General features: G+C 37.0%; 1 protein-coding gene across 2 annotated transcripts; it reads left to right on the top strand.

The window, feature by feature from the left end:
- Positions 1-112159: 112159 nt before the first annotated feature.
- LOC149072058 (neurotrimin-like) lies at positions 112160-259394 on the top strand. Of its 2 annotated transcripts, none has more exons than XM_089247759.1 (5): positions 112160-112981; positions 225872-226086; positions 240845-241055; positions 255211-255507; positions 257960-259394. In XM_089247759.1, exons 1-5 carry the CDS (start codon positions 112879-112881, stop codon positions 258106-258108), a joined length of 975 nt encoding a protein of 324 aa, XP_089103885.1. In that variant the 5' UTR covers positions 112160-112878; the 3' UTR covers positions 258109-259394. The 2 variants fall into 2 exon arrangements, with proteins under 2 accessions (XP_089103885.1, XP_089103884.1); XM_089247758.1 differs by having other exon boundaries at positions 112196-112981; positions 255211-255510.
- The last annotated feature ends 28964 nt before the right edge of the window (positions 259395-288358 follow it).

Raw genomic sequence — 288358 nt, 5'->3', positions numbered from 1 at the left:
ATGCATTTTTTTTTTTCTGAGTATCAAAAATGCATTTGAAAATTCAAAGAAATGGATGCTCGGGATCTGAAAGGGCATTGAAAAATCGTAGATTCACATACAGTAAACCCGCTCTAAACGGACAACCCCCAGATGCGGTGACCTCTCTTTTACGGACAAACAATAATTAGCCTGTATATAATAAAAGTATGTTTCTCAAAGTCCTAATTAATGGTCACCCCCCTTTTTACGGACGAAGCTTTTTGTCCTCTCGGTGTCCGTTAAAGAGAGGTTTTACTGTGTAACTATGCTGGTAGCATAGACAATACGATCTTATACTTATTTTTTTGTCTCACATTCGTGCGTCTGAATTATTTTTATCCCATTCGCGAGGAATTCACACAGATATCGTTATTCATTCCTCGCGGACAGAAAATGTACCATCATTCACGGGTCGCAGTGACAAACTGTTCAAACTGACGAAAGCAAAGAACTTTTTTCCTAAAACCACACAATATTTCAAATAGAAATATATGAAAAATAAAACGGAACCAGGTCAAAAATGGATATCGTATATACACATAGTACTGTTTCAAAAAGTCATCGTGAACCGAAAAAACGTTTTTGAGAAAATTTCACTTCCATTTTTTTTTTATATCGTGATTGGCGTGATACTTACTCCTCCAGTAGAGACTTATGCGTATGGCTAAACGGTTGAAAAGATGAATAGTTATAAATCATACGAAATCATCCAGGCTTTCGGCAAATGGATGAGGGTTTTATGAAGAGCGGAAAGAATAATCGACTGTGTTCTGTCCGTTACAGGCTAATTCCTAGCTCATCGATCAAAACGTTTCTTTCCTCTGGGAGCCAGTCCATGGCCGTTTTTCTCTTATAGACCAAACATAAAGAGAATCGGTTTTCAGTAACAGTTGGAAGAAGACGGATCTGATTCCAGCTTCAGAGGTATGTGAAAAAAAATTCATTCATTTTCCTGTAGTTTTCAGTTTAATATGCCTCAAGTGAAATTACTTTTAATATAAAGTGTGTGGAAAGTGCTTTCCGTTCCACGTATGGAATTTGTAAATTGCAATCAAGGTTTAATGCAATTTTCACCGACAAACATATCTGCAATAATCACAATAATGCTTGAATCGAATGCATTATATAACAAACGGTTAATATCCCCAGATGACGGATATCTCCCTTATTATACATTTCTCCTCCCTTATATTACTGCTGCTGTGAACCGCGGTCGTTTTTGGTTCTATACGGTAAGGTAAGTACCGTAAACTGATGTTTGTGTCACTTTCTTGAGGTTTTTCCTTGGTATTTTCTTTAATACTTCACCAAGGCTACTGAAATTGATTTTGCTATAGGTAGTTTTACATCTCAGCTTTTGACTTTTGGTTTTATAAAAAAAATTGTGGTGGGGGAAAGGAAGGGACAGGGAATTCTTTCCCCGTAACTCCACAGAAACATATCGTGGCACATTGGCGCACCGTTTTATTGAATTACGGGTTTTACGACAGATACAGGAAACTGGCTAAGTGAGGAGATATCGATGTTTCAGGAAAGGAAAATTCATCTCTGCCCTCACGGGGGAATGTTCGTGTCCCCGTGCAATACCCTCAGCAACACTATTCCTGTAAATCTGTGCAATTGGCCCCAACAGTTCATTAGCGCATCCCCTGAGGACCCTAGGAGAAATATCATCTGGTCCTGGTGCTTTACTTGCACATATATTTTTCAGAAGGTTTAGGACCCCTAAATTTTCCACTGATACATCGTTGAGGATTTTAATACTCCATGCAAAACCCGTGCATTGATAACGGACGCGAAAAATACATTGAAAGCAGTACACATGACTACTTTGCTCTCTACCTCCCCCTCACATTCACTACTGATGTACCTGAAAAATGATTTTGGGTTTGAACCAATGCTATCTGCAGACCTAGAGATTCGACACTTATTACACGCTCTATTTTATTTGTTTTTACGCTCATCTCATTGCCACATGTTCATTTGTTTTATTTGAAATCAAGAAATTACATAAATTGTTGAAAATGACCAACAGAGACCGATGAACAGTAATTACGCCAACACTTGGCTGTGTTGAGTTTATCGTCAACTTAGACGTGTCAAATCAATGCCGCTGTCCGTAATATCATGCCATGGCATTAGGTTGTGGTAACGAACAAGGACATAACAAGTGGAACATTTTTACTGATGAAAATTGTTTTGTTCAATGAAATAAAGATATCGAAGACCCATTGGCTAGCATAACAGCATTCCTACAACTACGAAAAATCAGCAAGGGCTCAATCGAGCAATGTGGGTTCACCTGGGAGCCGACTACACAAATACCCATTGGCTTCCCTCAGGAGCAGCCGGCAAAAATGGCAAGGCAGCCCCAGGGCCGTCATTTCACCTTTTTCCAGGGGGGGGGGGAGAGCAAAGCACATGTACTCAATGTATGTGTCACTCATTGTGTGTATATATATATATATGAAAAGGCGAAAGATGAGAAGTTGTTGAAAAATTGTAAAAAGGAAAAATATGGATGAATGATGAGATCGTTCTCAAGGGGGAACCCCCCACATTGCTCCAAACTGCAAAAATCTTTCTAATCATGGTAAGCCTAATAGGCATAAAATACTCATTGATCCATATTTTTCCTTTTTACAATTTTTCAACTTCTCATCTTTCGTCTTTTCATAATATTTCGGTTCATGTGTATGAAGCAGCCTTTTGTGGCGCGATATTCTAACTTTTGAAATTTTTCATTGAAATCTGTTTTTGAAATTTTTCATTGAAATCTGTTTTTGAAATTTTTCATTGAAATCTGTTTTTGAAATTTTTCATTGAAAGCTAATTTTGTTAATTTTCTTTTTGTTGCATACTATATATATATAAAAAAAAATATATATACCATTTTTAGTGTATTTTCAAAAGCCAGGGGGTGCAACGGCCCCCCCTGCCCCCCCCCTAAATGACGGGCCTGAAGACAGCAATGGCTCAACCGAGAACTGGTTCTCACTTTGGAGCCCACCACCCAAAGGCCCACTGGCTACACTTCAAGAACGTTACTCGAGGGAGGGAAAAAGCTGGGGCGCGGTAGCCCGGTCGATAAGATGCTCGCCTAAAGTACCAAAGGATGTTTAGAGGTGTCGCGAGTTCGATACCCGGTTCATCCTTGTCAAAAAAACTTTCCTGACACAGGGGTACAACAAAAAACGGCGACTTGACTGCAGCAAAAATTTGCTACCGCAGGGAGTCCCCCATCGAAGGGTTAGCGCGCCAACCTCTCGATGAGTATAAAAAACAAGCATGCCGTTCGGAATCGGCAATAAATTGTAGGTCCCGGTCTAATTAGCCCTCGTGTGCAGAAAATGACCGTGGTGCGACAAAAATGATCAAAGGAAAAAGCTGCACCGTATAGGCACCTCTCCGAAAACCACGCCAATTTGACAGCTGCTCGCGATGTGGCTGCATTTTAACGGCTGGGCCACGACTGGCCAAATGTAGCAAAACAGCTGTGTATACTATGTGTTATTTGTATACTTTGTATATAATCGTTGTGTTTCGGGTTTCAGTAGATTCAGGGAAACAGGGATTTGAGGGAGTACATACTCAATCGGTAACAGATTGCTTATTTTTATAGACAGGAGTTGTGCTCATTTTGAATGAATGAATGAAATATAGAAATGGATGATCTGGTGGACATTATTGTAGTCGTTTATGTTTTTTTTGCATTATAAATAGAGCAAAATGCCGTTTTACGCGTGTCAACGCTTCTTTTGTTGCCGTATGTTGATTATTTCTCGCCGTGAAATATGAAATTTCAATCGCTAATTGCCTTTTAGATCATTCACTATTAAACAACGCAAAAACCTTTTCAACACAGAATTGTTTCTATTTCTTCGAGATTTCTTCAAAGCCTTCGAAATGCCACTTTTCCGGCAAATGTCACATAAATCTGTAAAGACTAATGAAAAATTATTATGTAACGAAAAGATTTTATGTAACGTTGTCACACATCAGAGAATAATTATAGTCATAGTTATTTATGGAAAAGTTCTATCAAATTTTGTCAACTCGGAACTTTCCCTTGATGTCGAGAGATCGTCATAATTAGTTCCATAGAGTAATGGAATTTCCAAGATTAATATCTGGGGAAAAGATTAATTTCGTAAATGTTTTGATTAAGGGGGGAATCGAATTCATACTCATGGTTAATTACCGCTCTAAGTATTTCATTCAAAACAAAAAAAGAGAAACTTTCTCGATTCGTAGTTGAAATCATTCATCACCAGTCTGTTGATATATTGTTACGCGCATGTGTTATTGAAATTAGATTATTTGTAAACTCACGATGTTGATTTAATGGGCCATTCAAGTATTACGTCAGCATCGATGGGGGGGGGGGGTTTGGATAATGCTTACGTCATCAACCACCCTTTATGAAAATATGAAATATTCTCAATGGCATCTTACTCGGTGTGCCAAAAACGAGAATCACTCAAGTGATCCGTAATTATATGCCGTGGATCACTTAAATAATCTGAGAATGTGCCGCGGGTAACTTGAGTGATGTAGAACCGCACTGGGGTCACTTAAGTGCTCTACAACTACGTCACATGTCACTCAAGGAATCTCTAAATGTGTCACGGATCGCTTAAGTGCTGTGGAACTGTGGCCCAGATCATTTAAGTGATATGAAAATGTGCCACGGGCCGCTTAAATTCTCTGAAAATGTACCACGGGACACTTAAGCGATCTGTAAAAATGTGCCGCTTAGTTCATTTTTATAAAATTAGATTTGGGGGGGGGCGCATCAGATAACCCTCAGGGCCATATTTGGTCCGCGGGCAGACAAAACCAATGCCAGATTCGTATTCACCATCCCAAAATCGTCCTAAGATCACTGAAATATCTTCGCCAATGAGATTTATTGTATTTTTTTTCCATTTCATATGTTTATTATTATCACACAAAAATAACAGACGAAATTCATCAAAGGATTCTATAGGATCCATACTGGTAGGCTCATAAAGTCTATGGGGATACATATGATTTGTCAGTTATTTAATCAAAGTATACAGTATACGAGTATAAACATCAATAAAAATGAAAGAAAAACGAGGGGGGATAACGTAAACAGCACCTCTGGTTACTTAGTGATTTGTAAATATGACGATGGTCGCTTGAGTGATATGTAACTGTGCCGCTGGTCTTTCAGTGATATGGAAATGCACCGTAAGCCACTTGAGTGATGTGGGAAATGTGTCGCATGCCACTTGAGTGATCTGGAACTGTGACACGGGTCGCTTAAGTGTTTTTTTAAATGTGTCGCGGGTTACTTTAATGGTATGGGAATGTGCCGCGGTCCCATTAGGCAATGCACTCAGGTGATCTGTAAATATAACAAGGACCACTTAAATTCTCTGGAAGTGTACCCCAGACCATTTAAGTAATCCGTAAATGTGCCAGGGGTCATTTAAGTGATCTGAATATTGGCTGCCAAGTTAAGTTTTACAAAATTAAGATTGAGTTTGCGAGCCACATTAGATAAATCCGAGCGCCACATTTGGCCCTCGGGCATGGGTTGAGCATGCATGGTCTAGTTCATTAATTTGACATAACTTTAAGGCTTCTGCGATGACGAAAAAGTTGAAAAAAGCTCCATCAATTTATAAATAAAATGATTATCGTGGAATAAAAGAAATTAATCATTTTACAAATTCTTTTAAGTGTTTCGTGACTAAATTTGAATATTTTCTAATGAAAATGAATCGAATCCAGATGTTAATTGACTCCTTTTTCAAACAGACAGCACGGGACCATCATCAACTCTCCGAATACATTAATGAGCACGTTGAAGCTCATTAATTAGAAGTGAAGAATTGAATTTAAGCTACGAATAAATGAGGTGAAAAAAGAACTTAATGTTAAATTCAGTTATTCACACGTACAAAGATAAAATGTGAAGTTCGAAACAAAAGTTTCTTTTTATTCTCTAAGAAAAAAAAATAGTATCTTAGAGAAACCAGAGAGATGTGACTAAAGAAAAAGAAAAGACAGTGAGAAACTGTTCACCGAGACACTTCCAAGAATTTTAACAAATCGATATTCGGTGTTGATAAGTTCCCGGATTCCAATAAAAGCGGGGGAAAAAAACTGGAAAGGTAACGGGAGGAGAAAAATACAGAACGTAATGTTTGAGAGGACTGGAAAAAGTGAAAAAAAAAATCAGTGAATCAATACAGGAGAACAATCGCAATCAAACTTCCAGGAGAAGATCCAGAGCCAACTGCTTCTCCTTTTTTTTGAGTTCATTCACCAGAAACACTTCCTTCAAACATGCGAATCATCAAGATTTTCTGTCAGGAGAGAAAAAGGATATAATACTGTGTTTCTGGCGTATATATATATATATATATATATCATAAAATACACATAAGGAAAAGGAAGTATTGGAAAAGAGCAGTGTAAATGTCAAAAAATGATAGAAACTGAATCGTGTAAGATATAATCGAGAGATATGAGTTTCAATGATTATGTTAAACTTTTTACATTTACTTCGTAATATTTTAACTGTTTTGGTTTTGTTTTTGTTTTGTTTTGTTTACAGGAAATCGATGCAATCAAATTCAATACATTTCAAAATTCCGTGTATTCAAAATTGAATGTAAGGAATTTTGAATGTATTAAAATAAAAATTGAATACATTCGCATTCAAAATGCATTTGGTGAAACGATTCGTTCATTTTAATGACCATAATTCCCTCTGCCTTTATTAGAACTGTGGTAAGACTCAGGAAACACTCCTCTCACACCTTTTCCAATTTCTTTCAATGCCATCTCAGAAATTCTTAATTGCACCATCAGACTTTTTACAGGCCACGGTGTAGTTTGAAATGTAAAGCATAGGACCCTCTGGAATTCCACTTAATATAATCTTAACTGCATTCTAGACTATTGTTTATCTTCGTTATTCCCCCAGTGTACATATGAAACAGTTTTATGAGAGTTACTCGTGTGTGAGCATTACACAGAAACAAACTTTACGTCAGGTTGCACTACACGTACACGCACATTCCCGCATGTACCGATTCGTTGGGGAGGTTCCGCGAGGGAGGGGGGTGCATGTGTGGTGTAGCAGTAGTAGGTAGGGCCTCCAAGAAAGGGCTCGGGGATCCATGATGTTCTTAAGTCAGCCACCTCGTTGGGCAATTTGCCTGTTGTGGCGTTGTATTTGTATTTGTATGTGTATTTGTATTTGTATCAGTTTTCTCTTGAAATCTTTATTAACGATTAATAAAATAAAATAGTTTCACATTATAAATACCTTGGTTTCAATAAAACTCTGCCAAGTCCAACCGTTTTTAGAATCTTCATGTGAACCACACATTATAAAAAAATTGTCCAAGTTTCTTTCTTTCTTATGACCTTTTTTAATTGGTCTTTTTCTTATGATTTACGTGAATGAAGTTTCTATTCAATATGAAAAGTCAATTTTGGAATTTTTAAGAAAAATAAATGCGCTACACAGTGCATATATTATTAAATATAATTAAACTGATCGTATATAATCTCTTGTAGACACGGACATCTAATTTGATACACACTTAGTGCCTGTGTCAAATTCTGAGTCTAATCAGACTGGGCATCTGATTCCGTTAAGAGGAGAGAACTCTCTCGAAGTATTAATTTTTAGTCGCAAAACTTCCGTTATATCCCTGGTATAGAGTCCATGAATAAACATTCACGCTTCTCTCTCATGAATCCTCGCATTTCGTGAATTCCTCTGCGTGTCTTTGCAAACGGTGCGATATACACTAAAAATGATGGAGTACGTATGCATGCAACTTCAAAAGCGGGAATAGATGGTATAACTGGAGAGTGACAAAATACTTCTCACGCTTTATCTTCCGAAAAGGAATGCATTTCTCGTTTACACAGTGTACGTAAACTCTAAAAGCCTAAAATATGGAAATATGAGAGAAAATCCGAAAGGTATTTCTTTCAATTTCAATCATCACACAGGAGCTATATTCACTTTACGTTCATACGTGTTGTTTCCGATTGCATTCATTTTATCAAGGCAAAGGAGGAATAGCAAAGTCCTAATTACTTAGCAGAGGCTTCTCCAATCAGTAGTTGTGTTATCGAATAAAAAGCAATTAATTCCGTCCGTTGTATTGACACGGTAAATAAATTTTACGCACGAAAATGGAAGAAGGATATTCAGAATAGACTTGCTTTTGATCTGATTCCGCAATTATGCTTTAAGATCCGAAGAATTTCTTCTTGAATATATGACCCGTTGAGCAATAGAACGTTCATATTCGTTCCGATTTTGTTATTTTGTAAAGAGCTTTTGACTCTGGCGACATGACTTAATATCGGACATAAAATTAACGTTAAAATAATGCCTGAGCTAGATGGTTTTTAATTTTCTTATCACAAAAGTTACTATTATTGGAAGCAGCATATGCTGCACCGTGTTTTGTCGTAACCACTTTACGATCAAAGGATGCAATATTGCATTCAAACGCCAGTGGAATGAATTCAAACAAGAGTTCACTCTGTTTTCTTTCCTCTCTCCTGATCTCATGAGTCTTGTTGCAACCTTACAATGTATTTTTCTTTTCATTATTATTATTATTATTATTTTATATTTTATTTTTATTATCTATATATAATATAATATAGGGGCGCGGTAGCCCAGGTCAATATGATACTCGCCTGAAGTACCAAAGGATGTTTAGAGTTTAGGCGAGTTCGATACTCGGTTCGTCCTTGTCAGAAAATTTTCTTGATACAGGAGTACAACAAAAAACGGCGACGTGACCACAGAAAAAATTGCTACCGTAGGGAGTTCCCCCATAAAGGAGTTAGCGCACCAACCTCTCGATGAGTATAAAAAAAAGCCTGCCGTTCGGAATCGGCAATAAATTGCAGGTCCCGGTCTAAAATTAGCCCTCGTGTGCAGAAAAATGACCGTGGTGCGACAAAAATGATCAAATGATTAATATAATATATACTGAATATAAAAATATTTGTATATTTCTCTTTTCATTATTCTTATTATGCGAGAGATTTAATAATTTTCTTTCTATAAGGATCCAATTTTGGACCGGGACATCGTCATGGATGAACTGGATCACAATCTGAAAAAACTCTAGCAAAATAAAGCGTTAGGATACGATTATATTAGAAATGAATTTTTTATCCATTTACCAGAAAAGTTCTTTTGCAAATTCTTTTTAAGAAAATACTGTTGACCAATGTATTTCTCGACGCAAAATTGATTCGCAACCCCATTTTTTAAAAGAGTGACGTTGATCGCGTATATCAAACTATCGTGCAACTTCTCTGGTTGGCTGTACGTGTAAATTCTTCACATCCATTATAATCCAGCGACTTAACTCCTAGTTTAGTAAAAATAATATTATGTATTAGGGGCGATTCGAGTATTACGTAAGCAAATTTTTAGCCATTTGTGACCCCCCCCCCTTGTCAGCAAAAGTCAGCAAAACACTGCCCCCCCCCCCCCCCCCGTCAGCAAAATTTCGTCAGCAGTTTAGAATATTTCATATCTTCAAAAAGGGTGGTTGATAACTAAGCAACGTTCAAACCCCCCTCCCCCCTTGTCATCAAAAGTCAGCAAATCCGAACCCTCCACCCCCCCTCGATGCTGACGTAATACTTGAATGACTCAAATACAAATACAACGCCACAACAGGCAAATTGCCCAACGAGGTGGCTGACTTAAGAACATCATGGATCCCCGAGTCATTTTTTGGAGGCCCTACCTACTACTGCTACACTACACATGCACCCCGCCCACACAGCCCCCCCCCCCGCGGAACCCCCCAACGAATCGGTACATGCGGGAATGTGCGTGTACGTGTAGTGAAACCGGACGTGAAGTTTTTTGTTTCTCTGTAATGTGTAGTGCTGCCATCTGCCACCAGTTTTTCTAACTATGAGTGAAGTGTTATGATTGAAAGATTTATCGTTGTAGGACTGTTGCTCTCTGTGGCGAGACTTTTTAACGGGGAGATCGGCTCGCATTTGCGCCTTGAAGTTGGGAACCACAGAAAACCAACTTTAGCCGACCACCACTGTGGGGTTCGTACCCGGATCCTCGCATCGCGAGTCCGTCACTATAACCACTCGACCACCACAGCGGCTCCTTAGTGATTATTAAGCAGGATTTAGAGAAGGCTCTTCAGCGGTACAGATCATATTTTTACTTTAAATTCCTTAATTCGAATGCAATTATGGAAAAACAGCACAAACATTTTTTCGCATCCATTGACCTCAGCTTTCGATTCTGTAAATTATTACATTTGAGAGGAAAATTATCTTATTATGGAATTAGTCCCGGGTTCATCTCAACTATAAAAAACTATGACAAAGCAAAAACCATATGTGCGTTTCAATGAGGGCATTTCACCTAGTTTTAATATCAAATCTGGTGTAGTTCAGGGAGAAATTATGAGTCCTAACCCCCCCCATATTAATGACGTAGTTTCGTTGCTGGAAATTTTCTGGTATACACCCAGTGTCCAAAAAAATTACGAACACTCTGCTAATCACCACCAATATCATGTGGGACCTCCTCTGCCCTTGATGACAACAGATATTCTACAAGCCGCTGTGGTGGTCGAGTGGTTATAGTGCCGGACTCGTGATGCGAGGATCCGGGTTCGAACCCCACAGTGGTGGTCGGCTGAAGTTGGTTTTCTGTGGTTCCCAACTTCAAGGCGCAAATGCGAGCCGATCTCCCCGTTAAAAAGTCTCGCCACAGAGAGCAACAGTCCTACAACGGTAAATCATTCAACCATAACACTTCACTCATAGTTAGTAAAACTGGGGGCAGATGACAGCACTACACATAACAAGCATTACACAGAAACAAACTTTACGTCAGGTTGCACTACACGTACACGCACATTCCCGCATGTACTGATTCGTTGGGGGGTTCCGCGGGGGGGGGGGTGCATGTGTGGTTTAGCAGTAGTAGGTAGGGGCTCGGGGATCCATGATGTTCTTAAGTCAGCCACCTCGTTGGGCAATTTGCCTGTTGTGGCGTTGTATTTGTATTTGTATTTTTGTAAGTTGCTGAAATCGTTGAGAAGGAATATTAGCCAATGCTAACTAAATAGCAGCTCCTTCAGATTAGAAAGTGGTGTTTCGGAGCTTTTAGAAGACATTTCCACCTCGTCCACAAATGCTCAGTTGGGTTGAGATCGGCTGACTGAGGGGGCAAAAAGCAGTTGAAAGTCTGAATGATGTTCCTCAAACGAATCTGAGATAATTCCAGGCCCGTGGGAGGGTGTATTGTCCTGTTGGAAAGTAGCCATCATCATCAGGAAACACCGTGGCCATAAACGGGTGTAAGTGGTTAGCAACGATGTGGAGGTACTTAACGAATGTTTCCAATTGAACTAAAAAAGACCAAGAGTATACCTGGAAAATGTTCTTCAGACAGTGATTCTGCCGCCACCCACTTGAACAGATGTCATGCGGCATGCTGATACATGGCTTCGTGCTGCTCTCGCCATGCATGGATCTTGCCATCAACGTCATGGAGAAGAAATCTTGACTCGTCACATCAGACAACCTTCTTCCACTCATCAATTGTCCAATTTTGGCGTTTTCCGCCCCACAAAATCTGCTTTCTTGGGTCTTGCAGCGGAATCAAAGGGACTCTTGTTGGTCACCGGCTATTAAAACCGCAATTCGTTTTAAGATCCTTCTTGTAGGCCGTTCGGGTATGCTTTGCGATAATCTTGAATTGTATTGCGCTGCAGTTTGTTGCTCTTCTATTGCTGCACACAGAGCGTATCAATCGCTTCGATCGATTCGATCATTTTTGTCACACCATGGTGATTCCCTAACATACGAGGGCAAAATAGACCCCGGAGCATACAATTTATTGCCGATTCGGAACGGCACCTTTTTTATACTCACCGGAGAGGTTGGAGCGCTAACCCCTCGGTGTGGGACTCCCTGCGGTAGCGATCCTTTTCTGTGGTCACGTCGCCGTTTCTGTTGTACCCTTGTGTCAGGAAATTTTCTGACAAGGACGAACCGCGTATCGAACTCGAGACACCTCAAACCATCCTTTGGTACTTTAGGCGAGTATCTTATCGACCTGAGTTACCGCACCCGCATGCGTTGCACTCGTTCACAAGCGATTTCCGCCCAATATTCCGCTCAAAGTTTTTTTCTTAGCTGAAAATTTTTGAAGACTCGAGACTCGTCTACTGTTGTACGAGAAAAGCCAAGAAGGTTAGCGGCTTCGGAGATACTGGAACTGCCTGAACCAGCGCCTGAAATCATGTCGCGTTCAAAGTCACTCAAATCTCTTGTTTTCCTCATGAATAAGTAAATTGCAATGTTAACTGGTACGTCTGACCAGGAGAAAGCTTTTATTTATTACGTTAGGGCAACAACTTTCTAATTGGAAGTTAGAAAACGGGGGGACCGTAAAAAAATTTATATTTTTTTATTTTGTGACACACTGTAATTTCACTCTCAAAACTGGTAGAGATTAATTTTTGAATGCCCTTTGTGAGAATTTTTTAAATTGGAATTGTACCTTCCCGACGGACAGTTGATGAAATAAAGGCCGCATTACCACTTACCTGTGTATAAAAAAATCCCCCTGCATATAAAATATCATTTTTTGACTGACTGAATCGCCATCACCGAGCCGGAACTGCTGAAGCTATGAACATGAAATTTGGTCAGTAGAGTATTTAGTTGAGTAGTTTCATTTTATGATGTAAAGGCTCACTAAGAAAGGGTCTCTTCTAAAAATTCAACCACTAAGGGGGATCATAAGTGGGTTAAAAGGTCATAAAAAGAAATCACGCTGAGTCGAAACCACTGAAACTATAATATAAAATTGGATCAATATTTTCATTTTATCATGTAAAGACTCATTAAGAAGTTGTTTTTTGAAATTCGATCCCTACGGAGATCATTCGGAAGAGGGTTTTCAAAGGTTTTATAGATGAATCATCTATATACTATAATCATCAGTACTATAGATATGAAATTTGATCAATACTTTTAGTTCATCGTGTGAAGGATCAGTAAGAAAGAGTTTTTCTAAATTCGACCCCTAGGGGGGTCATGAGGGGTTGGGTTTAAAGGTTACATACAGGAATCACGCCGAACTTAAACCGCTGAAGCTATAAATATGAAATTTTGCCAGTAGTTTTATTTTGTACCCACTAGGAAGGGATTTTTCAATTAAATGACTGCAGCTTCAACGTCGGTAAAGCATATGTTTATAGACTCATATTATTCAGAAATACAGGTTGGTTTAAAATGAGACAAATTCAAAGAAATATCAGACATAACGGAACCCAGTTTCAAGTCATTTTTTCTCGTAAAACTATAATGAAAAAGCCATTGAAGCATTTTCAATACGTTGGATTCATACATAAAAAAATGAAAAATGCTTAAAAAAATATAAAACTCCGATTAAAACATGTGTAGAAAGTATAATATTAATATTATATAACGAGCAATATACAGGGTGTCCTGTAAGTGCTATAATGTGGCCTTTATCTCATCATCTGTTCGTCTTATAGTTCCAATTGAAAAAATTATCAAAACACGTTTAAAAATTACCACGTACTAGTTTCGAGAGTGAAAATACAGTGTGCAACAAAATAAAAAAATTTCAATTTTTAGTCCTCTTGTCCTGTAACTTCCAATTAGAAAGTTGTTGCCCTGTATCTCCTGAAGCTAACAAAAAAAATCCCCCCCATGTTTCTAAGTGTAATATTCACAGAAATATTGAACTCATAAAACAGCGCTGAATGCGGAAAAACCGTTTTACCCGCATTTAACACTTTTCTTTCCCAAATTAATGTGGTAAAAACGGTTTTCCGCATTTTTTGCGCTGTTCTTTTTCAAATTTTATCCACTTTTCGAGTTCGAATATCGGAAAGGGGAAAAAAAAGCTTTGTCATTGTTGCTTTCAAGATTCGCTCGTTCATTCACGTCAATACTCCGAACACAAATGCTTCCAATGCTTTCTGTATTTTGTTTCAATACTGTTATTAATATCAACACATTTCATGGCAAATGAAGGAAAATCATTATAATCACATATATATCGTTATAGTTTAACATCATAATTATTTGAATTGATGAGTGTTCGCGGGATAAATACCAAGCATCGCGTTTACAGACCAGACAGTCGTCGACCGATTTGTTTCATAATTGCACCATTTTGAAGACACGCCGCTTGATAAACGGTTTTCTTTCCAAAAAAGAATACACTCACGATGACCGAAGTGTGCATTTTTACTATTCGAGAAGTGCTGCCACATCTGCCTATCAAATGTTGCTGGAACTGCTTGCTCTTTGCGAAGAAATTTTCTTCCATGGGTAAGACAGTCTCACATTCGTGCTTGCAATTAGGAAAAGCCACATCGCAGTTGTATTATGAGAAATTGCGATTCTTGTTTGTCTTTGACGCCTCGAATTAAAAGGTCAAAAACTTTCTAATTGGAAGTTAGAAGAGAAGGAGACCCTATAAAAAATCAAATTTTTTTACTTCGTGGCACACTATATTTTCACTCTCAACTGGTACAGGGTAATTTTTGAACACCTTTTGGACATTTTTTTAAATTTGGATCATACCTCCATGACAGACGGTCGATGAGATAAATGCCGCATTAGCACTTACAGGACACACTGTATATGTTTGTATGCGTACATGCATACACATACTATATAAAACGATGTGTTGTGACGAGGAAGCATTAGTATGATTTTCCCTATGATTATGTCTTGGACGGACATAGGTCCCTCGAGAAATCATGCTGTTGAATTCAACTGCATGGAGTTTACGTGTTGTGCTGTTTCTTCGTGTAATTTCTTTGTATTGTATATAAACGTGTGAAAAAAAAGATTAATTGTCTTTTTCTCTCTCTCTCGAATGAAAAAAAAAATGTTCAAGTTAAATTATAAACCTTTATTTGAAATTTAAAAAAAAAATTGGAATTTTAATCGGATTGATCAACTCTATTAGCTCAACTAAAATTTCAACTGCGTTTAACAATTGATTGATTAATCGGCCCAGCCCTATTTTTTTTTCTTTCAATTTTATGGCTTCTATCTGTAGGCTGAGGAATGACGATATTTCAAACATCTCTTGTAATTGGAAGTTCCCTCTAAGACTAGCAGTTTCGGAATTAGCTGTTAGACAATGATAATGCTGGGTACTTTATATATTAAGTATGTGCGTGTGGTCTCTGCACAATCACAACCGATCCATCACCATAGGGAAGCTCACCAATGCTTTAAACACGAAAGGGTGAGTTAAGTCAGAATGTTATTGTCCAGGAGAGGGTGTGTCTAGAGATGTTTGTGTGCTAGTAGGTGCTTTCCCATCTATTTGTATAATTAGGTAATGCTTAGAATATTAGAATACAATTTTCAGCGTGTTTTAGTCTTTCCAAAGAAATGATTTGAAATACAAGAGAATTCTCACTCGAATAAGACTAGGAAAAGAAAGCATTTATGTGAACAGAGAATGTACATTTTGTAATAAAGATTCTCCTGTGATCTGTGTGATCGCATGATTTCTTTCACTGCGATGCTTAAAGGTAATTAGAATGAAATACCTTGACGAAGATTTCCAGCCACCTCGTCGGGCATTTTGTCTGATGTAGTCTTTGTATTCAACAACTTGACACACATCAATAAAGTTTTGAATTTCTTTTTAAACATTACGAAACTAAAATTTCTAAAATCTGTTGTGTGTGTGTGGGGTTTATATTTGACATTAAAAGAATTCTGAAAGGATATTTCTTTGAATTACGACGGGTCACAAACAATAATTGTTTTTTAATCACGTTCGCGTATTCCAGTATTTATATTGGTATTGACATTGTTTGATATCTTTTCGTTACCAATAATTGTTATATTTTGAACCAAGAAATCATGTTATGTGCATGATCATACTTATTTGTAATTTTCACATTTTATTTTGACGTGAAACTTTTTTAGGGACAGTGCGAGTTTTTAGATACACGTCAGAAAAAGTGAAAGGGAGAAACGGAAATGACGTAACGTTTCTTTTCCGTCAATGACAAAAGTGAAACGGAGAAACAGAAATAGCGTGAGATTTCCTTTTTTTATCTTAAAAACTGATCCCGTAGACGGGTTTATGTTGGATTGGTGGTGGGGGGAAGTACGGTATTGTGTCTTGCGGAAAGAACCGTTTGTCCGTCAGTTTATGCTGTTCTTTCCCTACTTTTCTCAGATTTTTGAATTCAAATATCTCAGTGAATATTGCAATTAGAGCCGGGATTTTAAGGACGGGGACGGTATATAAATTTATATAAATTTTTTTTCATTTCGGGCAAACTGTATTTTCAATCTGAAAACTGGTATAGGGCGAATGCTGAACACATCTTGAGCATTTTTTTACTTGAAACCATGCCTCTAGATTAACGGTTGATGAGATAAAAATCGCCAAATTTAGGACTTACAGGCCACCCTGTATAATATTTTAAACTGAATATAGTGAGCGCTTTTGTGAGAAAAGTAAGTCAACTTCAATTATTACTCTTCTTTAACTTCAGCTATTTTTGAGAAAAGCAAATACCGCAACTAAAAAATTCCAGCAATACGAGACAAGGAGAGATATCTTTGACAAAGATACCAGCTTTGATTATGTCCATGCTTCTATTAATTCAGTCGTCGAGGTTCGTGAACTTGCTCGGTATTTTATCTCGCTCCGGGTTTTCCGGCGTTTTTGCTATCTCTTTACTTTTCTCATTTATCTCTGCGTGGAAGTTGAATGGTGATTGTACTTTTTGTATTGATCTCACTGAAAACAATGAATTGAAGTTCCTTTACCTTTCGGTTTTCCTCTCTTTGTATTTTTCCACTGTTAACTTTTTACTAGTTTTATCGCTTTCTTTTTCTTCCTAATCTAGCCTCGCAGACTTTCGATGGAAGAAAAAAACATTCAACTTTCAGTTTCTCAATTTCCCCGTTGGTTTCTTTTAAGGGTTACTATCGATAAATTTTGACTCATTAATTAAAGTTTGCTAGATATTATCTAGGTTTACGGATTCAATACTTTTTATAATCAAACTGCTCAAAAAAGGAAAAAAAAATCATATCCTTAAGGAAATTTTGATGGTTTTAGGGAATATTGGGGACTACTAGATACCGGATCTGGCATTGGTTTTGTCAGATTGGCTCTATTTTTTGAAATATAGTGAAAATTAAATTTCGACAATGATGCATAAGCAGCGTACTAATCACATTGAAATTGTGCTTTATTAATACAGTAAATTATTAGCAAACATATTTCCGTGATTTTAGGATGATTTCGAGGTACCGAATTCCAATAAAACACTGGTTTCGTCAGATTAGCTATATTTTTTGAGATAAAGTGAAACTTAAATTTCCTATTGCAACACATAAGCAGTATAAAAATCACATTATTGAGTGTATGCATTATGCCAAAAATTATAGCCAATTCGGCAAAACCAGTGTTAGATTCGGAACCAGCGTCCCAAAATAAATAAAGTTACAATTGTAATTTACTTAACACAAAAACATCACAGTTAATACAGATACAAAACACATACTATACTTTCTAGATATTATAACACCCGAGGGATCGCACGATCTATCCAGGGTTCCATGATTTGCATATACGGGGTGATATTAAAAAAACTATCCCGACATATGGGCCCCTAACTATCATACCATTCACAGAAACTGAATGAAATTTTGGCATAAGGTATTTTAAGGTATGTGCTCAAGAATGATATGGAAAACAACAGTGTCACTCTAACAGTTACGGTTACAGTGAGAAAATTTCGAAAATATCAAATGGCAACACCAAGTTTTTTGTATTGCAATGCGATCTTCATACTGAAAAACACTAAATAGCGTTGGAATGGCACCTGTAGCACGAAAATCCCCGGAGCTAGGCAAGGAAAAAGTAAAAAGGACTTTGCCGTGCACCAGAGCATTAATGGTCGTTTCATTCGTCACACCATTTCTTCGGCTGAGATCCCAGCCTGATTAGTCCTCCACAAGGCCATATGGAAAATTTGTGAAACACAATAAAATGCTTTATTTTATGCTGCTTCTCTGTCCTTATTTGTTGTCCTCACTTTTAGCCTATCTACCGCCGGTGATTTTCATGCTACAGTTGCCGTTCGAACGCTATTTAGGGTTTTTCACAATGGAGATCACATTCCAATACAAAAAAGTTGGTGTTGCCATTTGATATTTTCGAAATTTTCTCACTGTAACCGTAGCTGTTAGAGTGACACTATTGTTTTCCATATCATTCTTGAGCACATACCTTAAAATACCTTATGCCAAAATTTCATTCAGTTTCTGTGAACGGTATGATAGTTAGGGGCCCATATGTCGGGATAGTTTTTTTATAATCACCCTGTACTTTTCAACAGACTAGTTTTATATTTGACATTCGATCAAGTTATAATCATGAAATATAATTAACACACTCACTAAAGAAAAAATATACACATATATGGTTCTTGTTAGTTACTCAACAGATCTGGTTAGTGTAATTGATTTATAATCGTTTAAATTGTTTGTTACATTTTTCTGTCTATATTTCACGATTTAAAATTGTGTTATATTCTTTAGGTGCGATATATAAAAATTGTTTTTAGTTACGGTTTTATAACTTCATATTGGATTCCTGTTTGTCCAATTAGTCTCTAACATTTATGAGTATTGAATCTATTATAATTACTGCAGTCCTGGGTCATGGAGAGTTTTTTGGATACATTATTAATTACTTTTTGCAAAACATTTTTAACCATTTTGATATTAAAGTGCCCATCCTAAACTGTAATAGCATACCATATTGTATAATTGCTAGAATCTAAGCAAAATATATTGTTCGAAGAACGATTGGTGAGGTGATGTTTTTCAATGAGCGGATTCTAAAATTGGTAAGTTTCTGTTTATTACTTTATATACAGGGTGTCCATAATTAAAAGACCCTATTTTAAAGTAGCGTACACGCGAAACCAGTTATCAGAAAATTGTGAAATTTTGTGGAGGACTTGATGAAGTGATGCGAATTTGTTTCAGGGGAAAAAAATTAGTTGCACATGGTGCCACCAGAGGGCATTTTATTAAGAAATGACGCATTTAGGCAAACGTTTGCAATTTTAACAATTGTTAAACACTTTTACAATTGTTACTGCAACAAAACATGTTCCGCATGATGGCCATCATTTTCAGTTACCATGTAAAATCGCAAGATGGCATGTTTCACGACTGACCGAAGTGTGTGCAGGGAAATGTTCAGCACGTGGCATGAAATGTTGCCTTTAAGGTCAGGTAAAGTTCTTGGATTGTCACGCGACTTACCAGACGTTTACGGAAACGCGATTCGGACTTTATACGACCAAGTTGCAAAGTGGCTGGAGATCTCTGGCTGATGTGCTATGTAAGACGATCTGGTAGTCGATACAACCATTTTTTAATCACCAACGTATGATGCATAGCTAATATATATAGTAGCTGTATTCGATTAGCTCCATGTGACGAGAGAAAAACAAATATATATATACAGGGTGGGCAAAAAGACTGTAAAAACTTTAAAAATTCATAAAAACCGGAAAAATAACCGAAATGAAAAACGGTTTGTAGGGTTAACATCGCTAGGTCACGAGAAAAATAGCTAGTGGTCCATAAAAATTGTTGGACCGTAGTTGAGAGCAAAGTACAATTTTCTAATATTTTATCTGTAAATATTTTTATACACATGCAACTGTAAAATGTTTATTAAAAATTAAAAATTAAAATGTTTATTAAATATATGTAAATACTAAATTACCTGTAGCACAGGACATCATTAGCGCAGAACAGCTTGTTGTAGTTACTTGTAGCGGAGAAAGTTTGCAGCTGGGACAAGATGACATGAAAAACATAACCTCCAACTAACAGCTGATTCGCGGGAAAATATCGGACAGAGGTCATTCTAACCACATCCCTACTGTTACACTATCTATGTTTTAGTATTTAAATACTCCACTAGATGTTGTTATCATTTCAATTATCAATGTTTTAGTGAGCAAGGGTGTTTGGACCATAGCTGTGAGTTAGGATCATAGTTGTGTGAAATTACGGTTCCGTAGATTCGTGCGTTAATTGGGGATCTCCCCAATATCAAGTGTCAAGGAATATTCGGCCACCGCACGAAAAAGAGGCGCACCTCCACCCGACGTCGTTTACATGACTGCATGATTGCTAATAATTTTTGTACAACATTTTTTGGCTTTAAATATTATTTATCCATTTGAATATTGACGATTATGAACTTTAATAGTATAATGTGGCACAACGTCAGGGAACCGGGTACTTATTATTTAGGGATATTATTAAAGTACTCTCAGAAACGTTTTGCCACCAGCTAGTGTGGGGGTGTTCCTCAACCCCCCCCCCCACTCCTTCGATGAGACTAAAGACACTAGCTTTGATAATTTTCTAATTTTCAAATTTCATATTTTGATAAAAATCCATTGCTTTAATAATTATTAATATTATTAATTATCATTGCTATAATTTTCATTCAAATTATATTTCATGCTATAATAAAATGTATAGACACATAGTTTTTCTGACAATTTTTTTTGATAATACAATTATTACCGCATCGTGACTGCGATATGATGGGTTGTCATAGCTAAGGTGGACATAATTATCACGAAAAAATACGCAAACTTGGCGATGATGCTTCAAGTCGTAGCGTCTCGTCCCTCGGTTCATACGATGAAGTCTGATTCGAAGGGGGGGGGGGGGGTTGCCACTCCGCTTAATGTTCGACGTGGGGTTTATGATAAAAATACCAATCTACTGCTTTCTGCTTCCAGGACTCAGCACTGCAAAACGGCAGTGCCGAGTTTAAAACTTTTCGATGACCCCGAATCATGTCCTTTCTTTTCGGACTTTTGCCAGGGAACTCCAGCCACTTCGCGAATTAGCTAAGGTGGACATAATTATCACGAAAAAATACGCAAACTTGGCGATGATGCTTCAAGTCGTAGCGTCTCGTCCCTCGGTTCATACGATGAAGTCTGATTCGAAGGGGGGGGGGTTGCCACTCCGCTTAATGTTCGACGTGGGGTTTATGATAAAAATACCAATCTACTGCTTTCTGCTTCCAGGACTCAGCACTGCAAAACGGCAGTGCCGAGTTTAAAACTTTTCGATGACCCCGAATCATGTCCTTTCTTTTCGGACTTTTGCCAGGGAACTCCAGCCACTTCGCGAATTAGCTAAGGTGGACATAATTATCACGAAAAAATACGCAAACTTGGCGATGATGCTTCAAGTCGTAGCGTCTCGTCCCTCGGTTCATACGATGAAGTCTGATTCGAAGGGGGGGGGGGGTTGCCACTCCGCTTAATGTTCGACGTGGGGTTTATGATAAAAATACCAATCTACTGCTTTCTGCTTCCAGGACTCAGCACTGCAAAACGGCAGTGCCGAGTTTAAAACTTTTCGATGACCCCGAATCATGTCCTTTCTTTTCGGACTTTTGCCAGGGATCTCCAGCCACTTCGCGAATTGGCTTTCCAATGCCCAAATTTTAAACATTGGATTCGTCGATTCACAACGAAATTTGTCAATTCACATACTATCCTATTCCGGGCTTTGGCAGTAAAATATACGCAATCTATTTTTTTTTCATCATCTTGACGATATCAGGTGTAATTGTTCATGGAATTATTAATACAGAAGGTGGATAAAAGAAAGGATAACGTTAGAAACATCAAAAGAAACATTTCGAAAGAATGTCCCTGAAAGTACATTCTTTTATTTTAAACCTATCTAGCGTTATTTCTTCTTCTTCCAATACATTGGAAAAACAGAATTTCGACTCGAAGACTTCTAATGTAAATTTCTTTCCATCGAGAATAGAGGAGACGCTCCGCGGATACGTGTTTTCAGAACGAAAAACACCTTTTCTTTTCTTGAGCAGAAGGAAAGAAACACGACATCCATACAGTACAAGACAACAACAACAACGAAGGTAACGTCAGTGCCATTAAGCGTAACTAATCCTAATATATTCAGCACTAGATCCCTTCAAAGCAGACAGCGCCGTGTATTTTCGAAATGCTAATTCGCTACGCTTTTCATTTCAAGACATTTCATGAAAATACCGAAGCCAGCCGGAATCGGATCAATATAGAAAAAGGAAAGCCTTTTCCAAAACGTGATGTTTTAGGATATTCAACGTTATAATGAGGGAATTGGTGTGATTATTTCCAATGCATATTCATTATATTTTTATGAAAAAAAAAATCTGTGATTCGTGATTATGAATGCAGGGATTTTACGCATCGTGGAGATATAGTCCCACGTGCGTGCAGTGAATTTCGATTAGTTGATTATGAAACAGAATCCAATTTAAATATTTTCCATGTTATATATATTAATAATAATAATGATAACGGTGGATATTTGTGACGCTGCATTACAATTCTAATGTGAAGTATAACTGTTATTGCTATTAAACTCAAGAAGTGAAAAAGTCAAGCATTTTTTGCACTCGTATCAACCGTGACTCGTTTAATCTGCGTGAAGCAATAGGAATAGCTAAAATCATTTAGCTACATAATCGCTCGAATTGGAAAAACGTAATAAATAGGATTATCGGTCAATTACATACGAAATTATATTGATTACGACACGTTTTTCAATTATCTCATGCTTAAGGACCTCTTTGGTTAGAGAAAACGAGTTAATAAAAAAACTGTGCACAGCCTTCGATTTATCGCAACAGATACAATTTACTAAAGTTTTTCTTCCGAAAAAGTGAGCGGCGTCAGAATTGCTAATTCTAATGGGACTTTCTTTTTACCGTCTCGTACCATGTTCTTCAACTTCTTTTATTTTTTCAGTAAATGCTGATAAGTAGCCGCTTCCATTCTTATAATCTCTCTGAATGTCCTTTTATTATCAATATAATACTCATCATCCGTGATAAAAGAAAGGACGCGAGGAGCAATTTCGTTTCTTCATAATAAATGATATTGCGTCATGCAAACAGTGGATAGTTTCGTCCAAAATTCTTTCCCTAAACCACCTGATTCCAACCCATCCATAAAAATTACCGTCAGCTTTTCGTTCAAAAGCTCAAAGCTTATTTTTCGAAAACGAGGAACCATTTTTTTTGCTACCGACTTTGCCCAGGATGCAGCTACAAACAAAGCTAAAAAGGGCGCGTTAGCCCAGGTCGATAAGATACTTGCCTAAAGTGATAGTGATAGGAACTGAGAAACACTCAGGCTCTGTCACACGCGGTGATATAAGCACATTGTCCCAGGGGGACTCGGGTTCCTCCGGGGAACTTGACCTTTTATTGAGCTTGAAGAAGATATATATACATTGCCAGGTGTCATTATGCACATCACCAATAAACAAGTATAAACTTTTTAATCAAAAAATGGTAATTGAGATAAATAAATCACAATTATAAATCACATGATTATCATAATCGAGAATATAATATGAGAGACTCTCTCCTGATATAAAGCATGCATCATGCTTAGTGCTGACACACACACGCGCACACACAGTTTCGAGATATTTGAAAAAACGAGTGTTCTTTCAAAAAATGTTCCTTATCTGACGAAAAATAGTTTTCAGAAAAGAGCATTTCAATAGAAAACATTAGCATATATAATGCCTGCCAGTGGTTTATGTTGACATATTTGAAAAATATTTCTAGTTCAGGCAGAATGAAAACTCGAATGCAGTTAGACGCAGAAAGTTTTATAGTATTTAAAAATTGAAAACATAAAAATGTGTGTTTTTTTTTTGTGGCAAATTTGCGTGCACAAACCCCACTTCCCTTAAGGCCACAACCCAATGCTGGGTTGGCATTGATTCAGAGAAAAGCTATTAATTAAATTAGATTAATTGATAAGATCTATTAGCGTTTCTGATCTAATGTATATCAAACCTGTGGGATGTAACACGAAGAAACCTTGCAGTTTTTAATAGAGCAGGTGTAAGACTTTGAATACTTGAAATGCGTAATTTGAAAGAAGCAAATTGAAGAACAGGTGGAAGAGGGGGGGGGGGTATTCTTTTCAGTCTTTTTGACAATTTCTTTCTCCGTTCATTCGACATCGTAAAAATGTCATTCATTTAGATTGTGCAGCACGTCTCGCAGTTGCTTTTCCTCTAGGAAACTTTTTTTTTCCCGGGAAGTTCTAGTTCACGTCAAGAATTCGTAATTAGAAACCTAATGACTTCCTTTTCCAGAATGATTAAGAACTGCACAAAATTGAAAAAATGAAAGAGAGAGAGAGAGAGAGAGAGAGAGAGAGAGAGAGAGAGAGAGAGAGAGAGGAGAGAGAGAGAAAGAGAAAGCAATTCTCTCTTTTCTCCAGCACTGACAAGGAAATTTCGATACATATCACTTACATTTGAGATTTTAATTAGGAGAACTCGTGAATGAATTATTCAGTGTTGCGTAGCCACGAAATAACAAGTGCACATTCCTCCGAGAAAGAACTCGGTTTTGTCTAAATGGGACGCAAATTTAGTATTATATCAATTTTTCAAAGACATTTTCGGAACCTAAAATGCTTTAATGATTCTTATTTTGGTTCATATTTAATTCCCGTTCACTTTACGTGTGTAACTATACTTAAATTAAAACATTTTATAATGAATTACAAGCTTTGGACGAAAAATAAAACAACATAGATATAGTGGAAGATTGTAACAACGCGTCGAGAAATCATTTATGGTATTTACTGTAAGCTTCGACTATTTTTTTGCACACTGGTCGTTATTTTCTGATCTGCGTGAAGTTTTCAAAATTTAAAATTTTGTCACAGGAAAGATTGTAAGTTGATGGGCACAAATACATTGATTTGCGCGGAGAATGCTTCTTAGGAAGTATTTTTACTGTAACAGCTGCCCCACTAAAATATTTCATGTAAACTTGAATAGCGCTACTACGACTTCGTCAGCCATTACGTTCAGCATTGCCATTTATTTTGTATAGGTGCAGCAGACGCATGCTCCGTAAAATTTTTAATAATAATAATGATTTTATAAAATTATTGTATCAAATTGTTATATTAAAAAAATGTTTTCCATGTTGTGCGGGATCACCTATTTCAAAATAATGTCTTTACATCACAAACACAAAGTTCACACCTGACAAATGTCCAACGGAAAGGGGGAAAATGTGCATAATTAATAATAATGTCATTTATACAGCTGCTAAGTGTTAGTCACATACAACACACTAAACTGGAACAAGGAGGTGACTATCTTCATAACAGGACATGGACATGACCTATTCCCTATATATTTACACGAACGGAAACGCCGCCGAACAGACAAATGTGCCTGCGATAAGGTGGGTACTACAGTTCACTATGCCACAGAGTGCAAATTTACAAAACATCTACACATGTATAAATATTCAGAAAACAACAGAAAACAATGGTTCACTCATTTAATCAAAAACACAGCAGCAAGGATTGCAAGCCTTGCCAAATATATTCACGCCAACGAAAAACAAAAAAAATCTGTCCACCAGATATTTACATATTAAAATAATGGATTTCTATAAGTTTTTCAAAAATAAGGGAAAAACAGAAATAGATAAAAACAACACAAATCACATTCACATGACTGCCACTACCAATACATAACTATAACATGTACAAGATATAGCATGTACTAACGGGATCCGAACAAGAATGTTTATGACATTCCCGTTACAATGATGTAAATGTGATAACCACAAGTGTCCTTCATGCCGCTATTCTAGCTAGGGTGCCAGGCGGGACGACACCCCAATGGTTTCAATACACATTACGTGTAGTTTTTATTTTTATATATATTAACTTTATTTTTTAAATATAAATATAACCAGCCAGAGCGAGTCAACCAAAACAACAAGACCGAAGTTGATCCTTTGCTAAGGCTCTCTCCAGACAATCCCCCATTTAAACCAAGCCCACATTCTCACCAAAATAGGTTTAGAGCGAGACGACTTGGCCTGACAGTTATATATATATATATGTATATAAATGTAGGTATATATGTGCATTTCTCTTTCCTCTACATTTTCATGCATTTCATGTCCACAACACGCGTGGGTACTCATATCGTCGTATTTATATTTCACAATATATTCATTTTTTTGTGTATATAATATGGCAAGTGTAACATAACAGATCAGATGGCATGGAGGCCTCCCTCAATTGCTTTTAAAGATGACAGATGGCAGCACTACACATAACAAGCATTACAGAGAAACGAAAAAACTTCACGTCAGGTTTCACTACACGTACACGCACATTCCCGCATGTACCGGTTCGTTGGGGGTTCCACGGGGGGGGGGGTATGGGCGGGGTGCATGTGTGGTGTAGCAGTACAAATACAAATACAACGCACAACAGGCAAAATGCCCAACGAGGTGGCTGATAAAAAGATGCCCATAAAAATATGGATGTCATATGTTTCAAAAATACAGCAACCCCATTAAAAATGCAATTAACACAAATTATAAAATAGTAGTAGGGGAGTAGTAGGTAGACCCTCCAAAAAATGGCTCGGGGATCCATGATGTTCTTAAGTCAGCCACCTCGTTGGGCAATTTGCCTGTTGTGGCGTTGTATTTGTATTTGTATTTGTATAAAACATACCTCCATCCTAATATGCGTACATTCATCTTTCTTAACGAAACCCCGAATCTTTTCTCCAACTCCCAACCCCATCTCGTCTGTAATCACCACAAAATTTGTTGATCGTGACAGTACTCAATTGTCAGGGGAAAATATAATGTAAAAATTTTGCGTTATCATTTTTCTTTTTTCTTCTTCTTTGACACAAAGTAAAGTGTTTCAGACTCTGCCACGAAGCTGGGCTGGAAGAGATCTCGGCAACGGGATAAGTCCAGTGGCAAAATTCTGGCGTTCATTCATTCAGCGGCTAAGTGTTTAAGAAATCCAAAATTTAGTGAAATTTTGGAAAAATGAAGAAGAAAGAAGTGCTCGCGCATATAAAGATATGGTTGTCATATTAAGAATCGATTACATTCATGACTTTCTTTGTTAAGAATATCACATTTCTTTTTTATAACGCAAATTTTTGGGTGAGATTGTAAACATTAGATATATGGCTGGATATACTTGAGGTCAAGTAGGAGAGGTGTTCTCCAATTGTACAGTAATTTTGTTCTAAAAATCACTGCAGAGAGAAATCTTCGACACGCCTACTTTTTTCCTTTTTCTTTAGGTATATTCGGTCGTGATGAAATTCGTCATGATGGATTCAGTTGTGTTGAAAATGGATCTAGGAATGTCGATAGAACACTCGAAGCATTTTAATTCCAATAAATCAGATTCAAAATTACAAAACATAATTTTCCGGAAATATTCTTGTGAACGCTTCATTGGGATTCAAGAAAAACGCATAAATATATCATCTCCTTTAATGTAGAAAAAGAAATACAAGGCTTTAACATTAGCTTAACAGGTTTTTCAGCTTTTACGCATCTCAATCCTTCCAGGGTGACTCCGATACTTAATATTTCGATAAAAAAATATTGATTAAATATAAAATTTTTGGAAGCATCAAATATTCTTAAACAATTTAAGAAACACTCGGCTTTATTTCTAAGTTTTAATTAACGTGCAAACACATTAAAGTACTTAAGGTTATTCAAATAAACAGCTTCGATTGTCAGATAGAAATTCTTATCAACTTATTTAATGAACAGTACTTATAATATTCTGAATGAGTTTGAAACACACGTAGGAATAACCCAATTTTACTGAGAAACTAACGCTAAGAATCCGAAACGCGTATTCGAGTACCTTCTCCGAGACGTTGAGAGTAAGATTAACACTGTAGTTTGATTGTGACCCGTCTATATAAATATATATGAAAAACACAAAACAAAAACGGAACACAACACAGAATTCATTACACAGTCGATAACACGTACTTTTTCTTCGGCGGTATAGAAGGTATTTTCCTTCGTTCGTTGTAAACCAGAACATGAAGTTCCCTTCAGGAAATTACAGCACGAACATTTCCTATCTATCGCTTTGATAGTCGCGTGCTTCTCCAATTATTTTTCGAAACGCGATCAATTCCTCTACAGGGACAAGATCCTTTTTTTCTTCTTACCTTATCCTTTTTTCTAACCCCTTAAAAGGAAAAATATGTTTACTTAAAGATTAAGTTACCGTAAAGTGTAGTGTATATTTATTTTATTTTTTACTTTTATTTTTTTTAAGGAAGTAATTTTAGGAGTTCTTTTCGCTGTTCAACTATTTCTTTAAATCCTCCATGTCTAGGCAAAGAAAGGAGTGATCAATCTTGAAAGTTATTTCCAAGAAAGTGGCCAAGTTGCAACTTTATTTAATCCAGTGTACTTTCCTCCTTCCCATCTTCACCTCCATCCTTTTTTGTTTTTCCACTCCTTTCTTTGGGATTTTTTTTATAGTATGGAAATCGCTGTAGTAATCGCTATTGGTTCATTAAAGTGTCGTCGCGGAACAGATAAAACCACTTTTGGTTCCCATAGAAAATGAAAAATATCGCCAATAAATTGACTATCATTTAGAAATATATCATTACTATTTTTTCCTTTGATTATATATTCATAACTTCCAAGTTATTTAATGGATTTAGTATTTGTTGGTTACTTACTCGGTGACAACAAAATTCAATTTATATTAGTTGAAAGCTTTCTGATGTTACTCGTATGAATATCGTTATCGTCGATGTTAAGAAGTTATACAGTACAATCTCTCGATAACGGACACCCATGGGACTAGAAATTTTGTCCGCTAACGGGAAGTGTCTGCTAATGGGGAGGTACGGTATTCAGTGGAACCTCGTATAAACGATTTTCACATTTATACATTTGGATTCGGCCACAGTTTTGGTTCCTTACATTTTAATGCTAAAATGTATAATTATATTACTGTAAAAGTGATTTCCTGGTGGATATGAATAATCACCAATCGTCTCGATAAAAAAAAGGTTTTATTATCAATTAATTCATTGATAACTTAAATTTCACTATATTCTTTTATTATTACCGGTGATTATGCATAAATCCCAAATAAAGGTGGAAAGTTTGATAAATATTGAGAAAACTTCTCTCGCATAACTTTTCTTCTGTTTACTAAACTACTAAACCAATTAATTATTTATACCCGTACATGGCACGCGCTCTACACATATTTCACAATAAAAATTGAAATAAGTGTGAAGAAGATGATGAGATCATTATCGTTCTTGTAATATTGACTTTCTTCTCACATATCAACAAACAAAATCAACATAACTGTTCGAATTCACCATCCTGGACTATAGCTATGTTCAAGTAATTAAGTAATTAATTTGCTGATTTATGATATTTACCAACATGAGCTTGAAATTAAACATAATCTCAGTTGAATATGAAAAATTCTGTTTATGAACAAAAATGAAAAAATTAGAGTTTGCCAGATTTCACTTTCCGCTATTGAGATATGTTCGCTAACGGGGAGTGGAATGTATTAAAGCTCTATTATACGAAAGTTATATTAAAGTGACCGTTAACGGGAGGTTCCACTTATATTAATTTATTAATATCATACTTCAGATGGGAATTTGGTTATGTCATCCAGTTTTCTGTGTTTTCTCAAATACTGTTTTAAATGAAAAATACGAGTCAACGTTTCGTCATTTATATTTTTCTCTTATCTACCCAGTGGGAAAATAAAACTTTCCACCATTAGATGGCATTTGGCCATTGTTAAATTCATTGGCGAGTAATATCATGTTTCCTGACTCCTCCACCAATAGTTAAGTCATCGATAGACTGCTCGAGTCTGCTCTAGGAATGGCGTATTGTTTGATGGATGGAAATAACTTCCGACATACTTTGCCTTTGATGGCAGGGTTTTAAATTCTGCGAAAGACTATAACCTATTGAGTGTGCACGGTTTTCTAATAGTTTATATCAGGATTGGAGTCTTGACTTAATCACTGAGCCGTTAGGGATCGGCTGTCAACTATAACGATAGTTCTCACAAGAAAAGTGTTCCAACAGATGCCGGATCAATCAGTAGTAAGGGTACAAAAAAAAAGTGAACCATCTCATCATTCACAAAGAAAAAAGAATGTCATCAATAAAGAAGATTGATGGAACAAAAACAGAATAATGCCGTGTAAAACAAACGATTTAAATAGAAGATGAAACCGATTATGATTTTATATCGGATCCATAATTGATTTCAATAGGCGATTTAGAATTTTATATTCGAATCAGGATTTAATATGTGATATAAGATTACACGCTTGATTCATAATTGTTTACGTAGATCATGATCTTGGAACTGGATATTATACTTGGAATAGGATTTCATATTTGTTTTATGATATTATATTTTGTAATGTGTTTTTTTATAAATGGATAAATTACCAGAGGAAACCATTCCGGGAGAAAAATGAGCATATATTGCTATATGGCGATGTGGCCTGAGCATCCCTCTTGGTTTGACGGTTTTCAACTATAGGTCTCGGTCTGATTAGCCCAACTGATGAAATTAGTTAAGGATATATAGAAAAAATTTGCTTAACTGCTCGATATTTACTGAACGCGTACTGCAATTTCTTTGAAGGCAATATTTCCATTAACACTTTGACCAATTTATTGAAGCGAATAAAATGCGTTTCTCGAGTCTTAATGTATTAGAATAGATTTTCGAAAAAATGTAATTTGATATCGTTACTGCTTTGGAGTTTATAAATGATTTTCATATTCTTGCAAAAAGATCTAGACAATCTATATCAACTAACCACAGATGCCGTGATCATGTAATCCATGGTTTCCCAACCTTTTTTGTCCCATCGCCCCCTTCTCCAGAATTTTTTTTTTCCAGCGCCCCCCCCCCCCCAACGAAATCTAACCCATAGAATCCTATGCTATACCCGTAGCTTCTACTGCCCACCTGGAACATTGCATCACCTCCAGGGGGCATTAACGCCCACGTTTGGAATCGCTGATGTAATCCATGATTATCAAATACATGTACAATATCTGAATCTACATAAGGCAAATTGCCCAACAACGTGACGGAAAAAATAATTAAAGGGGGGGGGGGGAAAGGTAAAAGAAATTTAGAAATACCGTCAACTGTGGTGACTGCCTAGTTTTGAAAAAAATGTTTTCTGGCGGTGTAAAACTTACTTGGTTGATCGTTTGTGGCACTGCAGTCAAAAGGGACGATCTGAGTTTTGGGGTCTTTCCTGGTAAGTACTAATAATAAGCCGGTGTTTCGACGATGTTCCATATCAAGAATAATTTGAAGATCTCAAACTTCAATCTTTGTGCAGCCGTTTTGATAACCATGTGAGTCCCATCAGTTATTATTGTTACTAGTAGATGAAATGAATATTGTAAAGCAATTAAAATTTTGAGTTTTCACCTTAACAGAAGGTTTGATTTCGGTGGCCAATGTCACCCGAGTTTCCGTAGGAAATTCGTTGTCCCTTTGCACTTTTAATTAGCATTTTGTCTCAGAGAAACAACTTAGAAGATAAAAATGGATGAAATCTTATAACGTAAATATGAATTGAAACCACTCAACAGCTTAAAAAAAAGTTTCTTTGAAACACAAGGATTACTCTTACAAAAACCAATATACACAGGAAATCACTTCAATTTGTTCATGAGTACAAATACAAATACAAAGACAACAACAGGCAGATTGCCCAACGAGATGGCTGAAAATTTATGTCCAAAAAAATTATAGGCGGTTAGTTACACATAAAGAAGAGGTTCGGAGGATGGTTTCGAGGACGGAGGTAACGCTTCAAACATTTTCGATATTGGACTCGATCGAATGCCATCTGGAAATCAAGATAAACTGCATCGACACTTTTGTCATTTCCCAAAGCCTTAGTCACGTGATCATAGTAGCAGAGGAGGTTGGTTACGCACGACTTTTCCTTCCTGAACTCATGCTGGTTTTCCGATAATACGCTATTCTCGTCCCCACTCCAACAATTGCCTTTTGATAATAATTTCCAAAATTTACGAGAGGGAACACGTCAAATTGCGCTAGACGATAATTCAACACAGCTGCTCTACTTCCCTTTTTAAATATCGGAATCACTTTATCAAGCTTCTAATCCCTTAGGACGGTACCCTTAGCAACACGATTTCAGTATATCTGTTCAACTTGCCCTAGCAGTTCATTAGCAAGTTCCATAAGGACCCTAGGATAAATACCATCTGGTCCTGATGCTCTGGTTGGACATACATTTTTTTAGAAATTTTAGGTCTTGGAACATTACCAACATTAAGTTGTTTTTTCTGTATATAAACTTATATTGCAGTGAAACCAACAGTTATGTAGATTTTTCATTATTTTTTCTTCTTTCTCTTTAAAATTGGAATTCGGAACTCTTTTTCTCTAGAAACCTTATATCCTTTTCATATCAAATGAGTTTTTAATGTATATAGTTTACGTAATTTCAACTTTAACCTGTTCAAATTTATCGTAATTAATCGTGAACCAATTTTAATGAAGAATCATAATTAAGTTATATTGAAGTTTTAAAAATAAAGTTTCCGTACATTGTTTTGAGTTATTTTTGTTGTTATCTCTTGACACCCGTTGTTGCTGGTCTGATTGCCTGAAATCCACTCACATCCTTGTTGTACACAAATAAAGGGGTGGGCGAAGTCACCCGTGATAATAGGGTGACTCTGCCTACCTTGTTTTTATGTTTTATAAAAAGTAGGGTCGAAAAATTGAAATATGAAACTATATGAATCATGTGTAAAAACCATGAATTGAACATGCAAGTTTTATTTTCGACTCTTAACATACGGGTTGAATGAGAATTTTTAATTTCAATTTTAAAACTGGGCAAAAATCACCTCAGTTGACGATATAAGAAAATAAAAATTTATGTATAATAAAGACATAATGTTGAAGAGGGAAAAGTTCATGGAAAATATTGTCTTCATAGCCTAAATACAAGCCCAAAGTTAGGAATAATTTAGAAAAATTAATTACACTAACTGAATGTATGATACACTGCTCATAAAAATATGGTTGCCATTCATTAAGGTATGGCTTCTGATTACTCCCGTCAATATCTTATCATATTTATTCTTAAAAGTGTCTATCGTGATGCAATTGTAAGTTAGTAGAAGAAAATTGCACTTTTTTACACTTGGGTATGGTTCCAATGTTGAGCCACGTGGAAAGTACTTCGTTGTCATCAGCGAAAAACATGTTTACTTCTATAGATTCTAGTTTATATTCGTGTGATTTGTACATAGACATAAAATAGTTGTTGAAAACTTTTAATAACCTAAAACTTACCTCTTCCTGACCATTTTTCTTAGGATTCAATGATTGAGAGTGAAATTGAAAAAAATAAAAAAATTGTATAACAATAATTTTTTTTTTAAAATTTAATTTGCTCTCATAGATTTTTGGAAAGAGGAAAATTCTGAAACTCTTTGAAGTTTCCATCAGTTTTGATTGGGTAACCTTATTTTTAGATACTGCTCTTGAAAATCTCTGAAGCCTTATAAAATTCGATGCATTGCTCAATACATTTTTTTAAGGGCCCTACTATATAGACGATCATTCACAGAATTCAATAAATACTCCAAACGTTTATTATATGATATAGCATCTTTGGGGGGGCGTCTTGAAATTTATTTAGGTTTTAGTTGATATCTCTGTGGTTGTCAAGTTTAATTTGTTGAGAATACGTTTACTCTATAGGGTCTGCAAATTTTTTCTGGAATGAGATTACTGGATTCGCCAAGTTCGTCATTGTTCTTAATGTTAGTGCTTGGTCGGTATAAAGATAGCTTCTCATATGTTCTGGTCTAAGTTGATGTAACATGCTCTCGGTACATATGTAGCAATCGCCGAGAATGTCTGTTGCATAGAATAAAAAGCTATAACAGAAAACAGCTTCGTTATGAATCCTGTAAATTATTTGAAAGCTAAATTCGATCGTAGGATAATTCCAGGGTTTCTAGCCCTTTCTATTCTAAGGATCTCTTGAAAAGAACAATGAGGCGAGTACCACACCTATTTTCAGAATCATGCCCACTATATATTATAAAAATAATGAAATAAAAATTAAAATAATGCTACAGAGAAGTTAAACGATATTGTAAGAACCGAGAAAAACAGTGTTGTAAAGAGGTTATCGTTATATCGATAACCCCTGTACTGTTATACCGATAATACACACCGAGATGTAGCATTATGATGCTTCAACATCTCTCCTGAATTGGAGTTTTTATTACCACCATAAAAAGCATTTGTAAGAATTTATTCCCTGCAAAAAAATTATAATTCTGCAGTTGATGAATAAAATTTAGTTAGTTGTCGTTTCCTGTCAAGTAGTTTCCCAAATTACACACTTATAGGCCTACGTACTGCACAAAAATTAGCTTCATAAACACTTTCGTAGAAAATATAGTGCAAAATACTTTCTCACCAGTTTTTCATGGAAAAAAGAGGAATACGAAAGTACATTGAAGGTGAGTTTGAGTTAAATATAAAGAATATTGATTTCGAAAAATATCAAATACAAATACGAAGACTACAACATACAAAATGCCCAACGAGGTGGCTGAAAAAAGATGCTCTTAAAAACTGGAAATATTGTTATGTAAGGATTCATCGCAATGAAGGATATCGTTGTATCGAGAGGAGCATCACACTGAATTTAATTCCAAACAATATTTCAAAACAGTATCGTTGTGGAGGGATTTACCGTTATATCGAGTATTGTTGTAACGTGGTTTAACTGTAATTGTTTTCCCCATCAAAGCTTACGGTACAATGAAACTTTTCCAAGAAACTATTAAGTGTCCACAGACCCTTCGTTTGCTGCATCAGATTGAACATGGTAAACCGGAAAACATTCTGCTTCTGCATTTCCAATGTGATATTTACCTAAATTTCTTACTTGATATTTGTGAAATTACAAATGATTTTTTATGAAGAGAGACTTAAGTTCAGGAATATGTTTACATTGGAAGAACGCAGGCGTTGGGGGCATATGATTGAAGTGTTTAAAATTTTCAGCACGATGGGCCACGAGTTATCAATATATCGTCAATCAAGTGCTTCGACAAAGGGAGAACATTAGCGATTGTTAAGTGACATTCTAAATTGTGGTGTCGCAGTCAGTTTTTCTCCAAGGGACAAATGGAATAGGTTACTCCCGGGGTCGTGAATTCTAACACGCACACACACTAGTTGCCGTATTTTAAAAATATGCCATTTCGACTGTTGTAACTTGGTATTTGTATTTGTTTGAGAAAAAGCTTTCCATTAAAAAATAAGTAAAAGTAGAAAATGCATTTTCATAAAGTTTGTTTTTCCGGGAGTGCAAATTCACAGAGTTACAAACCAACTTTCACATGCAAAACGCTATTTCATTATTTATCTCCTCCTAAAAACACTGGTTACCATAAAATAAGTTAAATATTTCTCTACGGACGAATATTTGCCATAGGACGAATTTTTTTCTTTTTTTGGATCTCACAAAAAATGTCAACATTGGGTATAATAACACAACATGCGAAATTTCACTGAAGTCTGAAAAAATATATGTATGAAAAGAGTGAACACACCGAAAAAAAAAATACTGGATGTTGTATGAACCCATGTTATTTCCCAAAGAAATGGTAGCCAAAGCAGTAGGATACGCAAGATTATTTCCTTTTGCGTGCTACGGAGGAATCTTCAGGCATGATTTATCATGTCTGCCCGACCCGGGAGGTTGTGAAAAATGACAAAAAATGGATAGCCTCGGTTGCAAAAAGAAAAAACGGGGGAAAGAGAGAGAGAGAGAAGCTCATTTTCCAGCTCTTTTCAAGCTGTTTCCAGTAACGATACATTTTACGTATCGGTTATAGCTTTTTCCCGTATATTTTATTGCCTCCAGCGGAATTTATTACGAATTATTTACCCAAAAAAAAGTAAGATTCGTATAAGGAAGGCTGTCGAATTGTACGGGTTGTGTATTCCTTGGGATATTTTTAGAAATTCAGCTGTAAATTCCAAGTTTAAGAAGCTTTCATTTGTATATCAGAGCAGTTCCGATAAAAGAAAAATATATAGGACTTAAATCGTACATAATGTTTTTCACCTAAAACGCTTTTATTTTGCTATAGAAGACATTTGAATACCTGTGAACTTGAAACTAAAGATATCGAGAAAAATATGTGCATAACAATTTGATTTCGAATGCTACCGATTTCTTAGAACAATCAAAACTATTGTTGTTGTAGGAGAGATTTTTTCGTGGGAAAACAATGAATAAAGATTTTTGTCCCCCTCCCCGGATGTGTGTTGCTTTGATATTAATAGGAAATCTTGAAGGATTCGAGTGGAATTAGTATTAAAATACCCAAATGTGATTGTCGAATGTAAATGGAGTCTTGAGTAATATTTATTCTTTTAAACATTGAATCTGCTACCAATGGGAATTAAAACCTCTATATGAATATATTAGTGGTGACTATATTGAGAATATCTGTCCGCTTATAAAGAGCTTGAAAATGCATTCGATATACAGATTATATATTTTCAAGCGTTGGTCCGTGTGTAAATCTGTGCGTTGACTTATTCATTTATTCAATATTGCTTGGCCGAGGCTTATGAAAAATCTAAGTAGTTAGCAAACGAACAATTGTTGAAAAGTTTATATTTTGAGTATACATTGTTGTTTTTATCATATGCATATTTCGCATATGGTTGGTATTTAATTTGGGGTTTCCCACACACAATATACTATAAATACCAATCCTACAACTGGCATCTGCATTCTCTATAAAGTGGTGAAAAAAAATTTAAACTCATAACAAACACATCAGGAGGAAAAACAGTAACACTAGAGTGAGGTTTCCAACGTAAAAGATTTCTCAGAACTCTCAATGATGCTGATTCATGGGACCCAACCAAAAATTTTGAATATTTCTCCAATATGCAGAGGGTGTCACGTAAAATTCACTTATTTTTGTGGTTCAAGAAAATTCACTCCAAGTAAATTTATATTTTTATATACATAATTTTTTTTATAATAACACAATATTTGTATAGAAATATTTTTTTCTCTCCTAATTCACAATTTTGACTGAGAAATGTTCCGTAAAACACGGGTCATATGGTCACTCCTATGATTTCCGAAAAAAAATATATATTTAAGTTGTATTACGATTTTCTCATGCACTTGAAGCGTTTTCAAAATTTAAAAAAAGTTTAACATATTTCACCATTATAAACAATGCAACGCCTTTCTTGAATTCTTTCTATGGTTAATTTTTTTTGGAATTTTTGACCCATGAAGTCACAATAAGAAACTACTGGAATTACTGTTTCTTTATTTTTTGGTCATACAAATGATCTGAATTTGTTTAAGCGCCAATTTTTCATCAAAATTCAAAATGAATAAACATCAATATATTTTTTAAATTTATTAGCTCGTTGAGTTCTCGGGATTATCAAACGTTTCAGACATTTGATCCCACGGAACCCCCCCCCCCCCTCCAAAAAGGTCTTACTGAATCCCAGGATTCCACGGAACACCAGTTGAAAATCGATGTACTAAAGTTCATTCCTGATAACTTTGGTCCTCATGTAAATAAACCGCTGTACCAATTTCTGATATCGCTCCGCATCCTTCATCTCTATCGCTCGTGATTTTTCCCGTTCCTCTATTACGTGTTAAGAAGCACGTGAGGTTTCCTTAAACGTGAGATTCTGAATTCGTTCTAAAAGAATTTTCCTGAGAAAATTTTTTTTAATTTTTTTCCAAAGTTGGTTCAAATAAAAACAGTTAATAACACAGTTAGTATCAAACAAAAAAAAAAAATCGATTGACATTCTTTCGGTATCATGGCACCCTCTTCAAGCGTTTGGATGACAGGATTCCAGCCCGAGAGCATGGGATGGTAATTTTCATTTTTTGTATTTTCACGCCGCTACAAATTTACTACAGAAGGGCCCCTGAAAGGTTTTTCTGAAGGCTCACCAAAAATACAACAGCCTAGAAAGCCTTGCTGCAAGATGTGTGTGTGTGTGTGGGGGGGGGGGCAAGGTCGTTATAAAAGCGTGTGACACCTTATTTTACGGCAGATACTGAGTCCTTAACTCATTTTTTTTTCTAATTACTTATTTTTTTCTTACAAATTATAAAATTTCGTTTCTGAGCTAGTTCACGCCATATGATTTTAGTGGGACGAATATGCTACCAATTATAACATAAAACAAAAATTATGAATAGCTCACCATTGTGTTGCCTTTTTTTTATTTTTCTTGCTGGTCTGTATATTTAAATATTTCGTAATTTTCCACGGGCTGTTGCAGTTCCAGTTCGGTGAGGGGATCGCTCAGTACTTCGTTTCTTTGCTTCAAACTGTTGTTGATATCCTGTTTCTGCTGAGAGAATTTGGGTTTTTATCTGAGCGTACGTTGCGAGCCATGACCCTAACATTTAGCATCAGGGGCCTCTGAACTGCGATCTTTCTCAATCGCCACTCCAATATTGGATCTAAAGCGTCCGTCACAATAAGGCTAACTGAATCAAAAATGAGAAGTGTGCTTTCGAACCAGGTATTCAAAACTTTACCTTTGTATCCTCGAGATAATCCTCAACGATATTCAAGTAGAAGACGTGGAGGTCCTAAATCTTCTAAGAAATGTATGTGCAAACAAAGCACCGGGTCCTCAGGGAATGTGCTAATGAATTTTTGGGGCCAGTCACACAGATATACAGGAGTAGTGTTGCTGAGGGTATCGTCCCAAGAGATTGGAAACTTGCTAACGTTGTTCCGATATTTAAGAAGGGTAGTAGAGAAGCGGTGTCAAATTATCGTCCAGTGAGTTTGACGAGCTCCCTCTCGAAAATTTCGGAAATTATCTTCAAAAGGCAGTTTGTGAAGTGGGTAGGCGAGAATAATGTATTGTCGGATAATCAGCATGGGTTCAGGAAGGGGAAGTCATGCGTAACTAACTTCCTTTGCTTCCATGATCACGTGACTAAGGCTTTGGGTAAGAGCAAAAATGTAGACGTTGTTTACCTTGATTTCCAGAAGGCATTCGATCGGGTCCAGCATGGCCAACTCTTGAAGCGTTTACACGAGATTGGAATTGGGGGCAACTTGCTGAATTGGATAGAACCGTGGTTAAGAGATAGGTCGCAACGAGTTATGGTGAACGGGGAATCCTCTGGTTGGACAGACGTCACTAGTGGAGTTCCTCAAGGAAGTGTCCTTGACCCCATACTTTTTTCACTTTTTATCGATAAACTCGATCAGCGTATCGATGGGATTACTAGCAAATTCGCAGATGATGTGAATCTAATGGGGATAATCGGGAAAGCGATAGGGAGTTGCTTCACACCAATTTAAACACGTGTCACTATCCCGGATGGAACTAGGGTCACCGATTTGGGAATTCTCATTGATGAGTGGCTTAGGTTTCCTGGTCATTGTTCAGCGGTGGTCAAAAAAACGAATAGAATGCTTGGTCTCATTTTCAAAAATGTCTCTTCGCGTTCTCCTAAAGTCATTCTTCCGCTTTTTCGAGGTTTAGTCCGTCCAGGACTGGAGTATGCTGTAAGGTTTTGGAGACCATACCTACAGAGGGACATAGACTTGGTTGAAGGGGTGCAGAAGAGCTACGCGTGTCCTTGTTGGCACACGGGGCTTGAGTTATGAAGAGAGACTTCATTTTTTGAATATGTTTACATTGGATGAACGCAGGTGTCGAGGAGATATGATCGAAGTGTTCAAAATTTTCAATGGGATGGATAGGATGGGCCATGAACTTTTAGTACACCGCCAATCGACTGCTTTTACAAGGGGACACCAGTATCGATTGGTGAGGGACAATGCAAGGTTATGGTGTCGCAGGGAATTTTTCTCTAATAGGTTTGTTAATAAATGTAATAGCTTACCTCCGGAGGTAGTAAATTCTAACACAATTGACACGTTTAAAAAGAAATACGATAAACATATTGGGGTTAATCGAGAAGCTATCCATTCTTAGAATAAGACAACCATAATTATTCTTTATGGGCATTGTATAATATTTTATCATGTGTATATATTGTTTATAATTTGTGTTAATTGCATTTTTAATTGGATTGCTGTTTTTTTTTTTTAAATATATGACATCCATATTTTTATGGGCATCTTTTTATCAGCCACCTCGTTGGGCATTTTGCCTGTTGTGGCGTTGTATTTGTATTTGTATTTGTATTTGATAATACAAAGACTACTCCTGGACTCGTTGTCTCCGACGAAACCAATATCATTGACTTCCAACAAGCTGTTAAGGCAGAACTGCGAGTTTTTTGGAAATGCGGACTAGAAAAAAAATCTTGTTTACAGCAACGAATCCCTGTTGTTAAGATACGATACGGTCGGTAAGATACTCGCCTGGAGTGCCAAAGGTGTCACGAGTTCAATAGCCGGTTCGTCCTTGTCAAAAACTGACACAGGGGTACAACGGAAACGGCGACATGACCACAGAAAAAGATTGCTACCGCAAGGAGTCCCACTTTGAGGAGTTGGTGCATCAACCTCTTGATGAGTACAAAAAGGATGCCGTTCAGAATCAGCAATATAATTGTAGGTTCTGGTCAAATTAGCCTTCGTGTGCAGCAAATGGCCGTGGTTCAACAAAAATTATCAAATAATCAATGATATAAAAGAAGGAAAAAAGAAATAGCCCTAACTCACACCAATCTATACATAAAAAAATGCTTTATCCGTTATGGTTTTCCTCGTGTATTTGCTCACTTAAAACATGTTTAGCACAAATTACAGATATATCACATTACAGATATATTATCGAAACCAGGTAAACAAAATAACTATCTTGAAATAACACCAATAAATAATAAAAGAATAGAGCGTAAAAACCCACACCTACATGGGAGACAATGCGTGTCGAATGCACTGTTCCACTGTATAGAGGTAGTAATACGTCTAATGAAAAGGCTTGCCGTAGTCCAGAAGCCGGCATTCCAGAAGTTTTCTACGGGAAATTTCTCTAAAGAATGTGAACGAGATGCATGTACGGTTAAAGCAGCAGTAGTAGTAATTCTCTGGGTAAAAATCTAAACCAATCAAAGTAATGAAGAAAATTTAATTTTATATTCGTAAATTACATCAAACGATGTAGAAAAAGTAATAATTACAGTCACAGCTATGAAACAAGACCAAAATGTTTACTATAAAATCTTTTTGGTAATTATCTGCTTCGACATTTTCAGAATTTTTTTTATTGCCTAAAATGCTTCCAGTATTTTATCACTTTGAAGCTGTTACCCCAAACAATAAAAATCCATAATAAAATATAATAAATCATCAGTAAAAATTTACAGAATCTTGGGCGTTCACAAAAATTTATTCTTTAATTTGCCCTTATTGATACCGTCAGGAAATACTCTCAGACCGACACCGATTCGTACTGCAGCGGTTGAGGAACACTGCCCTAAATGATACTGAAAGGTGTAGCACTTTCGTAATGATTACCATGCCGAAATTCCCTAAATAAGCAACTTAAGTTTTTCATGGTGAAGGTGATATTCTTATTTAGAAGAGAATGAAAAATAACTCGACAGAAGTGAATAATTATGGGTCAGATATACAATTTCGTCGTTGTCTACGAAATGGGCTCGATTAAAGCTGGGATTTGAATTTGAGAACATTTTCATTTGCATTGGATTGTCTGAATGAGATTTCAACTTAAAACTGAACACGTTACAGGATTTATCACCTATCGGTAATTTCAGCCATTACCGCGTTAAGGGATGGGACCGTGGATGTATTTTACCAGGAGCAATTTAATAAAACTTTCACAGACAACGTCAAATAATTGACACCATGAACCTTCTCGTATCTGGCGAAATATAATTAGCATTCATTTAACAGCACAAGTGGTACAAGAGAAAATTAATCAGCTTGAATTCCATTGTAATCCAAAAGATTCTGAAATATTTTGTGTCATTTATTACTTAACGATAAGGATGTACAATTAAAATTTTCTTTGTGAGTGTAAAAAGTAAACAAAAATTGAAAAACATACAAATAAATAAAATGAAAAAAGTGATAAAATGAAAAAAAAATTAAATGCGAACCAAAAACAGATGAAAAAATGAATGAAATGTAAACAAAATGAAATGTAAACAAAATGAAATGTAAACAAAATGAAATGTAAACAAAATGAAATGTAAACAAAATGAAATGTAAACAAAATGAAATGTAAACAGAATGAAATGAAACAATAAATAAGATGTAAAAAAATATAAATGAAACAATGAATGAAATTTAAACAACAACAAATGAAACAATGAATCAAATGCAAACGAAAACAAATGAAACAATGGATGAAATGTAAACGAAAAAAAAAAAAACGAAACATTGGATGAAGTGTAAACGAAAATAAATGCAACAATGCATGAAATGTATAAAAAACAAATGAAACTAAGAATGTTAACAAAAATGCAATGTAAGAATATGAAGAAAAATAAATGTAGCAATGAACGGAAATTTTGAAAAAAATAGATGACCGTGAAATACTGAATACAGTTTAAACAAAAACGAATGAAACAATGAATTAAATGTAAACAAAATTGAATGAAACTATTAATGAAATGTAAACAAAAACAAAAAATGAAACTATTAATGAAATGTAAACAAAAACAAAAACAAAAATGTAAACAAAAACAAAAATGAAACTATTAATGAAATGTAAACAAAAACAAAAATGAAACTATTAATGAAATGTAAACAACAGTAGAAAATACTTTCAATTAATTTGAAAATATTACTAAATAAACTGAATTGTAATATTTTAACTCTGTTAATCAAATAGAAATGAATTATAAACTATCAAAAATAATTTCTATGTTTCAAAATTTAAATGAGGATAAGAAAATTAATAGAAATTTATTTTTTTAGAAATTTGCACAAAGTAGTGTCAGTTTTAAGGTGTTTATAACAATGAAATTCATATTAATTTTTTTAAAAATGTAAAGAATTAAGGTTTTATGCATGAAGTCCATATTTTCATCTATATTTTTATGGGAATCTTTTTTCGGTTACCCTGCTGGGCATTTTGTGTGACTTTTGTAGTTGAACTTAGATATTGAACGTTTAAAACATCGCAAAAAAAGTATTGAAAATAAAGTAGTAGTGCCATAAAATTTTTTGTGTTTTTTGAATTGAGAGGATTGGAAATAGCCAGGAAAAGAATAGAAATTCAATGCCGAGTAGTATTTATGGTTTATGTCACATACATTGAGCACTGCGAAAGAGCAGGTTCAACGCCCCAAAAGTATATCTATTCGTAGAATATGGCTCAGAGATACCTAGTGAATGCAAAAGCTAATCAACTCGAATGAATAAGAAAAAAAAAGACCTCTTGAAGGCATAGCGAAACGCAATCTCTGTAATAGGCGCATACACTTCAAGTGGTATAATACTCTTTTGCCATCGAGAGCAAACTTTTCAACAAACAACAAAGGCTTCGAGACGATTTGTGGAGCAAAAAACTTCAACTCTCTCAATTCTTTATTCTTCCCTCCCTTCCCCCCACTTTTCTGGTAAAAAGGATACGGTAAAGAGAAGAAGAAAAAAGACAATTCCGCTTCAGGCATTTCATCTCGAAGCAATTTCTGGAAACAAGGTCTTCCAGAAAAATAGAAAAATCCAAAGTAAAGAAGTGTTTGTTTAGCTATTATGCTTGCTTCATGGACCCCGCAACCACTTGTACTATTCTTCTTTTTGCCATCTTCTTTCTTTTCGTGATTCTCACATCCTATTTTCTTCTTTCTTAACATCTTATAACCTCTGATTTTCATTTCTTTATTTTTTCCTCTCCCTTTTTATTTATACATATAATTTTTTTTATATTATTTCCCTCCATATCCGGAAGTTACAGTCCTGTTTCTACTCTAGTTTTCAAACCTAGCGAAAACTTCTTGAAATGGAACCTCGCAGAGAAATAGAATTGCATTACGGTAAACAAGTTCGTGCAACTCGAGCCTATTTCCTAATCCAATTTTCCATTCTAGTTTTTCGCACTTTCTCCGGTTATTTTTTTTGTTTGCTGTATTTTTCTTTTCGAACCCCATGTTCGTTTGAAAGAAAGAAGGACCTAGACCTTCCTATTGTTTTGTTTTCCTTTCTACCTTCTTCTGAGATTTCTCTTCCAGGACAGGTTATTCCAGTCCACCGCCCGAAGAAGTGTTTCTAGCTGTCACGCAGAATCTGAGAAATGCTCGTAATAATTTTGAAACAGCCTATTTTTATCTCGAGAATGAGATCTATGCGGGTCGAAATTTGCAAGATTGTATTATTCTGTGTTTCGGAGCTTAAATTCTTGAAGCGCGAGAGGTTGCTATCTGAGGTTTCATTCTGCTGTACTGTACGTAACTCTGGTGTACTTTCTCGTGCTGTTCAATACCATCGTGGTCTCATAAGTCTCAATAAATACGTATTATTTGAGAATAATTCACAAATACATTTTTTTTTTCAGTGGTACTTCCTCAGGAATAAATGGGCCGTCGCAGTCACAACGGGGTTTCTGGATTTGCGAAAAAAAACCCACAATTTCAAGAATTCAAAATTGTCTTTGTTTTCAAAGTACTCATTTTCTACATTTGTATACCTATCTTATTGTTTTACTATGCCTGGAAATATGCCTTTAATACATGCTGATTCAATAGCCAAGTATTTGTAAGTACAGGTGGGTCATAAAACAACTTTGCGCCGATGTACGAGGCCCCCTAGTGGCTGCAGAAATCAAAGAATGCGAATGAAATTCGAGATATAGGTGTTTCAAAGCATGTGCTCGAGAATTAAGAGGAAAATGGAAACCTTAATTCTCTTGGTTATGGTCCCACATCTACAAAGTCTCAAAAAATTTAAATGACAATACTGACTTTTATGCGTTGCCAATTGATCGGCACAGTCCAAAACCATGAATGGCGTTATAATGTTCAATGATACCTGTAGCATCATTAACAGCGGCGAAGGTCACAGACAAAGAAAGAAATCTCATTAAAGTGTCGGTGTTCTAACTCCTCGGTGGGGAACTTCCTGCGGCAGTAATTTGTTCTTCATCGGCTGTTTTCTCATGTTTATTTGTCTGCGTCTAGGGATGGCGTTCATCATGCTACAGGTACCGTTTTTCATAGTATTTTACTATGCCGCTCACTTATCCACATAACTGCCACTACTAATACATAACCATTACATGTACAAGATATAGCATGCGCTAACGGGACCCGGACAAGAATTTTTATGACATTCCCGTAACAATGATGTAAATGTGATAACCACAAGTGTCCTTCATTCCACCATTCTAACGGGGGTGATAGGCGGGAGGACACACATGGTTCAAAATTTTGTATGTTTTTTTTCTCATTTTCTTATGTTATTACACACAAAATAAAGAGTTCCAGACTCTGCCCCAAAGCTGGGCTGGAAGAGATGTCGGCAATGGGATAAGTACAGTGGCAAAGTTCTGGCGTTCATTCATTCATTCATTCATGTGCCGCTCACATTCTGAAACATAAAAGTGAATATTGCCATTTGAATTTTTTCGAAATTAGTTGCTGTAACCGTAATTACGAGAGATAGGTTTCTGTTTCTCATCTCGATACTGAGCGCATACTCTGAAACAGTTTTAGCTCGAATTTCATCCATATTCGTTGATTTTTTGGTCGCTAGGGGCTCGAATAGTAGAAAATATATTATATGACCATCCTGTACATATGAAACATGCTATGACAACCTGATTCCCTTCGCCATCTGTGCTGAAATACTGACATCAGAAACGCAAGCGGCAGAATGAGACAGTAATGCATGTCTGCGAGAAAATTGGGCCCGAAATAAAGATATCCTGTTTCTTCATAAAAACGTAAACGTACAACCTGATATGTCATCACACTGCCAGCACATTTCATCGACTCGGCTTGGAAAGCGAATTGTTGCCTCATCTACCTTTAGTCTGGATCTTGTGGATCCTTAAAATAGACCGCTTATTTGAATCAGGCTGTCCTACGAACTTCATATATGCTGACAAAACTTTCTATGCCGAAGCTTTGAAACACTAGTTTATCGTTGATACAAGTATAGAAATGTAGCAGGAAAATACGTCGAAAATTAAATTCAGTTTACACTTTTCCAAATGAGGAGTTGGCGGAGAAAAACACTTTCAGTACAAAAAAATCGTCATTACTGTTTTTTGCGGTTTTGTATAGCTCAGTACCATATCTTTCAACCACGTAAAACACTAGAGGTAAAAATGCGCTCAGTCCGCTGAAATAAAGAAATAAAGATATGGAATAAGGGGAAACAATGATCTTAGTAACATCGCGAAGATGGAAAAACGCTCATGCGCAGTAAAACCGAATTTTTCTCAAGCGCAGAAAGTGATATTTGAGTGTTAAATAATATTTATGGTTGTCTTGTCAAAGAATGGATAGCTTCTCGATCTACCCCAACAAGTTTATCGTATTTCTTTTCAAACATTTATGTTAGAACTAGCTGTTACGCGGCTTCACTCGAGTGAATTTGGTAATTCGAAAATTTTTCCTTAAGACCCCTTTAGGGAGTGAATTTTGAGAAATCTCTTCTTAGAGAGTCTTTGTTCATCATAAAATGAAGATACTGACCGAATTTCAAATTTATAGCTTCAGCGCTTTTCACTCGGCATGATTTCTCTACATGGCATTTCAACCCCCTTAAGAGCCGAATTATAGAGTGAGTCTTTATGCCATGAAATAAAACTACTGACCAAATGTCATAAATCACTGGTTTCGGTTAGGCATGATTTCTCTATGTAACCATTGAAACCTCTTATGACCCCCCTCAGGGGGGTCAAACTTCGTAAAACCGCTTTTGAGTTTGTATTTACATCATGAAATAAAACAGACCAAATTTCATAATTAAAGTTTCAGTGGTTTTGGCTCGACGTCATTTCTCTGTATAACCTTTGAACATCATTATGACCCCCCCCTCACTTAGGGTGGAATTTTGAAAAAAATAACCTTCTTAGCGAGTGTTTACGTCATAAAATAAAACTATCGATCAAATTTCATAAATATGTATTGGCTCCATTGGTTTCGGCCCGGCATAATTTCTCTGTATAACCCCCATTAGGGGTGGAATTTCGAAAAACCCCTTTCTTAGTGGGTGTTCATAAAATAAAACTACTGACCAAATTTTATATTCATAACTCCAGTGGTTTCGGCTCGGCGATGATGAATCAGTCAGTCAGGACATATCATTTTTTCCTACCCCCGGGATCAAGCTATTCCATTGATTAACAACCCTATTTCAGAAAAATTCCCTGCGGCAACACAACCTAGAATTGTCCCTTATCAATCGCTACTGGTGTCCCCTTCTCATAGCAAACGATTGACGGTGGTCATCCGTCAAATCATGGTCCATCTTGTTCATACCCTTGAAAATTTGGAACACTTCGATCATATTCCCTCCCCATCACCTGGGCTCCTTCAATATAAACATATTCCAGATAATCAAGTACTTCTTCATAGTTCAAGCCTTGTGTGCCAACAATACCACGCGTAGCTCTTCTCTCTGCACCCTTTCAACCAAGTCTATATCCCTCTGTAGGTATGGTCTCCAGAACTTTGCAGCAAACTCCAGTCCAGGAGGAACTAGGAACTAGGCCTCGGAAAAGCTCGGAATTTTTCTATTAGAGAAAAATTCCCTGCGACACCATAACCTCGCATTGTCCCTTACCAATTGATACTGGTGCCCCCTTGTAAAAGCAGTCGATTGGCGGTATACTAAAAGTTAATGGTCCATCCTATCCATTCGGCTGTAAATTTTGAACACTTCGATAATATCTCCCCGACACGTGCGTTCATCAAATGTAAGCATATTCCAAAAATGAGGTCTCACTTCATAAATCAAGCCCCATGTGCTAATAAGGACATACGTAGCTCTTCTCTGCACCCCCTCAACCAAGTCCATATCCCTCTGTAGGTATGGTCTCCAAAACATTACGGCATACTCCAGTCCTGGACGGACTAAACCTCGAAAAAGCGGAAGAATGACTTTAGGAGAACGCGAAGAGACATTTTTGAAAGTGAGACCATAAGCATTCTATTTGCTTCTTGACCACCGCTAAACAATGACCAGGAAACCTAAGCCACTCGTCAATGAGAATTCCCGTATTGGTGACCCTAGTTACATTCGGGATAGTGACACCATTCAACTCGTAAGTGAAACGTTGGTTGTTCGAAATAAAATGAGTGACTATGTATTTATCAGCGTTAAACTTCATGCTTATTCATTTGCCGATGCTGCAATCCCGTTTAAGTTCACCTGGAGCAACTCCAAATATCCTTTATTCTCATTAACCCCATTACCCTCATTAACTTCACGTGATTTGTGAATTAGCTAACAATCCCATCGATACCCTGATTGCGTTTATCGATAAATAGTTTAAAAAATGTGGGGACCAAGGACACTTCCCTGAGGGACTCCACGTTTGACACATGTCAAATTAGAAAATTCCCAGTTCACCATACCGTCTTGACCTATCTCTTGACCACAATTCTATTTACTTCAGTGAGTTTCCTCCAATCCCAGTTTTGTGTAAGCTTTTCAATAGTTTACATGCTGGACCCGATCGAATGCCTTCTGGAAATCAAGATAAACAACATCTACATTTTTTGTCTTACCCAAAGCCATAATTACGTGATCATAGATGCAAAGGACGTTGGTTACATACGACTTACTCTTTCCAAGACCATGATGATTATCCAACAACAGATTATTTTCGTCCATCCATTTACACAATTGTCTTCTGAAAACAATTTCCAAAACTTTTGAGAGGGTGTTCGTCAAAATCACTGGACGATAATTGGACACAACTTCTCTAGTACACTTTTTAAATATCGGATTCACATCAGAAAGCTTCCAATCTCATGGGACGATACCCTCGGTAACACTAGTCCTGTAAATCTGTGCGACTGGCCCAACAATTCATTAGCAAATTTCCCAAGGATTCTACGATAGATATCATCTGGTCCTGGTGCTTTGCTTGCACATACGTGTTTTAGAAGATTTAGGGCTTCTACATCTTCCACTGGAATATCGTTGAGAATTTTATTACCCATGCAACACCCGTATATTGATTATAGTTTTCGCTATTAAAAACTGACGCGAAGAAGTAAGTGAAAGCACTACACATGCCTACATCGCTATCTACCCTAGACACCGCTATCGAGAGAGAGGAGGGGCAACTGTCCTCTTACATTCATTATTAGTACGCCATTATTGACGTACCTGAAAAATGATTTTGTGTTAGATCCAGTATTACCTACCAACCTAGATTCAACTTCCTTTTTGCTATCACCTTATCAATTTCTTCAACACCCTTCTTTTCCTTCAGTAAACAATGAGAGCTTATCTCGTCCTCTTTTATACTCTCTGAATGCTCTTTTCTTTTCAAGATAAAGGTTACGCCCCCTATCCATGAAACAAAAACGGGCGCGATGTAGAGACACGCTTTTTACGAACAAAGGGTGTGACGTCGTGCAAAATAGGGGACAGCATCGTACTAAATTCTTACTATTGAATTATCACCCCCGACTGATTCCAACCACTCTTTGAATATTCACGCTAACCTTTATCTCAAAGTTAGTTCTCCGAAAACAAGGAATTCTTTCGCTATCAACCTTATCCGAAGCAAAGTTACAGAGAAAACTAACGGTACGATGATTACTAGAAGAAAACTCGTCCCCCACCGAGACGTGTTCAACAATATTCTCAGAACTAGTGAGAACTAAATCCAAAATGTTTAGTGTCAGTTCCATAAGTTCCCTTTTACTAATCCTTTAATTCGCGTGCTTCTTGCTTTTTATAAATTTCAGGTTAGGTCACGTATAAAAGTATCACCGAGTATAAATTTATGTTGGGTCTTAAACAAACGTCCTATGTCGAGATTCTGGAGGAATGGATGGAATTCATCAGAAACGGTCGAGCAAAACAATCTCCTTCCATAATGATAGACTGTAAACAAGAAATTTTTAACACTTGGGCAGATTTTTACGCCAAATGTACCAAAAGCCCATGAACCTGAAAAAATGCCCACCGCCGTCAAGGCCAATCAGATGCCTTCATGCAGATAGTTCTACACCACGTTTAGTGCACCACCTTTCCAGTTTCTTTGGTAGTTACACCAGATATGAAATTACTGTTAAAAACAAGCAAAAAGGGAGAAAGGGCGACCACCAACAGGAGAAGGACATGCTTATCAAAGAATTGGAAGTTTTGTACACAAAGGCCCCAATCTCAATCTCTCGTGCGAAGTACAATGACATGCAGCAATCTTTAACAAGGTTTCTCATCAATCCTGAATCTAAGATTTTTTACAACTTGACGTGGGATGGACGTAAGACGCATGAGCAGCATGATGACGTACACTCGGAGTATATAAACGACAATGAGAGAAAGGGAGAGAGAGATGACTATATAAAGATAATAAACATTTTTTTCACTGAATACTTTTCTGCATTAACTACCAATAATTTCCTATCTAATTTTAACTTAATTCATCTTACCATAATCAAATATCACAATTATTCAAATTTTATACAATATGTGTGTTTTCGGTTTCAGAATCTTTCTCAAACTACATGTTCGTGGGAGAGGGGTTAGATAGATCATCCGAATTTGTTGCGAAAAGCCTGCACTAGAAGTGTTTTAAAAGAAGTTTTGAGCAAGGCAAGAGTTTTGTGAATGGTTTTGTAAGTGTAAACATTATGGCATGCCATTTAGTGATTAACCACTATCTTGACATCCTCTAACAATCAAAACATGCGAAAACATAAAAAAAATAACCGACTTGATAATATGTCTTTCTTGGTGGATTGAAAGCTTTGATTGAAGTTTTCTGGTTCGCTTTTCAACGAATTTGTATCACTTTTTATAAAATTTTCCCTGCGGCCTTACCCAAAAGAAACTACAATATGATGCCAATAGTTTTTCTAACCCTTCAGAGTCACTTTTTTGGTAATGAGACATAAATATATGTTTGGGATTGAGATTTAAGAAAAGAAATCCATTTAGTTTATTATATAAAATTAGTTTTAAAAATATAATTAAATAATTAATAAATCAATTAATTATTTTTAAAACCATTTAGATAACTTAATTTTTTCTTCTTTCTGAAGTTGTTAATAGATAGTAGCTCTAATGAGAGGTGGTAAAACTGCTTACCATGACCATTTTGAAACTGATGAATTTGGTGGGAAGAAAACTTCCCACGGCCTTAGATAAGGGTAAATATGTGAAACGATAAGGTTCACGCTGAGTATACAACCATCTGCTTGATACTGTTGCATTCTAAATGTAGTGAGGAGGAAATATATGTGTATTCTCTTTCTCCAAGAAATGTAAAGAAAGTAACGTCGCCTCCCTTCCCCAGAAAAAGAAATTATTTCAAAGTATCAATTTCCGTACATTAAATGTTCACAATCGCATCTCTCCTCGCTGCGGCGTGAATAAGAGCCATAAAATATCATCATAAATTAAGTTCAGAAACATCTTCAAAGAGGATAAATCCCTATTTTCTTAATAAACTGAATATGAATTCATCTCAGTGAAGAAAATTATGGCACACTAAAACGCATAACTGCACGAGAAAAGAAGTAGTTATAGAAAAATAGCAGAAGTGACGCAGAGGGTTCACGTTGCATACAAACTATTTTCCAGAATATTCTGGGCGAAAAAAAAAAAAAAAACCTTTCAAAAGTCAGTTGAGACGATGCCTTTTCATTACAAAAACTTGTGGAAATTAAAAACAAAAAATTAAAGATTATAATAATTATACTCATCCCCAGATTCGCTAAAGAAGTACGTTACAAAGTAAGAAAAGGAGGGAAAATTAAGAATAAAGCCACTGGCGTGAAAACATAATCTGGCATTAAGAAAGTTCGTAAGCGCTTGCGCGTAAGAACAAAAGTTATGCAAATGACTTTAGCCCCTCGGAGTATGGAATCCTGCACTAAAAATGATTGCGTACGTGAGCAAGGTAGGGTAAGGTTAAGGGAGATAACGAGGGGAAGAAAAGTTGAAAGAATATGGAGAAGGTATTATTAAAATTGTCTCCTAGGATAGGTAGAGAGGTTCTTTACATGAACGCATATGGAAATAGGAAGACTCATTTAATATGCAGAAACAAAAGCCCTCAAAACATAAAATGCAGATTGCGTTCCTTATTTATTTACTTTTTAATTTGAGAAAATAAGCGTCAGAAAAGTTTTATAATTGGACAAATTTATATACGGAACGAGAACATTATGCTTTATAACATTTTTTCTGTCAATCGCACGCAATTAATTTAATTCTATGAGACCGGAAAATGATTGAAATGATCTTATAAGAAAATTGGTGCAATGAAAATTTGTTTCTATCTCCGAATTTGTATTAGATACTTTATAACTAATAAATATGTATAAAACATGGGTTTATTTGCATCAGTTTCGTTTGATTGCTGTAGGTGGAAAAAATTGTCATCTTACGTTTATAAAAAATTGAATATTAAAATGTGTAAAACATGATAATGTTCGCGATTGTTAGAGGTCTACGAGAGCCTCATTTATACAATTAAAAATTCTAAAGCGGGAATCAGTTGACTTTTATCAGCGTGTATGTTATAAGGGAGGTGTTAAAATTAGTTTACGTAGCATCAACATATATGCATTATTGAGATTGTCGTGGGCAAAAAGTTTTTAATTGATATTTTTATTAGAAAATGCAAGATATACAATATGCAGACATTTTTGGAAATGTTAATGATTTTTTTTGAGTTTATGCTAACGGTTTTTTCCTTTGAAGAGTTGACAGTGTTGTACAATTAAAAAATTCAGAAAAAATGACCCCACTGATGTTTATGAATTTTATATACTAATCTCTCTCTCGCTCTCTCTCTCTCTCACACACACACGCGCACACGCACACACACACACTAATACACTTGAATTAGCAGAGCTTTTCAACAGTGGATTTACAAATATTCTTTTATCATTGCCACCAATAAAAAGATCATAAAGTAATAAAAACAAGTAAAAATTCAATAATTCGAAAAGCTTAAACGATACAGTTTTACACAGAAAGACAAGATTTTATTAAATATCCAAAAATTTATTGCCAAAATAGTTACATTTATCACTGACAGGTAGCGCTAAAGTTTGTCAATCATAATGTCGGTACCATCTGGTGATGAGGAAATGTAACTATTCCAGCCATGTAATTTCTCGTTTACTGAAAAAATGTAGGTCTTTTTGTGAGAAAACGTCAAGATATATATATATATCTACCGCGTACAATGAATGTTGTGCATAAAAGACTGTTTTTGACTATATTTTTCTAGGGTTCTTTTTGCAGTATCCGGATTATTTTCTTGGTTAATCCCATTGTTTTATTTTGGTTTGTTACACCTACAGTGTATGTTTTAAGCAGGTTATGTTAAAACAGAGGTAAAAATGCATAGACGTGAATGGGACAAATTTTAAGGATTTCACGTATATTACATCCACAGGTTATGTTACAACTGTACTCGACTGTATATGCAACTTTTTGGAATTTCGGAAAAAGATGCTATAAAAGCATTTGAACAACAAGGTTAAATTAGGAGAAAGTAAAGATTACTGCAATGTTGCTTTCAACTAAGTGATTTAACACTTTCCAGTAATGCGGCTGGTTTCTTTTTTATGCGAAACTTTTGATTTGAACTATGTTTTACTTATTCGAGAGTTGTGTTTTTTTTTTCGGTGATCGAATGTGAAATTCTTCATTTGGAATTCGTTATTGCGAATAGAAGGGAAATTTCTGATTTTTTTTTTTTTTTGCAAAATTTACGCATCTCGACTAATAGTATATTCGATTTGTATTGGAGCCCTCAAAAATTCCGCTGATGAATTTCCGAGGGGAGAGAAGGGAGTGATCAAGGCGTTCTTTTTTCTCCTCTCCAAGGTTTGATGATCATCGATCAATCCTTTCATTCACTACACGATCTTTTGCATTGCACTATCGTCAAAAACGCGGCGTAGTTCAACAGAGATAAGGCAGCCTCTCTCTCCTACAAAAGCATTACTCACACGGAAAAACCCAAATCTAAATCAGGAGTCAAATGCGTGAAATGCACTTGGACCCTTTTTTTATTATTCGCAATCTGAGAAGATTGTATCGGAAAGCGTCTTTTTTTTTTTTTTACCCTTTTCCACATTTCACGTATCCTCTCTTACTTATGGAATTCTTCGAGGAGATGCTCTTGCAAATGGGTTTTTTTTTGGCTTCTTTTTCGCTTGCTTTTTCTGAGTTTAGTAGTCTTTACTTTATCTCTTCTCTTTTTTTCACTTTTTGCTTTGCTACTGTGACAAAAAAAACAACAAAAAAACTTGAATACAAATTTTTATTTCGTGAAGTCAAGTTCAAAGCAAACTTCGAAAAATGAAGCCAATCACTTAAAGTGCTAGCCATTTGTATATGGCGGGCGCCGTTACGACTTGAAAAAAATAAAGCCAAGAGAAGAATTCGGAAGAAAAAAGTAAATCCTCGATCGGCGTTCACTTCTCCGGTTTCAAACATGCGAAAAATATTCAGTTTACAAACACGAAACAAAGGGCTGTCAATTGTAGGGAACCACATTGGTTTTGTTTAAAAAAAAACGAATAAAGAAAACCAGATAAAAAATTCATAGCGCATTAACTTTAGGCTAAAAAGATGAAAAATTTGAAATTTTGTCATTATTTATCGTCTGAAGTGTAATTTTAGAATCGTGTGTTTACTGTTCTATATATTCATATCAACAGATGGGTAGGCCTTCAAACTATAACGTGTTAACTGCAGACATTTACAATACTTCACACGATGATAAGTTACAGTTTACAGCTTCTCAAAGTTCGCAGTTTTGTTTTTATTCTTGCAAAAATGACCGTTACAACCATTAAGATCATTGGCGGATATAGGCACTGCAAACAGAGGTGGGGGGGGGGGGTGCATGGCACAAATTTGTAGAGTGTATACAGTGAACGGACGGACGGTGTCGGTAGTGCACGTCCATCCTCTCGTCTATGTCACTAATACACTTTTTAAGTTAACGTGAGAAACAGGCGATCTCCCTCGTCCCCCTTTTGTAACTTATAATTTGGAGTAATGGTTCCCAAAGTGAAAGACTCTCAAAAATGAAAGCGTCCGAATAATAAATTTGTTTTTCGTAATGTAAGTAAAAATGTGTCAAAACTAAAAAATGCTTCAATTCAACTAAACAGCTTTTACCATTTTGCATGTGCCATATAAAATGATTTAATCAAATTCTACACGTACAATAAATAGATCAAGTTGATATTTTTATAAAGGAAATTCAAAAAGAATCGACCGATTTTGAATTATTTTTAAAAACTAGGAACCCAGAACGATATGTAGTAGGCTAGGTGAATTTATCGGGGAAATGTCTATATTTTATATTATAAACAATAATAACGCTCTAGTGTGTCGTTTATGAAGCTCTTTTGATGAAGAAGTAAAGTCATTGAAAATATTGGGAGGGCTTAAAAATATCGGGAAGAGGGAGAGAGGTGGTTAAAAAATTATTCCGGGATTTTCCTCCCCTGTACTCGCTATAATAGAAAACACTCTCTGCTGCAGTGGAAAAATATTTTTTTATAATAAAAGCAATGATTTGTGGCTGTGCCACAACTATGAAAATGTTATGAATATGTGAATAATATAACAAATATACAAAAATTATTCTTTTTACAAAAGAAACAAAATATTATTGCACTGGGTCCTGCGTTTGGTGTCGGTGACCCTGAGTCTGGCTACCCACTCTGCGCCATTACACGACGAACAAGATCGGCATTCCGTTTCAACTTGTGGCTCTGTTCATGACATTTTCCTCAGGGTTCAAAGCTAAAAATCACGTGGGTAGTTTAAAACCTCATAATAAAACAGTTCTGCTAACGGAATAGCGGAAAACAATTTGATTTCATCCGTCACTGATTACGGAAATTAAAGTACATTTATTAACGGAAAAAAAATAAATGGAGAATGTCCCGGGAAATGGGACACGTGGTTACACCGTACGTTGGGGGTTCACGGATAATATTTTTGTCAAAAGGGAATCAAAAGTTTGAGAACTACTTATTTATAGAATGGAAACGAGCATTGTTCGTAAGTTTGTTGGGATGATGTTTGATGAGGATGGACGTTCCTGGGATACATGATATAAATGAAGGCGATGCTATGCCAGATTGTCATACTAAGTAGCAAACATAAGTTAAATACATCAGGGATGGAACAAACAACATCGAACGGTGGCAACAGGTTTTGCTTCTGAAGTTACTTAAACTCGTTTAATATTGAATTATTCGAGAAAATCGAATGGAAAACAATGACACTTTTAAGAGACGATACTTACATAACAAGAAAATTCAGGTCTGCCGTATTGACTTGGAAATTATATAATGAAAAAGTGGCAAGCAGCACCATTGCGTTCCGGAATGAAAATAATTCTTTAGGAATTCGTTGCAACCATTAAGCGTATTGGTTTCATTCGAGCGAATGCAACCAATAGGCTTATTGGCTGGTTTTTCTCACGTTTTGTAAAAGATATTTTATAGTGTGATCTCGGCGTAAAGTAAGAGATCCCCCTATCACTCCGAGGGTCACATAAGGAACCGTTTTTCTCCCTTTTTTGGCGCTATCGGCTTGAATTACATGTTGAAATGTGCTAGATAAAAAAAATCATTTACGGGATCCTAGGTTCACATTCATAAAATTATTTGTCTTGTCATGTAGGGGAAAGCGGGGTAATGCCGAACATTTAAGGGAAATCTCTAATTACTCAATTAGTTGCTATAGTTCGTGAAAAAATTTACTATAGGTGTACCCTGTTTCATTACCTACTAAAAAACAACAAAACATTTGACTTTATAGTTAAAGTTTTCATAGAAATTTTTTTTGTAAGAGTCAATCTTACACTGCTCGGAATTGCCCCGTGGGTCGGGGCAATACCGAACAGGTTCAACTAAGTAAGGAATGTAGCTTCCATTACGTAGTTTTTATGAAATTAATTAATTTAATTACTTAAATGACATAATCAATTCTAGAATCAATCTTTCCTGTGAAAATATACAACTAAGTTGAACATAAAGCTAGTAATTATTTTTAATCGATATGAATACCTTTCATGTTCCAAAAATTTAAGTAACATTTGCATCTATGTCCTTAAAAATAGCATAAATAACATCAACAGCAGAGTTGAGACTGTCTTAGAACCTAACGCTGCCGGCAAAAATCATAAATAAAAATTCCCGCAGTTTCTGCACCACTGAACAAAATGTTCGGAATTGCCCCAAACGACACCTCGTGGCAATTTCTCAGTCTAACTTCAAAATGTACACATCAAACAAACTTTCTTCCTACTTAATAAATAGCTAAAGAAACGTAGAATCTAATGATACAAAGCTAACTACTCTAAACGCGAACGTATTTTACTTATCACTTGTCCAAATTGGCACCAATTTACTAACGAAAGTTCCGAAATTTTTTTTTTTGCACACCACTCGCAATAACACAGCTAGAAGGGCATTCTTCTAGTCAATGTGGACGCCGTCCGGCTGCAACACTAATCAGACCTCTCTAGATTCAAACAGTGACCAAGAACAATGGTGTTCGGTTTATAACCCCTCTCCCCTACTATTACCTCTCTCATTTTAGCAGGAAAGTTCTGTATACCCTGAAGTTATATCAGGATGGTCGAATCAAACACTATGCCCGACAGAAGTGAAGACAGAAAAGAAGATGTGTATAATCTACTGTATAATATAAGATCACAAACTCGAAAGTGCAAAGTTTTAGGCCCGTTTTTTTGCAACGGATGTCGGACGCGTTTCTGTGGGATGGAAATTGGTTCCTATTTTTGGTCAAGTTTTCTTTGAATATATCGGAAACTCTGTTCGACATATCGGGACCAATATCTGTGTATGTACCGAAACCAAGTATGTGTACAGTCGATGCTCGTTATAACGAACTATGACTATCATATATATTTTCCTTTCGATATGACGACCCTTCCGATATTGCATTCGTTTTCGACGGGACGAAGGGTGGGGGGGGGATCGTTATATCCAGCGTCGACTATATAAAGTATGTGTTCCCAACATAACAGGGTCCGGGTACCTAGGGCGGGGCATTTGATGGATACTCAATGACCCTCTCGCATTCTAGATACAACACTGTGTGTGTCAACCCCTCCCTCCAATGTGCAACCACGTGAATGAAACATTATTTGCCGTAATATGACAACCATATATACTTTCTTTCTTTCGTTCAAACGGAGCACAACTCCGGTCTATCGCCTTGGGCTTTTGGTTACCCTGGATTTCATTTGTTGGTAAAATGAACATGAATGTACATTTTTTATCGCAGGGTTGAGGGGGAGTTGAAGTCCGACAGGACTCCTTTCTCATGGGGAAGGTTACAGGTGTTAATTCGGGAAGGGGGGTTCCTTCATGAATCTAATTGGTTTTCCAAATTGGTTAACATAAAGAGGAAGAGGAGAGGGGATTTGGCCGCCAATGGTGGCAGGCGCCCTAGTAGGCAGTTAATAAATTTAAAAATACAATGATATACGTTTCGGTGCTTATTATTTGCCTATAACACATTGTCTTTTCTGTCTCCCTAACCAGGATGGTTTAAATAAGTGGATTCTAAGCAGGGTCGGGTTGGCCCCTGTTTGTTTCGTTCATATCTAAATCAACTTCAAAGAGAGAACCTACATTTTGAAAACAATCGAAAGGTCGATATGAATATTATTTCCTATTAGAATGTGGTAGCTAATCTCTCGCCGGCTGTTAGACATTCCTCATTTATTGACACAGTAATTGTATTTCTCCTGATTCCTGCTCTGAATTTCCATTACATTCCAATTAATGCGTATAGTTATACATGTGTATACGCATTATAAATCCAAGCTAATTGAGACGCTGGAATATTGGAACTCTAACATTTCTCATCCGTATATTGCAAATGATGGGTACAGGTGTAACAAGGGCACTTGTTCCTAGCGCAGTACCACGTGACATTTTCTGCAATGAATGCATCTCTCTCTGACCACCACAAGGATGCTTAAATTTTGAAGGCTCCAATGAATAGCCCGAACGAAGCTTTCCATCCGTGAAGGCATCAATCGTGGAATAGGTTTCTGCAACAGTTTCGGTTACTGGGGTGTAATCCACCAATTTGAATGTAAGGGATTGTGATATGCGCTTGAAACAATTAGTAATGCGAGGCTTTGCGATCGTATGAATTCATAATAACGAGAGGGAGCTCATTATCATCGATGGACGAGGCATCAATTACCGTACACGAGCCACGGTTGTCATGCGGTCAATTCAAGCGGCAAATTCATCTTTTCTATAGGGCAATGTAAATGACCTATCTCCCCATGCTATTTTTTCTGATACAAATATTATTTTTTTCTTCTCATTTCAGGTTCTGGTTTTTTTTGCTCAATCATTCATTACATACTTATACGGTCGATGTCGCTTATTAAAATCACAGACAATGTTATCATTCGGGTATTGTTATCACTAGAGCCCAGATTATTTGCAAGTGCATAATAGCATATGCAATTGCATATTTTAGAACTTTTCATAGTGTGCGTATAAGTGCATAAAATCAAAATTTTAGATTAAGTGAATATCTTTGGCATTTTTTTCCAATTAATCGCATTGTAGTAATGTTTTTGAGATAATTTTTAACATTTTATTCTTCGAATTTCTTCACTTTTTTAAAAACATATTTCACTATTGAGTACTATTCATTTTAAGACATATTTTTAGGCCATTTTTGTATGCATATTTCTGCACTTTGCACTTCTGTATTCTTTTTTTTTTTTCTTCAGACAGCAGATTCTCGGTACTCCGGCTCTTATCAGATCAAGGCGCACCGGATAACTGGAAGTCAATTGAAGAAGCGCATTTAAATAATATGAACTTCTGTGCATAGGCATTCTTTGGTCTTCTATGCTCGAAGAAAACCCGCCTAAAGCGTCGGGTTAATTGCTGAATGGGCCGGATTAGCACACAGTCTGAGGAATTTTTAGTTTTATTGCATATCTTTCACTTTTAGGAAAACTTCAACATTTATAAATGCATTTTTTCATTTCACTAATATTTTTCAGTATACTTATACATGCCCTTAAGGACACGTTGAAGAATTTTTCAGGCATACATATATATATATACGGGGTGATTATAAAAAACTATCCCGACATATGGGCCCCTAACTATCATACCATTCACAGAAACTGAATGAAATTTTGGCATAAGGTATTTTGAGGTATGCGCTCAAGAATGATATGGAGAACAACAGTGTCACTCTAACAGTTACGGTTACAGTGAGAAAATTTCGAAAATATCAAATGGCAACACCAAGTTTTTTTGTATTGGAATGCGATCTCCATACTGAAAAACACTAAATAGCGTTGGAATGGCACCTGTAGCACGAAAATCCCCGGAGCTAGGCAAGGAAAAAGTAAAAAGGACTTTGCCGTGCACCAGAGCATTCGTTTCATTCGTCACACCGTTTCTTCGTCTGAGATCCCAGCCTGATTAGTCCTCCACTAGGTCATGTGGAAAATTTGTGAAACACAATAAAATGCTTTATTTTATGCTGCTTCTCTGTCCTTATTGGTTGTCCTCACTTTTAGCCTATCTACCGCCGGTGATTTTCATGCTACAGTTGCCGTTCGAACGCTATTTAGGGTTTTTCACAATGGAGATCACATTCCAATACAAAAAACTTGGTGTTGCCATTTGATATTTTCGAAATTTTCTCACTGTAACCGTTGCTGTTAGAGTGACACTATTGTTTTCCATATCATTCTTGAGCACGTACCTTAAAATACCTTATGCCAAAATTTCATTCAGTTTCTGTGAATGGTATGATAGTTAGGGGCCCATATGTCGGGATAGTTTTTTTATAATCACCCTGTATATATAGTTGAAATATTAATTTTTTATATGAAAACAGGAAACACAAAAAACAAAAGCTTATGTGAAGTGGGAAGCAAAAAAAATATGAACAATGAAAGTTTCAAAAGAAATCAATCGAAGAATTCAAAAATGAAAAAAGTCATAGCCAATGTCTAGGGCTCTCATCGGGGGGGGGGGGGGGGGAGGGGGGAACTCTTAAGAATGTTTTTCACTGCACTGCATATTACAGCTGCCTATGACGCTGGTATTGGTGAGTTTCGACAAATATTAAATTTTCATAATGTGTTCATTTTGCACAATTTTCTATATATATCTTTCATTTCATCCACATTACAAATACAAACAGAAAGGCCACAACAGGTAACATGCCCAACGAGGTCGATGAGAAGAAGATGCCCATAACAAATATGGATACAAATACAAATACAACGCCACAACAGGCAAATTGCCCAACGAGGTGGCTGACTTAAGAACATCATGGATCCCCGAGCCATTTTTTGGAGGCCCTACCTACTACTACTACACCACACATGCACCCCCCCCCCCCGCGAAACCCCCCAACGAACCGGTACATGCGGAATGTGCGTGTATGTGTAGTGCAACCTAACGTAAAGTTTTTGTTTCTGTGTAATGCTTGTTATGTGTAGTGCTGTCATCTGCAACCAGTTTTTTTTTTTTTTTTTTTTTCTAACTATGAGTGAAGTGTTATGGTTGAATGATTTACCGTTGTAGGACTGTTGCTCTCTGTGGCGAGACTTTTTAACGGGGAGATCGGCTCGCATTTGCGCCTTGAAGTTGGGAACCACAGAAAACCAACTTCAGCCGACCACCACTGTGGGGTTCGAACCCGGATCCTCGCATCACGAGTCCGGCACTATAACCACTCGACCACCACAGCGGCGGTTGTTGTATTTCAAAAATACAACAACCCAATTAAAAATGCAATTACAAAAACTATAAACAATGGATATATACATGATGAAATATTATACTATGCCCATAAAATATGTATATGGTTGTCTTATTCTAAGTATGGATAGCTTCTCGATTCACCCCAACATGCTTATCGTATGTCTTTTTAAACGTGTCAATTGTGTTACAATTTACTACCTCCGGGAGTAAGCTATTCCATTCATTTACAACCCTATTGGAGGAAAATTCACTGCGACACCACAATCTAGAATTGTCTCTTACCAATCGTTACAGGTGTCCCCTTGTCAAACCAGTCGGTATTTTTAATTGTATATTTTCACAATTCGTATGAATTTGTTTGCATTTTTCGACACTTTTTTCGAAATGCATATATTTTAAATATTTGTGTATACTTTTCATTTTTGGGGTCATACATAAACATACGATTCTTATTAAACGGATTTATTTTTATTTTTTGGCACATATTTTTGATTTCATGGTATGTCCCGGCATTTTTTAAGTGCATATTTCAGCGTTTTTTTTAATGCAAATTTTGCCACATTTTTAGTGCACATGACCCGGGCTCTAGTTATTACTTTCCAAATTACGTAACGGACCAATATCATAACATGGGAAAAAATGGTTTATAAACATCGGGACTTCGGATAATGTTATTGATTTTTTTTCCCGGTTGGAATTTTCTTTTCTGCACATTTTGAAAAGCTAAGGTTTAATCAAAAATCCCCCCTCCGCAAGTTACCGTTATCGGGCTGCAAGACTATGTAAGTGACTAGAAGCTGTTCTGTTCTCCCTCCTTGTGGACCAGGGGTCCTTAACCTTTTCAGCCGCGATCCAAAATCAACAAGATCAGCTTCGTAACCCATGGGAAATTTGTTAGTTTTTCGAAATTATTGAAACCAGTTACGCATTAAGCGCATTTATAACAGGACTGTGAATGGATGTGCGCGACTCATCCAGAAAGTGCCAGCGAATAAAGTTTGTGTCGTAACCCTTACCTCAAAAGTCTTGGCTGTAAGTGAGTTTGTTTGACCGTTATTAGAATCCCCTGCGAATCAAGTTTGGGTCGTCACGTATAACTCAAAATCCGTTGGCTGTAAGTGGGTTCGTTTGAAACCTCTTGTAAGCCACATTTATCAGACACCAACTTTATTCGGGAACTATGCATAATCACCAGTATAAGTACTAAATATCGTAAAATTTAATTAATTATCGTAAAATTTAATTAATTATCGTAAAATTTAATTAATTATCGTAAAATTTAATTAATTATCGTAAAATTTAATTAATTATCGTAAAATTTAATTAATTATCGTAAAATTTAATTAATTATCGTAAAATTTAATTACCAAGTGTCGTTGGTAAATTTAACAAACACTTGAAATTTATCGCTTTTATCTCTGTGCCTTAATACCATAGTGCAATTGGTGAATATAAAAAAAAGAACAAATGAGTCTAGTATATGTGATGAATACAGTCGGAACCCGATATAATGATAACAAATTTTACGATCGTACCTCGATATAATGACAACGAACTTGACGATTCGTACCCTAATATAATGGTACAATAAATGTATGAATTAACATGTATTGTATATCATACAGTACGATTTATCATGTTTACCAACGACGAAACCCTTGGGTATTACGCATAATCATCGGTAAAAGTGGTAATTCTTTTAGTACTTGTTAATTTACCAAACTATTGGGTACTATGATGCATAATCACCGATAAAAGTGATAAATTTAGTCAAAATTATCAAACTTACCAAAATGCTTGTTAAGTATGCATAATAACCGCAGTTATCACATTTAACGTAACATTTATATGTATAAGCGGCGTGAACTCTATTTTGATTCCTTACCGATTGAACCCAAACACCAAACATGGCCCCCCCCCGCTCTGTCCCGTGTAGGATATAAGCAGGCTACCTTGCGGCTGGGCCATGCTGGAAAATTACCGATTGAATGAGCCGAATTCATTTCCATGGAGAAAGTACTTCCTAGAGTGCAGAACTCTAATACACAGTAAAACCTCCTAACACGACCACTAACGGGACCGTGAAAATGTAGGGAATGACCGTTTTCATTTCTGAACAGAAAAATAAACTAAAATTTGCTATCTATATAACATGTAAAATATGATAGTCCATTCTGTAATTAATTACGATTTATTTATATATGATTGTATCCAAGAAATTATAATATATGATTATAGATAAAATATAATATATGATTATAGATAAAATATAATATATGATTATAGATAAAATATAATATATGATTATAGATAAAATATAATATATGATTATAGATAAAATATAATATATGATTATATTAATAATATTTCAGTAATTGAGGAATCGATATACAACGTCCTTTTGGCACCTTGAAATTTAGGATTGCAGTGCTAAGGTGGAACCCAAGAGAAACGACTAAGATTGTGTACTAGTAAACCCCCCCCCCCCCCCCCAAGTAGTTCTTTGTTCCCACCCACGATCAACTAACTAGAGAACTAGACCATACACGTTCAACTGCTCAACTCATGATGCGCTGGCCGAACGTGGCCCTCGGGGGTCATCTGATGTGGCCCGTGATCTCAAACCTGATTTTGTAAGAAGTAAGCGACACATTCTCAGATCACTTCAATGACCAGCAGCACATTTTCAGATCATTTAAGCTTTACGTGACTTGGGGAGTTGTTCCAGATCAGTTTAGTGACCCGCGACATATTCCCACTTCAGCTGAGTTGTTCACAACACATTTTCAGATAAATTTAGGTGATGCGTGGCCCGCGGCACAACTATTGATCACTTCAGTGGCCCTTTTTTCCCCTCTCCACTGCCTCCAATATATCCATCTAGGATTCGTACCCAGAAGAAAACATACATAGCCTTTTTTTCCCCATAGGGTTCAGGGGGATGGAAAAAAACCCATGAAAATCATTTTTCTTATCGTGATATACATTTTTTTCCCGACTCTATGTTCAAAGTGGCCGTTGTTTGGAAATCGTTTTTCACAGGTTACCTGTAATGTTAAGTCTACGGGACGCGTTCGGTTCCAACAAAATGTGGCCGTTATTCGGAGATTACCGTTGTTCGGAGGTGGCCGTTTTAGAGGTTTTACTGTATTCGAATTTTTTCAACCCTTTTTTGTTCCGAATAAGGCGCAGGAGTTAACAAGAGTCTTTACTACTTTAATTCCGTCCTTTAGCTGGAGGACACTTGATGGTGGCATATCGTCGAAATGCCATCTATGTGTGGTTACCTCAGGTTGGGGGGAGATCTTATCTATCAATCTCTGGGGGATCGGCATACAAACCAGACGCTGTATGGTAAAACGTTTTTAAATGAATCTTTTTCCCACCACTAATTAAAATGAAATGCATGATAATCACATCCTTCGCGAGCGTTTATAACCAGTGCCTTAGAGCTTCTTGAAACGCTAGGCTAACCCATTCACTATCTTTGATCAAAAGTGTGTCGTCAGTATTACCGCTAGAGTCAATCGTTGTTCCGTATCCACGTGATGTACAACCAACTTATTCTTCAAATTCCGACTGATGCGAGTAAACCGTTTCACTGGCATTTTTAATGCCGTTTTCCCCCAACTATTCTCCGTTTTTTGAATCTGAGTATCTCGGCAAATTCTGCACTTAATATTGTCGGATTAGATTTCTTGTTGTTGTTGCATCAGGAAAGACCGGGTAGCAACTTCCTAATTGGGTTTTCAGGCACAGGGTGTCCGTGTATTAAACGTTAATATTTTACTTTAATGACTATGCAACCCCTTGCAACATGAATGAAGTATCCTCACGTTATTTGTATACTTCATGGTATACCTCTAGGATCAACGGTTCGCCAGTAAAATGCCGTGAGTGCTGTTACCTAAGCACCCTGTATCTACTGTGAAAAGACTCCAACACTGTCTTCTGCTCTCCCACACAATGTTTGGACATCTTTTCGATAACTTTAAAAGTTGAACGAATTCTCTTAACGAATTTACCCTTACAGCGGGCGACTATCTTGAGATATCTCGTCCAACTCGATCCGCTTTATTTTAACAATACCGAGAAGTGTCTTTCTCTCACAAGTCATGAAGTGTCATAATTTTTCTCACAAATTCTTGAAATGAGCAGAAGATGAAATAAAATGCAGGACGCCACAGATTTATTGCACAGAATAGCCATTTATACGTATTTACAAGCAGAGATCTCGACGGAACGCGACCTACGAATAATATGCGATCGACAAATATGGTCTCGTCTTCCCGATACAGTTTAAAAAAACTGGACATGGTGCCCGTTTTACTGACACCACTTATACGAGCAAAATAAACCTTCTAGAATAATATCGACGATTCGCATGACATCTTTACACTTTTTATTTAGCATCATGACATTGCCAACTTATAGCAGTCGCAAACGTGCCAACTTGGCGCTAGAAAATTCCGTTAATGGTTATTCCCAGGCGAAAGATTTATTTATTTATTTATTTATTTATTATATACAAACCTGTGCAAGGCCAGAAGGCTCTAACTCCACAGGTGCACTAAGATGAGACATAATACATTAATGAATAATGATTATTCATATGGAGCTTTCGTAACATACAATTAAGTGTACAGCAAAATTTTTTCTCTTCCTTTTATTGTTATTATTATTATTTAGGGGTTTCGGGGGTGCATTTATCAGCTCGCAATCGAAAAAATATAGAAACTTTCCATACTTAGAATAAGACAACCATAAATACATTTTATGGGCATTGTATAATATTTTATCATGTATATATATATTGTTTGTAATTTTTGTGATTGTGCATTTTTAATTGCGTTGCTGTATTTTTGAAATATATGGCACCAATATTTGTTGTGGGCATCTTTTTCTCAGCCACCTCGTTGGGCATTTTGCCTGTTGTGGCCCTGTATTTGTATTATAAACGAGGGGGAGGTTCATGGACCCTAGCACCGTGACTATAGGTATATATGTACCATAGACGTCTTAGTTAACTGAGAGGTTTTAAACACACGAATGACAAACTCACATTGATTCCCTTACACACAAGAGATTGTTAAATAACACGTTATCCATTCAAGCTGCCGTATCTATCAGTTCATTAAGATTCATCAGTGACTCTAAATCCGCATGTATAACCCCCCCAACCCCATTCATATACATCATCAGAGGTTGACCGAGCTTAACTGAAGCATCATGTATTGTCAGTCATGTAAATCAATGTACGTATTATTGTCTCTTGATCAGACGCAATGGATTCACTGTCGTGATTTGGAGGCGTTCGACCCTCCGAGTGTAAATGAATTCCGAATCGTTGGTCTAAGCAGGGTATGGCAACGTTATCTTGAATAATTGATGTCGCGGGTCCGAATACGACGGAAAGTGACTTTCTCTGTCTCGCTCAATTCTGAAAAGCTTAATGAAGGATAAGACAACCCAATAAATCTGGAAGTTTCTCATACTTTGTTCGAATGGTATTGTAAGCGTAAAAGAGTCTGTTAGAAGAATTCAACAAAATCACACTATATGTATTCATTATACTAAACGCAATCTACTTCGTCTGCCGCGGTTAGCAGCATGTGTTAAAATTTGAGAAATTAATGACTATGGATATATGATGCTAGAAATCCCCACAAATTCTATTCCCTTCCAACGTATTTGTATACAGTTTTCAAATATTCGAGCACAAGCGCGATCATTCTTTTTTAGCAAACATTTTTCTCTGCTATTTTGAATTAGTCGTAGGAGTTGACATTCGTGGGCTGAAATACTGAAGCATACACGCCAGGCGAACATTTATCAAACGAATATAATGGAGCAAGCCTTTTTGCGTTGGCAAGTGCATGGTCGCTCATTTTAGTTCGAACAACCCATATTTCAATTACGAGTCGAATGGTGTTATTTTTCTGGATGCAACTAGGATCACCGCTCTGGGTATTATTATTGATTAGCGCCTTAGGTTTTCTGAACATTGTCCAGCGGTAGTAAAAAAATTGAATAGAATGTTCGGTTTCATTCTCGAAAAAAAGTCTCTCTCCGTGTTCTTCTAAAGCTATCCTTCCACTTTTCCGGGGCTTGATTCGTCATCTATTGGAATATGTCATTCAGGTTATGGTGATAATACTTACAGAGGGACATTGACGTGATCGAGGGGGTGGAGGAAAAAAGCCACGTGTGCTCTTGATGGCACACGGGGTTTAAACTATGAAGAGACACTTGATTTTTTGAGAATTTTTACATTGGAAGAGCGCAGATCTTGGGGGAGGGAGGAGTAAAATGAACAATGCGAGTTATTAATACATCTTCAGTCAACTGCTTCAACAAGGGACACCAGTATCGATTGGTAAGGAACAATTTCAGATTGTGGTGTCGTAGGAAATTTTTCTCTAATAGGTATTTTAATAATTGGAATTGCTTACCTCAAGGGGTAGTAAATTCTAACACAATTGACACGTCTGAAAAGAAATACGATAAACATGTGGGATAAATCGATCCATACTTAGATGAGACAACTATAATTTTTTATAGGCAATATATTTATATTTTATCATAACTATTGGTATTTTATTGCTCTTATTGGGTTGCTGTAATTTTGATATAATTTAGATATTTATGCGACATCCACATTTTTTATGGGCATATTTTTTTTCAGTCACCTCGTTGGGCATTCTGTTAGTTGTTGACTTTGTATTTGTATAATGACTACTAAATTATTCAATAACAAGGATTGTCGATGTAGGTTGGGTTTATTCTGTGGATGCGTGTGTAATTAATTCTCGTGTCCCTTTACTTTAAACCGTCGAATGTAACATAGAGGTGATAGAATTTAGTAAAATAGATATCAATGAAAAATACAGAATATCAATCTATTTTCTTTCCAATATATATAACTTATTTCATTGAAAATAATTTACATAAGTGTTTCTGATAATCGAAGATAATATACTGCAGTGATTGGGGGGGGTCCAGTTGAAGAGGAATCCAGATTTCCAAACATTTTATTGCACAACTGCCGCAGTATTTCGGTTAGCAGTATCTTCAATTAGATAAGTTAAAGCTAAGGCGCTTGTAAAGGAGATAGAGCTTGTCCTTGTCATTCATCTTTGAGCAAAAAATAGGTTTGCCGCTCCGAGTGATGTTTCAGAAATCGATGAGGCAAAAAAAGGGGGGGGGCAGGATGGATAACAACAGCGAGTGACTTTGGCAGTAATACCGACGTCACAATTTTGTTCGAGAGTGGTGGAGGGGCCAGCTGTTATTTCAAGGAGTTCTATATCTGTGACGACTAGTCTCTATCGGCCAGTCGAGAAAATCTAATAGATTCTGTTTCCATATCTCTAGTGTATCTAGTGTCTATATATGTATATATATATAGACCAAATTTCTCTCAAAGAGCTTTGCAATTTTATTAAATCCTGGTGTTTACAGCAATCACAAGGTAAGACCAAAAAAAATCATTTATGAAGCAACGTTTCCATTCTCGGTACTCTCTAATTTACGTATTCAAACGTTTCGTTGATGAGCATGTAAATACACGAGGAATACTACAGCTAATTAAATGTTATCAATATTCTTGCTGCATTCATTAATATCCTCACAAAAATTTTATTGCGGTTAAAATCGAAACTCATCGCTAAAGTTCAATGATGGCGTATCATATCATTCTTTCTTCTTTAAAAAAAAATATATATATATAATTTAGGAATACTTATTGTTCGGTATTGAATAATGCAGTATGATACCTAACATCTCGAATATTTAGTTAATTATACTGACTGCACTATATGATGGGATTTCAAACTATCACGCTTCTTGACGGTGATGTATTATTCATGTGAAAAGGGGAAGGAAAGAGCTATGTAACGCAAGTTGAACTTGGGAGATGATTGGATTTCATAATTTCGAATGCAAGCTTGTTTTCCCTTATATATAATTAGAAATCTCTCTTTCTCTAGCTTTCGACGAGAAATTTGCAATTTTCACTTACGCTTATGTTTTGTTTGACTTGAAGAATACATAAATCCGCATTTCTTATAACTCACGACTGAGAAATCGTTAATTCTCAAAAATCGATACGCGGTCTGATTTTTCTTGTAGATTTTGATTTTGCTGAGCATTTCTAACTGCCCAGTGTGTATCTCAACCTTTCTGAAAACAAGGACCAGTAAAATGTCTGAAACAACTTGATAAATCCCGTATTACGGGACATTCCTGAAATTTCGGTCGCTCTGATTATATTTAGACATTTGTCCCGTTCCTTCAACAATGCTTATTTGAATTTGAAATTTCACTGAAGTCGCGAATACACACGGCGTTTTCATAATAGAGTATATGTGGTATTTAAAAAAAAAATTTGCCTAGTGTATTTACAGTATATTAAGATATAGACACGTAGATTCAGTAGCAATTCCATAACATGAGGAAAAATGAGAATTTATTGAAAGTGGGGAGAGCAGAGATGAGAGCTGCTGCCACCCTTTGCAAAAGACAAACCTCTACTCGTGCGAGTATATGGGTTTCTTCTATACACTCCCACGGAGACAGCGTGACCCCCAGACAACATGACCTATATTTACATTACCGTTCTCAAGCACATTCCAAGAATCCGAAAACATCGGGGTACACCAGCACCTAGTGCATGAGGGAACGTTTCTTTCTACGTAGAAATACAAGATATATAAATTATATTATGAACATTATGACGAAAAATATATTCACATCTTTCATATTTGTAAGGTTCAAATACCATATTTTTGTGAATGAAATATGGTCATTTGATCATTTGAATATTTTTTTCGTGAAATACATTTTTGCTTACTGCGATCTGTGGCAGCTCCTTACCCCCAGTGATTTCATAATTAATTAGAAAATTGCAATTTAATGCAATAAAGTGAATTTTTTGGCAAAATTTAGTGATATACCGTATTTACGATCGTGTTTTCCCCCCGCATCTTCCTCGATGATGTATGGTGAACCTACGTATGATAGTGTTGTGTTATTGTACTTTTTATTTGAACCCATACACAGTAGTGTGTCATTTTGACCATCTAGGGCGCAAAAATATATTCTCGGGTTTAAATTGATCGAGATTGGTGTTTGTGTTCTATCTCTTGTATATCATTCATAAACACAGATATATGTTCAGTAATACTTAGTTTATCCCATAAATTACAGTGAAATTACAATAAACGTTATAAAATGCTGTATTTTTTTAATGAAATGCATATATACATGTGGATTGGTAATTAAAATTCAAGCATTGCTCTATTACATGACGATAAACATGTAATACAAATTAGATTGAGTGTTCATTCCACCATATCTCGTGCCGAAAATTATAAATAATTAAAAAAGATACACGCAGACAAATAAACTAATAGTTGGAAAATGCTAATAAAAAGCCTGCTAATGAGAAAAAGCCTGTTCTGTATCACTGTTCGATGAATCTGGATTTGATTGGGATTCATCTGGATGATGAGATTTTTGACCCCAGGGTGGATAACATAACAATTTTGATTCCTTTATCCTTCAATACGCGGGTTCACGCTTAAAGTATTTTTCTTGTTGGCGTAAGAGTTTAGACCCGTGATATACATACTACTAAATAGCACGAAAGCATACCACTTTCGAGCATATGCAACCAATGAGATTATTGGTAACATTCACCCAAATGTCAGCAATAATCTCATTGGTTGCATATGCTCGAAAAAAAAAGTGAAATGTTTTCGTGCTACTTAGTGTATAGTATATGTATCACGCGCCTTATATATTCATGCGCTGAGAGCATAATATCCATCATCAAAGCAAGCTCTGGATATGCTGATAATGAAGATGACTTTTGAAGAGTTGATCTGCGAACATTCTTTATCATAGTTCCGCTTTTTGGAGAGGCATTAAAAGTTCTTCCACTATGGTCGCAAAACATGTTAGCTATGTTCAAACATGTTAGCTATAACTTGCATATGGTCAGAGTGCTCAACTACGGCTAATAATGCACTGAAACCTGCAAATAAATTAGGAAAAGAAAATAGTTTATGTGGTAAAAACCACTTATTTTGCAAAATAACGCCCTTGGGTTAGTTATTAACAATTTTGAAAAAGTTTTGAGTTAAAAAAACACCAGAAAAAAAAGGGTTTAAATTATTACCAATGAACAAAAACAGCGGAAAAGAAAATGTGTGGTATATACCGATCAAGCAAAGTTGACGGAATGAAGTGGTTGACGAGTGCTAAGCGAGCTCACTATGACAAACTCCGCAAGGGTTGGCAACGCCCGTAGGGCCGTGGAGGTCCAGAGGTATATTTACAGATCACACGAGTAACCCGCGACACAGTTACAGAGCACTTAACGGCTCGTGGTCGAGTTCCACATCACTCAAGTTACCCACCGCACATTTTCACATCTCTGAAGTTACCCCAGCGGCACAGTTCCAGCAGCTGGCGACATAATTACAAATGACTGTAGTGAACCTCGGCGCACTTACAAGTGGTATTAGCTACACGCAACATGTTTACAAATCAAATTAATGACCCGCAACATATATACAAACCACTTAAAAGACTTACGACCCAGTTTTAGACCATTTACGCAACCTTCGGTACAGTTCCACATCGCTTATGTTACCCTCGGCACATTTTCAAATCATTCAGGTGGTTTACGGTATATTTACAGATCACATAAATGACCTGCGGTGCTTTTTCAGATCACTTAATTGGCCCGCAACACGTTTTCGAACGAATAAAGTGGCCCGCACTATCCTAAAGTTTTAGCACCTTTGCATCAGCCAAATCGGCTATGAATCGCCGTTGTAGGAGATGATATCCCCTACAAAAGAGGGAAACCGCAACAGGACGCAAATTAGGAGCAAAATAGACTTTGGGAGCATCAGAAGATGCTAACGCCAGTGGGTAGGTGAAAGATAGAGAGGAAAAGGTCATTTGTCTCCCTTGATACCTATTAATCAACCTCTATTCCTCTCCTATCCGAGGTGGTTTGGCCAGCAAGAGGAATAAATCACGAGCCAGTACCGAAGGGTCGTCGTATTCTAGAAATCCGAGATGACCAAAGCGGAAAATGGAAACCACGCGAATGAGGGAGAGAAAGAGCAGTCTTGTGATAAACTTTGGAAAAGAAAACCCACAGAATGACCAAAATATGACCATTACCCCCTTTCCCAAAACGAGAGAAATAAGAAAAGACGGGGAAATGCATCGCTGATAAATAGTCCTGGCCTTGTAGGAGAGGAAAAGACTGTTCTGTGTAACAATTGATGAATGTGATGGTGAGCATTAGTGTTTGTGTTCGTATTGTGATGGTAAATTCCCTCGTGCATCCATAATATGTTATGTGTACAGGATGCATGTAACAGTGAGAGGAAACAAATCGTGGAATGGATACTTGGAAAATGATTAAATATTAAGTAATTTCTCATCATGTTTCTGGCAGACTATCTTTAATTCATGTATCTTTCCTTCAACTATATGGTCGGCGTTCAGGCAGAAGTCACCAAGTCCGGGATTACACTCTAAAAGTTTAATAGAAGCTCTTTCATAAAACTTGAAAGGTTTAACCAATAAACGTATCTGTTACATTCGAGCGAATGCAACCAGCAGGCTTATTGGTTGTTTCCAAGTTTCGTAAAAGACCTTTTATAAACTTTTATAGTGTAAACCCGGCCTTAGTCCCAAGCTGTGGTGGTCGAGTGGTCATAGTGACGGACTCGCATCGCGAGGATCCGGGTTCGAACCCCACCGGCACCACAGCGGTCGTTCGCTGAAGTTGGTTTTCTGTGGTTTCCAACTTCGAGGCACGAATGCGAGCTGATCTCCCCATTAAAAAGTCTCGCCACAGAGAGCGACAGGCCTACAACGTAACAAATATTCAATCATTACACTTCACTCACAATTTGAAGGCAGCACTGAAGTATCAAGCACAACACTATCTACACACTCAGACTGTTAGGCCCACTCACTTTGTTCCAGACTCTGCCACGAAGCTGGGCTGGAAGAGATCTCGGCAACGGGATAAGTCCGGTGGCAGACCCCCTGGCGTTCATTCATTTGGCCTTAGTCCCAAATTGTAGTTTTGACATATAGGCAAGTTACTCTTTTTGAGTCATTATAAAAAATAGTAAAAATCATTTTTTTTTATTTCTTACGTCTACTTACCGATGCCTGGTAGATAAACGGTTTGTCATGAAATAATTAATTGGAAGTTCCAATTGACTGCAATAGCTCGTAATAAGCCATTTTGTGAAGGCCGCTGTGGTGGTCGAGTGGTTATAGTGACGGACTCGTGATGCGAGGATCCGGGTTCGAACCCCACAGTGGTGGTCGGCTGAAGTTGGTTTTCTGTGGTTCCCAACTTCAAGGCGCAAATGCGAGCTGATCTCCCCGTTAAAAAGTCTCGCCACAGAGAGCTACAGTCCTACAACGATAAATCATTCAATCATAACACTTCACTCATAGTTAGAAAACTGGTGGCAGATGGCAGCACTACACATGACAAGCATTACATAGAAACAAACTTTACGTCAGGTTGCACTACACGCACATTCCCGCATGTACCGGTTCGTTGGGGGGTTCCGCGGGGGGGGGGGGGTGCATGTGTGGTGTAGCAGTAGTAGGTAGGGCCTCCAAAAAATGGCTCGGGGATCCATGATGTTCTTAAGTCAGCCACCTCGTTGGGCAATTTGCCTGTTGTGGCTTTGTATTTGTATTTGGTGACTTGTGCTTGCCAAAGAATAAACTGATTCTATGAATCATTTTGAAGCAGTAATAACACTACTAACACTGATTCTATTGCCGAAAACATTTCAATGATTTTAGGATGACTTTGGGACGATGAATCCGAATCTGGCATTGGTTTTGTCAGGTTCACTCTTGTTTTCGAGATAAAGTGAAAATTAAACTTCAATATTAATACACAAGCAACGTGAAAATCAAATTGAAACTGTGCGAAATGAAAGTCAATGATAAACTTAAGATCAATACGTATAGATAGATAGATAGAAGAGCTCACAACCCCGGACTGATGCAAAGCACATTACTTCCGTTACCTCAAAGGAGGCAGAGTTGTGTCGGAAAAGTTGGCAAAGATTTATAGTGGTGGCTCCCCTTGCCCCGTGCTCGCAAGTTTCGAATCACTCGCGTCGTTCTCCCCATGAAGACAGCCATCAACTCGATGCAACGTACAAGCCATTTGACAAAAATGGGTGACTGAATCCAATGACTAGGGAGAAAAATTGCAAGTGCGCCCAGTGGCACGTAAGTGCCGGAGACCACAGCAAGGGATTTCGAAAGAAGTGTGGGAAAAGCCTTGTGGGAAAGAAAGAAAAAAAAGAAGCTGGCATATTGAAGTGGGAGAGATTTGAGAATGGTCTATAAATACACAATATATATATATATATATATATATACAGCGCCTCGACTGTGACGGGAAACGAAGAAACAAAGCCTCCGTCCATAGTGCTGGGCAGTTTTGTTTCACTTTCCTTTTACAGAATATGCAATATACACACACAGAAAACACACAGAGCCTGCACTGCGACGGGAATAATCAAAGAGAGCCTGGCAGTGCTGGACATTCATATTTGAATTACACGCATACATTATTTACTTTACAAAAGTTTCCCTTTTTTATAATATTGGGAATGCACATAAACATTACTATGAAGGTAGTATTGGGTGCAAATATCACCATGAGCTCAAACAAATATGTATATTCAAATTTACAAAATTACTATCATACTATAAAAGTGCAGCAGTTATAATCACACTCAGTCTCCGTTCACAGTGCTGGGTGGCAGCGATCACATTTGAATTACCACACACAAATATATATATATTTACATAATATACGCTATTTACATAATATAAATTTCCCTTTTTATATAATTGTTGATACACATAAACATTACTATGTACGACACATACATTGGAAACAAATGCACTATGAGCTCATACAAATATTCAAGGTCACAAAACCACCATCATACTATGAAAGTGCATATACAAAAACACTCTTAAATTGTACAGGGTGTATTACTAAAATATTATGGTTTATTAGCCTAATCAATACGTATAGACCAGTGACGTCTAATAACAAAATTAATGTTAGTATGTCGTGAATAAAATATTAAAGTGAATATAAAATGAACGCTAAAACTCCGATCACTAAAATTTCAATGCGATTCATTTGAACCAAACACAGTAAAACGTGCATAACGATATCATAAAGATATTTTCTTTAGTCCCAGCGAGTATCGTTATAGACAGGTTTTACTGTGCATTGATAAAGCTGCCATATTTCGGTTTCGATTCTCACCAACACATTTGTGGGAAAAAAGGGACAACTTTTCAATATTTCCTGAGTATTTCGCATTTCAATATTTCCTATACAACCAGAAAAATTTACAGACATGTTCCAATTTCTAAACTAACATGATTTCCATTTACTTCATTCCATATCGTAATTTCACACAACTGTGGTCCTAGGCCATAACTATGGCCCCAAATACCCGTATTCACTGAAACATCGATACGCGAAATGCTAACAACATCTAGTGAACTATTTAATTACTAAAGCACAGAGCATAGATTTGATTTCCGATGATTTCCCGCGAATCAGCTGTTAGTTGCGGATTATGTTTTTCTTGTCCAGCTTCAAACTTTCTCAGCTACATGTTACTACAACAAGCTGTTCAGCGCTATTAATGTTCAAATTTATTCATCTTCATTTTCAACATACAGAGATTGACCATTAGTTTTGTGAAACATTTATCATTTAGAGGCTGCGATGCCTGTACGGATGATTGAAAATTTACATTATAATTAATGAATAAAATATATGAAACATACGACATGAACAGAAACATTTAAAAAAAGACTCATATACAACATAAACGAGACAAAATTATCAATGTAAAAAAAAAGTGAAGATAAAAAATCAACAGCGAAAAAACATACACACAACCACAACACACAAAAAAACAAAGTTCTTAATGCATGACGAGAAATGTAAAATAAACAAAACATTTATAAATGAAAAATATATGGGAAAAAATGAAACTCGCACATACATAGACAACACAAACAAGAACAATTTGTTTTTAATTGATAATATACATAATTAAAGTGGCAAAGCTGAAGTGAATAAATTGTATTGCTCCTCCTAAAGGCCAAAATAAGAGTCTACATCATCGATTGAAATTAATAATTTGAAAATTAATCATTAATTTTTATTAATAATGTTATAATAAATAATTTGAATAATTAATAAATTAATAATTTTAAATTTTGATTTTTTAAATTAATAATTGATTTTTTAAATGCTGCGTGTGTGGGTATATTTTGTATTTCTAGTGGTAGTAAATTATATAATTTCGGAGCTAAATAATAAAAATGTTTACGAAAAATTTCTTTCCTAAAAGTAGGAATACGTTAAATCGTATGAGGACTTCGCTGGGATACATTATTTTTTAAGCTGCATAAGCCTTTATTACGGTATAAGAAAAGAATAACACGAAAAGAGCATTTTATGACGTAAAGGAAGTAGATTAAGATTTCTAAAAATTGTAGAAGAATGAGACTGACCCCGACTCAAAATCTTGAAAACCTTTTTTTTGGATTGAAAATAAAGGCTATAAATTAGTTTTATAATCACCACCCCATATACTTGAACCATAATTTATAAGTGAATAAAACCAAGCATAGTACAGGTCTTTCAAGAAACTAGCGGAAATTTTCTTACTTAGATAATAAAAATTATATAAAACAAAACTACGTTTTTTAAGTAATTCATGAACATGAGATTTCCATTTGAAATTGCTGTGTACATTTAATCCAAGCATTTGATACTATTTAGTTCTTCAATTGAATCGCAATGATAATGAGATTTAAAATCACAAGAGAGGTTGTGAAATTTAAGATTAAGATGTAAAGCTGATTGCATAAGATCGAAATTAACGTATTTTGCGTTCTGTAAATTTAATTTTAAATCATTAGCATAGAACCATTTTTGAATTAATATCAAATCGTTATTATTATGATTATCAAGGCTGTCAAGATCACACATGAATGCATTCATACAGAATCATCGGCATAAGTGATCATGGAACCGTCAAATTCTAAATTACGAAGATCATTAATGAAAATCCGAAAAAGCAAATGACTCAATATATATCCTTGCGGTACTCCTCTATTTATATGGATATAATTACTCAAATTATCCTGTATTTTGACTTCTTGTTCTCTATTAGATAAATATGAACATATTTATCTAATAGAGTCGCCAGATCTAACTCAGATCAAACCTCACACTGCTGACACTGCTACCAGATGACGACTTATCCGATACGTCTGTCACGCATGAGAGTAATTATTCAATTGAATTTATTTTAAGACCTTAAGTGTGTGTGTAGCCGTAATTTTTTTTTTAACTTATTTCCATAATATCTCGCGGCACCCCTTAACCGATATCGCGGCACACTGGTTGGGAAACACTGGCTTAGACAGTTCAGATAATCATGGACGTCAGTACTTGTTTGTAAAAATGCCTATATTTAAATCCCCAATAATTATAATATTCCCGAAATCAAGGTTGTATAAAACAGATTGGAGCTCATTATTAAAGTCAGCTATTGCGAATTGGTGAGAACGATAGACAGATAGCAGTGCAATATTAAATTCACTACTGAATAATAGGATACATTCAGCCGTTGTGAAATGGATATCAATCTGATAAAAACCCAGATTTTTCCGTACAAAGACTGCGATTCCCCACGACCTGCTATTTTCTCTACAACAGAAAAACGAGTTGAAATCAATCAACTTATTATACAAGTTCAGTTCATTACTATAAATCCAGATTTTAGAAATAATTAATAAAGATATTTTGTTTAAACAGCCTGAGAATTCTGCCAAAAAAATTATCATAGTTAGCTCGCAAACTCTGAATATTTGTATGAAATATATTTAAATTATACTTGGTTGGGAGAGACGTAAAAAAGGCACTTAAATATATCATCCAGACTTGTAATAATTTTACAATCATAATCAGGTTCAGTAATTATATCAGTTAAGAAATCGAAGATGAATCCCTTTCAGAGTTTATTAGTAAGACTCTGGATGCTTCATTCTTTCGTAAAAAGATTTTGCCGTCACGTACCCAACCATACTGATAGTCATGCTCAGCTTTGAATTTTCGTACAAAGAAAAACAACTTCAGCCCAGGAGTTAAATGCTCATTGAAATATACCGGGATATAGCAGAGAATATCGGGAATGGATTTGTGATTGCACTTACTTTTTTATCTTTCAATTTCTTCAGCACCTGATCACGCATCAGCTTGGACGAGAACTGAACGATAATCGGTTTAGGTTTGTCTTTGTTCATACTAAGCACACGGTGGGCGGCCATTATGCTGTTGATCACATCGCATTCAGCCAAATCTCCAATCTTAGATAAGATCTGAGACAAATTCTCATTTTCTGATTCCGGGACATTAGTAATCTCCATGTTAGTTCGTCTTGAATACTGCTTCTACTCCGTAATATCATAATGCAATTTCCTCATTTCGGATTTTATCTCAATAATTTCGGTAGTGAACGAACGATATTTACATATGCTTAATAAACATTTTTATTGTTGCGTGCATATAAAAAATAATTGTAGGAAAAATAATAAAAAATTGTATTTTTTGCTCTTAACTATGGTCCAAAAATTTTTATGGACCATAAGCTGTTACCCGCAGCATCGCTCGCGTGCATTTGGTAATATGAAAATTACTCGTCGATGATTCCCCCATGTAACATTTGAATCCCTCATGACCCCCTTGGGGGATGAATTTTTAGAAATCCCGTCTTATTGTGTGTGTGTGTGTGTGAGTATTTAAATTTTAAAATACAATATAGACTAAATTTCATATTTATGGCTTCAGGATTTCGGCTCAGTGATGATTCCTCCATATATATAACCTTTGAACCCCCCCCCCGCCCCTTCCCTCCCTAAGGGGGCTGAACTTTGGAAAATTCCTTCACAGTGATCTCTGCATTACAATACAAAATCTCTCATTACAATCTCTGCATTACAATACAAAATCTCTCATTACAATCTCTGCATTACAATACAAAATCTCTCATTACAATCTCTGCATTACAATACAAAATCTCTCATTACAATCTCTGCATTACAATACAAAATCTCTCATTACAATCTCTGCATTACAATACAAAATCTCTCATTACAATCTCTGCATTACAATACAAAATCTCTCATTACTATCTCTGCATTACAATACAAAATCTCTCATTACAATCTCTGCATTACAATACAAAAATACTTGACCAAATTAACACGACCCCCCCCCCCCCACTCATTGTAACCCCCTTAGCGGTCGAATTCTGAAAACCCTCTAATAGTCATGAAACAAAACTTCTAATTAAATTTCACGATGAGCTTCAGTGGTTTTGGATCAGCTTGATTTCTCTATGGACCCCCCACCCCATTTTTGCCACCCTCAGACGTCAAATTTAGAAAAAACCCTTCTTCATCTTATTGTAGCAAAGAAGATAAAGATGGATATATGATATTGTTGAAGTAGATTCTCTCAATTATGGTTCGTAAGTGATTTATAACACGAAATATATGATGGACTAGTTGTGACTTCATAACACAACTATGGTCTAAAATTTAATTTTTAAAAATCGATATTTGAGCTACATAAGGAATAAAAACATGTTTAATATTAATGCTTGATCTTTCTACAGGCAATATGAGCGAAAATATTCTTTTTTGAATAGGTTGAATACAGAAGTTATGATGATTAATTTAGAGAATGGTGTTATTTTGGACCATAGTTGTGTGAAATTACGGTATATAACAACTACTAACGTGATGATGCATAAACCCAAAGTCTAATTCGTGCCCAAGTAAGATCTACAACCAATGTCTTCTATTGGAACATACGTAGCATACCTTCTCGGTAGACTTTTGTTTGAATGGCAACGAAATCTGCTAAAAACCACCAAGTCCACTTAGTAAGTAGACTTAGACACTTTCATTGGCAGAGGCAGAAATCACCAACAGGACTTGGTGAAATAGGGACACCTCTGTTGCTGAGAAACGGAAATTAAATTTCGTTAATTAAGCTTTACCAGACTTTCGAGCATTAATTGGAGATGACACTGCTGTAATCATCTCAAAATTGCTATTTTTGGACTTGGTGACTTTTGTGTGTATGCCGTTAACATATTCCTGATATTTTCGAAGATTTTCTTCAGAATAGATCCGTCAGAGGGGGACGGGGGTTGGTGTATTTGACTCTCACAATGAAAGCGTTCACATTATGTGCATCGATCGCCATTGACTATGACTTTATAATACTCATCTTGAAAATGACATTCCATCATTTTATGTCCGCGCTACATTTGTTTCTCAGAAACACACGCTGTGCCCGACAACTGTCAGTTATATATCCGTTTCTTTCGCGGATTTCATAAATCTCTCAATGCTCTTCTGCATCTGTAAATCCGTTTTATAGCAGAATAGATACGTCATGCTGTTTCTCAGAAATGTGTCACAAGTGAAATAAGAAGAGAATTCCGTAAGTGAATATGACGGGAAAACTTTTCACTTGTCAATTCTTATTTCAGGCTACGGTGACGCCAGAAAGGAAAAATGTGATAGAATTGGGAAAAAAAAAGGAATCTTACACCTTTCTTTCTTGCTGTTTTCTTTGTATGTACAGTGCATTGGTGAAAAAAATAACATTATACAGAAGCAACAATGAATTCACACAAACTTACTTTAAAAACAATAAATGTCAGAAAAGCTTCGAGCATGAAACGTTCTCGAGAAATCACGTTTATGGAGTTATATGTAGTGAGAGTCCGTTGAGAAAGAAACAATTCTAACTCGCATTTCGGCGTTTTAATGGTAATTACACTTTGTTACTATAAAATATACGTTTTCCATACACCGAAGTTATAACTAAACGGGAAATACCACCTTGTGGCTATAAATTCAATTCGACGGAGGCTGAAAATTCATGAACAAAATTTCATCGCAACGCAAACCACAGGGAGGGATGGATATTCGTGGACGGAAAATTCACCGTCACACAAATAACTGAAAGGAGAAAATGCACCGACAGCAGTTCTTTAATATTTATAGTACATTAAGAAATGAAAATTTGTCGAAAGCAGTTCATTGTTATGTATATCGCAGAAATGAAAATTCGTCGACACATAATTCACCGACAGCAGTTCATTGCTATGTATATCGCAGAAATGAAAATTCGTCGACACAAAATTAACCGACAGCAGTTCATTGCTATGTATATCACGGAAATGAAAACTCCCGAATAGAAAATTCAACGAAAACAGTTCACCGCCACGCAAATCACATTCACCGAAGAGTAAATTGGACGAAGAAAACATTCGTCGATGATAAAGACACCGATAAATACGTTCCCTTCATTTGCCGCACTTTTTTGAATTAGACTATTAGACGAATGGAAATGAACACGAGTAACAATATTCTCTCCAGTTGCTCATCAGTTACGTATATCACCATTCTAATATCACAGTGACTAATTTCTCCTCCAATTATCCTGTCTGTGAATTGAGCGTCGATATGTGTGAATTACCTGATGAATTTAATAAATTTCCCAGTCTCCACGAATTTTCCCTTTTCTATTCGAATTGGGCCGGTGAATTGTGCGTAGGAGCACAACTCCATTCAATATTCCGTAAACACCCATCGTTCATTTACATTCCAAATCCACATTCGATTCATTAAGTTCATTGAGAATTCGACTACATAAAAAACGTCATTTTTGAAAAAAATACAGATTTTTATATTTTTTCATATTCTGTGTGAAAACCCCGTTTTTTTGTTACTTTTTTACTTTTATTACCAGATGCGCCCCGCTCCCCATCCGATACAGACATCAGAGCGTTCCCGAAGGTCGGACACGACTGCAACATCCAGCCAACTTTTTACCTTTCGCCAATGGACGAAGAATTGAATCGTAATCACCGTCAACGGACGGATATAAACTGAAGAGCCAAAAAAACTGGTACACGCATGTGTATGCAAATAAAGAGATATGGAACCGATCAGAGTACGGCGCTGCGGTCGGCAACGCCTATATAACACAACAAGTGTCTGGCATAATTGTTAGATCGGTTACTGCTGCTACAATGGCAGGTTATCGAGATTTAAGTGAATTTGAACGTGGTGTTATAGTCGGCGCACGAGAGATGGGACATAGCAACTCCGAGGTAGCGATGAAATTTGGATTTTCACGTACGACCATTTCACGAGTGTACCGTGAATATCGGGAATCCGGTAAAAAAATTAAATCTACGACATCGCTGCTGCCGGAAAAAGATCATGTAAGAACGGGACCAACGACGACTGACGAGAATCATTAAACGTGACAGACGTGCAACCCTTCCGCAAATTGCTGCAGATTTCAATGCTCGGTCATCAACAAGTGTCATCAATAATGGCTTTTGGAGCCGAAGGCCCACTCGTGTACCCTTGATGACTGCACGACACAAAGCTTTACGCCTCGCCTGGGCCCGACAACACCGACATTGGACTGTTGAGGACTGGAAACACGTTGCCTGGTCTGACGAGTCTCGGGTCCAATTGCTTCGAGCTGATGGACATGTACGGGTATGGATTCAACCTCATGAATCCATGGACCCTACATGTCAACAGGGGACTGTTCAAGCTGGTGGAGGCTCCGTGATGATATGGGGCATGTGCAGTTGTCGTGATATGGGACCCCTGATACGTCTAGATACGACTCTGACAGGTGACAGGTACGTAATCATTCTGTCTGATCACCTGCACCCATTCATGTCCATTGTGCATTCCGACGGACTTGGACAATTTCAGCAGGACAATGCGACACCCCATACGTCCAGAATTGCTACAAATGGCGCGAGGAACACTCTTCTGACTTTAGCCACTTCCGTTGGCCACCTAAATCCCCAGACATGAACATTATTGAACATATCTGGGATGCCTTGCAACGTGCTGTTCAGAAGAGATCTCCACCCCCTCTTACTCCTATGGATTTGCCCTGCAGAATTCATGGTGTCAATTACCTCCAGCATTACTTCAGACATTAGTCGAGTCCATGCCACGTCGTGTTGCGGCACTTCTGCGTGCTCCCGGGTCCTACACGATATTAGGCAGGTAACCAGTTTTTTTGGCTCTTCAGTGTATATATTTATATTGGGGGAAAACATTAGCACTGAGCCAATATCATTTTTCAGATACATTGAATAATGGATGTGAGGGGATGACTCCTCCTCCTATCGATAGGAGGGTCTAGAGTAGAGAGAAATGTAGGCATGTCTAGTGCTTTCAATGTTTCGCGATATTAGGCAGGTGTACAAGTTTTTTTGGCTCTTCAGTTTATATCAAATGTTAATCTTCAATGAAAAATCAAGAAGATTTTTGTTATGGCTACTGCAAAATAGCCTTTTCTTTACATGACACTTAGAACCAAAGTTACGCCTACTTTAAAGTTGCGTTTTTACATTTAGTAGTAGGTGAATGAAAAACTTTGAACGCGTTTTATGAAGAATGCTATTTTTGACACTTTACTTGAGTTTAAAACATGATTTCTAAAACTCCAGTGATTGTATCATCACAAATTTTTAATATGATACCTTGGAAATATCGTTAAGGATATACGGGGGGTCTTTGTAATTAATGTTGCACTTTAAAATGGCCATAAAAGGAAAACTACTGGACAAAATGTTATCAAACTTGGTTATAGTTTACAGAAGGTCATGGGATTCAATGTTTTTTCGAAATTCGGAAACGATTAAAAACATTTCAAACCGATGTATTTATGTCTTGTTTCGTTTAACAATATTGCATACAGCGCCATTCCCCGCTGGTGGTGAGTTTTTGAACATTTTTTTTTTTGCGAGAAATTGAATCCCATGCCCTCTTGTAAACTATTACCACAAGTTTGATAACAGTTTTTGTCTAGTAGTTTTCCTTTTATTACTATTTCAAAGTGGAACTTTAATTATTATACAGAATATCATCATCGTCACCATCAACTATTTCCAATCTACTGCTGGATGAGAAGGTCTCTAAATTTTTTTATTTTGCTCTGTCTGATGCTTTAGCCATCACGTAGGATATATATTTTGGACATATTGCTAAGGTTATGAGCTAAAATCTAAGGTCTATATCACATATTTTTCCAATTACAGTGTTTTATAGACGAAATATAGAATGAAATTTCAAAAAATTCACACATCAACAGATTTGACTGTAACTTCTGAGCATACCATACAATATTTTGAATTTTGGTTCATAACCTGCATCACGACTAGCTAAATATACTGTGAAAATAATGAAATATTTCATTCATATAATTTACTGCAATCGTGTTTCGAATATTGCATGAATGAATTTTGCTTAAAATTTGACGTAAAATTAACTTTTTGATATGAAATGACATAGGTCTAGTTCAAAATTTATTATTTTCACCATACATTTTAAGGATTTTTTTTTTAATCAGGAAATGTTATTAAAATTCACGCCAGTACCATTTCATATAAAAGTGCTCTCGAACGTAGTCGGATACCTTGAAGAGCAATTAGTGCATGCAATGCACTAGTAACGGGAAGATAAAAAAAAAAAAAAAGTTAAAACACTTAATAAAGTTCTCAAAGTTTCGTAGTATTTTTCGAAATCCGTATCAAAACGATACAAAATTGTCCCCAGGCCTACCACATTACGGTAATTGAAGTCTAGCCTGGTGTACATCATTTCGAACCCCACCGCAGGGTGAAAATCTCATTTGATCCCCTCTATTGCCCACTGAGCTGCTACTCTATCAACGGTACCCCCTCACGTCTCAAGTGTCACCGTGTACTGCCCCTAGGGAAAATCTATGTATGAGAAAGGGAACTTGGATACAATAAATCGATATGCACCTAATAGGGTGTTTCGAATATAATCCTAGCCACCGTTTTGGTATATCAAACCATCTCGGATTTCGATTTTTCGTTACGGGAGATGAGATCGTATTGCGAATTTTCCTCTCGCTTCCGTACTTTACAACCTCGAATGTGTTGTTGAAAATGTGAGAGAGATTGAAATCGGTTAGAATGAAATATTCTCCCGCTCCCATAAAGTACAATTGGTTTTTCACGGAAAAACGTGAAAAAATCATGTTCATCAATTTTAGTCGAAAAGCTTTAATGAAATCGATACGAGTTGCCATCGAAAGACGAAAATGAATTTCGAACGTTAAAGTAGTGCCGGAGATCAGTGAAATAATTCGATACCGCGCCCGGCATTTCAAGACTGGACGGAACATGTCAATCCTCACCGATCAATGTTGTGAGAAAATAGCGTTGGCATCATAAATTGGAATTAGCTGGAGTGCTTTGTCAAGAAATGAGCTCAGACGTGAACCATTAACGTTCCCACAGGCTGAAGCCTGATATGATTATGTACTTACTGCTCACTCTTCAGTAAAAATTTATCGATGCAAAACTTATTGAAAATTCTGTGTGACTGACGTTCCTCATGTTAACGATACTGTTCAGATACATGGGAAAGTGGGAGGATATTGAGACAAGGTAATAAAAATAATTTCAGACTATTTTTTCAAATATATTTCTTTCACATCTTAATAATGATGCCATTAACCACAAAAGTAAACCGTTTCTGATTGTTAGGGAAAAAGAAAAAGACGAAAATTATTGGAATTTTACCCTAAATATCCCCCTTTTCACCCTAAAAAAAAAAGGAAATTTATTTTTTTTGTTTGAATGATTTTATAAAATTAAATTTCTTTACATTGGTGAAGATACTAATAATTTTTACATTTCGAACATTGCAATTCCCATAAATGTCAGTTAAATTTTCTTGTGATAAGCATGTGCTGTTTAGATTATAAAAACATAAACATTCAGTCCTTGGGATCTAATGGGACAAGCATAGAGATTAGTGCATAAGAAAGTGTTTCCTCTTAAGTAAGAAGAATTTGAATACAGTCAAACCTCGTTAATGAGTCCCTCTTAGGATAACAAAAATATGACTTAGTAAGCGGAGTGACTTGTTAAAAGGAGTAATCCATTAGCTGTGCCAATTTCTGCCTGAGGACAATTGGGATTTCCAAAAAGTAACTCGGTAAGCGGAGTGACGTATTAACCGGGTGATGCACTAACGAGGTTTGACTGTATTCGGCAGTTGCATCAAAGCCCATTTAATCCTATTAAAAAAAAGTCTCTCCGCGGAGAGCAGGCAGTCCTACAACACGATTCTAACATAACATGAAGATTCAAGCGCTTACCATCTTTACTTCAAAATATGGAACGCAGATTGCAGCACTAGCAAGTACACGAAACAAGCGAATGTCGGACACCATACATATGTTAAGGCAATGCATATATATACACCCACACAACACGTTCCGACATGTATCGATTCGTGTGAAATTCCTCAGAGTAATGTGTACGAGGTGCATGTTCGATTTATATACTAGTAGTAGTAGCAGCATCGAAGCTACACCGTGGCTTAACAAAATAGAGTTTACGTATAAAATTGATCATCACTGCAAAAGAAACTATTTCTTTTGAATATTTCCGTCTTTTAACATAAATGTTTATGTTCGTGAATAAAACACAAAAAAGAAAGAAATTTCAAATTGTTTGTTTTGAAAAAATCAATAACTAAAATTTGTCCCATTAGCCCCTACACGTAGTATTTGGATATATCTGTTCCATCTCTAATTAAACTTTTTATTTCGATCTTATTAGCCAATGCGAGTGAATAAAGTTACTGCGGTAAGAGATGCGAATAAATTTATATTCTTCATCATTATCTGCACCATGAAAATAGGCAATCCGTGTCTCAAAATATGTATTGCTTTCTGTATAACTGATCATATGATAAACTTGCGAATGGTACAAAAACGAAGGTTTGAAAAATCCATACCTATTTGTACGTATGTGAAGTTGGTAGCATTTTCTGTTATTTCTAGCTTTTGTAAAATTCACCAATGAATTTGATTTCAAATAAGACATTCTCAATATCAAATGAACATGTGTTCGTCGTCGCTGTCTTTGTATTGTGACTTTTGCCCCGTTTCCACATAATTAAATTATTGCATGTTCTAAAATGCACCGACTAGTAGAGTAATCTTCGGGACATTAGAGCTTGTTGACCGTAATAGTCAATGTTGTTGTTTTGGGGATTCCTTATACCCGAAACTATTTTTAGTAAGATATCTTTTCCTGATATTGTTCCCGTGGGAGAAGCAAGAAATCTGGAAATAAATTGGAAGCGAAATCCTTCAGCAGGGACACTAAAGTTGTCACTCAGCAGAGTGAAGCCTATTCTCACATAATCCTTTAATGGCCTACACCGATGCTTCCCAGCGCTGGAAAAAAAAAACAATTCCAGAAGATTTTTCCTTCCGTTTCCGAAAAATAAGAGTAGAACACTAAAGAAACGTACACACACACACACAAGAAAGCCACTATAGATTGCAAACATATAGGCACTGTTTTGAAAAGTACAGCGATTACTTTAGCTTTCTGTATTTGTACGATAGTGTATGTTCTATAAATCAATATGGTTCAATGATCGAGGAATATGAGGGGACTTCCCAATGTTCCATACGGCTATTCCGAAATACGCAAACGACAAATCAATGTCGCTATGTGTACGGAAACTCGCGTATTTACCAAAGCCACCGTCACGATCGTTCCGGGTCGAGCGGATTATTCTCGCAATCAAGCTACGCTAAGGTGCACTACTTGTGCCACTTGTGTGCTGTCACAGCATCTTGAATAGGATGAATTGCCAGTTAGTAGATATCACCGTCCACTCGTAACAAGATGAACCAACAGATCACATATCACCAAAGTGATGAATAGATAAGCACGATTGAATGGCATTTCCGAACCTTTTGGGCTTCATTGGATTGAATTTTGTTCAACCGTGTGAGTTTCAGTATAACGCGACTGTTCTGATTTTCTAGCGTCACTTTAGATTCAAATAATGTGTTATTAAATTATTGTAATTATTTCCTTTCCCTGGAACGTCAACCTGTAAAGTGCAGGGTTGGGGGGGGGGGGTGACAGATTTAGAAACCAAAGCCAACCAAAAATTTAATTTTTTTAAATGCCTCGGTCTCTGAATGTTTCGACTAATTAACATTTTCATTTCAGTTGATACGGAGGCATGCGCCAACATGAAACAGCCACTAAATTTTCATGACAATCAAATTGAATCCAATGAACATTTTCTGAACTCTGTTCAACTGTGGTTGGAAAAACGTAGAGTGCTCGGTTTCATTCTGAAATGATCCTTCCTTTTTTTGAGGGCTTAGTTCGTTCTGGATCGGAGTATGTCGTTCAGGTTTTTGAGACCATACTCACAGAGGGACATTGACCTGCTCGATGGGGTGCAGATGAAAGCCACGGATGATCTTGATGGCACACGTGGCTTAAGCTATGAAGAGGGATATGATTGCAATGATTAAATTTTTCAATGGGATGGATAAAATGGACCATGAATTATTAATACATCGTCAATCAACTGCTTCGACCAGGGGACATCTTTTAGTCACTAAGGCAAGACTTTCTGCTAGCCTAACTCCAGACTCGGACACATCCACGACTTCAATCCTATCAGATTACTCGCCGCTTATTACTCGAAGCAAATCCCTGCTACGGAATGGACTAACAATGTGATCAGAATTCAATAATCTCTACATTATAACATATGCTTTGGTGGCGTATTGCATCTCTGATGACTAGCCATATGTGATTGGGTTATCTGACGTACGTACACATTTTTGTTTGTATTTCTACTTCTGAAATGTTTGGAAATTGCAGAATGTGAATGGGATGCACATATGTGTACTATTTTATTCTGCATGTATGTATAATTACTATCTCTGAAATGTTTATGGGCATCTTTTTATCAGCCACCTCGTTGGGCATTTTGCCTGTTGTGGCGTTGTATTTGTATTTGTATTTGTATTTGTATAAATTGTGGAATGTGTATCAGATACACATATGTACTATTTTATTTTACTTGCTATTTTACTGAGCTTGTATGTATAAGTGTTTCTGAAATATTTGGAAATTATGGAATGTGTATAGGACGAGCATATGTATTTTTCATTTTGGATATTACTTATATTGAAAGTATGTTTCCCGGTGATGGCTTTTAGGTTAGAAGTCCCGTAGGATATGGACCGAGCCATCACATGGTTAGTTAGTTAGTTAGTATATTTCAGTAAGGGACAATTCCAGGTAGTGGTGTCGTGGGGAGTTTTTCTCTAGTAGTCGTCATTAATAAATGGAATAGGTTACTTCCGGGTGTCGCGAATTCTAACACATTTTATACGTTTAAAAAGAAATAAGGTAAACTTATTGGGTTAAATCGAAAAGCTATCCATATTTAGATGAGACAATCATGATCTTTTTAATCTTTTTTTGGGCAGTGTCTATTATGTTATTAATTTATTCTTATTTTTTTTGATAATATGGTTTTATATTGGGTATTTTGGTGATATTTGACATCAATATATTTTATGGCCATTATTTATTTCCATCACCTTGTTGGGTATTTTGCCTGCTGAGGCCATTGCATTTTTATATATATATAAAAATGCAATATATATAATATAAAATATAATATAAAATATATTATATATATAGGCTCATTTACAAACAAATAATAGCAATTACTCGTAATGCCTTTTTCTCCGAAATGCTGGCAAATTGAAATGACATACATGCAGTCTTCGACTCATTCGACCTTACTCGTCGAATTACCCTTTCGACGAATCAGAATGACCATAATAGCGCACAAAAGAGAAGCCAATACTTTGGAATCGCCTAATGTCATACGTACTAGGGTTGTCCTTGAGTCTTTCAGTTTATGCGTACTGAAAAAAGAAAAAGGAAGGGCGTAAGTTTGTCCCACGCCGTTCCCAGAGATCCTAGTCACATGGAAAGAAATAAGTAGGGACACTACTCAGTATCTCATCCATAATTCAACCAGAACAGATTTTTCTGTTTTTTCAAACATGCAACGTTTGCCTTAAGGCGCGCTTTACGCCAGGAAGAGAGAAAAATAAAATAGAACAGAAAAAAAAATACTTCACTGGCTTTCACATCAAATACAGATGATTCGTCGCTTGTTCGAAAAAAAAAAAGAAAATCGCATTCATTCAAGTCTCCCTCGTCGTCGTCGTTGTACCGTCCAAAGCAAAAAGCAGCTTCTGTATGAATATATTCAAATATTCTAAATCTGGTGGTGTTTTTCCAGATTGCGCACGATTTTTACGCGTTTTTTTATATCTTATCCGGGATTCGGAAAATAGAATCCCAAACAAAAAAAAAAAATTTTTTTTCCTGGAGAGCGAGTTAGTACGTTTTCTTTGCAAAGCCTAACTTAGTATAAAATATGTACCTCTGATGCGTGGGCTTATTAAAATTCTTCAAGATTTATATTTCCATATGAGAATGCGGAAGGAAAGCACACGAAACAGGAACGTTATATGAATCCCTTGGAATATATTCTTTTGATGGGATATGTGTTTTACGTCTTTGTTATGTATCGGAGTGCTTTCGAGAGGACAAATCTTGTGCAGTTTCATTGCGAAAAAAAGATCAAGTGAAAAAGTGCTAAGAGAAAAAGAGCGGATACATTTTATGCATCTCTGTGTGTAAAAAGTAACAGGGAAACTCGCTTCCTTTTTTGGCTGTAGCGATAGTTGTTTCACACTGCTCTCCATGATGCAATATCACTGACAATCGAAAGATTGGGTTATAATATTTATCAGGAATAGTTTGAATAATGATGCACGTTGTGAAAGAACAAACTAGTTTTCTCATAATATTTTCCGTGGAGTCGTGCTGAATGTTTAGACATTGTATCTTACTTTTGCAAGTGAAAAATAAAAAAAAATGATAGTGGATGTGGCCAAAAAATTTATGCATAACTTATTATTACAAACATTTCTCTGAAACTATTTCCTGTGTTTATAGAAAAAGGAAAATTTATACGGAAGAGATTCTCTTGAATTTCGGAACGAATGTGTTCGAAGTGATCTCCATGATCAACTATGGCCTTTAATGTGCCCGTATTACGATAGCTGAATAAAGCAATTTGACATTTTCTCTTAGTTTGCTATGTGAATCTCGGTTTCTACAATAAATAAATGAGTAGACAATTATTTGAAGTCAGGAAATCATCGTGAAAATTCATCTGCACCTCTTCCACCGGTGCATCGTCCTGATGTTTCACCTTTTCTGAAGGATCACTCTTTTCACGTTTCCTTTTTTTAAGTCAACAATTTCTAACTATCTTTATTTAATTCTCTGTTTTTGAAAATCTGTTTTATAGTTACATTATTTTTTTATTCTTCAAATTCCGTTGTATATACAATAAAACCCCGATTATTCGATGTAATGTGCACCGAACCTGCCTGGAATGATACGTACGTTACAAAATTTTTGGGGGCAAATTAGAAAAATAAAGTCACAAATGCTGGAAATTAGGAAGTTACGTTTACGCGAAAGTTGCTTTTAATAACTTATTAAATTTACGTTAATTATTAATAATTATTTTCATAATAATTATAAAAGTTTACAGTTTTGTAGCCTGATAATGATAACTTACAGGGGAAAAAAGTTTGGTTTAACCTTAGCTTTGAAATTCGCAAAAAAAAAGGAAAAGAAAACTTTAGACGGGGAAAAAAATTGATAACACAAACCGAAGTCCCGACAACTGCAAACGAATTTATTTCCCGTGTTATGATATTTATCTCTTCCGTACTTGACGAAAGTGATGATAACCCTCAATAACCTGAATGATAACATTATCTGGGATTTTTTAGCAAGCGGCATCGACTGTATTTCCATCTTGGCCCTGGTGTTTCAGTGGTTGTAGGGTGGAGCACTATCTTGTTGCAGATAATAATTATAATCGACGTGGTGATCAAAGTGATAATTATTATCCCTAGATTCTTATCGCGCGTTTAGGTTATCAAATGATAACACGTATCAAGGTATTCAATGATATTTTATAATATGATCACGAGAAATGTAGTCAATCCATTGACTGAGCGGGCAGATGTAGAAAACCAGATTAGCAAGCCAAATTTTCTACATACGATTATTTTCATGCAAATTTCTTCAGATGAACTGGAATTAATGCATTTATTTTCAATACATCAGACTTAAAATATTCCACTAACACTTTTTTTTTTGGTAGTAACATTGGTAATTAATTAGATTAAAGATCCCATTAACGTTCGATGAATACCAATATAAAAATGAAAATCATTTTATACGAATAGAATCCAACTCCAAAGTGATTTTCGAATGTATATAACGTTAATTTTGAAATCGGTTATCAAGAGCGAATTTCATCCTAATAAGAAATTAATGCTACATTTGCCGTATGAATATATGAATAAATAACCGCCCTTCTCTATATATAAATTAATTAATTTGTTCGTGAACGCTCGTGTCAAGCCTACATACAGAAAGACACGTATATGATCACATACGAGAAAGAAATAATGTCTCTGAGCTTACTTTTAATACGCATTATCAACATTATACGGATACTTCACGTAATGGAAACTAAATTAATCCCAGTCTTCTATTATCTCTTTTTGTTTTCCCGCATAATATCAACTTTTGACCATATAATTTCTCTCCCCCCCCCCTCCAATCTTCTACTTCGGCGGAAAAGTAAGTAAGTAGATGAGATTAATTCCAGAAAATGATAATTAATTATTTATATAGTTGGTGACGTTTTCCAAGTCATATCTCATTTAAATTTATCTTATTGCATTTCCCATCGAGTGCAGCGTTTCACCCACCATCTTTGATCCGATACTAATAGATTATTAATTTCTTTGCTCTAGCAGCTGCTCTTTTCTAGAAATCTTTTACCCGATCACATATCATCTGTTGGACTGTCATCGCTTGCTTTATGCATTCTTACAATTTTACTCTGATTCAAATATTAAAAAAAAAGTATTGACAGGGATGAGCTGAAACTAAATGAATCGGCCTGTAGCAAGATCATATAGGCAATGCGATTGAGAACGAAGGCTCGAAGGTCTTCAAACACTTAAGGGATGTCACCACCCCATAAGTCGATTTGTTTAAAAATGACAATAAAAAATATTTTACATTTTTACACATGCCCCTTCGTGGAATTGATCCACCAACCACCTCTCGCAGTCCGTTCGAAATGCTCTACCATTAAGCAACGGGGGACTGACATTTTCTTCCTTTAGAGTGTATATGTGTGCTAAATGAGACTGACGGGTAACCTCCCGACTCAGCTAATAGCTCTTAATAACACACAAAACAAACCAAAACACATAATACACTGTCAGAGAGAAAAAAGGACACGATATTCTTTTTGCTTTTTAATTACCTATAATTACCTACAACCAGAAGGAAGAAGTTTCTCCCTTTCACACCGTGTACAAAATTTCCCAATTTATGAGCAAGGTTGCCATATTTTGGTGACTACTGAAGTAGGATGATGCACGTATCCACCGAATAAGTGGGTTGCTCACCTGCAGTTCCCTTGCAAAAAAACGGTTTGTCTTGCCAACAATTTTTTTTTGTCTTCCCACTCATTCTAGCGGTAGTGTTCTAGAACACCCTGTATACGACATACTGTTAACCCCCCCCCCCTTTTTTTTTCAGGTGATGGCCAGACAAAAAAAAAGGGGACGACCATTATTCTCATGTTTTTGAAATATATGTTTTTATTACACTAGGGAAATTATTATTTGGCCTTAAAAGAGCGGTGACCATTAACCCCTTTACGATCAATGTAATATTGCGGATAAAACGCCAGTGAAATAAATTCAAACAAGTTCTTAGTAACCGCATCGAATGAAATTACTTTTTTTTGTTAACCTCTTTTCTTTCTATACTCCTGTTAATGATTTTTCACCCACATATAATGTATCTTTCTGCTATATAAATGTGAAAGAAAACATGTTTAGTCAGGGTAAAAATGGAGCCTAAAAAGTAATATTCGCTCTCTTGTGTGTACCCTATTATACTTTTTCCTTTTGTATGTATATTTTTCATTTCCCCTTTCTTTTTCTAACGTGTGGTTAGGTCAGGACGAGGATACCAGATTTATTGGCAATTCGTCAAATAGAGATAATCCATATTTGATGCTAAAAGCTTGTACGTGAAGTGGTTAAGAGAGACTGTATTTAGTAGTATTGCTTGAGTAGCCTTGTTTGCTATAAGGCGGCGCCAAACTGAGGAACTGGAAACGTTCTATTGTAGTTGTTGCCAAACATACTAGATGGTATGAATCTTTGCCAGAATAAAATACTTGCCAGTTATCTCTGGAGGAATGACAAATAACAGCGATATTAAACATCGGTCTAAATATAACCGCACTAAGCAACTTGCTTTGGTGCCGTCTCGATGTAGCCTAGAGAGAAAAATTGCTTTTCCTTTCCATCAATAACTTTTAGAGAGCTGAATATTTCGATTGCGTTCCTCCTTCTTCGTAGACGATTCATACGTTTGAATAACTTATAAACAAAGATACGTACATTTATATATTTCAGTGCCTTTTCTCAATATTTCTTTAGTCATTTCTGAGAGAGAGTGTTGGCTGCATCGATCCACTTCAGTGTATCTCTTTGCTGACAACACGGATCAGACAAACAAAATGCATCCGATTTACGTGAAGATGCGAGAAGTCACATTTACTTAGTGTTCGTTGTCTGACTCGCTGAAATAAGAAAGGAATCCAAATAAATGTGTTATACAGTTTTCTGCTGATTTTAGGAAAAATAAACGCATACGTGTCCATTGCCGTACTCGAACGAAACTATCTCCTAGAGAGACAGAGAGAGAGAGAGAGAGAGAGAGAAGAATATAGGAGATGAGATAATATTCGAAATTCTTTTGAAAGGCGATCAGGAAATTTTTTCTAAGAGTCAATCAAATTATAGCAATAATCCGAGTTATGAGTTTTTTTAAGTGATAAATGCATATTTCTGCAATTCAATGGCTGCGAGTCGTGGCTGATTCGTGTAACCCAGCTTCATTGGGAGGTGGAACTGGCGGATGATTTGAGGTCATGGCCGCTCCTCGTGTAGGACGTCCACGCCAAGCTAGGAGTAAAGATAAATTCTTCTGGGGCGCTTGATGGGTAAAGGTAAGAAGTTATTACAGGGCTTTACAGTAACCATCCAGAGCGAAGGGGGAGTTACAGACCAAGTGTTCCTCATTGCCACCTCGTTGGGCATTTTGCCTGTTGTGGCGTTGTATTTGTATTTGTATAATCACAGGTTAGATTAGTAGCGATTACACAGGTTTGCGATGAAAAAACTTTGACAAAAGTCTTTTCTTTTGTCGTGGATACCAGTTAAGACCATATTGATAGCAATGTTTATTTTTAAGTCAAGGAAATCAGCTTGATTATTGCTGTGATTGGTTCTTTAAGACTTAATGTGCTAGGATAGACTTGCTGGCTGATTTCGTGGGAGTTGTTGCAGTTGAAGATTATTAAATCATAAACGTATATAAAACCTGTAATATTAAGAGAAATTAAATTTTTGTTTTCAAAGTAATGAAAGAACATATTTGCAAAAGCACTACGTCAAACACGTCCCCATAGGAATCCCTGTGTGGTTTGTTTATGTAAAGAAATACCGTTAAATAAATACACTGCTGGCCACCCAAATTGCAACACCAAGAAAGACAAGAGATACCGCAACAATATTTATTTTGTAGATAACATGTTGACCAAGCATCAAATGATTAAATTTATAGACTTCTGTGAAGTGTGGTTCCTGCCAAAATCAGTAGCCAGAGTAGCCGCCATTGTTGGAGATCACCGCTGCCACACGCCTCTGCATTGATTCAAAGAGACTTTGGATGTGTTCTTGGGGTACAGCAGACCAAGCAGCTTCCACGCGTTGCCAAAGTTGATCTGGTGTGGCAGCTGGGGATGTACTCTGGGTCAATCGTTGAGCAACCATGGACCACATGTTTTCTATCGGCGAAAGATCCGGAGAGCGAGCTGGCCAGGGAAGCAATTCAATCTGGCGATTGACGAAGAACCTTTGTTCAATGCGTGCCACGTGTGGTCGCGCATTATCCTGTTGAAATATGGCTGTGGGCAAGCCCTGAAGGTAAGGAAGGACAACTGGCTCCAACACCTCGGAGATGTAGCGCTGGCTTTTTAAAGTACCGGCAATGCGTACTAGAGGAGTGCGAGAGTGATAACCAATACCCCACGCCTCTGCATTGATTAAAAGAGACTTTGGATGTGTTCTTGGGGTACAGCAGACCAAGCAGCTTCCACGCGTTGCCAAAGTTGATCTGGTGTGGCAGCTGGGGATGTACTCTGGGTCAATCGTTGAGCAACCATGGACCACATGTTTTCTATCGGCGAAAGATCCGGAGAGCGAGCTGGCCAGGGAAGCAATTCAATCTGGCGATTGACGAAGAACCTTTGGACAATGCGTGCCACGTGTGGTCGCGCATTAACCTGTTGAAATATGGCTGTGGGCAAGCCCTGAAGGTAAGGAAGGACAACTGGCTCCAACACCTCGGAGATGTAGCGCTGGCTTTTTAAAGTACCGGCAATGCGTATTAGAGGAGTGCGAGAGTGATATCCAATACCGCCCCATACCATAATACCCGGTGCAGGACCAGTGTGGCGGTGCATAACGCAGCTGTTCAGCATCCTCTCTCCACGGTGTCTCCAGACTCGAATTCAACCATCGTGGTGTTGCAGACAGAAGCGTGACTCGTCAGTAAAGACAATTTCATTCCATTGTGCCGTCCACATCCTTCTTTCATCGCACCATTGGCGGCGGAGACGTCTGTGGTTCTGCATCAAGGGTAGACGAAGCAATGGACGTCTTGCGAACAGACCACTCTGCTGTAAACGGCGTCGAATGGTACGCGCAGACACTGGATGATGCGGTACAGACTGAATGTGCTGTGCTATGGTTCGTGATGTGGCTGAGCGATCCGTCACTGCCATACGCACAATACGCCTGTCATCACGTGAAGTGGTGCACTGAGGTGGATGCGATCGAACACGTCGGTCCGTCGTACCCTCCTGCATCCAACGATCACATATCCGCATTACAGTTGTTTGGTTTCGTCCAACACGACTACCGATTTCCCTGAAAGATAATCCACAATCTCGGTAGGCCACTATCCTTCCTCTGTCGAACTCGGATACTTGATCAAAAGATGATCGCTGTTTCCTACGAGGCATAATTGATCGTTTTTTTGAAAAAACCACAAGAAAAACACAATTGCCGTACTTCAAATCGTCGAAATCTCCAAGCCTTAAATAGCGCTTTGAAGTGGCGCCACAGGCGCGCGTGATGTGCGTCCGCGCTGAAATTCTAATCATTTGCATATCTCACCTCCGCTAATGCATGTTGTAAATTTCATATTATTTGCATGCTTCCTTCAGGGTGTTGCATTTACGGTGGCCAGCAGTGTATTTCTCAAAAATACAAAATTTTGCAATATTCAACCATTCGTGTTTTTCCATTTTTATGTGGTCATAGTTGTTGTAGAGAAATTCGCAGATGTTAAGAATCTCATTATGTGGAATGCTAGTGAAAAGATTTTCAAAATCAACTGGATCTCAATGTCTTAATGGATTTAATTTTATCTGTTTTGAGAAGTTCCAGAACTTTGACATTATTATTGATGATAATGCCGGATTTGCTGTTGTCAATTTCTTTAAGAATATTATAAAGCAATTTGAAGAATTTAAAACAAATTTTATGATTGTAGCTATTTGTGTTGCATGTCACGAATCTGAATTTAATTGGATTTTTGGATTGGAAATTTGATAGTAGCAAATAGATATGGAAATTTAAGATTATCATTTGCAATTTTCAATTTTTTGAAATTTGCCAAGTTTCCTTTATTGATTTCTTTGATATGTCTGCCAATTGAAGTATATAGGTATTGTTAAGAGAATACTCGTTGATAAGTAACTCTTTAAAAAATATTTTATATATGACAGCAAAGAGTTGTTTGCAGCGTTATCCACAGCCGAAATTATAAATTTTTCTTTCAGTTGCTTGATTTTTTGTAGAAGTTTCTTATCCTCGACGAAATTGTTATTATGTGTGAAATTTTGTGATTATTGAAAAATGTATTTGTATCTTTCAATATGTGAAATTTCTATTCCATGAAGGCCATGCATATTTTCGAGATACTTTTGAGATGAATTGATTAATTTCATAAGAAATAGTATTGAAAATTCGAATTTTGGAAATTTTCTTACTTAATCTGAATTTTGTGCCAAAACTCATGATGTTACTTAGTTATTCAGATTCAATAATAGACAAATCTCCTGTAATAATATGTTTATGTATTTGTCAATGTATGGTCCATTATTTCTTCGTTACAGAAATAATTTTATTTTTCTATCTCATTGCGATTTTTACTGAAGAAGTTGTAATTGCAAACAGTACTTTTGATAGGTTTGTGAATTTATATACTCTTTTTGGTGCACATGTTTTGTTCAGAGGAAAAATATCTTTATATTTATGAAGAATGGAAGGCAATTTAAGTTTGTCAAAAATTCTATCGAGGAAAATCCATGGAGATATTTGATTTTGAAAATCTTTTCACTGACATTCCACATAATGAGAATCTTAACATCTGCGAATTTCTCTACAACAACTATGACCACATAACAATGGAAAAACACGAATGGTTGAATATTGAAAAATTTTGTATTTTTGAGAAATATTTTTATTCAATGTTATTTGTTTATATAAACAAACCACAGGGATTCCTATGGGGAACATGTTTTTCTTGTCTGAGAGCCCTAGACATTGGCTATGACTTTTTTCAATTTTGAATTCCTATTTGAATTTTTCATTTTTGAATTCTTCGATTAATTTCTTTTTGAAATTTTCAATGTTCATATATTTTGCTTTCTCCTTCCACATAATTAATTTTTTTAACATTTAAATTAAATATATTATGTAGCGTAAAAAATCTGGAGATATGAAGATACAAAATGAAGAAATAGCAGATAGCTTTTTAAATGACAAACGCGCTAGTGCTGCTCACTTGTTCATTCAAAGAATATATACACAAAAGAAAATTATTTGAAAAAAAAAACACTAGAAGGAATTTATTCAAGAGTGAAATAGAATCTATGCATTGAGTTGTCATCCGGGGTATACCATTCGAAAAAGTAGGCGATTTTTTCTCATGCTTTATTTTACTTACAACCTGAAGCTCTGCATATAAATCTACCCTTTAGAAACGTCTACACTTTTCGAACCATGCATGGGATTCCCCCTGATGACGACCCACTGCATAGGTTCTATTTTACTCTTGAATAAATAAATTCTTGGTTTTTTTTTAATTTTATGTATATAGCTATAATTAGTTATATTTATACATTGCTTATATTTTTTACTTTATTATATGTATGTCATATTTTTTTTCCATGAATAAGGTATAGAAGTATTGAACAGACTATAAAAAGGTCGACAAGTGATCATACATCAATCAAAATGAGTCAAAGTAGTCAGGAATATAGATATATATATATACACACACACACACACACACACACATATATATATATATATATATATATGTGATCAGTTTCTCTCTGAAACTCAGAAAGGTACGAATTGAGGAAATCAGCTGTAGCAAAAATTGTGACTGCGCTTGACTAAACGATTGCGCGCAACTACGCAACGCAATATTCAATTATATGTAAATATAATTGTTCAAAGTTGATTTCGCAATGCAACACAAGTTATAACTAAAACTATTTGTTAAAAATTAAAGCGTAAATAACAGAGCAAAGCAACTGCGTCACTGCAAGTAGTCAACTGAATGGTTTTGAAACGTTTCCTGGCACTTTCGAAAAACAGCGGCTTTGTGCCTGCAAATTAGAGGGGTGGGGGGACGAATTTATGGCAGGTGACGGATTTCAGACACTTTTTCTTTTGTGTACAGAACTATACTGAGTTTTGAGAGGCCACAGTATTAGCTGGGTAAAATGTTGGATGAAAAATTTGCCGTGAGTTTTAGAAATGTTATTCCAATGCGGCGTGTGTCATTTCTCCCGACTGTCTTTTTTTTGTCTTTAATTAGTGCTAAAATGACCTACCAAATAATTAACATGATAATTAATTATTATTTATTATGATTATTTTATCATTTTATATATATGTTTATATTATCATTTTCTTCTTATTCTACTCTTCATAATCTGGTGAATAAAGGGTTAAAGTACATTGTGCAGCAATAACTGTATTTTTAAATCGTGAGTTTTACCAGAAAATATAGTGTTTTTCAATTGTTTTTCCTATAAGCTTTGGTCCCAATTAACTACTACTACTAAACACACATGCACCTCATCCATATTCCTGTGCGGAACTTCTAACGAATGGGTAAATGTTGGATTTGCTTGTCTGTGTTGCGAACCTAACGTCAAGCTTTCGTATAATGCTTGTTATGTTTCGTGCTGAATCAATTTTTCTAACTATGAGTGAAGTGCAATAATTGAATAGTTGTATCGTTGTAGGCCTGTTGGTCTCTGTGGCAAGACTTTTTAACGGACAGATCGGCACGCATTCACGCTTCGAAATTGGGAACCACACACATAAAACCTACTTCAGCCGACCACCACTGTGGGGAAGGTGGAGTTCGAACCCGGGCACGACCTCCTATATAACCGGCCTCTGCACACGTGATCAAGTATGCTGTGACGTCAGCAAGAGTAATGCTATCGCTCCTCCGTGACCCTACCCAGCGAAGCACGATTGAACGTGTTTGTTTGTTCTTCATCTCTGCTTCCCCTACGTGTTTTTATAATTTTATTTTTATTTTTAAATTTGTATTTTTATATATTTCTGATGTCTACCAGCAATAGTAAGGTAAAAATGCTTCTGTATTACTTGGAATTTTTTTCGCGAATTTTTCTGGCTATAAAAGCTTTAGTGCACTAGTGTTATGACAATGTTGAAGGCTATTTCATGTCGAAATTTAATCATGAAGGGTGAAATCGCTGAATTTTTTGATATATATCAATATGATATATATAATTTTTTTTTCGTAATAGCAAACTTCGATACAAATGAAAGTTTATTTAACTTTTTTTTCTGTGCTGTTTTGTTAATCTAACTCCAATAAATATAAAAACTGACCATTCTTCAAAATTGAACAGATGTGGTGCAGTATTTGTGTTTAGATTGCATGTTTCATGTATTACTTAATTTTTTGTCCATTTTTGAACAGTTTTTGTTATTTTATCTTTACATAATTTTAAAGAGTTAACATTGGTTCAATTTCTTACTGGTAATGAACTCGATGAAAATGCATTAGAAAGGAAGAATGGCTCACCTTGGGAATTTTTTTTAAAGAACTCAATCTTTATGAAAATTTGTCATATACACTTTGAAGATTGTGAATGTTATGAAACAGTTTTAATTTTTTATCTCTTCGATATTTTGAAAAATATTTTTTATAAAACTTTTATTGTCTCAAGATGCACCTATACAAGTAGGAAATCTTGTGGTAGTAAAAAAAAATTTCCAAACCATAAAATTAAAATTATATTAATTTATTTCCAAAATAAACTGATTTAACGTCATAAATTTTTATAAAAGCTCTTTTCTTTCATATTACAGGTATTTAAACCGCATTTCAATGCAGGTTCTCAACAAGCTACTATGAACCTTGAGGAAGCGTCCTTGATTTCATATCTGCTCAGCACCAAACACGGTCGTGACTTAACGACATCCATCCTCCGTCGAGGAATTCAACGAGCTTCCTGATTGGCAAATCTACGGATACAGTAAGATCTCGAGAAACTGTCTCGATGATGTACCACTGGTGAATCACTTCGACCATCGGTGACGCATTTCAAAGATCAAGTGTTATGCTCTGACAATTTGCCTTTAGAAGCAGACTTGAGATAATTGGATTTCCCTTGTAACTCTGTACGTATAATAATTACAGCAATTATTACAGGGCAGGAGTATGTTCGCGATTGCTAGGTTGCCAGGGAATTGCTGTTTCATATCTATCAAGACGGGTCACATATTTTTGTACTGTGGCCAATTCGGATGGTTCTTCCATGTGTTTTTGTACACTGGGACTTTGAGCTTGTGTACACGAGCTCCAAGTCCCAGTGTCTCCATACACACAAGTCCCACAAGTCCCTTCTTTTAAATATATGACATAAATAAGGAAAGGTCATATTTATGTCATATATTTAAAAAGAAAATTTCAATGCATTGTTTTGTTATTTTTGTTGTCATTGCAGTTCTCTTGACACCCTGTGTTGGCGCATTGTCCTAAATCTACTCACAGCCTTGTTATATACACAAATCAGGTATTGGAAAAAGTCATCCCATTATATATACCGGGTGACTTTTCCCACCCTGTTTTTATTTTTTCATAAAAAGTAGGGTTGACCCATTGAAATAAAAACTACATAAATCTTATCTACGATTCCTGTACCAAACATAAAAGTTTCAACTTTTTCAACTTATTTTCTACTTTTAATCAACGTGCTGCATGAAACTTTGTCATTTCACTTTAAAAACTGGGCGAAGTCACCCCAGAAGACGGTACTGATATGTTGTAGTTTGATTTGACCATGGTAATTAAAACCGAAGAGTGCGGGTCTTTACCGTATGTGTCTTCCATAGTTATCCTTTCAATACTTTTTCCTATGACTACCTCTAATATATATTTTTCACAGTAATTTAAGTATCTCGGTTAATCAGGACGCAAATATATCTTTTTCTCACGAAACAACACATATCCCACGAAACCAAGTAAATCAAGTTACTGACCAAGTATATACGAATCGTGTTCAGTGAGTAGTGAGAATGAACTAATTGTGGCATGTTTTGGCTTGTTTACCCACGATCACTGGCACAGCGAGTATGTGTATGCACGGGAATCGATAGATAAGGGTTAAGTATTTAAGGGTTGGAGAACAGATGACGTCTTATAAGTAAACTCCTCAGATGCCTTCGCAGCCGATGTCTATCGATCAACCGATATCAAATTAGTACTTCCTATTGGGACACTTGCGTGTTGCTGTGTGTTCCTTTGTTCCTTTTATTCATTTTGCTTTTATCTCTTCGGGATCACCGTTCATGAAAGTATTAGGTTTATTCATGGGCCAGAGCGTCATAATCAAGAAAACCGTTGGCTGCTTGTCCAGCAATGTTCCGTGAATACGTATGTACACATGAATACATATCAAGTATTATATCTGCGGCGGCAGATGAGGATATTCTTCTCAGGGAAAAAGATATCGACTCTTTTTTTTTTTCCACTGGGTAATATTCTTTACACTTGAAAGAACTACGTTCTGATATAACTTATATTTTTTTTCTCTATATAATCGTTATCCTTCTATTCAAGTGACAAATGATATGGGTTGCATTCAAGAAAAACTTCCAGCCGTGTTCGGGAAATTCACTGCCAACAAGTCATCGACGAAAAATCCACCGACAACAATTCACCAAACTGAATTTCAATTAAACCTATCCTTATACTTATCACATTTACCGTAACGTATATATGCTTAAAAATTATAGCTTTATACATCAAAGCGATAAAGAGTTGCTCCAGACGAACTTAAACAGTATAACAGCATAGGCAATGGAGCATAACATTTAGCGTTGGCAAATGTATGGTCACTCATTTTGGTTCGAACAACCCACGTTTCTTGTGAGCCACGTTTCTTCTTTCACTATATCGGATGCAACTAGGGTCACTGATTTGGGAATTCTCCTTGACGAACTGCTTAGGTTTTCTGAACATTGTTCAGCGGTGGTGAAAAAATCGCATAGAGAATGTTCGGTTTCATTTTCCAAAAGGTCTCTTCGCCTTCTTCTAAAGCAGTGGTTCCCGACCGGGGGTGCGCGAGATGGAAAAAAAATTACAATATGTTGACTGATTTTTCAGGAAAATTAAAATTATGATAAAAATTGAATTTTTCAATTCCTAAATAAAATATGAATCATACCAATATTTTGACGCCTCATCTTCTGATTTCTGTTCACAGAAATGTGTCATGCAAATGGTTGCGTTGCTAAATTTATTTATTTATTTACAAGAACCCCAGAAGGCATGAAATGTACTTATACTGGTATAATAATAATAATGAAGTATCTTTTCCGATTCGCGATCGTAGTTGATTTCCATTCCGGTTGAGAAAAAATAACTTACTATTTCAGCTAATTATTTACCTAATTATTTAAAACTATTTCGACAGTAAGAACCCAGCACACACATGTTGTGTTTACATTTGATACTATTGTGAACACACGACTCAAACAAATTCAGCCAAGTGTCAAAAAAACGTTAATTTATAGTTGTTGTTGCTGGAATCAGTATAAGTGAAAACTATTCAATGAATTTTTTTTTCCAAATCACCAAAAAAATTTTTAAAAATATCAAGTTTTTAATTTTTGTTTTTGAATTAATTTTCAAAAAAAAATGAAGCCAAAATCAAATATTAGCTGTAACCGAAAAGATATTAAGCAATAAGTGGAAGAATTCATACAAAATTAATTATGGAATAATTGTCCTTGTTAGCGCAGGGGGCTTGAGTTATGAAGAAAGACTTCATTTTTTGAATATGTTTACATTGGAAGAACGCAAGTGGAAAGTGGAAACATGATCAAGGTGTTCAAAATTTTCAACGGGATGGACCATGAGCTATTAATACACGTTATAACGTTTTGAATATTTGTGATGTGGCATTTTTTTAACGGTTACGTGGCAAACACCCAACGAAAGTATATTTCTCCGCCAGCAGCGAGTTGCCATTTCTTGAAAATTAACTGAAATATTTAATCCCGATAGAAGCCAAGTTCGGCCTTTTTCTTTCACGATTGGCGCTTTTTCTCACAACGTAGTGTGATATATTATAACCTTGTGTAGTGTGATTATAACCTTGTTATTACGTATAGCTTACGTGCAATTACGTATTGGCTTCGCCCACTATATTGGAAAATTTATCACCAGATTTTAAAGAGTTAGCCAAATGAAATTTATTTGAAATTTTTTTAACCAAATCAAATTTGTTTTACCAAAACAATTTTTTTTTACCAAATCAATTTTTTTTACCTAATTCTACATGTATAGTAACGAATATTTTTAATTTCCTTGTAAGTGCAATTGATCTTCATCGCGCTGAAATGTTAATAAATTTATATTACTTTTTTTACGAGAAAGATTTTGATGCCACTTTCGAAATTCATTATAGCTTGCTTGATTCACGCAGAACTTGACCATTTTTAATATTTTTACTCTGGGGCATGCTTATAAGGGGGCGGTTGCCATGGGTCCCTGTTAACAGAGTTGGCTAGCCACGCTGTCCAAGCCCGAGGCACTACTAATTTTTCCGCCCCTTCGAGATGCTCTTGTGTATTTCGTTTGTTAATTTTTTTCCGAAAATTCATGCCCTCTCCTCAATTTTAAAAAATGAAAGCCATCTCTTTCTCTTCGTTATTTTTTCTTCTAAATGTGGTTTTGAGTGGGAAACTAAACCACATTTATAGAAGAAGGAGATGCCATAAAGTGTTTGAACTAATCAACTTCATCGTAACCATTTGTAACTGTTGTTTCAAATTTCATTCAACATGCTTATTGTATTGATCAAGTTAATTGTGTTGCGGAATTATAATCAAAAGCTGTGATACCACGTGTAAAATCTTACAAAATTTCTGAATTGGAACTGGGAAAAAAATATAATTTCAAAATTTTTAATGGTAGTTTGTTTAGTTACGGGGTGTCACGACCCCTGAAGTCAATTTTTCAAACATAACTTCACATAAAACACATTCAATTCAATTGTGAAAATCAAATGCAAAAAATTTCGTGCCAATTGGTTGATTTGATTTTTCAAAAAATAAAATTAAAAACTAATAAATTCTAGTGTAAACGTGAAGGAAAAAAAAGCGATTTTCTCAAATTGGAATTTTTAAGCTCATCCACAAGATTTAAAAAACTTACTGTACCAAAAATTTTAAAATTTAATGGAAATATTTGTATGAAATGTGTTAATAAAATGAACCTCGAACCTCGAAACCTGATCGTTCTTTAGAATTTTATGAATTTTAAAGTTTTAAAAAAGTATAAATTTCAAAAATCTAAATTTACCACTTTCTTTTTAAAAATACTTCTCCTTTGTTAATTTATAAATCTGAGGTTTATTTTACTAACACATGGCTAGTAAACGTTTCTGACAAATTTCATAACTTTCGGGGAGGTAGTAGTTTTCTTTCGATCTTACGGATGAATTCAAAAACTCTGCAATCTTAGAAAATCGTAGTAATTAACAACCGCATGAAAATTTGAAAAGTGCAAACGCACAAGATAGGGGGAAAAAACAGGTTTTCTTTCTCGATTTTTTAGGGTTATATCATTGTTCAGTTTAAAAAACACCAAGTTTCGCGTTTGGTGAACGTTCATTGAATTTGGCAGGACTTTGACGTCATCAATTTTTAAAGCGTTATAACTCATTAATTACGGGTCAAATCAAAAAACTGAAAACAGTTTTTCACAAGGAATCGCGTGTATAATTATTGGGTGGTCGATAGTTACCACCCTGTATATACAGTAGCCTTCAGGTTTTATAATTACATTTTTAATTGGGTTGCTGTATTTTAGAAATGTATGACATCCATATTTGTTATGGGCATCTTTTTATCACCCATGTCGTCGGGCATTTTGTCCACTGTAGCCTTACCGTTTGTATTTGCATTTGTATTTGTAAATTATTAGCAACATTAGTGAGTTCTTAAATGTTCGACTCGGGTATCGACCAAGACCTCGCGAGAATGTTGTCGTTTAAAAAAAAAAAAAAAAAAATGTCGCATCAATCAAAATCAGTCGCATTGTTACTCTGGAAAAGCACCGCGATGCTCGCGAGTTGTCATCAGCACGATATTTCGGACTAGACGCTTCTACAGAAATTATGTATATATATAAATGAATTTCTGATCGTTGTATTAATGAGATAGAACAGTAAGAAGGGGAGAGATGGGAAGACGAGATTAAAACGGGACACTTTCCATCAGCTGAGGATGACACGACGTTATTTTGACGAGGGGATGAATCGGGAAAGCACAAAACCGTACTTCATTTTTCCAGCCTAAGGGTCCTGTGGAGCACAAAAGACTGAGAACAATGTGTGTTAAATAAAGAACAGCAATCTCCGATAGCACTATATAACATGGCTTTTTTCTTTGGTTAACAGACCATATTTCTCTCTCTCTCTCTCTCTCTCTCCCAGTAACTTATGACAAAAAAAAGAGAGATTGAATATGGCAATTTTATACTTTAAACTTTTGCGATCGGCACAGCAATTTTTTTTTTTGTTTTCAGGGGATTTCGAATACTTGACTAACAAGGCTATGCGAGTTGTAAAGAAATGTGAAAATATTATGAGATAAATGACAGTTTTTTGCCTTGAAATGATAGTTGATGATCACTAATACCCAAGAGTGACCATATTTCTTTGAAACTGGCAAGACATACGATCAGTCGTCACCAATTAATCATCAAAAAGGTCTGATTTCCTTCCACTGAAAACCGAAGAAAGATGCGCCAGAGAAAAAATAGCTGATTTGAAACCTAAACCTTCAGATATATACAGGGTTCATTGGTAACAGAACACACCACAAATAACTGGTGAACTGTAGGTCCTAGAGGCAATTAGAAAATGCATCCACATAACGCGTGGACCTGAGAAAAATCATTCATATTCAAAGGATTGTATAGTTACTAAAACATAAAAACTAACATTTTATGCGGACACCCTGTCCTCAAAACCCAATTAGAAAGTTCCTCCGATTTTTAAATTAAAAACACCTCAGCGAATATTGCACTTAAAAGCGTAGGATTTTTTTCTGTTGGCCTCAGGAGAGACAGAATAACAACTTTCTAATTGAGTTTTTGAGGGCAGGGTGTCCGCATAAAAAGTTTTCTTTATGTCTTAATAACTCTTTGCAATATCAATGACTTATTCGAGTTATACACGTGAGTAGGATAATTTCTGTAATTAGAAGTATGCCTCTAGGACAGGGGTTCTTTACCTTTTTAGTTCCAAGAACCCCTTGTGTCAGTATGGGGATGACCAAGGACCCCCCTCTCTGAAAAACACTTTTAAACACATATAAAATATAATAAACTAAAAACTATGAAACAATCATGTAAAGAGCATGTGTTTCTTTTTCGACACCTTTGAAATGCACAGTAAAACGTGTTTGTTCTCGGCGTTACCCTATAAAAGTTTGATAAAATATCTTTTACAAAACCTTTATAGCATAATGCTGACTTAAAGCAGTATCGCAGTATCGCAAGGGACCCGGTATATTTTAAAAGTTAGACATATTTCAGCATTACCAAAATTGGTTTATCAATGAAAAGCAGTGGTGACAGCTCTTGGATTAAAATTCGTGAGGAACAACAAACATGTTTATGTTGGAGCGATAAATATACTTAAATCCACGTTATATGTGTATTTTAAGCACTTATCGCTATATACCGTTTTTTGTGGCTTTTTTTTACATGAGCAAATTTTTTTTAATTGTATTTTTTTTTTACAGAAACAAATTATTTTAAGAATTCGATGATTCCAAGACGTGCTTCTGATAAAGTTAACAAATTTTATGGCTATTATATTGGCAAAATTTCTTTCAGAGTTGATGGAAGAGTCTTTGTTGCCAATGCATATCTGTGAAAAAGCAATGAGAGACAAAACATTCAAGAGCTTCTTTTTTCACTAAGCGATACCAGAAAAAAACTTTTTAAGTACGACACCAGATGTATTACCAAACATTGAAGGAGCTCCATCAATGCAAATCGAATGAAGTTTGTCTTTCTAATCAAAATTTTGTCTGTGAAATATTTTTCTCATCATTTCGAAAACATCGATCGGCAGCCTTCGTAGTTCCCGAAAGATGCTCACAAAATAAGAATTTTTCTTTGATGGCTCCAACATGCACATAGCGGATAAAAACAAGAAGCTGATAACATTCAGAGATGTCTGAACTTTCATCCCACTGCATACGTCTCGATTCCTCAATGAAATTATGAATACACTTATTATCGTTCAGTGAATGAAAAAATATATTTAGTTGAATTTTCTCTTAATCAAGTGCATGGACCTCCTGAAATGCTCTGAACCCCCGGTTAAGAAAACATGCACTCGGATCAATGATTCACCAGTATAATGCGGCAAGAGGAATTAATCACCATGTTCATCAACATAAGAATAAAAATAGGAAACTTAAATAATTTTTTAAATTTGAAACTTTAAACTGTGAAACTGTGAAGCTAATGGGGGTAATCGGGAATGAAAGCGATAGGGAGTTGCTCCAGACCAACTTAAACAAGATTGCAGCATGGGCAAATGAATGGAGCATGACGTTTAGCGTAGATAAGTGCATGGTCGCTCATTTTGGTTCGAACAACCCACGGTTCTCTTACGAGTTGAATGGTGTCACTATCCCGGATGCAACTAGAGTCACCGATTTGGGAATTCTCATTGACGAGCGACTTAAGTTTTCTGAACATTGTTCAGCGGTTGTCAAAAAAGCGAATAGAATGCTTGGTCTCATTTTCAAAAAGGTCTCTTCGCGTTCTCCTAAAGTCATTCTTCCGCTTTTTCGAGGCTTAGTTCGTCCTGGACTGGAGTATGCTGTAAGGTTTTGGAGACCATACCTACAGAGGGACATAGACTTGGTTGAAGGGGTGCAGAGAAGAGCTACGCGTGTCCTTATTGGCACACAGGGCTTGAGTTATGAAGAAAGACTTCATTTTTTGAATATGTTTACATTGGATGAACGCAGGTGTCGAGGAGATATGATCGAAGTGTTCAAAATTTTCAATGGGATGGATAGGATGGACCATGAACTTTTAGTACACCGCCAATCGACTGCTTTTACAAGGGGACACCAGTATCGATTGGTGAGGGACAATGCAAGGTTATGGTGTCGCAGGGAATTTTTCTCCAATAGGGTTGTTAATAAATGGAATAGCTTACCCCGGAGGTAGTAAATTGTAACACAATTGACACGTTTAAAAAGAAATACGATAAACATGTTGGGGTAAATCGAGAAGCTATCCATTCTTAGAATAAGACAACCATAAGTATTCTTTATGGACATTGTATAATATTTTATCATGTGTATATATTGTTTGTAATTTGTGTTAATTGCATTTTTAATTGGGTTGCTGTATTTTTGAAACATATGACAACCATATTTTTATGGGCATCTTTTTATCAGCCACCTCGTTGGGCATTTTGCCTGTTGTGGTGTTGTATTTGTATTTGTATTTGTATTAATTCTAATTTAAATTTTCAAGTAAACGTCCAGATACGCGACTCATATTTACATTTTTACAAACAGTGCGAAACGTTATTTTTCTGTAATTTCAAATATCCCAGTCACCCAATCACCCAAAATAGTAACGACCGATTCAGAAATATCGATCCTCTTACCACAAAAGCAAAGTTTAAGGAAAATAATCATCATTTTCATGATTATTCAGGCCTGACACACACACACAAACGCATAAATATAACCTTTTACCCAAAGAAGATTTTTTTTATTTTCTAAATAGTGTAATTTAACTCATGCTCCAAACGCAACGCTTATTCGGTAAACACACCATTCGTAACTATAATTATTCGCATGATAACATGCTACTTGTAAATACTACATGAAGGTATATCAATAATCATAGATATCATGTAATTAAATATCGCACATTCATATGTATTATTTCTAATCAATGTTATACATTTTCCCTCTATATCATCTTTTTTCTTTTCTCGTAAATTATAGATTAGAATTCCCGAACAATCTGGATTTTTTCTTTTTTTGCGCTTCTAAAATAACTGGGAGAAGAGGAGCATAAAAAGAGAAGATCCCGTTTTTTTCACCCGGATAGGTGGCGTATAAGTTGATCGGGGGGTTGCTCCAGGGCGCTGCGATCGGTCGTCGCATATTCCGGTAGACGAGGATAACATCAACGTCATCACAGTATCGCAGCGCGGCTAAGCGACGTATTTTTCCAGGACAAACCGAAGAACAACCGTTCGTTTTTCCTGGACTATCATTAATTCGAAAGAAAAGGAGGGGAAAAACACAAAGTGTGTAAGGTGCAAGAGCTAAATCAAAAAAGTAGTGAGAGTGTGAGTGCGGTGTTTCAGGAGAGAGACACACACACGAAAACAGGAGAGAATTATTCACAAATTCCTGGAGAGAGTGTCACTATTTACGCGAGAAAAGTTCATTGTGACCTTTTTTTTGAATCCTTGACTTGGTTATTTCACATTTCTTTTGCTTAATTTTTTTTTTATAGAAACAATGGGATCATCATTATCTTCAGTGTTGCTGTTCTGTTGTTTCATTGTGTGCACTGTGCGTCTTTTGTGAAGAGTTTGCGGATTCGAACTAAAGTTTTATTTTGTACACGGGATAATTTCGTGCTGATTTGTTTCCTAAAAAAAAGTCGGAATTTTTTTTCTTTCTTTCCTACCTCTTTCACTGTCACATTTCATTTTTTTCCTGTATAGGGAAGCTTTATTTTATTTTTCATTTTTAGTTTCGTTGTTCTGCCGGAAAAATAAGGATCGATTTGTTTTGATTTACCTTCTAGTGTTTATATCCCCTGTGTTCCGTGGATTTTTTACTTTAAGCGGATTATATCTCTCTATCGAATGATGTGGTGCTACGGTTTGCTGAGAATAACTTTGTGCTTAGGGACGCTATCGAAATTTATCTGTCTCGGTATGCATACCGACTGGAGTACTGTATTATCAGGTAAGTTGCATTTACATACTATTACTGAATTGCGGAATCTTCTTTTTAGCCGCATACGTTATTTCAAATGTATACAATAAAACAGCGTTTCTCAACCCAAACATCAGTAAAGTGTCCGAAACAAATTTACGGACCACTCGTGTCCCGTATTAGTCCTTCCTGTAATTTTGGATGTTCCAATATTTTTCATATATTTGTCCCGTTTTTTAAAGTTTTATTTTAGTTTTTTAGTATTTATTTCAGTTCTGAATATACAGGGTTTTCATAATCTATAAATTGTATTACGATAGTTATGTCCCAAAAATATAAATATTCATCTCAGTTATTTGTCAGATTCATATTTTTTCCTGCAATTTTAATAACAAAATAATGGTTATTGTGCCTACTTGCGATGTTCTTCATCACAATCGGCAATGTCTTGTATTTTACCCCCCATTAAAGATTGTAGTTTACCGTATTTTTCCCAATGAAATATGGTCATCTGATCATTCGAAGTTTTTGGTGAAACAATTGTTTTTCTTTACTACGAATTGTAGCATTCCTTCACTCCCAACCCTCCTGCAGCTTTAGCAGTAGTAATTACTAAGTTGCATTTAAGGCAATAAATTGCATTTTTTAGCAAAATTTAGCGATATCCCGTATTTATTTCCTCGATGATGTGTGGTGAACCTATGTATGAAAGTGTAATTTTTATTTGAACCCCCACACCGTTATTACTAATATCAATTAGGCCGGTTGAATAATTTTTTATACAGTTAGAATTAGATAAGTCTTCATGCACCTCTCGGCGAGTGAGTTGCCGGCGAATGTTGCCGTTCGGAATCGGCAATAAATTGCAGGCACCGGTCTAATTAGCCCTAGTGTGTAGAAAATGACCGTGGCGTGACAAAATGATCAAACGATCAAAGTCTGTATGCGGACTACCTCTGGTCCGCCGACCATAGGTTGAGAAGCACTGCTATAAAATATAATTCAATCGATATGCAACGATTGAAATTATAAGATTGAGGTCCACACACACATAAATTGTATGATAAATAACCTTTTATAATTTTGATGCGCAGTGAAAACTCTCTAAACTGTCGCATTCCATTAGGATTAATTATTTTTTCTAGCTCAAATATTTCAAGTACAACTTCGATTCTATTAAGGGACCACCTGTCAAAAGCTCATTTTTTTAGGAAAGGGAGAAGAGATGTTCTTCTTAAAGAGGTTCCACTACTGTATTCATTATTAAAATACAGAATTAATTATTTATGATTTCAAATGAATAGAAATTATCGCTTTTGTATTTTCAATGATATTTGTTCCAGAAGTTTCAGAATGTAAGTACAATAAAACCTCTCTTTCTGTGGACATCGGCGAGAAAAAAAAATATCGTCCATAAAATAGAGTTGACGTTAATCAAAGGGTTTGAAATGCATACTTTTACTATACGAGGGGAAATTATTATTTGGCCGTAAAATGGGAGTGACCGTTAAGACGGTATTTTTCTATTTTATAAAAGATATGAGGGAAAATTTAATGTGTTATTTAATGGTAGTATTCAGGTTGATATCCGTCTTCAGAAGTAGACGCGAACACAGGATCGATCTTTGGAGGGGGCAAAAAATGCTTCGGGGGGGGGATTTTCTTTGAAAAAGTTTGAGTTGCCACCCTCCAAAAAACATTTAAATTAACAGAAATCGGTTATTATAGTTTATAACGGTTTCTTTCGATATTTTAATTTTTTCACCGAAATATGACATTGTTTTTCTTCTAATTTTTGGTTCACTTGGGGGGGGGGGGAGAGGCACGGACCCCCTGAACACACCGCTACGTACACCTCTGCTTATAAGCATCGGTTTATCTAGTTCTAGAATATGTGACGTCGATTGATCCTTGGTATTTGATGGAGAATGTTTACGAAGGAGGTGGAGCTGATCCGTTTGATGAGCGTGATAATTCTTTTGCACCCCATTCCTCAAAGGCACATTTCTCAGTACAATGGAAATTTTCGGACGTGAAAATTGTTTTCTTTTTTTTTTTCCAGAAAGTATTAGATAACAAACAGATCATTGTCCCTCTCCCAAGCATTCGTTTTTGGAATTTGCAAAAAAATTTCGCATTTTTGATGCTCAAAAAACGCATTAAAATCCATTAAATGTCAGTAAATCTTTATTATCAAATTTTCAGGTCTTTTTTTCAGGAAAAAAGTAATTTACTTCATTCAATTTTTTTCAGCCAATATGATGCAGGGTATATTCACTCATTTTCACATAAAAATTTTTTCTAGAGTTTATTGACTAAAATGACCTACCAGATAATTTACATATCTATTTATTTTATTATTTATTTTATTATTTTATTATTTATTTTATTATTTTATTATTTATTTTATTATTTTATTATTTATTTTATTATTTTATTATTTATTTTATTATTTTATTATTTTATTATTTTATTATTTTATTATTTTATTATTTATTTTATTATTTTATTATTTATTTTATTATTTTATTATTTATTTTATTATTTATTTTATTATTTTATTATTTTATTATTTTATTTATTATCTCATTACATTTATACTTTTATTTTAATTTATTATAATTTTCTTCTTATTCTATCTTTCATAATCTCGAATATAAAGGGATAAAACTATATTTTTTCGATAAACTAGCATGATTAATTTTTTCCAATGACTTAGCAAAATCAGTATTAGATAACATCCAATCGGCTATTGCTATTAATTGCTTCAATTATGCTAAAGTTGAAATTTATTAAATTGGTCGCAGTAGATCTTTAGGACATGGAACCATGTTGATTGATTGATATGAGTTTATTAATTTCAGGATATATTCTCCCATGTGTAACAGGTTCAAAAAATTTTGAAAAACAAGAAATAATAGTCACCGGTCTATAGTTCGTTGGATAGAATTCATATTTTACGAATCGTATACAACGTTATCTCTTTATTTACGGAATCTTTATTTTATACACGCAAACCTGCATCCGCAAGTTGAGGTATAAGCACATAATGCTGCAGAAAACAACTTCTGGAACCAGCATTGACGATCAAAGCGGCAAATAGGGTGAAAAGTCCGAAATTCGTCATCTGCCATAAATTTGCCCCCCCCCTCTCCTTATTTCTAATTTGCATGTACAGAGCTGCTATCTTGCGAAAGTGCCAGGAAACTCTTGAGAACCACTCAATTGACTAATTGCAGTGACATGGTTGCTTTGGTCTTTTCATTTACGCTTTAACCTCTTCAAACCTGAGACAAAACTAACCATTAAACATTTTTTTTCGTTTGATTTGTGTTTATTATATGTGAAAATACCCTTTAAAATGAAAAAAATTGAAAAAAATTAATTAATTGACTTGGGTCGATGTCTTTACAATTATCATTTGTGAATCATATTAAATCCATTTAAAAACCGTTAAAAATGAAGTTACACATATGTGTACCTCCGCAACGAAGAGGCTAATATTTCAAAAATAGTTTTTGTTGCAACTTCTTACTGTGCGTAATCAACTTTGAACAGCCATATTTACACCTTATAATGAAAGTTTTTAATCAGTTTACGATTGATCATTACTTGAATATTACGTTGCACAGTCGTGTAGCTGTAGTCGTTTAGTCACGAGCAGTCACAATTTTTTATTATATATATATATATATAACTGAATAACAATAAAAATATTCACAACATCATTTTAATCATAAACCCCATATTGTATTATAGCTGAAAAGACGAAATTTGTTCTTAAATTTTCAATATTTTATATGGAATGTTAATCCAGCATTTTTACGAACATAAATTTATTGATATTCCTCATTTGGCTCTTTGAGTAGGAAATTTTTTCTTTGAAAAGTGCCAAAAATCACGATTTCTGACTATAAATATCTCGATGCATTTTTATCCAAATTTTGCGGGATAAATTTCTTTGAGTTTCATAGAAAAAGGTGCAAAATTTACTTTTTATAGATTGGAGGCGGTACATAAATTTCAATTTCTAATGATTTGGGAGGGGAGGGGGGTCGTTCAACTATCACAGATCTCTTTATTGATCATTTTTCAAATTCTTATTTAATTTAAAATGAACCATACAATTTATATTCCTTTCGGCCAATTGTATAGGTATAGGTATTGCCTATATAGAGTCCACTATTTTTGGTTATCCTCCTTTTTGTTCAAATGTTCAAAAAAACCGATTAAACTTAAAGCGTTTTTTTTTTCTATCTGCAAAAGCGTATGGAAATGATTTAATTATTACGAGATACATTGCATAGCACATGCGTCCTTGAAATACAGGTGAGGAGAACAAACAACGTGGGGCAATGGATTCTCCTCTGATGGCTACAGGACTGTCCTTCGGTGACGAGATTCGTCTGCATTTCTCATGACCGTGTAATTACGAAACACAAACTCTCCAATGAGCTTCCTAATTACTAATCACTGATTCACAACTAATTAAAGCTCGCCAAGGACGCCGGAAGCTGAAAAGGGCAAACGGGGTGGACAGAAATTCCAAAAGAAGAGCTGTTCTCTGGATTATGTCAATGTATTGTCTTGTTTTTCTCTGATGAAATGTTCAAGCCAGGGAAAAAAGGCAGGGGATTAAATTGCCTCTGATTTCATTGATCCCGGTGCCCCTAATGTTTTAGAAAATGTTCGCTGGATGTAGTATTTCCATGTCCCTGGGGGTTATTTATGTTATCGATCTACAGCAGGAGGCCACAGCCTTTTTCAGTCCGCGGGCCAGTTATGCGGTATTTCTGCCGCTCGCAGACCAAAAACGTGTATAAAAAGAGTGACCATATGACCCGTATTTTACTTGATATTCCCGTAATTCTGGCTGCCCAACTATATAAAATATCCCTTTTTTCTCTTCATTTTCAACAAGGATAAGTTGAAATTTAGAAATTAAGAAATAGAATTATATTTATGGCTTATAAATTACATTATATTAATTATGGCTGGATCGTAATTAAATATAGTGATAAGAATAAAATAAGAATTAAATATAGTGATTGTGGTCGGCTGAAGTTGGTTTTCTGTGGTTCCCAACTTCAAGGCGCAAATGCGAGCCGATCTCCCCGTTAAAAAGTCTCGCCACAGAGAGCAACAGTCCTACAACGGTAAATCATTCAACCATAACACTTCACTCATAGTTAGTAAAACTGGGGGCAGATGACAGCACTACACATAACAAGCATTACACAGAAACAAACTATACGTCAGGTTGCACTACACGTACACGCACATTCCCGCATTTACCGATTCGTTCCGCGGGGGGGTGGGGTGCATGTGTGGTGTAGCAGTAGTAGGTAGGGGCTCGGGGATCCATGATGTTCTTAAGTCAGCCGCCTCGTTGGGCAATTTGCCTGTTGTGGCGTTGTATTTGTATTTGTATAATAATGCTGAGGCACATCGGATGGTGAACAATTCGTTTCGCATATCTGTTAAGCATATGCGTTTTTTTTGTCGAATTACGTTTTGACTTGCAGTTTCCATCATTTTCCACGATTAGTGATTTTTCAGAAATTTTAGCGATAGGTGGCAACTTTACTTGCATTTTCACAATTTTCTGGCTGTGTTATTAGTAATATAATTTGCTTTTTGATCATTTTTTTTGACCGAAACTGCCACCTCTAATTGCCTTCCACAATTTCTTCAGTTGTAAATTGCATTTTTAATTGACAAATTTTCTGACCGCAAATAACCAGTTTACTTTATTTTTTCAGTTGTAATTGTCAACTTTATTTGCCTTCACAACTGTAACCCGTATTTTTGTATAAGAGATATGGTCAGCCTAGGTATTTATCTTGGTGTGCACATTCTTTTCTGCTGGAGAAACTTCCTAGCCCCGCAAATTTTGCGGGCCGCAGGTTGTGCACCTCTGATCACTAGGGTGATTCCATAATTCCCTTGCCGCATTTTACTGACGAACCGTTGATCCCAGTGTAGAACTCAGATATACGCCATACACGTTGCAAGGGGATGAGTTCTAGACGCTATTTGTATAGTATGCCTCTAGTATCAGTAAAAGGCGGCAAAGAGAGTTGGATTGCCCTGCATACGCCAACAGTATCTTAACTAGCTAGAGAGCTTACCCTCCACGTACAAGAGATACATTTTTTGGCTATTTTTCGATTTGACTGTTACGCCGCTGTTTATAATATTGTTACGAAATTAATGTATATGGTCATTATTCATCATGCATTATATCATTTTTCAACTGTAAATAAAGATTAATGTAATTCTCTGTATATCTCGCCTAATTCACGACAAACTTGGCAGGTTTAGTGACAGCGATGCCATATCGCCAAGGGAAGTGTAAAGATATCGCCAGAATTGTAGAGATTCTTCTGGCAAATTTATTTAATTCATATAGTGATGCTTCCGCGGAACTAGCAATTTGCAGAATTTCATTCTGAAGACGAGAGCTTATTTGTAGGCCATTCTCTATTTGTCGGTCCCATTCCGTCGAAATAGCTGCTTGTGGATACGTGTATATAGCTGTTCTGTAAAATACATTTGTGCTGTCCCAGACAGATGGCGCATTTTTATTCGACTATTTCGGATAAATTTGTTTCGACGTAAGAAAAACGTAAAAATTTCACCAGTGAGCAATTTTCATCGGCTACAGTATGAAATTTTTCCCCCATCATAACTTTTGGCAGTTCAACTATTACAAAATATTTCTACCCTCTTTGCTGATACTTTTCATGTTTTACTTGAATTTTTAAAATGAACTTTAGAATAGAATTTTAATTGCTTTTGGACAACATTTGGGGAACCATTCGCAGTATATTCTGCAAAGATTACACGTAATGTGTTAAAGTGCATTAAGAATTATGTATTTTTCCCTTTGCTGTTTTCCTTAGGCGTTAGTTCTTCTTTATTGTGTTTATTATGCATAACATAAGATTTCAAAAAAATTACATCATTTCCATGTTCCCATAAAACTATCAGAGTGTAACAACGTTTTGCCGACGCAAAACTTGAAATAATATTTATGTTTAAAGAAAACTTGACAAAAGGAGGAACCCATCGTAATGCCTTGTGGGACCCCGTGTAGAGATGACCCCCTAAGGGATGAAACCATCTATGGATATTAAAAAGTAATATTAGGTGGTTTATAATGAGTCATTTTATCACATTTAGGGTTACTTTAGGGAGTAAATGTCATTCATATCTTTTTATGCGTATTTTTCATGGTTTCTTTTTCTTTTTTTATGGCATTTATCTAGTTGAACGATTTAACTCTTGTGGCGTTGTATTCGTATTTCAAAATGGAAGCGTTCGGCAGAACAACGATCTATGTCGTTGTTTTCAATCTTTAAAGGAGACACATTAAAAGTCATCGCTGATTTAAGGGAACATCTATTATGTATGAATTGCAGGTGTGTAAAAGTACATAGCAATTACAACCGTTGGTTTCTGCAGGAATTTACTTTGAGGACGGGTAAGGGAAGCTATATGGAACGTTATTCAGTAAAATAACTGATTTAAAAAAAAATGCAAGATAAGCCGTTATCAGGCCGAAAGCTTCAATTATTCAATTCCAAGCTAATCCTAATTTTCTCTGAGTGGGATCCATAATTGTATTAACGTAAATAAATAATCCTAAAAGTAGACATGTCAAAATCGGCACGTCGGTCTTCAGTCTTTATATATAGGTAACATTTTCTTAACAATAAATCGTAAACACATAAAGGTACATTATTGTTTTTAAGATTATTAAATTTCTTAGATTATATATTTTTGTCTGGGAAGACTGTTTACATTAACTTGAATGTCTTCAGGGTTCCAGGCTGAAAATCTGAGGAGGGGAGGGGGGGTTGTATAATTTTAACATTAGGTAAACTGTCCGTGAAGACACACGCATAAAGAATACGTAGACCTTATTTCTTGCGGTATAAATGTTTTTTTTTGCTCATCTCTGCGTAAAGATAAGTGAGCAGCTTCTCTATCTTCTCTTAAGCGATGAATCTTCCAGATACGTTGGAAAACGTCCAAACCACCGAAAAAGAGTTTCGTTCCATATAATGAATATCCGCGGAAAAACGGTTTACCGGAGGTTAGAGTAAATCTCTTTGACCCATTTTCTTTTTTCTTCTTCCTGTCGTTGTATGTAAAGCCTAAGGTCATATTGAAAATAAAAATGATACCTCTCTGTTATGTTGAGCCCAGACGACAGAAAAATGAACTCCTATGTGATAGAGCGTCTGTAGTGGCAGGCATGTTGAACTCGGCTATAACGACCTCGGTTGTAACAGCACCTTGGTTAAAACGTCAGTATAATTAGTGGTTGTGATTTCAATGAAAACGCAATGACCTTGGATATAACGACACTGATGATAATCTGATAAGCATTTGTCACGTTTTTATACACACGCAACAATTCGTAATTTTGCTCTTTTTTGACGTGAATACGTCTTAGATCATCTGACGATACTAGGTTCATTCGCAGAAGGTTGCACAACGAAATAATTTAAACGCTCACATCTGAGCGGGTGTTCGGAATAAATCAGTGTTTGTGGTGTCTGCGGTTAGGTCTCGTTAAGGCAAATTCAATGATGCCACTCTGGTTTTAGTATCTCTACCGGTCCGGACACCGGACCGCTTTCGTCCCGAAATTGTTTTACGCTACATCTCGAAATGTTCGCAACGCAAATAAAAAACAATGGCGTCGTCTGATAGATATTCTGAAGAAAAATCCAATCAATGATACCACTCTGGCTTTAATACCTCTTCTCGGCTTGCCACCAGATCCGCGGCTCGTATTGGTAACGAAATTGTTTTACGCTATATCTCAGGAGGTCCGTAATGCAAAAAAAATAAAAAAAAGACGGTGGTATATAATTACCTTGATATTCCAAAGAAAAATCCGATGGTACCCTACGGATTTTAATATGTCTTCCGGTGTGGACACCGGACATGTGGGCCACATTCGTAACGGAATTGTTTTGCGCTATACCACGAGAAGTTCACACCGTAAATGGACAACATTGGTATCGCCTATTAGCTATTCCAAGGATAAATTCGATTATACCAATTTTATTATGTCAGTACCCACCATGCAAACGTAGGTAAAGAACGTATTCACGTCAAATCGTGCAGCCGTGTGTATGACACAGCCCCTACCCCAATTCTTTTTGTTTCAAAAAGCCCCTTTTCAACGAAGCTTGAAAAGGGAATTTTCAGTTCATAACGGGTACTAAAATCGGGGATGATAATAATTTGAATAATTTATAGATAGTATAATTATAACTATAAATATCAATATTAATCTCACATATTTACCGCGTTTTCAGTGCCGCCTTAACGTATGGTCTCACCCGGGCACGACCCGGTGGCCTCGTGAAAATGAGACTTAGTTGAATTTTTGACAGTGAGTATGTAAATTGTGGGTAGCAGGTATTTATAGCCAAGTGAAAGAGTTCCCATAAGAAGTCTCTTTGCCCGGGTGACTGTGGTGCCGTGAAACGGCCCGACATTTTTTTTCTTCATGAAATACATTTTAAATCACTGCAGACACTGTAGGACCGTATTTCTTGCCAAGAAGTTAGTTCATAAGAAATAATTTAGTGGTTTTGTTGACAATTGGCCGCCAAATTTTGCATATATACCAAACAGGACCCGGATTGAACGATAGGTTTCTTTAAAAGTATGTCAGATCTGGGAAATGCCCTAAATTAGCAAAACTATCGGGCAACAATTATTTCTGGGCCTCAGTAACAACTTTTGGAATGTTTACTTTGCTTACCGTGGTTCCTCAACTATGTGTTTCAGACATGTATATGCCTTCATAATGATTTGTCACTTCTTTAATGCTCCCAGTAATTGAAGATAACCCGAGCAGTGCCGGGTATTTTAGCTAGTATAAATATATAAATGCTACGGTAAATGTGATAAATTGGTTATTATATGCATACTTACCTATCGTGTTGATAAGTTTGTTAAATACTAAAAAATATTACTTTTACCGGCAATTATGCATAATAACCAAGTGTCATTATTAAATTTGATAAATACTTTATCTGTGATTATGCATAATAACCAATTGTAATATGTATAATCACAGATAAAGTCGGTAAATTTGTGATTAAGCATAATGCCCTAGTGTAATTTGTGAATTTAATAAATATACGGACCTTACAAAATTAAGGACATAAAGTTCCTTGAAAAGCCATAGAGGTTATTACGAGAGGCTTCAGTTTGTGGGTTTGCGCTCATTGGAATGACATAGAATCGCCGCAGATCTGAAGATGGGCTACAAACTAGTCCACCAGATGTTTTATCTACCATCGGGCGAACCTTTCTTCGAGATCATAGACAGGTGCGTTAACCTACGTAGGCATCGCTTCCAAATAAGAAAATTAATGGCCAGAAGAGATTGCTTTTTCCACGAATACAGATGCCGTGCGGCGAGAATATGGAACAGTCTGCCATCGGAACTTGTATGTGCCTCCTACGCAAGATTCGCTTCCGCTATTGAGGATTTCGACCTGACTCCGTATAGCGAAGTGCTTTCTCTTCTCTGACTATTATTTCCAATTTATTGATTCATTATTCATTATTATTACTTTTCCAGTGTAAGTATATTTCATGACTTCTGGGTTATTGTAAATAAAAATGTAAAAAACTCCACATGGGCCTAATATGTTTGATGAATATAGTCTGACCCCAATATAACGATAACAGATTTTGCGATCGTACCCCTATGTGATGCAATACACGTATGGGTTATAATGTATAGTATATCATATAGTACGATTTATCATGCTTACCAACGACGCGACGCTTGGGTATTATGCATAATCACCGTTATAAGTGATTAATTTATGTAAATATATAAATTTACCGATGAGACGCTTTCGTACTATACATAATAGCCGCTGAAAGTGATAAATTTCAGGAAATTTATACATATGCTTGTAAGCATAATAACCAGTTATTATGTATAATAGCCGTATTTATCACATTTACCGTAGCATATATGATTGATTTCGGTGCATGTGTCTGTCTATGTATGTTTTCTACACAAATCTCCAATTTTAGACCTATCGTTGCCAAATTTTGCAAACAAACCAAACTTGACATAGACGATAGGCTACTTTAAAGGTTCGTCAGAGCAGGGCAAAATACGGTCCGACAACAATGGTTCTTGGGCCACAACAATGACTTTTGTAATGTTTACTCTGGTTACCGTGGTTCCCTATCAACGCGTTTCTGCCATGTATAAGCCTTTATAATGGTTTGTCACTTCTTTAATGGTGCCAGTATATGGGAAAAATCCGAAAAGCACTAGGTATTATAGCAAGTTATTATTATGATCACGATTACTCTCTTATCTAACTCTTCAGTCTGGTACCCAATCCTCTTACGTATGAGATGAAGCAAATATTATGATATGCCGCGATGATGACCGTGTTATGATGAATATATGGGGGATAAGAGAGAGATTGACGTTGTTGTGATAGATCGATTGATGAACCCACAGACCATAAATTGGATGCGAACGGTCGTGTGATTCCTTAGAGGCATTTGCTTCAGAGCCGAGACACCGCCCACAGGGATATTATGGCTAGTTCCGTTGTGGTGACTAAAATCGATGTTGAGATTGATACGCTATGAACTTCGCTATACGTGAGACGCTATAAATTATGCATTCGTTACACATCAGCGCAGACCTATGCGTCTGGTTTGAGCTGCAATTCGGTAATTGAAAATGGCTCGGAAACGATTATCATTCGGACATTTTGTTAGATGTACTGAAATCGATACTGAAACGGAATAAAAGAAAAATCGTCTGAAAGACTGTATATTGTCTGGCGTTATTGTTTGATGACGTCACACGATCCAATAACTGCAATTTTTTACACTTCTCGGTCCTATAATAATAATAATAATAATAATCTAATAATAATCATCAATACTGCTACCTAAAAAGTTCAATAAATATACGAAGGGTTCGCAAAATTGTTCAGCAAATACTGTTTTTCATCTCCCACTACTTCCCCCCCCCCAGAGAGAGCAAATAACATTAAAAAAAATGGCGCCTAATTCATTATCACTAATACATGCAAGTTGATTGCACAGTGGTCACCAAGATTATGTTATAGAAAACGCAACAGCCGTAGTGGATAGGCGTTCGACTTCGCGTTGCTTTATTTAATCAAAATAATGGCATACAAAAAATACAAATATGCAAACAAATGTATACAAATATAGAAATATATGCAAATATAGAAATATATGCAAATATAAACAAGAAGTTGTCATATTATGGCACATTTTGCTTTAACTCGTTACATTATGTCAGTGTACAAAATCTCTAACCCACATCTCTACGCTAGTACTGAATGAATGAACGCCAGGGTCTCTGCCACCGGACTTATCCCGTTGCCGAGATCTCTTCCAGCCCAGCTTCGTGGCAGAGTCCGGAACAAAGTGAGTGCACCTAACAGTCTGAGTGTGTAGCTAGTGTTGTGTATGATATTTCAGTGCTGCCATCTATACTTCAAATTGTGAGTGAAGTGTAATGATTGAATATTTGTAACGTTGTAGGCCTGTTGCTCTCTGTGGCGAGACTTTTTAACGGGGAGATCGGCTCGCATTCGCGCCTTGAAGTTGGGAACCACAGAAAACCAACTTCAGCCGACCACCACTGTGGGGTTCGAACGAGGATCCTCGCATCGCGAGTCCGTCACTATAACCACTCGACGACCACAGCGGCTCTACGCTAGTACTGTGATTCTACAACTGCACCAAACACCACCTCTGGCCATATCGCTATATTGCAATTTAGTACTGTGATTCTAATGCCCAGTCTAAAGAATTCGTTAATACAAGGAAATTTGGTGCATCAGGTTGTATAAGGTTCGGCAATATATATTATTAGAAAGCTGGTTTCTAAGTTTGCGCACATAAGCACTGTTATCTAGCATCTTTTGAAACCAAGCGGACGATATTTCGAATCATGTTTACAAAGTATGCACATTTTGTTTCATGAGTTGGAAATGAGTATGAAACCCCAGACACCATTTTCAGCTGTATCATCCTGAAGGATCAGCTCCCGACCCCACATTCTGGAAAGCCAAGTCTGTGCGGTCACTGCTGTCGAAACCAGTCCACAGAATTCTAATACAGTCAATATAGAGTACTTATCGGTATACAAAAGTATCGGGATGTCGTCATAGATACGTACGCATTCTTTTTTTTCAACTGAAATTGTTGCTCAATGTGCAATATTTCAATTCACGTAGGCGAATAACGCATGTTTCAGATTTTCGAGAATGAAATAGTACGAGGAACAGACTGTCTTAAGAGAACGGAAACGCTGAAAATGACCAGTACTTTGCTATAACCAAACACATCAATACAGTCGGACCCGCCTATAAGGAACACGGGTATTACTACTTTCCATATATAACGAAGTTTTTCCTTGTCCCACGAATTCCGTATTGTATCTCTATGTTATTTCGATTGCTTATAACGAGCACCGATTTCAGCAAAGTACGCTTATAACGAATTTTCGGCTGGTTTTCAAATACGAATTGTCACAAACTTCTTTGTTATCTTATCTAAAAATCTTCTTATCTGTAAATTTACATTTCACAATCAGCCCTTTTCCTTAGAAAAAAATCTATTTCAGTGTTTTTGAGTTATTGTAAAAATGATGACATCCCCTTCGCTTCACTTTTGTTTTACTTTTTCTGTTAAATCCTTAGAGGCGGCATAGAGAGAGCCTCCTATACCAAGTTAAATTCTACAAAAAATTTTAGGAAGGCTATTAAGGTTATTGTTGTTTCGAAGAATCGAACCCTCAAAACAAATTTTATGCACATTTGCCCATTTTTCGCTAGATTCGAACGCATGTTGTGGTCGAGTTATCGCGTGTTAGAGTTAATTTTGAGGATGTCCGAATGCAAAACACTAACCACTATTTCTTCATTAACTATAACACTATTGCTTCGAAAATCGAAGCTATATAGCTGGTTGATAGCGAAAAATTGCAAAAAAAAAAAAAAAACGTGAGGTGTCGAAAAAAAATTCGAGGTTTAACACAGTTCGTTATCAACAATTTGGAACAAAGAGGAATTGAAGGGAACGTTGTTGGATGGTTCAAGAAGAGATTCAGAAAAAGAGCTCATATTGATGTGGAAGCATTTGTTTTTCAATGGTTCGAAAAAAAGGCAGGTGAAAATGTGACCCTTCCTTTGTCAAAATGAAAGACATTGAATCTTACATAATTATTAGGGAAAGATTATATCAGTGCAAAACCTTACATAATCATTTAAATTGAAAAAAAAAAGCGATTGACAAATATTTTTGTTCAATTACGTAAGGTTTAAATTCAATGTTAATCTTTTTTTTCCTAAATATACATTAGTTTGATCTTTATTTATTTTAAGAATGTTTATCATATTGAAAAATGTTTACCGTGTATGTAAATTACGCTTCATTTCGCTTAGACGCATCATTTTCGAAACCGGTACGGGTATAACGAAGTTCGCGTATAACGAATATTTCCGCTGTTTTTTTCAGACTTCGTTATACGCTGGTCTGACTGTATAACCTTCAAACGGACTGCCTGTTACATAATCAGAAACCAACAACCTCAGCGCTAAAATCGTTATTAAGCTCGCTAATTATTACACTCTAGGTTTCTTCCCATATTATGGAATGTCCCTTCAGTTTATACATCTAAATACGTATCATCAGCGTAATAACTGGTTCGCTTCGCTAATGATATTGGTTTGCTTAAACAAGCCGTTTACATGGTTCATTGGAGTAAGTTCGACGCATATATACAAGCATACGTAGAGAGGGATGGAGTAGCACTCCTGGGAGCACGGCCGTTGCCTCATTGATGGATTCTAACGAAGCGATTCTTGAAACTCAGCCTCTAGTATCTATCTATAGATATACGCTTCGCGTTACGGCCTTATACTAGATTTACGTGTACCGTATATATACAGCGCAATAACATGAGATAGAAGGGATATCACAGTGGCTTTTTCTAAGCCTCGAAAATCTCCTTTCGCATGAATATGCGTTATTCTTACCATTTCATCAAACTGATGCTGGGAAAAAAAACAATAAATAGTACAAATTTCCAAGAAATTGAGCCCATGGTTTTGGTCAATTTCTTGGTCTGGAATGTATCCACTGCTTTTCGTATGCTCTAAGCCAGTATTACACTTTCTAAAAAGACCAGTAAAATGTTTGAAACAATTCGACGGGCCACTCCTGTCCCGCATTAAGGACATACAGGACATACCTGTAATTTCCGTTTTTTTGCATTTGTCCCGTTTTTTCTACGGTACTTATTTCAGTTTACAATAATTACTATAGCCGTAACACACACTCACAGCCGGTGGCGTCGAATGTGTTTCAAACCAGTGTGTCCTCGTCAATCAATTCTGGTGTGCTCGCACCGTGTCACAAATTACCGTTGGTGCTCGAGCACCCACGGCTCCGACTCCACTGCGCACAGCGGTTTCATAATAAAAATTATATTATGATAATTATGGCAAAAGTTATATATATCCATGCCATATGTTTGTCAAGTTTAACGTTTTTTCCGTACTTTTTCAGCACTTTTAATTACGATCGGTGATTGTGCATATTTTTCGTTGACAATTGCCGATGTCCCGTATTTCACGGATTATTATTTCACACTAGAACGAACTTAGCAGTCATTTTGACGGTTTTTGATTTTGAAAACGCTATAACCTCGACAGTATTCAACGTACACACTCCATTTTTGGTGACTTTTCATTATTTTTTGTACTTGTTTCTGTGTACAAAAATTTGAAATTATTGAAGGTTTTGTTCGGGAGATATCGACGTGCTTATACCTATAACGGCCGAGAGCAGTCAGTTTGATTGTAAATGGTATATGTTTTCCCCTTGTGGTGAGCGTTAATGTAAACTTTTGTTTTTAGGTTTATTCCCTATCATTCCCTGATGGCACACACAACACAACATATATTCAGGAGCAACATATCAATAAGAAAAAATAAATGAAATAATGCTATTTGTTTTTCACATCGATTTACTGGGTAATCTAAAATATCTATTGGCCGGGACAGTGTACTTATCAAAGTTGAGGAATGTTTTGTTTTTTATTCCGTTCGTTCACCTGGCAAGCTAAGTATTTGTTTTGGTTTGACATTTCATACCTCTTCATGCCACCATCTACCTTACTTTGAAAGCTTCCTAGAAACCATAGTCTCATTCACATACACATTACAGTGTGTAGACGCGTGTGGCTCTTTGAAGAAGGATGTGTTAGAACAAAATAGTCTAATTTTATCAGTGCTCAATGTTATTTCGGACAATAAATCCGAGTCTGAGATACCAACTCTGACATCGAAAATCATGATTTTCTACAATATTTACCCGAAAGAGAAAGTAGTGATTCCGGAAGATACTGGTCTGAATCAGATAATACTGACGAAAAAAAAAGACAAAAATGTATCTTTTTTTTTTAATTGCACATTCTTCATAAGCTAATTTGTAATATGAAATTTTAATAGTGCCCAAGTTTTTCCTCGATAGTGCAAATTTACAGTGACGTAACGGTATATGTTAGCTATAGCGTACGCAAACAACTAAATAAAGTGAATAAAAAAGACCGTGATATACAACATGTAAAAAGGCGTATATCATTAACATGTAGCAATGTACGATGTGATGTAAATGCAATGTTTAGCTGTCTTTTTTCCTGGTAAATCTTGTCTACAGTTGCCCTCCAATTTTACATATTTAAAGTTGGAAACTCATTTTCTGGACACCCTGTCTGCTTGAGAAAACGCAAATTTCTTCAGAATTAACAAACTGGCCATATGGGATAATGCTTGTTATTTTTCATTGTAAAAATGTGGTGTTATTAAATATATATCGCTAAAAAGAAGTAGCAGTCAAAATGACTTCTAGCGGCCCTTTTAGTGTTAAGACCCCAGTTTACCGAATTTCATTCTTCTGAACGAATTGTGGTCATGAGATCATTTGAATATTTGAATATTTTTCGTGGAATACATTTATGCAGCAATTTTAGCAGTAATTAGCAAATTGCATTCAGAGCAATAAATTGCGGTTTTCGAAAAAATTTACCGAGAGATATCCCAGTATTTAAGATTGTAATTTCCTACATATTCCTCGATGATGTATGGTGAACGCAAGTATGGAGATATAACTTTATTTGAGCTCATATGGATGTTACTAAAATCAGTTACAACAGATTAATAATTTTATCAAATCTGCGTACGGACCATAGCTTTGAGAAAAATAATATTTAATCTTGACAGGTTATACAGGGTCATTATTCCGTACGTTACAACTGTTAGAACGGTTGCACGCTGGAATAACTTCACAAGGCTGGCGTCCGTGCCTTGTATTTACTTTGACGCAGATTTGTATACGGTTTCTTTTTCTTCCCCAGGTTACATTTGCATGCATGGTGTTCTTTCTCTCCCGATAAATTTCAACAGGAATGCCCTTCTAACGTTTGCGGAGCGGCCGTTTCGAAACGCGCTTGCGCGTTTGCGTTTCATATTACACCATGCATTCTTTGATGATAATTGTTTGTATTGGTGAGTACTATCACCTCTTAAAGTAGTGTTTCCCAACCGGTGTGTCACGGTACCCTAGGTTGCCGCGAGATATTATGGAGATAAACAAAAAAACATATGACAGTCCATTTAAGATCTTAAAACTCTTGTTCTTAAGTGGAATTAATTGCTCTGATGGAGTCGGTGTAGTCACTACGGTGAAAGAGACTCCAAGTCTCTGAAACTCCTATGACTATGGTCCGCTATTCGCCACTTAACAAAGCCGTTTTTTGTGAGGAATGTACGCAATATAGGATAGACTATATCATTTCCATTTGAACAAATAACGAAACACGACGCATCAGGCAGCACGGATTAATTATGTACTTTTTCTTTTAAATCACATATTGTTGACGTACTTTGTGTGCTTCCGTGCACCGAGAGAGAAAAACACTCAACATCGCCGGCAGCATGAACATTTTAGGGAGCGAATTTTCTCAGAGGATATTTTCTAAAACACCCCTTGACAAGACAAAACTATATCAAAATAACTGGGCACAGGTCCTGGAGGGAATTGTTAGACGTTTTAATTTAATGTTTGCGGAGAAATAAGAGGGAGAAGAAAAAAAATCGAAATAGAAAAGGGGGAAACTTAATGGAACGATCAAAGATTTGGAGATTCTCCCCTCACCAAGGACCCCTGAAAAACAAACATTTCCTTATATGACTTGATGGCCATCTCCTTCACTCTCTTATGACTCTTTGTAACTCTATCACTGCCTCTTAATCTAGGGCCTCAAGACAACAGTACCATGTGCAAATACTGTCTCAGGCATTTAATTTCTATAGAATAGCTTTTCTTTTCAACTATTATTATTATTATTATATGAGTTAATACAATTAAAAATATAAGCATATGCTTAATTATGCAAGTTATCCCGTGGTACAAATTAACCCAACATCCCATGAAGCCAATCTATTCAATATAATATTATTTTCTTTTCTCTATAATTAAAACTAATTTGATAAGTTAATGTAATGCTATGATGAATTTGACAATTGAACGTAACAGCTTCTAGCCACGTGGTATGTTATAGGCTGAGATGCGTTTTTATTCGCGTAATGTTACCATGTTTAAATAAAATTCTTGCTAAACCATCTCACTGCTTACAAATTGACACACAACGTAAAAGATGATAGCATCTTCAACGTCGAAAGAGTTCGCCAACCTGAACGCGAGGTGAAAGTTCATTCTTAGCTTCGTCAACAGGAAAGTATTTGGTGTTAATTTTTCAACCTGAAAAATATCGCATCGTGCGTCTGAAAGTTGTCCGTTCAATCGGAAAGTTTTTCGTTCAATCAACCACAAAAGTGTTTCTTTAATCAACCACAAAAGTGTTTCTTTAATCAACCACAAAAGTGTTTCTTTAATCAACCACAAAAGTGTTTCTTTAATCAACCACAAAAGTGTTTCTTTAATCAACCACAAAAGTGTTTCTTTAATCAACCACAAAAGTGTTTCTTTAATCAACCACAAAAGTGTTTCTTTAATCAACCACAAAAGTGTTTCTTTAATAAACCGCAAAAGTGTTTCGTTCAATCAACCACAAAAGTATTCCGTTTAATCAACCACAAAAGTATTCCGTTTAATCAATCGCAAAAAAGTTCCATTTAATCAATCGCAAAAGTGTTCCGTTCAATCAATCGCGAAAGTGTTCCGTTCAATCAATCGCGAAAGTGTTCCGTTCAATCAATCGCAAAAGTGTTTCATTCAATCAACCATAAAAGTGTTTCGTTCAATCAACCATAAAAGTGTTTCGTTCAATCAACCAGAAAAGTATTCCGTTTAATCAATAGCAAAAAAAGTTCCATTTAACCAATCGCAAAAGTGTTCCGTTCAATCAACCAGAAAAGTATTCCGTTTAATCAATCGCAAAAAAAGTTCCATTTAACCAATTGCAAAAGTGTTCCGTTCAATCAATCAAAAGTGTTCCGTTCAATCAATCAAAAGTGTTCCGTTCAATCAATCAGAAGTGTTCCGTTCAATCAACCATAAAAGTGTTTCGTTCAATCAATCAGAAAAGTGTTTCGTTCAATCAATCAGAAAAGTATTCCGTTTAATCAATAGCAAAGAAGTTCCATTTAATCAATCGCAAAAGTGTTCCGTTCAATCAATCAAAAGTGTTCCGTTCAATCAATCAGAAGTGTTCCGTTCAATCAACCATAAAAGTGTTTCGTTCAATCAATCAGAAAAGTGTTTCGTTCAATCAACCAGAAAAGTATTCCGTTTAATCAATCGCAAAAAAAGTTCCATTTAACCAATCGCAAAAGTGTTCCGTTCAATCAATCAAAAGTGTTCCGTTCAATCAATCAGAAGTGTTCCGTTCAATCAACTATAAAAGTGTTTCGTTCAATCAATCAGAAAAGTGTTTCGTTCAATCAATCAGAAAAGTATTCCGTTTAATCAATAGCAAAAAAGTTCCATTTAATCAATCGCAAAAGTGTTCCGTTCAATCAATCAAAAGTGTTCCATTTAATCAATCGCAAAAGTGTTCCGTTCAATCAATCAAAAGTGTTCCGTTCAATCAACCAGAAAAGTATTCCGTTTAATCAATCGCAAAAGTGTTCCGTTCAATCAATCGCAAAAGTGTTCCGTTCAATCAATCAAAAGTGTTCCGTTCAATCAATCGCAAAAAATTTCAGTTCAATTAAATATTTATAAACATTTGGCTGGCTGTGTTTTGGGAAAAAAAAGAAATTAGTTAAGGAAAACAATTTCAAGAAAAACAGGGGAAGAAGAACATTCGTTCCATCAAGAAAGCGGGCAAGTCCAGGATTACAAACAGGAGAAGAGAGCCGGCCTTCCTCTTATAAAGGCTCTAATTAGTGCAGCAGAAGCAGCCATTTCTCCAGTCACAGCGTGGAAGGTGTGTAGGTGTGTTCCGTAATTATTGGAAGTTGCATGGAAAAAAAAAAGGGAAGAAAAAGGAAAGTCTGAGGAGTCTGTCCTGGAGGCTGTTGGCCTAATTATCTTTTGTTTGCAAGAGGAAAAAACAAATTAAAAAATCGATCTTTTTTTTTAATCTTTAGGCTCCATCTTGCAGTTTAAGTGCGTAATTCACATGTTGTTCACCAGGTGGATAAAATGAGACACTTTTCTCACGAGGACTTCGATTTCTTCTCTTCAAACACTGGAACAGATTAAAGATTTTTTTTTTCCCTCAAAAACTGCTGCAATTATTTTTCCCTTCCTTTTATTCTGTTTTTTTCTTCTCAGGTACCTCCAGATGTCTTTTTTCTTCGTCAGGTGATGCGTCCGTTAACCGAAGTTTCATGTCCTGATTGTGCTGAGATGTTTCAAGCAGATCCCGACGGTATTATTTTCGAAGAACGACAGTTTGTAACTGCGATTCTAAGAATTCCCTCCGTAGAGGCTTCTCAAATTTTCAAATTCTCGCTAGCTTTTCCCTTAGATCCTAAAGTCTTTCACTTGTCCTATTATACAAACACAATGGCAAATTGCGTTATAAAGGAATTCCAGGTTTTTGCATTGTTCCTATGAAAACTTATGTGGGGGACTAGAAAAGTGTTTGTGGAAACGAGATTTTCGCTATAGCGCTATTCGTTAAAACGGGATTGGACTCTATAACCAAAATACAGCGTCCCAATTTAAAAGTATATTCACGAAAGAAAAATATTTGTAATTAATACTATAAAATGCACTGCCCATAAAAAAAAGATTATGTGTGTGATTGTCATTCTCTAAGTGTGGATTGCTTCTCGGTTTATCCCACTGTGTTTATCGTACTTCTTCTTAAACGTACCAATTGGATTAGAATTTACTCCCCGGGAAAAACTATTCTATTTATTCAGAGCCAAAAATTTGCATATTTTGTGTGAATCCAACTGTTTGCATATTCAAAGCGAGTATAAGTTCCATAGCCTTCGATTTGCACATTTTGAGAGAATTCGACTACTTGAATTTTTGCGTGAGTGTGCTTATTTGTATATTTTGCGCGAGTGTATGTATTTGCATAGCATGCGGAGTCAAGTTATTTGTATTTTCTGTGGGGACTAGTTATTTGCATACTTTGTGAGGTCTAGTTATTAGAGCACAGTCTGAGCAAGTGAACTTATTTGCTTGTAAGTCTAATTATTTGCATATTCTTCCCGCTTCCAATTTTTTGTGTATTTTGCGTTAGTCTAATTATAGGCATACTTTACCCGCGTATAGTTATTTGCATATTCTGTGCGAATATAGCTATTCGCATATTCTGCACTGGTATGTTATTTGGATATTTAATGTGTGATTATGTCACTCTCCGCTACCAATACGAACATTTTTAACAGCTGACTAATGCGAAGAGAGATATATATTTAGGAAAGAGAGAAAATTCAAGTTCCCATGCGGGGAATCGAACCCACATCCTATCAATTGCCGGGTGAGTGTTCTAGATCACTAGAATACACAGGGCAACGAATATCTCGATCTTTCCTTGGAGCTCGTATGCACTGAACGGACCGTACGAGGACGTTCGGGCCTAATTCAGGCCATAGCTCACAATTGCTGACACTGCCACCGGATGGCAACTTATCCGAGGATGATGGCTCTCTCTGCTCTCCATATGAAGGTTTTTAACAGCTGGCTGATGCGAAGATGTATTTAGGACAGAGAGAATGGGCCAGAGTGAGCTTTGGCTTGAATTAGGTCCGACCGTCCATATACGGTTCCATTCAGTGCATACGAGCTCCAAAGGAAAGATCGACATATTTATTGCCTGTGTAGTCTAGTGGTATAGGGCACTCACCCGGCAAGTGAGAGGACATGGGTTCGATTCCTCGCATGGGCACTTGAATTTTCTCTTTCCCGAATTAATTTTCTCATCAGCTAGGTGTTAAAAAACTTCGTATTTGGATATTCTGCGCGAGTTTAATAATTTGCGTAATTTGCTCTAATCGAATGGTTTGCATATTCTAAGTGACTCTAATTATTTACATATTCTGCGGCAATATAATTAATTGCATATTGCGCTAGTTCAATTATTTGCATATTCTACGTAACTCTAATCATCTGCTTATTCTCCGCGAGTGAAGATATTTTTATATTTTCTGCGAGTCTATTTGCATATTCTGCGCGAGTTTATTTGCATATTCTGCGCGAGTCTAATTTTTTGCGTATTCTTTGAGTGTGTAATCATGTGCATATTCTGTGAGTGTGCAATTATGTGCATATTCTGCTCGAGTACATCTATGTGCGTATTCTGCTCGAGTACATCTATGTGCGTATTCTGCTCGAGTACATCTATGTGCGTATTCTGCTCGAGTACATCTATGTGCGTATTCTGCTCGAGTACATCTATGTGCGTATTCTGCTCGAGTACATCTATGTGCGTATTCTGCTCGAGTACATCTATGTGCGTATTCTGCTCGAGTACATCTATGTGCGTATTCTGCGCGAGTCTAATTATTTGCAAATTCTGCGTTTGTGTAATAATTTAGCACAGCGGTTCTCAACCGATGCTCCGCGGATCACTTGGGGCTCCTTGTGCACTCTCCAGTGGCTCCGCGAATTATAAATTTAATTTAAAATTTGAAAAAATTATTATAAATATTTTTAAATAGTAAAAATAGATAGTATAGTTACTTTTTGATGAATAATTAAAAAATTGGTCTACGGGGCTCCCCGCCATAGAATTTATTTTACTAAAAAGGGCTCCGCGAGTCAAAAAAAGGTGGAGAACCGCTGATTTTACATATTCCAACGTTCTTACTTTCGAATTTTCGCGTCCATCCGAACAACTCTCCTTCGTGTTGAAATTTCAAATCACCATGCAATATCACGTTATATAGGAATCGAAAGCAGTTAAGAAGGCGCTTCGGCAATTCAAAGTCACTCTAAGAATCCAAACGGAAAGAAGAGTATTTCTGAAAATTTCAGTTTGCGAAAGAGTCGATGAAAGTTTCTCCTCCGTCTCCATCTCTATCTAGAGAGAGAGAGAGGGCTTAGAATGCAAAAAGGTAAAACGATTTTAAATAAAGTTAGCGGTGAAGAAGCTTAACACGAAAACTAACAACTGTTCGTTCGCCGAACAGAGAACGAGGAGTTCGTGGTAGGAAAAGAGTTTTGCTCGTGAAACTCCGACTAATTACAGGCAATTCTGGGCCGACTCACGTATCCGGAGCAAAGATGGAGAGAGAGAGAGAGAGTGTGTGTGCGGCCACTTTGCTTCTTGGGATTATCTTCTTGTTCAGTGAGGAATTTTCCTCTCTGATCTTGTAGAGGGACCGTCAACAAATATTTGTCTTCCAAACGAGGTTAGTACTTTTTGGGAAATCGGGAAACACTCGTGAAAAGTACATAAAGAAACTGGAGCGTCTCTCGTCTTGTTATTAGGATCGCTGTTTTTCGGAATGAGCATTCCTCCGTTTCCATTATTCGACGTGGCTTTTTGGACGTTTGTTTACTATTGAAAATTGTTCTTGGTTTTTCATCCGCACACCACATCTTGGGTTTATGGAGTAGATGTTGGAGTAGTAGTTTGGTTTACAAAACCGAAAGAAAACATTCGCAAACAAATTGCTAATTCATCAATACGCGGTTCTCAATTTATTGTGAATTTTCGATTTGGATGAGTTTTATTAGAGAAGATTTTAATCTGTCAATGTGGAAATAATAACAAAACATTAGTCAACTCAATACTCAACCGCTTACTCTTAAGCCTTATATAGACACTTATCTCCCGATTAACTTCTTTTTTCAAGATCCTGTATCCGACACTTTAATTAAATCTTCACTTCTTTCCAATAGGCTTAACAATTCCTAAAAAATGTAAACCCATGTTTGCATCTACCGACTATTTTAAACCTCTAGTTTATTTCCTGAAACTATAGACGATCGGAACAACCTCACATCCAATATAGCTGTTTGTACTGCTACTACTCAATCAAAACCGAAAAAAAACAACCATGGCTTCTGCTACATCCACTACTACTACTACTGCTTAACCGTACATGTACTTCGTACACATTCTTCTCGGGATTTCTAACGAATTTGTGCATGCCGGGATGTGTGTGTACGTCTTGTGAACTTACCGTGAAGTTTGTTTCTGTTTTACTGCTTGTTATGTGTAGTGCTGCCATCTGCCGTAAATTTTCTAGCTACGAGTGAAGTGTAATGACTGAATAAATTGTACCGTTGTAGGCCTGTTGCTCTCAGTGGTAAGATTTATTTTAACGGGGAGATCGGCTCGCATTTGCGTCTCGAAGCTGGGAACCACCGTTACCTTTGTCATATTTCACCACTGCATTCTCTTGTACAGGACACGGCCAGACGCTATTAAATAAATACAAATACAACGCCCTACATAGCAAAAATGTCTAACCAGATGGTTGAAAAAAAAAGATGCCCATAAAAATATGGATGTCAGATACAGTAAATTCAAGCATGATGTCACACTCCTCACGAAGGTTTTCAACAGCTAGCTGATGCAAAGATGAATTCAGGAAAGAAGGAAAACTCAACTGCCCTTGCGGGGAATCGAACCCACGTCCTCTCGCTTGCCGGGTGAGTGACCTACGCAACTAGACTACAAAGGCAACGAATCTGAATCTCTCAGGCAGTTGAATTTTCTTTCTTTCCTTCGCATCAGCCAGCTCTTGAAAACTTTCGTATGGATAGCGGAGAGTGACATCATGCTTGGATAAGTGTCCATCTAGTGGCAGCGTTAGCGATTATGAGGTTCGGTCTCAGTTAGGTTTAATCATCTATGTACGGTGCCGTTCAGCTCACACGAACATTAAGGAAAGACTTGGATTCGTTGCCTTTGTAGCTTACTGGTCTAGGGCAGTGGTTGACAAACTCATTAGTCAACATAGCCAAATATCAACAGTACAACGATTCAAATCTGTTTTGAGAGCCAAATTTTTTTAACTTAAATTATATAGGTAGATATTGTGTTGTATACTGTACTGTATATTGTTATTAACTTAATTAAGGTAGTCCTCTGCTGGCTTTTGTGCTAAAAACGTCCTCGATCTGATTGATATACGTCAACACCACCTATAGAACAAGGCCTCTGCACGAAGCTCGTGACGTCACTGAAGGCGGCCATTTCACCTATTGCCATTGGATATAGCAGGCCGATGCATGCGGTACTTTACCTTTTTTTGCAGTATATCCAATGGTAATAGGAGAAATGACCTTCTCTATTGACGTCACAAGCTTTGTGCAGAGGCCTTGTTCTATAGGTGGTGTTGGGTACGTTCGCTGAGGTCGACCCCTTCCAACTCTCCCATCCACACTCGTCTTGTATACTTGTATCGTCTATCTCCTTTCGTTCATCCTCTTTCTATATATATATATATATCCAAACCATCTCAACGTACCTTTTTCAATTCTCGACACTACATATTCTTTCACTCCACAACGCTCCCTAAACTTTACTTAAAGTTTATTAAGTTATTATTTTACTTTTTGTCTTATGGATATCTGGCTCCCTTCTCTGGGAAATGTGCGGAAGATGGGTTCACTGTAAGTTCGTCCGACGAGATATTAGCCGGAGGACGTCGTCGATGAAGGCCCCAGGAGCATCGTCTTCGGATGGTCGCCCCTGGTGGATTGCTTCAGCAGCGATGATCGGTGTTGGATGCAGATGGGAGAGGTGGCCACGGGAAAGTCGTCATCAGAGATATGGCTCCCGGTGGATGGCTCCTAGCAGTGTTGACCGATGTTGGATGAAGAAAGGAGACCTCGGGAGAGCCGCCATGAGAGGAGGTGGCCCAGGAGCATCGTCTTCTATGATCTGACAGGGTAGACGTTTACGTTCCTTAGTATGCAGAACATTTCATGCCCCCCCCCCCCTCCCTGTTCTGAGAGGAGACTCGTCTTTGGCGTCTATCTACCCCGAGTATCTTAGGAAAAAATCCTCGTTTTCGAAAACTCTTTCCCGAACTTCCCAGTTTCTACCCAAAATCCACTTTTGATTGGTCCGGAAGTGTTACGTGACAGCAACGTCAGGCTTTCACTGAATAAGATGACTCACTTGGGAGGGGAGGAAGCGAAAACAAAATGGCCAAAATGCTTGTCTAAAAATGATTTTGCAAAAATCAGGAATTTTTGTGCGCCCGCACGTGGTATTTTCTGGAAGAGCTACACTCAAGTGGCCAAAGAGCCGCATGTGGCTTGCGAGCCGCGGTTTGCCAACCACTGGTCTAGGGCATTCACCCGGCAAGTGAGGTTCGATTCCCCGCAAGGACAGTTGAATTTTCCTTTACCTAAATTCATCTTCGCATCAGCCAGCTGTCGAAAACCTTCGTAAATGCAGAGTATCTAAGCTATATAAACAATACAGCAACCCAATAACTAATATTAATAAAAATAAATTTAATTTTCTTCTATATTCTTCTTTCTCATTTATTTATTTATTAGACGAGACAACACAAAAACATACACGATAGAAAGACAAAAAGAAAGAACTACAAAACAAACACTACGTATTTGACACAAAGGGGATGTCTCTCACTGAAATAGGGCAACTTTCTTGGCAACTTTCAAAGTGCACAAAAAGAATAATACTCAAACAATACACTATAAACAATAATACTCAATACCCAATTTAATTATTTTGTTTTTTTGAAGAATATTTTTTAAATGTTTCAAATTGAAAAAGAAAGAGAAAAAATAAATCCAAAAAAAGCCAAAACAATTGGATCACAAAGGAAATAGTAAACAGAATAAATCATTGACTCATTGTACAAAAATACAAAAAATGTAAAAAACATCCAAATATTATTTCATACAAATTAGAATACAAAAAATATGATAAAGATCTGTAAATGTATAATAAAAAAAAATAAAACGGGAGCATATTAAGGACACATTTAGGCTATGTGGAAATAACAAGAAACAGCAATGGAAATGTATAAATCAAAATATTCTAAACAAAAATATAAAGCACAACACACTTCCAATTTCTGACAGCAATAAACATCTAGCAAAAAATTCAATGAGGACTTTATAACAAGAAACATAGAAGAAATCGAAATAAGTCCAGACTGTAATTGTGAGGAGGAACGAACTATAACTAATTCTAACAACTCTATGTATTTTTTCGAAATTAATGATAGTGAGGTTGATGACATTATAACAAAATTAAAGATTAACAAAGCAAGTGGATACGATCAAATCACCCCTAGGATATGGAAAATAATCGTCCAATATCACATAGGCATAATAAAAACCTAATTAACTCATCTATATTAAATGGATACTTTTATAGGGAGTTAAAATATGCTATTGTACATCCCATTTATGAAGCAGGAGAGACAGATAACTTATTGAATTACAGACCTATATCAATTCTTCCCATTTTTTCAAAAGTAATAGAAAGTGTATGAAAAACAGCTCATAAGTTTCTTAAATTATCAGAACTATCTATCACCTGACCAATATGGGTTTCAAAAAGGTAAAAATACAGAAACGGCCATTTTAGAACTAAGTAATTATTTGAACACCGGGTTTAACTATAATAAATATTCAATAACGGTTTTTCTGGATTTAAAAAGAGCTTTTGACTATGTGCATCTAATGATATTAACAGAGAAATTTTCACTAGCTGGTATACGAGGTAACACATTAAACTGGTTTAAAACATATTGCTTTAATAGAAAACAAGCTGTTAAAATAGAGAGGAAATCAGTACATTTCTAGAAGTAAAAAAAGGAGTACCCCAGGGATCGGTTCTCGTGCCGATCTTGTTTCTTGTTTATATGAATGACATATTCAAACTGAATATAAATGGTAAATTAATTTCTTTCGCTGATGACACAATACTGTATGTTGAAGTTACCGAAATTACAAATTTACTAAAAAAAGTCGAAGAGGACCTATTCAAAATCAACAATTGGCTTAAGAAAAATAAACTTAAACTAAATATACAAAAGACAAAATACATATGCTTAAAAACAAGAAAGATAAATAATTTAACTAACATAAAAATTAAAATCCACGATCACTGTCCATGCCAATATATTTTACAATGCAACTGTCGCGAGATTGAAAGAGTTCAGGAATACAACTATCTAGGAATAATAATACAAGGTAACCTAAAATGGAACTCGCAATGTGAGAAAATAATAAAAAAACTAAGAATATATGCCGCCATTTTATACAGATTAAAAAACACAATCGACAATAACTTTCTAAAAGATTTATTTTATGCTTGGAAATTTATTCAATAGTAACATATGGAATTACTGCCTTGGGAGGTGCTTATCAAACAGATATACAAAAGCTTGATAATATATATAATAAAATAAGGTCCATAATAACAAATACCACAGCAAGCAACAATGCAACAGAATGTCACAAACTAACTGTAAGACAAAACTACATTTATAGAATAATAAAATTTTCTTTCTTAAACAATAAATGGCTAGAATAACATCTCGGCTGAATAACATATATCAAGTGCCGAAAACAAATAAAACGTTATTCCAAAAGAGTTATAGATATACAGCCTGAAAATAATGAACCTATACTATGCAATTAATCAGACAAATGATATAAGATCCAATCACCATACATTTATATTCTCTTTATAAACACTTGTCTGGAATCCATACTACAACAATGACAGATCACAAAACAACACGAAATAAGTCATTCTAAAAAAAAAAGGGGGGGGGGGAGAGAAAATTTAAAAATATAACCATTTCTGCTATCAACTGAAAAATACTTGTGATTATATGACCATACGTGTATGCCAACTGAATAATTTATTATGTTTGTATTTACGTATATATATATATGTATGTTTTTCTTTGTTTAGCTAAAAAACGGGGGGGGGGGGGGGAGGAAAAAAAACTAAAAATATAAATAAGACTTTATAAACTATTTAACCAAGTAATACATTTACAAGGCTGTTGCATATTCCAATTAACTCTTGAATCTAATTTATATTGACCCACTGGAAGGACTTGTAGTCCCTTGGGGTCACAGAGTGTCTGTCGTAGTAATGCCATTTTTTTCCTTCTGTTTTGCGGTTGTTTTGATTGCATGTTTACTGTGTAGTGTTCAGTCCAATAAAAAAAAAATTACAGTGTTCACAATCTGCGTTTTCTCCGTCCAATATACATTTTGTGTTCTTTACTCCATATCTTATGATTTCTAAGCTATAAACATGATTGCAACTTTGCAAGAATTTTTATCGTTATCGACAATTATGCTTACAAATAAGAGAGTGTTGTACATAGTGGCTATGACTAAACTTCTTCTAAGCTGTCTGATGCTACAAATATTCATCAGAAAGCAAGAACACACTTGTTTTTTTTGAAGAAAATGGGGGAAATACTTCTGAAATTCACCACTAGAGGCCGCAATAATTTTTGTACTCAGAACTTGACATTAAACAACAGTTTTGATTCATGTGATCCGAGCAGAGCAGGATTAACATGCTAGCCGTCTTTTTAGTTCTGCCATCGGACATTTTTGACACAGTCAAGTGCAGTCTATTTTTTGAAATGTCGTTCGGTCAATATGCATCAAAATGACCATAGATGCTACACTATTACCTATTCTTTATTTTAGATTCTTGAAGGTTTGGCATCGTTAAGACCAGGGTTCGATATTGGTATACACGGTCGCATATTGGTGGTCGGCTGAAATTCAATTTGAAGGCGTAAATGCAAGGTGGCTTCTTTTCCTAATTAAAAAATAACCACAGCGGGAGGTTGATTCAAGATAATTTCAAACATATGCTAATTTTGGCATTTCTGTTAGCCAGAAAGATATTTGGAGATTTCCATTTCTAGATAGCAACAGTTTGATATAATTTACCTATCGCGTAAAATTGAATGAAATAATGTTGAAATCATGAAATAATATTGCTATATCGTCAAATACCTGGCATTTGCACGGTCCATGCATCTATGCCATCTCGCGCACTGCAATCATCTTCTGCTATCAGGACTTATTGGGCTTAAACCTAAAGTTTTGATGGGGCCAAGGGAAAACAAGAGAATCTGTAGGGTTTCCAAAATTCCATGTCACAAGTAAACAGTTGACGTGAAATCAACTGATTGCGGTGGATGTGGTTTGCAGCATGTCAGGCGTTGACAGACGAGATATATCAACCTTTGGGGAAAATCGTGTATGCTCTTTGAAATACTTGCTTTTCCGTTTTAGTTACTTACAATTGAAAATCTTACTTTTGTTTGTACAGTATAATTTATTATGGAAGTGAGGAAGGGTGGTAAAAACTGCCCCAAGGCCACGTGTCGTGGGTTTCAGCAGTTTGAAAGAAGAAGGTTATACATGATAGTCAGTTTTCAGCAGTAAATGGTGCCCACCATGGTCAAAAAAATTTATACATGCACCCGTGGTTACATAAATGTTTGAGGGCTACTGGCGTAGAAACAGTAATAATGCTAGAAAACGAGGCTTTGCCGCGATCTAAGTGAACGAATACACAGGCTTAAGTTGAGTACCGCTTAGAAGTGGTTCGATCTCCACAGGGTGAGAGCATCAAAATTTGGTGATGGTAAAACAAATCGGAACTATATATATCATGTATTGTAACTTTTTGTACAAAATGATTTTGCTGCTGGTTATATATTTTACGGGATAATGTCATCTAAGATTGAAGTTTCAATTTTTTTATCATTTCATGTGCGAAAAAAAAAGTTGCCGACCATGACTAGTGTTTTTCCGAGAAACAGGACACCGATAGGTGTATTTATTATTGATTATAGAAATGTGTAGTGGATGTTTGGTTGATATTGTGTTTCAAAACATCTTTTCGTTCAGACAGTATATGTAATGTAGGCAAAAACTCATGTTATTCGAACAGAGCTGAAACAATTTCGCGCGATACTACACTAATTTCAAAGTACAAGCAACACATACACCTTCCCGCGTAAAAATAAACCGGGCAAAGAGTTTTATCTGAATGTGTGTGTGTGTAAATCAATCCATTTGTTCTCCCCTCAACCATTCAACGAAAGCTTTGACACACGCGGCAGACACTCGTATGAGCGCTTATCATCTCAATACGTACTTTGAAACCAGCGTTACCTCTTCCGACAATGTAAAGCTCAACTCAGTTGATGTTTGGAAAATAGCATGTATTAAATTGAGAACATTTTCATTGGAGGCGCGCATTTCTATGCATAATGGTTGGGTTGTTTGAGATAAAGCATTCACAGGACGCTGTGCAAAGCGAGTGAAATGCACAGACAAACACCACACAACGTATAAAGCAATGGTCGCAGTTTTCCGAATGGATTTAATCATCTTCTCGAGTTATCGCGATGGGATTTCCTTGGGTCACTGATAAAGTTTACTGGCGGTGTGTCCTACTCGCTATCTACTCAGCCTTTAGTTATATGTAGATTATGTTGTAGGTGATTGAACAAATTCTGTTGCGTTCAGTTTCCGGTATACAGGGCGGATACTATCGGCCACCCAATAACTGCACACTTTATTCCTTGTAAAAAACTATTACGAAAAACTGTCAAAAACAGTTTTTGATTTGACAAATAATTATGGAGTTAGAACGCATTAAAATTTGATTACGTCACTTTCGAATCCTGCCAATGTCATCGATCGTGCACTAAACGTATAACTTGACGTTTTTAAGGTGATGGCAATCCTGCAACGCAGAGTGTAATCAAGAAAGTTAAAGCTGTGCAAACCAGATTTTTTCTCTCTTTTCTTTTTCCTCAAAAAATGTGCTTGACAGTGAAAGAAAAAAAAATTTAATTTTCACAAAACGCTAATTGTTGGAAAACAATTTTTCCAATATATAATAGATCTCGTTTGTCTAACACTTTATAAATCTAGTGATAAGTCATATATAGAGAAGCAAAAAGGTAATATGCAATAAGAAGGTTACCCTCACTCTACACGAAAACACCAACAGTGAAAGAAAATATCTCAACTCGGCTTTTCTAACGGGATTGAATATTTAAGTTCATTTACAATTAGAGTCAACCCGCTGCACTGGAAATTTTTTCGTTGGATGTTTGGTGCGTAACTGACCGCTACAAAACTCGCACGTCACAACATTTCAAAATGCTTTTATATTCGCCTCAGATTCTAGAACGAAAACACTTTTCTATATTAATTTTTCGCAAGTAATCACGTGTGTAATTATTGGATGGTCGATAGTATACATCCTGGATAGAAGGTGATAGGGGTGAGCAAAATTTTTTCATGGTCATGTGCAAGGGAAGTGCTTTCCGAAGTTAACATCATGCATGGGTTTCTCCTCCCGCCGCTGAATCTGTGGGAGAACAAAAATATCTCCTTCAAGAATGATTGAGCACTTGTTAGTGATTTTTGTTATTTTGCTTTGGGGCTAATTTTTTTAGTGTTGGTAATAAGAAAGCTAGTAAGCTGTCCTATGTTCTGCACGGCGCCATACCCATATCCGTAGACAGCGTGTTTGTACATCGAAGACTCCTATGATTCACGATCATCATGCGTGATTTTTATCTTCAGAAGAAAATAGCATTCAGAGATCATAGAAGTTGACGAGGTGACCTGCCACCAACTACTGATAAAAGAAGGGCGTTGAAGAAAGGATCGTAAAACGGAAATTGAATCTAGGTTGGCAGGTAACATTGACACTGACAAAAAAAATCACTTTTCAGGTATGTCAATAGTGGATGCAACGGGACAATCGGCACTCTATCATTTGAAAAGTCTAGGATAAAGACTAATTAGAGCATGCGTAATGATTTTATTGGCGTTAGTTTTTAATAGAGCAAACGGTATTCAATGTACGGGTGGCATAAAACGATATTCAGTGGGGAAACAAAATCCTTGACTATGCTCAAGTAGAAGATGTGGAGGTTCTATATCTTCTAAACAAATGTATGTGCAAGCAAAGCACCAGGACCATATATTTATTCCAGGGTCCTTACAGAATGTGTTAATGAACTTTTGAGGCCAGTCGCGCAGAGTTGCAAGAGTAGCGTTGATGAGGGCATCGTCCCAAGAGACTGGAAGCTTACGGATGTGGTCCCAATTTAAAAGGGGTATTAGAGACGCCATGTCCAATCATCGTCCAGTGAGCTTGACGTGCTCCCTCTCGAATATTTTCGAAATTATATTCAAAAGGCACTTTGGTGAAGTGGACAGACGAGAATAATTTACTATCAGAAAATCAGCATGTAGTCAAGAAGTGGAAGTCATGTGTAAACCAACCTCCTTTGCTTCTATGATCACGTGCATAAGGCTTCGGGAATTGGCAAAAAAGTCAATGCTGTTTAAATTTATTTCCAGAAGGCATTCGATTAGGTCCAACTTCGTAAATTCTTGAAGTGTTTACGGGAGATTGGGATTGGGGGCAACTTTTTGAATCGGATAGAATCGCTGTTGGTAGATGGGCCACATGCAGGTTATGGTGAATAAGTAATGAAGTAAGTTTTCTGATTGGACATGTGTTAAAAGTGGAGTACCACAAGGAAGTGTCCTTGATCCCATACCTTTTTCACTTTTTATTTATTTATTTATGAATAAATAATCGATAACTTTATCGATAAGCTCGATCTGGGTATTGATGGGATTGTGAGAAAATTCTAAGATGACGTGAAACTTCCCGGGGTAGTCCGGAATGAGCGCGATAGGGAAAGGCTCCAAACACGAACTTTGGGGGCATGGATTGCTGCATGGGGTAGCGATTCGAGCATGATCTTCAGTGTTGATAAGTGCATGGCCGCGCATTCTGGTTCGAACAACCCACGTTTCACTTACGAATTGAATGGTGTTATTATTCCGAGTGTAACTAGGATCATCTAACTGGGTATTCTCATTGACGGGTCGCCACCGCTGACAAACGACTGTTCAGCGGTGGTTCAAAGAGTGAATAGAATGCTCGGTTTCATTGTTAAAAAGGTTTCCGCTTTCTCCTGAAGTTATCCTCCTACTTGTCTGGGAGATTCGTCCTGGATTGTAGTATGCCATTGGGTTTTGGAGACCATACTTACAGAGGGACATAGACGTTGTTGAAGGGGTGCAGAGAAGAGCTACGAGAGAGTGTCCATGTTGGCACACGGGACTTAGTAATGAAGAAAGACTTCATTCTTTGAATATGTTCACATTAGAGAACGCAGGTGTTGGGGGGATATGGTTGAAGTGTCTAAACATTTCAATAGAAGAGATAAAATGGACCATGGACCATTTATTTATGCACCATCAATGAACTACTTAGGCCAGGGGACACCAGCATCGTTTAGTAAGGGAAAATTTTAGGTTTTGGTGTCGCACGGAATTTTTCTCTAATAGGGTTGTTAATAAATGGAATAGCTTACTCCCGGGGGTAGTAAATTTTAACACAAATGGCGCATTTAAAAAAAGATAAACGTGTTGGGGTGAATCGAGAAGCTATCCATAATTACAATAAAACAACCATAATTGTTCTTTATGGGCATTTTATTATATTTTATCATGTACAGTGTGGGCAAAAAGTTCGTAGAAACTTTAAAAATTCACAAAAACCGGAAAAATAACCGAAATAAGAAACGGTTTGCATTTGAATAGGAAAAAAAAAACTAAAAAAAAGAGCCGATAGATGGCACTGACGTACACAAGTCAAAGAAAAGATACGGAAATAACACACAGAATGCCTCCAAATCGTTTATTACAGTATGTGTTCCACGTGACCATCACGGCATAGTACGGCAGAGTACATCAGGTCCACTACACGGTTTACAACGGTGTACTGCTTGTTGATTAGGAGTGCAAGATCTTATAACGGTCTCATTTGAATATTTACACCGTCAAACCGAAAGATACCCAGGCCACATCGGCATATGGCAATATCCGAATATTTACACCGAAGTCGCTCGTACCAGTGCCATCTATCGGCTGTGTTTTTAGTTATTGTTTTTCTGTTTAAACAAAATCCCCGTGACTTTACCGATGCTAACCGTGCAAACCGTTTTTTTTTCAGTTATCTTTCCGGTTTTCATTCATTTTAAGGTTTCTGCGGGCTTTTTGCACACCCTGTATACATAATTTTTAGTTTTTACAATTGCACTTTTAATTGACTCGCTGTATTTTAGAAATATTACATCCGTACTTGTTATGGGCACTTTTGTTTCTGCCACTTTGTCAAGCGGTTTGCCTGTTGCGGTTTTGTATTTTTATTTGGGAAAAAAACCGTCAGGATTATATATACAACCTTTTGTCTTGCTGTTTAATAGAAAATTCAGCTGTATACATATCACTTAAGTTAATGAAAAATTAGGAATACTCAAACGAACATTGTGTCAGTGCAGAAAATTCTAGCTCAATGGAATTAATGATAAAAATAGTGCCGCATCTGCGGAATGTGATATTTATTAAAAATGTTTTATAGTAATTAAAAACTCTTCAATATTTTGCCTTCGTAGATATTGATGGTGTGAGAACCCCTTTTTCGTACCTTTATGGTTAACAACTCAGATTCATATTGGATATGAATAGTTAGCACTGTAATAAAGCAAAGCATGTTTTATTTTTCAAACTAGAGACAACTCTTCAAGTCATTGTTAACCAAAGTGTGGGACGAGGTTTAGGTGGACATGAAAGAACTTCCAAAATGAAAAAAGAAATGTATCTCCGTCTTCTTAAACGTAACACTATCTTTCTCATAAATAGTCTTTCAAAACGTAAACGCGGTCTTTCACAACGAATGGCCAGGGTTCCACCAAAATGATAAAACTTGGAATGTGTGTATCAAGTATATATTTAGATAAAAATGTACTCTCCACAATGTATACAAGATATACAGAAAAACTGGCTAATTTTGTAGAGATACTGATTTTTGGAAAAAGTTCATCTCTGCCCTTTCGGTACTTGAACAAGGGTCCCTTGAACGACGGTCGAGGGCTCTGTCAACTAAGATTTAACATTTTTCTCTAAATATATATCACCATCTGGTGGCCTGATGTCATTTACGAGCCATAGCTGAGTGCTGTCACCGATCACGCACGGTACCATTCATCATATATATGCTGCACTCCATTGGTTAAACATTTATGTCACTGCAGCTTAATTGGTAGAGCGCTCGACCGGTATTCGAGGGACCCGGGTTCGATTCCCGGTATGGGAGGTGATGACATTTTTCCAAAAATCATTATCTCTACAAAATTATCCAGTTTTTCTGTATCAATTATACGTTGTCACCTCATCATTTCATTTGACTTCAAGTGGGTGCTGTTAAGTGTTAGAAAGGTTGGAGAAAATCACTTGAAAATATATATATAATATTATAATATATTTATATATATATTATATATATTCACGTTAAGTGATGGAGAGACCGTATAGAGCCAATTTCCCCCGACGTCTGCTTCTGTCCAAACGAATGAAATTAGTCAAACGAAGCTTGGGCTGTGGTCGAACTTGGACTCATAAGCACGGGAGACCTACGTGATTTTTTGACTTCTCAGTATCAGCTGTGTGTGTGTGTGACGTCCATCAATCATTATCGAATTTTTCGATAATAGTTAATAATTTTTAGTCCTTCCTAATACGAGTCCTTAAACACATTTTAGACAGTATGCAGTGAGAATAGATTCTCTTAGCTCCAGTACATTCCCGTTTCTTTTCGGATACCGTAGAGCAAGGGTACACAATCTCCGGCCAGCGAGCCAAATGCGGTCCACTAAGAAGTTCAATATGCACAACAACTGGTATCAATACATACAACACTATTTTAGCTAGTTGGTTCAGCTATTTCATGTTTTATTCCGTGATGTAATAACATGGTCAACAGTTAACAAATAATTAACATTTATTTAATTAACTTTTGAGAGCGAGAATCAAGCGACCGACTGATACAACAACAACAAGAAGACTCTACAATATTATACAGTACATCCGAGAACATTGGTCAGAAACGTGAGCGCGTTTTAGCTAGTAGAGCCGAAGTGGGCGCGCGCGACACGACTGCCATCTCGAGGAATATTCGTCGCCACACTATATTCAATACATAAAATACTTGAACTACCAGACAGATACCCACGTTAATATTCCTTACGGAACCTCTAACGAAAAGGGTATCTGTTGGAAAAGTAGCAACACCTTCCCCAGCCCATCAAATGTGTAGGTTGACCACCATATTTCCTTCGTAAATGTATGGAATCCATATGGGATACTACTTCACCAAACACCAACTCTGGCCATATCGCTATAGTGCAATTTACTGCCATTAGTGAGATGGGTTGGAAGTGAAGGCGCTGTCTATCGGTGCTCGCCTCGAGTTCGTTAGGGAAAATATCTTATCTATATCCTCCCTTGGGTTCGAACCCGGGACCCAGACAACAACCTTCACGATGGTAGACGAGTATCTTACCACCATGCCACTCGGGCACCATATGGGATACTGCCAATTACAGCCAAAAAAAAATTGGATATCACCAATTAGTCAAAAAAGTTGTCTAATTCACGGGTTCTCAAACTGTCACTCGCCCTGTCGCGATGTCGACCTTTGTTAGTTTTTCGAAGCGATTCTTTGTTGAAAAGCTTTGGGCTGTCGGGGATAAGCGGTGATTAGAGAATGGGTGCCACGGGTGAAAAAAGTTTGAGAAGTCCCAATCTAAGGCAAGTAAAGTTTCCAATTACAGCCAAAAAATTGTCTAAGGTAAGTGAGGTTGCCAATTACAGCTGAACAAATTGTCCAAGCCAATTAAAGTTTCCAATCGAACCGAAAAATATTGTCAAAGGAATTGGTTTGTACGTCATGAGAATAATCTCATTTCTTGATTTCAAAAATCCAGCTAAGCCTTGCTAAAAATGTAAGAAAAAACGTGACATTTTATGAAGAATTTGGGACGACCACAAAAAACTACGGGAATGTCTTGTAAAATACGGGTCACATGATCACCCTATTCAAGCAAGTTTCTGGTCCGCGAGCGGCAGAAATACCGTATATCTGTCCCGTGGACTAAAACGTTTGTGCAACCCTGCTGTAGAGCCACGATGTTTGAGAATTTGACACATCGCATAAATCATCATGTTTGTCCTTATTTTATTTGGTATGTAAAAACTGTTTTTTTACATCCCTTCGTATTGGAGAGAGGTTATAAAGGCGTGAAGGGGATTCCTATCCCCATTTCCCCCAAACCGCATTTTGTCTCCTGTACTTTAGAAATGCCTTTTCCATTTTTCCGTCGACAATGTGCTAATTGCCTTGCAGTATAGTATTCCGGTGCAGAAATGTAATAGCTCTTAAACCGCTCGTTCTCGTGGGATTTGTCTCGGAGTCGGTTTTCCCGCGATCTGTCACTCCTTGCCCGAATTGTACTTGCAGGATTTAGTGAAAATGTGGCCGTATGTGCTTGTGATTGACTAGTTCAGGGGGGGGGGGGAAGGTATTCGAGATGGAATTACTGTGGCTTGTATCCCGACCTAAATTATAAGAATAGTGAAAAAATTCATCACTTCTCTTGTCTGATTTCGTTTTAAACTATTACACAGGCATGTTATGAAAAAAGAAAAAAAGTGTCTGATACGTATTTTTTGTTATACTTTACTAGCTGTTACCCATGGCTTCACTGGCGTGAATTTGTGAACCTGAAAATTTCTCAGCGATGATTTCTCCATATAACATTTGAACCACTCATAAACCCCTTTAAAAAAATTTTGAATTTTGAAGGAAAAATTTCTCTTAGTGAGTCTCTACATTTCAAAATAAAAATACCGATCAAATTTCATATTTATACCTACGGCTGTTTCAGCTCGGCGATGATCAGTCAGTCAATGAATCTGTCAGTTCGGCGACATGCTATTTTATTTGTATAGATAATATGATGGAGAGAAAAATCCATAACAGATCACGGATTCATTCTCATGCAACTGCAGGTGATTGAGGTCACATGAAATATTCCATCATATCCCCCGCCCCCACCGATTTTATTTTTTAAATTTTTGATTAAAAAAATAAAAACTCTGTGGTTAATAAAATACATAAATTAGTCGGAAATTATTATTTTTTACAAACGGATGTAAATAGGTGTTTTTAGCATATTTTTAATTGCAAAAATACATCAACACAACAATTAAATTAATCCTCAAAAAATGACACTGACAAGGAATCATATCTTTCTAGATTATGGAAAAAGTAGTACTGTATAGCCGCAGTTTTGTATTGAAATTACACTAAATAATGTATTTTCTAAAACACCAAAAATAAAAAGCAAGAAAAGAAATCGGTATGCTGGGTATTTTTGTTACAATGTACTTGACACGTGTATTCAAATACACATTGGAGATCAAGCTTTTCATTTTTCAGAAACAGGGAATGATATAAAGAACAAAGGATGGATGCGAATGACCAAGGACTGTCCTCAGATGCAACAGTAGGCAGCTCATGCTGGCACTGATATGCAGATACAATTGCAGATGGATCTGTCCTATAAAACCTTTGCTTGAATATCTCCATAGAGAGCAGGCAGATTCACAACACGATACTGACATAACACGAAAATTGACGCATTTACCATCTTTATATCAAAATATGGAAGAAAGGTACCAACACCGCTAGGAACAAAAACGATTCTGAAAACGTTAGAGCCACACATACAGTCAGAACACACATTCCAGCGCGTAGCAATTCAGTAGAAATTCCGCAGAGGCATGTATGGTTACGTAGTTAGTAGAAGTAGCTCGAATCTGATTCACAGATTACGAATAACTTGAAGGTTTTTTTTGGATATTCGCTTACGAATGTGTTTTTGTGGAACGGAACGAGAGAAATCGCTTAATGCGAAAAAAGCATTAGTCTTAAAAACATCAGCAAACTGTTCTAAGATCCATATTTTTATGGACATACTTTTTTCATCCACCTCGGTATGTATTTTGTCTGGCATGCGGTTTGCATTTGTATAAGCCTTTTCTACATAAATTTTGAAATTTTAGCTATGGATATCTTTTACCTTGCACCAACAAATGAACTAGTTTCAACATATGAGACGTATAGAATATACTGTGCAATGGAAATGTAGGAAAGTAAATTTGACGAAAAATTGACATGCCCTGTTCGATTAAAGTGTTTCAATACACTCCCTGTGCGTGTGTATTAATGTCATGCATTCCATGTATATAGATAACGTCATATATTTTCCAAATCAAAAGTAAGAAACTAACAATGAAAAATTATTTTCATGATGTGACAAGAAAGGAGAACTATCCATTAGAAATAAAGTGTATTGATGAATCATCGTTCCATGTTCAACATTACCAGTTGCAACGGGACAGATGCTTTTATTTTTCTTAGTTTCGTGAGCACAATAATGATGTCCCGATACGCAGCTGAATTTTTACATCTGTATACATCGATGTAACAAAAAATTTCCTACAGGTGTACTACGCCCTTTTTCATCTTAATGTACATCGACCGAAATTATTATTATTTTTTTATTAAGTATGTACAGCAATTTAGTGGTTTTCTACTAAGTTTATTTCTACTAAGCGTTGTTTGATGGTTTGGTCGATAATATGCAGTCTATATTACTGGAGCATCCGCGCTATTAAGTTGATTCACCCGATGTTTTGCTCTCGAATTTAGATCACGAGGCCGCTAGACGGTAAAAAAATAACCGGGAGAGATACATAATACAAGAAGGAACAGCTTAGTGGATAATGATGACAGTCACTCACCCACTAGACCGTACGGTCGTTGAATAAGCGACATCAAGACTCGGGGCAAGAGATTAGCGAAGAAGAAGAAGACGATTAAGACCCACCCTGGGCCAGGGATTTTTCAGGCGATGGGCGTGGTAGAATGCGTGACTGACATATCGCCATCGTCCATCAAAACCCCAACTCGCAGATTTCCCTATCGATTAGTCCAATGGGTGGAAGCAGTCAGTAGGAGACGGTGACATTTAACTTGACGGACGATCGATTGATCCGAATACTTCGCGATCGATCGGTCGATCGATCCGATGTGAAACAAAAGAACGAAAAGGAACAAGAAATCGACTGTAATGATTCTAGTGTTGGGCTATCCGGTACAATTCCGTTTCTCTCTCTCGTAACTATTCCGAAACATAGGCAAAAATATATCCCTTGTACCAAGGGACTTCAACGCATGGCCAGTGAGCCACGTGTGGCTTTCGAAGCTTTTTCCAGTGGCCCTCCGACGAACAGGATTACATAGATACAGAATTTATAGAAATGCTTTAAAGAAAATCTGAATGAAAAAATATATTTCAGAATTTGTGAATGAAAAATACAGTAATTTCAAAATTACTTTTAGAAAATATTTGAAAATTTCTGAGAAATAATTTAAGAATTTATGAGAGATAATTTGAGAATTCACGGGAAATAATTTCAGAATTTATGGGAAATAATTTCAGCATTAAAATAAGTACAAATACGAAGGACACAAATAACGAACTGCCCAACGAGGCTTCACTCGTAGTATGATACGGTACTTTTTGCATTAACAAAAATGGATATTTCGAAAATATAACATTTAACATTTTATATTATCCTCATGGCCCTATAGGCATTTCTAAAAAAATATTTTCCTTACGATCAAGACGGCAAAAAAATTTTCTAGTGCATATGCATATGGACGCCACTATTTTTAGTGTTCATTAAGGAAGTCGGTGGAAAATATACAAAATTGGAGTTATTAGAGGTTAGTTTTACTTCCTCTATAAATACCAATACAAAGCAACCAACAAGAAGCAAAATGCCCAACGAGGTAGCTGGAAAAAAGGATGCCCATATTAAACACGGATGTCATATAAGACTTCATTCTCGTCTTGGTCGCGGTAGGGATCGGACGACGTGCTTTTATCGCGCTTCGCTCGCCGACCATTGTTGCCGATGGATTATCTTTCGCGTCGGTGCGCCATTTTGTGTTTTTCTTCGTTCTCGTGAGTTTTATTTAGCATGCTTTTTATTTTTTAGGTCATACTTTGAGGTGTTTTTTTTTCTCTAGATTGTGTGTGTTTAATTTACTCTTCAGTTTGATTTTGTCGCCGGATTTTTAGGACCGTACATCGTTGGATTTGCGAGAGAAGCGTTTTTTTTTAATTGCTCTCAACTTTTCTAATTTTCGTTCTGTATTTTTGATTGACCTTAACCGTTTAAAGGCCAAACTATGAACAAAGTCACTTATTGCTTTTAAATTTGGAATTTGAGGTTCTTTTGCATGCCTATACATAGATCAAGTTTGAAATTTGAAGAAAAAAATTTGTTTCTTTGTTTTTCACAATGTTCCATAAATTGGCACTTGAGGAGAGGTGAAAGCGTAAACTGGTATCGCCTATATTCTCGCGATTATTTATTTCTGGAGTACAGTTATCACACGAAATTTTATATTTTCTACTACAAATTCAACACATACCAATTTTTTAAACATAAAAATGAGTGCAGAGAAATCACATTTTTTTCATAGTGTCCGTGATAAAAGAAGAAAAACATATATATTTCATGGACCTGTTTGTCACATTGGTAGCATTTATACATAGTGTTTTTTTTTTGTTTTTTTTTTGGCAAACCGCACACGTCCTTGCGTCGCAGACACAATATAATGGTCATTAGATGACCTTTTTTCAGTTGACAACGTGGACCTCGATGAATAATTAACCCCTCCTTAGATCGTAGAAGGCTCATTGTCCCTTTTCTTCGGAATTCCAAATGCGAAATAAGATCCGAATCTCGAAACTCTGAATGAATTATCCAACGTGCTATAATGGTCATATCGCAAATCTTTTCCAATGGAATCCAGAGCTGATCTGATTCTAGAAAGAATTTTTTTTTTATCCCATATAATAATTCTTTTTTTCCTAATTGCTCAAAACTGTCTTGCTTTTTCTTGAAACTTGAGTGTTGCACTTACGTTCTGCTCTTTTTTTTCTGGCCTACATCTTTTGAAGAACACGTTTCAGGAGTTTTCTAACAACCCATCCTCGTTGTTGCAAAATTACCTAACATTTCACATACATCAGTTGGAGCTGTTGATACTAGATCATCTTCATCCATGATGTTCCCATTTTCATTAGCACGTAATTGGAGTATAGTCCTCCGACCACGAGATGAATTTTCGCTGCGTCATGTCACGTCACGTCGGATGATTTTATTCAATTTTTTTTTGGTAAAACGATTGCAAATCGAGAAAAGTTCATCAGTGACTGAGCTTTCACGATTGGCATGTCCTTAGGATAAAATAGAATCGTTTGACGTGACATGACGTGCCGTAGCCAAATCTCATCTCGTGGTAGGAGGACTATATATCTACATCCTCTAACTAGGAATCTGAAAGGGTTTCTGACTATCTTACAGCTTCTTCTAATGTGAGATGTCTTTTTGATATGGTTACACTCAGCTAAACACAACAAGACCATCTAAGATTGTCGAACTCGGTTTGATTAGTTTGCAGTCCGCAAAAGCACACATTTCTAAGAATATAAAAATAAAAACGCACTCGCCCAATATAAACAATTCACACCAGGAAGAACATTCCTCTGTCTCATATTACCCAGAATTAACCCCTATACACATGTCAAACGATGAAAATAACCTGGGGTTCGAACGGGAAAATCGAAGAAGCGCACTGCACATTAGATAACCCTAGAATCCCGTTCTCTTGAAAGGCCAATGTTCCATAAATGGCACATGCATTTTTGAACGCGCTTAGCTCTTTAACGTTTAACAGTACAAAGAAACTAATTGATTTACTTTGATTGATATATTAAGTAGTAGAAACACACAAAATAATTTTCAATTTATTTCAAAATTGAAATTTTGGCAAATTTTAATCGAAATGGGGAAGAAATACCCAAAAAATGTCAAATTTCAAAATTCTGCCAAAATTTTTTATATCAACCTGAAGTTTCCTAATTTATTTTAAAAAAATACTTTGAACTCTCCTCTATACACGATAAAAAAACTCGAAACGTTTGAATCAATTTTTATCTGATATTTTTGTTCCATGTTCCATGGCCTTTAAACGGTTAACTTTTTTTCTCGCTCTATATATATATATATATATATATATATATATATATATATATATATATATTTCTTCTTTGTGATATAGTGTTGAGCATTATATTTTACTTAAATTTTTTACATTTTAATGTAATTTACGTTATTTTAATTTTCTGCTAACGTTTCTCATTCAATTTTTTAAGTGTTAGTATCTAGTTTTCTGCAATAGTGTTGGTATGCCCCGGCTAGGGTTGTGCAGAGCTTGCGACGGGAGGTTTCCCCGATCTAGGGGGATAGTAGCTGATAACTGCAAGTGTAAGGGGTGTTTGGATAGGACAAGGTTGGAACTCTAGGCCGAAGCGTTACGGGAGAGAGTTAACATTTTAGAGGGGTTATAATAGAGCTACCTCTCGTCGAGCCACCTATCGATCAAGAAGCAATCTCCATGAACAACGACAATTTAAAGGGTGAATGGGTGGTCGTGGATGAGTTGGAGGAGGATAGTGATAGGTGTTAATCAACGGCAGTTCCGTGGTTAGGGAAGTGGTGAACCGAGTGTGTAGGGATTTTCGGGGTTTCCAGCACTTTTGTCTTGCTGGGGGAGGGGGAATTACCAACATTAGAGACGTTTTACATTGCCGAACGCTGCCTTTGCGGGTAATTCTGTGGATGGGAGCGAATCAGGTAGGAGTGTATATTAGTGAGTTTCTGTCAGATTACCGGGACTTACTATTCTCCGCTCGGGAGGGGGGCTCATATGTGGCAGCGATTCCAGTTCTGCGAAAGAGTACAAGGAGTACTAAAGGTACAGGAGTAGGATCCACCAATTCAATTTAGGCCTAAAGGAAATTTGCTCCTCACTGGGGATCACGTTCTTGGAGCTTCCCGCATTTACCGACAAGTGGCTTCGTTGGGAATGGGATTAATCTGAGTAGGAGTAGGGTGTGGGAGGTTTAAGCTAGGCTCAGGACAAGTTTTTTACTCTCAGACTACGTAGACGGGAATGCGGGTTAGTAATTAATAATACCAGTATGGCCGGAGTAGCCACCTCTGACTTGGATGGCTTCTCGATTGACACAAAATTAAAATGAGCGCTAATTAATGCTCGCTTAATAAAGCTTGGGTAATAAGAAACATTTTTTAGAAACTACGATAGCTGTGGAGGGTCTTGACCTTGTATCTGTTAGAGAATCTTGCAGAATCAAACGGTGGGGATGAATCTTTCTAATACATCTCAGGATACGATACTTTTTTGATAAATAGATCGAATAGGAAAGGGGGTGGAGTGTTGATGTACGTGAAATCATGTTTGAAGGCTAGAGAGTGTAACGTGCAAAGAAGTGATATTGAAACTATACGGGCTGAGCTTGAAAACAAAAGGCGTCATAAACGTATTGTTGGAGTTTGTTACAATCCACCGAACGGGAATCCAAACTACATCGCCAAACTTCATAATGAAATTTCCTACATATGTAAGCGTAAGAGGGTTGTAATACTAGGGAATTTCAATTACCTGGTATCGATTGGGAGAACCTTTCAGCTAGAGATCAATATGAAATACTTTCTTAAGTTGGTGCTCGATAATTGTTCGTATCAGTCTGTATCAGAAGCGACTAGGAGTACTGCTATTTTGGATTTAGTTCTTACTAGTTCTGAGGATCTTGTTGAACATGTTTCGGGGGGGGGGGGAAGAGTTTTCTTCCAGAGGTCATCGTATAGTCAGATTTAAGTGTAACTTTTCTTCGGGTAAGGTTGATAACAAAAGACTGGTTCCTTGTTTTCGGAGAACTAACTTTGATGTTTTGAGAGAGAGAGAGAGGTTAGCGGAAGTTTTCAAAGATCGGTTGGAATCAGTAGGGGTGGTAAGTCAATGGGAAGAATTTAGTACGAAGCTATCCCTGTTTTGCACGACGTCCTACCGTTTATTAGAAAAAAACCATGTTTGTACATCGCGCTCCCTATGGTTCACGGATGGCGTGCGTAACCTTTATCTCGAAAAAAGAATAGAATTCGGAGAGTATAAAACAGGACGTGGTGACCTATCATTGTTTACTGATAAAAGATGATCGCATAAGAAAGCGATAAGGGATAGTAAAAAGGAAGTTGAATCTAGGTTGCCAGATAACATTGGCTCTGACCAAAAATCATTTTTAGATACGTCAATAATGGATATAAGGCGACAATTGGCCCCCTGTCGATAGGAGAGTCTAGGTTAGGTGACGAGGCATATATAGTGATTTTTTTCGCGTCGGTTTTTAATGGAGATAATGATATTCTATATACGGGTGTTGCATGGGGTAATAAAATCGTCAACGATATTAAAGTGGAAGATATGGAGGAACTCTTGAAGCGTTTACACGAGATTGGGATTGGGGGCAACTTGCTGAATTGGATAGAATCGTGGTTGAAGAATAGATCACAACGGGTTATGGTGGCCGGTCATTCTCTGATTCGACAGGCATCACTGGTGGAGTTCCTCAAGGAAGTATCCTGGGCCCCCATACTTTTTCACTTTTTATTGATAAACCTGTTCAGGCTATCGATGGGATTGTTAGCAAATTCGTAGAAGACGTGAAGGTAATGGGGGTAATCGGGAATCACAGCGATAGGGAGTTGCTACAGACCACCTTCAACAGGATTGCAGCATGTGAAAATGAATGGAGCATGACATTTAGCTTTGACACGATCATGGTCGCTCATTTTAGCTGGACTAATCCACGTTTCTTTTACGAATTGAATGGTGACTGATTTGTTTATTCTTATTGACGAACGGCTCAGGTTTTCTGAACAGCGGTGGTTAAAAAACGCGAATAGAATGCTTAGTTGTATTTTAAAAAAAAAGTATCTTCGGGTTCTCTTTAAGTCATTTTTCGGCTTTTCCGAGGCTTAGTTCGTCTTGGACTGGAGTATGCTGTAAGATTTTGGAGACTATACATACAGAGGGACATAGACTTGGTTGAAGGGGTGCAGAGAAGAGCTACGGGTGTCTTTATTGGAACACGGATCTTGAGTTACGAAGACTTTTTTTTTGAATACGTTCACATTGGATGAACGCAGGTGTCGCAGAGACGTGATCGAAGTATTCGAAATTTTTAATGGGATGGATACGATGGTCCATGAGTTATTGTTACACCGTCAATCTGCAGCTTTTACACGGGGAGACACCAAGGGGATTCTAGGTTATGGTGTCGCAGGGTTTTTTTCTCTAATAGGGGTGTTATTAAATGGAATAGCTTACCCCTGTAAGTAGTAAATTCTAACACAATTGACACGTTTAAAAAGAAATACGATAACATGTTGGGGTAAAGCGAGAAGCCATCCATACTTAGAATAAGACAACCATAAGTATTATTTATGGGCATTGTATAATATTTTATGCTCTGTATACTGTTTCTAGGTTTTGTAATTTTCTTTTTATTAGGATTGCTGCAATTTTAAAGTATATGACATCCATATTTTTTATGGGCACCTTCTTCTGAACCACCTCGTTGGGCATTTTGTCTGTTGTGGTGTTGTATTTGTATATGACTAAGATACAGAAACCCAATTAATAGTGCAAGTAGAAAAACTAAAAACTATATAAACTGCGCATGATACAATACACTGTCCATCAAAAATATTTATCTTTATCTTCTCTAAGTATGCATAGCTTCTCGATTTACCCCAGTACGTTTATCGTATCTCTTTTTAAACGTGTCAATTGTGTTGGAATTTACCACCTCCAAGGTTAAGTTATTCTATTTATTAACAACCCCATTCGAGAAAAATTCCCTCCGACACCACAATCTGTCTAGGACGAATTAAGTCCCGGGAAATTGAACCACCGCTATATTCGAAACTTGAACCACCGCTAAACAATATTCAGAAAACCTAAGCCACTCATCAATAAGAATACCCAGATCGGTGATCCTAGTTGCATCTGAGATATCAATATCATTCAACTGTGATAAGGGAAACGTGGGTTGAATGAATTTAGTTCTCAAAACTTCTGAGGATCTTATTGAATATGTTTCGTTGGGGGGGGGGGGGGGGGGGACGAGATTTATTCTAGTGATCACCGTGTCGTTGGTTTTCTCTGTAATTTCTTTTCGGGTAAAGCTGATACCAGATGAATGATCCCTTGTTTTCTAAAAACAAACTTTTATTTTTGAAAAAAGGATAGCGGGAATTCCCAAAGACCAGTTAGTGTGGTACGTCAATTGGAAGAATTTATGGTGAAACTATCCTCTGTTTTCCATGGCATCATACCCTTTGTTTGTGAAAAGCTTGTTTGTATATCGCACCCTTTCTGGTTCACTTGCACGGTGAACCAGAAGGAAAGGGAAAAAAGAAAAGGTCTGTCTTGTAAAATAAAAGGAGTTAAAAGAGATTATAAAAGTGGAACACGTGACCTGTCAACATTTACTAAAAAAGAAGGGCATTCAAAGTGTGATTAGGGATAGTAAAAAGGAAGCTTTTCGCAATCTGTGAATTTGCTAACATTCTCATCGATACCCTGATCGAGTATATCGATAAAAAGTGAAAAATGTATGGGACCAAGGACACTTTCTTGAGTAACTCCACTTTTGACACCTGTCTTATCAGCCAATTCCCCGTTCACCATAATCCGTTGTGAGCTGTCTTTAAATTAGGGATCTATTCAATTCAGCAAGTTTCCCTCGGTCCTAATCCCATGTAAACGCTTCAAGAGTTTATCATGTTGGACCCGATCGAATGCCTTTTGGAAATGACTTGCAAACGGTTTCCGGGTTATTAGGCCATGGTCTAGGAGATTTTCTTCCTGACGTTTCACCCACATCTGTGGCAGGCATCATCTGAGGTTATTTGGACGTAAGTCTCCGCGGCAAGAGAGAAAGGCTTCGTACATCTGCTGTCATCAACTTGTTCTCTATATGCATTTCTGAGACTTGATCGGCCGCAGAAGAACCGCATTGGTTGGCTTGTGTGGCTGTATTGTGCGCCGATTGGCTGTCGAGGTCATTTTCTCTCTGGCATTCATCGGGGGCACATCTCGACTGTCTGCGCCGCTGAAGTACCGGGACCCAAGTGGGATGCCCCTTCATCGTCTCCTCCTTTCGATTCATGTTGTGGTGCTTGAATATTTCAATGGCTTCTCTGTTTGTTTGTTCCATATACAATCTACAATTTTAGACCGATCGTCGCAAAATTTCATTTCGCACCTATACTAAACCGGACCAATCCATAGGCTAATTTAAATGTTCGTCAAAGAACAAAGGAACACCAGAGGAGCTGCCGCTTGGGTAAAACGGAAAGTTCAGCCGTTGCAGAACATATGTGGGAAACCGGCCACAAAATTAAATTTGAAAAGACCGAGGTAATATCGTCGGAGGTGCACTACCATGCTCGTCTTCATAGAGAAGCCATTGAAATATTCAAGCACCACAACATGAATCGAAAGGAGGAGACGATGAAGGGGCATCCCACTTGTGTCCCGGTACTTCAGCGGCGCAGAGAGTCGAGATGTGCCCCCGATGAATGCCAGAGAGAAAATGACCTCGACAGCCAATCGTCGCCAGACACCACTTGCAGCCAATCGGCGCACAACACAGCCACCAGATGTACGAAGCCTTTCTCTCTTGCCGCGGAGACTTACGTCCAAATAACCTCAGATGATGCCTGCCACAGATGTGGGCGAAACGTCAGAAAGAAAATCTCCTAGACCATCGCCTAATAACCCGGAAACCGTTTGCAAATCCTTTAACGCCGGCCATGAAAGCCTCAGACAATATGCCTTTTGGAAATATAGATGAACATAGGCATTGTTGCTCTCACCCAACGTCTTAGACATGTGATCATAGAAGCAAAGGAAAATGGTTGCACATGATTTTCCGTTCCTGAACCAATTCTGATTTTCGGACAATACATTATTCTTGTCTCTCTAGTACTTCACCAATTTCCTTTTGATAATAATTACCAAAATTTTCGAGAGGGAGCTCGTCAAACTAACTAGCCGGAGCTTCCGCCTACCGAAAACGTCTCGAACGTTACTAATCTTCCTTCAGGGAAGACTATAGCGCTCGAACCGTGAACGTCAATTAGGGGCCGTTCAAGTATTACGTCATCATCGATGGGGGGAGGGGGTTTCCGATTTGCTGACTTTTGCTGACAAGGGGATGTGTCAAAAATGGCTAAAAATTTGCTTACGTAATACTTGAACGGCCCCTTATTTGTGTGATAGCTGTAGTGTCATTGTACCCTAGTTATAATTTACATAATAAAATACAGTCGAATCCCGTTAATGAACTACAAGTGACCGGAGCAGTCACTTCGTTATAACGAAATTTCGTTATAAAGGAATTCGAGGTTGTTCCGATATAAACTTAGCTGGGAGATTAAAAATGTGTTCGATAAAACAAGATTTTTTTCTATAACGGTATTCGTTAAAACGGGATGCGACTGTAGTGTTCAGGAAAGTATTCACCCGGGAAAAATATCTGAAATAATTCCATCGTTATCTCAATTTTAATTTCGGAACGAATTTCCAGAACAACCTTCACGTTTCTTCAAACAAAGAACCTGATAAAAATGATCATCACCGGTGAGCATCGTCGTCTTTGTTGAACAGTTTTCACTGCCCAATTTTCTACTAGCCTTTCTTTTACGGCCGGTCGCCGATGATGATGGGATCGGAGGGTACAGTATAATAATAATGAGACATGGGCGTCTATGGCATCAACCCATAAAAGTTCAAACGGTGAAGGACGAACGACGGAAAAGAACCACCCAACTTAAGTACCACGTCATTCATCTCTCATTAATATTTCCTATCATCATCATCGTCGTCATCGTCGCATTAATTAATGTTCGCTCTAATTGCATGGCAAAAATCTGATCGACTGTTGTTGGACGGCATATAACAGATCGCTTATCTGCCTGCTCTCTAAAAAAGGGGGGGGGGTTCCTTGTGCTCTCCTTATTCCCCCCCCCCCCCACAACCATTATATATATATGTGTTATTATTATTCAACTCCTAAGAGCGTTGTTATTGATTAGATTCTACTGCATCTAAAACGTTGTCATGAAAACAGGCCTTTTTCCAAAGTGATGACGACCGGTGTATACATGCACACACACACACACACGTTCGAGGAGAAAGTGGCCTGGGGCCAGAAACACGAAGCAAATAATAAAATAATCGCATTATTTAGATATAATTACTTAATGTATTTATTGTTTTGAACTCAGAGAGACGGCAATTGCTCTAAAGGTAGAGAATGTTATTGGTTCGCTTTGATACACTGCCTGGCCAAAAACCAGTAACTTATTTTATTACACTTACGTGCAAGCGTCAGGAGGAAGTGTTAGTACCTGGGGTTGCTTATATTGTTTTGGACTACGGTCAGCAATAAAAGCCTGCCGAGTATTTTAGCATGGTAATGACCGTATTTTACCCGTCAGTGATTATTTTCTTCTTTGGAAATGAAGGCATGTTTCAGAATGACGATGCCATAACACCAACGCTTTTTAACCTTTCTGAATCTAAGGACCAGTAAAACATCTGAAATAATTTGGCGGACCATTTGCGTCCCGTATTATGGCACACATTTCAGTATTTTCAATTATTCCGAATTGTTTTATACATTTTCCCAGTTTTTTCAACGATGCTTTTTTAACTTTCTAATGTTCACTACAATCTGAACAAACAGCGTTGTAATCATTATTGTGATAATTATGGCTATAAATACAAATAGTTATCTTACGTATTTGTCAGTTTCAAAGTTTTTTCCGTATTTTTTCAGTGATTTCATCTATAAATAAGGACTTGCCGACTTATGGCTCGCTCAAACATGATCTACGAAAACGTGAACAAAGATTTACTTAACGTCCCGTATTTTCCCGCATTCAAGATACCAGTTCCCTCTTTTTCCTCAATGAAATATGGTCATCGATTGACTTGAATGATTGTTTCGTCAAATACATTTTTGTTTGCTATGATTTGTAGCAGACCTTTACCCAGCTGGTCTAAAAAGGTTGAAGGGCAATGGATTATATCAGTGTTTCTCAACCTAAGGTCCGCGGCGATAGTGTAGGTGGTCCGCAAGCAGATTTGGTAAAATTATTTCTAATAAAACAATTCCAACTGAATGAAAAATATATTCAACTTTTCAATTGATTTTAATAATATACATGCGGGTTTAAATAAAAATTATGCCTTCATACTTGAGTTAAACATACATCATCGTGGAAAACGTTGGGAATTGCAATCCTACGGGCTGCATAAATGTGTGGTATCATTAAATTTAGTGAAAAAAAAAATGCAATCTCTCTCTTTATTGCCTCAAATGAAAATTTGCTAATTGCTGAAGGTTGGGAGAAATGAAGGACAGCTACAAATCGCTGTAAAAGAACGTGTTTCACAGGAGAGAACCATTCCAATGATAAGAAGACGATATTTCATTGAGAAAAATGCGTTTAAACTGATACCTTCACTACACTAAATACGGGACATCGTCAATTGTCACAAAAAAGTAGACACAATCAGTTGTTATTAAATTTCTGAAAAATTGCGAAAAAGACGTTGAATCGAATGAAAAACGAAAAATATGTGAGATAAATATTTATTGTCATAATTATCGTAATATAATTTATATATTATGAAAACGGCTGTGTATTCATGAAATTCGTAAATATTACAAACTTAATATTTATTGTATAAAAATATTGGAGCGATCAAAAGGGACACAAGTTGTCTGTCAAATTATTTAAGGCATTTTACTGATCCTTGGTTTCAGAAAGGTTGAGAAACGCTGGATATTATTATGTTCCCCCGAGGGAAATCCTTCAAATCGGGACGTCTGGTCACTTCATCTCAAAACCATAATTGCGTGAGGAAGAACTCCAATAACTAAGATCCTTGACATATAAGAAAAGTTATTTCTTTGTTCCGTTTCTCTTTCATGTATTTTCTTTGTATCATCTACCCTTTTAACACCCGAAGTCGGATTCAAAGAGAATCTTGTTAACCAAGAAATAAGAAAAGCGTTTGATGAGACAATGATAAGCAACAAGGAAAAAAGGATTTTTGTCTTTCGTGTCGAAACCACAAAATGATGCTCATCTTTTTCTTCTCATGATTGTTTCCTTCATCTATCTCTCGGAGATTTCTTTAGATGATCGATACGGATGATGAGAAACTTCGCTCCAACACTACTACCGCTGCTATTGCGATGACGATTACCGAACTAACTTTACGAGTGCCCCACGAACGAAGATGGTGCGTGAGAAGGATTTTATTTTTGTGGATTACAGATAAAACATGACTTTTGTATGAAGAAGAGGTGAACTTGTATGTCTTGCTGACTAAGATGCGGTATGAATTTCTTCGCCATCGTTATCTGCCTGTATTATATGGAAAGAGGCTTCAACATTTTTCGATGACTTCGGAACACCGTTTATATATCTAGGACCAAATAAGTGCATCCACGATTGACGCTTCTTTCCACAAACTCATTTTTTCCCAAAAATTGCGAAATTAATAATGTATAGAAATAATAATAATCTATTTCTCTCTAGGAAAAGTGCGAATATTGCACATTTCTTTTCTCTGGCACTCAGTTGTTTCCCATTTTTGAGTTTCTGAAGGGGCCTTTCCATTGTTGTGGGAGCTTTAATCTTATATATAAATGTGAAAGAGTTATGTATGTTTGTTTGTTCCATATACAATCTACAATTTTAGGCCGATCGTCGCAAAATTTCATTTCGCACCTATACTAAACCGGACCGAGATTAAACCATAAGCTAATTTAAATGTTCGTCAAAGCTGGGGAAATGTCCGAAATGGGTGAAAAATCGTCGGGCAACAATGGTTCCAGGCCCCCCAATTTTCGGGATGTTTACTTCGGTCACCGTGATTCTCAAACAATGCGTTTCAAACATGCATTACGCCTTCACAATGGTTTGTCGCATCTTTAATGCTGCCGGTATTATGTATAACAGTTTATTCCTTTATAATGGTTTGTCACTTTTTCAATCCTTCCAGTAATTGGAGAAAACCCGGCCGCTTATCATGGCTTGTTAAAAGTATTTTTAATTTCTTACAATAAATCGATAGAATCCACCCCATCCTTTTAATTTTACTTTTTTGTTTTTGCCTGTCTACTGCTCGTCTCATTTCTATGTTCAGCGAAGGCTATTTGAAGTTTACAAATATTACTGATGTCATTTTATTTTCCTTGGCTTAGTTGCCGTAACAACAATTGTCTCACTATAACACTGTAAATCCGAAAAACCACGTGATCAACTTCGGCATATAGGCATATCCAAAAATATAGAGGCAAATATTTTCTTTTTCAATTTTCAATTTCAATTTTATTCATAAACACGGAAAATACAGAACAATATAAGTGGGAAAAAATTGCTAAGGGTTCGCCGACATTGTTTAAACTGTAGTCGCAATTTTTGGATAAGAGATCAACATAGATTGGTTAAAAACCTGAATTTAACCAATCTTTGTCGATCTCTCATCAAAAAATTGTGACTATAGTTTAAACCATGTCGGTGAATACCGCCCTAAGAAGCCCAGACATGACTCTTACTAGCTATCACATTGTTTTTTTTTACATTAGTTGTAGAGATTTCGATTCACAATTAGGTAAAATAATAATAAATGAGAGAAAAGTGGAAAAAAAGAAAAGAAAACCAAGCGAAACAAAAAAAAACACTCGAAAATGACAAAATACACAAATAGTTAGTGGTGGCCATTGCGGTGCAGCAACAATACTAATTGGAAATTAATTGTTTGACCCCCCTTTTCATTTTATTCCACCATTTTGTTATCGTTTTAAGAGAAATAAAAAATAAGTTGAAAGGGTTATGTTATGAAGCTAATCAGAAAAAATTTAGCCGAGGTGGTAACCTGTGGAAAATGGAAAGTAACGTGATTTATAGAAAAAGAGTTGGTGAATGCAAATTTTTTAAAAGAAATGTTCAATGTTAGCGATAGTTGAAAGATGTTTTTTTCTTCAAGATTTTCTGAAAAGTAGATATAGATGATGTGCTATTAATAATTTCATTTGATAAATTATTGTAAACTTTAATTTTATGTGAAAACTATTTTCTATTTGTTGATAACGATTGTTGTATGCTTAATTATACAGGTGAACTTGGATAACTCAAATTTTCGAATAATTTTAAGAATTCCCCCGAAACTTAATGTTGGAATTACTTGTTTGATTCGATCTTTTTCACTAATGTTCTGGATAACACGAGGTTTGATTGAAATACGTCATTTGCAGTATATCTCTTTTTTTCTGAATTACTCGCTAACTTATCAGTCATCTTCCTCTTTATTCTGTGATTTACGGATCTTGTCCAGAGTATGACATGTAATCAATACGATTGATGTGATTAATATCGGTGTTGATTACATTAATCATACGATTAAAATGACATGCAATCAACACCGAAAAGAATGTAGTCAACAAAATGTGAATTTTCTTCTTTGTTTTGACTCTAAGAAGTGATAATTCCGTTACCTCTTTCGTACATCGGCTTGTGCCTCCTAGTTGATGTTTTACCGGATCGTGGATGACTTCATTAGCACTTGCCAATGGCAGACGCACACGCTATTGCTCAGTAGATACTAAAGTTTGTGTGTGTGGGGTATTATTTATAAAAGCTAGAGTTCGCTGAAATCGCAGTTTATTTTCTGGTAAAATGTGTGTTGCAGAGTCGTGTCTCTCTAGCATTATGGTTCATTCATTTTGGAATATCAATTGTAGCTTAGAGACATTTGCTACCATATTACGTATATTACGTCTGTATTTGTGGTAACGGGCATATCGTAGTTCAATTGTTTAGTAACTTTTTGGTTTTAATTTGAATCTGTGTTAATTGCTGAAGGGATAAATAATTCATTCAAATTTAAATATGTGTTCCTCTCTGCTATTTTGAATATGCGTATTATTCATTTTATTTATGTTACGATTAATAACATTGTCATGAACGATTGTTATAGCCACCATACACAATAAGACAAAGGGCATGAGTACGCGTTTAGTTATCCCTGCTAGGGTATGAATAAGAATCGTGAGAAAATGCTCACTATATCAAAAATATGCCTTGCACATGGTTCTAACTGAAATATGTGCCCAATTTTACCTCGAGGCTGAAGGATTACAGCTCCGTCTTCCGTTTCAACAGGCTTGATTTCTTATCCAAACCGAGGAATAGGTATTTTTTTTCTTCCCCCAAATGTTGGTCCCATTCTTATTAGAACTGGTTGTGGACAATTCATAGTAGGGCAGTCAGAAACAAAAGTTCCTGCTGTTTCTCACCTTTGAGGCTTGAGGGCGATCCGGGCTCCTACGTATATAAAATGCTTCTCCACAGAGAACAGGCAGACCTATAAGATGATACGTATAATCTTGACATCACAAAATTTTAAATATCTAACACTTTTAAAATACACGAAACATGCATAACTCTGACCTCTGAAAGCATAAATACGTTAAAGCCACACACGCACACGCACAAACTACATTTTGCCTATTGCCCTCTGTGGCAAGATTTTTTTATCGAGGAGATCGGCTAGCATTCGCTCCTCGAAGTTTGGAACCACAAAAACCAACTTCAGCTAATCACCGCTGTGATGGCGATAGGGTTTGAACCAGATCTTTGCAATGCGAGTCCGTCACTTTTACCATTTGACCACTATAGCGGCACCCCAAAAATTCACTCACAACACTATATATGCACTCAGACTGTTAGGTACATATACTCAGACTTCCGGCACAACTCAATCGGTAGTAAATTGCCCATGACGATAGAAAAGAAAGAAAGCAATAATAGTAGTCAGAAAGTAATTACAGAGTCGTAAAAAGCTCGAACTCAAACAACCTAATGCTAAACTCCCAGAAATTCAATTTGATTAGAGTCATTCCATCGGGGTGTCGTGGAACACTACCTGAGAACAAAACTGGACACTGGAACCACCCATATGTCTGTGCGTCAGTGACTATGTACAGCGGTTCTGATCTTGAAGATCAGGTAGAAGATGCCTTTTTATTCTCATTAACTACTTTATAACTTCGAATACACGGTGGTTAGCATAATTTTGGGAAATTCATGACATTCAATCAGGGAATGCTTACGACCGTTCTTCTCAAAGTGTGCTTTGCGGCTCCTAGAGGCGTCACCAACCTTTGTCAAGCATGTTGCGGTGAGCTGTCGACAGTTATGTAAGCATAATCAATAGTTTGAAGTGGCTGAAGAAGGTTAATTTTTAAGTCTATTCTGGGGAGCCGCGAATAAATGATATCATGGCAAGGGAACCGTGAGTGGCCGAAGTTTAAGAGCCACTGGTTTACGAGGTACATGGCGGCTCATAGTTTTCTCTCTAGATCCCCCCCCCCCCCCGTTTTGCTTCTGTCCAAACCCGAAAAGCTTTAAACTTAGTCAGGAACCGAGGTACGTGAACGTAAACCAAACACAAGTAAAAGCCAAATTCATTCACATCTCTCTTGACCATACGTGTAGGCGAGTAGAGAGAACACACCTGAAGAAGAGGAATCTACGCCATTCAATTTGAAAACACAAAGAATTTAATCGTCCCCCTTGCATATTTTATAATTGGCAAGTGGAAGAGGGAACCCGGAAAGTAAAAGGAGATGGAAAAGAATAATAAAGGTTGAATATTACAACCATTTTGTGTGAACAGCATATTGTTACTTGGGAATGCACGATGCCATTAAATGACGCATGAACTAATCCTCCGATCCGTCTTGGTTACCGTAGGCACACAAGAACTTCAACTAATCCATTTAAAAAAAGAAAGAGGGGGATTTCTCCTTCAAATGGCATATAATCCAGCAACTATTCTTCTTCTTCCATCCATACATATTTATAAGTTCGAAGCGACAGGATTAAGTTAATGAACCGACGCTCTTTTACCAATAAGCTCCCAGCTGTCGTGCTGATAGATGCATAAAGCGGGGAAAACGGACGTTAAAACCAGTTGCGTAATCTTTAAAATCGGACTCGAAATGAGCGGACCGAGTCTCTGATGTGAAATATCATCGTAAAACTAGATCGGCAAAAGCTGAATTCGATGAAGTGAGAGCCGGGATGACCACTTTCTGTCACCGACATCTGTTAGCAGGTGATTGAATGATCTCGGGAGAAGGTATTGCCACTGCTCTCTCTCTCTCTTTTTATATTGATTTCAGATTTCCCGCTCTCTATTAGTCTCTTACAAACTCATTGGCAAGAAGGCGGTTTTCACATCAATCTAGAAATATATATAAAAGCGTCAAATATATAATATCTCTTCTAAAAAGTCTTCTTCATATTGTATATAGGATATTAATCAATCGCTTTTTATTGTCGCTGGGATCCCTATTTTGAATATTTTTTGAGGCTATACAAACGTATACTTGTTATTTAGTGTGATGGACTCTCAATTCTTAAGGTTACTGAAATTGTTTCTCAAATCTTTCACTTCGAACATTAACCACCTTATCTTCGGATATAAGTCAACAAACTGACCATAAACCCTGCTTCTTCCCCACAGAGGATCTACATTATTTGCTTTAATTATAATTTAGTTTGCATTTTCTTGCATGGAATATATATTCTTCATTCAAATTTCTTCGATTTTTATGTTACTGGACTTTCTTGGTATTATTTGGCAGATCGTCGGGAGTCGAGTGCTTTGTTTACTATTGTTCAAGCACTCTCAGTAACTTTTTGCCACCGGCGTACACCTTCCCGCCCCCCGATGATGAGCCCAGGAACTGGCTTTGATGATATATTTTCAACTTTTCAACATCAAAATATTCATATTCTGCTAAAAATTGTTACGAAGGTTTCAACAACTGGCTGATGAGAAGATGAAGTTAAGAGTGAGAGAAATTTCAAAGGCCTTGCAGGGAATCGGACCCACATTCTTTCACTTGCGAGGTGAGTGCCCCAGACCACTAGGCTACAAAGACAACACATATCTCAATCTTTCCTTAGAGCTCGTGCATACGAGCTCTAAGGAACTACCACTCATCTATATATAGCATTATATATGTATGTAGCATTAAAAGGAAATCAAATTATGTATGTGAGTTAAGCATTAGGGAAAAATAAAACAATGTCAACAGTCATCTTATCTTTATGTACATTACGGTATTGTAGTTCGAACAGAGTACAATGAAATGATACGCCATCTATCGAGTATTGGAAAATGAACCGATTCCTTTTGTATAGAGCAGCCACGACGAAAACGAAATCGTTTTTTTTCCCCTCTCATCCATCATTTATATCGTTATTCCACTAAATTTTGTCTATTAAACGTAGTTAAAGGTGAACAAATATCTTATGCAAGAGTATGTAAAGAAAGGAATACTTTTTATATAAAATTAATCTGTCACATCACGGTCCGATTTATTGCTTCTGAAGGGGCAAGAAACTTTTGTTTAAAATGTATATTTATTAAATAAGCATTCGGATAATGAGATTTTGCCCTTGAGCACAGGGATTTTTACCAATTAATGTCTAACTCACTAATGTCTTTTACTAAGAAAATCATCAGTATTCCCGGATCAGTGTCAACTCAATCAAAGTATCGACGGGATTGTCAGGAAATTCGCAGATGACGTAAAGCTAATGGGGATAGTTCGGAATCCAAAACGAAAGGGAGAAGCTCTACACAAACTTTAACGTGATTGCCGGATGGAGCATGGCCTTTGGTGTTTACAAGTGTTCGCTCGATGATTTTCGTTCGAACAACCCGTTTCACTTAGGAGTTGAATGATATTACCATCCCGGATGCAACTAGGATCACCGATTTAAGAATTCTCATTGACGAGCTGCTTAGGTTATCTAAACATTATTCAGCGTCGGTCAAAAAATCGAACAGAATGCTCAGTTTTATTCTTGAAAAGGTCTCTTTGAGTTGTCCTAGTCATTCTTCCGCTTTTTTGCCTGTCATGGACTCCGACCATGTCGCTATACGCAATTTATTACCGTAAACGAGTTGGGTTGGACATAAAGACGCCATCTATCGGTGGTCGCCTCAAGCTCGTTACGGAAAAAAATATCTTATCTATATTCTTCAACCAGTTCAAGCATGAGACTTGGTGGCACCTTCACGGTGGCAAGACGATATCACACACACATACCTACAGAGGGATATAGACTTGGTTGAGGAGGTCAGGGAAGAGCTACGCGTGATCTTGTTGGCACACAAATGTTGAACCTTGAAAAATGACTTGAATTCTTGAGTATGTTTACATCTCAAGAATTCATTTATATTTACGCAGGTGTTTTGGGGGGGGGGATATGATCGTAGTGCTTGAAATTTTCAACGGTATGGATAGGATGGACCACACGAGTTATTAACAAACCGTCAATTGAACAATTATTGTCTATTAACAAACCGATTGCTCCGGCAGGAAACACCGGTATCGTTTAGTAAGGCTAATTCCATGTTGTGGCGTCACAGGAAGTTTTCTTCAATTGGGTTGTTAGTAAAATGGAATAGCTTACCTCCGGTGGTCATGAATTCTAACACAATTGACACATCTAGAAGGAAGTATGATAAACATAGTGGGAAGCTATCCATACTTGAATTATACAAATGCAAAACAAACGCCGCAACAGGCAAAATGCCCAACGAGGCGGCTGATATGGCAATATAAAAGCATATATATCACGAAAATAATAATAATAGCTTAATTATATATAATACACTGCCCATAAAAAAGATTATGGTTCTCTTATCTAAGGGTGTATAGCTTCTTGATTTATCCCACTATGTTAACCATACTTCTTTTTAAGCATGACAAGAATTCACGACCCATCGAGGTAAGCTGTTCCATTTATTAACAACTTTATTAGAGAAAAACTCCCTGTGATGCCACAACCTGGAATTGACCCTTACTAAACGATACTGGTGCCCCTTGTTGAAGCAGTTGATTGACGATTCATTAATAACTCATGTGGTCCATCTTATCCATCCCGTTGAAAATTTTAAACACTTCGGTCATATCCCCCAACACCTGCATTCCTCCAATGTAAACATAAGCCTTGTGTTGTGTATCAACAAGAGCATGTGCAACTCTTCTTCGCATCCCCTCAACCAAGTCTTTGTCTCCGTAGGTATGGTCTCTAAAACCTTTCAGCATACTCCAGTCCAGGACGAAATAAGCCTCAGAAAAGTAAGGGAATAACTTTAGGAGAATGCAAGACCTTTATAAGAATGAAATCTAGCATTCTCTTCACTTTAATACTGGTAATACACTTCAAAATAATACTGGTAAATAATTTAATGCATAACCAATAAAAAGTGTGATTCCCCAAACTGTTCATACCTGCACAACCCACTGCCTGATTTGGAGACATTTTAGAAGCATTCAAAAGTGCACTGGCATACTGGTTGCGAATAACCAGTGTCCTGATTACTACTTTGATATACTGATTTCACAACACTCAAAGATATCACAATGCTCAAGAATCACTGCTTCACAGCAATAATTTTAATTGTTGTCTCTGCAGAATTATTTCTATATTAAGGTTTGACTGTATAATCAATTATATGAGAGAAAATTTTAACCAAATTGTTTCTAATACTATAGGTCTTCTTCCGGGAATTAGCAAGCATACAATATTAGACAGCCACAATATTTTTTTGTGGGCAATGCATTATACAGGGTGTCCTGTAAGTGGCACGGCCTTTATGTCATCAACCGCGCGCGCGTCCGTCGTAGAGATATAGTTTCAATTTAAAGAGAATGCTCAATAGGCTTTCAAAAACTGCCCTGTACCAGTTTTGAGAGTGAAAATACGGTGTATCACAAAATAAAAAAATCAGAATTTTTAAACGGTCCCTCCCGTGCGTTAGAGCACAATTAGTATTCCAATTAGATAGTTGTTGCCCTGTCTCTCCTGATGCCAAAAAAAAAAAAAAAAAAAAAAAAAAATCCACGTTTCTAAGTGCAGTCACAGAGGCATTCGAATTCGAAAAACGGAGGAAATTTGATTAAAAAAAAACAACGTTAAATGCAGGTTTTCAGGTTTTTCCGCATTTATCGCTGTTCTTCCCCAAATTTCCTCCGTTTTTCGAATACGAATATCTCAGTGAATATTGCACTTACAAACATGGGATTTTTTTTGTTGGCGTCGGGAGAGCCAGGGCAACAACTTTCTAGTTGGCAGTTATATTACAGGGGTAGTGTCTTAAAATTTAGATTTCTTATTTTGTGACACCGTATTTCCGCAGTCAATCCAGGGTTACCTATCAAAAAAGTATAATTTAAGGCCAAAAAGAAAATCATCGGTCGTTTCACCGACACCTAATAATCGATATAATTTACGCCCAAGAAGACAAGTGTCAACTGTCTCATCCTTTTCCGGCGGGTGTGAATTATGTAAATGGAAATGCCGGCCATATGGAAGTCAATTTATATCTTATTACAGCTTGATTGCTGAGATTGGTATATTCTAGATTGGTTAAACTCACTTCCAGATTCTATCACATACAAGGCAAAAATTATTCTTTGATTATTTATATAAGGACTGTTACGATTACGGACTGATTATCTGTGAATGATGCTATGATCACAGATTCTTTATTGTATATATGTATTTCGTTGTTTGTTATTTTCACATAAATTAATAAATTTCCGGATACACCCATCCCCCGGGAAAGATTCGATATCTCTCTGAGATGGGAAGCGGGGTGTGTCCGGTTCTTCAATGTTCAATGTCAATCCAGGGTAATCTTTGAACATATGTTGAGCATTTTTCAAATTGAAATTATACCTCTACGATGGACGGTTAATGAGAAAAAGGTCGTGCAAGCACTTACAGGACACCCCGTATATTATTAATTATTAGTATTTTTTTTTCGGGATACATGCTTTTACATTGGATTGCTGCATTTTGGTTATATTTTACATCCATATTTTTATGGGCATCTTTTTTCAGCCACCTCGTTGGGCAATTTCCTACCCTTAGCGTTGTATTTGTATTTATATTTGGGATGGCTTCAATTTTCGGGAATTTCCCGCTGACGCAGAAGCTATATCAGGCTTGAAACAGCTATCTGGTTTCCATTTTTTTGTGTTTTGAGCCAATATCGTTGGATTTCATCTTTTTACAATATATGAATGCTTAACCTCTTCCAAGAAGTTTATAAAATACAATATTTTGTGCTTTTCCGTAATTGGACAGCAATCTTGTTCTGGTTACATTTCAGTGAATCAGCTGAAAAATTGTGAGAGTTTGAAATTGAAATTCCGAACGCGTTTTCATCAGTCCACAAACTATCGATACATTATACGTAGTAAGCGCGCGCATTATCGTACATTATTGATCCCGGGATCATTATCGCCGAGACATTTAAAAACTCTTTACACAATTCCTCCATCACCTCTAGAGACTGAAGCTCTTACGTTACATAAAATACACTCTAAAGGGGTTTTAAAACCCGTCTCTTCTCTTGGAAACCTCAAAAGGGTAAAAAGGAAGTGGATGGATATAAGAGGGTCGGTCGAAATTTTAAACATGAATTATGCCGTTCCAAAAGTGGCCTTTGTTCTTATATTATTTACCCGGAAATTTGCATATTTAAATATAGCACGCTCACTTCTGAGGATAGTGAACTGGAAGGATTTATGCAGGGGGTAGTCGTGGGTAAATTATTCAGGGTCGAAAACTTTAATGACTCTAAATACCGAAAAGAGCATCGCAACAGCCGCTGTGGCATTTCTTGATTAGATAGAGACCGTATATATATATATACGCCTGGTGGTGCATTTCCGTATAATGACAGCCGTTTTGCATAATTTTTCCTCCCGCCTAACAAGATCTGTGTTTTCGCGCTTTATTCTGATGGTTCAGTTTACCAGAACCCGCTCAAACAGAATAAGGTAATAGTTGAGATAATAATATACTCGCAGCTGTTTGATAGCAAACTTCTTTGACGTCCATTCAATGTCTGTTTTAGTATTCTCGAGAGAGATCCTTGGACTTGATATCAGTTCACGCTAGAGATGCTCTAACATGATTTCTTAAGAATCGGCGTCAACCTTTCTGATGTCTATATCGTTCATTTGTCCATAAATATCTCTTGCACTGCGAAATGTATATCATAAATTAGAAATCATTCAGTAAAATCCAATCATCGGTTTTAGTATATTAATGAATGGCCAACTCGCATTAATTATATTATACAAATACAAATACAACGCCACAACAGGCAAATTGCCCAACGAGGTGGCTGACTTAAGAACATCATGGATACCCGAGCCATTTTTTGGAGAATTAACAACATACTTTTACATATAGAATTAACAACATACTGTATATATGTATAATCGAACCTCCCTCTTAAGTGCTCTTTCTGTAAAGGAACCCGAAACCGATCATGACTCCAGTTTTGCCCCCATTGGTGTTATAAGCTGGTTACTTACAGGGTATAGGCCATGGTGGAAGAGCGATGCGACGCCCGGGGCGATCAACTGACACACACCTTTCGTCTCTTCTGGACTCAGAGCCTTCGTGCATTTTTCGCGATTATCACCCTCTCAACGGAATTTGCGACACCATGTCCCATTGCAATTTTTATTCTTCTTGATTCCTACTAACACCCCTCTGAGTTTGTCGTTCCTTTAACAGAACACCCTGTATGTACAATATTGTCAGCAGCAATCACAAAAGAGACACAGATGAAGAACAAAAACGCTACGCCAGTGCAAGGGGGATACGGAATACGACGAGGGAAAAATGGCACGTAGAAAAACACTATGCATGTTACAAGCAGATGCAAAGAAATACAAAAGCGTAAAGTATATACACTGAAGAGCCAAAAAAACTGGTCAACCTGCTTAATATCGTGTAGGGCCCCCGCGAGCCCGCAGAAGTGCCGCAACACGACGTGGCATGGACTCGACTAATGTCTGAAGTAGTGCTGGAGGTAATTGACACCATGAATCCTGCAGGGCTGTCCATAAATCCGTAGGAGTAAGAGGGGGTGGAGATCTCTTCTGAACAGCACGTTTCAAAGCATCCCAGATATGTTCAATAATGTTCATGTCTGGGGATTTAGGTGGCCAGCGGAAGTGTCTAAAGTCAGAAGAGTGTTCCTGGAGCCACTTTGTAGCAATTCTGGACGTGTGGGGTGTCGCATTGTCCTGCTGAATCTGTCCAAGTCCGTCGGAATGCACAATGGACATGAATGGGTGCAGGTGATCAGACAGGATGCTTACGTACCTGTCAGAGTCGTATCTAGAGGTATCAGGGGTCCCATATCATGTCAACTGCACACGCCCCATATCATCACGGAGCCTCCACCAGCTTGAACAGTCCCCTGTTGACATGTAGGGTCCATGGATTCATGAGGTTGTCTCCATACCCGTACACGTCCTTCAGCTCGAAGCAATTGGACCCGAGACTCGTCAGACCAGGCAACGTGTTTCCAGTACTCAACAGTCCAATGTCGGTGTTGTCGGGACCAGGCGAGGCGTAAAGCTTTGTGTCGTGCAGTCATCAAGGGTACACGAGTGGGGCCTTCGGCTCCAAAAGCCATTATCGATGACACTTGTTGATGGCCCAGCATTGAAATCTGCAGCAATTTGCGGAAGGGTTGCACGTCTGTCACGTTTAATGATTCTCGTCAGTTGTCGTTGGTCCCGTTCTTGCATGATCTTTTTCCGGCCGCAGCGATGTCGTAGATTTAATTTTTTACCGGATTCCCGATATTCACGGTACACTCGTGAAATGGTCGTACGTAAAAATCCAAATTTCATCGCTACCTTGGAGATGCTATGTCCGATCTCTCGTGCGCCGACTATAACACCACGTTCAAACTCACTTAAATCTCAATAACCTGCTATTGTAGCAGCAGTAACCGATCTAACAACTATGCCAGACACTTGCTGTGTTATATAGGCGTTGCCGACCGCAGCGCCGTACTCTGATTGGTTCCATATCTCCTTATTTGCCTACGCATGCCTGTACGAGTTTTTTGGCTCTTCAGTTTACATCATGCAGGAATGAAGCTTCAAGTGGAATATGGACGGGAAAAAGTGTCACTATATTTTTTCAAAACGAATCAGAACTGGCCATTGAACCAAGTGCGCATTAACGCATGCTCCCGTCCGAACACAGCCCAAGGCATTGAATGTGTCGGAAAGCCCCAACTATAATAAGACTTAATTAATACTAGCATTTTTTGCGGGAATAAATATGAAAATTCGTATAGAGGTACTCCTAGCACGGTAAGGGGCCCCTGTTGCTGCTAAAATATCCTGTATATAACCAGGGCCATCTTAACTTTTTCGAGGCTTAGTTCGTCCTGGACGGGAGTATGCTGTAAGGTTTTGGAGACCATACCTACAGAGGGACATAGACTTGGTTGAAGGGGTGCAGAGAAGAGCTACGCGTGTCCTTATTGGCACACAGGGCTTGAGTTATGAAGAGAGACTTCATTTTTTGAATATTTTTACATTGGATGAACGTAGGTGTCGAGGAGATATGATCGAAGTGTTCAAAATTTTCAATGGGATGGATAGGATGGACCATGAACTTTTAGTACACCGCCAATCAACTGCTTTTACAAGAGGACACCAGTATCGATTGGTGAGGGACAATGCAAGGTTATGGTGCCGCAGGGAATTTTTCTCTAATAGGGTTGTTAATAAATGGAATAGCTTACCCCCGGAGGTAGTAAATTGTAACACAATTGACACGTTTAAAAAGAAATACGATAAACATGTTGGGGTAAATCGAGAAGCTATCCATTCTTAGAATAAGACAACCATAAGTATTCTTTATGGGCATTGTATAATATTTTATCATGTGTATATATTGTTTACAATTTTTATTAATTGCATTTTTAATTGGGTTGCTATATTTTTGAAACATATGACATCCATATTTTTATGGGCATCTTTTTATCAGCCACCTCGTTGGGCATTTTGCCTGTTGTGGCGTTGTATTTGTATTTGTATATTTATATTAACACATGGGGCCCATCCAGGCATGGCCGTGAACCTGGTGTGAACACGGAGTCTTACATGATGAGATCTGGTACCATGATTTACGAAAGTAAGTAAATACATATAAAGCGTCCAAGGGAAAAATAGCTTTACAGTATTTTTTTACGAAAATGACATAGCAGTGTCATCTTGTAGTTTTCAATGAATAATATCCTCGCGGGCATTCCTTTTTGGGAGAGAACGACTTTTTTAAAGCCGTAAAAAATAGTGCCGGTATATTTGGGGAAAAACCATCATACTCCAAACTTTCAAGCTCGTTTTTTCTCAAAATCTAATTTTTGCTGTATAGTCGTTTTTCCCCTGGACCCTTCATATGTTAGCTGTTGCTTGTTGCTAAAATACCTCTGCACTGTACCTAGCTAGTTTGTCACATTTTGAAACACAACGTCCTATTTCGTTTCTTCTTATTTTGGCGTAGAATCTTCCTGATTGGCTCACAAATACCGCATAGTGATTGGATGTGGGGCATAGAAATCGCCAATTCTGAGTCCGATCATTTCTTTTCCTCACAACGATGATACTAGCACGAGCAGGGATTTTTTTCCCCTGAATATTCTGAGGGAAAATAGACTACTTACTGACGTCATAAGCAGAGTGCGGAGCCCTTCTAGGAGGTGCTGATAGAACTCACCACAAAAACCTCACTGAATCAGAAGTTGACCTTATTCATGAAGTTATTCTTTAGTATCAATTTGCCCCAAAAATCAATTCAATTAGTAAGAGGGATCTGGATGAGATAAATTAGGGGGGGGGGGTGGTACGAGAAAAGATAGTGCAAAGAGAGCCATGCGCGAAAAAAAGTTTTAAAAGCACTGGTGTAAAACATTGCAAGAATAACAATACATTTTTTCATCTTGCCATCAGAAACAAACTTTCTGTTCTGTTTTTGTAAGATTTTACCAGTTTACGCGCTAAGCAAATATGTAATCTATCAGCAAGTTATGATGTGAACGGAAGGCCCTATTAATGGTCAAAGGAACATGTCACATTCCTAACAAAACACGGGTCGTTCCCAACATGCTTGCATAGATTTAAAATCTCAGATAACCAACTGCGTGAATGCGGTATGACAGGAAATCCCTATCATTATATATGGAACATCATGGGAAGTAAACCAAAAAAGCTCCATTTTAGTACTGCAAGGGCAAATAGTTTACATCTTTGGAGAAGAAACCTGCTCTAAGACAAGAATGCAGCAAGAAGATTGGTGACGTTTGTTCAATTCCTAGAAGAAAACTTATAGAGAAGCTATACAACGAAAAATACACGAGTGGAAATACCAAATTCACCTGCGTTGACGAATTCCTCAGACTGGGAATCCCCCCCCCCCCTCCACGCAAAGGAGCAACAAAACCGAACCAAGTGTCCGTCCTTATCCAGCAGTACAACCAGTAAGGTAGAAATCACTATTTACTGATACGTCGAGAGGTTGGGTGCGGATGAGTAACTCCGATTTTTTTCCGGTACAATCAACGTAGTTATATCGGGTAAGCGACAAAGCCTGGTCGCGCTCGGCCCGTTCTGGTCTGTTCTATATGCGTGTTCCATCGTCAAGTAATTCTTGTCAAATATTCATTTTATTTACCCTTATACGTGAGTGAAATTATTTATCTTCGTTGCAATTTCCTTTCGAAATTACGTATTGACAGATCTTTAAAATACCATATTAAGTAATAAACGCACAAACAAAATGATCGTTTTTATTGATTTTACTCATTTCTCGTTGACGATGAAACGACTGCTCTTAAAAGAGGGAGGTCGGGGGGGGGGGGAAATAATTTGGAATGTTATTCACGTCGTTCGAATCTCAACAAGAGTTTATGCTCCAAAATGAAAAGAATTAAATAAGGAATTTTTTTTTTCCTACTAAATATTTTCTAGTGTTTAGTATTTTTTTCTTCTTTTTTTGTTGGAAACGTGCCAGCCATTTTGGCATGAGGCCCATTCTTCTCTTAACTCCATTAAACTTTGGAAGAAGCAGGGAAGGTTCGAGAACAGATGTTGAAAGAAATACTCCCTCGAGGGAGTTTACAAATATTCGAACTTGCCTAGAAAGCGAAATAAGTTGTTAGATAGGATCGAGGAAAAAAAGAAGAAAAACATAAATATATAAGACATTAAAATTTTTTATTCTTTCAATACGTTTGCCGTCAAGAATAGAAATCAGTTCATTTTAAAATGCGTCTTGCGAATATCGTGGCATGCGTTTTGCAGTGGAGCTCACGCGAGATAACCCGATTGTATCCTACATACATTTTCTTTTGAACAACAAAATACCATATTTTTTTGCCTCCCTCATTTTCTCATTTCTCTGATTACTTTAAATTTTTAAATATTTTTCGGCTAAAAAATAAATTATCTCAAGAGAAAGGAAAAATTATAGCTATTCTACAGGATTCTTGATTTTTTTTGTGTTTTCTGTTTCATTCTAGGTAAATTTATATTTTTATAATTTGTTGTTGCTGTTACCACTCGCTTGGATATGGTAATATGAAAATTAATAGGCGAGGACTGCCCCATATAACATTTGAATCCCTTATGGACCCCTTGGGGGTTGAATTTCGAAAAACCCCTTTTGTGTGAGTGTTGGCGTCATGGAATGTAACTACTGCCGAAATTCTATATTTATAACTTCAGCGATTATCCATATAACCTTTGAACCCCCATACGACACCCTTAGGCATCGAAATCCTGAAAACACTTTCTCAGTGAGTTTTTATGTCGTGAAATAAATCTACCAACCACAATTTCATATTTATAGCTTCAGGGGTTTCAGAGCGGCGATCACGAATCAGTCGGGACAAGTTCTATTATATGCAGGGTGTTGAGTTTTAATTTAAAAAATGCTTGAAAGGCGTTCAAAAATTAATCTGTACCAGTTTTGAGAGTGAAAATACAGTGTGCAACAAAATAAAACGAAAATCAAAATTTTTATACGGTTCCCCTGTCCTTTAACTTCCAATAAGGAAGTTTCTGCCATGTCTTTCCTGAGTCCAACAGTCCAATTCCAAGTTTCTTAGTGCAATATTCGCTGAGATATTAGAATTCAAATATCGGAGAAAGGTTCCGAAAGGACAGCATAAATGAAGGAAGGGAGCGTTGTCCGTTACATTTTGCTGCTCTTCCATAACTTTTCCTGGATTATTGAATTCCAATATTTTGGTGAATATTGCACTTAGAAACATTGAATTTTTTCTGTTGGCCTCGGGAGGCACAGGACAGCAATATTCTAATTGGAAGTTAGAGGAGAAGGGGACCGTATAAAACTTCAGATTTTTTTATTTTGTGACACACTGTATTTTCACTCTCAATACCGGAACAGGGTAATTTTTAAACGTCTTTTGAGCATTTTTTAAATTGGAATCATACCTCTACGACGGACGGTTAATTAGATCAAGGCCGCATTAGCACTTAAACCACACCCTGTGTATAGATACTGTAATAAAAACATTTATAAAGAAATTGTCGATTTTTGGATCTAGTTAGCCTGTATAACGTAATACCAATTGGTACTAGGGTTAGAGTTTTTCCCACGTCATCAAAACGGTCAAAAACGTCAAAACTATCAAAAAATCTAAATGAATGTTTTTGTATAATGTTTTAACTCATGATTTAAAACTTAGTTTTGCATATTACAATGCTTCAGTTTTAAGCACTAATTTACAACAAAAATTAAATATTAATTATAACTTGCAATTTTGAATTTTTTCAACAACAACAAAATGTGTGTGTGTGAAATACAAATAAAGAAGCCCAAGGAGGTGACTGAAAAAAACTGACTTTCGGAGAACGTGAAGACACCTTTTTGAAAAAAAAAGGCAAGCATTCTATTCGATCTTTTGACCACCGCTGAACAATGTTCAGAAAACCTAAGCCGCAGGTCATTGAGAAATCCAAATTGGTGACCCTAGTTGCATCCGGGATAGCGACACCATTCAACCCGTAAGAGAACCGTGGGTTGTTCGAACCAAAATGAGCGACCATGCACTTATCAAAGATACACGTCATACTCCATTCATTTGCCCATGCTGCAATCCTGCTTAAGTTGGTCTGGAGCAACTCCTCATCGCTTTGATTCCCGATTACCCTCATTAGATTCACATGATCTGCGAATTTGCTAGTAATCCCATCGATGCCCTGATCGAGTTTATCGATATAAAGTGAAAAACGTATAGGGCCGAGGACACTTCCTTGAGGAACTTCACTTGTGACGACTGTAAACCTACACCATTACTAGCTAAATATACAATTAAAATAACATAATTTTCCAGTCATAGAATTTTTCGCAATCACTTTTCAAATATTGTATAAATTTTTCTTCAAATTTAATATAAAAATTACTTTTTCATGGATAATGACATGAGTACTAATATCAACAAGAAACTTTCTATCAAAAAATGTTATCAAGGCTTACTCCAGTGCCATTTATAATTAACTGCTAAGAAAGGTACTCGGATACCTTAAACGATGTTATTTCAAATTACTTACCACCAACAGGTTAGAAGAAACTACAGTAGCACAAATTTATTAAAGGCTAAAACACCTATCAACCAGATAATTGAATAATAAAGAATAATAATTTAATTTATTCTAACAGCTATAATAAGAATGTCAGCGTGGCCGTTTCTTCAAAAAATATCAATATGAACGGCCCGTTATCAACGCTAAACGTCATGCTCCATTCATTTCCCCATGCTGCAATCCTGTTTAAGTTGGACTGGAGCAACTCCCTATCGTTTTGATTCCCGATTACCCCCATTAGCTTCGTGTCACCTGCGAATTTGCTAAAAATCTCATCGATACCCTGAACCAGTTTATCTATAAAAACTGAAAAAAGTATGGGGACCAGATGACACTTCCTTCAGGAACTCCACTAATGACGCCTGCCCACTCAGAGAATTCCCCGTTCACCATAACCCGTTGTGATCTATCCCTCAACCACGATTCTATCCAATTCAGCAAGTTGCCCCCAATCCCAATCTCGTGTAAATGCTTCAAGACTTCACCATGTTGGACCCCATCGAATGCCTTCTGGAAATCAAGGTAAACAAAATCTACATTTTTGCCCTTACCCAAAGCCTTAGTCACGTGATCAAAGAAGCAAAGGAGTTCAGTTACACTGGACTTACCGTTCCTGAACCCATGCTGATTATCTGACAATACATTATTCACTATCCACTTCACCAACTGCCTTTTTATAATAATTTCCAGAATTTTCGATATGGAGCTCGTCAAACTCACTGAAGAATTATTGGACACAGCCTCGCTACTACCCTTTTTAAGTATCGGAACAACATTAGCAAGTTTCCAATCCCTTGGGACGATACCCTCAACAACACTACTCCTGCAAATCCACGCGACTGGCCCCAAAAATTCACTGCCACATTCCCTGTGGGCCCTAGGATACATATCATCTGGTCCTGGCACTTTGCTCACACGTACAGTTTTTAGAAGAATTATCACCTCCGCATCTTCCACTTGAATATCGTTGAGAATTTTATTTCCCCATGCAACACCCGTATATTGAATATCATTATCTCTGTTAAAAACCGACGCGAAAAAAGTCATTGAAAGCACTACACATGTCAACATTGCTCTCTAACCTAGACCCTCCTATCGAGAGGGGAGCCAGCTGTTCCCTTAAATCCATAATTGGCTTATCCAAAAAAAGGATTTTTGGTCGGAGCCAATGTTGTCGGTCTACCTATACTCAATTTCCTATTTACTACCCCTTATCGCTTTCTTCAACGCCTTTCTTTTATGAGTGAACAATGACAGATCACATCGTTCACTTTTACACTAGCGAATGCTATTCTATTTTCAGATAAATGTTACGCGCACCATCCGTGAACCATAGGGAGTGCGATGTACAAACACGCTTTTTTAGAATAAAGGGTAAGACATCGTGCAAAACAGGACAGCTTCGTACTAAATTCTTCCCATTTACTTACCACCCCTACTGATTCCACCGGTCTTTGGAAACTTCCGCTAACCTTTGCCTCTCAAAACATCAAAGTTAGTTCTCCGAAAACAAGGAACCAGTCTTTTGTTATCAATCTTACAGAAAAAACTGACGACACGATGATCACTGGGAGAGAACTCGTCCCCCCACCGAAACATGCTAAACAAGATCTTCCGAACTAGTGAGAACTAAATCCGAAACAGCAGTATCCCTAGTGGCTTCTGATTCATGCTAATGCAAAAAAGTATCGAGCACCAGCTTTAGAAAGTTCCTTTCATATTGATCTCTAGCTGAAAGGTTCACCCAATCTATTCCCTGGTAATTGATACCAGGTAATTGAAATTCCCTAGTATTAAAACCATCTTACGCTTACATATGTAGGAAATTTCATCATGAATTTTGGCGATGTAGTTTGGATTCCCGTTTGGTGGATTGTAGCAAACCCCAACAATACGTTTATGACGCCTTTTGTTTTCAAGCTCAACCCATATAGTTTTAATATCACTTCTTTGCACGTTACACTCTCTAGCCTTCAAACATGATTTGACGTACATCGACACTCAACCCCCTTTCCTATTCGCATTATTTCTTAAAAAGTATCGTATCCTGAGATGTGTGAGAAAAATTCATCTCCATCGTTTGCCTAATATTCTGTAATGGCTATAAGATCCAGGCCCTATACAACTATCCTTATTTCTAAAATCTTTCTTATTTACCCAAGCTCGTGACTTTTATTAGCACACAATGGAGAAGCCATCCCAGACAAGCCTACCGAGTCAGAGGTGGGTAATTCCCCGTCCGAATGTTGTGATTATCATTAACTCACCCGAATTCCCAACTACTTGGTTTGCGAGTAAAAAACCTGACTTAAGCCTATCGTAAACCTCCCAGACCCCCTCCTATTCAGATGAATCCCATCCCAATGAAGCCACCTATTTGTAAATGCAGGAAGCTCCAAAAACGTGACTCCAAGTGAGGAGCAAATGTCCTTCAAGCTTATATTGAATTGGTGGATCCTACTCCTATACCCCTTGGCAGCACTGGAATCATTACTACATCTGAATCCCCTCCCTAGCGAATAACAGCAAAACCCGGTACTCTGACAGAGACTCACTAATATTCGCTCCTACCCGATTTGTTCCCACCCACAGAATCACCCGCAAGGGCAACTTTCGGCGATGAAAACGTCTCGAACATTGCTAATCTTCCCCCAGGGAGACAATGGCGCTCGAAACCGCGAAAATCGCTACACACTCTGTTCCCTAGTTCCCTGACCATAGAATCACCGATGATTAAACCCCTATGACTATTCCCCTCTACATCATCCACAACAACCCATTCAATCTCTAAACTGGTGTTGTTCATGGAGATTGCTTCTTCATCGACAGGTGGCTCCGTAATAACCGGGATCTCTAAAACCCCAACTCTCTCTCGTAACGCTTCGACCTCGCGTTCCAACCTCGCCCTATCCAAAACCCCTTACAGTTGAAACTATCAGCAACTATCCCCCTAGACCAGGGAATCATCTCGTCGCAAACCCTACGCGACACTAATCGAAGTCGAGGCATACTAACACTATTGCTGAAAACTAGATAATAACACTTAAAAAAATTGGAAAATTAGAAACGTTAACAGAGAAAATTAAAATAACGTAAATTACATTACAATGCAAAATGTACGTAAAAGATTAATTAAAGTAAATTATTAAAAATGAAGTTTTTAATAATTTACTTTTTATTTTATATATATATATATATAAAGAATGGAACACACCCCTAAAAATTTATTAAGATACAAAGTAAAATTTATACTTATTAGATACTTATTAGTATTAGTTAACTATCTATTCAATAACACTAAAACAATAGGACCCAAAATGAAAAAAAAAATCAATGAAACGGGAAAAACACGAAAAATGACGAGAAATAAGGAACCAATTATTCCCTCCTGTACGATCACGTGGGGAAAGAAATTGATTATCGACAAAAAAGGAACGGTCGCAAACCAGGCGAAAGTACAATGAAAATGAAATTAGAACGAGAAAATAAAATTCAAGTCCACCGAAAATGCACAACGAAAATTTAAAGTTGAGAGCAATAATGAAAAACACTTATATTGCAAATCCAGCAATGGAAGTCCAAAAAATCCAGTGACAAAATCAAACTAAACAGAATAAACTCACAATCTAGAAAAATAAAATAAGCACCGCAGTGTTTGATCCAAAAAATAAATATGTTAAATAAAACTTACAAAAACGAAGAGAAACACAAAATGGCTCACCGACGCCAGAGATACTCCTTCGGCAACAGTTTCGGATATAACTATCACTATTGGTCGGCTTGCGGAGCGCGAGAAAAACACGGCCGCTCCCTACCATGGCGAAGACGAGAATGCATCACAGAATATGATACGAGAACAAGATAATAAAGATGAAAGATTTCAAAAAGCAACTTAGCGCGTTGTGCTAAAAGCATTCAACAGTTAACAAATCAAAGATGAATATTTCAAATTGAAAAATTTGACGAAATTGTTGAGCTGAATGTATAAAGCTATCTCCATCCGGAAATTGTTTTTTTTGGCTATACTTTGGGCGTTTCCCCCGATAACGAGCTCAGACATAGCTTTATATATCAGCACACCCAGTTCATCATTTTTTTCCTAAATATTCTTCTTCGATATTTTAACTACTGTTGAATGCTGTTAGCATAACGCTAAGTTGCTTTTTTTGAACTATTCATCTTTACTATATTTTATATATCACAAATATTATATATTCCAGCTGCTTTTGGCACTGATATTGGTTTGATATTTAAACTTGTAAATTGTTTTTTAATTCACTCAACCAGGTTATATCTCCACTCGAATATATATATATTGTCCAAAATAATTCTGTAGAGAGTAGAAAATTATTTTATAACCATATTAAGTATTTATTCTTCGTATAACATAGTGAACTTCAAACGTTACATGCAATTAATGTGCGTATTTCCAATAATTATTTTTATATTGAAAAGCAATATTTGAGGTTTTTGACCTGACAGTTTCAACCAAGGTTTAAACCAGTGGTTCTAAAACTGTTTGAGTCACGGAACACTTTTTAAGCGAAAAGTTTATCGCGGAGCGCTAATGTTCACGCAGATGCCGGAAGTCACGCTCGATCTGTATGAAACTAACATTTAGTTTCAATATGTCATGAATATACGTCCCGATTTCAACAAAATGTCCCCAAAAAAGGAAAGTAATTTCATTAAATGAATGTTGTTGTTTATGAAATTGCTTGTGTCCTGAACTGACTTTTTTTTTTTGCTCGCGTTAATATTTATTTAATCGCAGTTATTCTACCAACGGGTGTAGAATGGTAAATAATGCTAGTTGTCTTTTTTCAAGTGTTGCTTCATATCTGAGGTTTTCCGCAACTTTCTGTGGAAGGGCTTGCACAATGTTATAGTTATGGGAGCTGACTTTGAGATACTACTATAATATATGCAACGACATATTAAGCAACATAGCAATTATTTATTTATGATATTAACAAAAGTAAAAATGAAACAGGATTTGGAGGAGTTATTTACAGTTGTTTACCGACAACTGTAAACAACAAAAGCTCTTTCCCACGGCCTTGATTTTTGAATTTTGCGGTGTTGCCACAAGGAGGAAAATTATATTTTATAAGTGCTGGGAAGACACTACATTACTCCCCCTCTGGTTAACAGAAGAGAGCGATACGTAACGAGAACGTGGTTTGATGGGACTTCTCCTGAACGAGTCTGTTGTTGAAGTTTTGATTTATCAGCGCTCGTGTGCACTAAAGGACGGGAAAGATTGAGATATTCGTTGCCTTAGTAGTCTAGTGTTTTAGGGCATTCACCCGGAAAGTGGAAAGACGTGGGTTCTATTCCGCGCAAGGGCAATTTAATTTTCCCTCTTTCCTAAATATATCTTCGCATCAGCCAGCTGTTAAAAACCTTCGTATGTATATCGGAGAGGGACATCATCCTCGGATATGTATACAGTATACATAATTATCATGATTTGATGTATAAGTGTTGAAAATTATATCCAGTTCAGCATATATTGCAAATTACAAATACCACCCCTCGAATCAGACTTTTGCCGGCTCTCGATTCGGGGAATCATTTCTCGTCTCGCCCGTCGGTCTAAATGAGTGCTAAGCGAAATGGCGACGTCTGATTTATGGATTTACCTAAAGGCCGTAGGGGTGTGTTGATGCATATATTGCAAATTCAAATTATGCTTCGTTGAAGGAAAAAAAAAAACAAAAACGGGACGAGTGGTTAAAGAAAAGTCGTGAAATTAGTCCACGCTAACATTCCCGCGAGATCCTATTCTTTTATTTCTACAAATTTCGCTATGGCGTCGCCAAATCATCAGAGTTGTCACGAAACTCGCCAACTTCGTTGGCAACTTGGCACGATTTACAGGCAAAATACGGTATTTCCGTTTTTCACATGAGATAGTGACTATTTACAGGGGAAAAAAATATGATAAATTAGGATTATTTATATAATTTTCGTAACAGTGTTTTATTACCGAATTTAAATGTCTCCCATTTTACGGGTCATATGATCACGGCACTGATGCTTTAAGTTAGTGACATAAGTTAGGTTCGGCGAATTGTCAGTAATTTCACTGGTCTTTGGATTCAGAAAGGCTGAGAAACGCTGAACTTTAGGCAACACACATACACACAAAACAATTCTTTATCATTTAAATTACTGTACGTAAAAATATAATAGTGTAACTCATTATTCAATATTAGTGTAACTCATTATTCAATATTAGTGTAACTCATTATTCAATATTAGTGTAACTCATTATTCAATATTAGTGTAACTCATTATTCAATATATAAGTGTAACTCATTATTCAATATATAAGTGTAACTCATTATTCAATATATAAGTGTAACTCATTATTTAATATATAAGTGTAACTCACTATTCAATATTAGTGTAACTCACTATTCAATATTAGTGTAACTCACTATTCACTGAAGTGATTATGAAAAGGGGTTATATTAAACCAGTCGAGATCAAGGTGTATTCAATAGCATTACGCAGAGAGCACAGCACAATGCCATGCATATAATTCATATTAAATCGAACACCTGTTGTCCGAATGCTTCGCTCTCGACATCAGAGGGCTCGCACACGTGATATCACAATAACGACTCAAACCGACCCCTTTTCACGATCAGTTGACTTGCGATGTCAGTTGAAAATGCCTTAACAAATTGTTAATTCCACGTGTAACAGAGGGAACGATCGCTTTGTACGAATGCAATTGGGCGGGCGTGGACAGAGTGAGAGGCTCGCTTTGAGCCATACATGACGTCCGTTCTCGGAAACGAGGGTTCCCTTGCCATAATTGTCATGCCTTCCCGTCCTCATATACTTGGAGCTCACTACCCACCCTTTCCTCCGGCTTGTAATCTACGTCTCGTAATCAGAATTCCGCGAGTTTCGTTCCCATCTCTGCGCCCAAGAGTCACGAGCGCTCCGAAAATCACATGTTTTCGCGTGCGAGATGAAGTCTTTGCGTGTCCTCGTTTCATGAGGGTTGAAAATGCTGTATATATATGTGTGTGCAATGCGTGCGTGTTCTGAGCACGAAAGTTCCAGCCGTAGCACTTCTATACACCGTGGAGATTACTTGGGCGACTGACTGTTTGATTCCCACGGCTTGTCAGTCATTTCATACGTGGAGAAGTAAACATAGAGCATATAATTCGATCAAGCTTTCATAACCAGAATAGACTGAATTTTGCGAATCCATACAATTAATTAAATAATTCTTCACTGCTTACGTGCTTTGAATTATTCATATTCCCATCACGTTTTTACAAACAAATACTTCATCCGTTAAATGTCAATGTACCATCATATTAATAGTCCGGTGGAGAAAGTCATTGATTTTTCATAGATGATACGCCATTGTTTTCGTGTGTTGGTAGCGTAAATTCTATCTGTCACGTGAATTCAAATATTAACCGTTATAGCTAAACCTAATGCTCAATTTCATAGTTGTGTATTAATCCTAGAGCAAGTGATTAGAGTTCAGCCTCCTGTAAATAATCAGGGCCATATAATAAGGGCGGTCTCATGACGCACCGGAGTTGGTATCAGCTGACGTCATCACTCTGACAGAACCGGTTAATTGCCATTAGCTACCCTGGTATTTCAAGGTCGCGCTCTAGTTAAAAAGTATTATAAATACAAATACAACGCCACAACAGGCAAAATGCCCAATGAGGTAGCTGAGAAAAAGATGTCCATAACAAATACCGATACCTTGCCATGGGAAATCCTCTCAGCCCTGTACATCTACATGCACTATTTTGAAACAAAACTCTTCCGTAAAATTCGATTTCCTTTTTACGTCAGATATATTGATGATTGCTTCGTTCTTCTCGACCGTAACGTTAACATTGACCATATTCTAATTACCCTCAATTCCATTGACACCTGCATCCAATTCATTCAGAGGAAGAAAACAATAACCCAACTTGCATTCCTGGACGCGTATTGGTCACTCGCCACGAACAAACTTTCTCCACCACTACCTTTCGTAAACCGTTTAATGTTTCTTTACCCCGCCCCCCCCCCCACAACCTCTCTGCTCATCCTCCGGCACAAAAATATGCTTCGTTCTATACATACGTGAAGCGAGCTATTAATATCTGCTCCTCACCGACACTACTTGTAGCTGAACCCAATATCCTAAAAGCAATAGTAGTCGATCGTGGCTACCGCACCTCTATCATTGATATATAATCTACACAGCAAACTTATTAAAAAAAACTTCCGCAACCAAGCCTAAACCTGAACACACAAACTTGATCATTTTGCTTTTCTACCCAAAAACCAGCCAACGCGTTGCTAAAATCCTTCGAAAATATAATTTTTCTGTGATTTTCACCCCATCAGTAAACCCAGCTTCTCTAAATTAAAAGATCCCATTAACCCACTGAACAACTGGGGCATCTACAGCATTTCATGCGAATGTGGATTATCGTCAAACTATCGATATTATATGTCAAACTAAACGTGTCCTAAAATATCGTTTAAACGAGCATAGAAGAACCAACCAAAATTTTAATCGCTCATCCATAGCCCACCATTGCTGGTCCTTTGACCATAAATTTGACTTTTCTTCTGCCAAAATTACTCAAAAATGCCCTTCACCATCTGACTTGGACTTCTCCGAATCATTCCACATCAACAAAAACTCAAACCATTTGGTCAACGATCTAACTAGCACAACAACCTTTCTCAAAAATTGGCAACAGTTTCTACAATAATTATTTTTTCTCCATCAGCGTCACGTTATAGTTTGTGATTGACTCCGCCATTTTTCTTTTCTTTCGTCCTCCTTTGCTCTTGTTGCCGGTTCATTTTGTGTGAATTCGACTCTTTGTCTACAACAAATGAGTAACTCCCGCTATAAGGAGTATTTTCACTAATCTTTCTTTGCTACTGATGAAGGAGCTTCATATAGTTTCGAAATGAGTTTAGCCGTGGTTCCTTTTTGCGATTTTAGGTCGACATACGTTGGTCTTCCCTGGTATTACCTAACTTAATGATTCCCAACGTGGGCGTTAACGCCCCCTGGGGGTGATAGATTGTTTCGGGGTGGGCGGTAGAAGCTACGGGTGTAACATAGGATCCTATGGGTTAGATTGCATTGGGGGCGATGGGAGAAAACAATTTCTGATGAAGCGGCGATGGGACGAAAAAGGTTGGACAACTATGATCTAACCCAAAAGGTATTTGCATTTTACTAGCTTTTAGCTACTGCTCTCTTCCCTGTCCCAGCTTTCTTCATCACATTATGAATTAACTGTTCTACCCCGTGTCCATTCAAATATTTTTTCTTTCTCTTGCATTTTCTTTCAAGTATTGTAAAATATGTAATTTAATTGTAAACTCTAATTTGTATAGTATTATCGTAATTGTCTGGGGACAGATAAATTACGTTATATAATTAATTTCTATCACTCTTGTGTCCAATGGATTTATGAAGGGCGTCAGTGGCTAGAAACACTAGAAACATAGTCTTTATCTACATTCTGCATAAAGAAACCAAAACATTTAGTCAAGGTTGGAGGCAAAGGTTGAAAATCTTCAAATTTATACACCATTACTCTTTTCCCTGGAGCAAATGATGATTGATCATCGATTAATAATTACCCATAATTTAAACCGACTTCTACATCAATTATGAAATGCAATCTGACAAGTTCCGGCAGCAAAGTTATTTCCCGATGTCAGTAATACGGCTAAAGTTTCATCATCGAGACGAATTAGGAATATTTGCGTTTTCATGGCCGTGCTAACAGATGATCTTTCATGGCATTGATCTAAAAAAAAATCAACGTTAACTCTACATGATATAATGAGTTTCTGTAAAAAAAGAAAATTAATTTATTTATTTTTGCGCGTGTGTTCAGATCCTATTTCACTGCTATATTAACACTTTTTCTTGCAAAAAGTGCTAATTATATGTTCATTTGAAGGATTTTACGAGTGTCACAGAAACAGACGTGTGCGCTGGGGAGTGGCCCATGCACCCCATTCCTCCCAAATCCACCTAAATTTTAATATATTTTTTAAAGATTTGCGTAAAAATATTGAAATATTGAAAGAAAATACCTTTTATAGTTATTTTAATCGAAATATGTTAATATAATAATTGAAAATTTTTCAAGGTTTGAAATTCCGTGTGACCCCCTTCCACTCTCCAAAGGTCGATCTTGCTTACGTCCCTGCATGGATATATTTGTTGTCTAAAATACAGAGTGTTTCAAAAAAATTACCCGATTTGAAATGCGTATAATACGAAAAATAATGAACACATACACACGTTAGTCATGTAATATAAAATTAATCTTATCAAAGTTTTTTTAAAACACCAAATTGTTAGGTGCTCATTTAAAGGAGTGGTAGGAAGTTCAACACCAGTGTATTGTCGACGAAAAGCACGATGGACAGTTGTTACGGACTCACACTTCACGAAGCTTATAACACAAAACGATTTCTGTTGAGCTGTCGCTATCTTGACAAACATTGAAGTGGCGGCCAATGAAAGATTAGAGGTGGGCCTACTCTTTACTGTATAGGTATAGGCCTATACTGTTACGAACATTACGTGAATAGTCCTTATTTATCATTTATTATGCCCTTTTTGCCTATAAATATTGTAAATAGTCCTTATCTTATGCAAAAAACGAAAATATTGCATTTTCCGGTGAATCGCGCCAATTTGCCGACGAAATTGGTGATTTTGACGACAGCACTGGGGTTCCGATGACGTCATTGAGCCAAGAGAAATTTTTAGAAAGAATGGGATCTCACGAGAAATCTAAGAGAAGCTTCTCGAGTTTTTTAACCTCCTATATAAAAGGAGGCGCCAAGCAGGGTGTTGTGGTTGTAGTTGAAAGAGAGAAGACAAACTCTCACTGTCTTGTGTACGTTTGAGAAGCCGTCTTTCAGGGCCTCTCTGTTTAGCGTGTATAGTTTTATAGTAAAAAAAAAAAAAATCTCTTACTCGCGAATAATAGCCTAAAACTCATGTTGCTAACTCTGTTATAATCGATATCGACTCTGTTATAATATTATATCGATAATCGTCTTCGCCGTCGTTGGGAACGGACGTGCTATTATCGCGCTCCGCTCACCGACACGCCAGTGCGCCATTTTGTGTCTTTCTTTGTGTTTTTCTTCGTTCTCGTGAGTTTTACTTAGCGTGTTGCTTATTGTTGGGTCATATTCTGCGGTGATTTTCTTTTTTTTTAGCGCACGTTGGATTGTGAGATAAGTGGTTTTTTTTTTTTTTTTTTTATATTGCTCTCATTTTTTTTTTAAATTTTCGTTGTGTATTTTCGATCGACTTATATTTATTTTTCTCGTTCGCATTTCATTTTCGTTGTTTTTTCGCCAGGTTCGCTCGCTTCTTTGATATAAGTTCGTAGGTTTTTGGACGTTAGTGTTAGCAAACAGTGTATACTTTTTCCCGGGTACTCTCAATAACGTTGTTTTCCTTCCATTTGGGCCTATTGTTGTAGTGTAAGTGTGATGAGATAGTTAGCTAATTCTAATAAGTATAAATTGTACTTCGTAGCTTAATACTTTTTTTAGAGGGTGTTGTATTCTTTATATACATATTTATTTTATTCTTCGTGATTTAGTGCTGAGCATTCTACTTTACGTAATTTTTTCGTATAATCTCTTACGTATATTTTGCATAGTAATGTATTTTACATTATTTTAATTTCCAGTTAACGTTTCTCATTTTCGTATTGTTAAGTATTATTATTATCTAGCTTTAGCAATATTGTTAGTATGCCTCGACCTCGACTAGTGTTGTGTAGAGCTTGCGACGGGAGGTTTCCCTGGTCTAGGGGTATAGTAGCTGATAGTTTCAATTGTAAAGGGTGCTTGGATAGAAAAAGGCTGGAACTCGAGGTCGAAGCTTTACGGGAAAAAGTTAGGGTGCTAGAGGGCCCGGTTATAACGGACCCTCTGGTCGTCGAGCCACCTGTTGATGAAGAAGCAATCTCTACGAACAACGACATTTTAGAGGGCGAATGGGTGGTCGTGGATGAGGTAGAGGGGGATAGTGATAGGGGTTTAATCATCGGCGATTCTATGGTTAGGGAACTTGGGAACCGAGTGTGTAGGGATTTTCGGGGTTTCGAGCGCTGTTGTCTTCCTGGGGGGAAGATTGGCAACGTTCGAGACGTTTTTCATCGCCGAAAGTTGCCCTTGCGGGTGATTCTGTGGGTGGGAACAAATCAGGTAGGAGCGAATATTAGTGAGTCTCTGTCAGAATACCGGGATTTACTATTATCCGCTAGGGAGGGGGGTTCAGATGTGGCAGTGATTCCAGTGCTGCCAAGGGGTAGTAGGGGATATAGGAGTAGGATCCACCAATTTAATATAGGCCTGAAGGACATTTGCTCCTCACTTGGGGTCACGTTCTTGGAGCTTCCCGCATTTACCGATAGGTGGCTTCGTTCGGATGGGATCCATCTAAATAAGAGAGGGGTCTGGGAGGTTTACGATAGTCTTAGGTCAGGTTTTTTACTCCCAGACCACGTAGTCGGGAATGCGGGTTAGTTAATGATAATCACAACAGTACTGACGGGGAATTACCCACCTCTGACTTGGATGGCTTCTCGATTGACAACAAACCACCGGGCAAATTAAAATGTGTGTTAATAAATGCCAGGAGCTTGGGTAACAAGAAAGATTTTTTAGAAACTATGATAGTTGTGGAGGACTTGGATCTTATAGCCATTACAGAATCTTGGGCAAACGATGGGGATGAATCTTTCTTACACATCTCCGGATACGATACTTTTTTGAGAAATAGATCTGATAGGAAAGGGGGTGGAGTGTTGATATACGTGAAATCGTGTTTGAAGGCTAGAGAGTGTAACGTGCAGAGAAGTGATATTGAAACCATATGGGTTGAACTTGAGAACAAAAGACGTCATAAGCTTATTGTTGGGGTTTGTTACAATCCACCGAATAGGGATCAAAACTATATCGCCAAAATGCATGATGAAATTTCCTACATGTGTAAGCGAAAGAGGGTTCTCATACTAGGGGATTTCAATTACCCTGGTATTGATTGGGAGAACCTTTCATCTGGAAATCAGTATGAAAGAGACTTTCTTAAGTTGGTGCTCGAAAATTTTTTGTATCAGCATGTATCAGAAGCCACTAGGGGTACTGCTATTTTGGATTTAGTTCTTACTAGTTCTGAGGATCTAGTTGAACATGTTTCGGTGGGGGAAGAGTTTTCTTCCAGTGATCATCGTATCGTCAGATTTCTCTGTAACTTTTCCTCGGGTAAGGTTGATAACAAAAGACTGGTTCCTTGTTTTCGGAGAACTAACTTTGATGTTTTGCGAAGAAGGTTAGCGGAAGTTTTCAAAGACCGGTTGGAATCAGTAGGGGTGGTAAGTCAATGGGAAGAATTTAGTACGAAGCTGTCCTCTGTTTTGCACGACGTCATACCCTTTGTTCGAAAAAAGCGTGTTTGTACATCACACCCTCTATGGTTCACAGATAGCATGCGGAACCTTTATCTTGAAAAGAAAAGAGCATTTAGAGAGTATAAAAGTGGACGAGGTGACCTATCATTGTTTACTGATAAAAGAAGACTGTTGAAGAAAGCGATAAGGGATAGTAAAAAGCAAGTTGAATCTAGGTTGGCAGATAACATTGGCTCTGACCCAAAATCATTTTTTCGATACGTCAATAATGGATGTAAGGGGACAGTTGGCCCCCTCTCGATAGGAGGCTCAAAAGTAGAGAGCAATGTAGGCATGTGTAGTGCTTTCAATGACTTTTTCGCGTCGGTTTTTAATGGAGATAATGATATTCGATATACGGGTGTTGCATGGGGTAATAAAACGCTCAACGATATTCAAGTGGAAGACGTGGAGGTCCTAAATCTTCTAAGAAATGTATGTGCAAGCAAAGCACCAGGACCAGATGATATCTATCCCAGGGTTCTCAGGGAAGGTGCTAATGAATTGTTGGGGCCAGTCGCACAGATATACAGGAGTAGTGTTGCTGAGGGTATCGTCCCGAGAGATTGGAAACTGGCTAACGTTGTTCCGATATTTAAGAAGGGTAGTAGAGAAGTGGTGTCTAATTATCGTCCAGTGAGTTTGACGAGCTCCCTCTCGAAAATTTTGGAAATTATCATCAAAAGGCAGTTTGTGAAGTGGATAGACGAGAATAATGTATTGTCGGATAATCAGCATGGGTTCAGGAAGGGGAAGTCATGTGTAACTAACCTCCTTTGCTTCTATGATTACGTGACTAAGGCTTTGGGTAAGAGCAAAAATGTCGACGTTGTTTACCTTGATTTCCAGAAGGCATTCGATCGGGTCCAACATGGCAAACTCTTGAAGCGTTTACACGAGATTGGAATAGGGGGCAACTTGCTGAATTGGATAGAATCGTGGTTAAGAGATAGGTCGCAACGAGTTATGGTGAACGGGGAATTCTCTGGTTGAACAGACGTCACAAGTGGAGTTCCTCAGGGAAGTGTCCTTGGCCCCATACTTTTTTCACTTTTTATCGATAAACTCGATCAGGGTATCGATGGAATTACTAGCAAATTCGCAGATGATGTGAAGCTAATGGGGGTAATCGGAAATGAAAGCGATAGGGAGTTGCTCCAGACCAACTTAAACAAGATTGCAGCATGGGCAAATGAATGGAGCATGACGTTTAGCGTAGATAAGTGCATGGTCGCTCATTTTGGTTCGAACAACCCACGGTTCTCTTACGAGTTGAATGGTGCCACTATCCCGGATGCAACTAGAGTCACCGATTTGGGAATTCTCATTGACGAGCGACTTAAGTTTTCTGAACATTGTTCAGCGGTTGTCAAAAAATCGAATAGAATGCTTGGTCTCATTTTCAAAAAGGTCTCTTCGCGTTCTCCTAAAGTCATTCTTCCGCTTTTTCGAGGCTTAGTTCGTCCTGGACTGGAGTATGCTGTAAGGTTTTGGAGACCATACCTACAGAGGGACATAGACTTGGTTGAAGGGGTGCAGAGAAGAGCTACGCGTGTCCTTATTGGCACACAGGGCTTGAGTTATGAAGAAAGACTTCATTTTTTGAATATGTTTACATTGGATGAACGCAGGTGTCGAGGAGATATGATCGAAGTGTTCAAAATTTTCAATGGGATGGATAGGATGGACCATGAACTTTTAGTACACCGCCAATCGACTGCTTTTACAAGGGGACACCAGTATCGATTGGTGAGGAACAATGCAAGGTTATGGTGTCGCAGGGAATTTTTCTCCAATAGGGTTGTTAATAAATGGAATAGCTTACCCCCGGAGGTAGTAAATTGTAACACAATTGACACGTTTAAAAAGAAATACGATAAACATGTTGGGGTAAATCGAGAAGCTATCCATTCTTAGAATAAGACAACCATAAGTATTCTTTATGGGCATTGTATAATATTTTATCATGTGTATATATTGTTTGTTATTTGTGTTAATTGCATTTTTAATTGGGTTGCTGTATTTTTGAAACATATGACAACCATATTTTTATGGGCATCTTTTTATCAGCCACCTCGTTGGGCATTTTGCCTGTTGTGGCGTTGTATTTGTATTTGTATTTGTATTTGTATAAATAAATCTATGACGTTCTCCATTTTGTTTCACCCTTTACTTATTTCAAGGAGTTTTGTGAGAGACATTATCCGGAACAATACAGCAATACAGTATCCAGCGACTGTTGAGACTATCATAAACACGTGAAATGTTGAAATTTCACTGCAATTGAATTCGTAGAAAAAGATTGTCATTGTTTTTAACACATTTAAAAGGCTCACACATAAGCGAAATTCCATGACGATGGGATAATTTTCCACACTATCCGTATAGCATAATTACCTTAATTATTAATTTGCTATATGTTTCCCTTACTCAAAATAAAAAAAAAAGCAAAATTTTCTACTCGAAATCACGTTGTTCGAGAAGATGAACATTATAAATGCGTTCATACATAATGCAGTAGTTTGCATATTTTGAAATTAAATTATCAATTGCTCTCGCGTATGTTCCATGTACTCGTAGACTTGATATTTGGGATCGTTTTACGATGGAAGATAAATGTTTTTCTTCGCCGTCCCAGAAAATATTAGCATGAAACACTTATTCTAATTTCATTAATGCAGTGTTTTGTGAAAGACGAGTATGTGACAATATCTGACCCCTCCACCACCCAGCAACCCAATATTTGTTTTATAACTCAGAATATTACGGTAAAGCATCAAATATGCATCTTTTGAACAGGTCGCATAAATTAAAATATCGCTCCTAAATAAATAGTGTGATGGGGGAAAAATTGCTTAAAGTGCTATGCGCTAATTATGAAAACTTCAGCTACAATTATATTTTTGGGTTTAATCTGTGCGCATGAAAAACTGCGACTTACAGCGTTAGAAAGTCCTGATAGGCTCACTCACGGGTGATTCAGCCATATTTCCAGTTTTGAGAATACTACTACTTAACCATACATGTACCTTGTAGAGATTCTTCTACGAAATTTCCAACGAACTGGTACATATCTTGATGTGTGTTCTGATTGTATATGCGGCCGTAACGCATTTATATTGTCAGAATCGTGCTTATTTTGTATTTATGCTGGTGCTGCCATCCTGTGTGTTTTCAAACCATTAACTATTTACCGAGCCACAATTTAGACATAACCGTGGAGAAAATACGGGCAATTGTCTGATTCCTCCTCCTCCTCCTCTTCCTAACCAGATCGGTGCCCGCCGCTCTGTCTCAATGAAGAGATTTTAGCAGGTGTTCTCGAAGACCTGGGCCATGCAGAAAAAATTGTCTGATTCCGAAAAAGCTCGTCACATCATTGCCCTGAAAAAAAGCCAAGTACCCTGGATCAACAACTGATAGGATAATTATTTGGTTATTAGTGGCAGCAGATCGATGAAAGCACTAGTGGCAACAAGATATACGTTAGTGCCACACATGCACTCAGAATACCCATCACGGCATGTATCCATTCATTAGAAATTCCACAGAGGAATGTGTACGAGATGCATGTACGGCTGATTGGACGGGTTTTTTTTATATGAAAGGAACCAAGCGCCATTAAATCAAAACTGAGAAAAAGCTATTTCAAGTTTCTTCGATTTAGTTTGGTAGTTGGTTCAAGTACACAAAGACGGCATTACAGCCTATACGTCAGCCGCTGTGGTGGTCGAGTGGTCATAGTGACGGACTCGCATCGGACCCGGGTTCGAGCCCCACCTTTGACCTTTGAAGACCGGATACACGTCGCTTCCCATCTCAGAGAGATATCGAAGCGTTCCCGAAGGATGGGTGTATCCGGAAAGTTTTATTAAAAACAACGTAACATGACCACCTCAGACGAAACCCATTCGAGCCCCACCGACCACAGTGGTGGTCGGCTGAAGTTGGTTTTCTGTGGTTCCCAACTTCAAGGCGCAAATGCGAGCCGATTTCCCCGTTAAAAAGTCTCGCCGCAGAGAGCAACAGTACAAATATTCAGTCACTACATATCACTCACTTCACTTCTGAGATATAGATGGCAGCGCTGAAAAATCAAACACAACACTACATATGCACTCAGACTGTTAGGTACACACACAGTTACACTTCTGGCACAACTCGCTAGGTAGTAAATCTTGCCCACAAATGGTGATAGACCTGAGTTGTGCTCGGTTTGAAAGAAAAAGCCTATATATATATATATATATATATATATATATATATACGTCACTTGGCTCTATTTAGATAAACATTCCCACCTCTTTCAACAGTTCAGATTTCGGTATATCTAAAAAAAATTTTTAAACGGTTTCCTTTTATATAAAAGCCGTCCAATTACTAGTAGTACTAACAGCGGATCAAGTTTACCATTGCAGAAAGTCAAGACGTGCCAGACAAGCAAATGATCCAGGGAATCGGCTAATCAGAAACAAGAGTCATACCCATTAAATATTATCGTCAATGCTTTCATTGGTTGTTGCTTTCATTGACGTTCGCTATCTGAAATCCTTCTTGTCGGACAATTTAGAACAGTGGTATCCGACCTGTTTACACCTGCGGACCGGTAAAGATAATTGAACAAATTCACGGGCCATCGAAAATGGAACGACGAGACGAATTCCCAGAGCTTCTGACGGCTAAGGAAAATATGAATCAACATAGAGACGATATTTGATGTATCAAATCTAAAATTATGTACAGATACATGAGCGAATTGAGTAAAACGTTTCGTGAACCGACAATTGAAGACCCACTGATCTAGAAAACTCTCCTGTCTATAAGAAGCCGTGATCTCATATTTCATTGCTTTACGTCTCAAAAGCCTTTGTTCGATTCTCGTGACCGATACAGTGTAGCAATCGTTAAAAGATAATTTCCTAAAGCTTCGTCTGTAGCACGTTGTCTTTGCATGATTTACTTCATTTTTTTTGGTAAAACACGCTCGACAACTACTAGCTGCAAACTGCCTTCAAAAATTTAGAACCCCAGCCATTCAGGTCCTCCCAAAACGCCATGCCGACCACCAATAGAACACGTTTTGTATGTGTGAAAAATGCAATTTGCAGCTAATCTCAGAATACTAATGAATCAGAGACGCAGCTCGGAATATATCAACAGAATATAATGTTCCGAATAAGGTCGCTGACAAGCACTCGAGATAGCAAAGCATACAGAGCAATTTGAAGGGCAACACAGATTTATTTTACAGAACAGCTATTTACACATATTCACAAGCAGAGATTTGACTATACACGATAAATAGGGAGACTTGTCAAGCCTAAACAATAGTTTGTCTTCACTCTCAACTACGCGAAAAACGTTCTGTTTGACCAGCACCTCCTAGAGATAGAAAGCCTCTGCAGTGTTTGGCATAAACGTTATTCAGACTACCTAGCAAGTTTGCCACATTTTGAAACACAGCATCCTATTTCGTTTCTTCTGATTTTGGCATAGAATCTTCCTGACTGGCTCACAAAAACCGCATAGTGATTGGATGTGGGGCATGGAAGTCGCCAATTCTGAGCCCGATCATTTCTTTTCCTTACAACGATGATACTGGCACGAGCAGGGAATTTTTTCCCTGAATATTCTGAGGGAAAATGGACTACTTACTGACGTCACAAGCAGAATGCGGAGGCCTTCTATCTCTAGGAGGTGCTGATTTGACGCGTCCTTATATATGGGAGAAAGAAAACTCTTGAGAAGCTTCTTTGGCTTTCCGTGCGCGCGCGTGTTTGTGTGTGGGTGTGAGATCCCATTTTTCCCTTTTCTTTCAACAAACTTCTCTTGGCACCATGACGTCATCGAAACCTCAGTGCTGTCGCTCACCAAATTCACCAACTTTATCGCCAATTTGACGCGATTTGCAGGAAAATGTGATATTTTCAATTTTTACATAAGATAATGACTATTCAATGACATAGCGAAAAATGACATAGCAAATGATAAATAAACATTATTTACATAATTTTCGTTACAATAACATGATCGAAATTCCGGACTCTGAATAGTCCATAGGTACTCATATGTCCACGAAGGCAATGGATCAAAAATGAAGTACCTTTAGATTTTATTGACTTCGAATACTATTTTCAGAAACACAACGATTAAAGACTCGATGTATCCTGCTGCGGGGGCTCTCACACTCGCGTCAGTATAATATAAGGCCTTATACCGACATACCAAAACAACGTCCAGTTGGTTACCATCTCACAGTCGAGCAGTTTTATTACCTTTTTCCTTAACCCAGGAACAAGAAAATCCAACTATATCTTTACCGGAAGTAGCGAGCTCAGTTGTTGTTATCTTCCTTCATCCCCGGGAATTTATTCCTACGGTGTTTTCCCGGGTACTGTACTTTCTCATTCACATCAATACACATACACACTCACTCACATACGGATAGATATATAGGGCCTTTCCAGAACCCCAAAACTAGATAGTTCCCTTTTTGATCGAATCCTGGAGAAATTACGTGACGGGAAACGGTAAGGGAGATATATATAACATATTTTTTTTTCCTTCCTATGTATGGTACGCATGAAAAGATTGCTTCATAATTATCCCACAGGAATAGTTACGAGCCAAAAAAAAAAAATGAGTCCGAAACATGGTGAAGAGGAAACGTAGAATACAAAAATCAATAACTATGGACCGACCGACATTTTTTTTCTTTGGTCCATCTAGACTTGCCCTCTCGTTTTTTCTCCCATTTCCTGTCCTTAGTTTGTGATCAAACTCGTCTCCGTCCCCATGATTTCCGTCGGCACGGGATACAAGAAAGGACACATACACACAAAAAAGGGGAGAGCCATTGGTCATTAATGTCCGCTTACGAGAGATCGTCCAGTCCACACAAGATGGAATATATATATATCTTTTGGACGATGCATTTTTAATCTCCAGAGATCATTCTCTTTCCACGCCGTCGTCAAAATGATTCACATGTATGGATTTATGGGTACAAAATCAATACGTGACGTCATCCGAAACATTCGTTATTTGTGATGTACATGTCATATACCTCATAAGCAAATGAGATATCTAAATGGTGTCTTGAAATGATCGTCAACTTTGTATATGTATTAGTTATAGACCGTGTCCGGAAAATTCACCGCCAGCTATTCAAAGCTATGAAAAAGTTCATCACCAGGTAAAACTCACCGATCAACAATTATCCGAATGGAAAATTCATCGTTCGGAAAATTCACCGACATCAGTTCAACATGAGTGAATGAATGATCGAGTGAGTGAGAGAATAAACGAATGAATGAGCGATTGAGTTAGTGAATGAAAGAGTGAATAAATGATCACGTGAGCAAGTCGGTGAATGAATGAGCGAAACCGGTCTGTCTCACTAAAGCTAGCTTTCTCATCCTCTCAAAACGTCGCTCTGTCAATCACTAGGTAGCCCATTCTATCATTCACTGGGTCATTCCCTCTGTTACTCACTCACTAGGTCGCTCATTATAACACATTAGGCCACTAACTTATTTCGTAAGTCATTCAATTACTCACCAGTAACTCACTTAAAATGTTGCTCAGTATGTTACACGATCGTTCTCTCAGTAGGCCTCTCACTTTAGAGCGATCCAGTGCTCACATCATGACACTCACTCACAAAGTCACCTACTCACTCACAAGGCCGCTTACTCACTCAATAGGTAACTTACTCTATCTTTAGGTCGCTCACTCACTAGTTCGCTCACTTGCCATCACCAACCACTCTGTCACTCACTCACCAATCACTTACTGACTCACTGACACTGGTCGAACTGTTGTCGGTGAATTTTCCGTCGATGAATTGTTGGTTGAGACTTGAGATATTCTTAGAGGGAGTTTCATTAAGGCAGAGGTTCTTAAACTTTTTCAGCCGCAACCTAAAATCAACAAGATCAGCTCCGCGACCGGTATGGGTCTGTTTGTTCTTCAAAATTAATGAAACCAGTCGCGCAATAATTGCATTTCTAACAGGACTCTAAGCGGGTTTGTTCGACCTATATCAGAAGCCCCCGAATAAACTTTCGGTCGTGACCCATAGATCAATAGCCCCTGATTGATAGGGGATTTGTACGGCCCATGTCGGAAGCCCTGCGACTAAAACTTGGGTCGCGATCCATAGGTTAAGAACCCTGTATTAGGGAATATTTGAACTTCGAATCCAACCTCCACGTACTACTAAATAGTGATTTTTGCCGTAAACCTACTAGAGAGAGAGAGAGTGCTGGGTCTAGCCTTTATTTGATGCAAAATAATAGCATACAAAACATGCAAATATATATGCGTAAAAACATATACAAATAGATATGTCACGGCACATGTAAATAAATTGGTGTTACACATAATATGTTCGGTTAAATGTGATATAAATTGGTATTATATATTTATATGTACGGTTAATGTGTGATAAATAGGTTATCATACATAATAACCGGTTATTGAGCATACTTATAAATCGTCTCGGTTAGTTTAAAAATTTATCCCTTTTTTCGGTGAATATGCATAATAACCAAGTTCCGTTATAGTTAACTTAATAAATATTTGAAATGTATCTCATTTATCTGCGATTACGCATAATAGCTTTGCGAAATTAATGAATCTGATAAAAATTTCAAATGAGTCTAGTATGTGGGATTATTATTGTCGGTACCCGATATAATGATGTAATACATGTATGAATTATTGCGTATACTGTATAGTATGAATTATTGCGTATACTGTATAGTATGAATTATTGCGTATACTGTATAGTATGAATTATTGCGTATACTGTATAGTATGAATTATTGCGTATACTGTATAGTATGAATTATTGCGTATACTGTATAGTATGAATTATTGCGTATACTGTATAGTATGAATTATTGCGTATACTGTATAGTATGAATTATTGCGTATACTGTATAGTATGAATTATTGCGTATACTGTATAGTAAGTACATCATATTGTACGATTCATAATGTTTACCAACGATACGATGAATGGGAATTATGCATAATCACCGGCGAAAGTGATGATTTTTTTAGCATTATCAAAAATGTTTAGGTACTATGCATAGTTGAGGGTAAAAGTGATTAATTTAGATCACTACTGTTGTGATCGGAATTAATTTAGAATACAATCGTTTGCACAATGGCAGGATGGCAGGTGCAGTAAAATATGATAGTTCCGGATGATTTCTCACAAGTCCTTGAAATAAGCAGAGGATGATAAAATTTGCAGATTTATTTTACAGAAAACAGCTGTTTATACACTTATTCACAAGCAGCGGAAATGCGTTCGACAGATAACGTCTCTCCTTCAGAATCCATTTCTACAAACCGACCTCGTTTTTATAGACACATCAAATTTTCCAGAAATTCTAACGTAGTACCAGTCTGGCGGCGCCACCGTATGAAAATCAACGAAGACCTTCTGGATCTATCCACACGATTCGAGTGTTTATCTTTACATGTCCGGTTTGACATCGCCCCAACTCGGCGGTATTTCGAGGTGTTTTTAACAAATTGCACAACCGATCATTTTCGTAACAATACTTTTTTTGGCGAGTCGGTGTAGAATAGAATTCAATTTTGCTAATTTGAGCCTCCAAATAAAAATAAGTTCGTTAAATCCGGTAATAAAACATCAAATACATACCTTAATCTGGGTACGTCAAAGCAATGCCAATCCAATTTGAGCATGAATATCGCCCCTCAAGAGTACAATCATTGTTTATTCATTCATTGACTATGCCCATTAGAAACGTCTCATTGTATTTTAAATAATGTTTTCTGTAAATGTTTTTATGATCTCATCAAAAACAACTACTTTGACAGCTTGAAAACGTTAAGAGAGGGGAAAAAAAATGGAAATTTCATTTCACTGGAGAGATATCGAATTCGCCGAAGACACATTTTGTGTCGCCAATTTTTTTGTGTTATTTCCATCTCGTAGACAGTAAATTGAAAGTCCTTTGAAGGTCGTTTCTTCCACCAGTAGTATTACGAACAATTTATTCCATTCACAAAGAACATATTCATTCTAATGGCCACTACAAAATATATAGGAGATGGAGGGAAAAAAATATCCTATTTTCCCATTTTCTTTTCAAGGAGATGAAAAGAGGATTACTCTCACGAGAAATCTTTTACGATTTTTTCTCCCCCATCTCGTTGCTGTGTACTTTTAAATGAAAAGAGAAAGAAAAGCATCTAATCTAAGACACGACATTTCATTTTTTTTTTCAATTTTCGTACTCACGTAATTAAAAACTGCCGGAGGGTGATACAAAGGATTAATAACAGAAAATATGCATTTTTATAAAGTGCGGAGAAACTGACTCAATTGAATATTTAAATGAATATTCGGTAATTAAAATGTGCCCGGTTCGTTCCTCACGCTCGCAAATTAGTGGTTGGGCGGTAAAGTTGGTTTCCATTCGTTTTTCAACTTGGCGGTGTAAATTAAGAGCTGGCTACCCTTCCACAAATTTCGCTCATTACAGAAGCTGGCCCGGAACGAAAAAGAGTTGCGCAAATTTGAAAAAATAATAAATCCATTTGAAAATTTCGCATTTCTTATTGAAAAGATAGATGACAGAACTTCTAATCACTTAACAATACAGGGTGAAACTAAAATGATGGTCAGAACTGTAAGGTCGGCAAAACAAACAACTTTCGCGATACAATGTGGGGTCGAAAAGCAAGTGGCGAGCAGTGAGAGGGCGCTTTCTCTGGAGTGGATGAAACGTTGCCTTTCCCAGTCGACAGCTATTCATCGGCAGAGATGTAGCCATATGCGAAATAACATGTAGAACTCTGATATGTCATTCATGTTGCAAAAAGTTGTATAATTATTAAGAGATAATAACTTTAATATTGAAATAAAATTTAAAAAAACATTTAATTTATTTACGCTTAAAAAACCAATTAGAAAGTTATTGTTTTGTCTCTCCTGATGCCAACAAAGAAAATTTCACGTTTCTAACTGCAATATTAACTGAAATGTATGAATTCAAAAATCGGGGAAAGTTGGGAAAGGACAGCATAAAAACAAGGGAACGAACCGTCCGTTATACGTTTTTGCTGTTACTTCCCAATTTTTCACTACTTTTTTCAATTTCAATATCTGCAAATATCACACTTACTGCTGTATTCACGGACTCAGTTTAAACTACGATCGCAGGTTAAAGGATTAGATATCGACATGGATTGGTTAAAATCCTGAATTTAACCAATCCGTGTCAATCTTCAATCCTTTCACCTGCGGTTGTAGTTTAAACTGTGTCGGTGAATGCGGCAGTTAGGAAACTTACACTTGCCTTTGCTTTCGCCCTTTGATTTCTCTACCACCACCACAAGTTATTTCCGCAGCAAAATGTCCATACCTCATAATATCCCGATAACACAACAATACATTTTCATTAAAACCATTCACCATGCTTTTGTGCGCCTTGTAAATACTCACACTAAGTAAATTAATCTAAAGCCTTATAAATCTTTTGACGTGTGTTATCCCACTCTAACAAGTATACAGGGTGTAACTATACTGGTGGTCAGAACTGTAAGGGATGGTGGAACTTGCAAAAACAAACAACACTTACTATAGAATGTAGGGGTATCAAAGCAAGCGGCGAGCCTCGGGAGATCACTTTTCTGGAGTGAATGAAACGTCAAATTTCCCAGAACCCGTCATTCAGCTGTTAAAATGAAAATCCTATATCTTAATTGAACGCGCCTATGTTATCAAAGTTGCCTATGCTATCAAAGTTGCCTATGTTATCAAAGTTGCCTATGTTATCAAAGTTGGGGAAACTTTTCGGAAAAAGGATCGTTCACCTTTTTCAAGCTCAGTATTTGTTTGGTTTGACTTTCATAACTCTTCATGCCACCATCTGCTTTGAAAGCTGAAGCCCATTCATAATGTGTAGAAATGGCTCTTAGAAAAAGGATATATTAGAACAAAAAGTCTAATTTTATCAGTTCTGAATGATATTGGACACTTACGATGCAAACTCTGGCAACGAAAATCATGATTTTCTGCTTTATCTACCCGAATGAGAAAATAGTGATTCCGGAAGTGACTGGTTTGAATCAGACAATACTGACGAAAAAGAAAGACACAAAAATTTATTTTTTTTAATTCCATATTCTTCATAAGTTAACTTGGCATAAAATTTTAATAGTGCCCTACTTTTTTTTCGATAGTGCAAATTTACGGTGGCATAATAGCATGTTATCCACAGCGTGCGCGACCAACAAAATCAAGTGAATAAAAAAGCCCGTGATATGCATATAAAAATGTGTACATCAAAATAGAGCAATGCACGATGTGATGTTAATGCAATGTTCATCTATCCTTTTTCATGATAAATCTTGTCCACAGTTGCCCTCTAATTTTTCATATTTATAGTTGGAAAGTCGTTTTATGGTCACCCTGTATACTTGAAAAAATATAAATTTCTTTAAAATTAACAAATTAACCATGTGAGATAATGCTTGCAAATTTTATTGTAAAAATTTAGTGTGATTCAACATATTTCACTAAAAAGAAGCAGCAGTCGAAATGACTGCCAGCGGCCTCTTTTACTTACAACGTATAGTCCGGCCCCTCTAGTGTTAAAGCTAACGTGCTTTTTGCCACCATATAGTTGAAATCATGGTTTATTAGTCCGCCTAGTCTTTTAATAATTTATCGTATAGTTCTTTTGCGCAAGATTTCTACAATGCCGTGGATGCTAAAAATTTTCTGCTAAACAGCCATGTTTAACCTACTAGCGTTACTGTTTTGAGCCGATACAAACCCAACTAGTTCTTTTTAGAGGGACGTGTAACATCTAGGATAACTCTTCGATGGGTGTATATAAATTCGATGACTTCTTCAAAATCCGTATGAAAGCTGGAAAAGCTTCTTAGAAGGCAATGTAAATGCCGAATAACTTCGGAGGGGATATAAAAGCTGAATAGCCTCTTTGAATAACCTGAATAGCTAAATAGCCCCTATATGGGTTGCATAACTTCTTCAAAAGTAGTGGAGAACTGAATTTCGTCTTCGAGAGCAGGTTGAATGCTGCATTCATAACTTATTCGAAGGCAATAAATAAGTGTGATAATAAGTGCTTCACAAAGTCTGTGAAAAACTGAATAGGATCCTCGCAAACTGTAAAAAACTGAATAGCGTCTTCGATGACAATGTAAATGCCGCATAACTTCTTCGAAGGCGATATAAGTGCTGCTTCTTCTCAAGCTGTAATGAACTGAATAGCTTCTTCGGAAGCCATGAGATATTGAACAGCTTCTTTGCGAGCTGCAAAAAAACTGAATAGTGTTTGCGATTTGATGTCAACGTAAATGCCGCGTAACTTCTTGAAAGGTGATATAACTGCTGCATAACTTCCTCGACAGCTGTGAAAAACTGAATGGCTTTTTTGCAAGCCACAAAAAACTGAAGAACTTCAATGGCAGGGTGAATGGTGCACTCATAACTTCTATGAAGGCGACATATCAGTGCTGCTTAACTTCTTCACAAAGTTTGTGAAAAACTGAATAGCTTCTTCGCAAGTTGTGAAAAGCTGAATAGCTTCTTCGCACGTTGTAAAATACTGAATAGCATGTTCACGCGTTGTAAAATCCTGAATAGCTTCTTAGCAAGTTGTGAAAACATGAAACTTTTTCCGATTGCAATGTAAACGCTGCATAAATTCTTCGCAAGCCGTGTAAAAACTGTATAAATTATTCGCAAGCCGTGTAAAAACTGCATAAATTATTCGCAAGCCGTGTAAAAACTGCATAAATTATTCGCAAATCGTGTAAAAACTGCATGAATTCTTTTCAAGCCGGTGTAAAAGCTGCATGAATTATTTACAAGCCGGTGTAAAAGCTGCATGAATTATTTACAAGCCGGTGTAAAAGCTGCATAAAATTTTCACAAAAAAGCCGTGTAAAAACTGCATAAATTATTCGCAAGCCGTGTAAAAACTGCATAAATTATTCGCAAGCCGTGTAAAAACTGCATAAATTATTCGCAAGCCGTGTAAAAACTGCATAAATTATTCGCAAGCCGTGTAAAAACTGCATAAATTCTTTACGAGCCGGTGTAAAATATGAATAGCGTTTTCAGCGGCAATGTGAATGCCACATAACTTCTTGGAAGACGATATAAATGCTGCACAACTTTTACGCACTCCGTGAAAAACTGAATAGCTTCTAAGAAGGTGAAGTAAACGTTCAATAACTTTTTCGAACGTGATAAAAAAGCTTCATAACTTTTTCGCAAACCGTTAAAAATTGATTAGCTTGCTAGTATAAAGAGTGTTAAATCTGAATTATTTCTTTAAAGATCATTATGAATCCTGAAACTTCGAAGAAAATATAAACTAGGAATACTGATAATATCAGTTTAAATGAACTTGTCTTGAAATTGCTTCGTGGGTCCGATTAAAATCTTGAATGGACAGGATTAGCACGTGGTGCGGAATTCACTACCTTTACGATGCATAAATCCCGTCACGATGACGGGCACCAAACGTTGTCCAAACACCAGTGAAATAAATTCTCTCCAGTTCTCTGTATTTTCTTTCCTCTCTTCTCAACATCGCGGAGTTTTATTGTAACCTCATGAAAATTATTACTCCGAAATTGTTATTTTCTTCCTCGTATCATTAAAACTCCTGTTGAAGGGCTCGTTTTATGATGGTTAGTGACCTACCCCCACATATATAATGTATCTTTCGGCTATATACACGTGAGAGCGAAAGAGAACACGTAGGGTGGGGTGAAAAAATAAATCTACTGTATGCTCTCTTATCTACGTATGTATTATACTGTTTTTCCTTTCTTTCATTTTTTTCTTCCTTTTGCTAACGTGCCGTTAGGTCAGAACAAGGTTACTAGATTCGTCGCCGACACGTCACATAAATTACCCAAATTTGTTGCAAAAAGCTTGTCCGTGAAAGGGGGTTAAATCATTGGAAACATCAATTTATGTTGAATGTTGAACCTTTACAATCTAGAAGTACTTTGAAATTTCATACAAATAACAGCAAATAATACTCATGCGAACAAAAAGCTTTGACTTAACTATCATAAAAAATAGTTCATAAAAACGTTTATAACAACTTTTTTTCATGTTTAGATGTTTAATATAGAGAAAGCGTTTTTTTTTCCTCTCTCGATGCGTTAAACATAAGTATGAGTTCTGTGAAAGCATAAGATAAAATATGACATATGAAAATGGTGGAGAGGAGAAGAAAAAAAGCATTTTCTTCTTGAGGGAGGAAGAAACGTCTTAAAAAAATGGTGGAGGATAAAGTTTCGTTCCGGTTCATAAGCAATAAGAAATGGTGAGATTTTCAAAGTATATGGTTTGGTTTCCTCCCTCGTTTTTTTTGTTTTTTTTTCATGTTAAATATGATGCCATTGGTTTAAGCTCATGATACTTTTTCTTCGTTGCCTTCCATCGCATCGGATGACTTTGTTTTACAACCATACTTCGAGACAACTTCGCCAAACTTTTGACATCATTTTCTTTTTTGGAGTGAAAATATATACATCACCTTATCTTTATAGAAAGTTTTCGGGGTCGGTATCGGTTATTTATCATCGGTTATGCAGATTTTGTATCGAAATAACAAGATGTGGAATACGAAGCGTGAAACAAAAATCCAGATAAGCCGTGTTACTCAAGATCAATAGGCAGTTATTTGCTCGCTCGAATACACATTGATGTTTTCTCTCTCACTTTTGGTTTTCTCTTCGTATATGCCGCAATATACACATCTATGCTTACACATCTTTCTTATTTATAAGTGCTTGTTCTTAGACGTGTTTAGCGTGGACCATTTTCTCGACAACAGTGTTCGTGAATTTGAATATGAAATTGGTACTCATTTATTTCTCTTCTGAGTTTGGAAGAAGCTTAAATCTATTTTTTATCGTGTTGGATGCACTATGGCAATAATTACCAAACATACACATGTTCGAAATGGATTCAGTGCTGTTTGATGACACTGAGTCCGTAATATGTTGAATAATTTATCTAATAACCGCTCAGCATCCACAACTCTGTAGAAAAGAGTTTTTCTTAAATTAACTAAAGTTTTTGCAGCAAACCAGCAGATAAAAATTTACAATCACCAAAAAAACTGCACACATCGTCAATCATTTCTCTCTTCAAATGCACAAGACAAATGGTGAAACTGATCAAATAACACGGACACAAGCATTCATTTAAGGGTAGTGGCTCCAAACCGTTTTGTTCATGGAACTTTTTTCAACGAAAATGGTTTATCGCAGAACAATTATTTTCACTCAGCATCCATACGACTTTGATACACAAAATTAGAAATAAGTAATGATGATTTTATCTTGCAGAACACTCGTGTGTGCATGACGGGGGCGCTGTTTTTGTACATATCCTGATTATATTGTCGTTGTCCACCCTTTCCGACTACTACTAAACCGTGCATATAGTAGTAGCCTTTCTGACTAGTAAAAGGAGTAAAGCTCGTGATTTAGGCGTCTTCTGTAACGACCATCGTTAGAGAACTAGGATTTTTGTGGATTTTACACTGCTTACTAAAAAGTTATTTGCAGCTTTTACACGGTTTGCGATGCAGCTATTCAGCTTTTACACGGCTTGCGATGCAGCTATTCAGCTTTTACACGACTTGCGAAGAAGTTATGCAGCCTTTACCATCTCCTTCGAAGAAGCTATGCAGTTTTTCACGGCTAAGATACTCAGCCTCCACAACACCTTGCAAAAAAATTATGCAACTTTTAAAACAAGTTGCTAAGAATTTATGCAGCTTTTACAGCGAGTTGCAAAAAATTTATGCAGCATTTATATTTTAAAAAAAAAGTCCCTCCGCAGAGAGCATGAAGTCCTACAACACGCAGCGCGACAGTTACATAACATGAAAATTCAAACATTTACCATCTTTACTTCAAAATACGGAACATAAATGGCAGCACTAGCTAGTACACGAAACAAGTAAAAGTCGGACACCATACATATGTTAGGGTCATGCATATACATACATTCACACAACACGTTTCGACTTGACCGATTCGTTAGAAATTCAGCTGAGGGATGTGTACGAGATGTATGCTCAGTTTATATAGTAATAGTAGCATTTATGTATCGCCTTCGAAGAAGTTATGCAGTGTTTACATTGCAAAGAAGTTATGCAGCGTTCACAGCTCGTCGAGTAGTTAATTCAGTTTTTCACAGCTTGTGATGAAGCTATTCAGTTTTTCACAGCTTGTGATGAAGCTATTCAGTTTTTCACAGCTTGTGATGAAGCTATTCAGTTTTTCACAGCTTGTGATGAAGCTATTCAGTTTTTCACAGCTTGTGATGAAGCTATTCAGTTTTTCACAGCTTGTGATGAAGCTATTCAGTTTTTCACAGCTTGTGATGAAGCTATTCAGTTTTTCTAGGAAATTATCAAAAGCATCTCCCATTAAACCGTCTTGCAAAACACCAGTTTCACATCAGTATTAAATTAAACTCTCAACATGCACGACACACGCATGCATTAACTGGTAGGTTTCTTAAGGAAAATGCCAAAACTGTTCAACTGTTTTAGAAGTAAAACATCATTAAACGACCTCTATAATGACAGACCGGGTAGTAGGTACTTCTATTCAGGTATTTCGATAGTACTTTTGTACAGGGTCTCAGACCTCTATCGCCAAGATGAGAGGTGTGATAATTAAGAGAAACATTTTTTCGCATTGGAACCTTGGGTCGCAAATGACTTTTTCATTTAGCGCATGTTAACATAGAATTTAAGCCACTGGCACGGAAAAAGGAAAAGAAAATAATAAGTAACCCTGGGAGTGAAAAAGAAAACACAGCCTCCTTCACACAGTAATAATAATAAAGTTAGAGAGGAAAGAGGACGATATTCTTTTCCTTCTCACAGTGTGTATGAAATTTCCCTGTCGCTCCTCTTGCCGTAACTAAAGTTGCAATTATTTTGGCGACTTTTGAAGTTCGGGGATGCATCGGTAGGTTCCATCGCCAAAATTGTTTCTTGGCCCGCACTATCATCTTTCTGATTCTGGCGGTGGAGTTCTGGAACATCCTGAACATAGGAATAGTAAACGTTTTAGCATTAAATTTTCTTTGTTTAAAGCTACGAATGAAATCCCAGATAATTTAAATTAGCCGTAACTAATTCACTTTTTAATGTATAACCAACCAAAATCTAGTAATTCACTATACCCAGTGTTTGAAGGGGAATCCCTTAATATACCCCTGGACATTTTCCCTAACTCTTCAACAGTTTGCTGGACATGCACATCTAAATCTTCACGGTTCTATTCCCGATATTAAGTTGCGCACGATGATGAATCTGGGCGAAGGGTCACGTATGGAGAAAGATTGCTGCTTTAGAAATCTGCCCGCCTGTGCGGTGGAACCGGTGTTATCTTATTAAGGCTAACACAAACTCAGCCGTCCGTCCGTCCGTCCATCCCAGTTTCCCGAATGAAAGCGTACCCAGACACACACACATTCTGACTGTTGCCAAAGCCGCAAGCACTTCAATTATTATCCCTGAATTTTATGCCACCCCCAATTCCTGGTAATGGCACTGGAGACGGTCATTCTGCAGCTCTTTCTCTCTCTCTTTCTCTCTCGTTCGCTTTGCCGAGTTTATGTATTCGCTTCCAAGATCACCATGATGATTATGGAATCGATCAACCTTGGAGAAAAGAGAGGGTGAGTCGTCGGAAGCGGAACGACCGAAGAGAAACCAGGATTTTGAACCGAGAAATAGAGAGAGTTTACCAGAACACTTGGTAAGTTTCCAGAAACATTGAGGTGCGTGTATGTGTGTGCGGGAATGCTTGATGGCGGATTATATTTCTGTCGTCTTGGTAAGCGGAGCTGCTCGGTTTATAAGTATGTAGATATGCTCCGATGACTTTCGTCACTCAATGGCGTAATGGAAATATTTATAAGAAATATTCTTCATAAATGTTTCTTCTTTTTTTTTTTTTCTTAACTTGTGAGTTTTCGTCTCGAGAAAATACTTTCTTTTTTTGATGATGGCAACTTCATCGCTTTAAGGCTTCGAGACATTAAGGCTCAATCTTACGTTAGATACTGCTCACATACTTTTTCATTATTAGTGCATTAGAGAAAGTTCAAGAAATACCGACATTTTAGAATTTGCTGTCATTAATATGTCTTTAGATTTTATGCTTTAGTTTTTTTTGTGTGTGTATTTCCGCATTTCTAATCTTTCAGATTAAATTTTTGATTTGACCCTTTCTGACCCGAATCTTTATGAAGAATGGAAAACCTTTTTTCTATCGGAATGAGAGAGATTCATATTTCATCGCCCAATAAAACATATACAAATATAAAATCAGAAGCCACAGTAGGTAAGTTACCCATCAAGGTGGCTGAAAACGAAGAAAAAAAATCTATACGATATGAGCAATAAATATTGGAAAAACCACATAAAAAGTGTGGTTGTCATCAAGGGTAGCTGTCTCACGCCCCGGGGCTTTAGCCCTGTCAGCCTCACTTTATGGGAGTCATGGATGCAACATGTCAATATTTTCTAAACCTTCTGAGTTGGAACTGCAAAAAAAAAACATCATTTCAAAATTGTTAGTGAAACTTTATTCATTAAAACGAGACAAATCAAATGAACACAGACGTTGTACCTAATTTGATCAAAACACAAACATTTTAATTTTTTAAGTCCTTATGCACCCCCCCCCCCCCAAAAAAAAAAATAGGTTTCTGCTTTTTCCGATTTGTTTTAGGGTTAATATATTATTATCAACTTCAAAAATGTCAAGTTATACATTTGGGGAATTTGGCAGGATTGTGAAACACGTAATCAATTTTACAAGAGTTATAACTCTTTATTTATTGGGCTAATCAAAAAACGGAAAACATTTTTCCGTATTAGTTTTGTATAAGGAACCACGTGTGTATTTATTGGGCGGTTGATAGAATCCACCCTGTATATTGTAATAATCCTTTCGGAATCTATAGTACCACAAATGTGTGGGGTTAGCTTTTTTTCTCCCCCGTTGGAAGTTTTCTCTTGCCATCAGAAAGAAACTTGGTGCTTTGACTTGAAGGACTGTGTAAGTTTTGTTAGAGATATGATGAATATGAACTTTTTGGTAGGGCTTTCATTAGAGATCAGAACTTTCAGGTGGTTTTTGAGATGGTTTCTATCAATCAATTACTCCGGGAAAATGATTTTTTACATAAAATCTAGAAATTAAATTCTGAAAAAAAAAATGGTACGTGAAAATGAATATACTTTGCACATCATCTTGGTTGCAATAGATTGAACGAAAAAATTTTAAATTAAAAAAAAAGGTTTCTTTGACACTTTTGAGAATCCAAAATGCAAAAACATTTCGAAAATTTTTGAAAATGTATGCACGGGTCTTGAAGGGCTGTTTTCAAAGTGGGAGAGTGCGTCGTCTGGTCCCAAAATCGATCCTTGAGGGAAGAAATATTTTCAATGCTTTTGAAGGATTCCAAATACACTAAAAGTTCCACCCAATTAAGCCACGCACTGCTTCCAAATTCACGTGAATTTAAGGAGTTTGTCTTAACCTTATAGATTTACTGTGGCATAGATTCTTTTAAAAATATAATCTTGCCATGAGGGGAAAAATAAAAAAAATCTGCTTCTGTCAAGCTACTCCAAAGACAACTTTCTTAAACCATTTTGCGTCATAAGGGAAAATAAATAGCGGAGTATATCGTCAAGTGTGCTCTAAAATCGTTAAGTTATCGGTACATCGTCTCGAGGGATAACCAAGAAACCGTTTCTCCTCTCTTAAAGCTCTTAAAGATCGTGAGGTAACAACATCATAATGAAGACATGTTCAGAGTTTGAAGACAGGAGATGCAAAAGAGCCAACAACAAAAAAGTGGTTTTTTTTTTATCTCTGATAAATAAGTAAAGGAAAGATCTAGAACATCGATGTATTGGTGGTGATCTCAAGAGCCACACGGTAAATCGTTTTCGTGTCTTTTCGGCTCCGGCGAGAGAAAATTTATCTTTACGGACATTACCGCAAAAGCCGCTATTGATTTGTAAAATGGTTAAGAGAGAGACAAAGAGAAACTGAAAGAAAAAAGAATAAATTTTTAACGATCCAAAACTTATCTGAATTTATATCGATGGTGTGTCAGTCAAGGACATAATTTAAGCTCGAGATAGCTTTATATATTCTTTGCCTTTTCCCTTCTGATTATCCTGCAAATAAATTCTGTTAGTCCCAGTAACAAGAAAATTATCGATTTAACTGATTTCGATGGAAACATTTGAGTGTTTTAGTGAATTATTTTTTTATATACGTATCTTATTAAAGTATCCATATATTCAGAGCTCTCTCGAGAGGGTTATATTAGAACAAACAGAACTAAATTTAAATAGTACATGCATTTGGAACCACAGGAAAACAATGTTTTGCAAAAATAATGGATGAAAAGTGAATAAAATAATTTTTCTCAATGCCATATTTCCTCACATTGTGCATTTAATTCATTTATTTTTTCAATACAGAAATCGTGTTACCATGGTGTGAAATGAGTATCTCCAAAGTTTGGTACTCTTTCGCCCACTACTACCGCTACTTAACCATACATGCATCACGAAAAAATTTCTTTAGGAACTGTCTAACGAATTGGTACATGCAGGAACGTGTTGTGACATGTATACACCTAGCAGCCAAAAAATGAAGCACATCCTGCTACTCACCACTAATATCGTGTTGAATCTACTCTGGATTTGATGGCAACAGATATCATTCTGGGTATGGACTCTCTCTACAAGTTGAGGGGGAATATTAACCCCATGCTTATGAAATTGCAGCTCTTAATTAGAGAGAGTTAGGAGATTAATTCTCAGAGTAGAAAGAGGTGTTTCGGAGCTTTTAACAGAATTTTCAACTTCTTCCCACAAATGCTGAATTGGGTTGAGATCGCGTGACTGAGGTGCCCATTGAAACAATTGAAACTCTAAATAATGTTCCTCAAACCAATCTGAGATTATTCCATCCCCGTAGGAGGGTGCATTGTCCCGCTAGAAATAGCCATCATCATCAGGAAACATTATGACCATAAACGGGTGCAAGTATTCATGAACGATGTGCTGGCATTGACAGATGTTTTCAATGAAAATAAAGGACCAAAAGTATACTAGGAGAATAATCCCCAGACCGTGATTCCACCACCACCCGCTTGAACTGTTGTCATGTGTCACGCCGGACCTATGACTTTGCGCTGCTTGCGACACACACACGGAAACTGTCATGAACGTCAGGGAGAAGAAAACTTGACTCGTCAGACCAGACACCCTTCTCCCATTCATCAAGTGCCCAATTTTGGCGTTCTCTAGCCCAAAAAAGCCGTTTTCTTCGATTTTGCAGCGAAATCAAAGGGACTCTTGTTAGTCCCCGGTCATCGAAACCAATTCGTTTTAAGATTTGTCTTATGGAGCGTGCGGGTATGCTTTGTAATGATCCTCAGTTGTATTGCGCTGCAATTTGTTGCTTGTCTGTTGCTGCACAGAATGCGTGTCAGTCGCCTGGCACCTCTTTCGTTGACAAGCGATTTCCACCCACTATTCCGCTTTCCTCTCGAAGTTTTTTGGCTTAGCTGTCATTCTTTGAAGACTCGAGATAATGTTGTACGAGAAAAGGCAAGCGGCTTCGGAGATAATGGAACCGCCCCTTCTTGGCGCCCATAATCATGCCGCGTCCAAAGTCCCTCAAATCTTTTGTTTTCTTCATGAACACACAAATTGCCACGTTAACTTGTGCTTCTGACCAGCAGAAAGTTTTTATCTGCAAATACGATTTATTATGTCACGGACGAGCCGAAGTTTAAGGAGGGGCCTACCTAATTTTTTAGCCATTTGGTGTATGTTACGGTAAATGTTTTGAATCATTTATTATACACTTAATCATGAAGATGAAATAAATATACAGATTGTTAAATTGAAGTTGTGACGAACTCAGAGGGGACATATTAGACATAAAGACGAACAAAAATTGCCACAGAACATGGTATTGCAAACCACGTTAAGTCGATGAAAACCGCAAAAATATTTATGAAGGGTGTGACGTCGAGTGGGACAAAAAGGAAAACAAGAAGTAGAGGAAAACATTTATTCGACAGCATGATTAATGTGGTGTGTAAAATTTAGTGCAATAATGAGTACAAAAAGTAAAATAAATAAGTACAAAAACAATTTACAGTTGAACTTCGGTTAACAAGCTTCATTCGTTCCATGGACGTGCTCGTTAACTGAATTGCTCGTATTACGAATCAGTGCAAACTTGGGTGATTCGTTCCACAATTCTGTGGTGCTTGGTCAGAACATAATAACTCCAAAATCACATTTTTGAGATATAAGCATTTTTATTTTCATTGTCATTTTAAAAATCCGAAATCAAGTGTACATACAAATACAAATGAAAATATCATACATTAGTATGTTGTTTGTTTAGCCGCACGCACGTATTTGTGCATTTATCCCACTTCTAATTAATTACAATTAGCAAGACTTACTTTTAGATGAAAAAGTCATTTTTTGGAGATATCACGTTCTGACCATACACCACAGAATTATTCATTCCTATAACAATGACTAATAAAAGCGCTTCATCAATAACATAATACAATAATAGTTTATTTAATAATGCAAAACACCATTAGTAAACATACAATACAATAATTTTGCAATGACCAGAGAAAAGAAGACTATTTTTGAGGACTAAGTGTAAAATCTGCTGGCTCCCCAATCTTTTTCTTTTTTGGAAAGGAACCAATGGAATGACGCTTGCTTTTGACTCCTTTTGAGGATTTTGCGCGAATGAGAAATTGCATCGTCATTGGACAAATTCATTGCTCGCACACTGCTACAGCTTTACTTGGGTGGTTCTTTTCTAAAAAAGCTTTGCTCGGTTACCCATTACTAGAGATGCGTGCATCTAGGAGGTAATGAGCTTTCCTCATCTCCCTAATCTCATTTATCTGACCATAAACTCTTGCACGCAACGGAGATTCATCAATTTATCTGTGATCAACTCCTGGCTATGTTCCTCCACTAGTTCTTGAATGCCGTCCTCATTCACCTCTAGTCACGTGGTCTTTCCCAAGAACACAACGTCTTCGACACTTTAACGTTCACGAAATAACCCCTTAAAGCCACGTTCAATCATGCAATCAACCCACAATTTTCTCCAAGCAAAATTAAGACTTCTCTTGGTGGCTCCATCCCAGGAGGGAAAACAAAACAGGAGGGAACAAACCTCAGTCATCTCGAAGCATCACTGAAATAGTTCTTCGGTCGTAATTTTTTTAGATTTTTGAAATTATCTATTGGTAATTGCAAATCGGAAATTCAAGATTGGAGGGGACGAGTATTTTTCAGCATAGCTGGGTAATTTTCTTGTTGTGGCCTATGTATGTGTTTATTATCCACAATTCCACAGTACGTGTGTGAACGACAGTGAAAAATCATTGGCTCAGTTGTGATAAAGTGAAACTAAATAAACAAAATGTAAAGTTTTTGCTCGTAATGCGAATTATCACGCGTTAACTGAGTCAAAATTTGCTCAAATTTTTTGCCTTGTTAGGTGAATTACTCGTTAACCGAACCACTCGTTATCCGAAATTCCACTGTACTTTACATCATGATTACAATACAGCTTGCGCAGCGCATTTTAATGTCAGAGAGTAGACGAAGAGAAATGATTACAGGAATTGTTCAAAGTTGCGGTCGCGAAGGTCATCGCACAACCGACTACGACGGGGTAACGATTTTTAGATGCTCTGAAAGGCATCGGGTGTACTGGCTATGTCCTTCCCCTGTTCTCTCGACGTCTATTTTTGCTATTTTCACCGAGTAAACGTGTTTTGCGGTAGCATGTTCTATGGCAATATTTGTTCTCTTGATGCCTAATGTCATCCCTCTGAGTTTGTCACCACTATATATAAATATATATAAAGAATACCACACACCCCTTCAGCGGGTTACCAGATATTCCCTCCTGTAAGATCACGTGGGCAAAAAAAAAAAATGATTATCGACAAAGAAGCAATGGAAAAAACAATGAAAATGAAAGAAAGGGGGAAGAAAAATCAAAATAGATCGAAATTACGCAATGGAAATTATAAAAGCAGAGAGCAATAAAAAAACCCTCATCTCGCAAAACCAAAGAAAGTTGATTCTTCTAAAAATCCGGTCACGAAATCAAACTAAAGACAACAATAAACACGAAATCTAGAAAACTAAAGAAAACACCGAAGAGTTTGACCCGAAGAAAACCACAAACTGACACAACGACGCTAGAGACAATCCCTCGGTGAATGTCTCGGTTGTATGCCGGCTAGGACTATGGGTATTGGCCGATGAGTGGAGTGCGATAAAATACACCTTTCCCCTTCCGCGGCCATGACGAGAATGGCAGTATATTATATTGTACGATTTATCATGTTTACCAACGACTCTGCGCTTGGATGTTATGCATAACCACCGGTAAAAATAATCTTTTTAGTACTTATAAATTTACCAACGACAGTTGGGTACTATGCATAATCACCGGTAAAAGTAATTAATGTATCAAATATACAAAAATGTTCGATGATTATGCATGATAATCGGAAATTATCATTACCGTAACATACATATGCGTGTCCCTAATGTATTTATTTTATTATATTTTTTTGTTTGGTATTACATACCGCCATCTACTTTCCATATTTTGAATTAAAAATGGTAAATGCCTGCACCTTTTCATATTTTCATGTTATTTAAGTACCGTGTTGGAGGTCCGCCCGCTCTCTGAGATGAAACTTTTTCAAAGGAGAGGCCGTATTGACAGAATTCGCGTCTCGAAGTTGGAAAATCGAAACATTCAAATTTGGCCAACGACTGTACCGCACACAGGGTTCGAAACAAGAAGCGACCTAGCACGATGTCCACACAGCAGCTGTTTCACCGCACTGGTTTCCACTCGAGAGGTTCTCTGTACTTTAATTAAATCCAGTATCCATCTCTAGGAACCATATCCTACGTTGTTAAGGTTCAACCATGCAATATTTATAATTATCTCATCTATTTAACTGACCTTAACTTAAACATCTCTCTCTGCCTTTCTAGTAAATTAAAATGGTCAATATCGATGCCAAACTTCATGAGCGGTAGGTCTTGGTTGGCCGTCTAACCATCATATTCAAATTGAAATCAACAGCTCGCATTATGATGATTTGTGTTCTAGTACATGTCAGAACTGGCACGGGGGTCTTCTCATTATGTAGGTAAAAAACGAGGTTGAAGACAACGCCCCCCCATACCGCATTGCTACATGTAAGACTACATATTTTTATGCATTTTGCATATTTCGATATTTTTACGTGATAGACCATTTTTTCATGGTTTTCAGTATATAATGCGATTTCATTATTTTCAGCAATTTTAAAGCATTTTCATGGTTTTCAGTATATAAGGCGTTTTCATTATTTTTAGCAATTTTAAAGCGTTTTCCTGATTTTCAGCAATTTTAAGGCTTTTTTTCATGACTTTAAGCAATTTTAGGGTATTTTCATGATTTTCAACAAGTTCAAGTCATTTTTCATGATTTTCAGTGGCTTTAGGGTATTTTTCCTGATCTTGAAATTTAAAACATATTTTCATATTTTGGAGCATTATTTTGCATATTTATAAACTCTCTCTTCCCTAGCTTCATTTCCAGCAATTGGTGATTTTTAGCAATAAAATTGGCAATTTTACTTACCTTTTTTTTTTTTAATTTTGTGTCACAGACATCTCCCTATGCACCACACAGTATAACATAGGGCCATTTTTATAATGGTACAATCAGCATATACTTACCTTTTACTTACCTTTGACATCGTTTTTAGCAATGATCGGCGATTTCCTGTAAATTTCCCGTATTTTTCGCGAGGATATATGGTCATCTCTATTTATACAAACCATATTTTTGTGTTTCACACGGCGTAGTTCTAGTTTTTTTAGGGCATAAATGGATTTTTTATGGATCATATTCTGTCGGGTTTTAGGTCATAAAAATCTTAGCCCTAATTATTGACTTCTTCAAATTCTGTAGACGAATATTATGAATTGAATTGATGATGGTGGTCTCTTCTGTGTTTTTTGAATCAAGTAAATGCTTTTTTTTTTCTTTTTAGTTTTTTGTTGATTATGATGTAAGGGACTATAATTTATTTATGGTTCCATCACAGAGCTGCTCAATTGCTGTTCGCATAGTCGCTATGTTTCTGTTCTTCATTGATCTAAATTGATCGTTTCTTTTTGTGTCGACAGGTTCCGAATTAAATACAGACCATCTTGTGAGGACGGAAAGAAGTTTCGGCGGTTCCAAGGTAGAGCCTCCATCTCGGCCGAATTCCTACTGGGACGATCCGCATTACAGGCCATACTTCGATAATTCCACGGAGAGGAACGTTACGGCTCAGCTTGGAAAGACCGCTTATCTCCATTGCCGTATCAGGCAGCTTGGAGATCGGACCGTTGGAGCCGTGAGTATTTTCATCCATAATAATCACTAGCACTTGGATTTGTATGTCTTTGCATATTTATTTATTTACTTATTTATTTTACATATTTCGCTATTTTTGCGTGATAGAGCATATTTTAAAATTTTAGGGCATATTTTGCATGTTTCACGATTTTCGATAAAAAGCAAATTTCTTCCCTCTATTCTAATCCCGCTTCACTGTTTTTTCTTCGGTTCCCGTCTCTGATGAGTGTTCTCTTTCTTCCTCTTCTTCCCCATTTTATTCACAAGAACCTCCAAAACATAACCCCCCTCCTACCAACCTGAGTCATCTACGACCATTTATTAAAGGGTCAAACTCCCACCACACACCAGAAATACACGCGCCAACTGATAATCTTGGTAACCTTTTTGAAAATCATGCGCAAGCGCAGTGAATGTATAGAGTAGTGGTTCCCAAACTTTTTTCGGCCATTCCCCACAAAAGCATCTCTGAAATCCTGATGCCCCCTCCTCTTTCAGGGCAGTAACTATAAGTTTTGTCAGGAGGAGTACCCCCAATGTGCGCTTTTCCAATGTGAGCATAATAAAGAAATCAAGTCTTTCTTCATAGCTCAAGCCCGACGTGCCATCGAGGGTGCGCGTGGCTCTTCTCTGCACACACCTCGACCAAGTCAATGTCCCTTTGTAAGTATGGTCTACAGAACCTAACGGCATACTCCAATCCAGAACGAACTAAGCCTCAGAGAAATGGGAGGATCACTTTACGAGAACGCGTTGAGACCTTTATAATTAATTAATTTAGTTATTGATAAACTCACGCAACAGGCATATGCTCAGTTACAGTGGAGTGAAAAAAGAACAGCGCGTCGCAATACAGAAAGGCAAATCATAATACAAATAGTAATAAAGTTCCATAATAAATATAATACAAAAAAATATGCACATACATGCAAGGAGGAAGAAAAGAAACATATCAAAAAAACACCTGAGGAAGCGAAAAAGAGAATTTTCCAATTGGTTAGTTTGGCATTGAGGGACATAGAAGAGATTTCGGTTACGAAGATGGATGTTATTGCACTGAAAACTGATTTGCGCTAAAATGTCTGGTACATCCAATTTGAAATGCAGAATTTTCACAGAAAAAATTATCAATGCGTTCTGACGGCGGACTTCAAGTGATTCATACTTAAAAGCACATCTGAGTATTTCGGTCGAATTCCAAAATTAAAAATTTGAAATTTTTGATTTTGGAAACTGCAAAAGCCTATTTTGTGTGCGTTCAATTCTAACGTTACTTAACAAGTAATATGTATTCCAGATTATCGAAAAATATTCTAGAACTGATCTGACATATGAATTGTAAAGAAGTTTCTATATTTTGAAAAAAATTGTTGTTGCGAATTATGAAACCGATATTTCTTGATGCTATTGAAACAATGTTATTAAGCCAACTGACTATGTGTGGGTCACTTTTTTTTTTAAAACACTGTGATTTTCGCAAAACAAGAGGGGTTCGAATCAAAATACTGTATGACATAAAGGAATCCAGTGAAATTTCTGAAATATCTTTGAAACATTTTGAGATATTCTAAATTGGCTCATTTTCATTACTTACGCCAAACATTGTACACTTTCAGTGTACCACACGATTTATGTGAACAGTTTTCATACTGTGTATTGCTGTGACTGTTATCTGTGGAATGAACTGAAATTTTTAATATGCATAAAATATTCTCTGAGATATGGCAGTTTTCGTGGAAAAATACGTGAATTTTCACAAAAAAAAATCAAAGTTTTTATTTAAACAGCTGTAAAATATTGAATTCTAAACATATAGTCGAGATCCTAGTTCACTGCACAGCTAACGTCATCTGGAACACTGTTGAAAAATTTCATGAGAATATCTTGCATATTTTCTGAGAAATTTTGTTTCGCGTGCAATGAAGTAAGAATATTAAAAAAAAACGCGTTTAAAAATTGTTTGAAGCCTTTGAAACCATTGTTCCAGATGATTTAAATCAGCCATAGCTTTTTGTTTTTACTTATTGCATGCACAAGAATACAACAGTTTTGGATTCTGTGCAAAACATTCTTCCAAATAAATATACAAAACCATTTTCTACAAATTTTCGAAAAAACCGTCATTTGAACAGTCAGTTGCCTTAATATGCAGCTGAAATTAAAAGTCCTATGTACAATGGCGCCAGGTTCTTCGTGTAATGAAATCAAGCACTCTATTTGATTTTTTTTACCATCTCATAGAAGTAATCTCCACGAGCAACCATGGTTTATAGGGGGAAATGGGTGGTTGAGGATGCTATGTTTAGGCAACTTGGGAACATGGTGTGTAGGGATTTCCATGGTTCTGAGCACTGTTGTCTTCCTGGAGGGGGGGGGGGACTACCAACGCGGGACGTTTTTAGTAGACAAAAGTTCCCTGGACGGGTATTCTTGTGAGTGGGAACAAATCAGGTGGGGGGGGGGATATTTGTGAGTCTTTGTCAGAGTATTGGAACTTACTCTTATCCACTTGGGGGGGGGGGGGGGTTCGAGTGTAATAGTAATTACAGTACTGCCAAAGGGCAGCGAGGCATATAGGAATAGGATCCAGTAACATAACTAATGCCTGAAAGGCATTTGCTTCCTTTAAAAATATGTACTTCAGAACAGTTTTCTGCTGTTTTTACGACTAATTATTTTTTTTTTTGCGTCAAGTGATTCAGTTATGTTCCACAAAAACACATTCTTAAATGCATAACTCTTCATTGGGATGGGATTCACCTGAATAGGAGGGGGGTCTTGGAGGTTTCCAGTAGGTTTAGGTTAGGTGTTTTACTGCCAGACCAGGTAGACGGACATGTGGGTTAGTTTATGATAATAATAACAGTACGGACGGCGAATAACCCACCTCTGACATGGATGGCTTCTCGGTGGACATTAAATCACGGAGCAAATTAAAATGTGTGCTGATAAACGCCAGGAGCTTGAGCAATAAGAAAGATTTTTTTAGAAACTATGGTAGCTGTGGAGGGCCTGGATCTTATAGCTATTACAGAATCTTGGGCAAACGATGGGGATGGATCTTTCTTACCCATCTCAGGATACGATACATTTAAAAAAAAAATGTAGGAAATAAAGAGAGAATCTAAATCTGATAAACAAAGCCCATTTTTAGTTCTACTTGGTTCTAGTAAAAGTGTTCCATAATGATTTCTTGCATATACGTAAGCGGAAACAAAGAATTTACCCCAACGGGGTGCACAAAAAAAAAAAAAACAACAACTTCACATTTCTAAATTCTGCAGCTACAACCTACAGTGACTAGTAGCAGAAGGAAAATGAAGGGCTCCTCTACCTATTGTGTAAAACCAGGAAAGACCAGATAGATAATGCTCCCACTCACACACCAAAGAAACAAAACATGTCCCGGCCTTACACTCCACATCCACCTGAGACCGTTCATTCTGCACAGAATCCTCATTAAAATAGTCTCCAGTTTATTCATGAATCCGAGAAAAACGGCTCGCGTTTATCCTCTAATGAGTTACCCGCCGTTAGAGAAAAGTGATAACAACAACCTCTCGCTTTGATAACAAAAGAAACGTACTAACCAAAAAAAAATAATTATTGTTTTTTTCTTTACTCTTATTATTTATTCCAACTTCATTATTATTTCTCTCCGATTATTAATAAATCTATGGAAACGTAGTTTTTACAAAAATCACGTATTAAGATTGCGAACGAATTCCCTTATCATGGTTTTTTTTTTAATTTTGCTTTCATATAATGTTTCCAGTTTGATGTAATTTTTTTCCTCTAATATTCATGCATTATTAATACATATTGGGATGTTTATGTGTTATACTAATATATAAAAGACATGCCAAATATTACACTAAAATGACTACATGTAACTAATGCCCTATAGAGACGGAAGGACCTATCGCCCCACACATCAAGGGTGTCCAACCTTCCAAAAATTCTGGCCCACTTCATTGATTTGAAAACATGTCACGTGCCACTTAATTAAGTGATTTGAAACTGTACCGCCGGTCACTTAGGTGATCGCTCAATACGTCGGGGTCAGTCGAGTGATCTGGAAATATATAATAGTGATCTGTATATATATGAAGTGGGCCGCTTGAGTGAGTTCAAATGTACCGCGGGTAACTTAAGTTTCTCTGGAACTGTGCCGCGATAATCTGTAAATATGCCGTGGATCACTTAAATGATCTGGGAATGCACCATGGACCACTTTAGTGATCTAGAACTGTGCCGTGGGTCATTTAAGTGATATGGGAATATGCCACCGACCGTTCAAGTGATCTGGAACTGCACAGTGGGTCACTTAGGTGATCTGAAAATCTTTCATTTTCATAAAACTATGTTTGAGGCCACTGGCCACATGGACTCTGAGGGCCACATTTAGCTCGCGGGCTGTGGAATGAGCATAATACAGTATGTCTTACATCATGGAGCGGAAAAGCAATTTTTTAATTTTTTTAACGTGATATCAAATCATTAAAAAAAAAAACAGGGTAGGGAACAACGTTTGGCTGTAGCAGTGATACTGGCGTCATACTAAGCTCAAAGATGGTGGATAAGTCAGCCTTTCGTTTCAAGGAGCCCTACATGTAACATTGAAGAATGCAGAGTTTTACGATCAGAAGATGGGTCAGGTAGGTCACAGACTAAATAGTCTAACAGTCTAATAGTCTAACTCTCCAACCTAGTGCTGGGGCTCTTAAATGAGGATACTTGAGAAGACTTCTGGGGGCCCCGTAAGATTGAGTGACAAAAAATTTCTATACTCTAATAATAATTATTATAACGATAATAATTGCCTCCACTTGAGTGAGAAATATTTCTGCCCCTTACGTGGGACTTGTCCCACGAATGTCATCGCAATTCTTATCAAGAGTATGAGTAGTCATTTAATTTATTTTCGTGGCTACTCAAGATAAACATGTATCTATCCCTTATCTGAAAACCGGAAGAATGACTTTAGAACAGTGTTTCCCAAAGTGAGCAATATCACCCACTGGGGGGGGGGGGGGCTTGGTGATGGAAGAGCGCAAGGGATCGATGGAAGCTACGGGTATAGTATAGAATACTATGGGTTGACTTGATTTGGGGGGGGGGAGATGAGAAGAAAAAAATGGAAGAAGAGGACGATAGAACAAAAAGTTTGGGAAACTATGCTTTAAGAGAATACGAAGCGACTTTTTAAAGAATTAAACCGAGCATTTTATTCAGATTTTTACCATCACTGAATAATGTTCAGAAAATCTAAGCCGTTCGTCAATGCGAATTCCCAAATCCGCAGCCCTAGTTTCATCCGGAATAGTAGTACCATTCAATTCGTAAGTGAAACGTGGGTTGTTTCAACCAGAATGACGATCATGCACTTATCCACACTCAGGGTCATGCTCCATTCATCTCCCTATCCCTTGGATTCCCGGCTATCCCCATTAGTTTTACGTCATCCGCGAATTTGCCGTTTAGTTTAACGATAAAAATTGAAAAAAAAGTATAGGCCCAAACACATTACTTTGGGGGGGAACTCCACCTTTAACACATGTCCTGTCAAATCAGAAAATTTTCTGTTCATCATAACCCGCTGTTACCTATCTCACAACCACGATTCTATCCAATTCAACAAGTTGCGCTTAATCCCAATCTCGTGTAAACGCTTCAAGAGTTTTTCATGTTGAACCCGATCGAATGTTTTCTAGAAATCAAGATAAACAACATCGAAGTTTTTGCTTTTTCCCAAAGCCTTTGTTAAGTAGTCATAGAAGTAAAGTAGGTTGGTTACACGTGATTCCCCCTTCCTGACAAAATTTATAAATATTATCACCGTTATCCGTCATTATCTAATAAAATCCAATTTAATCTATTTAATTATCAAATGAGCAACATGAGTTTATTGGTCATTTTATTTTTCCTCCGAATCGGAATATCAACAGGATTGACTCGTTCTTAGCTATATGGATGCTCATAATGAAGAGTTTGTACAGTCGGATCCTTGGTCGCTATTTGCTGAAATATATTTCTGAGAAAAAGTTATTCTTACAAACCCATATCCGTCCCCACCAATACCTTCTGCACAGATTGGAGCTTTATTTGACTTAGGGACATCGGTGCATCTGAGTATCTTAGTTTTTTTCGCCTCCAATCCTATCTAAGTGAATTTAGAAAATTAATATGTTCTCATATTCTGAAATCACATACGCATTTGGACTATAACTCAAGTACTTCCGAAAACTCTACTAACATAGCCTCAAGCAGAACGGGATTCCATCCGATTCGAACGTTAAACGACACCGCCCAGCAATTCGATTACCTCAAAAATTGGTACGAAAGGCCATTAAATAACCATCGTCATCATAACAATTTCCGGAATAGAACATCTTTTGAGATATATATTAGAGTTATTTGTTGACTTGCGATATTTTACGTAATTCTAGTTGTCAGTACATCAGCAGGGATTTTTAACGATAGATAATTTCACAGCCCTAAGCACAAGGCCACCTCCTTAAAGCCACAAACTCTAGCTTTATATTTCAACTATTTAACTCTGGACCTCTCAAAACTCCGCCATTATCTAAGTCCGCATGTACGATCAGGCTCTCTGATGTGAGTAGAAGACACGTAACATAACATGGATGAGAAAGAGAGAGAGAGAAATGAGTCTCATCTTTTCTGCTCTCGACTATCTCAACCGCTCTTACAAAAGCCGTTCGGAAGCTTGACACGGAGTGAATAATTGAGGCCTAAACAAGAGATTTGATGATTCTGGCTTAACACCGGGCATCTCACCTTCATCTCTTAACGAGTGAATATGCAGCACACGAACAGTGAAGTCATTAATTCTTCAGTAATTAATGGATTTTGCCATCCTCAACATTGTATGGATCTACTCTCCCCCTCCCCCAACTCTTTGTCTTTCTATACACTCTCCCTCTTTCACTTCTATCTCTAATACGCATTCATATATACACAGACACACACGGTCGCTGTCTTTGTCCATTGTGTTTTAATGAGCTAAATGTAGAAAGCCGATCCAGATTTGAACAAGTGTTTCGTGTCACATCGCGGAGCATTCATTTAGTATTCAAATTTTGTACAGAAAACAAGGAAAAAAGGGCTCGTTTTGTATCAGAGCGTGTGAGGAGTATTCGTTAAATCTGCGAGTTTTCGTAACATTTCTGGATGATTTCGTTTTGAACAGCCGCAGCAGCACTTCCAGAGCACAAAACACATACATAGAACAGAGCATACAGTAAAGTAGTAATTAATTAAAGGTCCAGTAATGAGATGAAAATATTCGAATTTGCATAACAGATGCTGTTAGCAAATTTTGGTCATTAAAGTATTTATTAAACAACCGGGAAAATGCCTCCGAAAACCGGTAGTTGTAAGAACTGGGAGGTTTCTATAGATTAATTATCAGCACTGGTGGAGTCAGTTGGTTTAACGCAACGGGAAATTGAAATTCTTTGTGCAGCAGTTCACGCAATTCAAAAGCGAATGTTATTTCTATGTATATTATGCGCGTACAGTAGAACCTCTCGGTAACGAACAACCATTTATCGTTTCAGTTTTTTGTGAGCTAACGGGAAATGTCTGCTATTGAGTAGGTACGATATACAGTGGAACCTCATTTATACGACATTCTCACTAAGGTCGTAATTGCTTTGTATATGTTACTGTAAACGTGATACGCTGGTGGTGATGCATAATCACCAATCGTCCTGATAAAGAAATTTTGATTAAATTTCACTACATTTAAAACTTTTATCTGACTGATTATTTTTAACCGTACATGATACGTGCGCTACATATATTTTGCAATAAAAATTAAAATATATGTCAAGAAGGTAAAAACGTTCTAACAACATTAAGGGGCCGTTCAAGTATAACGTCAGCAAATTTTTAGCCATTTTTGACCCCCTCGTCAGCAAACTTTCGTCAGAACTACCCCCTACTTCCTAACGCATATTGGTGGGATCAGAAACGTACGCGGGAGGGGGCATGGGGGGGGGGGAGGCTCAACAGTACGAACCAAATGAAAATCATCTCAACAGTACGTAACCAAATTTATCCAATCGAAAGTTAATGCATTCTGGGTAATAATTGCATGAATTTCGCAATTCATATTATTGACTTAGAAAATAAAATCCGCGAAAACAGGTGACTCAACACCTTTGGTAATCCTAATTCCTGGATCCTTGTTGTTTCAACGTTAAACTTGTCTACTCCAGATACAGGAAAAAAAAGTTGAAAAAACAGGAAACGGTAGTGAAGGAAAAAGGAAAAGATGACAGTAAGTAAACGGAACGGATGGGCAAGATATCACATCCGACATTCCATTCGCAAAGATTAATCCATCCCTGGGAAGGGCAGGGTTTTTACTTCCCCTTTTCCCTTATTTCTTTTTTTTATTATTCTTAATCATATATTTATCTCCACGCGATCCAAATCTGTGCCCGGTATCCCACTTGCAACCTACATCCGCCCTCGAACCTCGAGATTTATTAAAAGAGTTTCTACTTCCAAAAAGAGGGAAAACCAAAGAAAACCAGCAGCAGCGGAAGAAACTTCGATGAAAGAAAAGCAAAAAAAAAAAAAAAGTAAGATGAGGGAAGGTGAAAATAAAATAAACTAAAATACAAAAATTGTTCGTATTTTTCGAAGTAAAAAAAAAAAGGGGGGGGAGGTTAAAACCGGAAAAGAAATTGATAGCTCTCGGGCTTACGGGAATGAAATTTTTCATTCCGAATCTCAACCCGGGATTTGTTTCCTCGGAATTTTTTTTTTCTTTTCACTTTATACCTCGGATTCTAATTTTACGGATAGGAATTACGCGAATTCTCACTTCTTCCTCTATTCCAATTATTTCCAGTAAAAAAAAAAAAAAACCCACAACTTTTTTGTGGAAAAAATTCCACAAGAAACTCGGATGCAAAATATGCACTTTTCAAAAAAATATATATATATTTATTTATTCTCAGAATCCCTGGATTTTTCCTAATATGTACGCACACTTTAAATTTTGATTAAATTTTCCAACTTTAAGACTCTTGATCTTGTTACATGTTCGGTTATTAAACATGGAGAAAATTGTCTGAAGATTATTATACTTATCATTAGAAATACTGTTATTATTTGAGACGTTGTGTTATTACTATTTTCAGTGATACTATATTTCACTTTTTTTTTCGTTGACTTCAAAAGAATTAATAAAACAGATTCGCCAAAGTTGACGACGTTCTAATAATTTTTATATACTTCGACGTAAATACCAATACCGCTGATGAAAGGTAAGAGAAATTCTGATGAATGAATCTATCCAAGTGCCAAAATAAAATTAATTGTTATTACAAATGTATAATTGAATTAAAAATCGTAACCTTAAGCCTACTGAGCAATAATAATAGTGACAAACAACAAAATATATACCGAGATAAACTAGCAAAAAAACGTAGATTCAAATCAATCGTTCTATATGAACTAAAAAGGTTGATCGATGAAAAAATTTCGAAAGATGTTTTGTTCTTCTATAAGTTATGGACTCTTGGTGCATGGGGTGGACCCTGTCAGAGCAATATCCAAAAGCTGAACAATATCTACAACAAAATAAGGGACATGATAATACATACAGACAGTGAAAATAGCAATAATATCCAGTTGTCATGCTGTAAATATATATTCATCAGCTTTATATATTTATAAAATAATTAGCTTTGTAATATGAATGGTGCGGTAGCCCAGGTCCGATACTCGCCTAAATGTTTTTTTTTCCGCTTTGTGTCTCTTTTGAAATTTATACACACAGCATTGTATATGTATGTCTAGTTTCCGTCGGCCCCCTTCGAGGCCTGCTGGCGACGAGCGTAACTTTGCGGGAACCTGTGACTGTAAGTTCAATTTCGTGCCTTCGTGCCCTCCTGCCTGCTAGTAGTCTTTCGGTGCTTAATGCGCCGTATCGGTCTTCCACCATAGCTCAAACCCTCTGGATAACCAGTTTATATCCACTATGGGGACAGAACGGGGTCATGGTCGATTTCGGGTCCTCGGGATACGAGTCCGTCACCATGACTGCTCGACCACCATTGGGGTCATTCAAGTAATACGTCAGCATCGATGGGGGGAGGGGGTTTCCGATTTGCTGACTTTTGATGACAAGGGGGAGGGGGGGGGTTGGATGATGCTTACGTCATAAACCACCCTTTATCCTTCAAGTGCTCTGGAAATGTGTCCGATCTGCTTAAGTGCTCAGGAACTCTGCCACGCTTCACTCAAGTGATCCGTAATTATGCTATGGATCACTTAAGTAATCTTGGAATGTTCCGCGGGTAACTTGAGTGATGTAGAACCGCAATGTAGTTGAGTGATGTAGAACCGGTGGGTCGCAATGAATTTCTTAAGGAGAAATTTTGAATTCTTACCCTTCATATAGCATTGAAATTAACAGAAATCGATTATAATAACATATAAAGGTATTTTCTTTCGAAATTTTAATTTTTTTAAAGTATTTTTTGCATTAAAACAATTTTTTGTCATCTGGGGGGGGGGGGGTGGAGTTGCACCGGCCCCCTTTCCCCTTCCCCCTCCCGCGTACGTTTCTGATCCCACCAATATGCGTTAGGAGGTAGGGGCAGTGATGACGAAATTTTTCTGACAAGGGGGGAAGTTTTGCTGACTTTTGCTGACAATGTGGGGGGGTGGGGTCAAAAATGGCTAAACATTTGCTTACGTAATACTTGAACGGCTCCATAGTGGTTTTTTTTTTTTGTATCGCCCAGTGACTAACAAACAACTGACTAAGAGTCAGTGCCAGAGTTTGTTGGACCGAAACTTGCAGTTTAAAGACTTTTTACGAACTTTTGGCTGAGCAAGTCGTACTTGAAAAAACTTTCCGATCAGCAGAAAAAATTAACGAGTCTTTGAAGAGACGGAATTAAGCAGTGACAATTATAACCATTTGGTTAGTCCACTCAGGGTGGTATTCACCGACAAGGTTTATACTATAATCACAATTTTTGAGTAGAAGATCGACATGGATTGGTTGAAAACATGTATTTAACCAATCGGTGTCGATCTCCTACCTAAAAGTTCTGACTGTAGTAGTTTATACCCTGTCGGTGAACACCATTCTAAATGGTTTTGAGAAAACGAAATTGAATGTAAACGCGTCTAAAAAGAACCGAAACTGCTGCGAGACCAAAATTGAATGTTACGACTGGTTCTGTTCATTTGTTTATACTAGAACAAAATTATCTAAAAAAAAACCATTATATATAATGGAACTATGGCAGAGGAGTATTCTAAAACTAATAATCCGACAGACCGAAAAATAGAAATTTCCTTATAACGAGAAGTCCTTTATAAAGACAATTTTCTCCAAGATTTGCAGCTCTCGTTACAACAGACTTTCACTGTATTTTCCCGATATTATTTGGCTGAGATCTACACAAGAGATAAGAGGAGGAGACAATACCGAGATGCTAGTGTTGTTTTACATTTTAGGGAAGCAATATCAATACTCTGAGGACTTTTGATGGAAGGTTATTAAAGTCTATTGTTGTTCGAGAAAAGAAACTAAATCCGAAATAGTCAGTAGACACAAAAATAGGTTTTGATTTTCGGGAATGGTTGAGTGGTTTGAAAAAATGTGTAGGTTTCGATGAAATATGAGAAATATCGATATTAAGATGCGCACTGAAGATTTAGAAAAATACAATCAAAACGAGAGAGATACCTTTACATGTGACTATGGAGGAATAATTTTAGTCTATATATAATTGAGTGGTAAGAATTGGATATTAAAGTTTGTACGTTAGTTCTCTAATATGTAGGAACTGAGAAAGATCAATAAGTTATAAGAATAGAATGGAAGATGCGAATTTTGAGATATTTTAAAGGGAATCTATAGCTTATGAATGTTACTGAGTGTATTAGGATCTAAATTTGCCACACGTATGAAAATATAGGAAGAATGCAAGTTTAAAAGCACAGGTATTGAAGATCACACAGTTATGTTTCTGGTTTCGAAGAAGAAAAGAAAACAATGAATTATGAAAATTTTGAAGAGTGTGGATGAAATAGAGGTTTCAAGAAAGAGATTTCCGACAGTATCGAATTATTGATTGAGTGTAAAAATTGAAGTGGTCATCGTTTTCGGTTAAGCATTATTAGAACTGTTTCTCAGTTCAGGTATAATTCCTGTATAAGATACTGCAAAAATAATTTCCAATATGAGCACCAGTCTGAAATGAAAAACAACTCCAATATGAATACTCATTTCGCTAAATTCGTTTCACTGCCACGTTTTTGATCATGAAAACCACCATGACATTTGTCAATTTTAGCCATTAAACCAGTTTTTTAATACTGCTAGATGAGGGGATTCCTGCCTTTTTTACGTTCGTAGCACGCTAGGAAATAGTATTTTGAATGGATTTTATATACCCAGTAGAAACCCTGCAGAACCTAGAAGCACAAAGTGACCAGGGCTGGGGTATTTATAGCCAGCTTATTACGGAACTAATAAGGGCTGTTTCATCTCTTTGATGTTGCGCTTGTTACCTTGGCTCAGCACGCGTGGTCTCGGAGCTGTCGTGTGACATCACGGCCCTGCTTTTTTTTCTCGCAGACAATACTAGATTACAAAACGTTGTGTATTGAAAGATTTTACACTTTGTACTGAAGATAACAGGTACCCATTTTGGTTCGGATCCGCCATATTCCGAATCAAGGCATATCAGTTTAAATCATAAGAACATGGTTTGATACATTTGTCAGCTCCTTTTGCAATCATTGTATGATGCCAACATTATTTCAGATGTTCTGAATCTATGAAAGAGCTCAAATCAACGAATTTCCAAGAAGATGATCGTCCACGGGAAGTTGAACGAAATTTCAATTTGCATAATTGATCGATTTTCAATTTTAATGACTGTCGTATTTTTCAATTCACGAACCTCAGTTTGCAATACAGCAACCATTTAATGCAAATCAGGAGGAACTGAGCTACTCTCATGCAAGTTGGCATGTTTAACAGTATTAAGAATCAAAATTTGCAACATCAGAAATTTTGTCAGCGCTTTGGCTCAGCAGGCATGGTCTCGTAGCTGCCGTGTGACATCAGGGCCCTCCTTTTTTTCTTCCGCAGACAATACCAGATTACCAGTTTACTACCCCCGGAGATAGTAAATTGTAACACGATTGACACGTTTAAAAAGCAATACGATAAACATTTTGGGGTAAATCGTTCATACTTAGAATAAGACAACCATAAGTATTCTTTATGGGCATTGTATAATATTTTATCATGTGTATATATTGTTTACAATTTTTGTGTAATTGCATTTTTAATTGGGTTGCTATATTTTTGAAATATATGACATCCATATTTTTCCCAGCCACCTCGTTGGGCATTTTGCCTGTTGTGGCGTTGTATTTGTATTTGTATACAAAACGTTCTGTATTGAAGAGAATTACTTTAAATTTTAGTTGCTTATTACTGTTTTTAAGTGAGGGATCTCTCGTTTATAGTGTTGCTTTAGTGTCACTAGTATGCTCGGAGGGGTATTTTCATAATATATTTTGTGATTCTTGAGTAAATCAGTGATTTCAGCTACTGCCAAATATAGGTTCTTGTGCTGTTGCAACGTGCAAGACCAGTTCCCGGAAGACAAAGAATCTTTGGATTGAAGACATTTATCATACTTTTTCTAGACCTGAAAAATATCCAAATGTAAGAATAGAGAAACTAAGTACGCTTATATTTGCAGCAACCATTTTAATAAATAGCACTATAATAGTTGACGTAAGTGATTCAACTGAAATGGATCCAAGAAAAATGTTCTCATAAGTGAATGCAAAATTTCTTTTTACGAATATTCAAATGGTTAAACGAAGCAAGCCAGTTAATAAACAGATCTTAATGAAAATAACCAAAAATATAATTTTGGGAAAAATTCAATAAAACGGGCAGTGATTGTGAAAACCACCTTAATTAACAAGGCGGCAAAGCGGGCGCACTCGGGGTTCTCAACACCCTCAAGTTGTCACGCACAGTTATTGCGCGAAAACGGCTTGATATTTCACAGTATCATTCTCAAAAATACGGCACGTCAATTAATCCGACATTCAAAGTGTTGAAGTTTACGGGTATCATCTATGTTTTCTTTGTCTTTATACAGTGTGTCCAGAACTCTTTGCTAAAATTGAGAGGGTTGATAGTACACGTCAAAACACAAATATGCGGGAGCCTAGGGCAACACCTACTAGAGAATTTTCATGATGTTTTCTAGTACGTGTTGCCTAGCGTCGCACATGTTTTATTTACCGTATTGTAACATGAAATTTTAGCTACTGCGGCCAAAGAAGGGGACAAAGAAAAGTCTCATAGTAACCCTGGGGATTAAAGGGGTGAAATACCCCCCCCCCCCCCAAGTACAAATACACTCCGGAAAGAAAAGGGGGGGGGGATATTCCTTTTCCTCGTTAATTGTCTGCTAAAAGAAATTTTTCCCTCTCGCCCGTGTAAGTGATTTCTATGTTTTGTGAGTTGAGTTGTCATATTTTGGTGACTTCTGAAGTGGGAAAACACACGTATCCCTCGAAAAAGTGCGTTTTGCCCCCGGGTTCCATTGGAAAAGTATTTGTGTTGACGTTTACTGTCATCCTACTCATTTAAGTAGTAGAGTTCTGGGACACCGTCCTGTATATGTGGATAAGCATTACACATGTTTTACGTATTGCAGGTATCATGGGTGAGACAAAGAGATCTTCACATCTTGACCGTGGGACGCTACACTTACACCAGTGACCAGCGCTTCACTTCCATACACCTGGATAACAGCGAGATTTGGACGCTAGAAATAAAATACGTCCAAAAGAGAGACGCTGGCATCTATGAATGTCAGGTCAGCACTGAACCAAAGATGAGTCTGAGTATAAGGCTAAACGTCGTGGGTAAGTTTCCCATAATCCATCTGAATTTTTTCTTCGAAACTCAATATCTTATTGTCATTGCCAAATTCCAAAGTATTATTTGAATTTTATGCTTCTTTTTTGATGATTTCAAATATTCCATTATTTTTAAAATCTTTACTGTAAGTTCATTAGCTATTGAGGGAAAAAAACGATATTTCGGTAAATTTCATCATAACACGTATCATGAAATACATAATTTCTTTTCATCGAAAATAAGTTTAAGATTTCTCGTTTTTTGGAACATTTCATCCCATTGCCAAATGCTTGTATTTCTTGAAAATTCTTCTTTTTTTTGCGAAAAATCCTCCCCTTCACTCACTCTTGCTTCTTTTATTTTGTATTTTTCTTTTGTGTACACTGTTAAGTGGAGTAGCTTTGCAGTTTTGTATACACACAACAGAAGCGGAATAAGTCGGTTGAGGGTCCGGGCACAGAAGAGAATAAGAAAATAAATAGCATAAAAAAACCTAAATAATAAGAAAAAGGTGTGAAGTAAGGATTTTTCGTTGCCCTCCAGAAGTCGGGGCCTAGGGAGTGCCACAGACGCCTGCCATTAAATCTGCCTCTGTGTACAGTTATCTTATTCGATCCTGTAATTTGACGCTTGATAAAGGGTCTAAATGCTGAACACTCTCTCTACTGTGTTTTTTCCCCTCGAAGATTCCAATTTAGAGGTTCTTAACCGAGATTCCACGAAAACTTTACAGACCCTTAGAGGAGTTAAAGGGCATCCGTGAGAGAGCTTGGATGAGAAATTCAACCTATTGCGCTTCACGCTATGAGATGAGATAATTCTAATATATACGAATAAAATATTCCAATCACAAAACAAATCGAATCTGCAATCATCGTTATTAGAAAGAAGACAATACTCTACCTTCAATTTATTATATTACTCTCATGCGACCAGTGAATCTTTTTTTTTTTTTTTGAAAGCATTGCGCTATACTTCCTAACAACGTACTCAGTTTTCGTTATTATCATTATTATCATTTTTCCCTGCTTTTTTTTGTTAGCTTTCATTTCTAAGGCAGAAAAACAAATACACGAAAGTGAAAGACGTGAAGAGGATATAAATGAAATACATCCCCCCATTGAATTCCACATAATATCACCTTGGACAGCATTTCCTTTTAACACACAAACATAACATACGCTCCTGCAGTATGTGTATAAATATATATATCCACATCCACTAGCTCATTAAAACTCTAGACTCGCACAGATTACGCCAATCTAAATCGAAAAACAAAAATTACAAGCGCTAGTTTCTCCATGTTGCGTGACATGAAAGGCGAAACAGTCAAAATGTATTTATTTACGGACAGGCTGGGGGTGGGAAAGGCCTGTAATGCCTTGAGGGGCGATGTTAACAAGTACATCGATGTATATATTCATTTATTCTTGATTCCAGCATCTGAAACAAGCAATGAAGACAGTATTAAATCAAATGCAAACGAAGAAACAAGTAGCGTGGGCTGTTCGTTCGAGAGAAAATCGAAAATAGCAAAAAAAATTCTAATTTTTCAGAAACGTCACGTCGATAAGTGTCTTGGGGTATAGGAGAAAAGTGTTAAACTTATATATGTACTTTGTTCTCGTGGATTTTCAAATACATGTGAAGTGTTTTTCAATTTTTTTTTTTACTTTTTCCGCCACCCTAGACCATTCTGACTACTTCTGTAGTTCAAGACTAACAGTTTCAAGAATCTTCATTAGTGCCTCTTCAAACAAAATCTTTAGAAATGTCAGAAACTTGTATAGAAATTTAAAAAGAAATTCTGCTTGTAAATTCCTATACCACAGGACTCCTACTTGTTCTACTTTTCCTACTTTTTGGTAAAATGTCCTACTTCTGTCCTCCTTTCTGGGTTTTGTCCTAGTTTTTCTACTACTAAATCCTATCAACGAAATTCGTGTAACTGTTTTTAATTGAGAAGGGAATCATCAAAATATTGCCAAATGATACAGAGTAGTAGTAGATTGCAATTAATGGTTCTGCCAAAGCAAAAATTTATCGTTTTTCGGCTAATTTGGGTGTGTGGGGGGTGGGGAGGGGGTTGTATGTGGAATATTTTGGTTTATTAATGTCTTTTTTTTACTTAGTTTGAGGGTTTAATAAGTAGAGCAGTCATTGAAAATTTGTCTAGATGAAAAAAAAATAATTCATTAACTACTTCATGGTCTTGGACTATCCATAGTGCAGTAACTAACATTCATCATTTAAAATTATGGTGCACATATTGTGTGTAGGTGAAACAACAGTTTGCATAACAAAGCAGTTAGATGCATAGGGTTATTATAGGTTTTGTGATTCTGATGCTATCAAATAGCATTGGATTGTCTTTTGTATCTTTAGGACATCCAGGGGCATAAATAATGTTTATAAAGCTCTGCAAAGAGCCAGGAATGAAAGTGCTTCATTTCTCAAAAACGATGATGAACAGTAAAATGTAAACAAATCCCTTTAAAAAAAGGACGGACAGCGCAGTAAAACCATCCAGTTTACCTTGACTTATTTACATTGGACCTTGCAATTAACACATTTTGCACTGTTGTTCTGTAAGCGGTCTCGAAGGAGCGTCATTTATATTTTTTAAACTTACATGTCTTCATAATTTGCTGTGTATCAAAGAAAAACAACTAACAGATTGGACTTTGGAAGACTCCTTGAACAAATAGTTCCGGATAATTTTTCGCAAGTCCTTGAAATAAGCAGAGGAACAGTTTGCAGAAAGTCACAGATTTATTTTATAGAAAACAGCTATTTACATGACAAATATAGTTCTCGCATTAATCATAAAGTCCAACATTTGACCACTCTCTTGTGATGACATCACTTTTTATAAGTACAATCGAAGATTCGAGAAAAAGAAGATTCCAGATATCTTCATCTCTCAGTTTCAAAATAGGCGGTGCCACCAGAAGGGCAGAAAACCAACGTTCCAGAAGAATCTGGATTTTTCGCACTGTACCTTCGCTTTTCTCGTTTGGCAACAGGACATCGCCAAGTTTGTAAATTTTGAGGGGTTCTAAAAAAAATGCGCTATCGATAATTTTCGTAACACTATGTATAGCGTGAGGGGAGACAGAAAATAATTATCTGTGATTGCTGGTGCACTGTTTTGGCCAAAAATTGTTTTCGTTATCGGTCATTTTGCTTTGGTTCGAAGTAGTATAACCCTGAGGGTTTCTGGCTTCAATCTCAAACCTGAGGGTTTCTGAAGGTCAATTTGAGGGTTGATTTGATTTTCCCGAGGGTCTTCATAGATCGCAAATTTTATAGCATACTGAGATAGTTCTATGGAAAAATTTCGTTTTTAGATTTTTTTAAAAGAAAAAAAAATAACGTTTTTAGTATTTTTTTTTATTATGCTATGGTTATATTGTCTAAAATAAGGGTGAGCCCGTTCTATATCTTTTTGGGAAGCCCTGATTCATTCATTCTGATTGCTGTATATCCGCAACAAGCAATTAAGACGGTATTAAATCAAATGCAAACAAAGAAACAGCAGCGGTTGTTCATTCGATAGAAACCAAAAATGTCGAAAAACTTCTATTCAAAACAATATTCAGAAACGTCACTTCGGTAATTGTCTTGGGGTATCGGAGAAAAGTGTTAAAACTGTATATATTTTGTCCTCGTGGATTTCCAAATACATGTGAAGTGTTTGTCAGTTTTTTTCTTTTTGTTTTGCTTTTTCCACCACACCTCACCGTTCTTTAGTTAAAGACTAACAGTTTCGAATCATCATTAGCGCCTCTTCAAAGAAAATCTTTAGAAATGTCAGAAACTTGTATAGAAATTTAAAAAGCAATTTTTTTTTTGTTCTGCCTGTTCTACTCGAAACACTTGCGTAGAACTTTCAAGAATTTATTTTATTTTTAAATTTTTTCTTGTTCTACCTCCTCGAAGTTTTGAGAATGAAAAGCTCGTGCATCACGATCTGTCGCTACGGTGTATAGGAGCGACGTCACTTCATCAGGCGGTAATTTACGAGAAATTAATGATGTTATCTTTCTTATTCAAGGGCTTCGAACACAAACTAGTTAAGAAGCACGTCTCTGTCCCTTCTTTTTTTATTCACTCCTTTGTTGTTTTTTCTGTCCTGTGTGTTTGATGAGAAATTCCGAACTTGAGTGAAAAAGAAACAAAAATTGCCTTATCTTTAGTTTTTTGATTATTCAGCATCACTGAATATATACGAGTGTAACTTTATTTTGTTTTCCTTTTAGGAATGGAAATCATTTACCAAGAAAATTCGTTGCTTCACTTAAAATTTGATTAAGTAAAAATATTATCCACTTTATTGTTTTAACCCTCCGAGGATCACAGAAGATTCACAAAATGGTTTGAAAAAAAAAAACACTTCACCTTCAACAAAATGTTTTCAAAAGTGACCAGCTAGAAAATGCTTTCCCCCTTCTGCTCCGCAGGACATCGAGCAAGGGGTGATAGGGATTTGACTGAAGTGGCATTTGTATAACGCCCACTTAATTCTATAGGCTGAACAATAGTGTACCTCTGGATTTTTGTCGAACCTACTCAATCGTTCTGACAGAGTAGAGAGTTACTTACTTGTTCCGGTTTAACTATTCAGAAATATAGATAAGGGAAATATGCTGAAAAATTTGTATTTTAGGTGTTCTGCATATGAGATAGTTAATTTAGGTGTTAAAAAATAAAGGAGGAAAGTGTGTATAGATCTTGAACGTATAATTTATGCTTGATTTTTTTTTTAGATCATCAATCTGTTTTAGGGGTTCTTATCGCATCGGCTTCAGAAATAGGTCGTACAAATCCATCTGAATTATAAATATACCTTATATTTGCTGTTCCACTAATTTCACAAATAATGAAAATCGAACATTTTGTTTGTATAGGTGTGTACAAACTTTTTTTATAGGCGTTTGTATTGTTATTTAATAGGCACTTTCAGATACAAAATATAAGGCTTCTAAAGTTGATCATACTGTTGAATTTGTGTTACGGCTAAAAAAAGTCGAAAAACTTCAATTTAATTTAATACTATGTCATTTCCGATTTCAATATTCGAATATTTTAGTTCGGTGTTTCTCAACCTTTCTGAACCCAAGGACCACTGAAATGTCTCATACAATTTTTCGGACCACATGTGTCCCCTATTACGGGACATTCCTGTAATTTTTGTTCCGATTATTTTTTTTATACAATTTGTTCCGTTTTTTTCAACGAGGCTTTATTTAAATTTGTAAATTTACTGAAGTCGTGAATGCACAGACACGCATTCATGTTGCAAGGGGTACTATAGTTATTAAAATATAAAATGTAACTTTCTATACGGACATACTATGCCCAAAAATCCAACAAGAAAGTTGTTGCCCTGACTGTCCTTATGATGTCAAAAAATTCCACGTTTCCAAGTGGAATATTCACTGAGATATTCGAATTAGAAAAATGGGGGAATGTTGGGGGGAAAAATAGCATTGGAATGCGGGTAAACTGTTTTTCTACGTGGAAACGTGGAATTTGTGTAGAGAGAGACAGACAGGGTACAACTTTTTAATTTGATTTTCGGGCACAGGGTGTTCGTACAAAAACTAATGTGTTTTATTTTAGTAACTAACAACCCTTTGAAACATGAATGACGTATCTGAGTAATGCTCGCTATTTGGATGCTTTTTCTATGTAATTGGGAGCATGCCTCTAGTGACAACGTTCGCCAGTAAAATGCCGTGCGTACCGTTACCTGTGCCCGTCCCCCGTCCTCCCGTATATGTATATTTTATGGTAAATGCGAAAAATTCGGTTATTATGCATAATTCCAGACCATTTTGACAAATTTGTTAAATTTTCCGAATTTATCACATTTACCGGTGATAAATAGACAAATGCCGATGTTCAAGACAAAGAGTCAAAAAGTCCGACTCTTTGTCTTGAACAGCGAGTAACTCCAGCTATAAAGATTATTTTGTCTTTCCACTATTTGTCTCTGCTACTGAAGAAGGAACTTCATACAGTTCCGAAACGCATCTAGCTGTTGTTTTCTTCTAATTTTTGATATGCTCACGTTGTTTTCCTTTGTATATTGTCTCACCCAAAAGGTAATTCCAACATTCTAACGATAGCTAACATTACAAGACTGGTAATAATTTTTATATGATTTTATCATTATAACATTATTTTCATTTCATTTAATTCCTCCCATCAAGTACGGGGAATAACTGATAAGTGGTTGAATTTGGGCATATTTCTGCATGATTTGTTCCATATTTATGTTATTTATCAACTACATTCGGGAATTATGCGTAATCACTGATAAAAGTGATAAATGTAGGAAAATTGATTTACTTTATACCGACGCGATTTGTGATTACGCATTATATACTGGCGATTATGGGTAATCACTGATTTTTCATATTTACTGCAACATATACACATGAGTTCATACCATTCTCACAAAATGAGTTTTGATAGCTTTTCAATGAAGTATTTTCTCTAACATACAGATGTGGGGTAAACGAAGTACTTGGAAATTATAATGAATATAAGAGAGACACCTGAAGTAGCAATTATTAAATTTGTGAATTGAACCGAAAGTAGAAAAATAAAAGAATGAGAAAAAGTCCCCATAAAAATACAGTAGGCTACAAAAATTCCGTAAAATGTTCCGCATTGCAAGGCATTGAGAACTATCGGCACATTTGCAATATTAATAATACTCTCGCATATTTCTCGAGGATTTTTTGCATTAACTTTCCACCAGTTCATATTACATCATTTATGTCTTCCTCTTCCGACTCGGAAACGGATTGCTTTAGATGATTCATCTTCTGAGCTTGATAAAAGCTCTCCTCTGTCACTCATTTTTTTTTTTTTTACATTGTTTCAATATTGTCGCAAGTTAAAATGAAGGTGATGAAGCAGTCAATTGATTATAGGCAACTGAATAACCGTTTTTGAGATAGTTTCTTATCAGGAAAGAAACAATTTCAGGAAGAGGGATTTAGAGGGGAAAGGAAAACCTTTATCTCTTTTCACTTGTACTGATCTTACGTTTCTTTCAAACTTGCTAGTAGAATGAATAGGAATGTATTTTGTACAGGTAATACGGGGTATTTATCTGTATTTGAAGAATGACCTACTTATCTCAACGCAAAGCTAATAAAGCTGAATAAATTCCTAAAAATTATGTTGAACCCCCCCCCCCCCCCGTGAACTTCCGTATCTCTGCTCATTACTATGTGCAAGATTACAAGAAAAATAAATCTGAGATCAAAATATCCACCTCTGGACCCTTTGTCACCGATGTTCAAATGATGAATATTTTTCACAAAGTAATTTCTCAATCACAAACGAAAAACTTCTTCTTTACGGTCACTCCTCTTTTGCGGACAAGTTGTTTTGTTCCGCAGGGTGTCCGCAAGAGAGGGGATTCACGCTGTATTTCATTCATAAACGGATTCAGGAGCTTCGAACGAGGGGGAGGGGCGGATTTTCCTCCTTCATTCTCCACCTATGATAATACAGATTTATTTTTGGGGAAACGGAGGGCGGTAGGGCAAAGGGGCAGGGAGGCTGACCCGTGCACCGACCCCCCAAGCCCATTAAAAATTAGGAAAAGAAATTATACAGTGAAACTCCTCTAAGCCGACAAGTTAGCCGCTGATTGCATACAGAGGTGGCCGCGAAATAGGGGTTATTTTTGCATTATGTCTATGGAGCCTATTTTCTGTTCCGAGAAAAACTTGCCGCAAAGGGTAAGTTGGCCAGAGAATAGGGTTGGCCACCTATGAAAGTTTCACTAGATTTATGTAAAAAAAATTGAAATATCAAAAGAAAATACACTTTATATGTTATATTTACCAATTTCTGTTCATATAAATACTTTTTGAAGGGAGTAACTCAGAATTTCTCAGGAAGAAAATTTTTGTGCCCCCCCCCCCCCCGAAGTCTTTTATGCCTCTCCCGAAAGTTGATCCTGCGTACGCCACTCGGTAGAGGCGACTAGTCCCCTCGGTTTTCGCTCATGATTTTATTGCTCTGCTATAGGTATTTAATTTTCAATTGCAATACACAATTACTGTAAGGTTGCATAAAATTTCTATGATAAACACAACGTTTAATAAAAATTAGCGACATTGATAAATTGACAGAATGAAATATGCTACAGTCTATCAAGGCCTTTTACAAGAAAATCTGTTTCCCTTTATTGACGGGAATTATCTGAAATCCAAGAATGCTTCTATTCCACTTCTCAGTTCCTGATACCTCCCCAACCCAAAGTAGTTTTCGTGATAATCCTCGAAGAAAACCGATGTCAAACAACACTCAATTGTCTCTTCTGTTCGTGTATGTATGAGTATTTGTGTTATCAATGTGTAGGAAGGTACATGTGCCCCACAACTCTTCTTTTCCCGTGTCCTTTTATTTTAGAGATCTTCAAGTGAGGGGCAGTCTAAAAGATTAAAAATGGAGAAAGGAAAGGGGCGTATGACATGGAAGTATTAGTGTCCGGTGCAATACAAAAGATATGGGGGAAGGAACTGGTTTTCTCCGACGCAGATGTGCGTTCCTGGCACTTTCCAAACCATTTTTGGTGAACGCATATGTGTGTTGCTGCCCCTTTTGGTACACTAGAGTTTTGACTCACATATGCGTCGCGGCCCCTCAGCTGTAAAAATACATCACCCTCCGGTGCGAACATTTTTAGATCCGAAAGAAGTCGTCCTGTATTTTTAGTATTAATCGAATAAATTGTTATAAATTTTTCTTCTCATATTTTTTTTTTAAACCGGATCTTGCGCAATAAAGGGCATTTAAATCATGATTCTCACACACATGCGAGTAGAATGTAATAGAATTACTTAGCATTGCTAGAAAAGTTCGGATGAAACTCCATTTGCGTTGCAATAAACATGATTTAAACCCCATTTATTGCATTTCCAAGTTTTGTAAATCGGTACGTGAAAGAGGATTTCCAATTGAAAGAAGAAAAAATATTCTTGCTTGATGTCTGGCCCGATTTTGTACCAAGCTCTTGCATATGATTCACACAATCTGCGGAAGAATATCTCTTTAATGTTATTTTTTTATGGAGACAGAAAACAGCCTCGACCTGGCATTTTTCTGGGCAGAGCATGAAGAGGTAAAAACTTTTGCCACGAATTTAATTTTTCAAATAGATTTGATACCAACTTAATATAATTGAATCATACGGGATGAATTAAATGAAATTTCAGGAGGAATATTTTCGGAAGCGTGCTAATTAAGATCAAAATCGTGTCCCTTAAAAAATGCAGGTCACATCATTCGCAGAAAGGCTCGTAAGGGCTAGGCTCCAAACGGGAGACACTTGGTGTAGTTAGAATGTGGGAAGGAAGTTGTTGGTCTCCCAGTTTATAACACTTTTGAGGAGCTCAGGGAAAAACGCTTACGGATATTGATGCTACCATCTATCTTTGACTCAAAAATCTGTGGGAAAAAATTCCTGGAGCCCCTCTCTTCCAAACCCGGACGTACCGACTCCTAAGTCAATCTTTCCCCTACGTCTTTGATTGCTGTCATTATTATTTTCGTACGACAGTGATATAAGATGATGTAAAAAATAATTTGACTATCAAAATTGTAGTATTGCGTACTACTTTCGCACATATCATAATAAAACACGAAACGATTTCGCACCCCCCCCCCCCCCACAGAATTTTCTGTCACGAGCAGCCACTGACATTCATTTTACTGAAAAAAAGCCGTCATTCATTCGTAAATCAGTTCATTCGTTAATTTTTTTTTCAAATGCGTCAGATATCATAGTCCACCCATGTACATAAGGTCACAAGAGGAGTACAAAAACTCGCACCCACTTGTTCAGAGAAAAAGACATTTAAAGAGTATAAAAGTGGCCAGGTGGCCTGTCATCATTTACTGGGAAAAGAAGAACTTCGAAGAAGGTGATTAGGGAAAGTAAAAGGGAAGTTGAATCTCTCTCTCTCTAGGTTGGTAGACCGCATGTGCGCTGACCCAAAATCATTTTTCAAGTATGTCAATAATGGATGTACAGGTAAAGTTGTCTCCCAACTAAAAGGAACTTGGGTAGAGAGCAATGTAGGCATGTGTAATGCTTTCAATGAATTTTTCACGTCAATTTTTTGATAGAAAAGGTGACATCACAAAAGCACTGGTGTGTCATAAGATGATTAAACCTCAATGATGTTAAAGTAGATGTGGAAGTTCTTGAACTTCTGAAAAATGTATGATCAAGCAAAGCACCAGGACCAGATGATATTTATCCAAGAGTCCTTAGGGAATGCGCTAATGAACTGTTTGGGCGAGTTGCATAGTCTCACAGAAGTAGTATTGCGTAGAAGTAGTAGTATCGTCCCAGGGAATTGAAAGCTTGCTAATGTGGTTCGATATTTAAAAGGGTATCACAAACCCCGAAGTCGAATTTTCAAAAAAAATATTTCATTCGATTGCAAATAAAATACTAAAAATTCCGTGCCAATCGGTTGATTCGTTCTTTCAAAATAAAAGAAAGATGTAGTGAATTACAGTGTAAATGTGTACAAGAGAAAAAACACTTTGAACGTGGGTTTTCTCAGATTGCAGTTTTTAAGTTCATCCGTAAGATTAATAAAAAACTACATGAAAAACTCTGAAATTTTGCAGAAATGTTTATTTGACACGCGTTACTAAAATGAACCTCGAACTTGAATATCAGACGATTCGTTACGTATTTATGAATTTTAAAAGTTTAAAAAATAACGAATCGTCTGATATTCAAGTTCGAGGTTCATTTTAGTAACGCGTGTCAAATAAACATTTCTGCAAAATTTCAGAGTTTTTCAATTTTTTTTGAAAATTCGACTTCAGGAGCCGTGACACCCGTTTAAAAAAGCAGTAGAGAAATCTTGTTGAATTGTCCTCCAGTGAGTTTGACAAGCGTTTTCCCGAAAATTTTGGAAATTATTATCAAATGCAATTGGTGAAATGGGTAGGCGAAAATAATATATTGTCGGATAATCAGCATGGGTTCAGGAAGGAGAAGTCATATGTAACTAACCTCCTTTGCTTCTATGATCACGTAACTAAGGCTTTCGGTAAGGGCAAAACTGTAGATGTTTACCTTGATTTCCAGAAGTCATTCGATCGGGTCCAACATGGTAAACTTTGGCCCATAACTTTTCCACTTTTTATCGATAACCTCTATGAGAATATCGACAGGATTGTTAGCAAATTCACAGATGACATAAAGCTACTGGGAACAGTCGAGAATCCAAGCAATAGGGAGAGGCTCCAGACGAACTTGAATATGATTGCGGCATGAGCTAATGAATGGAGCATGACTTTTAGTCCTCCGCTATTCATATAAAAGTTTTCAACATCTGGCTGAAGCGAAAAGGATTTTAAGAAAGAGAGAAAATTGAACTACTCTTGCGGGGAATCAAACTCACGTCATCTCACTTTCCGGGTTAGGGCCCTAGATAACTAGACAACAAAAGGAATGAGTATCTCAATCGTTCCTTAGAAATTGTGAACTTTGGCTTGACTTCCATGTACAGTCACGTTCAATGCACACTAGCTCCTTGGAAAGAATAAGATATTCGTTGCCTATGTAGTCTAGTGGTCTAGGGCGCTCACCCGGAAACTGAGAGGACGTGGGTTCGATTCCCCGCGTGGACAGTTTAATTTTCTCTCTTCTCTAAATTCATCTTTGCTTCAGCCAGTTGTTGAAAACTTTCATATGACCTTTAGTGTTGACAAGTGCATGGTCGCTCATTTAGGTTCGAACAACCCACGTTTAACTTACGAGTTGAATCGTATTGCTATACCGGATGTAACTAGAGTCTTCGATTCGGGAATTCTCATTGACGTGCAGCTTAGGTTTTCTGAACATTGTTCAGCAGTGGTCAAAAAATCGAATAGAATGCTTGGTCTCATTTTCAAACAGGTCACTTCGCGTTCTCCTAAAGTCATTCTTCCGCTTTTCCGAGGCTTAGTTCGTCCTGGACTGGAGTATGCTGTAAGGTTTTGGTGACCACACATGCGGAGGGACATAGACTTGGATCCCTCCATATATACGGAGAGATCATAGGTTGAAGTGGATGCAGAGAAGAACTACGTGTGCCGTCGTTGGCACATGTGGCTTGAGTTATGCAAACACCAAACATGGGTCCCCGCCCATGTCCCTTGTGAATCCCACAAGTCCCTTGTGAGATATAAGCAGACTACCTTATGGCTGTGCCATGCTGGAAGAAAAAGCCCAGCCAGCCACCGAGACCACGGGCCGAACGCCGGCCGGCATTGCGCCACCGGACCTCCGACCCACGCAAAGGACTACAAACACTAACATCAAACATGGTCCCCGCTCTGAAGCAGATTACCTAGCGGCTAGGCCATGCTGGAAAATCTCTCTTGATGTCCGGGTCCCGCAGGCATCCGCGGCCCGTAAACCACAGGACCCAACCCCACCGAGGCCCCCTTCGCCTCCGACTCGTGGCAATCAGACCCCCACAAAGCCCTTGGAAACCTCCACTAGCAGCCAAGGAGCACGAGCGGATCGCCCTCCGGCACCTCGCCATCGACCAAGAGATCAACGAAAACATCCCGAGCCCTCCGTCTTCATCACCGTACTCTGTCTCCAACCATCAGCCAGCCGGATGACTGATCTGCGATACCAACTCCTCTCATCTTGTCCTCCGTTGGAAGGGTTTTCTCATAGGCCCGAATCTGAAAATAGAGCATGAAAAGGAAAAACAGGATACGTGTACAAATGGGAATTATCGATATCGACCAATTGCTGGTATTAATAATATCACAAGACTGAAGGAGCCGGGGTGGGGGAGTTTCATTGCCAGTTAGAGACATATTTAGATTTGGATATTATAGATGATTCTAATGATGATAAAGTCCGGAGAAATTTCAATGTTCACTTGAATATATAAATTCAGTTGTGCGGTAATGGATTCACCGGTGGTATACATTTGAACATATGAATATATTGATAATTATAGCGTTTCATATAGCAGTCGAAAAAGTATGATATAAAATTTGATTATAAGCAGGTTTCCGGGTACAATGTGAGAGTTGTTTTTGTAACAGATGGGCTCTGGGAATGATCTAGACATAAAGCGATGCCACGAGACGTAAGATGTAGTGAGTACATACATGATAATACGATGTAAACATTGTATAGTACATAACATATGCTTAGAAAATATACATGAAATGAGATAAAATATAATTATAAGTATATAGGACAACATTCACAAATTATGGGCTTGAATTATGAAGAGAGACTCCATTTTTTTGAATATTTAAAAATTGGATGGACGCAGATGTCGGGGAGATATGATCGAAGTGTCCAAACTTTTCGACAGGATGGACCATGAATCCATGAATATTAATACGCCGTCAATCGACTGCTTTGACAAGAGGACACCAGTATCGATTGGTGAGGGACAATTCTAGGCTGCGGTATAACGGGGAAGTTTTCTCTAATAGAAGTGTAATAAATGGAATTTACCCCCCGAGGTAGTGAATTCTAACACAATTGACACGTTTAAAAAAGAAGTGCGATAGACATAGTGGGATGAATCGGGAAGCTGTTCATACTTAGATAGGGCAGCCATAATCTGTTTTACGGGCAATGTATAATATAGTATCAATTATTCGTTTTTCTCTTCCGTTTTATATGCTTTTATATTGGATTGCTGTATTTCTGTTATATTTGACGTCCGAACTATTCTAAATATAATGGGCGTCTTTTTTTTTCAGTCGCCTCGCTTGGCAATTTGCCTGTTGTGATCTTTGTGTTTGTATATATATATGTATAGCATTATTAGGTTAATCAGTGACTTTCTTAATAGGAGCGGACGTTAAGACACGCTACATAAAATGTTTGATCATGTTTTATGCAAATATAAATACAAAGGTCACAGCAGGCAAAATGACAAACGGAGTGGAATAAAAAAAGATACCTATAAAAAATGTGGATGTGTCAAATGTAACAAAAATGCTGCATTCCAATATAAAAGCCTATATCAAGCCAAGATGCAAATTAATGTCAGATGCCTATTACGTGGGCATTTTAATGTTATTAGAATTTATACTTGCCATATTTATATGCATTCATTCCATTTGTATATTCCGCAGTTTCACGGGCTCATATCCCCGAAGGTCCAAATCTTTATATCCAAAGTAGTTCGACTATCAACTTGACATGCATCATAACGGAGAGCACGTCACCACCGGTCTACGTGTTTTGGTTCCACGACGACCGAATGATAAACTACGATTCGTCACGTGGAGGGATTCGAGTCACAACCGAGAAAGGACCGACCACCGTATCCAGGCTGCAGATACAGAATGCTCGACGTACCGATTCCGGCAACTACTCTTGCCAGCCGTCGTACGCTGACCCGGCCAACATTACGGTCCATGTCCTTAACGGTAGTAAGAGTTGATTTTGAGATACTTATATCCCCCTTTTTACTTCACGAGTGTTGTAGCATACATTCAGGGGTATGCTCGTGGTTTTTTTATATTCCGTGTCATGTTGTTGTATTTGACCGTGTATACATATGGTGCATGTGGAATTTATAAGATGTTTGCAAAATATTTTATCAAATTGAAACTTTGTGGCTGAAACATACTTTGTGTGTGTTGTGTGTGTGTGACTATTTTTTCTATTATATACTCATGTATATTCCTTACACCTTGGGGAATTTTCAACTTTATTCGATTCGCGAACATCTTCTGTACCACCAAAGGAATGCATTTACTTTAATAAGATAATTCTAACATACTCTTAAACTCAGATCAGCATAATTCCGCCATGGATATGGCTGATTGATCGAAGGAATGTCCCTATATAGGGTGTCCCATAAATTCGTAAGTTGGTTTATTAGTTAGTTAATTCGTTAGTAGTTTAAAAATTCATAAAAAATGAAGGAATTTGTATATTTTAATGCGAGAAAGGTATTCTCATGAAGAGGGTTTTTTTCTGGTACAGAGATAAAGTTACAATTCTTGACAATAGAGGGTGCTGCATGAAAGCAAATCACTGGAAGTATACAAATCAGAGTCTTATAAAATTCAGGGTGTACGCGATTAACAGCTCATTTTTGAATTTTCCTGTTACTGGCCTTGCTTAAGTTTTTCATTGTGATGTTGAAATTGGTGGATGAAGCACTATTGGTGAAGTTATTTTCTTCAGCCACGAATCTCCTGCCGAAGCTAAAAGAACGTTTAGGTAACAGAAGGGATTGAAGTAACGTTCAGGTCGAACCACACTTTTTCTGATTTCGTGCTGTGCCATTCATCGACAAAAATTTGAACTGAACTTCTTTTCTGTACTAAAACATATCCCAATTCGTGAGAATAACTTTTTTGTGAATCGCATTCAATCCCTTCAATTTTAATGAATTTTTAAACTATCCAAGAATTTAAGGGGCACCCTGTGTTTACCTTGATGGGTGTTATATAGAGGGTGTAAAAATAAATCCTTTTAAATTTTTCATCTCTTAAATCATTGGTTACAGAAACGTACTTTCAATTAGAAAGAAAAAATCGGCATAACGTGAACATTATATATATGCCATTTATTCTACTAGAGACCGTATATTGAGCGCAATATTCGAATTCTGAGATGTTGTTTCCTTAACTTTCGATGAAAAATATCTCGCTGAACATTGTACTCGGATACATGGATGTTTTTTTTCTCCTTTTGATGAGCTCAGTAGAAACAGGGAAGCCACTTTTTTATAGCAAGTAAAGGCTCGTATACATTACAAGATTCTTGTAATCTTCATCTCCACAAATAACCAGTCTTTCAATGAATCTTGTATTGACAAGTGGAGAGGACATTTCCAAATGCATGTGGCCATCTGGTTGGCTTATGTCATTCACGAGCTATTAGATGATTGTTGACGCCGTCCATGTACGGTGCCTTTCAACATATATATACGCTCCAAGGTTGAAATATTCTATCTGCTTCCATAGCTTAGATGGTAGAGCACTCGTCCGGCAAGCGAGAGACCGGGATTCGAGTCCCCGTGGGGGCAGTGATGAATTTTCTTCCTTGTGATCTTCATCTCCACAAATAACCAGTCTTTCAATGAATCTTGTATTGACAAGTGGAGAGGACATTTCCAAATGCTCGTATACATTAGATCACCGATCTTGCAACGTACTACCCCATGCAGCGGTTCTAACCCATTCATGGGCATGCAAACATCGTTTTTGTTCCTTTGCCTTTCCTTTGTGTGCGTTGAAAAAACCGAGTCCAGGTGGGTCTAATTCAAACAGCTCAAAAGTCGTTCCCAACACCGTAGAAATTACTGAACAACCAATTACGAATGCTTACATCGCATGATCCACGCGCCAATATATACGCGCCTTCAGAGGGCAGTGATTCGAATAAAAAAATTGAATTTTAACTCAGGTAAGTTAACGGGATATTTTTTCCAATGAATGTATGTTTCTGTAACCAACGGTTCAATACATGAAGAGTGTATAAGAAACTTTATGCTGTTTCTTATCCTTTCCGCGATATAACAGAAATCACTAACCCCACGTAAAATGCCATACGCTTTTAATGAAGCACCCTTTATTTCGATTTCCAGCAGGTGCAAAGTAAGGTATATTGGAAAAATATTACATTGAGAAAAAATCATTATTACGAAATATCTGGGTTTGTCAATGCTAAAATAAGAAATTTTTTAGAAGACGAGATATTTCGTCAACGCCGCTGAGAGGGTTAAACATCAGATTTTTCTAAATTCAGAAAGATTTTTTATTCTTATTTCTCTTTATGCCCCCCCCCCTAAAAAAATTCATGGTATAAAAATCAAAATCGGCGCCACAATACATAATTCTCATTGCGTTCTTTCCATTCCCACAGGCGAGAAGCCAGCAGCGATGCAACACGGCCGCCAGAAAACTAACGCTTCCTGTTCCCCTTTCATCATTCCAGGAATATCCAGATTATTCACCCCATCCATTGCCTTAATAGTCATCGTGGTCATGCCAGTGTTTACAATAATCAGATAACCACCAGTTTCAACGGCATTTTTTGTGGATGTAAAGGAGGATTTGGAAGAAGAAAAAAAGAACAGTCGAAAATTTCTGTAAAACCTAAAATTGATCACATTTTTCACACAGTGGAAAAACTATTGTGCTGCTTCATTCGTTTATATATGAAAAAAGAAAATGCATCGAGTGGATGAATACTCGAATTCATATGGGATGATTGATTTCTTTTTTTCCTTGTGTATATCATCTACAAACATTACATATGCATAAGACCATATGCCTCTACATACCTGAAGTATTGATCGGAAGCCATAATTGCTGAAGCATTGATCCCTCTTATACACGAATCCGATAATCGATTGGCAAAAAAAAATTGATAAAACACAGGGTAAAAAGAGAAGAAGAAAATTCTTGAATATTAATAAAAAATATATTAGATCAGTGAATATAAAATCCCAGTTTAATTACTTTTCTTTCGACTTAGTTTTTTTCGATGCAAACGAATCCGGAAAGATCAGAGAGGAGCGTTCCTGACGCCATCTATGTACAGAAATGTAATCGGGTAAGATGAGATTCGTGAATATATATGTGTGTATATATGTATGAATTCATATATATACAGTCTATTATGAAATGAGGGAACAGGAATATATATTTTGTGTATTTAAAAAAAGAAATAAATCAAGATGCTTCTGTTTTGACGAAAACACGGGAGTTTATTATAGCACAGAACTGGAACTGGAACTGTGTTCATTCACACAGAGCTTATAAAGAAAACCAAAACTGTATACAAAAAAAAAATGAATGGAATTACAAAGAAATTTATTCAGCTTTGTAAAAATGGATTATTCGTAATATACATCTTCGTTGTGTGAAATTCCCCTCCCCAATCCCTTGTCTCTTAAACCGACTACGTCTAAACTCGAGTTACGTACCAGTAACTAAGGAGACGGACTATCAAGATGTGGCATACCAGCTATATACATAAAATATACATACATAAGGTTCGTAGAGACGTTTTATATCTATAACACTTGTATAGAATGCAAAAAAGAAGAATTGGACTATATATATATCAAGACAATTTTTGTGTATGTATGTATGAAATTATATTAAACGGAAAAAAAAAAAAATCTCGTGCTCGTTTAAGACGCTGATCTGATATTGATGCATATTAACATAAGAGATGATAATCGTGCAATATGTGCAGATCAAGTATGTGGAAAATGTTATTTTGAACGTAGGTTATAAAAAAAAAAAAATACCAAGTAATGGCGATGTATGTTAATAAAAATTGTTTCTTGAAATATAAAGACTGCAGTTGATTATTTTATTTATTGTCTCAAATGTTTCGAAAAAATTGTATACGAAAAGCGCAACATATTCTTGATGCATTTGACTAAATTGAATAGCTTATCCCCGGGGATAGTAAATTCTACAACAACTGATACGTTTGAAAAGAAGTACAAAGTAGGATAAATCGAGGAGCTATCCATACTTAGAGAAGACAAACCATACATTTTTTATGGACACTGCATTTTATTTTAATCATTTGTTTTATTAGTTTTTTTTCTCGATAATTGCTTTTATTTTTGAGTTGCTGTATTTTAGTTATATTTGACACCCATATCCTTTATGGGTATCTTTTTTATCAGTCACTTCTTTGGGCATTTTGCCTGTTGTTGCCTTTGCGTTTGTATTCTGAAAAACGGGTCGCCTGTGATGTTGTTCAACATTTGGTTTCTGAACATGTACTTTTTAATTAAAAATACAGTAGGTATAAATTAGATAGACTTTAAAAATAAAGGGGTTCTTTTTTATATATCACGAGCTTTACTTATAGTCGTGAATTAGGCTGTAATTGTTCGATTACACTTTTTTTTCAAGTTCTATTTTTGGTTGGTTCGCAGGCGGCCGCCAGCGAGAATAGATATAAACATGAATTAGATTTACTGTAGTTGTTCATACTCAAACAAATTTGGTCCCTAGGCCTGACCTAACCCCCTAAATTCTTGGAACTACATTCATAACATGTATTGAAGCATATATCTCAGGCCCCTTTTCCTCGCAAATTTTTGATAACCTTGCGCCTATGCGAACGAATAGAATGTTTATGTTTTGTTGCAAACAATTTTAATGTTTTGTTTTATTTCAAAGAATATCTTTTTTTTGTTTTATTATCCTAAAAGTAACTTTTCCTGGTTTTTATTTGTTTTTTAGTATTTATGAATACACCTCCATTCATGATTTTACTCTCTGCAAATCAATACTTAACATTATAATGAGATTCCAATGAGTTCGAATCGTGAAACATAGATATGTGAGTTGAACTTTTATTTTGGAATGATTAAATACACAACATGTACACTCACAAAAGTCATAATTTGTCCACAAATACGACTAATGGCAGTACGTAGGTGTAGGCTATACACAATCTACACAGGGTTGAACAATACGTATCCTAAATAGTCTATAAGGTTTTCGCGGCCATCATTTGATAAAAATTGTTTTTTCGGGTTCGAAGACCGTCGTCCGTTTGAGTTTGTTCTCAACGTTTCCCCAACACTAGTGGTTGGCATCATCAGGAGAATTGATAAACTGGATCAAAGTCAAGTTTTCCGGAGTCTCAGGTTGTATTTATGGACATAAGTGGCTTGAACTACACTATTGTTTTGCGATTGGTCAGTTGATTCTATGGCTGGCAGCGTATTGTAAACAGTTGTTATGCTGGTAGAACCTGATTGGTCGAGAGATGTGGAGTTATCTGAATGATGACAACAGCCAATCAGATAACTCCACATCTCTCGACCAATCAGGTTCTACCAGCATAACAACTGTTTACAATAGGCTGCCAGCAATAGAATCAACTGACCAATCGCAAAACAATAGTGTAGTTCAAGCCACTTATGTCCATAAATACAACCTGAGACTCCGGAAAACTTGACTTTGATCCAGTTTATCAATTCTCCTGATGATGCCAACCACTAGTGTTGGGGAAACGTTGAGAACAAACTCAAACGGACGACGGTCTTCGAACCCGAAAAAACAATTTTTATCAATACGTATCCTATTCAGCCTTATGAGATAGGCATTTATGATCTATAAATGATATCATGGACGTATTAGCATGTTGAAAACTTCTCTTCGATTTCAGAAATTATGAAATCTTAATTTGCGAAGTAGATATTGGAAATATTCAGGCTCCTCAATATTACGCATGGCAAGTACAAAACGAAAAGCTTTATATTAAAGTTTGCTCTGGCAATTTGTTCGCTTCGGTAGATTCTTAGATAGCTCTTGATTGAATTGCTTTTTAATCGGATCTTGGATTTCAAACGTTAATGTATTTAAGACACTATTTACGAGAGCTTCCAGCCGTATAAGGTAACCGACACTTAAATTACTCGCAGGCTCGTAAAAACAAATATTTTCACTCCAGCTACCTCATACACATGTCAAAATGGGAGCTCATAACTCCCTCACGTTTTTACGTGGTTCACTCGTTGTGTGGGAAATCAATTTGAAGTGTATAAGTATTGATGATGTTAGATCAAACAAGTTAATGGACAGGTGGCTCGAACTTACTCGTGGTTGAGCAAATCACAACATATTCAGAACAAATTTACTGAGGTGGTGGATCATTTTTATCCTGCAGACACGGAATAATTAGCTTATTAGAACACGTGTTAAGTTTGGGTAAACTATCGAAGATGATGCCTTGAATTTCCGGATACATGAAATAGTCATTGTAAATTAATTGTGAGGAAATGAATCCGATCCTATATTCAATGTACCCTGTAGACCAGAGTGTTCTTCAACCGCTGGTCTGTGGGAATTTTCTGCCAGTCCGCAAAAAATTTCGCCTCATTCATGTAGCCGCTACATAATTTTAGATTTAATAAATAAATACAGTATTTACACTGTCTCTGCATTTTTCACTGATTCTCAAATGATTTCCCCTATTTTTTAATTTTTTGCCGGTCCGTAAATTAGTCCTGCTTTTAATGCAATTTTTTGCCAGTCCTCAAGTTATTTCTTCAATTTAAGTTTTTTTTGCTGGTAATCAAATTATTTCTCTTTGCTTTTTTTGCTAGTCAGCAAATAATTTCTCATATTTAGGTATTTTTTACCGAATCTCACAAATTATTCCTCCTTTCTTTTTTTTTCTAGTCCGGTCCGTAAAGTATTTTTCCCATTTTCGTCGGTCTGAAAAGCTTTTGAACTTTTGTTACCGGCCCGCAGTTGTGAAAAATGTTGAAGAAAATTACTATAGACATCCAGTGGGGTGGGGGGGGGGGGTGATAAGAGCGATCGCCCGTTTCATACAGCGTAGTAGCAAAAACCTAAGATTAAAATTAAGACCGTAAATTTGTGAAAATAAGTTGCTGAGTTTATAACCACTCAAATAAACAATTTTTCAAACAGAATTTCGGGCAGCCAAATGATATATAGCAGGATGACCAACTTCTCACTGTTCAAGGGCCAACACAATGACATCTCCAGCTTCGAGGGCCGCACCAACGGCAACATTCCGGTGTATAAGCCGCACTATTGAAATGACCCGAAAAACTCGCAGATTTTTGTCCGCCATAAGTAGTATGGTAGAAACGGACAAATTACTTATTGAAAGTTCACCCTGGGCTCCACTTCTTCATAGATACATATCCATTGTTTTTCTGGTTCACAGGTGGTAGATGAAATGCATTAAAAGTTATTGTTTTCTATTTCTGCCAACTAGTTTTTCATCGCAAGAAATTTTACAGACAAAACATTTTTCTGCATCTATTTTTCCCCTCACTCTTGATTAGGCAACCGGTGGGGGCACACAGGTCGAGTAGACACTCCAGGGCGTGATTTATGTACCGGGAGACTTCGAGAGGAGTTTTATTATTGGGATCGAAAGCGTGCCAAAAGCCATTCGTGTGGATAGTATTGACCATCCGGAATAGGTAAACCCATGATGGTACCAAGATAAAATGGGCAAGTTTCGCATGGACTACGCAGACTATTTGTAGATGTGAAAGGAAGTGCACACGCACCTGGTGACCCTGCATGTCCATGATATTGCACGGAACCAGCTTTGCGATACATGTATTCTTATTACTTGAGGTACCTTCATGGAATACATTATCGGTATTTTTGTATGAGAAAGTGTTTTTCTCCTTCAACGTGGAGTGCCACGAGACTGCTATGTGTATAATTTAGAAATCTAAATTATACACATCTCTGTTTTAACGCAAAAAACCATGGTGTCTGGATGCGGAAGTCTCTTGTTCAACAGCACAATATAAACATGGCCATCCAATACACCTCATGTTTGCTGTTTGGAATTATTATGGTCTGTGTGTTGCTTTATATATATATATATATAGTCGGGTGAAGTTTCGAGGTAGCATTGTGAGCTGGCATCTACTTTGAAAAAGTTTCGTCACTCTGAGCATTACACCAAATATGCATTCAGCCACAAATACAGAGGCCACAAAGAAGGGTGCAAAAAGAAATGGGGTAAAAATACTCATAACAAACTTTAATAGCAATACGTATGTACGCGAAAAGGCAGTGTGTTAAGAGCATAGCTAATTACTATCTTCACTAGAAATAACGAATGCAAATAGTCCATTAATCAGGTCTACTGGGGAAAGTGGTGGCCTAATTAATGATAAGAAAATAAATTCGTTACACAATAATTTTACCTAGTCGCGGGCTACACAAAATCATCTCACGTGCTGCATGCGGCCCGCGGGCCAGCAGTTAGTCCCCCATGATATATACGAAACAATGTTTCTATCCCGTAATATACGGCACGCACGATCATCCTATCATCTTCATTCTGCAATAATTTGCTCTACACTGAAAAATGACTTTGGAGCTATACCTATACACCGCATTTAGGTTAAAATATATTGGCAACATGGATAAAAAATCCGAAAATTTCAGATTTGGATGGCATTGACTGCAATTCAAAAAAGGATAAATATGCACATCATCTCTTTTCAATTTCAAGAGGCATTAGTATGATTTTTTTTTTCTCCTGGTACATAACCAGAGCAGTAGAAAACACGTCCTATATATGATCATTTTTCTTAAAACCTGTGATGATGCAATCGTCACGTCATATAACATGCTGCGGCACACCCTTTAGTTTTCTAAGTCCGTGTTGTATGTATGTTTTTTTTTACTCGTATCTGTATAAAGAGAGAGGGGAAAGGGATTACGGCGAAAGTACATGTTGTAGTACAGAAATGTTCTCATTCATATTGTGATCCATCATCTTGTAGCCGTAGAAAAGTAGACAGACAGACTGGCGGACACGAAAACCTACATATATACTTATTTTGTTTCATTTATAAAGTTTCAGTCATGGGAAAAACGTAAATAACCCAAAGTTTTGATTGATTATGAGCGAAATGCATGCATCTGTATGACAGCAAAAAAAGGAATATGTATGAAAAAAGATGTACTTATTTATGGACGATGTACGGTTTTATTGAGTCACGATTTTTATTTAGAAGTTTTTTTTTTCTCATACCACACAACTATATATATATGAAATCAATGCACGGAAGTCGAAAAAAACTGAATTTGAGATGTCCAGATTAACTGCATCATAGAAAAATGAATTTTTCTATTGGCTGCCAGTGCATAAGATACAGAAGATAAGTTTCAAACATCTCTTTCTGGCCAATCTACAGAATTACAGCAGCTATAACAGTAAAGTATGAAAGTATCCAAAAATATTCAAGATATACTCCTTATACTCACTATAGTGGTATCACTCAATATATTCACCAACAAGGTATCAAAAAAAAAAATTGTAGGAAAAATGGAAAAATATAAAAATTGCACTGAAGGAATCTGACCAAGGACCGAAGGAATGACCCTTTTTACGCCATATTCGTCTATACTATAGGTAAGCCATACATGGAAGCTATTACTGCTCAGATAGAGCATTGTGAACCACGTACGGAAGTGTCTGTAATCTGTAAACAACGGAAGGTACCTTCTGACCTCCTGCGTAATATATGCGCAGCCCATGGCCGGCGGGCCAAATGTGGACCTCTAATCCATCTGATGTGGTCCGCAACCTGGAATCTAGTTTTGTAAAAAAATTAAGTGGCACATAAACAGATTGCTCAAGTGACAAACTGTGCAGTTCGACATCACGTAAATGGCAAGCGCAACATTTAAATTTCACTTACGACTTACGTTCGTTATAGTTAAGATGTGGCGCAGTTCTAGTTCAAATAAGTGGCCCAAGTTTTGATATAATACTTAAGTGACCTTTAGTTCTGCATCAGATAACTTAAGTGGTCCGTGTCATATTTCTGGATCACTTGAGTGTCTCGCGCAGGAGTTCCTGCACGATCGAGCGGCAGCAGCAAATTTCCAGAGCACTTAAATAGCTCGCGGCATATTCAGAGATCATTTTAGTGGCTCACGGCACTTCTACAGGTCACTTAAGTGGTTCGCGGCACTTTTGAAGATCACTTAAGTGACTCGCGGCGCTGTTACAGATCACTTAATCAAGTAATCAGAGTAATTAAGTAATTTTAGTGACCCGCGACACGTTTTCAAACCAGTGAAGTGGCCCGCCGTCTCCCAAGGTTAAGCTACCTTCTATATATATAAAATTGATTTTCTGTGTGTGTGTGTATGTTCTCTATACAAATCTACAATTTTAGATCGATCGTCGCCAAATTTTGCATATATACCAAATGGGACCCGACTTGAACGATAGGCTACTTTAAAATTTTGTCAGAGCAAGGCAAATGCCCCAAATGGGCAAAAAACTGTCGGGCAACAATGGTTTTTGGGCCTCAACAATCACTTTCGGAACGTTTACTTTGGTTACCGTGGTTCCCTGGCAATGCGTTTCAGACGTGTATATGCCTTTACAATGGTTTGCAACTTCTTTAATGCTGCCAGTTATGTATGATAGTTTATGCCTTTATAATGGTTTGCTACATTTTCAATACTCTCAATAACGAGGCTTTTTGAATAGACGTCATAATCATCACCAGCATCGCTTTGAGGGTCAGGAAAAGGGTGATCCTCATAGAAATCAGTGTTAAAATTGCCGATTTTACTGTAGAAATGCGGAAATTTGGTGGGGGTTTTTTCTGTCACATCAGTAATTTTAAAAATTGTATTAAATACTCGATTTTTAAAATATTGAGTTCGCTAAGAGATATACGAATCCCAGGAGATTAAATATGAAGTAATTAATTAGCCGGACCTACTGTTGAGTTGGATATTCATGCAATAACATTGATTTCAACTTTTTATTTATATCTTCTCAAGCATGAAAAATAATGTCTCCGTATTATCTTTTGATATTCAACTGCATAAATTCATATATAGTTTAGTTTGCTTTAAAATGAATTATGGGTCCGTAAAAAGTTCATCGAAAAAATTCCACAGCTTTAATTAAGCATTTTTTGAAGTAGAAACGGGCAGAGATGAATAACTTGAAGTTCAAAGGGGGGGGGGGGGGATTGGTGAACTTAGACACGGTTCGCATGTCCCTCAAAGAAAGAGGGAGATATCACGTGATCCAAAAATGCCTCATTGAAGAAAACCCGGGCAACGCCGGGTATTATAGCTAATTGTCCTATATAGTTTCTTCCAGGTGTATAATGATAATTTATGGAGGGGGGTGACCTGGTTGAACCTTAGTCTCGAAATGCGCAAAACATTTTGAACGATAAAAAAATTGATAACATAAACCGAGGTCCCGATAACTATAAACGGATTTTTCCCATGTTATGATATTTTTTCCGTTTCGTATTTTACAAAAGTGATAATAATACGCAACGTCTTATCTATTTCACGAATGAACGTAATTTATTACTTGAAGATCTAAAAGAATCCAAATCTCCGAATCTTTAAATGGAACTGTAATATTTGAATAGCTTCAAAGTTATTTATTAAAATCCGATCAAAGCCTCATCACACTCTCAAGAGTTTCAAGAATTTCCATTTTTAATGATTTTTCACAGCGAAATGAAGGCAGTAATTATCAGGAAAAAACGGGACGAAGTATCGGAGAAGGAATGCGCATCCTTTTTAATGGATAATCCTGTTTTCGCCTGAAGTTATTTAAGCTCTCTTCGATAAAAACGTTTTTTTTTTTAAATGAAAATATTCAATTTTTTTTTAAATATCAGCATTAAATAAAGAGCAGAAATTTACTTCTTATTTAATCGGCAAGAAATCGGTCTTATTTAAAATTTAATTTCATTTAAATTTTCAAAAAAGGAAATTATCACGGCCACTTAAGGAATCTGTTATTAATTAATATCTGCTTTAATGAGCCTCTTGCGGGTGTATGAACAGCATTGGAATGGATTAATTAAAAATCAAAATAAATGTGAATTAATACCAGATGAACCATTTTTTTTCCGAGGTAAAATACGGGACGTTGCCAACGATCACCAAAAATTATGCGAAAGGTGAGCGATCGAAGTTGCCAACTACACTGCTAGCCACCCAAATTGCAACACCAAGAAAGACAAGAGATATCGCAACAATATTTATTTTGTAGATAACATGTTGACCAAGCATCAAATGATTAAATTTATAGACTTCTGTGAAGTGTGGTTCCTGCCAAAATCAGTAGCCAGAGTAGCCGCCATTGTTGGAGATCACCGCTGCCACACGCCTCGGCATTGATTCAAAGAGACTTTGGATGTGTTCTTGGGGTACAGCAGACCAAGCAGCTTCCACGCGTTGCCAAAGTTGATCTGGTGTGGCAGCTGGGGATGTAATCTGGGTCAATCGTTGAGCAACCATGGACCACATGTTTTCTATCGGCGAAAGATCCGGAGAGCGAGCTGGCCAGGGAAGCAATTCAATCTGGCGATTGACGAAGAAACTTTGGACAATGCGTGCCACGTGTGGTCGCGCATTATCCTGTTGAAATATGGCTGTGGGCAAGCCCTGAAGGTAAGGAAGGACAACTGGCTCCAACACCTCGGAGATGTAGCGCTGGCTTTTTAATGTACCGGCAATGCGTACTAGAGGAGTGCGAGAGTGATATCCAATACCGCCCCATACCATAATACCCGGTGCAGGACCAGTGTGGCGGTGCATAACGCAGCTGTTCAGCATCCTCTCTCCACGGTGTCTCCAGACTCGAATCCGACCATCGTGGTGTTGCAGACAGAAGCGGGACTCGTCAGTAAAGACAATTTCATTCCATTGTGCCGTCCACATCCTTCTTTCATCGAACCATTGGCGGCGGAGGCGTCTGTGGTTCTGAGTCAAGGGTAGACGAAGCAATGGACGTCTTGCGGACAGACCACTCTGCTGTAAACGGCGTGGAATGGTACGCGCAGACACTGGATGATGCGGTACAGACTGAATGTGCTGTGCTATGGTTCGTGATGTGGCTGAGCGATCCGTCACTGCCATACGCACAATACGCCTGTCATCACGTGAAGTGGTGCACTGAGGTGGATGCGATTGAACACGTCGGTCCGTCGTACTCTCCTGCATCCAACGATCACATATCCGCATTACAGTTGTTTGGTTCGTCCAACACGACTACTGATTTCCCTGAAAGATAATCCACAATCTCGGTAGGCCACTATCCTTCCTCTGTCGAACTCGGATACTTGATCAAAAGATGATCGCTGTTTTCTACGAGGCATAATTGATCGTTTTTTTGAAAAAACCACAAGAAAAACACAATTGCCGTACTTCAAATCGTCGAAGTCTCCAAGCCTTAAATAGCGCTTTGAAGTGGCGCCACAGGCGCGCGTGATGTGCGTCTGCGCTGAAATTCTAATCATTTGCATATCTCACCTCCGCTAATGCATGTTGTAAATTTCATATTATTTGCATGCTTCCTTCAGGGTGTTGCATTTACGGTGGCCAGCAGTGTATTTATATTGCCAACCTCATGTTTATCTAATAGAAAACGGAGTATCAAAATACAGGATAATTTGAGTAATTACGTCCAAATAAATAGAGAAATCCAAGAAGGATCTATATTGGGACCTTTGTTTTCCCTGATATTCATTAATGATCTATATCAGCGTTTCTCAACCTTTTTCTGCCCGTGGCCCCCTTTGAATCATTTTTTTTTCTCGTGGCTCCCCTGTCTTACCCAGAGTCTTCGACCCTCATCTAGAAGCAAGATCCTTTATACGTATTGAATTGTTTTTTTCAGTGAATTGATACTGAATGAAAATTTTTCAAATAAGATTGGCCTCCAGACCCCTGGCCTAGAATTTATTGAGCTCTCCGCTAATCCGAGTTCTATTCAGGACCGTCTCAACATCATGGGCCTCCTAGGCAAAATGATGCTATGGTAGTTCATACTTAGCCTGAAATAAACAGCCAACATATTTCCTACTTATTTTCAAAATGTATTACACTATACAAAATATCATAAGGTGGAGTCACTTATGGGCATGAGAACCCCAGGCATGACCCCTCACAAGAGTGGGGAACCTCCTATTGAACCTGCTGCAAAATGTAGGCAGTGAGGTCCGGTGTTGGTCCATGCCCTACGACGGTCCTGGTTTTGTGGACGGTTTTGTTGGATTCTGTAAGTGTATAGTCACTAATATAATAAACAATATTTCTTCACACCTTAATTTTTCTTCTTAGCTCTCTGCAGCCCTCCAAACCAACCTGCCACCTGGCCCCTTTCTAAATTTTCTTCCGTGGCTCCCTTGGAGTATCCCAGTACCACTGGGGGGCCCCATGACCCCCGGTTGAGAACCACTGATATAAACCACGGAAAAATTGATAATGCCAGGAAATAAAGCATTAACAACTTCACGTACAAGGTTTTGGCAAGATATTTGGAGTTCGAGAATTATGTCAGCATAGATGGGGGAGGGGGTTTCCGATTTGCTGACTTTTGATGACAAGGGGGAGGGAAGGGGGGGTTAGGATTATGTCATCAACCACTCTTTATGGAAATATGAAATAATCTTAATGGCATCTTACTCGGTGCGCCAAAAACGAGAAAAATCTTCCGCTAGTTTGTCGGCACCTGAACTAACATCCTCCCTAATAATAAATCCATTACAGAGTCACTTCAGCTATCTCTAAATGTTTCACGGATCCTTCAGGAGCTCAGGAAATGCTTCCGGGCCGCTTAATTGCTCTGGAAATGTGCAGCGCATCACTCAAGTGATCCGTAACTATGCCACGGATCACTTAAGTAATTTGGGAATGTACCGCGTGTAATTTGAGTGATGTAGAACCAAACTGGGGGGCCGCTTGAGTGCTCTAAAACTGTGCCACATGTCACTCAAGGGATCTCTAAATGTGCCACAGATCGTTTGAGTGCTCTGGAAATGTGTCGCGGGTTACTTAAATGATCTTTGAATGTCCCACGGGCCTACTTCAGTGGTCTGAAAATGTGCCACGGGCCACTTAAATGCTCTGGAATTGTGCCACGGGTCATTTAAGCGATCTGCAAATGTGCCGCTTAGTTCATTTTTACAAAATTGTGTTTGGGGCAAGCTACATCAGATAACCTTCAGGACCACATTGGGTCCACGGGTCAAGGGTTTACCATATATGGCTTAAAGGGTGGGTCGCAATGAATTTTCGACAGGATGGACCATGAATTTGTTAATACGCCGTCAATCGACTGCTTTGACAAGGGAACACCAGTATTGATTGGTAAGGCACAATTCTAGGTTGTGGTGTCACAGGGAAGTTTTCTCTAATAGAGGTGTTAATAAATGGAATTTACCCCCCGTGGTAGTGAATTCTAACACAATAGACACGTTTAGAAAGAAATACGATAAACATGTTGGGGTAAATCGAGAACCTGCCCATACTTAGAATAAGACAATCTTGAACATTTTAATTTAATATTCTATTTTATCATGTATGTATAATCTTTAGTTTTTGTAATTACATTTTGAATTTGGTTGCTGTATTTTCACATCCATATTTGTCATGGGCATTTTTTTTCTCAGCCACCTCGTTGGATATTTTACCTGTTGTGTTCTTTCTGTTAACATTTGCATTTGTAAATGAATAGGAATGACTATTCTGAGACGTTTCTGCCGTTTGGTATCCTATTAATTGGATCCACAAATTCACGTGAAGACATAATCAGAGGCGAAAACTCACCAAGCAATATTTGTCGAAGGAAATGTGCTGAATTTTCCATATCCGTGCCAGCAAGACACGAAGTTTAAGTCGAGGTATATGAATATGTAAGATGCGGTGTGAATATATATGATTTTTGTCGAGAATAAATTCGCGCGATCGACATGCGCGATCCCTATTCATGAGTACAAGAATCGTAATCATATTCAGATTTATTTCGGGTGCCTTAATCCGGTGGTGAAAAGTAGCTACGCGTGTAAAACGTCAACAAATGTTTATGAATAAGTCCATCCGGGGGTAAAAGCCAGTGACACGTTGATTATAGATATCATTTGTAATACGACGGACTCCGGTATTATGTGAACGGAGTCCGAGAAGGGAGAAAGGAGTCACCGAAAACTGAAACGATGTCCAGAATTTGTCGCGTACGATTATCATGGCGATGTCACGTACACGTTTCCCGTCTCCACCCAAAATGATATCGCGAACTTACACACATACAGGCACTCGATCTGAAACACTCTTTAACCACCTCGCTCCAGATAATATTTAAATTGATCACTGTCAACCCGAATACGTGGCTCGAATTCATGAACGTGGACGGCAAGAGAAGGGAGCCTTTCCTCCCTGTTGTGTAAATACATATGTATGACCAGAACCCTTCCCCCCCCCACCCTGAACGATGATGATGACCACCCTGGACTTTAGATTCACAAGATATTCATTTCTGGGGAAAATGACGTCATTAGTCGCGAACACACGTGAGCCAGTTTGTATTAATCCCCCCCACCCACCACCACCACCCGTGATATACATTACATTTGTCATTGGATGATACACTTCAGTTCTCGGAGCTTAAGCACGTATTTCATTGAACTTTGTAATTTGGCTTCCATATCGGACTTAATAGATAGCGAGTCCAAAAGGATAAGCTCCGAACTATTATAATTACACTCGATATCGCGATTGTCATTATTATTATTACGTAAGATTTAAATGCGATATCGAGCGATTATTGTCATTATCCGGATTCCGAATGGAAGCTCACGTGCTTTTTGATGCAAATACCAGAACGAATTAATAATCTTCGTATTGTTCGGAAGCTCTATACAATCCACACCGCTTAACATCATCACATCAGGACTCGGTGTTTTTGATGACTATAACCGAATGATGACTACATCCGAAAACATACAGTTTGCAAGTACGATGACCATACATCCCGTTTTGGCAAATTGGACGTATGGTATACGGGTAATAGTGAAACGTGACAAATCTGTGTTGCTTTCCTGCATATAATATAATTGGTTGCAAAATGTTTTTAAATTGTCATTTTCTTTTAATTCTAAAAGTCTTCAATTTTAAGCTAAAAGTCTACTTTTTTTAATTCAGCCATTGCGAGGCGTTAGAATTGATCTCTAATTCGTATCATGAATTGCATTTTTCAATGCACAATACGTTACATAGATTACTTGAGAACGCTTCTCGGAAAAAAAATTGAATTAGGTGAACTGAAAGTAACTAATCAAAAACTCAAAGAAAGGGCTTTATTTTTAGCAATAAATTTGCCTTCAGTATGGAAAGGCCATTGCAAAAACAGCTTCACACGTACATGGATCACAGCTAATACCACGGACTGATGTGGGGAGGGGAGTGTGAGAACACTTTCTAGACTCCTGCATTGTCTTGCAGTTTGATTGCGATATCTTACGTGTAAAAAATGAGTTTTTTGGTTTAACCTTAGCTTGAGAATGAAATGCGCAAAGAAAAAGAAATTTGTCGGGAAAAAAAGGAAACATTATCGGAAGTCCCGATAAACCGCAAACGAAATTTTTTCCCATGTTATGATTTTGGTCCGTCCCGTTCTTTGCAAAAGGATAGCAATACCTGAATGATAAAATTATCCGTGATTCTAATAAGCGGTGTCGACTGTAGCAACCGAGTAAAGAGTGCACACAAAAACAAGAAAAGAAAATGGTCTACTTTCTCGATATCGCGCAGACGACTGCGAATGAAGCCACAAAATATCTTTAGGTACAAATGGAGCAAACACAGGCATCTTCAACTGCGAGTGAGTCGAGCAGATATATCCAGGTGAGAATGAAGCCACGGCAGGCATCTTCAGTTGTGAATGGAGTGACTGCAGGCATCTGAGTAACATCACCGACTTATTAAGTACGCGCATCGGATCATCCCGTATTTTACGGGACAGACAAATACTACCCACATTATTCGGCTCTTGGAAAGGACAATCACCACCATCGCCTCTTCTGGGTGCGCGCTTGGTCACAGGTGATACAGCAGTGGTCGGCTGAAGTTGGCTTTCTGAAAGACAACCGACAGCATTGAGGAGCGAATGCAAGTACTTGTGTATAAACTGATTCCCCATCACAGAAACTCAAATGCACCATATAGATCCTGAACTGAAAGAAGTAAAAATGGAACGCTGCAATTACATCAACATGGTTTATCCTTCACTCAAAATGAAATGTCTAAAAATATATCTGTTCAATCCATTCACATGCAAAAGACAGGGAAGAAATCATTGGCCTTATCTCAATTCGAATAACTTTCATCGAGTGTGAATCCGTATCAGTAAAATAACTCGAAATCAGCAAAGCGTATTCAAAACACACAAATCGGGCTACGTAAAGCTGATTGGGCATTCATGCAAATGTCTCCCGCTCCAACTGCGAAACGCTAGAATGAGTTATGATCGTATTTCCAGAGGAAGCAAACGCATACAAGTTAGTCGTCAATTCATGTTTAGGAGAGAGAATCGAAACTTTCTCGTGAGACCACCCTAGAACTTACTTCATCATCGATCTTGTCTCCGCGGGGTGCTCCAAGACATTCTTGGGCCCCACCGTGTAAGATTCATCTACATATACCTTCGCCCTCCCACCTTCAAAGCAAGCATAATCTAATCCTGGGCTTCCTCTTAGTTAGGTCTAGACCAGTGAAGCTCTCTTTCATGGCATGTATTAACGAATAAGCACCGTCGAATGACCCTATAGCGAATACGCATCAAATGCACAGACTCATCTCTCTCTCGAAATACTCGAACAAATCGATTGTGCAGCTCCATGAAAAGCTCTCTCTGTGGGAATATCCGAGACGGCTGTAGGAGAAAACCTCCATTTGATTCGAATCGACCGAAGAGTGTTTCCTTCTCTCTTTTCAACCACAGTACCCATCTGATACAAACGCTGAAGGAACGGCTATTATATCCTCCACCCAATGTAATGTAAGGTTGGGATATGAAAAGGATATCATTATCATGGGGGTTTGTAGATCCTGTTCGCTTTTACAGTTAGTGAGGAACAGCCTCTTTTCTCTGCTTTTGTGAAGAGAATGAGTCCTCTTTCCTTAATGAAAATGTAGTCATGTTTGCGGTGAGGATGCTGTCTATTCAAAGCTTTTGCCTGCATTGCTCCTGCGAATACAAACGGCTCTTCAGATTCACTAATTGGAATTAAATTCTATAAACTTCTCGAGTAACTTCCGAAACTTTTACGAACTATGCGCACACAGAGATGTGTATGTTTATGCTCGAATCGAGAATATACGAATTTTCGTCTTCTATAGTGCTATGGTGAAATTTTGCAATAATGTTTTGTGCGCCGAAAATTTAAGTTTTATGGTATTATTGAGGGGGGGGGGGGAATTGTTTAGCAATGTTGACCAGTTATTCAGCAATATGTGAAATCAGGAAGATACGCGTCATGTATTATGTAATAAATGATTCAATAATGTCAAATTACAGGCCGTTTACTGATGATTAGAGTATATATGTGTATTTTTCGTTTTTTTTTTTTTTTTTTGGTTGAAGTGTTGGAAATTGACCATATTTCATGTAGAAAAGCACGAGAAATGGTGAAGCTGGATTCCGGAACATACAGGATATCGCTAATATTCACCAATAAATGTGCATTATTTATTACATACCAATAATAAATATTCCATAACTGTGTTCCTAGATTTGGAAACAGCGTTTGAGTTTGTGGGTTTTGACATTTTAACAAATAAACTATTCGCAATATGAGTCAGAGAAAACGCACTTGAATGCTTTAATCACACTATTACAATAGGAAACAAGCAATTGTAATTCAAAAAGAAATTAGTATTTCTCAAAAAGTGAAAAAATGCTATCCCTCTAGATTCTGTTCTGGGTCGTATATTATTTTTAACATATATAAATGGAAAATTGATAACCTTTGCAGACGATACAGTGCTTTATGTAGAAAAAACTGATACAGCTAATTTAATTTAAAAAAGGAGATGGTGTAGCAAATATTAATATCCAGTTAATTAACCATTGTTCCAGACTCTGCCACGAAGCTGGGCTGGAAGAGATCTCGGCAACGGGATAAGTCCAGTGGCAAAGTTCTGGCGTTCATTCATTTCGTTAATTAAACATGAATTGCCGCTGTGGTGGTCGAGTGGTTATAGTGCCGGACTCGTGATGCGAGGATCCGGGTTCGAACCCCACAGTGGTGGTCGGCTGAAGTTGGTTTTCTGTGGTTCCCAACTTCAAGGCGCAAATGCGAGCCGATCTCCCCGTTAAAAAGTCTCGCCACAGAGAGCAACAGTCCTACAACGGTAAATCATTCAATCATAACACTTCACTCATAGTTAGTAAAACTGGGGGCAGATGACAGCACTACACATAACAAGCATTACACAGAAACAAACTTTACGTCAGGTTGCACTACACGTACACGCACATTCCCGCACGTACCGATTCGTTGGGGGGTTCCGTGGGGGGGGGTTGCATGTGTGGTGTAGTAGGTAGGGGCTCGGGGATCAGCCACCTCGTTGGGCAATTTGCCTGTTGTGGCGTTGTATTTGTATTTGTATAAACCTTAACACTCAAAAAACCAAATACATTTATATGAAGACAAGAAATATCGATTATAACACCAAACATACATTTAGAATTACATAATCATTGTCAGTGCATGGAGAACAGTCAATATCATTGCCAAGAAATAGATATTGTTCGTGAGAACAATTATTTGGGTACCACAATACAAGATGATCTTAAATGAAACTAGCATTTTAAAAAAAATTGTGAAATATTCATTGATTATTTCTAAAATGAAAAACTTGATCGATGAATACAGTAGACTCTAGCTAATACGGCACATATCCGACCAGGGTGTGCCGGATTACTGGAAGTCAATTGAAGGCCTATTTAAATGATATAAGCTTCTGTTGACATGTTTTTCACTTCTAAAAGCCCACCTAAAAAACTCCGGATTACTGGAAGATCCACTTTATCAAGAGTGTGTCTACTGTATTTTAAATGATTTATTTTACTCAAGTATATATTCAATTATTAATTATGCTATCAGTACCTGCGGAAGCGCATATTACGAGAATATTCGTAAATTAGATAATACTGTATATATAACATAATAAGAACTAAAATAGTTATAGATAGTTCCAAAATACAATGTCATAGTTCAACCTTAAGGCAAATTTTTTTTACAGAGTTATCAAATTTTCGCAGTTAAATGAAAAACATGAAACGAAAAATCAAAATGGAGCTACATATAATCGAGTTTATCAAGTACCAAAACGTTATAATTATAAAAAGAGCTTTTCCTACATTGCCCCTAAGATATTAAACATTTTTAGCACTCAAAATCAACTTGATAATACTGAAAGCGTTAATCATATAATATTTGACTTGGTTAGAATTACTGATTGTGGAACCATTTTGATGGATGCATTGTAAGAATATGGAAAAACAATGCTGAACAGATCGCAACAGCAATATAAAAGAGAAATGATGCATGATGTATTCTGTTGAGCTTCAGTATAAGTAATTTAATACTGAACTTTTACTCCAAAATATATAAACAAAAATACAGTAAAACATGCCTAATAAATGTAATAAAATTGTTTCGCTAAATAATATTCCATAAACTAATTCCTTTAGGACTAGGACTGACGGAACGATACTTTCAGTCCCTCGAGGCCACAAAGTGTTTGTTTGTATTGTGCGTGTATGTATTTGTGTATTATATATTGGTATTTGTGCATTATGTGTTTTATATCCGTATACCGTATGTTTGACTTTGTGTATATATTTGTTTTTGTGTGATATATTTTTTTGTATTTGTGAAATAAATAAAAGTACCCGAATGTGTGTAATAATTCGGCAATAATGGGCAAAATACTGTCCTTGAATAAAATGACCAGCAGGTGGAAAGTTGAAAGCTACTGTACATTGCAGTGAATTAAAATGTATTTCTCGTAAACGATGATGAAAAAGATTAATTTTTTGCAAAACAACAACAATAATCTCCCCCTCCGCTATCGTTAATTCCCTCATTGTATCGGTGAATTCCTGCACAATGTAAAACTATATCTGTATCATAACCACCCAACACATTCTCTTGCATAGGCCTCGGCGAACAATATTGCATAAAGAAATTAATACAAATACAACGCCACAACAGGCAAAATGCCCAACGAGGTGACTGAGAAAAAAATGTCAATAATAAATATGGATGGGTTACACATTTAAAAAATACAGCAACTCAACTAAAAATGCAATGAAACAATATACATACATAAAATATATTATAAATGAATTGCATTATAAATAAATATGTGAGATGAATATTTTTCATCATAATCAGCGTTTGTGATGCATTTGTCCTAAATGGCCGAACAAAAATGGGATTTTGAAAAAGTATCTTTCTCACTGCAGTTCTGAAGCATGGCATAAACCATATACTGTATATGTTTTCTCTCTCACTAGTTTCACCAACTGTGAATTGTACTTCGAACTTTTTACAGTCCCTGCTAAAATTCGGATGATCGATATCTTGGTGTTTCCCACGCTTTTCACTTTTATGGCTGCAATTGTTCACCTGCAAGACTAAAATTTCTGGATTTAAAACTACACAAAACCGCTGAGTTGTTTATTCACGTAAAGCAACATCTCCTTATATATATAGACTCCATAAATATTTGTTTCAAAATATTTATATAGTGTTTCAACTTTCGAAGTTAAATCGTTCACCTTTAGCAATTGGCTCCAAGATAGTGATAAGAGAGAGAGGGGCAGATAAATTTGGTATATACAACGTTGTATATATATAGGATGCAATGTGTCTATATACACAGTACTTGGTGCGTTACGCTACTGTAAATGTTTTTAGGAAAGAAATATCGTGTCTCAATGGTATATTGATTAGTGTGCTTACCCGATTTCGAAAGGACAATGGTTCTATTCACGTGAAGTCTACCACATTTTCTTTCTAAAGTTCGTCTCGTTATTGATACCCAGAAAGTATATTTCCTTGATGAGGTGAAATGAGCAAAAACAACACGCTTACAGAAATAAATAGAAGCGGAAGATTAAGGGGTTGTCACGACCCTTGAAGTCGATTTTACAAACATGACTCTGAAAAAATATATCATTTAATTGAAAATCAAATTCATAATATTTCGTATCAATCGGTTAATTTGTTCTTTCACAATGAAAGAAAAAATTAATTATAGTGTAAACGTATACAAGCATTTTAAACGCAGTTTTGTCAGATTGTAGTTCTTGATAACATACGAAATTAGAAAAATAAAAAAAAAATTACTGCATCAAAAATTCTGAAATTTTACAGAAAAAAATATTTACTCAATATGTGTTGGTAAAATGAACTTCCAATTTAGCAAGTGACCAATCGGAAATGCTTTCTAAAATTTTAATTTTTTTTTTAATGTTTTCAAACTTTAAAATTTATGAAATTCTTACTAACGGTCCTATATTCCAGTTTGAGGTTCATTTCACCAACACATCGTTAAATATTTATACAAATTTTAATGTTACAGATGAACTCAGAATCTTCCAATCTGATAAAATTCATTCAAAGTGTTTTATCTTGTATACCTTTACACACTCTAATTCATTACTTCTTTCTTTTATTTTGAATGAACAAATTAACCGATTGACCCGAAGTTTTTTGTATTTGATTTGCAATTGAATGAAATACTTTTTTCAAAGCCATGTCTGAAAAATCGAGGGTTTGAAAATCCAGGGTTGCGACACTCCTTATCATACTTTTTCCCAGAAAACCCTAAGAACCACCGCAATGACCAAAAATTACATAAATTAATTTATACATGAATTAGATGATGGAAGATATAAAACGAAGATCAATATATTGATGAACGGAATAAATAAAATCGGTGGTCCTCAAAAAACAAAATCACCTTCCCATTTTAATATTTTATATTGTCAATAGTGACTTTTAAATGCACACGTGAATTATGAACCAGTATCGAGAATCAGACAGAGAAGTTGAAAAAAAAGGAATATCTTCGATTCAACAATTCCGAAAAAAAATTCCTATTCATTCTAAGCTTTGGATTTTATCGATATCATATCCGTGATGTATATATTTCCGTTCTTAGAAATTGTCGTAAAATAGTATTCATTTTTTTTATTAATTTTATTTCTCGAGATCCGAATAGCATATAAGAATCTCCACAAAAAATAATTTTTTTCAAATATTTCTTCTGAATTCATCAAGTGCATTCAAAAAGTTCCCACAAAAATTCAAAATTTCCAATATATATACGTATATATATATATATATATATATATATATATATGCATTTTCATTTGACGGATACGTACCCGAGTAACGATCGAATACGAGAGGATTCTCTCCCCTCCAACCCCAAGCTATATCAAGGGAAAATTAGATACGAGAGAAAATGTAAAAACCAAAAAAAAATTGAAATATACTGAAAACGAGGAAATGGTTTGATGCAGTGGAGGTTTTCGAACGTCATAAATCTCTTGAGGGCCTTAGAACAGCTCTACTTCCTCTATTCACCCAAGTTTTCGATAACAGGCAGGGTGTCAAAAGTTGAGCCCAACCACCTCACGTCCAAGAAACGAGAGAGAGAGAGAGTGTGTGTGCAGGAGCTACCATTCCAGGAGTTCTAGCAGCAGTTGATCTTTGTGGAGCGACCCCTCCCTTTAGCCAGGCACCCATCTATGATTTCTTTAATTGAATTTCTCGTTCCAGTTTGACAGATCCAATGAATGAACCGTATGAGCAATGAGGTAACGGTTGCTGAAGGCATTTGCCAGCTCGAATCTCCCACTTGAGGCGTGAGTCGCTCACTGTACTGGGACGGGAGAGAGGTTGGAGGAACGAAGGGATCCGGGGAGCGAGAAAAGAACGATCAAAACCTCCTGGATCGCTATCAGCTTTAGATCTTTCATCCCCTCTCTTTTCTACCCAAAAGGATTTTTGACTGATGAATTTTTGGCGTCGGTGGTAGAAATTGAGAGGGTGGATCGGCCTCGCGGCATACGGTCCATTTCTTCCGGTTTTTCCCCGGGATTGAGGGTATTGGGAAATTATACCTCCCCCGGAGTTTTCCGTTTCCGACTTTCGGATATATCCATATATATTACTGGGAGAGAGAGAATGTGTTGCAATGACACAATGACGTAACGCAAGTTTGATATACTATGACGCTTCGATGCTCAGCGTGTGGGTACGTACCGCTGGAATGAAATTGTTCGGCTGATAGCGTGAGATCTGATAAATTTCACCGCGGTTTAGAACTGGTAATGAATTAGGGCGTGATTCGTTTACGAGTATTTGTGAGAATTCTCAGATCACGTATAATCACGGGCATAATCCTTACGCGTTATTTTCTATTTAGATGATCTATAAATATCATATCATGCCACACGCAGTTGATTGAAAGCAATAAACGCGTTCAATGTTTGTTAATGAATCTGGACTTCTTTCACACAGACACCTTTGATAATGCTTCAAAAATATTTAAAACTTCCCTTAAAGGAGTAAATATATCCTTCAAAATACTCAGTATACTTAGTTTAAAAAACTTCAAACATTTTCTTCTATTTAGAAGTGTAAAGTACATGCCTGATGGTTCTTTCAAAACACTTGATACATCCTTCAGAAGATTTGATACTTCTTTTAAAAAAACTCAATACTTCTCGCAAAGAACTTTGTACTTCTTTTAAAGAACTTGGTACTTTTTCAAAACACTTGATACTTTTTTTTTCAAAATACATCCCTAATACTTATTTCGAAATGCATGCATGCTTGATACGTTTTTCAAAATACTTGCCTCATATTTCTCTTTAAATAACGCAATTGGTATTTTTCTCCTAAGTAGTATTTGGTACTTCTTTCTAAATACTTAAGACGTATTTCACAATATTTGTCCCATTTTCCTTATATTTGACACTTTCCAAATACTTGATACTTCTTTTCTTGCACCTGGAATTTTATTTGTAGTGCATTCCCTTTTGCCCCCAGCGCCCTAGTGGTACGATGGTAAGATGCTCGTCCTCCACAATGAAGGTTACTATCAAGGTCCACGGGTTCTAATCAGCAGAACAGAGAACAGCAGTTCTTTACCTACGAAGCCTGGAATGACCACCGATAGATGGCGCCTTCATTTCCCACCAAACTCAACTGGTTAGAAATATGGAGTTGGTGTGTGATAAAGACGAAGGGATCCCCTTCCCCCATTAGAGAAAGTATCTGAGTATTTTTTCTTGTACTTCCCTTCTCATATGAGAACTATCTTTTTATTGTACTCCTGAAACATTTTGGTATGAACAATTCCGATTCATAGTGAAGTTTGAGAGGCTTATATTATGCGAATTTTGTGATCCAATCAAATGTGTGTGTGGTTCATTCTTAAAACACACAAAGTCACAAAGTAAAAGCAGCTCCGTTTGTAAAACAACCCATATGAGATCCAAACATGCATACTACATTAGTATAGTATAGTATAGGACCGAGCACGTCCAGGCTCTGTCGCTTTTGCGATATAAGCTAATTGATCGTGAGATCGTGGGCGTGCCGGAAAAAAACTCAAACCGGCAAGCCGGCCGGGAAATCATACCCGGTTCGGGCCAACATCCCGCCAACCCCCCAAACAGCACAACCACACCCACCCCCAATCCCAGGGCACATCACCGCTCGACAAAGCCAGGACAGCACCGCGGGCGCGACCCCCTCTCAGCCCCGACACCCGCGACAAGGCCCCGCCGGCGCGGTCCACAGCACCCCAGCACGCCCCGCGAAGGGATACTCCCGACCACCCTGCAAGAGAATCCGCCACAGGACGGGGACACCACCCTATCAAGAAAAACACGGAACGCCTCACGACAAGGGCCCCAACCGACGCGCCGCCCCCGAGCATACTACATTACATGATTGAACATTATAATACCTAAAACACATCTATTGTAATATATTGGTTAAAAATATAGCATGACGCGCTTTTGACAAGCTCACCGAAAGCAACGGTGCACCCTGGTTTCCCTGGTAAGCATGAAGTATTGTCTGAGGCTTTCTTGCTCAGCGTTCAATGAATTACAAACGGTCTACGTTTTACGGTCTATTAGGCCATTGTCTAAGACATTTTCTTAATGTCGTTTCGCCCACATCTGTGACAAGCATCTCGCGATATTATACGAATGCAGGTTTCTAGTGTCGTCGAGTTGTTCTCTATATAGACTTCTGAGGCTTGATCGACCACAGAAGAGCCGCATTAGCTTTCGCGAGTGGATGTGTCGTGGTGTGATTGGCTGCGTGCGGCATCTATTCTATTGACGATATTCAAGAACCACAACTTAAATCGAAAGGAGCAGGCAATGTAGGTGCTTCCCAATTGGGTCCTGTTGTGTCCTCGTCGAGAGAAGAAATGACCTCGACAACCAATCGCTAATAGATCCCACACGCTGCCACAGATGTGGGCGAATCGTCAGGAAGAAAATACCTGAGACCAGAAACCGCTTGTGACTCAATTCAGGCATGATTTAGGGTTTTAGGCTAAATCTTGCAGTATAGTTTGTTTATACGCATACGCATTTCACTGACGAAAATTTATGAACCTTGATTCTCTAACACAAAAGCTCCCGGCTGTTATGATAAGCCATGCGCGCATGTGCGGTATACGTGACACTCATCGATTATTATTAATATCGTGTCCTCATCGATATTGATTTTCATTATTATTACCCATCGATTATATCATATCATTGATTATTTCATTATTTATTTATTCAAGCGGAGAAGAACCCGTTATTATCCTATGATCGGTAATTTAACAAGCTACTCATGGGCATAAACCTTTTATTTCTAAAGAGGGATGCATGAATAGATCATTGTTCCTCCTATCTATTCGAAACCACTACTTAACCATACACACCCGCTGCACAAATTTCTCTGGGAAATTTCGAACGAATCGGTACATGCAAGAACGTGCTGTGTGTGTATGTGTGTATATGCAAAAACCTGACGTATTTATGTTGTCATAGGTATACTTGTTTCGTATTCTAGCTGGTGCTGCCAGTTGTCTTCCATACCTCGAAGTGGAAAAATAAATGCTTGAATTTTCATGTCATGTAAGTATCATGTTGAAGGTCTGTCCTGCTGTGAGACTTTCCCAAATGGAAGACCGGATCGCACCTTTCCTCAAAGTAGGAAAACAGCCCAAAACAAACTTGGCCAACCACCACCTTGCCATCAACGGGGTTCGAATCCCAATTCTTATGGCGATCTATTTAGATATACTACTACTAAACCATACATGCACCTCGTCCACATTTCTCTGCGGAATTTCTAACCAACTGGTACAAATTGGAATGTGCGTGTACGTGTCGTGAACGTAACGGGAAGTTTGTTTCAGCGTAATTCTTGTCATATGTAGTGCTGCCATCTGCCATAAAGTTTTCTAACTACGAATGAAGTGTAATGATTGGATAATTGTACAGTAGTAGGACTGTTGCCTCTGTGTAGCGAGACTTTTTAACGGTGAGATCGGCTTGCTTTTGCTCCTCGAAGTTGGGAACCACAGAAAACGACATCTATTTAAAACAGTAATGTTCACTGAGTAAACTGCTTTGCGATCGCATAGGCATCTTACCAGATTTACATAGCGAAGATACAAGCTCGAAAACCGTCGACGGCACAGTTGTAGTCGGCTGAAGTAGGCTGTTTCCTGTTTTCCCAACTGCGGCGAGAATGAGTCCCGGTAACTCATATGAAAAATCCCCCCCCCCCCCGTAGGGAGCAGGCAGACTTCTAACATCGTACGTTCATAACATGAAAATTCAAACATTCACCATTTTTTGTTCAAAAAATATGTAAGGCAGATGACAGCACCAGCTGGAACACGAAACAAGCACAACTCAACACGTTAGTGCCACTCAAGACACACATTCAGTCATTTACCAATTTGTTAGAAATTTCTTGTAGGAATTTTTACGAGATGCGTGTATGGTTAAGTGTCCACTTGGTAAGTTGATAGTTTCAGTCATGATCATATATTTGGCATCTTAAACATAAATCGATATTTAATTAAACGTGAGTGCAACGAAATACTCACAAGGAAAGGGTCCAAAAGTGTCATCCTCAAAACATTAAAGTACATTCGTCTCACCCAGAAACACATAAAAACAAAAAATTAGCGGCGGAACGAAATTATTAAAGCCGCAAAAATTATTATAAATGACAACAGCTGGCTACTTATCACCTCTCGCGCTTCTTGGCAATATCTATTTTATCTATTTCTATATTATTTTCCTTTTTTCCTCAGACACGGCACTCTTGTTCTTTCTCTTCCTCCAGCTTTATTTCCTTAGAAACTCTCTCTCTCTCTCTCTCTTTAGTTATTTCTCTTTTATTTCTTTCTTTCACTGTCTGTGCTATACCTAATCGTGTTGAATTGTTTGAATGACGTCACACGTGAAAGACTGTATGGTTACGGGATTTTAAAATTCGTTCTTGGCCTCTATTGGCGTTGAAAATATTAATATTTACAGTTTTTTTTTGAGTGACTCATAATAATTCCGCCAGATATTTTTATATTTTCGTACACGTCTTAATGGGTCATATCATTAATTAGTGGTGATTTTTTCGAAATTTTTTGAGGATGAAACCTTTGGACCCTTTCCTTGTCAATCAAAATTAATCACGAAACGAAACTCCCTATAGCTAGCATGATATTTAGTTTGGTGATAATTCACTTGCGCACACAATAACACTTGCTTAGGGTACGAATTGCAGAGAAAAATAAAGATTCGCGATGTCTTGATGTTAGACAAAAGACCCCCGCTTGACCGTCGGAGACATGCTCTGGATATCCAAAATTGACGGATACTCAACGTAATGAAAACGTAATCGATATCAGAAGGGAAGGCAGATACAAAACAAAACCCTCCATCTCATCGGCTCAATCAAGGACGGTCCGGTTGAATATTTGATGGACGTTATCTCACGTTAGAGCTAGGTTGGAGGTCATCGGCCTGTTCCGGTATACATATTTATCTTGGGCATTTCGGATCGGCACGGACTACCCATCGTACACTATTCTCATCTATTGTGTAGAGAGAAGTATTTCTATCTCTTGTATTAGTGTCTCTCAGGCCAAGATCATTCTTTACTTGAATTCCGAACAACAAAGTCATTTATTCTCGGTTAAACCAGTGACTAAATCTGTAGATTTCGCGAGAAGGGTTAAAATATATTTACTCACCGACATTCAGTCCTATTGTTTATTTCGATAAATCACGTATTGCAGTGGGGTTTTTTTTTCTGAATGGAATGAAATATTATTCTACTTTTTGATAAACGAATAATATTATTCTTCAGAGCGAAGAGATTATTTTCATTGTTATTCGGAGCTTATCTTTGAGCGAATAACTTATGTTTTTTTTCTACTTTGAAGCTATTTTTCAAAGATGGATGGTTCTTTATATATATATATATATGTTCTTTTGAAACTCAAAAGTTTTTGATGTATTCATTCTGTTTTGAATGATACTCTTGTACCGTAAAGGTTATCCTTGATGGAAGCTGTATAGACATGCACCATGTGATTGAGAAGGATCTTAGGCCAAATTTTGAAAAGTAGAAAAGGTGGCTCAAGAGCTTTTTCTTTGTCTTTTGTCTACTTGTGCTTTGGGGGGGGGGATACAGTGGTTATCCGTTAGTGGGCGCTTTTCAAGTTAGTTGTTAAAATCCCTTTCTGTGGTATAAGGTGATTAATTTCCAATGCGCTACTGCCTTCAAATTTCTCAGGAAATTTAAGCAAGTACAGTAGTACTAGAAAATTGTTGGAGTATATAACACAAACATTTGCTCAATCCAACATACGTTTACGTATGAGTAGAAGCAGTTTTATAGCAATGGAAGTGGCATGATGTAAGTTTGGTTCTGATATTTATAAACGGTAGTAGAGAAGCCGTGTCGAATTATCGTCCAGTGTGTTTGACGAGCTCCCTCTCGTAAATTTCGGAAAATTTTCGATTATTATGAAAAGCTATTTGTGAAGTGAATAGACGAGAACTACGTATTGTATGAAAAACAGCATGGGTTCGGAAAAGTCAAGTCACATTTAACCAATCTTTTTTGCTTCGATAATCACGTGACTAAGGCTTTGAAAAAAAACAACAAAAAAAACGTGGATTTTGAAGAAGAAACATTGATTTCCAGAAGGCATTCAATTGGGTGCAACATGGTAAACTCTTGGAACATTTTTACATGAGATTGGAATCGGGGACAACTTGTTGAATCCAACTGGATAGAGTCGTGGTTTAGAGGTAGGTTGCAACGGATTATGGTGAACGCGGAATTTTCCGACTGGACAGGTGTAAAGAGAGGAGTCCCCTCAAGGTAGAGTCCTTGGGCCCATAATTTCTTCACTTTTCATCGATAGACTCGATCAGGATATTGATGGGACTATTAGCAAATTCATAAATGACGTGAAGATAATCGGAGTAGTCAAGAACCCAAGTGCTAGGGAGATACTCCAGACGAAATTGAATATGATTGCAGCATGGACTAATGCAGCATAACCTTTTGTGTTTATAAGTGCATGGTCGCTCATTTGACACGTTCATGTTAAGCTGAAGTGTTTCAACGTGTTTTTTTTTAAATTGAAAATGTTCTTTCCTTCGAGAAAAGTCTTTTCTCAGCTAGTGAAAAGCCCGAATTTTGAATTACGTTTAGAAAATCAATCATTCAATGTTAGTTCCTCGCTTCAGATTTCCAAGGTAGATGGCGGCGTTTGAAAATACCACATATAGGACAATCACATAAATATATTATGAGTTATCTTTTAAGTTCCCCAAAAAATAAATAAATTTCATCACGACTGACTCTTTGGAAGTTGGTAGTGGATTTTGTTTTCTCTGGTGACAGACCGGGATTATGTACGGTTAACAGAGAGACATAAATCTATGTGATCAGTAATCATGCTCTGTACAACATTCGAGGACCTCGTCTGACTCAAATTCACAACTGATGCAACAAATTGCAACGGATGCATACCGGCGAAATTCCAATTTGTGTTGTAAATTTTATCGTCAAAAATCACTGTGGGAGATGATGCTTTCTACCACAGAAATGATAATAACTAAACTAACCTCTCCCTTGGCATTGGAACGAGGCACTTAGAGACAGACCTTTCATAACAAAAAAAATGTTTTAGGTCTCATTATGACCCTCAATATTGTAGCCAGAACTTCTCGGATAATGCTGAATAATATAATAGCTTCGAGAAAATCTCTATCAATATTACATACGTGCGTTGGGTACCCCCTGTAGAAGTTTTGTCCATCACCATCGCACTGTCTACCTCAATAATTACCGAACGCAAACACACAGTCTGCACAGACATATACTTCATTCCATAAATCCCGATCTGATAACTATGTAAATAATAAACCTGATGTCTAGATGATCGGTAAACATGACCAGATATGAATATCGATCGGCGTAATGCTGTCTATTAGAAACCATGTTTGGAACGAGGAAACTAATTTGAATACACGTGTCTCATTTTTGTGAAGTTCCACCAAACGAGAATGATTCATGATTGGGTTTGTATTCATTGCGATATTTCAATACGTTTATGAATATTCATTACACGATATTTCGGTAAACACTATTGGGATATTTCGAAATCGAAAGCAATAACTTAAATTTTATTTGTTCGAAGTGTTTGCGAATCTTCTTTGGTATGTTTAACTTCTTTAGCATATTATAAGAGAACCATAATAAGTCTTTCATGACATGGCCATAAGTTAACATGCGGAAGATCCTCAGAAATTACTTGCATGACCAATAATTAACACTATGGATCTGGAACCTTGTTACTA

Source organism: Pholcus phalangioides, unplaced genomic scaffold, assembly GCF_987345545.1.
Source record: "Pholcus phalangioides strain wild (caught in Gottingen) unplaced genomic scaffold, Ppha-v1.0 ptg000018l_1, whole genome shotgun sequence".
Taxonomy (NCBI): Eukaryota; Metazoa; Arthropoda; class Arachnida; order Araneae; family Pholcidae; genus Pholcus; species Pholcus phalangioides.
Note: the sequence above shows the minus strand (reverse complement) of the source record. Positions and strands in the feature narration are given on the sequence as shown.

Coding starts and splice junctions, on each gene's coding strand:
- LOC149072058 (XM_089247758.1), top strand. CDS start 112,879: ATGATGTGGTGCTACGGTTTGCTGAGAATAACTTTGTGCTTAGGGACG. Junction 241,056..255,210: donor TATAAGGCTAAACGTCGTGG/GTAAGTTTCCCA, acceptor TATATTCCGCAG/TTTCACGGGCTCATATCCCC. Junction 255,511..257,959: donor GGTCCATGTCCTTAACGGTA/GTAAGAGTTGAT, acceptor CCATTCCCACAG/GCGAGAAGCCAGCAGCGATG.